The following is a 282,501-nucleotide window of genomic DNA, read 5'->3' as shown; positions in this document are numbered from 1 at the left end:
CTTCTAACCACAACTCTCCTCTTTTGGAACACGGGGACCAACACATTCGACTTTCGAATGGGTCTCATATCTCCAACCATCATTGATATAGCCCAAGTCTTCGGGCTAAGACCCTCAGGCCGATGCGTGGATGTGACCTATGACTGGTATTCCCCCTTTTGCCCGACTGCTGAAGGTTCGGGCAACTTTAACTCCATTATTCGATTAGAATACACTCACTCGACATTTAAGAGCTACGAGACTTCATTCACAGGCTTCATGCTATTTGCTAAGAGTACCTTTAGCCCGTTTTATGCTAATGCGAATAGGGATCAAGAGCACATGTACTTCTTTTTGTACTGGCTTAACAAACATGTATTCCCCAACAATCTAAATGAGTGAAGCAGAAGTGGATCCCACTGATGGAAGCCCTTCATTCCCTTGATGATGTGGTTATGAAGCCATTTCTCCTTGCCCACCTCTACCACCTTCTTTTTTAGATGACCAGAGGCAAACCCTTTGAGACTAACCTCAACGAGCCAACCTGGATGGTCCAGTTGTGGCTCCAGTGGTATTTCCTAGAACTTTGGGCATCAAATTTAGAGTTCCCCAAAGGCGTGACTCCTGCTCGCATCCTGGCGTAGGCATCCCCCACTAACCATTTTACATTCTTCTGCCTATATTTCTTCAGAGTCTACAGGACTTGGGCAGACTTGGAATTAAGCGCCTCTGTCCTGTGAAGATATCCATGGTTGTCGAAACCAAATCTTCCAAGATGTTTTCTGGAAAGATTCTAGCCAACTTTGCAAGGAGAAGTTTATCAGCTGCATCCAGCAAATAGACTTGGCTTGGGGAGTGCGGAGTAACCACATGAGTTACGAGTATGGGTTGAAAGTCTACTACCCTAACTTCTGTGGTAGGCAGCTGGGGTTCAGACAAGCCATCCCAGTGCTAGTTTTGACTCTATTCACTACGGAACTTCTTACTGCCTTCATTTTCCTCATGAAGTCACATTTCGAGCAGCTCAGCGTAACCTAGAGGTGCTGAGCAAGATTACTCGTAAGCATGTGGCATTAAACCTTGAGTGCACTCATTCTTTCACCACTTGGTGGGAAGCCAAGTGGTCAAAGAAGTATGGAGATGACCTTAGGAAGGTTCATGATCGTCTCTTCGGGCAACTCTCCATCAAGCCCTACACGAAGCCAAATGAGCTCGAGAGCTGGAAAGAGATGATCTAGCAGAAGAATCAGCTTCTTCTAATAGGTATCCTTCATTGCCTTAACTTGTATTTATGATGCTTTTATAATCTATTCTCCACTAACTCTCCTATTGATTATTTTGAACTTGCAGCTCAAGGCAACACTGAAGAGGTATATGACAGGCCAAATGATGAAGCTGCGGAGGCCCTTGTCCTTCAAAAGGATGCGGCCAAGGCTACAAGGCAAGAAGTTGGATCTAGTCATACAGCTGGAGAAATTGGGGACATCTCAAGCTATTTGGAGACTCTGAGGGTGAGGCCAAGCCTGAAATAGAGACTCAGGCATCTCGGCGGACAAGGACAACAGTGGTAGAGTCCTCTGAATCCGAGCCCGAGACGCAACCTTAACCTTAACTTTGTTTACCTGGTTTATGGGCAACCTTCACAAGGAAGATGACTAGGGCACAAACCTTCAAAGCCTCCAAATCTTCCCATGCCCCTTCAGTTGACGAGGGCAGGAAAAAACAGAAGTCTTCCAGTAAGTAATATTCTTTTCTTAGTTGCAGTTTCATTCCATTTCAGCGCATGAGCTAATACCTCATTCTTTCTTGTAACTAAGGCCTCAGGCAACCAAAAGACCCACTTTTGCTGCAAGAGATGGACCATTGAGTGCAGAAATGCACCAGAAGGACAATGAGCTTTTTGACACTATCCTTGAGGAGCTGAAGGTATGACATCGATTCTTTTAAGCACTAAGTCACCTCTTGAAGTTCACCTCATCTAACCCTTGTATTAAACATTTGCATGATTGCTTGAAATAGGACACTAGGGAAGAAGGGATCTCTTAGCCCGAGGCTTTTTCTCCTCCAGCCCGAATAATGCATGTTTCCCCTTCTCGAGCTAAATCTTCAAAGGTATACTTCTTTTTCATTCTTGGTTTAGGTCCATGACTTTATAGGCCAAGGTTAGAACCTGCATGTTCAGTCGGGCAGAGCACTGCTCCCACTCATTCGACTCTTCCTCCGGCGCTGGTAGTGACTCCAACTTCTCAATTCAATCCATCAACTGGGGAGATGCTACATTTTGTGAAGGATGACAGCAACTCAGGTGAGTTTTCTTTGCTCGAACCTTCCTATGTTTAAAGTTCTTTCTTTTTTTATACTTATGTCCTGCATTTGCCTTTTTAGTCTTTTTCAGCACCTGAGACCGTCAAGCAACCACCTTCAACCTTTGGGGAACCCATATTTTATGAGATCCATATGGTCTCAGAGGTAACTAGTATGCAGGCTTCTCAGGCTGCTTCTCGGGCCAACCCACATGATCATTTTAGGGCAGTTGTGGTAACAGAAGTGCCTATCCCACAATCTTAAGCTTCATCCCAAATATACAAGTATTTTTACTTCTATTTTCTTCATCGTACAAATCATATTGTCAACACTTATCTTTTCCTTTGGTGTTTCAGGTTTCTGGGGAGGGTTCGGGTAACACATCCTCCTTTTGTAAGCGAGGTTGTTCCCTTTCAGCCGTTAAATGCAACAAGAACACCTTCACATTCTTCCAAGGTCTCAAGCTTAACCCAAGTATACCAACTTCCATTTTCTAGCCTTTCTTTAATTTCAATTATAGACTAATGATAGGAGCATATTCATGCGACTTAAATGGCTTGTCCTCGTGCATTTACGTTATGTTTCTTTAGTTATTTTAGTACTTTAAGCTATTTTCGTGTGTTTTTAGGTTCATATGGCTAAGGAAGCAAAAAGATGCATTTTGGAGCATTTTGGAGCAAAATTGGACTTGGAATGGATAGCTTATGTTTGGAGCAAAAGGAATGGACGAAATTGAAGGATTCCTAATCCATTGCAGCCACATGCACATTCAATCATTCACCCCAAAACCTTGCACATGCTTTCCCATTTCATTATTCATTGACTTTGCAGCCACCATTCACTCTTTAATCCACAACACGATTCATTCTCATTCACTCTTCCATATTCCAGAAATTCGTCAAAACCTCTCCACACCCTTGCAGCAGCCACCAAAACACTTTTCTCTTCCCTATTAATCCAAACACCACTCCCCAAACCATTCACACCACCAAACCTCACCTTAGACCTTGTGCTACAACAACGAGGAAGAGAAGAGTGCCTAAACGTTCATACAATTCAAGTTTGAGTTGTTGGAATGTTTAGGTGTTTCTTTGATTTCAATGTTTAAATTCAATTCTCTTTGTTTTGTACGTATGAGGAATGGAAGAGAAGAGTGCCTAAACGTTCATACAATTCAAGTTTGAGTTGTTGGAATGTTTAGGTGTTTCTTTGATTTCAAAGTTATGAGGAAATAAACCCCCCTTGGTTAGGGGGTGATTCGAAATATATGTTTATGCTTGCATTTTGATTTGATTACTTCTAATTGCGTTTCATAAGTTGTGATTTCAATTTGTTTAACCGTTTGATTGATAACTTATTTATGTATGTTTATTGAGAGTGCACGCTTAATTTTCATGCATGAATATGACGCTAGAATATAAGTGAGTTTCACCTAATAGTTACGAACTTATATTCACAAGTAGTGGAGGTTGCTTATAAACAATCGCGTTAAACGAATTCTTGGCATAAGTTTCATGCAATCCATAGTAACGAATGCCTCGTCAACACTTATAATTTTCATAGAGCTTAATGATTCTTGCTTGTATCTCTTCTATGCATTCATGTTGAGGACTTGTGGGGAATGCTTTGAATTGTCGCATGCATCATCCAATTCAATAACGTTAGGAAGATTTGAAGGTTAATTAGTGCATCACGGTTAACTTGGGGTGTTGAGAATTCATGGTTTATTGAAATGCAATTGGAAATCATTTTATTATGCAAGTGTAACATGTATGGAGATGAACCCCTTAGCTAGGTTCCCATCCATTCAATTCCATCTATTTCATATTTAAATTCTGTTTTAAATTGTAATCTGTGCATTTTATTTAATTTCGTTAAAACCTAAATCCCCCTTTACTTTATTGTCTAATTTAGTTAGAAAGTGTCTTAGTTTGTGTTTATAAGAGTTTTGATTCATTTTGTTACACAAATTCGTCCAAATTCACCAAAGTGCTCAAAACTGCCCAGAAAGTGATTTTAAGGCAGTTTTGAGTGTTTTGGGTGATGTTTGAGTCTTTTGGTTTGTTTTAGTGTTTTAAAGTTTAGTTTTACATTCTTTGAGTCTAGTTTAGTGTTTTATATTGTGTTTTTACATTTGAAGCAAGCCATAATCTTAAATTCGTCCAACATTGGATTTAAGGTCAGAAACTGCCTAGTTAGTGTTTTTAGGCAGTTTTGAGTCTTTTGAACTTGTTTTGAGTCCTTTGAGTCTTTGTGAACGTTTTTAACTTTGTTTTTTACGTTTTTGAGTCAAATCCAAGTGATTAACAATCCCTCCTAATCCCCGGTCCAGAACGATCCCTACTTACATACTTATACTACAATTTGACAAAAAGAGGGTTTAATTTGTGCGCGTATAAATCTCGCATCAAATTTTGGCGCCGTTGCCGGGGATTAGCAACTTTGCTAATCCTTTGGATTGTTATTTTCGTTTTCTTATTAGTTTTAGTTTTAGTTTCTGTTATGTATTTCAGTTTTAGTTTTTGATTTGTATTTTGTTTGTCGATTTTAAGTACTAGAGAAGCACAACATGGCACTAGATAATGCTTCTCTTTTGTCACAGCTCATGGAAAGGTCCCAAATGCAAAGCGTTGGTACATTTTCAAGGAATGATGGGTTTTCCAATACTTACAATTCGGATTGGAGTGATCATTCAAACTCTATGTGGTGGGAACCTCAACATGTTCAAGAAGAAGGATATTGGCAGCCATATGAGGAACTCTATTCAAGACCTATGCAGCCACCACAACCTCATATTCAATATGCCCAACCAAACTCAAGTTCGTCAATAGATTATAATCAAAAGCTTAATGAATTAATTTGTTTGGTGCAGGGCTCACAAAATCAAGACAATGAGGCTCAACAAGGAGGATATTGGCCGCCATATGAGGAGTTCTATTCAACGCCTATACAGCCACCACAACCTGCCCAAAGCGATGTAGGTAATTCAAGTGATAATGATAAGATTTTTCTATTACTTACTACTTTGACGCAGGGAGTCCAACTTCAAAACAAAGAGAGGGAAAATCAAGACAAAAGGTTGGACTACTTGGAAAAGCAAATTGGGCAGATAGCGGAGTTTGTAGAACAAATTTGCGACCAAGGCGAACTTCCTAGTTCAACCATTGCAAATCCGAAGGGAGAATTTGAAACCACCAATGCTATCATGTTGAAAAGTGACAAGGAGGTTGGAACGGACCCTCAACCATCAAAATCAAATCACAAGGAAGAGGAATACACCCAACCCACGGCAAGAGTGGAAACACCTTTGCCGGAGGCACCTATTGCTCCTATGCCATCTAATTCGGGTAAGGTTGTTCCAAAATTCATTATTTCTAACCCCGTTCCAACAAAGATCTCTATTCCTTGCAGGTTCATGACTTCCAAGGAAGAAGAAGGTGAAAAAGACATCTTGGAAGGCCTTCCAAAGGTGCAAAGTATGGAATATCAAGAATTCGTTAAAAAGGATATACTTGAGACAACAATTCCCAAACACGTTGGATTTTCTGGTCCTACAATGTTCAAAGAAGATGTGTTTATCCTTGAGTTCATGTCGGAGCACATAGGTAAGCCGCCTCCCCTAATTTCAATTTTCTTTATTACTAATCTGTTGTTAATGATTCAGGCACCCAATCTTGAATTTAAACTATTACCGGATCATTTCAAGTATCACCGCCCATTCAAAGATAAATTCCATGCCGATTGATTCAGAAAAAAAAAAAAAAAAAAAACAAAAAAAAAAAAAAAGAAAAAAAAAATAAAGCAGATGTAGCCTTCACAGAGGTTGTTTGCTTAAAGCCCCACTACGTGGCAATACTCTTGAAGCGGAAGGCATAGAAGCAGAAGGCATAGAAGCAGAAGGCATCGAAGTGGAAGGCATCGGAGCAGAAGGCGTCGGAGCTGGAGGCATCGGAGCTAGAGCATTCCAAGCCTCAATACTTGGCCAAGCGCTGGATGACCCAGGAAAAATGTGCCTCTGGAAGAAAGCTGCAAGCCTTTGACGGTCACTTTGACGATCACTTTGCATGCGACCATTGGATTCTTGCAGCTCATCAAGCTTCCTCTTCATGCCCGTCGAATAGTTGTTTGCAAGCACATGCAAACTTCTATTCTCGTACTTAAGCAGTTTGATCTCTTGCTTAAGACTTTCCACCTCTGCCATCAATGATTCCACCTGACGGGAGCGGGCAAGCAGGCGTTGGCCCATGTTGGACACAGAACTTGCACACTGAACACTAAGTGCGAGGGACTCTTGAACGGCCAACTCATCGGACCGTCCTGACAGCAGCCTACTATCTTTTGGAGTAAGGAGGTTTCTAGCTACTATTGTAGCTGTTGTGGCGTCCTGCATCACGGAGTCTTCACCTGTAAGAAGACCGTTAGAAGATAAAAAAGAAGGACGCCATACATTACCTTGACGGGGCGCAACCGGATCGCTGCTGAGACTCAAATCTAAGCTAAGGTTCGATGGGTTTGCCATTTTTCAAAAGTGTTCAAAGAGATGGGGTGGATGGAGTTAATTCTCAAAGGGCCGGAGTCGATTTTCAAAGAATGGGAAATCTTCAGAATGTGTTTGTTGCGGTGATCAATGCATCTATAAGAAGCCAAGGCGACGCGTCCATCAATTCAAAAAGCCGGAATTTCCGGCGTAAGTTAGGCGACGCGTTCTCGGCTTTTCAGAAACGCGTTCAACTTTGTCAAAAGTTCACGTGGAGGTCATCATCGCAGCTACACTTTTGCCGACAAGCGTAAATTTCGGCGACGCTTTCTCTGCTTTTCAGAAAACGCGTGCGACTTTGTCAAAAGAGCTCTGACAGAGCCGCGTACGCACTACTACGTGTCGTGCAGAAATCTAAGAGGCGTCCGTTCAGAAATCGAAGAGACGTTTGTCGACACGGGTAAAAGAACAATACCACCACTTGATATTATCTCTATATATGTCGACCTTCGTCTTTTATGGCAAGGCAAACATGAAGAAAATGCCCAACTCTCCCTCACCTCTGAGGGTGCACTTCCAGCAAAGCCTTTCGAAATACTCAATTCTTTCTTCTTCCCCAAGGATGATACCAGATGCCTGGAGTACAGATGACCCAGGAGGAAATGGCGGATTGAAGTGTGCTGATTCATTCACCGCTTCTTCAAAAGCAAAGGTATCTCATATCATCAAGGTCAAAAGCAAAAGTATCTCATATCATGCTCTTTCCCTGTCTTTTTCTTTGTCCTTGTTCTTACTCGCATGGCAAAGTGAAAGAAGCAATCAGCCGGCACTTGGAGTCAGTCTTCCGATCTGGATCCGACTGCCTGGAATTTATTCCTGATTGCTTACCTAGCGTTGCTCTCGAGTAGTCATCTTCAACGGTTGATACACTTCCAGAGAAGGGACCACTCCTGCAAAGATTGAACAAAGAAACAGATAAAAGGGGAAAGCTCAGACCTCCGGGGGAGACCAAAAGAATCCTGCTGCCCAGTTCAAGAGTAGCACAAAGGAAAATCAACGATGGGAGGAAACCAGTTCAAGAATGAGCCTGTGGAATCACAAAGATCAAAGCCTCAATGCAATCACCAAGGAGAAGAGGGAATTTACACTCCATAACCAGATTTGCGTCCCTAAACTCTTCTCTTTGTTAATTACATTCTGCCATGTTTAGTATGTTTAGTTGCTTTTTGTGTGTTTACTTATGTTTTGTGTGAATCTATGCTTAAAACATTGAGGACAATGTTTGATTTAAGTGTGGGGGGGTAACTAATGTTGTTAATGCAAATTCGTGGGATTTTATCACCCATAACTTCAAATGTTGTTCCTTGCTGTTTTAAGTTGTTTTTAAGATGTTTTAGAGTGTTTTATTATGTTTTGTTTTTATAACTCCGAAAATCACATAAAAATTTGAAAAACATGTTTTGAAAAGCCTAAAAAGAGTGTTTTGAGTCGTTTTTGTGTGTTTGTGTCTTAGGGTACCTTCCAACACAATGATAAGGATTTGGTTTGTAATTGCATGACTGTTAAAAAGAGTTATAAACATAGAGAAAAGTTTGATTTACTCTTGGTATATGCTTGGTTATGGTTATAATATATGACTTCACATGCAATCATAAAAGAAAAATTCGTTTTTGTAACATGCTTGAAGGAAGGAACTCAAACAAACGCTACAACCCTGTGAGACTCGAGCCATTACTTTCTTTGGAGAGTTATTCTCTGTGATTTCTTGTTTTCTAAAGTCGTTGCATGATCTCATCATTCTTTGCTTGGTTGCTACTTGGAATGCATTTCATTATAGTTCCAAATACTAGAACTCATGCCCAATTCATTCAAAGCATGATATTGTTTGCATAACATACAATAAGATGAAGTTGTTAGTCAAGCCAAAGCCAAAAAGCCTATCCCTTTTCATATTTCTTATTTGTTGTAAGTTTTAACCCTTTTGAGCCTTTACAAGCTTATTTTCTTTGTTAACCCCTTGTTCTTAAAGGATAGTGAAGCATGACTTAGAATGAACTCCTTTTGATCAATATACTGCAAAAAATAAGTGTGGGGGAAGATAATAAGGCACAGCCAAAGAATGAAATAAAGAAAAAAAAAATTGTTGAAAAGAAAGAAAAAAGAGTTGAAAAATAAGTGAGAATGATCTCACAAGCATTGGTTATTGAAGGAAGGGTCCAAAAGAGTGAATTTGACCCTAGTTGTTGCATGAATCTTCCCTTGTGTTTAAAAGTTGATTTCTGCCATTAAAAGTGAGTTTAAGTGTCAATTTCATTACTTCGCTTCCTATTACTTTAAGAACCTTTGTTTTACTTTACCTTTCTTTGTTAAACCATTACCCTTAGCCCCGTTACAACCCTCAACTTCTATCTTGATGTTATGTATTCAATATGTGGAGTTTGAATTTGGTATGAGCATATGGAATCACTGGTTCTCGTTCTAAGTAGTAGCTTTCCATTCATGAGATCATATTCATGTCATTGTCGTAAATCCAGAAAATGCTTTCTTTGTTATAACATATGTGAGATACTAGTCTTTCATGTTTACATTATTCTCTCACATATAACTAGTGTAGGGTGTGTAGTCAGAAAATCTGTGTGAAAATAGAGTGCATTCTAGTAAGGAATTGAGGAAATTCTCTAAGGCATGTTACTACATTCGAAATGTGTTTTAAATGCTTAATTGTGAACTAGTATGTGGTGACTATGAGTAAGAATGTACTTAAGTATAAAGATGGCTAAAATCTGTGGGAATAATGATTTTTAACTTGTCATGTGCATTGGAAATCCGTGAGACGATTGTTGGAAGGTGTAGGTTGTGTTTTCTTCGTTTTGTCCAGTTTCGTGTTCTTTTGTTGTTTTGTTTTGCTCGAGGACTAGCAAAAGATAAGTGTGGGGGTATTTGATAGGAGCATATTCATGCGACTTAAATGGCTTGTCCTCGTGCATTTACGTTATGTTTCTTTAGTTATTTTAGTACTTTAAGCTATTTTCGTGTGTTTTTAGGTTCATATGGCTAAGGAAGCAAAAAGATGCATTTTGGAGCATTTTGGAGCAAAATTGGACTTGGAATGGATAGCTTATGTTTGGAGCAAAAGGAATGGACGAAATTGAAGGATTCCTAATCCATTGCAGCCACATGCACATTCAATCATTCACCCCAAAACCTTGCACATGCTTTCCCATTTCATTATTCATTGACTTTGCAGCCACCATTCACTCTTTAATCCACAACACGATTCATTCTCATTCACTCTTCCATATTCCAGAAATTCGTCAAAACCTCTCCACACCCTTGCAGCAGCCACCAAAACACTTTTCTCTTCCCTATTAATCCAAACACCACTCCCCAAACCATTCACACCACCAAACCTCACCTTAGACCTTGTGCTACAACAACGAGGAAGAGAAGAGTGCCTAAACGTTCATACAATTCAAGTTTGAGTTGTTGGAATGTTTAGGTGTTTCTTTGATTTCAATGTTTAAATTCAATTCTCTTTGTTTTGTACGTATGAGGAATGGAAGAGAAGAGTGCCTAAACGTTCATACAATTCAAGTTTGAGTTGTTGGAATGTTTAGGTGTTTCTTTGATTTCAAAGTTATGAGGAAATAAACCCCCCTTGGTTAGGGGGTGATTCGAAATATATGTTTATGCTTGCATTTTGATTTGATTACTTCTAATTGCGTTTCATAAGTTGTGATTTCAATTTGTTTAACCGTTTGATTGATAACTTATTTATGTATGTTTATTGAGAGTGCACGCTTAATTTTCATGCATGAATATGACGCTAGAATATAAGTGAGTTTCACCTAATAGTTACGAACTTATATTCACAAGTAGTGGAGGTTGCTTATAAACAATCGCGTTAAACGAATTCTTGGCATAAGTTTCATGCAATCCATAGTAACGAATGCCTCGTCAACACTTATAATTTTCATAGAGCTTAATGATTCTTGCTTGTATCTCTTCTATGCATTCATGTTGAGGACTTGTGGGGAATGCTTTGAATTGTCGCATGCATCATCCAATTCAATAACGTTAGGAAGATTTGAAGGTTAATTAGTGCATCACGGTTAACTTGGGGTGTTGAGAATTCATGGTTTATTGAAATGCAATTGGAAATCATTTTATTATGCAAGTGTAACATGTATGGAGATGAACCCCTTAGCTAGGTTCCCATCCATTCAATTCCATCTATTTCATATTTAAATTCTGTTTTAAATTGTAATCTGTGCATTTTATTTAATTTCGTTAAAACCTAAATCCCCCTTTACTTTATTGTCTAATTTAGTTAGAAAGTGTCTTAGTTTGTGTTTATAAGAGTTTTGATTCATTTTGTTACACAAATTCGTCCAAATTCACCAAAGTGCTCAAAACTGCCCAGAAAGTGATTTTAAGGCAGTTTTGAGTGTTTTGGGTGATGTTTGAGTCTTTTGGTTTGTTTTAGTGTTTTAAAGTTTAGTTTTACATTCTTTGAGTCTAGTTTAGTGTTTTATATTGTGTTTTTACATTTGAAGCAAGCCATAATCTTAAATTCGTCCAACATTGGATTTAAGGTCAGAAACTGCCTAGTTAGTGTTTTTAGGCAGTTTTGAGTCTTTTGAACTTGTTTTGAGTCCTTTGAGTCTTTGTGAACGTTTTTAACTTTGTTTTTTACGTTTTTGAGTCAAATCCAAGTGATTAACAATCCCTCCTAATCCCCGGTCCAGAACGATCCCTACTTATACTTATACTACAATTGTCAAAAAGAGGGTTTAATTTGTGCGCGTATAATTCTCGCATCAACTAACCTTCTAATTTATTTTTCCTTGGTTTGCAACAGGGTTCTGGCGAAGGCTTGGGCCAATCTCCTCTGCCCTTAGTGCGCAAAGTAGCTTTTCCTAGGCTTCCTTTGGCTTATGAGGTTACAGGGATCCCTATTCCTCGGCCAAAGAAGAAAAAGACTACTATTGCCACTTCCATTCCTACTTCTGGGTCCATTTCTACTCTTCCAACCGCAGCTGCCTCCTCTACTACCATCAAAGGTTTTTGGAGTGATGCCATCACCAAATTGCATCCATTCCTACAATGACATCTTTGCCCGAACTTGTCAGATAGTTCGGGTAAATTAGGACAAGGCTAAGATCTTCAAGGCGTCCTTCTGAGCCTCAACATCTTCAAAATGCATTCCAAGTCTTCAAGGAATGGATGAAGAGAGATTGCATAGCTTCATTCAGCCTCAAGGCTCTCCATGATGTTGAGAAGGCTTTGACCGAGCTCTACAAGGCTCAGTTAATGTCAAAGGCTCAGTATGAGTCATTTCTCAATTTCTTTAAGAATTTGCGGGCACTGAGGGATCAACATCAATGGACATCTAACAAAGTGAAATGTTATAAAGAAAAACGCACTAAGACTTCGGCCACACTTCAATAACTGGTAGAGAAAAGATCAGCCATGGAAGATAGGATCGTCGTGGTAGAGTCTAAGATTCAAAAGTTAGAGGATCAGCTTTCCACTTTGAAGGCTAAGAAGATGACCTTGGCAAGTCAACTTTACAAGAAAATAGAAGAAGTGAAGAAGGTGAACCAAGAAGTTGAAGACTCTAAAGCCCTACTAGCCAACAACAACATGCACTTAGAAGAACTTGGCTAGATTTTCACTATTATGCAAACATATTACTTTAGAATATCTGCTTTGGCAAAAGATGTAAAACTGTTGAGCTAAAGTTTTGTAACTTCCTTCTTTTATTGAAATAAAATGACTTCCTTCTTCATATCAATTTGTCTTTTTGTTTTTTAAAGCTTTAACTACATAAACTAACTTCAACTTTTCTCAAAAACTTAAATATCCTCAATATAACAATCCTTGACATCCCACAAAGTTGGTAGACAATGAAAGGACATTCCCAAGTAGGGCTCTACTTCCCGAAACCTCTAACTTGAGCCCCTAAAGGCAAAATTGCCTTCCATACTAATTCCCCTTCTTTGAAGGTTTTCAACTTTACTTTATTAATATAAGCTTGGGCAATAACTATTTTCCCCTCTTGGATCTTATTCAATGCTTCAATTCGAGCTACATCCAAATCTTGAATGTATTCCTCACTATGTAGACCAAACTGGTTTTAAAGTCTGACTGAGCTCACATTGATTTCCACAAGAAGCACAACATCTTGCCCGAAGGTTAAGACATAATGAATAGTTCCAGTTCTTGCCTTTTTGAAGGTTCTGTAGGCCCAAAGAGTCTTTCATAACTTCTCATGCCATTTCTCTGGACTATTTGCTACCATTATTTTAATAATATTTACCAAGATCTTGTTGCTGGCCACTACTTAACCATTTGATTGGGGGTAGTAAGGACTAGACTGGATCATTTTTATCTTAAACTTGTTTACAAATTCCTCTACTTATTTTGAGACAAAAGATGGCCCGCGGTTTGTAACAATTGTCTCGAGCACCCCATATCCGTGTAAGATGTTGGTTTCAATGAACTTTTTTATAGCAGCTGAAGTGATGGTCCTTGCAGTTGAAGTTTCTACCCATTTGGTAAAATAATATGTTGCTACAATTATGAAAGTGTACCCTTTGCTAAAAGCTGGGTAAATTTGCCCGATGAAGTCCATTGCCCATACTTTCAAGGGCCAAGGCTTCACCACCAAATTTAGGGGTATTGAAGGCACATGTTGAAGAGGTCAATGTCATTGGTATTCTTCACATCCTCAGGCATATTCCTTCTAATCCTTCTCCATCTCAGGCCAGAAAGAGTCATATCTTCTGAGCAACCACCTCATCTTAGTTCCAACTTAGTGTGCTCCACAGATTCCTTCATGTACTTCGGCCATCACTCTTATTGATTCTTCTTGGCTTAAGCACTTCAACAAAAGTCCATCTGGGATTTTTCTTAGCAGATTTCCCTCCCACATGACATACTTAGTTGTTTGCTGTCTATTCTTCTTACTTGTGGGGAAAGAAAGATTCTTTAAGTATTGAGTAATGGTTTTTCTCCAGTCTTTTATCCCTGGTTCTTTAGTCATTAGATGTAGGCTAAACCCTCTTTCAAGGATAGAAGGTAGATTTTTCCTTTGTACTTCCACATCTACCTCGAACCTTCTTTCTTGGATTGGTGTTCCCGAAGCCAATTACGTCATCTTATTAGCAATTGAATTTGATTATCTAGGAATATGACTGACTGATATTTCAGTGCCCCAATAACTCAGTAGTTGAGTTACTTCCAAGCACTGTTCTAAAAATCGGCCTAGGCACTGGGAGGCGGAACCCTGCCCCGATTTTGGGCAAGGTGTCATGAAAAATCAGCTGGAAGCCAGGCGGCTAGGCATTTTTTTTTTTTTTTTTTTTTTTAATTTTATATTCTAACTTAAGTTCCTTCTTTCCCCCATGTCCAATCCCCTGTTAACCTAATTTTCTAAACATAAGTTTCTTTAGTTTTGCTTTCTGCATCTATCTCGGTATCTCCTCGTCTTCGACTCTTCGGCCGTCTGGCTCTCGAATGATTGAATCCTTTGATGGGCATCATCTCTTGACTTCTTTACTGGGCAAATCATCTCGCCTTTCCAGATTTTCACGGTCCACCTTTCTTATTTTAGTCATTTCCACGATCTCCACATCTTGCAATAGTTGCAGACTTGCAGGTTAGCATTTCCCATATTTTATTCAAAAATCTAATTGATATTTGATGCTAATTGCGATGATTTGCTGCTCTACAATCTGCATTGATGATTTGATATAGAATATTGAGTCTCTGTAAGGAATCGAGATGCCCAGCAGCCCAAATGAATCTCATTAGTTTTTTCAGATTTTTTTTTTTTATGCAAGATTCTGTAATCTAGGACTGGGAGTAAATTCTAATAATATAGACATTATATTGTGGTGAACCGTGAACTGATTTATGAATCAAATTCATACCAAATTAATAGAATTAGACAACATTTAGTATTTGCCCCTGATTGATTGACTGGATTTCTGGTTTTTTTTCATTTTCTTTATTTAATTTTGGGTCTTATTTTTTCTTTCAATTGTGTTAGTTTTCTCAATGGGGTGTCGGGTGTGTGGATTGAGTGGTTGCATTAAACACTATTTAATTGTGCAGTCATAAGTTTCGATTATCAGCAGTAAACATTGTTCAATTGTGTAGTCATAGTTTAGTTAAGAGAATGATTAGAGTAGCCAATTTGATTTGAATGAGTTGCATATCATGCATCAATGTGGTTGAGTAGTGTATTTATAAATTTATAATACATGAGATTACATCAGTAAGAGTCAATCTATTAGACAATATAGGGTGACTAATGCTGCATACTGATGTTGCATATGGATATTAGACGATATAGGGTGACTGATGTTGCATATGGATATTAGACGATATGGGGTGACTAATGATGCCAGATTTTATGCGTCTGGGTGTGAGAGAAATTGGAGCACTTTTGAGGGAATACACACAAAGAAAAGGAATAGACTATATACTACAAGGTGGAATAATTTGGTATATGTCCAATTCAATGCGAGGATCATGAATAAGAAGAAAAGAGAGAAAGAGAAGAAAGTGAATATACTACTCGCTAGTGAAGCTAATATGGCGTAAGGATAGATTATGGAGGGTGTTGATGAAGAAACTGAGCTTGGTTCGAGAATGGATGGGGAGCAATTAAAGGTGGATAGTTCCCTAGAGCCTAGGATGAGTTCTAGAAATGTTTAAGTAAGAGAGCTTCATGAAGAAGATTTTGTATTGGATGAGGATACATAAGAAGAAGGAGATGATGATGAAGAAATTGAGTTTGAGTCTGACACGGAAAGAGTCTTGGAAGGATGTGGAGAAAAAGAGATTGCAACCTAGCTTTAAAACTTTGCAAGTATCTTATATCCTTATCCCTTTCATTTTGTATTTTATGTGTAATGTGTTTAAACTTTAAATTGTGAACTTGTTGGATACATGTATTATCCTAGAACATTCATTTTGATTATATGCTTAATGTGCTTTTAATTTGTAATTTTGTTGGATACTCAAGAAAACAACTTTCATGTGCTTTTAATTTGTAAGTTTGTTATATGCTCAATGATAATGTGCTTTCAAATTAGAAGTTTGTTGGATGCTTATTGCATACAGATATTATCCAAGAACATTCATTTTGATTGTAAGCTTGATAGATACTTATTGCCTTGTTGGATACATATATAGTCCAAAAACACTCATATTGATTACATGGTTAATGTGTTTTCAAATTGTAAGCTTATTGGATACATGTACTTTATGTAATCTCTACTTATTTACACGATATACAATAAATTTACCTAAATCCGCCTAGGCCCCCGCCTAGGCCCCTGCCCGCCACTTGACTAGCGCCTAGCGTTTTTTAGAACCTTGCTTCCAAGTAATATCCTACCATGGTGATGTGTCTGCACTTGTATTCTCCATTCAACTAATTGATCACTAATTCTGAATCACCAAACACCTCAACTTCAGTTGCCCCTAGCTCTATCAGGATTTCCAAGCCAATTATCAGTGCCTCGTATTCTGCCCGATTGTTGGTAGTATCTTGATAATCCAGAATAAATGAATAACAGTGTTGAACACCTTTGGGATCAATAATGACAATCTCAGCCCCAGCAGCATGTTGAGTACAAGATCTGTCAAAATACAGCCTCCAATGAGTGATCCAAAGGCTAGTTATTCTCTTTGCCTCTTGTTGAATCCACTATTCTTTGCCCGAGAGGACTTTGCTTGGTGGGATCCAGAGACTAGCCACTTCTAAAGTTCCTAGGATATTGATAAGTTTATCCTATGATTATTGGTGCTCGGCCAAGAAGTCTGCAATTGCTTGTCCCTTTATTGCTCTTTGAGGCACATATTGAAAACTGAATTCTGAGAGTGCTAGAATCCACTTTCCAATCCTTCTAGTTAGCATTGGTTTTGACAATATATTCTTGATCACATTGGTCTTGGAAATAATGTGGATGTGGCAGGGCAACATGTAATGCCTTAATTTGCAAGCTGTAAAGTACGAGGTTAAACATAGCTTCTCCACTGGGTTTATCTTGTTTCTACCTTAGTAAGGATTCTACTGAGGTAGTATATTGCTTGCTCTTTCCCACCTTCATTGTTTTGGGCCAATAAGCTTCATATTGACTTTTCCAAGGTAGAAATATAAACCTTTAAAGGTTTCCCTTTTTGAGGTGGCATGAGCACTGATGGAGAGGCCAAGTAAGCCTTTATACAGTCAAGGCCTCTTAGTGTAATGGGCCCCACTCAAATTCTTCTTGGTCTTTTAACCTTAACGGATGAGTCAACGGCTGAATCTTGCCTGCCAAGTTAGCAATAAATCTCCTCAAGAAGTTGATTTTCCCTAGTAGCCTTTGCAATTGTAATTTATTGGTGGGAGGAGGTGATTTTATTACTGCCCGAACTTTGTTCTTACTTACCTCCATTCCTCTTTGATGAACAAGGAATCCCAAAAAATTGCCCAATCTTACCCCAAAATCATATTTCTTAGGGTTTATTTTCAACTTATGGGTCATCATTCTAGCTAAGTGTTGTTCTTCATTCTTGGATTTGACCCAATGTCTTCAATGTATACCTCTATGCTATTGCCGATTAAGTCATGAAAAATGGCATTCATCGCCCTTTGATAGGTTTCATCAGCATTTTTGAGCCCGAATAGCATGACCACATATTCATATGCTCCTACATGTCCTGGGCATCTAAAAGTTGTTGTGTATATCTTCTATATCTATCATCATAGTGGCCTAAGGTTTTTCCAACAACAATTTACCCTTGACTATTAGGTCTTGTATCCAATCCCTGAATTGAACACAGTTGGTTATGGAATAGTTAAAAATGTAATGCAGTTTGCAATACTTATTTCCTCTTAATTCCTCGGGCTTAGGCATCTTTTTGGTGTTGTCAAGCACAATCACTCTTGCCCGTACCAACTCTTCATAGATTTCCATTACTTTGGTTAAATCAAAAGAATAACTCTGGTATTTGGGGGGCTTCATAGGCATGAATCCGCCATCATTCATCACTACTTTCTGATCTTTGAATGGCTGGACCAAACCCTTCACTATTAAAGGCTTGAAAAAAGCGGTCATCTCTGCTGGACACATTTCAATCCTTTATCCTCCATTGTTGTCACTTTCTCCAATCTCTGATTCTTCAAACTTCAACTGATGAATCACAACTTTGCTTTTGTAGAAAGGAGGTACCTTGGATGAGTGCTTAACCTGTTGTTCCTTAATCAACAGCTTCTCATACTTTGTGGCCGTAATCACCAATTCTTGCAATTCATTGAACTGCACATCATAAAACATTTTCCTCAATGATATAAGTTGGGCATGGTTGATAGGGAATTGGCATCTCATCCTCATCCTTCTAAACCTCATCATGAAGTCTTTTGTGGACTCATGCTCATATTGCTTTACTTCCACCAGATCATTAATTGTTATCTCAGGTTCCACCTATATAACTGTTCGTGGAAAGCCATCTCCATTTGCCCCCAGTTGGCAATGAAATTAGGGGGCAATTGAGAATACCACTGAGATGCTAAGCCAACCAACTAGTTCCCAAACAACCTTAACTTATAGTTAGGATTGTCTTCAAATGCCACACAATGGTTGCAGAACTTAAAAATGTTATCTCTAGAGGACACATTGCAATCTTTTCCACTGAAAGTAGGGAGCGCGTGCATCTTGAAGTTAAGGGAAAAAGGGTGCTGCTCATCAATATACTCTGGGTAGGGCTTCTGATACGTGATCCTGCACAACAGATGAGCTTGGGGTTGAGTATTCTGGACCACCATCTTTCTCAACTCAGCTAACTTATCTCTGAGTTGCTGGTTGGCTGCATTGTTGCATGGGGTATAAGGAGGTCCTCACTTCGCGCTTCTTTTATTGCCCGAGAAAGTTTCTTTTTTTGGCTCCGACTGTCTCCACTTGACTTCCCTTCCCTTATTACCCAATGATGATGGCCTATAAGGAGGTAGTTTGCCCGCAGTTGTGGATCCACATTTCCCACATGTCTTTCCAGTTGGTTGATTCAACCCATACTTCTTTCTATCTTGCCCGATCTGCCCCCTACTATCTAGTGGGAAAAATAGAGGGTTGGGCAAATCTGTCTCTAAGATCTCTTCTGTTTCTGGCTGGCTGGTTCTAGGCTCTTCCTTCTTCCTTCCCCTATCTTTTTTTTCCTCAAGCAAAGGAAATAGGGGAATCATTGTCTCTCTCAGGGCTTCTCTCCCTGATTATTTCTCTAGCGTGGTCATATCTTGGGGAAGAATACTCTAAGTTTAGCCTACCTTGCAGACTTCCTGTTAGGGAACAAAGTCTGCTTACTTATCCTCTAGTTTCCAGGGAAATCTTCTTCATACTTTTCAATACTTGTACTATGGTGGCTTGCAAGTCTTCATTGGTCACCTTTCCTCCTGACTTCTCAAATGAAGTTGGGCTTTCTAAAACAACAGAATTCTGTAAGGATGGGAAATCTTTGAGGTGATCTGTCATTTTTAATCCTTTTGGGCAATGTGGTTGCCCATACTCTACGTTCCACCTGAAAGTTCGTTCGTTCCTCTTCTAGGCATACAAAAGTCTTTATGAGGTCCCACCGGACATGCCAAAACTATGTTTGAGGCAAATGTGGATCTGGCCCTTCGCACAGCTCCCCTGGGGTGGATGACACTTGGTGTGTTTGTGTTGGTATCTGCTGACTTCTTGTTGCTTAGTATACTACAAGAAGAATATAAAGTTAGTTTTGAAAGGTGCATTTGTGGGGTCTTAGGTATAGGCCTTGAGGCTCGCAATCAAAACTAACAAAATGCTAGGCGTGCCACTGTTATCTCAATATAACAGATGTAGTACAGATTTGGTTTAAGTTGATTACTTGCGCCCTAAGTTACTCAAACTTCTTGTCATCAAAGGATTGTCATAGATGGGTTAAGTCTGTATTTAGTTCTTTTTCTTGCCTTGTAAACAAAGACTTTTAGTTCAAGATCTTGTATGTTCAAATGAAGAGAGTCCAGAGCTCTTTAAACCATTTCCTTGATTCCAAATTATTCTTAATGAAAACAGGTTTATTAAGTTAACTAAATCTGGATGCAAATGTGACTCTTAGGTAGAAAATAATTGGAAATAACTTGAACACATACTGAAAAGTTCATTAGGATGACATATCTACTAATTTAAAGGACAAACCAAAAGATTCGGGCAAGATTTCACCTTGTCTGGCAAGGTTGAACTTCTTACAGCCATTTCTCTTTAAGTTTACAAAGGTTATACACTAAAAAGGGTGGATGGTAAGCAGGTCTTACACGAGGGAATCAATACTACAACACTAGGGATGGTAACAGAGCTTTTATACTAGACAAAAGATGGCTTTTCTATTGAAACTATTGCTAAAATGACTGAATCTGGGTTGATTTCAGCTTTCTAAATGCAAATCTGGCTTGAGAGCAGAGTTTGTATGCTTGTTTGTTTGATTGGTTGAGTGTCCTTGTCTTAGATGCTTGCTTCCTCTTTTATAGGCAATCTGGCCCGACTACTTTTAGCTCTGCTCTTACCCGAAAGCTTTTGGAGGGTAGTGAGTCAACATTTTACTTGTAGTGCCACTAGAAAGTACTTTTTGGTTAGTAGTGAGCTGGTCTCTATCACTTGTCACTTTAATCATAGGCACGTGGCCTATGCCTTGGCCGAGAAGGCTTCAATTTGCTCTAGGTTTCGTAGCTGGGCTTCAGGCAAATTCATCTTGTTTGGGCGTCTTCGGGTCTCCCATCAATTAAGCCCAATATTCAAATATTAATCCAAACAAGTTTATTTCCTCAAAATTTGACGTTCAAAACATTCCCACCACTCTCTCCCACACCCAATTGGATACAAGAAAAATAAAAACACAAAAGCCCGCACAAAGACCTCAAAATCTTGAATTGTCCCCACATTTTAAGCTTTGGCTACCTCTGCGTTATACAGATGCTACTTTGTGTACTGAACTATCCCTCTCTCCCTCTCTCCTTCTATATACCATTGTTTATGTACGGCATGGCTACTCCTGAGCTGTCCTTAATTGTCCCTTTCATGGATACCAAAGAAATTATTGTGGCACATAACACTTCAATAATCCTCAGTAAGTTGGAAAACCTAACTTGATTTCACTGTACAAATGTTTCTTTAAAAAGATAAGCGGCTTTGATTGTAATAAAGAAAATAAGCAATTTTGATTATGACGTTATATAATGAAATAAAATAATGTCATATTAACAAGGAAAAGAGCCTTCATCCATGTGGAGAATAAAAGAAGTTATCCACACACACAAAAAAAAAAATAATATATATATATATATATATATATATATATATATATATATTAATGTGTTGCGTGTTAAAAAGGGACTTGACCAAAGCTAGGCTTTATACAAACCCACAAATTAGGTCCATGTACAACATCGACAGGTCCCCTGGACCGTGGTGATCCATCTCATCCTGCCATGCATATATACTGATATGCATAATATTATGCCTTGAGAATGGGAAGACTGTAAATCCCACCATTAATTATGTGTGGTCTTCCACGCAGCATTGTCACCCCTCTTGTCCTCGTGTTCAACTCCATTGCTCTCCACTTGCGTCCAATAATATTTTGGACCTCTTGTCACCCATGCATTAGGCCACAGTGTTCGGTACGTACCTTGTGTTGGATATCCATGTCATCGTACTAATCCGATTCCCTCTTTCTTCAATCCTCTCCTATTCCGGGGTTTGAAGCTGCCATGTTTGATTTGATTTTTCAACTCTCACCTTTGTTGGTTTCAAATAAACGACAGTAGTTGTTGGGTTAATTAAGATGGATAAAGTTGCACCTAGTTTGTTAGGGGAAATATTATTCAGACAATTTCAAAAGCTAGTTTCTATTTTAAATTTTGCAATTAACTGTATTATTTGTAAACATATAACTCGTATTATTTCTATATAATTAGGGTTAGTGTGCAAATTCAAAGCATCAAGTGAAGTACAAGATTATTGATAATATAGATGGGAAAAGTCCTTTTTTGTTTGATAATGGAGACGGGAAATGTCGACTGAACAAGCAAGCAGATAACAAGGGAGTAAGGACCAACCATTAATATGGCAATATTGCAAGCAATGGCACGTAGATATGCATGGTAGCTTTAAACCAAGGCCACCAGAGTCCTTGGTGCTGATGGCTCGACTTAATACTTGGTGTCTGAAAATCATAAAACATTTGTTTCTGTAGACATCTTTATCACCAATATTCTAAATGACATAGTGATGGCTGAGTTGGTATTGGATTTTATAACCACAGACAGAAAGTGCAAGTGAGGGCAAAGCACTTGCAACTTGTCAAAGATTTTAAAAAGGAGGTTCAGCCATCCGATACTAATGAGTCAATCAAGCACCGCTACTATTTAAGTTAAGTGACATTGTGTATGATAATTAATGAAGTTCATTTTTTAGGCGAATTAATCAAGTTCATTATAATAATGTACGTGTAATGCTCTCTTAATCATGATCAAAAAATGCATGATTACTCATTCTTAGATTTGACATTAAGTTTGAAATTAAATCATAAAAAATATGTCTATTTGTTCTTCACTATAATATCAAATTAAACGGTAAATGGCCATTGATAAAATGATAACAAAGAGAACATAAAGTTATCAATGAATAAATGATGACCAGATGCCCCTTAGTACTACAGTTTAATAGTATTCCTCTTCACTTGTAAGTGAGAGATTTTAATAGTATTCTTCTTCACTTGTAAGTGAGAGATCTTATGTTCGATTCTCGTCAAAGGCAAATTTGAATCACATTATTGCTAGCCCATTGTGAGGCTAAACCCACCCCCTCTTTTTAATGTAGACAATATCGTTTGTTAAAAAACGATGATAACCAGAGAAATTTCTATGCATATATACCTTAAATTAATTAAATTAACTTGTGAAACAAATGCATTTTTTTTTTTGTCCCGAGTAAAAGCATGCATGGACACACATACATGAGGAATGTTAGGAGACTCTTAAAAGTGGTACTCTCCATGGATTCTCTGACTTCTCATAATTTAACGTCAATTCTCATGCTAATTATAAAACAGCATTTTAACGGAGAAATTGACAGACAACTAACGGAAGGTATGAAATTGTAACAAATTCGTAGATGAGGTATGACATTGAAATTTTTTAAAGACGATGTATGAAATTGTTAATAACCCAATAATTAAGGTAGTTTTGTGTCAAAAACATGAAGTGACAGATAATCTATGAAGAATCTCACTTTGAGGGGTCCCCTTAGTACTCCTCTACATACACGCATATATTACTTGATTATAGATTTGAATTAATAAACCACTCTTTGTCAATAAATAAAATAAAATAAAATAAAATTATGGTCATTATAGTAAATTCACACAAAAAATTTTGCTATATTTTTTGTGCCTCAACTACATGTCCTCAAAGCCTGATCTCTAATTTTTTTTTTTTTTTTTTAAAAGAAAAAAATATGTTCTCTCTCCCTCTCTCTTTCACATTTCTCTCCAACTTCTCTCTCTTCCATTTTTACTTTTATTTTTATTTTTTTTGAAGTTTTATATTTACGCTTCATCTAGTTTGTCTACTAATTGAAAATATTACATATAATGCTTTAATTAATTAATGGCTTGCAAACTATAATCAACTAGTCATCATGAAAGTTGATGAGCAAGTGGCACATGATATCTATCTGAGAATCTGCATGGTTAACAAAAGGACGAATATTCAGAGCAGAAGATCCAAGACGGTATCAAACCAGGATTCCACGATCGAAATTTCCATAAGCATTTTGGATTCTGGATATCTTTGACAAAGCTCCTTGTTGGGTTTTTCATAAGATTTCTCTGTCTGTTTGCTCAGTTGGGTTTTTCATAAGATTTCTCTGTCTGTTTGCTCAATTATTTTCCGACCTCTTTCAAATGAGAAAAGAAAGGAAAAGATTTTCTGAACGTCGATCCATTTTTTAACATATGTGTCTGTCTTGAATTCGATTGTAAACCCTGGCCCACTCATTCGATTATGTTAACTAGCTAGCTAGGTAGCTAGGAAGTAGGAACCCTAGCTATAGACTATAGTACGTCGATCGTATATCTTCGTGGGAAATCCTAGCCGTACGTCTTTGTATGTACCGACTAGCTGGGTACATCAGTTGCTATAAAGAGTTAGTTCAGGTGTTTTTCACGTTAGTTTCATGCAACATGTTGCATGCATGTATGCATGTTCATGGGGAGAATGATAAATTATATATCTTCATGTATAGAATGACATTCAAGTTTTGTATTCACTGTAGCTCTGGACACATGCGTTTACATTGGTCGATCATGGAAAGATACTCTCTTTCTCCTTATTTCGCAATCGTGAGATTTTTCTATGTATTCAAAATCATTATCGTGTTGTATTATTGTTTTACATAAATTATAGTTAATTTGTACGTGAAATATATTAAATATATCATGCTTATATTGTAGCATGTGAAATAGTAAACTTACAGGTGACAGATGTTTCGAGTACACAAAAGTTTAACCTCTCTTTGCTTTCTTCTCTCTAGACGCGCGTTCTCTCTCTCTCTCTCTCTCTCTCTTTCTCTCTCTCTGCATGTGGAGAAATTTTTCATTGTAACGGATACATGAATGATACACCATGTGTTTTTATAAAAGTGGAAAATTTTACTTTTTAAGTTATTAACTTTTTAACATACATATTCTATTATTTATATAGTAATATGTGATGTACTACTTTGTGTACCGATCATACTGAAAAATCTCTTGTGTATGTGCATGATTTCTCTTCCTCAAATGCACCAATACTGTGCGGACAAAGATCTTAGGAGCTAGCCCGCTGCAGAGATGCATGAAGGAAAATAGTCAAAAGCATGCAAGTAAAGCGATACATTGAGATCTTGAGAGATATAAAACTGCTCTTTCTGGTCAGTCAGATAGATCACAGAGAGAGACTTGACAAATGGAGGTTCTTCTTTGGGAGTGATGGAAACCAAAGAACTAGATTTTTATTTTTTTTATTTTTTTTGAAAAAGAACTAGATATTTTTGTAAAAGGATCCGTCAAAGAACTAGATATTTTTGAAAAAATGATCATTGCCGGATCCTTTTCCAAAAGATCCTAGGGATCTCGTGATTGTTATCATTCATCATACATCATACAGTTAGAAATTATTTTAAAATTAAATATAAATAGTACTTCACGAAAACTGACCGCACGTTGTACGATGAACGATCACGATCACAAAATCTCTAAGAAAAGAATCCAGCAATGATCATTTTCCGATATTTTTCACCTCTATCTGCCAACTTGATACACGTCGATCTTCCACAATCCCATCCTTTAATTCAAATCAGATTCTTTGATTTTTGTTTTAAGAATGTGGGATATTATTTATACATACAGAAATAACACTCTCTAATACCTATAAGATTCAAAAATGAAGAGCAACTTTCACGCATGGCAATGTTCGTTTCACAAAATATCAAGAGTAATTGATTATGTTGATTATTTTCGTTAGGTTTTCACGCTTCGTTCAACCACTTTGACTATTCACATTAGTCGTGCTGACAACTTCACTATGAAATCAATTCCAAGTAGGGTGATTACTTCATAAAAGACATGGTACATCAATCGTGCACACATAAGCTTATGAAAAACTATAAGAAAAGACAGACATACATAAGACATCACTTATGCAAACATAACATGGGTAATACTTCCACCTGCATCATTTACAAACAAATACACGAACATGAGCTTCAAACCATAAGAAAAATCCTCCAATGAGACCTAAACAAAAGAAGCCTAGGTAAAAAATGACACGCTGATGCTGCCGTGAAACCAGAGGAGACCATCCCCAACGTACATTGCTTTACATAAAATTAAGCCTTTTACTAGTGTAATATTACGCATGAAATTATAGTTGTCGTAGCAATTTGTCCCAATTTGTAAGTTTTGAATGATGAAATTGTTGAAAATTTTGGCCAACAAGTTCAATCAAGGTAAACCTAAAGAGGAACATCAAAGGTTTGAAGTGAAGGCAGAGACACCACCCCAAAGACAAAATCATAGTGCTCTTGCTCCATTGTTCTCTCTCACTCAATTGCCTAGGAAATAGGATAATTTAGGATTCGCATATGCCCACTACTGGAAAAGGAACTACAAGATTCGCATATGCCCGTCCATCCAGTCGGAGGACGCCCTACTTGAGCAAACAAAATTTTTGGCCGAAACTACACCATTACTACTTAGAGATTTGAGATAATTTGGGACACATCACGCGCAATACCTAATGTCCATACTTTGTGTACCAAGGCAAATGGGGGTTTAGGTATGTGTGGGTTGGTCTAGTTGGTTAGGTTTGCTTTTTTGCAGTCGAGTTTGAACATTACTTCACGCACAAAGAACAGCAATAATCAAATTTTATCCCGCTAAGTGAGGTCAACTATATAAATTCTCAAACCACAGCGCTTGTTTTGCCCCAAGCTTTAAAAATCAAGGTAAAAAATAAATTGTTAATACTTTGTTAATTATATTGATCTTGACCATTTGTTTCATGGAAATTTAGGTACTAACTTGATTTTGACGAGAGATTTTCAATGTGTTTGGAACATGAGACGGTCCATCATATGTCATTATACAAACGGCGGGAATTTGTTTTTTTGTTTTCAAGTGTCCATCCATTTGTATAATAATATGTGAAATAACTGCCTATGTTTCGGGCACACTAAAAAATATTTCGATTTTGCATGTTGAAGTAAAAATATCGTTTACAAATCATACATCCCTAAAAAACTGAGATTCATATCTTTAAACACCAACTTAGAAGGGTTGTTCTAAATATAAAGAGTTGGGACTTTTATTTTATTTTATTATAATGTATTCTTATTTACGAGGAAGGGGAGTCGACCTTGATAAGTATTAAGCTCAAGAAGCCCAGTCTTGAGTTCCTTTTGGGTTTCCGGGACAATCCATTCTTTTGGGTTACTTTGGACTTTAGAGAAGCCCAATCTTGAACAGCATAACCATCTCTCCTAACTGGGAATGTAAAACCAGACTTGCATTCCAATTGATGCCCAAGGAAGAAAATCATTCGTCCCTGCGGAAGCAGACTCGTAGTTGTAATTACGTGTAATTCTCCGCATCGGAGTGAAAAATGGCAGTAAAAAATACTTGAGATCAAAATTGACTGTTAATAAACTCGAAGTTGCATGACTGCTTAAATTACAAGCATTTCTGGTATGAACTATAAGGTTATAGATTTCTATATGTTAACGGAAGTCAGCCCTCTCGAGGATAAAAGTAATAATTGCTAATATTTCTGTACATGGTGCTGTTTCGAGAATGTCCCCATTGAACTAGTCCCGGATTTTCTGAGAAAGGTATGATGGAAAACTAACCAGCAATGATATTGTCGTAGATTGCAACAGGAATCGACTGATGGACAAATCCTGGAGCCTAACCAGAAGCGTTTCTCCTTGCTGCATAGACACGATAAGCTGCCAGTCCGACAACAGCAGCAGCCGCCCCAACTGTAATTTGATACAGCACATCTATAGTAAAGAATATTCACATAAGATGTTGCATACACAAGCCAGAGAGAGTAAGCAAGAGAGAGATGCAACGTACCCGAAACACACATAAGAGATCGATTAAGAACTTGGAGATACTTCTTGCGGTTCCTCATAGCCTCAGTTTCAGGAATGCTCAAGTGAGGGTGCTCAGCTGCATTTACGATTTTATAAAACACATCATTCATGGTGCTCAACTTCATGCTCACACGAACAGGTGCCCCAATGCCCAATTCGTGACTTATCTGAAACAACAGAGTCGAAAATCATATATCAGCTTCATTCTTCCTCTATTAAATAATAGGCAACAAAAACCCTAGTTCATGGTGCAGTTGATAATGCATTTCCCGCACATATGAAAATATGTGAAGTCAAAACAATTAAGACTTGTGTACCACGAGTGAATCTCGCACTGCCATTGGATATGCACCGAGATCATCCTTTGCAGCAATAAGGAGGCAGGGTACTCCGTAGCCACTTTCTTCTCCTTGCTTAGCAACATCCACAAGGAGTTCTCTTGATCTCTTCCATGAATGTTCGCTCGAACTAGAAAGTAAAAAACAGTGTCACAACATACTATCAGAGACACATAAAACCAATAGAATTGCATGCTACATATAAAGATATACAAAATGAATGAATTATTTGTATGAATCTTATCATGGAAAGGTGTAAATTTTGATGTGGATCTTTTAAGTTCGATCAACTTTTCAGCGATCTTCCCCCATATGTTTGTGGTATACATATGAACCAACATTTGTCCACAAAAAAAGTAATTTGCAAACTCTGAACCAACCGAAACAAACAAAACCACCAAACCTTACATGAATTGGTTAATTCGGTTCAAACAAAAACCTCAATCAGTTTTGACTTTGGCTCAAGCCCAGTGTGAAGCAAACCAAACCAAGTTAGTACCCCTATATAAAGAATCCCTTGAATGTTAAATTATATACATTTATGAGCATACCATGCGAAATTATTTTAAATCCTATTACCATGCCAGTAATATAGATTGGTTAACAACTATAAGAAGTAACGATCTCACGAAAGGAAAGCATAACATACATTACCATTACACTACATCTTGTGCAAAAGTGAAATAATAAATTCGATCGTTTTATTGAACAAAAGAAAACTGAATTACCTGTCATGGACAAATACAGCAACATCACAGGCTGTCAAAAAGGTCTTATCAGACAAATATGTTTTCACTTTGTCTTCTGGTATCTCTCTCAGTACAAGAGTCTTACACCCCTATAGCACAAGTCAAGAAATCAAATCATGGATAAATTTAGATCCATGATACTTAACTTCGTATAGTTGTCTGTTCATTTATTTTATTTGCCACACTTCCATTTAAACCAGGACTTCATTAAACTTGCTGTATTATCACAAAAACTATCTCAATGCAAAAAGTTTTATATATAATAGTACTCACCCCAATCTGGTTAACGACATTCACTGCATAACGCTCACCAGTAGGTATAGTCTCACTCTTTGAGAAAGGCCTGAGGTCAAAATTGGCAACAACAAATTAACAAAGCCAAATGAAAGAATAATCTAGTCACCACAAATATTTTCTAAAATAGAAGATAGAGCAGAGTCAAACAGGAAAGTGATAGCAGACACGGTGAGCTTTGTCTCAGTTTGAAAAGAAAAAAGAAGAGAAAATTGGGTAGTTTCAGGAGCAAAATAGTTCATTTGTGTAGAAGTATAACAGCATCTGAGAGCTAGGAAGTTATCACCCAATAAATTTTGTTATACCAAAGACTAAGAAAATGGGATTAGGTATGGAGGTACCCTTTCTCTTCGCATTTATAATATACGGAACTAATTAACTATGTTGAGTACAGTGAAGGGGGAAAGCCATACCTTCCTATGAATGAATTTAAAAGAGCGGATTTTCCTGCATTTTTAGGACCAAAAATGAAGCAGTTGAAAACATTTCTTTCCGTTTTTTGCTTTTTACGATCTACTGATCTTCTCCTAGTAACATGGATCGCTGAAGCAGGACTGCCATTGTATCCAACATATATCAAATTCGCCAAACTTTGCTTTGGATTTAACAGTGTCATGAGGGCCCACTGGAATCACAAAAAACAAAGATATAGTTACAATTTACAATTGGCTTAAGGAGATTCTTTAAACAAAGAAAAAAGGGAAACATGTATATCATCCAAAATAAAAAATAAAAAAAAATAAAAAAAAATTCATGAAGAGCATATGTAAGCTAATTTAAACAGGGTAGCAATGAAAAAGAAGATACCTCAGACAAAAATGCATTAAGAGGTAAATTCCCTGATGCCGTTCTCTCTGCAGCATCCTCATAAGGAGCTTCACTCCAAGGACTGAAATTTCAGTTAAAACATATTAAAAATCTATTTTTTGGAGAATAAATAGAAACCATGATAGGAACATACATTATTTTATCCACAAATAACAAAAGGGTAAAAGGAAAAAAGGTAGAAAAACATGGAGATAAATCAGGACTTCATGCAAGCTACAGTTACTTCAGGACTTCATGAATCCTAACAGCTGACCCCCCTTAGTGGGATAAGGCTTTGTTGTTGCTGGATGAAATTAACAACGCGTAGCTTGCAACACTATCACAATCAAAAGTATTGTATAAGAGAAAGACAGAAGCTTTAACATTTGGAGTGTGACATCCTGGCCATCTCTTACCATTCGCAAACTTAAACTCTTCACGAGAGAAATTAACCATGACTCCATATATTCAGGATCTTATTCTTATCCCAACACTCAAACATTTGGTTGTCATGTGAGGAACAGAAAATTTACCGCCCATTAAACAGAAAGCATAAACTCAAGCACACATCTATCAATTAACTTCCAATTATTACAGGAAACAGAGATGTACCCTTCTCAGCTGGCACAAGCAGCATAATATGCTGGCACCAAATAGAGTGGTTTCATTGAAAAAAATAAAATAAGGGAACAACTAGGTATGCAATCCAACAGAATGCAATATATGTATATTGCAGTAAACTAAGGAACATATCCAATTAGCTGAACTCACTATTCTGGAGCAGTAGAAAACAGGTTATCAAGCTCACGTGGTTGAAGGGCTCCATCCTAATTGACAAGGTACATTTGGAAATAAAATTACAGCATACTCATTAGCACAGTTACCATAGACAAAGCGTAAATCACATTGCAAAGGCATACAAGTATGGTGAGAATGGATATTAGGCATACATTATCATGATCATTTATACGAAAGATCCCCTTCAGGTGCTCAACAGCCTCATTCGTCAGCTCCATGCTCTGAAATATGACATTAAGAGTAAGTATTTCACATCCACCATTAAAACAAAGTATTAAGAAACGGTAGAAAATAAACACACTGGCAGAGACCGATACAACTGTCTATGACAAAACTTGCCCCAATACCTTTTAATTAACAAAACAGTGTAGCCAACACTAAAACCTTAAAATGATACGACTGAGCTATACCTGATCTGGAGAACGCTTGGATGGAAGTACAAGAATGTCTTCCCTGAGTTTTAGATCATCATCATATCCAAATTTTCTGAGGACAGACCAAGTTGTTTCAATATGTTCTCTCTCAATGAAAAGAGTGTGAAGATAATAGAACCCCTCGGGGGTAAGACCAATATCATTGACACCTTCTGGTTTCCTCTCATGTACAACCCTTTTAACTCGCACAATTTCCTCGGGCTGTAGTGGAGCATTAAAACACTTAACCTGTTTGTGGCAGTTATATAACATCAAACTTCCAAATAAGTGGCTGAAAAATGACCACAAAGCACACGACATAAAGGAAATTAAAAAAAAAAAAAAAAACCTGGAAATCATTCAGCTCCTCATCATTAAGGGCACCGTCCATGTCACGATCACAAAGAGTAAAAATCCGTTTCAAAGCTCTAATACATCGGGGTTGCAGACCTTGCGTTTCTTGATCAAACAACGGAGTTGTTGGATGAAGGACTGCCTTTGAAGCATAATAAAACACTTCGGGAACCTATACACATGTAAATTAAAATTGTTCAAACTTCAAGCTCCCTCGCCTTTATACAACGGTACAGAACGTAAAGCGTTTTGACATTTAAACAAACCTGAACTTGAGCGGATGCGGAACACTCAATGCAAGTCTGAATTTCTCTAAATTGATGCATGATTGGTGACATCACCTGCTCCATGCTCATCTGCTCCTGCGGATTTCGCAAATCTAACTTGCATCCAACCAGAATTACCGGCACCTTCACCTAATATTTTGTTCCACATTCCCATATTATTGATCGATTAATCAAAAATTAACAACTAAAACAATTTCATAGCACTAAACCACTTGAATAGTTGGATTACAAACCTCCAAGTGGCGAAGCTCGAGCAGCCAGTAAGTAGTGAGACGAGTGAGCGTCATCGGCTGATCGCAGGCGTACGTTAGCACCACCACATCCGCTCGCTTCAGTTCTTCGTTCCTCTTACTGCAATTCTCCAAGCTAAACACAAATACCAAGCAAATTCACATAAAAAATTTTGCTTTCTGTTTTTTTCACGGAAAAAATAAATCGCAGTTTCAGTTTTTCCCTAATTCACAGTGTGTATATGCATATATATATATATATATATATATATATGTATAGCTGACCTGGAAGAGGTGTCGATGATGGTGAGTGGAACGAAATCTGGAAACATATCGGCGGCGAGGCGCGTTGGGGGAAGCACGGGAGGGACGTTGGGGTCGAACGCGTCGGTGGCCACGGCGGTAATCAAGGTCGACTTGCCGGTGCCGCGGTCGCCAGCGACGACGACTCGGACGCCGGTGCGGTGACAGGTGTACATAAGTGCTGACATGGCCAACGGGATGAGACTCTTTTTTTTTTTTTTAATTTTTTTTTTTTTTTTTTTTATGGTTGAAAGAATGAGAGAGTCGCGCGGTTTTTATATGTTGACAGTTGAACGAAGACGCGAGAACGACGACAGTTTGTAAGCTGTCGTTTTGATTGCTGGAGCTTTCAATTTTGCTTGGGGAGCGGAGAACGATATGATTTGTAGATCTTAACCTAACTACTGGTGGTTTACTAGAAGCGGAATTCGGACGGGTTTTTATCAATTAGATGGGTTGAATGAACTAATTTTTGTTACACTTCTTACACAGAAGTATCAACTATCCAGTTTAATTGGTGACGAATTCGAATCTTAATTATAATTAATATGAGTTTTATTTTATATCAGACTATTTCATTTTTATGATGGTTACGTTTTTTATGAAAACCTACTTGCAACCAACTGAATTCACATGTGGAAGTATAGGAACTACGAGCATAAACACATTGTGTTTCGCAACCGAAACAAGTTCGACCTAAATTTTTTGTTTCTAATTTGACTAATTTGTTGTACATCAATATTCATCAACATAACGTGACTCAATCTCATTGATCGGCATGATATCGGTACCTATTGCGTTAGACTCGAATTTACTAAATATCCATACATTTGAAAAAAAAGGCTGGGCTGGATTGAGGGGATTTTCAGATTTTAGTTTACACAAAACAGAGGCCCAATGATCTCGTACCAAAAGCCCAATACAAACCAAATAGATTGCTCGTACCAAAAGCCCGCGTCGAGAGTCGAGAGTCTTGAGACTGAGACACGTAGATTAGTAGAGGCAGCTGAGACTAGCGCGGTTCAGTAACGAAGATGTTAATTCGAACCCTGCGGAGCTCCATCGCCGCCGTCCGATACTTCTCGGCGGAAGCGCATGCGGAGACGAAGGCGGCAGCCTTCACCGCAGCGAAAAGCTCGAGCAGCGTCCGAGACACTCTGGGAAGGAGACTCCTGAGCCTGGTGTTCCCAAAACGCAGCGCCGTGATTACCATACGGAAATGGAAAGAGGAAGGGCACACGGTGCGCAAGTACGAGCTCAATCGCATCGTTCGTGAGCTTCGCAAGCTCAAGCGGTACAAGCATGCCCTCGAGGTTGGTTTATTTGACAAAAACGGTTGCGTTTTGTGCTCTGTATTTCCTAAAGTTTTGATCTTTTTGCTGTTGATTGGTTTTGCTTGGTTATGGAAAATGAGCAAAGCTTTAGAATTTATTGGTTTTGTGGGATTTCTGTGCATGTTTGAAGGTTCTTAAATATACTGAGTTTACAGGTTTTTTACTGGCAGTGGCAGGGTTGATGTAGTTGGTGAATTTTTTGTTAATTTTGTGGATGATTTTTAATTTACTAAGCTCCATTTGAAGGTGGGAAGTAATTGGATTCTGTTGAAGTTGGATGGTGAAGTGTAAATTAGGGTGCTTTTGGTGTGGTTGATGTGATGGTCTTTCGGATGCTGTTTTCGAAATTGTCCAGCTTAGTGTTTTTGTTTAGGCATTATGCATAGGCCAAGTATTGAGGAATTATACATGCTACCCGAGTAGGGTTTAGGGTTTAGGAATTATGCATAGACAAGTATTTAGGAATTTTTTACAGTCCCGGTTTGCGAACTTTCAAGGATGCCTGCCATGGGGTAAATGAATGTGTGTGTGGAGTGATGGGAAAGTTTGTCTGAGAAAACCTACGTGGTAATGTGGCTAATGGGTAGTGAAATAGAGTCTGAAAGGGCTACTGTCTTCTATTCTCGTTCATGGGACTGATATAAATTTCAGCCAACTCTTGTGAACATGATATTTAAGGTTGTAAAAAGAATGGTTGTGGAAGTACATATGTATTCTTTCGCAGTCGCAACTTGGTAAACATTTGGTGTGGTAACTGTGGGCTTTTGACTGCCTTTCTACCTACCATTTCTCGTTTTTATTTTATTTTTTTATTTTATCTAGTCTTCTGGACTTTGGCTGCTTTAATCTAATCACCAGGATACCGAATAGTTTGATCTTTGATGACTTATTGAGCTTTTCAGGAAGCTGTTTCCTTTTCATCTGGCCTGCTGTACTAATATATAACATTGTTTATGCAGGTATGTGAATGGATGACACTACAACAAGATTTGAAGCTAGTATCAGGTGATTACGCCGTTCACTTAGACTTGATTGCAAAAGTTCGGGGCATGAATAGTGCTGAAAAGTTTTTCGAGGATCTTCCTCTTCAAATGACAGACCGTGCCACCTGCACAGCTCTGCTGCATACCTATGTCCAGAATAAAGTGACTGACAAAGCGGAAGCTCTGATAGCCAAGATGTCAGAGTGTGGTTTCATGAAGCATCCCCTTGCTTATAACCACATGTTATCTCTGTACATTTCCAATGGGCAATTGGACAGGGTTCCAGAACTAATTCAAGAGTTGAAGAGTAATACGTCGCCAGATGTTGTTACTTACAATCTATGGTTAACCGTGTGTGCATCACAAAATGATGTTGAAACTGCAGAAAGAGTTTTCCTTGAACTAAAGAAGGCAAAGATAAATCCTGACTGGGTCACATGTAGCACGTTAACCAACTTGTATATAAAAAATTCACTGACTGAAAAAGCAGCAGTTACCTTGAAGGAGATGGAGAACTTGGTATCTCAGAAAAATCGAGTCGCATATTCATCCCTGCTCAGCCTGCATACAAACATTGGCGATAAGGAAGGTGTTCGGCGAATCTGGAAAAAAGTAAAATCATTGTTCCCCAAAATGAATGATGCTGAGTATACATGTATGCTGTCTTCACTTGTGAAACTCAAGCAGTTTGAAGAAGCTGAGAAACTCTATACTGAATGGGAGTCTGTTTCGGGTACTCATGATCCTAGGGTGTCAAATATACTTCTTGCAGCGTACATCAACGAAGACCAAATGAGAAGGGCTGAAACCTTTCATAGTCGGATGGTGCAAAATGGCATAAAGCCATGTTACAGTACTTGGGAGCTTCTTACATGGGGTTATTTGAAACAAAAACATGCGGAAAAAGTGCTAGAGTATTTCAAGAAAGCTGTTGGTAGTGTGAAGAGATGGGATCCTGACAAACGGTTGATTGGGGAAGTATTTAACAGGCTCAAGGAGGAAGGCGATATTCAAGGGGCTGAGGAACTATTAGTTTTTCTTCGGAATGCTGGTCATGTGAGCACTGAGATATATAATTCTCTTTTAAGAATTTATGCAGAAGCTGGTAAAATGCCACTTATAATTGCAGAAAGGATGGAGAAGGACAATGTTCAGTTGGATGACGAGACTCGTAAGCTCATAAAGATCACTAGCAAAATGTGCGTGAGTGACATTTCTAGCATATGTTCTTGAATGTAAGTGCTTGACGAAACTTCCAGAAAACTAGTAGAAATTAGTTCTTTCAGTTAAGGGTTTTGTAGCCATGATGGTAAACTCTTAAGATTTTCAAGTTATATAGATTGCATTTGTTTTCTTGATCATTCAAGCTGACTGCTTATGTTCGTTGGATTAACAAGCGGGCGATGTTTAGAATACAATCAAGAAAGAACACACCGTTGTTCTGAAATCAAATCTATGTATAGGTTCTAATTTTGTGTTTTCGCTGAAAAGTTTTCGGGCAGAAAGTTGTGCAGTTCACCTAATGGAATTCAAACAGTTTCTGGTTCAACAAGCAGTTTATTAGCAATTGGGTCAATGATGTTTTACAGAGTATATTGGATTGCCTCAGTGAAGCTCTAGGTCTTCCTTGACCCGCCAAACCCAACTGAACTGCCGGTTCTGTTGACCTAAAACTGGTTCCGAGTTATGAGCACTTTACAGTTCTAGATAACATTATCCCTATCTTTTTCGTTATTTGTTTCTTGCACTTGCACTCAACTTTTTGCACCTCTGTGGGTTGGGGTTGACCTACTTTCTTATTTGGTTGGATTCTTATAGAGTTGATGATATTTCAACCAAAAAGATTATAAGAAAGGGTGCATTTTGCTTGCCACCCTAAAATAGTGGCGAGCATCGTTAATACATTGATTGTCATTAGATGACTGCGATTTAATCTATCTACTGCGCAAATTTTGACAGTTAAACTTATTTAATTGCAATTAATACGGTAATGATGATTACCACTTAAGAGTGGTGAACAACAATATTTCTATAATGGTGCATGATATTGATATGGCTATCTAACCCGAGGGGGTTAAGCCAAGAGTTTGATTCCGTATAATATAGGTCTAGGGTTCGTTTCTCTCCAAGCCGGCAAAATGGCTATATTCAATGTTAACATAAGATGATTATGTACAACTGAATCATTTGAGCTTATTTCTTATTGTACAAGTAGAAGGTTTTCACTTTAGGAAATTGAATTATAGATACCAATTAAAACCCTTGAACTCAAAATCTTACGTTTTCTTTTCAAAATACGATATTCTAAACTATTTTAGTCAATGAAGGGGGTGATTCTAACTGAGAACAAGCGAGCAGCCTGTAAGATGCCCTGACCAACTAATCTAAAAATAAATATTTAAGTGCATGGTTTTGCCATCCTAACCTTACATCACACACACTTATTTATTTGCACCTTGATGTGTTTTCAAAGTGACATATACCAAAGCTTGGTTCCCAGTAATTATCATGGAGCAATAAGATGATCTATGCAAAACCTAACTTTTTTGCTTATGTATCAAAACGTGGGACCCTCCTTTCCTAAACCATACTTAATGTGGCAGTGTAGGTAAGGTAGATAAGAAGATTAGGGCACTTGCCCCATATGGCAGGAAGACTTTGCTTTTGACTGTTGTTTGTTTTAGTGGATGATTACAAGTTTCAAGGAAATATATAAAATGTTTATATGTTTGTCTTTGTCCACGTCCACGTCCACGTCCACGTCCACGTCTATTATGCAGGATGAATTTACCGAAATGCCCCTTCATAATTAAACCAGCAGAACAATAATTTTGATATAATTTGCTACTTGTCAGACCAGTTTTCGTTGTACAAAATGACCTTTAGGCCCTTGCATTTCTAATTTTGGAGCGGTGATCTCAGTTAGATTTGTTAGGGTCCATGGTTTAATGGATATTATAGTTGACCTTGATTGAAAATAAAATAAAATAAGGGAAGTTGATCAACAACATAAGATCATGTCGAATTTGAATCTAAAAGAAGCATTCAGTCAACAACATAAGTTTAATACGCAAGTAAAACTAAATCCTATCGTTAAGATTCAGTTATGTAAAGATAATAACTCATAACTTTTCAAAATTCCAATCATGATTGAATTGAGTTTGAGAAATTTTTTTAGTGTGATCGGAATACAGACACATGTTTTATATGTCATTATATGAGTTGAGGGACGCTTAAAAAGAAAATCCTCCATTTTTTTTTTAATGACATATAATGTACCGTCCGTATTCCAGGTACATTAAAAAATCTCTCGGCTCTGCTATGTTCTGGAACAATCTTTTGGTGTGAACATCATGAGGGATTACTAGACTATCTGTCCAGTCATATCATAACACATATTGTTAATATGTTTGTCCCATCATTACTATGAAGATCAACCTTAACCGCAAAAGGTATATGACCAAAAATGTTTATATGTTTGTCTTTGTACCATTATGCCTGAAATATATGATGTTTTCTTCTGCTATGTGTTGTGGTTGAAGAAATACAATAAAAGCATTAAATATGTTGATGTTTCTCGAAGAATTAGGATGACATTTTGACATTTCTACTGCGTAAACACCAAGAAATATATGGTATCTTGTGCAGAATGAAATAGTGCAAACTAGCAAAAGATGATGAGCCAGACATTAGATAACGTCTTATTGACAAAGTGGTAAAGCGGTCGGCTGTTAATTGACTGATCATAAGTTCAAATCCTACTTGGGAATATTTGATTGATTCCGAATTCTTTAGTTCGGAATGAAAGGGTTTGCTTTGAGAAAACCTAAAACTCCAAATCTACATGTACCTGAAACCCCCATTTTTTTTTTTTTTTTTTTATACAAAACGATCTGAACCCACCCCTCCAAAAATAAAAATTTGAAATAGCAGATGAACTTGGGAAGACTAGAGTGAGTTTTCTGAACTCTTCGGCGATCCTGAACGAGGTTTTTTTAAAAGCGATGAAGAGGGCTTTTGTTTTTGAAAGTGTGGAGTGTGTGAAGGCTTTATGGGAAGTTAAAATGGCTTCATTAAGCCCCTTACTTAAAATGGCTTCATTAAGCCTCTTACTACTACGATCCAGTGATATACTTCTTTCCTTGTAAATGAGAGGTCTTATGTTCGATTCTCATCTAAGACAAGTTTGAACCACATTATTACTAGGCTAAGTCCACCCCTCTTCCCCATAGATAATAAGGTTTGTTCATAAAAAAATGGCTTTATTAAGATATTTTTTTATTTAGAATATAAATGTGAGGAGTTTTTAGTATGTAGAGTATTCTCTAATTCTGTATTAAATAGTAAAGACGAGATGAGGGCAGGGAAAATTTTTAATTTAATTAAAAGCAATTTTACCCACATGAAAGACTCCTATTTGGCTATGACATATGGTGATTTTCTCTCTCTAAAATTTGGTTCTGTTTCCTGCGAGAGGAAAGAGAGAGTGCGAGAGTATTTAGTTGCGTTGCAGGTCAGAAGTTGGCACCACAAGTATTTAGTTGCGTTGCAGGTTAGAAGTTAACTCAATCGCAACTCTCAACGCTTTCTCCCTCTCTCTCTCTCTATTGTATTTCTGTGTCTGTATATTCCATGGCTGCTCATGAAGAAGGAGAGATTTGTTTTGAAGAAGGAATGTTGTGGCTGCCGTCACAAGTTTTGGATGAAGCAATATGTGACACAAAGGTTTCTCTCTCTTCTCTCTCATATTTATACTCTCTTTTTCGTTCGGTGAAATGATAGCAGTTTTATTCAGCTATATCTCTTCTTGTTCTAAGTACAGAATTTGATATTTAATTTCTAGGTTTTTTATCCATCATTGTTCCGAATTTATTAAAATTTGATTTATCTTATAATTTGCAGGCAAATTCGAGGCTCCACGCAAAACACCATCACCACCACCACAATGATCATTTGGTGCGTACTCTTTCTGCCTTCACTTTCGTTTTCTTTTCTGTCCATCGATGGTGATTTTGTATGTTTTGACGTGTACGAATTGGTTTATTACCTTTAGCATGGCAGTGTTTCTTTCATTCGCTCGTACGAGTCATTTCTTCCTTACTGCAATCCACGGTTTTACATATACATGGAAATAGTTTAATAAAAACAGCAATATAAAAGTTTCTGCACAAACGTCAAACGGTGATTGATAGAGAAAATGAAAATGGTTACTTTCGAGGATTGAGCGAAGTATTTTCTGCATTAGAATATCATGGGTTGATGGGATTTTTTTGCTTGAATTTTGGAGATTTTGTTTACTGGCCAGGTTCCGACATTCTTGACATGGTTTGGGGAATAGGAGATAGGATTTTCATAGATAAACTATTTCAGCCTCATCTGGCAACTATCGTGTGATTCACTAGTGTCAGAAATCAAACTCAAGATGGGTTGTGGACTACGGGCCTGAAATTCGTCTCCAACCACTGAGTCCTTCTGTGTTGGTTATATTAGTGTTTGTGTTTGATTGTATAACATGTAATTAACGATTACCTGTCACGAGACTACATAATATATTACTCAACTGTCACGTTTAGGTCTTGTACTGGTCCACCTAATCTTTCTAATTGTTAGTTAATTTTGTCAATCTTATTTTGCAACCAATTAACTTTAAAGCATAGTTTGATCTTAGTGAAAAAGAAATTTAGTTGGAAAATTTTAGCTGAAGGAGTGTTTTGGGAGAGTCATTAATTTAGAGTTGTGATCAAGGGAAGGTTTCTTCGAAACTTGTCAATGCATGGCTTAGGTATTAAGTAAAATATTTCAAAATTAGTGCATTGAAATTAAACAAATAAATTCTTTTGGTGTATTTTTTGGTACCGAAAAGTTTAGAGGAGGGTAGGCTACCTCATCCCAAAGGCAGGGTATAATACAATTCTCTTTGAGAACTTACGGATGAGTTTTAGCCAATTTTTTGGTTTTTACATATCACCCACCAAAAGAGATTACCGGCAACGTGATTTGAACCTAGGCCTTAGTATAACGAAAGAACGATCCTTACCAACTCAGCCAATTTTGTTGACCTGTTGGTGTTTATTTTACTAATGAGAGGAGATTCAAAATTTCGATCTCGGACTTGAATGCAGTAGTACTATTGTATATTCGTATATATTTTGTTTGACTAAGACAATTTGTGAATTGCAGAATTCAATATCTAGCTCAATGAGACCACATCATAGACCAAAAGTCCATGTGAATTGGTCATCCGGAGGACCTGGAATGCAAGCCATTTTCCTGGATTCTAGCCAAAAATCATGTGGCACGGGCGTTTTTCTTCCACAACGAGCAGGCACCCACTTCCACAGAACCAAAAAACCAGGTATGTAGGTAACCCTAATTTCGGATTAGATTTTAATTTGGTCATTTTTCGGGTATATTATTCTTAGTTTTGGTTAAGATACGTACGTGAATAATCAGCGTAATCAAATGACCAAAATCAACTGGCGAAAATCGAAATGCCCTTGTTAATATTTGCCTTGCATGCAGCTTGTGCTCCCGTTCTGCTGCCCTCCCGTGTGGTTCAAGCTCTGAATCTCAACGTGTATGCACTAGGCCTGCAAGTTTCACCTCGACAAGGTTAGTTATATGATCTATACAAACAATATATAAAGTTGAGAGGCGGATCCGTTACACTACATTTTTTTTACACACGTTTTTGTGGAACTCACTCCTTAACATATTTTAACAATCTGAACCGTCTGTATTTTAGAGCATCGTTCATAGATCATCCTTACAAAAAATTAGACAAATCTAAAATCATTAAGACATTCGTTTGTGGTGAAGAAAATAAGGGAATACGGATCTATAAAGAAACACTAAACCCTTTATTCATTAGTCATATAGTTTCAGATTTGGGTATTTTTTGGTAGACATGATATTTGAGAGAATATCTAAAAGATAGACAGTTTGGATCATTGAATACAATATGGAGTGGGCCTTACGGATCATTGAATACAATACAGAGTGGGCCTTACAAAAACGTATGTCAAAAGTTGTGTAGAAAAAATAATGCCATGAATCCCCCCTCATAGTTGATATATCATATTTTACTTAATTTGGTTGAGATATATTTTGTTGATTTATCGTACGTTGCTAAGAAATTCGGAATTCTAATTTCAGATTTTAAAGATCACAAGCGAAAAAGTGAAGACTACTTGGCAACTCAAAACAAGAACGGGAATAAGGATGTTTCGTCTACCCAATACTACATTATTTCCCAAAATCCGAATTCTTCACCAGAATTGTTTCTTCCAAAGGAATGGACTTACTAATGGCGAATACGAAGAACGATTATTACAAATACACAAGAAACTATATCATCATAAAGGCTAAAGCTCTCTTGCTCTATGATTGATGTGTACGGCTAGCTCATGTAATGTAAGCTTAAATAAACAGCTAAAGGCTTCCATTTTATACCAGTGCTTTGATAAATTATAATTGTGTTATATGTGATGCTTATGAACTTAAATTGATATTGCAAATTTACAAGCTATAATTTCACCACCAGACAAAGGTTGTAGTAATCCAACAATAACCAAAATTAAAAAAATAAAATGTTTAGTAGACTGTCAGACATGTACGCTGTTCCGATCAAACGAAAATTGTATTCATTATTTGGAAAGGGATCCTCTTCGGATCCCTTCCTCTTAATCCATCAAATCAGGAAATTCGTGCTATTGAAAATTGATCAAATACCCACACATAGTAATGTAGTTTTCAAAGGGTGTAATTAATACGTTTGGAGTTGCTCTATAAATAAAGCGTTCCGACTGCTATCAAAATACATAGAGAAAAAAGAAAAAATCAATAATATCAATATCTATTCTTTCCTCTTTGATTTATCATCCCCTTGTGTTATAGTTACAATGTGACCTCGCCGACCTAACATGACCAATAGGGAATATCTAGTCAATAACGCAAAACGAGAGAATAAAGCAGGGGATTATTCCCCTTCTTAAAGATGAGCCTTTTCTCAGCTTAACCGAACTGAAAAGTCCCGCTGCTCTCTGTTGCTCTCTCAGTCCCGCCATGGAAGCCGCTCTTCTGAGCTCGCAACGCTTCCATCCCAAGCTTTCACCCGAAAATTCTCGAGGTCAGTATTTCCTGTTCGTTTCCCGAGAAAACGCAGGAAAGTTACAGAATTCGTGGAAAATTCGGAGTATTGTTGGGTTTAGTAATCTCTTGGTAAACTTAATCCAGTAATTTCTAGCTGTGTATGCATCGAAAATGTTTTCGTGTTGAATTTCGATTGGGTGGAACTGTGAAAGTTTGTATCTTCGGGTGAAATTTGTGTGTTTTGATAGGGGTTTTCTGTTCATTTTCCTTGCAGGTGCAGTTTCAGGTGGTGAAATTCAAATTTGTTGTTTGCCCCTTGTTAGGAATAGCTATGTTTCACTTAGGACAAACCCTAGAAATTTCATGTTTCCAAACAGTCCCTTATTGTCCAGATTGAACAGAAGAGTCTCTGTTAAGTTCTCGAAACAGTTCGTGAATGATTATACAAATGTTGAGGCTACACCTCCAGAGTCTCTAAATGTTGAAGTTAATCCGTCGAGTGGGAGTGACAGGACGGAAATTTCAAAACAGAACGCGGTTGAGAATGCAAAGGCGGAGCAGGCGGGATCTATGACGTTTAGAAACCGGTTTCTGAATTTCGTGCGCCTGAGTTCAGTGGTTAATAATGCTGCTGAATCATTCTTCAAGAGCGAGATTAGGAGGAGGCTGTTTGTGACAGCAGTGCTAATTGTGATTAGTCGTGTCGGTTATTTCATTCCTCTGCCTGGATTTGATAGAAGGTTAATCCCTCAAGATTACCTAAGCTTTGTATCGGGATCTGTTGGTGAGTAATGACCATTCTTCTTCCATGTGTATGGTTGTTTATGCAATTGTCTGATCGTCGTTCATGTTGTTTTCTGCCAGATGAACTCGGTGATTTTGCAGCAGAGCTTAAAATGTCTTTCTTTCAGCTTGGAATCAGTCCTCAAATCATAGCGTCGATCATCATGCAGGTTAATTCTTTTCGTCAGCTAGTTTGGTTTTTGTTCACCGAATAGACAACTTTGAAACCAACAAAACTACATGGATAAATGTTAAATGTGCTTAATCTTGTGAGGAAAGTTGGAATGTAATACAATAAAGTTATATATTGAAAAATCTCAATATCGATGTACAGGTACTCTGTCATGTTGTTCCCTCCCTGGTAAAGCTGCGGAAGGAAGGCTTAGATGGTCATGAGAAGATTAAGAGTTATATGTGTGTCTAGTTTTTCATCTCAAGCAGTGAGCCAAGTTCTTGTTACACAATTTGATTGTGACTTTTACTTTGGACCAGTTTTGTCTCTCAAGATTTTGAACATGTTTCGTTTTTTTTTTCTATTCAAGATGGTGGCTGTCTTTCGGCTTTGCAATAGTGGAAGCTATCATACTTGCTTGTTATTCACTTCCATATTCAATCTATGCAGCTAGCTACAGGTAATGCAGCATATCTATCGTTATTTTCAACAATGATTTTGATTTTGAGTATATCTTGGGTCTAGTCACAAGTTCTTATAGATGTAGTTACCTAGGTTCTCTTTTCCACCATGCACTTAGCAGTTAGCATGGTTCGTTTTCTTTTCTATTTAATAATAATTGCATGTCTTGTAGGTTTCTTGTTGTTTTAGTTGGTAAGTTATATTTGTGAGATCGAAGATGATATTTATCTGTTGCTAGGAGTATGATTATGCTTTGGAATTTTGCAGGGTCAAGCATGTGATGGTGACAAGTATGTTATTGGTTTGTGGAGCAATGGCAATGACGTGGATTTGTGATACCATCTCAGAATCTGGATTTGGTACTATACTTGATATGTTGGTTACTTGGCTGGAGTTGTATCATTGTCCTAATATTCCCCATAATTCTGTCAGGATGCCTTTCCGGGCCTCATTTTTTTTCTTTTCAAAGAAAGATTTTACTGTTCATTGTCACCAGTCACTATAATTTAACATTTTTCGGATGCTGGATTTAGGGAAAGTTTTTACATAGTTGAATTATATGAATACATATGTGTGGTCTTAAGATCATAGTATCATTCCAATAGAGTCACTTTTTACGGGTCCTTGTGGAATACTTGTTTTTCACTGATGGTGACTGTTAGTACATATGTGAGGTCTTAAGATAATAGTATCGTTCCAATAGGGTCGCTTTTTATTTCTTTAATATGTTCACGGTACTTTCAAACAACATTAAATGTTGCTTGTTCTTGCTGATCTCGCTATACCTCTCTAATATAAAAATTGTTTGTACATTCTTTTATCTTATTGTGTATGGGATTATAATCTCTATCTTCTCTGACTGGTAAGTGGTAATTCACATTTCAGGTCAAGGTTCATCTCTAATTATTTGTGTACAAATATTGATTGGCTACACAGAGACATTATACAAAATGCTGTCTCAGCTCTCAGGTATGTGATATAACAAAATCCATTAAATTACGTGTGTTGGGCGCAATTTTCCCGTCAGATAACATTTAATTCTGTAAATTTGCTTATCCTACCTCTAGAACTCTGACAGATATCATTTAACTTCAAGTTTTAAAGTTTAGTGATTCATGTTTTATTTTATTAATTTCAGGAAGTTCTGTTAGTTGGGGCCCATATTTATTTGCAGTATTGGGCGTTTTCACTATAGTCACTATGTGGGCAGTTGTGGTGACTGAAGGGTGCAGGAAGATAAAGCTGCAGTACTATGGTTTTAAGCTTGCTTCTGCTGCAAGGTAATTCAAATATTACCATTTGGATGGGATGTGATAATTTTTAGAGAAAGACACTGAGTAGTGCATACTTCTCTCTACACATGGTGTGGTTGATTATAGATGGCCGTTCTTAGCCGTTATTGCTTATAAACTGATCTCATGATCGATTAACAGATTAGTAGAAGCCATCATACCATACTCTACCTTCTATAATTTGACATATAAAAATTTGTATACTTTATTTCTGCTGGCTGACACTATTTTCTGGTCTTTTGTGTTTTGGGCAGAGATGACTCACCTATTACCGAAGTGGAGCCCTATATCCCTTTTACCATTAACCCATCAGGAATGCAGCCTGTTCTCACCACTACTTATCTCTTGGCATTTCCCAGCATTCTTGCAAGGTTAAAAATTCTTATTTGGCAGCATCATTTCCTGGCCGACCCAGAAAGCTTTCCTTAAATATTCTATTTACACTTTGGTCTTTTCTGTTTTAAAGTTGAACTTTACAACTTTCTGATAATGTGGTTTGTTGGCAGTATTCTTGGTTCGCCTTTCTGGGAGCATGTTAAGGAGATATTGAACCCCGAAAATACTATTGGTGCAGGGCCTTGGGTGTACTACTCAATATATGCGTTTTTTGTGTTCTTATTCAATATATTTGACATTGTAAGTTTATTCTTAACATTATATATATATATAATCATTCTAGAATCACCTTGCTTTCTGCTCATTCTTCAATCTGCAGGCTACAAGACAGTAAAAGAGTACTTTAAACCCCAACTAGTAGTGATATAGTTGTCTTGGTGTTTCTATACTTCTGCATAAAATTTCTTGTGCTTACATGTCTGAATATGAAAATAGTGTCTGGTTATCAGTAGTTTCTTAATGCTAACGCCTTCTCTTATGACTTAGGAATTTAGAATTCTTGGTTAAAAAATCCGTAGTAAATATGATATTTAAACATTTAGATGTTAATAGAAATATACTAAGTTATATCAGAGTCACCAACACCACCATGTAAATGCTCTAACTTAATCTCATCTGTTGAAAAGTTTGCTCGTTTTGTTAATAAAAAATACTTGTCCAGGCCAACTTGCCCAAGGAAATTGCTGATTACTTGAATAAGATGGGTGCGAGGATACCAAACATAAAACCTGGGAAGGCTACAATTGAGTACCTTACAAAGATTCAGGCATCGACACGTTTCTGGGGTATAATTCTCTTTCATCGTGTCTACCTGTTGTTTAATACTTAGTTCCTTTGTCATTGGTGCCCATTGAACTCTTTTTTGCTTGCTTTTTTTTTCTGTGGTGGAAATTCCGCAGGGGGGCTATTGTTAAGTATCTTGGCAACAGCATCAAGCATAATCGACCATTATTTACGCAATATCAATGCGGGATTTGCAATTGGGTTGACATCAGTCCTAATAATAGTAAGTACAGTACCAAGTATAAGTTATGAAATGCTGAGTATGCCACTAAATCCACGGCCATAGAATGCTTTTGTTTGTTTTTGTGTGTGTTACCTTTCTTTTGATCATTAACTCAAGGTAGCTGTAAAAAAGTTCTGGCGTTTGAATGAATATTTAGAGGACGTTAAGTATCTAGGGTTCTTATTTGTTTACCATATTCTGACCTGGCTTTACTTTTCTCAGCTTTGCTTTACCCAAATAGACCATAAACCGACCGTTTATTTGATTAATAATTTTTTCTTGCATAAACTTGATGGTCTATGTTTTCATGCTTGCCTTCCTATGGAAAAAAAATTTACCTGATGTACTAAATTCTACCGGGTTGAATGGTTTGCGCTACTGCGTTATATTTTATGCAACTCTTGCAAGTAGTTCTGACTATTGATTGTGCAGGTGGGTTCTATTATTGAACTTAGAAGATCATATCAGGCATATAATGTAATGCCAAGTTTAAGTAAAGCCTTAAGCCGGTATGGTGCATAACTCCCAAATAGGCTGTGCCTTCTCGTCTTCAGGTGATGGTGCTCCTTCGCTCAAAAACCGATGAAAGAACTTCTGCGGAGAAGGTGATGCTAACGACAACTTTTTCTCTCCCTTCATTTTTGGCAGCATTGGAATTCTTAGACTGATGAAACACCTCCAGCAGAAACCAGAAACCAGAAACGATTATGGCATCGCAATATGCTGTAAAGGGTACGAAGTCTGGTGGCTTAGAGTAGTATGTAATGCTTCATTCATTGTCTACGAAGCGAAGACTCATTGCCGGCATGGTTTCTGTATCAAATGGAAAAGCATCGATGGCGGGGTTTTGTTCAGTGCACTGTAAACCAACCACGGTTTGTATCGACGATATAAGACACCCTATGTTTTGTATATATAGACACCCATCTATTATCTATATTAAGACGTTTAAGACGGAATCTTCGCGGGTGGTGCATTTCCGTTTGGGTACAGCCAGTTTTTGAAATTTCTTTGATACGGAATATCGGAAAAATCAGAGAAAAATATGGAAAGGAGGTGAAGTTCAAACTTCATCTCATATCGGAGAAACTCTTAAATTTCAGTCAAAATCAACAAAATTCGTCGATATTTTCGACATATCAATTAAGTATCAGATAAACTTTTACATTTCGTCTAAACCAATTTTCAACATTCCCTGAAGTTTCATTTTAAATTTTCATCATTTCTCTCGAAAACAACTGATATCAATATATCTATTGATTTTTTTCACAAATTTGCATATTGATATTTCTATCGATACCTATATATTGAACATTGGTACAGCTCTGCCTCCATTAGCAGCTCCAAAGCTCAGAGAAAGAGAGAACTTGTGTGTAAGAGAGGTATTTATCCAGGAAGATCCTTGTCGGATCCTTTTGGTGAGGATCATAATGATCCTCCAATCACATATATTCATCGTACATCGTATGGTTAGAAATTATTGTAAATTTTTTTTATTTAAAATTGAATATAAACAGTACCAGACAAAAACTGGCCGCACGATGTACAATAAAAGGATGTGATTGGAGGATCTAACGAGGATCCTCTCTCGGTATTTATGATTTGATTGATATGAGGGTAGAGGGTGCTGTGTGTAAGATTTAGATCCTCTCCGGATCCCCTCATTCGAGATCCCGGAGATCAATGCATAGTAACCATTCATCAAATATCGTGCGTCCACAATTGAATGTTTTTTATATTTTTAAAAGTAAAGCAGTCTCGCTTTGTATGAAAAATATATATATAAAAAAAAAAGAAAAAATTATTGTCGTATGATCTTTAATGAACGGTTACTATGCATTGATCCCTGAGATCTCCAATGAGAAGATTCGGAGATAATCTAAATCCTCGTGTGTATACTATTTGTCGACTTTTGACAATAATTTTTTTTATAAATCGATAAGTTTATAATTTTTTTTAAATATTTATTGCGACTTAATACAAAAAAATTATTTGGGAGAATGCCTTTCATGGAATAGCTAGACCGACCGTCACGTCCTGAATCAATAAAATGAGAATAATGATGTCAACACACTCTTTTTAACTTTGTGTGTACTTCATGTTAATCTTGACTGTTGATTTTACCATAATTATGGTGCACTACGTCAAATATAGGGAGTTTTAACGAAACAAATTAGGTACTGCTCATTTTTAACGAAAAACCACATTTTTTCCTTTATCTGGTATTATTCACTATACCTTTATTTATTATTTTTCATTAAAACTAAATTTTTTTTTGAACTTTTCGTTAGTTTTCCTTCACATATATATCATTCCCCTTGTTTGGGCCCATTTACATTGGCCGTTGAGAGAGTCCATAAAAAATATGGATTAAAGCCCATCGTACAACCGGACTTCTAACCCGACGTCTCCATACAAACCAGAGCCACCGTCCCTCTCCGTCTCAGTCGGAGCCAAAACCCAAAACCTGACAAAAACCATGAAGTTCCAGGTAGAAGACGTGACGGTCTACTTCCCGTACGACCACATATACCCGGAGCAATACGCCTACATGCTCGAGCTCAAGCGCGCCCTCGACGCCAAGGGCCACTGCCTCCTCGAGATGCCCACCGGCACCGGCAAAACCATCGCCCTCCTCTCTCTCATCACCTCCTACACTCTGTCCAAGCCCCAAAACCCCGTCAAGCTAATCTACTGCACCCGCACGGTTCACGAGATGGAGAAGACGCTCGCCGAGCTCAAGCTCCTCCACAATTACCAGGTCAAGCATCTGGGTCCGCAGGCCCAGATCTTGGCGGTGGGGCTTTCGTCGAGGAAGAATCTGTGTGTTAATCCGACGGTGTTGGCGGCGGAGAATCGGGATTCCGTGGATGCGGCGTGCCGGAAATTGACTGCCAGCTGGGTCAGGAACTTGGCGGCGGAAAACCCAAATGTGCCGACTTGTGAGTTTTTTGAGGAGTATGAGAGAGCTGGGTCTGGAGCTGTTTTGCCTCCTGGGGTTTATACATTGCAGGTATTGGTCAATTGGGTTTTTGAAAATTTAGTTTCTTTGAATTGGGTTTTGAAAATTTTGTTTATGTTTTCTCGGAATGGAGTGATTGCAATTGGGTTGGTTTGTTTTGTGTGAAAATTAAGGATTTGAGGGCGTATGGGAAGCAGAAAGGGTGGTGCCCCTACTTCTTGGCGAGGCATATGGTTCAGTTTTCGAATGTGGTGGTTTATAGTTATCAGTACATGCTTGATCCTAAAGTGGCTGGGATTATTTCCAAGGAAATGCAAAAGGAGTCTGTTGTGGTGTTTGATGAGGCTCATAACATTGATAATGTGTGCATCGAAGCGCTTAGTGTTAGCGTGAGGAGGCAGACAATTGAGGGTGCCAGGAGGAATCTCAGTAAGATGCAGCATGACATTGAAAGGTAGGTGCTTCTTTTGTTTGGAAATGATTGGTTATGGTTTTGTTGAATTCAAACTCTCTCAGCTCCGTAATTTTGAGGGGGCTTTACGCATTGCATCACTTATCCGTCTCTTTTTATTTTATCAGGGTTTGTTCAAAGTACTGGCTAAGATTATTCCTAGATAGGCTTGTTTCCAGCTTTCTTAGTTAGGGCTCTTACGTTTAATACAGATTTTCATTCATTTGCTTGACATGGTAGGTAGGTTCAAGGCCACTGATGCAGATAGATTGCGTAAAGAATACAACCGGCTAGTTGAGGGTTTGGCACAAGGAGGAAACCTACCTAGTATGTTGATTGCTCATTCCCATGATTTTCTTCCATTGAAACTTAATTTTTGCTTGATGATTTCTCGAGTTCTCATAACTTGTTATTTCTTCTGCATATGCAGTCACAGATACTTGGCTTCAAAATCCTGCTCTACCTGATGATATTCTGAAGGAGGCTGTGCCTGGAAATATTCGTAAAGCAGACCATTTTGTGCATGTGTTACGAAGATTGGTCAATCATCTGGAAGGCCGTCTCGAAACCGAGAATGTTGAGAAGGAAGGCCCTGTTAGTTTTGTTGCCACTGTCAGTACACAAGCTGGAATTGACCAGAAAACTCTGAAGTTTTGTTATGATCGCCTACACTCACTAATGATGACGTTGGAAATTACTGACACAGATGAATTCTTACACATTCAAACGATTTGCGACTTTGCGACACTTGTGGGAACATACACTCGTGGATTCTCTGTTATAATTGAACCATTTGATGAGAGAATGCCACACATTCCTGATCCTGTTTTACAGGTTAGTTTTCGTGTTTTTTTCTTTTCAAATTACATTTTTAATACAAATGAAGATTGATTGATATCTGAAAATTGAACAATTGGTTAAACATATTACACCACTTTCAACAATTTTTAAAATTTTATGTCCACTCTATTGAAACTAATGATGTGATGGTTATTATAAAATCTTCCTGCAATATGTTCCCTTGCATATTTACTGTAAGAGTGTCTGCCTTTGCTTGATCTACTTATATTGCTTTGGTAATGGATGGACTGAAGTTGTTTTCAGTTCTAATCTAGTCTTTTCATATTTGGTATTCCAGCTTTGCTGTCATGATGCTTCACTTGCCATAAAGCCTGTATTTGATAGATTTCAATCAGTTGTGATTACATCTGGAACATTGAGCCCGATTGATCTCTACCCCCGTCTTCTTAATTTCCATCCTGTCGTCAGTCGAAGTTTTACTATGTCATTAACAAGAGATTGCATATGCCCAATGGTTCTCACCCGTGGAAGGTATAAACATCAGAAAAGTTTTTCTGTGCTTACATTTCATTTCTCTTGATTCATTGTAGTAGGGGAGTTGTAAACTTTATTGTTCTTATCATATCATAAGTTGCCTATTATATTTAGCATTTAATCCTATTAGGTAGTATCTAAAGGTTGCTCTCGGATATAATTTCAGTGATCAGCTTCCAGTAAGTACCAAATATGATATGAGAAGTGATCTTGGCGTAGTAAGGAACTATGGGAGGTTGCTGCTGGAGATGGTTTCTGTTGTTCCAGATGGGGTTGTATGTTTTTTTGTCAGTTACTCTTATATGGATATGATAGTCAATAGCTGGAATGAAAATGGAATTTTGAAGGTAACTGTGCTATCTCTGTCTCTTGCTTTTCCTGGGTATATGTGGACCCTTTCTTTGTCCTCTTCTCCAAGTTTTCGAAGAAGTTGGTTTTTCAGAAAGGTGCTTACTGCTCCAATTGTCGTAGGAAATAATGCAGCATAAGCTTGTTTTCATTGAGACCCAAGATGTGGTAGAGACTACCTTGGCTCTTGACAATTATCGTAAGGCTTGTGATTGTGGGAGGGGTGCTGTCTTCTTGTCTGTTGCCAGGTAACATAAACATTCAGAATTTTTTATTATTAATATGCAATTAAAATAAAAAGGATGGAGTGCCCTTCACACAAAAAGGAAAAAAAAAAGGATGGAGTACCCTTTTGCTATTTGTGTACGCTGTCATATTTAGAAAGCTATCCATTGTTCCATGCCACACACATTTCAGAACTTTCAATATTACAATTGATAGGTGACACAGTTCTCTCATGAGTAATATTATGTATGTACTTTCACAGAGGAAAAGTAGCTGAAGGAATAGACTTTGATCGACATTATGGACGATTGGTGATCATGTTTGGCATTCCTTTCCAGTACACATTAAGCAAGTGAGTTTATCTCTTTTGTTTTATTTATTGAAAAAGGGTATTTTGAATCAAATTTTCTGCATGTTTTAAATTTTAGTGTTTGGGGGTTTTGTTGGACTGAAACAAATTTTACGTTTGTGGCTTGACATACTTTTTCTCGCAGGATTTTGCTTGCACGGCTGGAATACTTGCGGGATACCTTTCAAATAAAGGAAGGAGACTTTTTGACGTTTGATGCCTTGGTATCATTGCAGTGCCTTTCATAACGTATAAGAAATACTTGCTTTTTTAAGACACGTTTTCTAAACGTTTTGGGTTCTGTATGGTGCAGAGACAAGCAGCTCAATGTGTAGGCCGAGTCATCCGGTCAAAAGCGGACTATGGCATGATGATTTTTGCTGACAAAAGGTTTGTGTTCCTGTTTTCTGTTTTTATCAGTTGAATTCCAATATCATGAATTCACTACTGGAAGCTCTAGTTCAACATTAGGCACTGATTTTTGGATGCTTAACTTCAACTTCAGATATAGCCGTCATGACAAGCGATCCAAATTGCCTGGATGGATACTGTCGCATTTACGTGATGCACATCTGAACTTGAGCACGGACATGGCTCTGCATATAGCACGAGAGGTTTGTCCTTATTTGTTATCACATATTTCTACTATCTTATTACGTTTATTGATTAGCCTGAAATATGCATGTCTATTAGACTTTGTTTTTGTCGTTTTCCTTGCGAGTCGTTCATCGATTGTTTTACCAGTCTGTTGTGACCTAGTAAACCATCCCTTTAGAACTGTGCTAGATGATTTTGGGACCCAAAGATCAAAACCGAAGCATTGAAACACATCTTATTTGGGCTGACGAAGTGCGATTGCTACTTTTTCAACTGAGTCAGAAAAATATCTAAAAATACCAAGCGTTTTTAGTTTCCTTTTTTTGCCAGAATCACCCAGTGTTATGATGATAAAATCGAACTTTCACCTTGTTGAAGCTTCTGGCAGTTGATTAGAATTGCATGCGATTTATCTTTTGCTATGTTAAATCTTTTCTTATCTTGAAAACAGTTCCTTAGGAAGATGGCTCAACCATATGATAAGGTTGGTGGCGGCAGCGGTAAGAAAACCCTTTTATCCCAAGAAGACTTAGAGAAGATGGGCGAAAGCATTGCTAATGATTTGCTGCGTTAAGGAGTCTGCCTGAAAGCTGTGTCGCGGTTTGTGGGTTTTTGGTTCGTCGTTGGCCAGTTATCAGTCCTGCACGGAAGAGTTTGGCCAACTTAGGAGATTTTGTTATCGATGATCTGAGCAGTTACCTACCGGAGCATGGCACAGCCTTACGATAAAAATTTCACTCAAATTCGATTTTCCGGGTTTCAGGATTGAAATATGCTGTACAAATTCATAGTCGTGTAGATTTTTGGCTTGTCGTTTGTCTTTCTCATGATCAAATTATGGCTAGAGCTACAATTTTTGAACCTCAGTTTTGACTAGTTATTAGATGTTTACCATGACCATGAGTTTATAAAAGTTCTAGCTGTTTATCCTCATTTCTACGCGGATTGGTTCCCCATGAATTTTCCTTTTTGCATAACTTTTGTATATTTTAGATGGATGCTTGGAGCTAACGGAAGACTGAGCGCAAAACCGTGCGCAAGGATTCATACAGTTGATCTTACTTAGTAAGATAGAATTTGGTTGTTGTTGTATACTATCGTCAGCACTCCAAGACGTTCACTCCTCGTGTAATGACATTTTTGGAGAGGTGTAGAATGATGGTTTGGGAGTGTTGTTAATTGCTTCGATTGTAGACCATTTGATTAGGAGAAGGCGAATTTAAACTCAAGACTTCGAGTGCAATAGAATATGCTCTTAACTAGTTGGAATACACGCCTCTTGCCAGAATTAAACACATTATAAGTTCATAGCATGGGTATATGACGAATGGAATACGAAGGACTTTGCAACAACAACAAAACATGAAAGATATAATGATTTTTAGATTATGCCAAATGTCTCAGAAATAATACACTTTGTTAGATTACAATACAGGGGAATAAACAATACACACCAATTGGTAAAAAGAAAGAAAAAAAAAATGTTCTAGTTAACATTGTACAGTAAGTAGCACTGATGACCCATAAACACCAATCAGAATATTTTGTTTTCCAATTTTTTCCCCCTCCAAAACTCTTTAATTACGTACACAAACTGCTTACCCTAAATCGTCCTGCAGATTTTTACACAAACACAACCAATACCGGATTAAGAGTCAGATTGAGGTATAATTTGATTTATCACCCTCTTCACTTCCGTAATACTTATTTTCTTGCCACTCACGTTATCCTTCACCTGAAAAAAATGAAATTAAAAAAATGTCAAAAAATCAGAAAAATAATTCTCATTAACTAATATTGCATGGTGAAAGTGAAATACTACATAAATTACGTACCTTGGCCCTCAGTTCAGCTACGAAGTACCCATTATTCAATGAGGACTGGACAACCGTGGTCTCAATTCTTAGCTCCCTAAGTGTTTGCATCACATCAAGCAATAACCCTTCTCTATAAGGGCATTGGAGCTCCAACAACCCGTCACTCTCGATTATTGACACCTCTAGAGAAGTTCCCGTCACCATAGGTGTTGGTGACGGCTCTGGCTGAGGTGGTGGCAGCGGCAGTGGAGGTGGTAAGTCCTCCATTGCTTTAGGCTTAGCAATGGCGACGCCACCACTTCCTTCCACAATCCTCAACTTCCTTTTTTCCGACCCGTGGCCGGCCTGTGTCCGCTCTACTACTGGGAGTCCACTTCGCAAATCTTTACAACTACTCGACCTTTGTATTTCCCCGGATGATCTCGACCGTTGATCATCCTCCATCGGCACGTTACGTGCCTCGAGATCCTGAATTTTCTTACGCAGTTGCTTCACGTACTCGATTGTGTCCCCTAATATGGAAGCCTTGTCCATTTTTGTCACAAAAGGCACAAGCGACCTTAGTATAATAAACCTCTCATTAAGCTTCTCTCTACGTCGTCGTTCCGCTAACACATGATTGGCGCTGAGCTCGTCTTGTGGGGTCCCTTTCCTCAACCGAGTGGAGGCTTCACCCTCGTGAGATTTTGGCGAGTTCTCATCACGGTATTTTGAGTGAAGGAACGGTACACTGAACAAGATATATTTCAAAAGCCATTGGGACGTGCCTTCGGCCGGCATAAGGAGGTGGTGATCAACTCGGCTCGACCACCTGGCGAAAGCTGACTGAGTCGAACAAACTGCATAATCGGTGGACGAATTCATCGTCCACCGAATCGACTGTCCCTGGAGTATGGTGGAGACCGTCTCCGAGTAATGTGTGTCATCATTTGTCAACTCCTCTAACGCTAGGGGTCCTGAACACACTAAACAAATTAGGTTGCAATAATTTGTCAAGAAAATACCAACAAACAAACAATTAGTTATAATAATGATTAGGTTGAAAGCTTGATTAAGAAGTACTTAATTCAACATTTAACATTGAACTTTATGAAGGTTAATTGAAACTTTGATCCTAATCCAAATATAATATGAAATCAAAGGAGCAAATTGGCCAGTTTTTTCACGTGGCTAGGAAAACCACGCATACAGGTTGAACTTTTGCCTTAGGGTTTTGTCTTTTTTCGTTCAGACAACGTGGTACAATCCCGAGAAAGGAAGAGTTTTTCAGGGATCGCTGCAGCGCGTCGAATTTTTCAATGTATAGCACACTTTGGTACACCATAATATAAGGTGTTATCATAATATAAATAGTTATAAATTGTTTTAAAGTATTTAAATACATATATTATAATACTTTGTTCATGATATATTGAAATTCCTGCATTTTAAAGGAAACTAATGTCTATAAATTGTTGATTTTAAATTTTACTCTATTAAGATTAAGAAGTAAAAAAAACAAAACAAAAGAAGGGTATACCAATTAATTACTAACTTTTATAGTACCTGCGTGCGGTGGTTGAAGGCCGCTGCTCAGTGGCTCTTGTACTGACGGCCACCGCCGGGTTGACTCGGCTCGATACGAGTCAGCTTGGCGCTGCTGATCAGCTGGATTCCTAGACTGACTTAAGGCTAACAAGTGGAAATCAGAGTCCAAGTTATTTGAGGCGTCGTCAGGGGAGCCGAGCCGGATGTCTTCTGACATCTCGAGTTGCATGAGCTCGCTTGGCTCGGCAACTGCGGCCAAAGCCTGAGGAGGATTTGCGGCGGGAACCACGGCTCCACCATTGGGGCCCGTTTCGGCTTCGGAGTCGGACTCGGCTTCGTCGTCCTCCTCCTGATTATCATCTTCTTCGTCCTCTTCGTCTTCTTGGGCGGCGTTGAGAGGAGGGTCGGTGGACATGGCGGGTAGGAGGTTTGAGGAGTGGAAATGTGGGTGGTCGGATGAGGTGGTGGGGTTGGAGGTGGAGTGCTCGGAGAGGGCGGGTTTTGGGGGTGGAGGGTGGTGGTGGTCAACGAAGAAGGTTTTGACGCGTTGGACGAAGGCGTGGTCTTCTGGAACCTACATTAAATTAATACGTACAATAACAAAATATTTTAATACATAATTAAACATGCATAAATAAGGTGACCTTTTAATTTGACTAACAAAAAAAACAAAAATTATCACGTACCCTCTCTGTGGTGCCAAACTCTACGACGCCGCCTAGAAGAGGAATGCACACCACAGTCTGTATACGAGCACTCTGTAGAGTCATGCAAAGAAACACAATTAAGTTTATAATGCCTAATAAGTGAAGACATAATCTCATTAAACACTATATGGAAAGACGTTACCATTGTACTTAGTTTTATTTTTAAGCATAACGTTCTAAACTACTCTAATCTAAAAAGTTCGAATTCAAAATTAAGCACAATGAGGCTGTACACTATTCTAACATATAGTGATTTAAGTTACGTCTGCATTATGGGTACTTACTTTGCCAAGCTCTCATACACATTAGCGGATTTCAAACTCTGGACCTAAATTACGTGATGCATGACATCCATCAGGCTAATCTCGATGGCTTACTTTTACCAAACTATTTAATAATAATTTAGGAAACATGATAACAAAAACAGATATAGAGTGTGGAATTACTCCCTAGGTAGGATTTGAGGCCAGCTAGTTTTACAATACAGTATTGTATTCATAAAGCTGCACAAAGGAGATAGAGGTTGGCTTTGTTTAGTATAGATGGTACCTTTGCCAAAATAGCTCTGGAAAAGGTTTTGCTATCGACCTCGTTTGCACCCGTGAGCCATACATGCTGCCGCCTTGCGTATGCTTTACCTGGCAACCTACGTTCGTACGCATATCAAAATCTTCCTTAATCAACCATTTAAATTATTATCCTTTCATAATCATATAGTAAATAGCTAGCTTTGTATGCTTATACGAAGCTTTGAAAGATGAAGAGGTAGTTACACATAAACGGTAATGTTTCAGTTAGTGCAAGTAAATAGGCAGGCCTCTATACATTAGGGTGAGGGATGCTTACTGCTAGCTTTAGGTCTCGTTTGAAAATGCGTTTTTGAACATCACTTAAGCTCATACCATTTCCTACTGGAAGAACTTCTATTACAAACATGTTATGTCAATAAAAACCTAAATAATTCTTAAAAAAGTACTTGAAGTGCTACTTGAATGAAGCACCTGTTTAGAAACCACTACCGATTGCTTTTCTAACAATTTTAATTATTTGGAAGCGTTTCAAAGCATTTTAAAATGATTTTATATAACTATTTTATGGATTTTCATTAGTTAAATAATAGAAATGAGGTATTGTGTCATCCACACACTTCTTTTTACCTTCTACATGCTCATTTTTACTTTCTACACACCCTATTAATTTTTGTCTATTCATTCGATTCGATAACCAAAAATTAAGATGAGAGTGTAAACATGTAGCAACAAATTAAGTTGAGTGCTACTGCATGTGGTGGGTGCCGAAAGGCATCTCTAAAGCCCATGACCTAGAACTAGAGAGCTGCAGTAATTCCTTATATCTGAAAAAGCACGTCGTTTTATATCCAGTGGGTTTAAGAAGGGGCATAAGAGTACGGGCCCGATACATTATTTGACCTACTCCCACACGAGAGAATAATACAGATTCTCCTTAGGCTGTGTGTCTGGCATTGATGAACACATTTGATTGTCTGTTATCCCAAACAAGTAGCTTCCATCCCACTGAAGCAGGTGAAGAAGTAAGTGATAACTAGCTAGATATTTCAACGTCAAAAATTTAATTTATATAAATTCACTCCATCTATAAATAGCCAAATCCCTCTGCAGAGTCCCAGAATATGAGAATATATTCCCCCACCAGTCTCTAAATTAAGCAGTTTCCAATCTTAAAATTGTAAAAAATTTAACAAACGTATCTAAGCAAACTGTCCTTCATTAACTCCTCAACAGACTAGAATTCCATAAGTAGTGCAGTTACAGAAAATGCAAGAAGAATATCACGATGATCAAATGCTTTATTTACGTAACAAACAGAAAAAACTACCTCAAGAATATTGAAGTTTGGTTACTTAGCGCAAAGTATATAGGAGCAGTTTTTTTAGCAGGGATCTTGTTTTACCTTAAAGTTTAGCGTTAGGGTTTTCGTTACAGTAGAATATATAGGATCCATGCTAAAAAGGAGCTCGCATATATGTATTATGTATTATTTGAAACGGACTTCAAGAACAGACATGTCAATATTTTCTGCATGTGTATCGTATTGTTGTGTATATGTATGACACACATGTATACAAAGAGACAAAGCAAAATCAAACAAACAAAACATCACTAAACTAACAACGACGGGGTACTTTGGATTTAGAGGAGATATTTTTCAGTGTAACGGTCTCACGAGGTGGTACACCACGTGTCTTTATATAAATGATAGGTTGTGTGTATTAAAAGGTTAATAACTTAAAAACTAAAATTTTTCATTACTTACATAAAAACACGTGATGTACCATCTGTGTTCCCGTCATAACTAAAAATTTCTCGATTTAGAGAAGTTGTTTGGGCTTGTAAAGTTTGCCTGAGAGATATTCGAGGAGGCGGTGTTACGTCAACGAGAGATTCACATGTGCCAAGATGCATTCTTTCACGCTTAACTACAGCCTTACATTTGTAGATAATTATTTTCATCTTTGGAAAAGTTACAGTTCCCGACAATTTTTGGCTCACCCACATTTACCACACTCATATGATTATATCTCACTGCCAGCTGTTTACACAAACTTATACAGTGTCCTATTGTCTATCTAAGCAAATTTAAGAGTATTTGTCAAATATCATAAATGTCATTGGCAGGTAACCTAGGGCATTGTTTGTACTCATGCATGCAACTATACCAAGTACTAAATCCATCAACCACAATAAGTACGACACCGGCGGAAGGTGAGCTTTTTATTTGCAGCAGTTGTTAGTACTGATTGATTATACCAAATGGGGTATTAGGGTATGCAAGCACAGAGTCCATAATTTATGAGGGGTTTCAAAAAAAAATTTATCCTCCTATGTATTACATATGAGTATAAATTTTCTAATAAAAAAGTTTTTAATTGAAAAGAAAAATTATCATATGATTTTAAGGAAAACTAATGAAAAGAGTTTGAAAACTTTGAGTTTGAACGATAAGGACAAAATAAAGGGTAAAATGAATAATATCATGATTGACTTTTTACTGTAAACTTTTCGTTAAAGTTCCTAAGATTTTATCTATATTACAATTGATTAAGTGGAACTTATAGTTAATATATTAACTTTTCACTTTTCTCTAGGAAAAAAAAAAACTTGTGTATTATTTTCTTCTACTTTTCTTTAACAAAAAACTAACTCATGCATTAATTGCTTTCTTCCACAAACACAATGGTATTTTCATCTCTCTTTTAGACGAGATCCATTTTTTTACGGATGAACCGTAAATTATGATTTCATAGCAATCGGAGATTATTCAATTAGTAAGACTAAGATGCTAATTTCAATTAAATTCGCACAGGACCCTTAAAATGTAGACAGCCTTGGACAATACCCCTAAATATTTATCACATATGTGTTAGGAGAAAGTGTGTGTAGTTATTATGGCACATCAAAACAGTAATTCTGCAATATTCATCTTTAATGTGTAGTACTCAAGTATATATCTCAAGCTTTTGGGAACGAAACAAGATGAGGATATATAACCGCTGTAAGTTCCCCCCCACCCCCCATATAACCACTGTAAGTTAATAATAGCAACATTGATAGGGTTTTTTTTTCTCATTATATTTTGTAAATTAAGGAAGCATTTTAACTAAATTTTACTTGTTACGTATGCTACATAACAGCTGTGTGAAACAATTATTAAAAGCGTTGAATATTCACATTACCATAAAAAAAATTCTACTAATAGTTGCAGAGTTTTGCACTGAACTTACACCACAAAAAGCAATAATATATTTGTCAGGAATTATTAAAAATTGAAGAAGTTTGCAGGGATTGAAGAGAACGTGAAAATCTATATAGCCAAGTAATTAAATAGAAGCATAATGAGGTGCTATTAATTGCTTACCCGACGCCGGGGGGAAAGGAGAATGAGACACACATCAAGTAGAACCATTCGGACTCGGTTAAGTCCTCCGGGGATAAGGAGGCACAAGGGCGGCGTGCCGGTGGCTGGTTCGTCTCTCCAGCAGACAAAGAGTCGTAGAGCTCTCTTAGCTGCTGGCTCCGCTGGAGTGACGCCTCCTCGGCACTCACTTCCATTGGTTGCACCGTCTTCCTCGTCTTGATGGCTCCATTGTAGTACCCATCTGACCATACTAAGATCCTGATGTATTCATCATGATGAATAATAATTACATTTATTAATTAATTTTCTTGAAGAATTAATGAATTAAAATGAAATGAAATTGAAGGTACGGTAGGGTTTCTGGGTTAGGTAGACGTACCCTTGTTGGGGACAGATTTGCCAGAAGAGACTGTAAGTCCATTGAACAGATTGGACTGAGGCCTGCAACATACCGCGGAGGCGGCTGCTACTTGGCGGTGGCAAAGCCATTTTTGGCCACCTGACCTTCTCTACCTCTACTAGTCTTAATTAGAGAGAGAGAGAGAGAGAGAGAGAGAGAGAGAGTTGAGCTTAAGCTAGCTACCGTTTTTTCCTAACTCTCCTTTTTTTTCTATGAAATAAAATCTAGATTAAGCAAAAAAAATTAAGGATTAAGAGAAAAGATAAAGGGGTTCCAGTTTTGGGATTTTGGGTTTGATAGGTAAGTGAAAAGGCAGCAGAAAGGAGGAGGTGAGTTTGCAGAGCTAGCTAATGATCAAACACCTTTGGTGTTTGAGAGGTAAACTGATATATGAAGAGTACATAAAGGAAAAATAGAAAGGTGGAAGAACTTTAAGGAGAGAAGAGAAGGTGAGGAGAACGTTAAAGCAGACCAGCAGGTGAGAGAGAGAGAGAGAGAGAGAGAGAGAGAGAGAGAGAGAGAGAGAGAGGAGTTGAGAAGAAGAGTGAAAAGGTAGATGATGACTTTGAGGAAGATACGTTAGTTGCATCCCAAGAAATGCCATCTTTTTTACCTCTTGACTTTGGTTTTTAAAAATAAAAAATTATATGTTACGCGTATATTATTATCGTGATGTTATATAACAATAATATACTAATATGTAATTTTTTTCATTAAACATTTATTATTGATATGAGAGTTCAGATAATAATATAACCGTGGTATATAAGTTCATTACATCTATAAGATAGGGTGAGGATGTTAAAAATTCAGTGGAAATACGAATGGTCGTTGGACATGGCTGATGGGAAGAGTTTTTAGGGGGGAGAGAGAGAAAGGGAGCATTAGTGGGAAAGAGTTTGGCGATATTGTGGGGGGTTTTGACTGGTCGGTCTACCTGCGCGCGTGGCTTCATATGATTGCAACATTAAGTGTCTCTTTCTCTACGTATGAGAGAGAGAGAGAGAGAGAGAGGGGGAGAGAGAGAGAGTGAGACGTTTTTTTATGGGTCAGAGGAGAGAGGTGGGATTAGGTGGCCAAAGACTGGGCGTTGGAGTTTCAGTTTAGAATTATATGAGCATGTGAAAGTTGAAGCTACCAATAATTCCACATCCACTTGTCAAAACGTGTTACATGGCATACTAAAGTTTCATTTCAAGGTCACCAGAAATTTCTTAAGTTTAATTTGGAAACATACGTTACGTAATGTACCAGTTTATGTTTTATAACAAAATTGGACAGTATTAATCGATATGACTTATTTTTAGAGAATATATATTTAAAAAATGAATTTAAGATTTATATAATAATGTTACATGATTGTATTTTAGACACACTAATAAATTTCCAAAAGTCACTTATGAAGTTATGAGATTTTTAAGATAGTTGTTATTGATAAGAAATGTCATTGCAGAAAAATATAAGAGAGAAATTCTACCTAAAGTAAGACTTCTTTAGAGTACAAGTTATAACAGTTCCATTTTTCTATTTAAATTTTCCCTTTCCTTCCTATAGGACTTATACCATATAAAACTCCAACTAATTAATCTGGTGAACTTCAACACATTAGTCAAATTCAAGACATTAGGCACAAGGGTTTTGTTTTTTCTTTCCCATAAATGGGGTATTTGTCTTTAGAGTAAATTACACTTTCATACCTTAGTTTTGGGGTCTATTTCAATTCCTTACAACATCTTGAACTTCAACACATTAGTCAAATTCAAGACATTAGGCACAAGGGTTTTGTTTTTTCTTTCCCAAAATGGGGTATTTGTCTTTAGGGTAAATTACACTTTCATACCTTAGGTTTGGGGTCTATTTCAATTCCTTACAACATCTTCAAAACATTTCACTTTCATACCTTACGTACTATTTTATTTCAAAATAATACCTCCGTTACATTTTCTATCCATTGGTTTGTTACATGATGACGTGGCATTAGTGGACCCTGTTACACGTCAGCCCATTCCCTCCAAAACTTGCACACGTGGATATCCATCTGCCACGTCATGCCAACTCAGCAAAAAAAATAAAAAATTGAAAGGGGGATCTGGGCAATCACCCTCTTCCTCCTCTCCCTCTAGCTCACCTCCCGCCGCCGCCTTCCAGCTGGTTCCTCGAGGTCCGATTTCTCCCCGAGTTCTCCGAACCACATCCACCACTTCGACGGTTTTCGAGTGAAGCGGGTCGCCAAGGAAGTTCAATTGAAACCTAGTTCTCCACCGCTGCTGGTGAGCACAAGGTCGAATCAGGGTGATCAAGGCTCGCTTCACCCACTCGCCTTCGACTCCACTGATTTGAACCAGCGAGTTCATTATAGCGGATATGCGCATATTCAACCTGTTCGACAGGAAAGATTTGGTGTTTTGACTCCCTTCTTGGTTCTTGTGAAGGCTACAGCGAAACGATCCTGGATGCGACGTCAGTGAGCATATACATGTTTACTTTGGCATCAAAATCAGTCTGGTTATCTTTGAAACGGCGATGGATCGTTTCGAATGATGGTTAGGAGATATCGAGCGGTGGTTGATGGAGAATTGGACGGACAGAGACGAAGAGGAGGAAGCCGGACGGACACTGATCGGTGGTGGTGGTGGTTGTGGATTTGCTGATTGTAGTAGTGGTGGTCCTGGTGGTGTTGGAAGAAGACGGAGGCCGGGGAGGAAAAGTTGGAGATTGTCAAAGAAAGGGGTGGGGTTGAGAGGAAGGGTAAGGGATGGGGTTGTGGGGTTTTTTATTTTTTAATTAATTATTTTTAAATGCATTAAAAATTATTTTTTAGTCACGTGGCACAAATGTAGTAGCCACATAGCACAAATGTGGCAACCACGTTAGCATTTACATCAATGGATGGAAAATGTAACAGAGGTATTATTTTGAAATAAAATAGTACGTGAGGTATGAAAGTGAAATGTTTTGAAGATGTTGTAAGGAATTAAAATAGACTTCAAACTTAAGGTATGAAAGTGTAATTTACCCTTGTCTTTTAGTTTTATAAAAGAGGAAATCCTAGCTAGTTAGCATAAATGTGTCTACTTCTATATATATATATATATATATATATATATATATATATATATTTTTTTTTTTTTTCAATTTGATTTGGATTTTATTTCTATTATATTTTTACTTTGCTTTTACTAAACATATTATTAATTTGTACTCTTTTTTTACTTTCCTCTTTTTTGTCAGCAATTATAGGCTCATTTGGAAGTATTTTTAAAATGACTAAAAGTGCTTTTGATGAAATTGATTTTGAGTTTTAAAAGCAATTTAAGTGTTTTTTTTTTTTTTTAAAGAAACACCAGATATGTGTTTCTTGCAGGAAACACTTAAGGTGTTTTCTAGGATTCACTTGGATAATTACAAAGGATTGGTTTTATAAACATCTTTACCAAAAATACTTCTAATCATTTTAAAAACACTTCCCAAAGAGTCATATATTATTGCCTTTTTGAAATATGTGTGTGTGTGTGTGTGTTGTGAACAACAAAAAACCATGTACTGCAATAGGGAGAGACAATTTTCCAACAAGTCTGAAGCTGCCAAAAAGGAGAAAAAAAGTCAGAAGCAAAACAAAAGATTACACTGGAAGGGTCACTTTCAAACTAAATATTTTGCCAACCACACAGTTGAGCCAACACAAAAATAAGGATGACATCTTGATTTCCCAAAGCTCAGGAAGAAACCACTAAAAAAACATCCCATATACTAAAAAAAAACCCACCGCAAGTTGTAGTGTTGTACGACCTGGGTTTCCCTTAGCAAGCCCATCTATATTCACTTTGACCCAAAGACACCAAGAAGGATGACAAAGAACCAGAATATAAAGCAGTGTTGCACAACATAACCAAGATCCCAAGAGAAACTAAATTTCTTTATCCAAAACACCATGGACATGACTAGGGAGAAAGAGCTCCAACCTGCCTATGACATATTTCTCATTTGCTAGTAATTAGGGTTTTAGCTTAAATGATTGTCCAGGTTCTGTGTCTCTGTGATCATAGGCAGGAATTAGCTTCATCAACAAGCAGCAACTATTGGAAGTCTCCTCCAATTTTTTCTGATATGAAATGAACCTTAGCTCAGAGGTCTAGATTGGCTGCTTGGCATCTGCAGTTAATAAACAAGCAATGACGGCTCAATTTGAACCTGGCCCAACCCAATTTTTTCTCTTTTTTTTTAATTTTTAAATTCAACTATTGTTCTTGAAATTTAAACTTCATACATCTTGACAAATAACCGTAGCTGTCACTACACCATAGAGTCGTGAATGACCAACTAAAAATATCATACTTTTCTTGCCAATCCTATTCTGGACAAGACAAGTTCAGCTCACTTCAAGCTTTAAGCGTCTACCTAGCGGCCCTTCGGGCTGGGTTCTCCGGAGGAAGGACAAGCCGACGGACCGTACTTCCCACAAAAGTGTTCCAGGTGGACCTAGGATTAAGTGGCGAGTGAGAGCATTGCAACACTGAGTTGAATGGAGACGGAGTGTACGTGTATTACCTTGCTATCAATCCGCTCTGTATGTATCTGTGATTGTGCTTGAGACATGAATCTTATCTCCAAACGCATACATGCTTAATTAAGAACCACAAGTGCTTGAGGTTTTTTTTATTTTTTATTTTATTTTTATTTTTATTTTTTTATATATAAAAAACTTTTTACGAGTGCATGTCTCAGTTTCTCGCAGATTGGTAGCCGTTCAAACATTATATTGGTCTCCTAGGTCATGTACTTGCTTGAACTAATAAATACATTTCCATAGCTGTCCATCCTTCAATATCATGATTCGGTCGACGGGGCCAGAAACCAAGAACTTAAAAACTTCTCTTATACAAGTAATTATTACAAAATCCTTACAGAGTATACAAAAATAAGAAAACTCTTAAATCCCTTGTTTAATCCCAAACTCAGCTCATCTAGCATCAGTCTTGTCAAATAACTCATCTGTAAAATAAATAGGTGAGGGGTGAGCAACAAGTACCGTCGCTCAGTGAGTAGAATATGTAATACGTTAGTCAAGCGATTTCATTTTAGTCACCATAGAAAATACAATAATAATAACAAATCATCTTGCACATGGTGCCATATTACATTATTCATTTACGTGTTCATTATATCCTTCATAAATAGTAACTCACCACATGACTCCTAATGGCCATTCTACCCTAATGTCCCTCCTATTGGCCATTCTACCCTAATGTCCCCGTGTGCAGTTTACATTTATTCCTCGGATTAATGCAACACTGAAGTTCTCATGCTTCATGAACAATTCCAAATATTCACATATCACTATATTAATAATTCCGAAAGCATCCTCACAAATCCAACATGCTTGACTTGAAATAAAAATATTTAAAAATAAGTATAATTTGCAACACATTACATAAACCACTTACCTTGATAATCCGATCTTTGACAAGACAACCCATCTAAAAATTTCCAAAACTCAAGCTTTCATGCATACTGACTAACTCCTTTGCATGATAACAAAGGAGAGCACTTGCTCTCTTACTTGTAAGACACTCGGGTCTCGGCCTCTCTGTGCGTGCAGAAGATAGAGAGAGTTTGACGGAAAGAGAGATGTAAAATAGAGAGAGACGAAGTGGGATGGCAGAAAATATAAAAAGAAAGGGGAGAGTTGATTGGAAGTCAGTGGGAAGAGAAGAAGTGTGTGTGTGGTTCGGCTGAAAATGGGGAAAAGAGAGGGGAGGTAGCGTGAGAGAGAGAGAAGGTGTGATGATTGTATTGCCTTTTGGTAAAATAATGAAATACTGGAATGATTGTTATATATAATGGAAAAAGGGAAATTAGAATGCACCCACTTTTTCTACATTTTTTTAATTAAATTTTTGTGCCTTTTAAGGATTTGATCAAAATTCTTGAACTAATGGCCACCTAAGTATTTTGAAATTTTTTATTTACATATTATTAGTTTATTTCTTTTAAATGAAAAATATTATATGTTGATTTCTCACTTTATCTTTTTAGTCGATGGATGTTTTTTTTACATGCCATAATTTATGCCCATTTTTAAGAAATATATTAATATTAACTATTAAATCATCAAAATTATCTGTCCATTTTTAAGGGATTATTAATGGATATTAACTATTAAATAATCAATATTATCTCTTGAATTTTGAATTTTGAACAATTTTTTTTATTTTTTCTGTTGCAACTCACTTTCACTTATATATTATCTGTACCTCATGTTGTTTATCTTCGACAGAGATTTGCAAATTTGAGGTACGTTTCATGGTTCAACAAGTATTGGTTATGTTGCTTTAAGGAATGGTGTAACCATAATATTGGTTCAAGTAGAGCATTAAGGATTTTCTGATTGAGAAGAATCCATCATTGTTTCATTTTAGTGCTGAAAGAAGAACTCTTGCTTTGTATGTTGTGATCTTTATGATTACTATGCCATTTGAAAACTACAAACATCTTGATTTCTTTCCCAAATAAGGAGTCTCTCCAAACGGATTCATGAAGAACAAAGAGGACGTTCCATTAAAGAAGAGGATTGCACATATGTCACATCCTAGATCGGCTCTGCCGTAACACAATATTGTTCACTTTAGGCCCCGGCCACGCCCTCACTGTTTTGTTTCTGGGAACTCACACGAGAACTTCCTAGTGAGTCACCCATCATGGGAATGTTTTTACCCAAACTCGCGTAACTTCGAAGTTCTGATGGAACCTGAAGCCATTGAGTTCCCAAATTGCCTCGTGCTATAGGGAGGGAAGCATATACATATAAGGCACATCACCCCCTCTCCGTTGGTCTATGTGGGATGTTACAATCCACCTCCTTTAGGAGCCCGACGTCCTCGTCGGCACACTCGCATCATACAACAGAGTGGCTCTGATACCATTCTAACACATCCCACATCGATCAACAGAGAGGGGGTGATGTGCCTTAGAGGCCCGACGTCCTCGTCGACACACTTTCGGCCAGAGAGTGGCTTTGATACCAAATTGTCACATCCCGTCCTTGCCTCTACCGTAACACGATATTGTCCGTTTTAGGCCTCAACCACACCCTCACGTTTTTGTTTCTGGGAATTCACATGAGAACTTCCCAATGGGTCACCCATCCTGGGATTGCTTACGCGCAATCTCGCTTAACTTCGGAGTTCTTATGGAATCTGAAGTCAGTGAGCTCCCAAAATGCCTCGTGCTAAAGGAGGTGAGCATGTACATATAAGGCATATATGATCCTCACCCTTGGGCGATGTGGGATCTAACAATCCACCCCCTTAGGGGCCCGATGTCCTCGTCGACACATTTCCGGCTAGGGAGTGGCTCTGATACCAAATTGTCACATCCTAGTCCGACTCTACCGTAACACGATATTGTCCGCTTTGGGCTTCGACCACGCCCTCACGGTTTTGTTTCTGGAAACTCACATGAGAACTTCCCAGGCGGTCACCCATCCTGGGAATGCTCTCGCCCAAATTCGCTTAATTTCAGAGTTTCAATGGAATTCGAAGCCAGGGAGTCCCCAAAAGGTCTCGTGCTATAGGGAGGGGAACATATATATAAGACACTTCACCCCCTCTCCGTTGGTCGATGTGGGATCTTACAATCCACCCTCCTTAGAGGCCCGACGTCCTCGTTGGCACACTCACACCAAACGGTAGAGTGGTTATGATACCATTCTGACACATCCCAGCTCGACTCTGCCATAGCATGATATTGTCCACTTTGGGCTTATCATTCCCTCACGTATTTGTTTCTGGGAACTCAGACGAGAACTTCCCAGTGGGTCACCCATCCTAGGATTGCTCTCGCCCGAACTCGCTTAACTTCAGAGTTCCGATGGAATTCAAAGCCAATGAGTTCCCAAAAAGCCTCGTGCTATAGGGAGGGGAGCATGTACATATAAGGCACATCACCCCCTCTCCGTTGGTCGATGTGGGATCTAACACTATATGGTTCATGTGCGTTTCTCCGTCTATCCATATGCCTAATTTGAATTGTACTCATGTCATGTTAAAACGTACTAATATTGGCTTGAGACGTAACAATGCCAAATTGAAACGTACCGATACTGATAGAAATGTACATGTGCCAATTTGAAATGTACCAATATTGGCTTAAAACATACCAATGCCAAATTGAAATGTACCGCTACTGATAAAAATGTACCCATGCCAAATTGACACGTACCAACATATCGGCTAGAAATGTACCAATGCTAAATTAAAACGTACCTTTTAACACCTACCACTAGACTATATTTTCCAAATGTACCATGGTAAGGATCCTCAAATGTATAATGCTAAATTGAAACATAACTAATACCATCTACCACTAGAATCTATTTTTCAAATGTACCATGGTACGGATACTCAAATCAAGAGGTGCATAAAATGAAAATACAAAGGAAATGAATATAACTGACAAGGGAGAACGGAAGAGTGTACGCTGACCTAAGCAAAGAAATGGCATGAAAAGATTGTTGAATGGTAGTGGAAGAAAATGACAGAAGTATATATCACGTTAGAAGCAGAAATAGATCAGATTTGAATAGGTCTTAGATTTTTAAAACATATGTCTACTAGATTCTAGGAGATTTGGAATATTAATATAATAATTATTAATTAATTGGTACATTATATATAATGGAAAATTGTGTAATTTTGAATTAATAAAATGCTACTTATAATATATGTGGCACCTAAAATGTAGGAAAATGTTTAATAAAAAATCTAAAAGCTATAAATGTTTAATCCACAATGAGGTTTCTAATTCTAAATGCCCTCGTGGTAATAAAATAATATGAAAAAAAAGAAAACTAATGAAAATGACCTCAAAACTTTGAGTTTAAAAAAAAAGTCACCTAATAAATTTTATTTAATGATAAGGACAAGAGATAAAAAAAAAAACAAAAACTTATTCAACCCAAAGCGCGTGTGCACGTTAGCAGTGCGAAAGCAAGCATCTACTGATTCAACAAAAAACCAACAGTGCAAAAGCAGCACACAAATTACCTTTTAAATATTTCATCGGGAAGGAAAATGACATCAACAAACCCAAAAATTTTAGAGAGAGAGAGAAATTTGAGATTAAAAAAAATATTGCTGACATCAATACATGACTACCACTTAGCCCTACACGTGGGGTAGCATCTCATCATCACCTCATGTTCAAATTATGGAATTCTTTATTAATTTTAACCCTAACCAGCTAAAACCTAAAAATAAAAAAAATATTACATTACTTTCCACAATGAAAGCACATTAGCTTTTCTGATCTTTCATTTATGCTTTTGTTGAATAAATTAAAGGGAAGTCAAATAAATTGTTCGAATAATGTTAGAGAACAAATAGGAATGTGAATATCATTATTCTAACTCTGTAAGAATATAAATATTATTGTCAGTGGCTCATATGATAATGACAAGAGAGCTTCAAATTTTGAACCTTTTAGTGTTCAGTTTAAAAAACAATGATAGTGCTAGTGTTCGATTTTAAGAAATAGTCAGTGTTTAGTTTACGAAATAGTAATAGTACCAACATTCAGTTTAAGAAATAGTTAGTGTTCAGTTTACGAAATAGTCAGTGTTCAGTTTACGAAATAGTGATAGTATTAGTGTTCCGTTTAAGAAATAATCAGCGTTTAGTTTAAGAAATAATGTTCATTTTAAGAAGTAGTTAATGTTCAGTTTAAGAAATAATGTTCGGTTTAAGAAGTAGTCAATGTTCAGTTTAAGAAATAGTGTTCAAATTTAAGAAGTAGTCAATATTCTGTTTAATAAATAGTGACAGTATTAGTGTTCATAAAACTGAATAATGAAAATTTTCTTTATTTTTGATCTTGTAATATTATTACTTAGTTTGTTCTAAAAAAATTGAAAGAATAGTCAAATAAACAAATAAAAAAATAAAAAAATTGTTTATAGAGTGAGGTGAAAGGAGAGAGAAGAGTGGGGAGAGGTGAAAAAAAAAAAAAAAAAAGTTGACGTGGATGGGTGAGGTGAAATGAGAGAAAAATTGATCGGAGAGAGAAAGAGGTTGAACAATTGAGTGTGGGAGAGTATGTGAATGTGTGTGATGTGATGCGTGGTTCAGTGTGTCAAAATGTGTTGGCTGTTTTATTTATTTATTATTATTATGTAAAACTTTTGTCATTTTCATTAAAATTTGAATCCTTTTTATTAAAGTTTAAGTTTTTTTTATTAAATAAAGTTTGTAGATGATTTTTGGTTAATTAAAAGTGTTGAGAAGTCATTTTCATTAAAGATCCCTATAAAAAATGATTATGGTATGGAGAGACCGATTGACGACAGTGGGGAAGGATCCCACTTTCTAATTTAAAACTTCACATAAACCTAATCAAAATACGGGTTCTCACAATAAGTAGTGGCATCGGGATAAATATATATAAAAAAAACTAACCAATACTTGATTTTTTTTGGGTTACAAGAGAACCTGGGAAGGTTTTTGATTCATGATTTTTTTTTTCTAATTTAAAAAAAATGTATGATATTTCATATTTGTGCTGTATAACCCAATTATAAATGGCAAAGGTTTAGAATAGTATTGTGAATTTGATTATTTATATTATTTTTGTTGTACAATTTTTTTTGTTTTGAAAAAACGATATTATCTATCCTATAGGGGAGAGGGGGTATGCTTAGCCTCATAATGTGCTAGTAATAATATGGTTCATATTTGCTTTGGCGAAAATTAAACCTAACACTTCTCACTTGCAAGTGAAAAGGAATACCAGTGTTAAGTGACTGTTGTAAAATTATTTAGTTATAATTTAAAAAAGTGTTATTTCTTTCTAATACGATTGGTATGTGTGTGTGTTTTCGGCATACTTTGGTAAGTAAAAACAATTTTATTTCTATAAGACATGGTAAACAAATATGATAAGTAAGTGATTTTCGTACATTTTTTTTAATTAAATAAATTAACAGATAATTAAAATCTAAAGCCGAGGGGAATGTCATGTTTGCAATGTGAAGTGTGTACAATCTCTGTAATGATAATATCATTTTTACCACTACTGCATTTTCAAAATGTTGATCACCGAGTGGTTAATTGTTTCTTACCATCAATCATTGTGATTTAGAAATTTGTATTTCTTAAGCCAAGAGCAAGTAATTTATAGTCTTCATTATACCTAATACCCGCATTGTTTTGTGAAAGATAAAGCAAATTCACAAGGAACTTGTAGCTCAAGCAGTTGAAAACGTTCATTCTACACTCAAAACTCTAGGTTCAATTTCTCCTTTCTCTCTCCCAATAAAAAAGATAGAACAAACTGTTTTTTTTTCTTTCTCTTCATAGATTCTCTTTATTAATACAAGTCATAATCTTATTCTAAACTACATTATATAGAGAGGGAGTTTTTAAACTTGCGACGGCAGTGAGTTGCAGAAAAATATCCCATCTACCAAAACAAGCCACCACGTACTTCTCTTCTGATATTTGAACCTAATAACCAGTTGGATGATATCAATAAAATTCAAGTTCTATTCCAAGATAAAACACGAAAACAATAACCTGACCATCAATTATCTTTAACTTCAACTTACTTATCATGATTCAGTACTAACTCAAAATTTTTACATTAACAAAAAACTTTACTGTACCTCGAAGTATGATTTGTACTAGAGTAATGTATAATTGGATTTGCGGTCAAGAGTTTCACGGTTAACTCTTTGTTTGAGAGATTTTCTAGCGTGTTTGGAACATGGAGCAGTACTCTACATGCTGCCATAAAATTGGTGGAAAGTTTATTTTTTCAAGTGTTCCTCCAATTGTTAAGGAAAAATACTAACAGTGAATTTGAACCACATTATTGCTAACCCATTGTGAGGCTAAGTTCACCCCTCTCCCTTACTGTAGATAATATCGTTTGTTAAAAAAAATGTATAAGAAAAAATGCTAATGAGACTCTCAAAGTGGGATTCTCCATGAGCTCTTTGTCACCTCACAGTTTAACGTCAATTCTCGTTCCAACATTAATTGTGCTAACTAATACATTACTTAGGGAAATAGGTAAAAGAAATTTCCATCAAAGATTCAATAGTTGGTATATTCTTAGCCTCGGTAAAGTTCATCTTGATAAACATGAGGTGATAGAGAGTCTATAAAAAGTTCTACTTTTTAGAGATTTTTTTTAACATTTCTCATTGTAAAATTACATGAAGGTACCACTACGTATTCTAAACACACTCAAAAATATCTTTTTTGTTTCTTGTCCAAGTCCGGGAGTGAGAGGTACCCAGAAGGATCCTCGTCAGATCCTCTTTGTTAGGATTCTAAGGATCCTCCAATCACATCCGTTCATCGTATATCGTGCAGTCAGAAATTATTGTAATTTTTATTATTTAAAATTGAATATAAACAGTATCTGACAAAAACTAGCTGCACGATGTACGATGAATGCATGTGATTGGATGATCCCTGAAATCCTCACAAAGAGGATCCAGCGAAGATCCTCTCTGAGAGGTACAAGGTGGATAATGGATGATGGTGCATCAACCAATAACGATGCAATAGTAAAAGGAAATCAGGCAAAAGGCGAAAGAAAGAGACAAGAGTTTGACATACAAGTTAACAAGCCCTTTATGCAAAGGGATCTTCATTTTTTTTTTAAAAAAAAGGAAACTTGATATAAGTCCAATTTTTTGAGCTAGGAATAGTCCAATTTAGTAAAATAAATCTAATTTGTTATATTTAATTATTTAATTAGCAATAGTTATCTGTTCAATGATAAGATTTATTATAAAAATCAAATTTCTTCACAATTATCTCTTTGTTTATTTCTTTTTATTTATCTTTTTGTTATTTCTTGTTATTCCTCCTGCTTTTAAACCCCATTTATAGATTTTATTTTTAATTTTTATAATCAACCTATATCATTGGTTAATTATATTTATTTACCTATATGACATATTTTTTTTTTATAATCGACATGTCACAGATTAATGTGTCTTGCTTGTAGCTATGTTATGTTATTTCTACCTTTTAATTAGGTTTCATATCTCACGTATAGGTATTATATACATTCATATATTTGTTACTTGAGTTAGGGTACAATTTTTTGCAGATAAATTTATGTTAGTATATTAGTTTTTTTTATAAGATATTAAATATATATTTTTGGAGTTGGAAAATGCATAATATTAGAAGATTTTAATTGATTTTTAATATTTTTAGAGAATATAAAATAAGTATAAAAGAAATAAAAACATATAATCCTAAAAACACTCTACGTTTTTGGACCTGGATCTAAAAGCCCCAAAAAAGAATTAGGTATGGGGTCTACACCACATCGAACTTTAACAATCTGAACCATCTATTTTGTAAGTCTCGATTCATATATCATCCTTACAGAAATTCAATTCAATCCGAACTCATTTACCTATTTAATTATCAAGATAAAATTTCATTGTTTCTTATATAACAAAGTATTCGTTAATTTCTTTGAACTCAATTAGATGTCTTAACATTTCCGATTTGGCTAATATTTTGCAATGATGATCTATGAGGTACAACTTGAAAAATAAACGATTCAGATCGTTAAAGTTTAATTTGATGTGGGCCCTATAACTAATTCCTATTTTTATTAAAAAAAATGAAGATCCCTTCTCTAAAAAGTTTCCTGCAACTCAAAATAAATGTACGTCTGCCGGTTCCGTGGCACGGATTTGAAAGATAAAAAGTTGTTTGGCAATTGGTATAATTTGGTAGGTATATGTCCCCTCTCGCCACCAAAACTTAGTAAAGTAATTTAACTTCTTCATCATCTCTCCCAAATCCAATGGATTTGCTCTTTTCCAATTGTACACAATGTACATGATTGAAAGATGCCATGGCTAGGTCAAAAAGACTATGGAATTTATTTTCACCCACTTGCAAGGACGGAGTCACTTTGGCCCTAGGGCGGATGCCTCCACTCGTGGTGAAAAAAATGTACATGATTTTGACATTAGTAAGATGTATTATTAGTTTACTTGCTTGTGATATTAGCATTAACTCTTTCATTTGATATTACCAACGTTGAAAAAACATTTTCGGCTATGAAATTTATAAAGAATCGATTGAGAAATTGATGGGAGACCAACAAATGAATGATAACATGATTATTTCTATAGAGAGATATTTGATGATATTGATAATAAAGTTGTCATGCAACACTTTAACAACAAGGTATCCCATTGATGGATATTGTAACGAGTTATATGAAAAATCTTATAGATTAATATATAAGCATTTGTTTTGTAAATTCTTTAACTTTTTAATTTGTGACTTTGTTATTTGAGGATGCATGACTCAATCCATGATCTCTGGCATCGTCCATGCTTATTTAAATCACCTTGAAATAACTTAGATATTATAAGGTTTACAGTCTTATATTAGATGAGAACAACAAACATAAAAATGTATATATCGTAAATTGTTATTCACAGAGATGTATACAAGAAGATATATTCTAATTTGTATTACTTGACAAGTAAGTTCACTTCGCAAAAGTTCATGTTATGTTTTTATACCTATAAATAGTGCTCAAGGTTAAAACTTAGCATATATATCAATCTTTGTGATGATTGGAAGCTACTGTATTCCTTTTTGATAATACAAATTTGGAACACTGACTTCAATTTTTTTATATATCAAAAGGAGGAATTTAAACTTGAATCTCTACCAACGTTACAAAATAAAAAGTGTTACAAGAACGACTTAAATTATATTATTTCGATGGTCTTGCATATGGCACTTAAATTAAATTTCATTAGTGGTTGTGACCCTCATTCGTCGATATTATTCAATCCCGGGTTGGATTCGTGTCCATTAGCATATAGATATCGAGCGTTTTGTCAATAATCGTATTTGAAAAGATGAAAGATGCAAGCATCATTATTCCAACCAGAGTTCGAATATCCAACAAAACTAGTTTTAAATCGAGAGCGCCAATCGTGCTATGGCCTATTATTCCAAAACGTAATTAATTAGACCTAAATAATCTAGGTTTTACCTTTTGTTCATGTGTCAATTGATCTGCTAATATATGGTTGGATGTCAAGAATACGTAGAGGAGTCATGAACTTTTTAGGCTTAGCATGAGTTCATAAACAACATCACCGATGTTGTCTTTAATTTAATCACATGTTGTTGAAGAAAGTTGAGGTTCCACCATAAAATCAATTGGCAATATGGGGAGTAGCTCAACTTCTTATAAGCCCTTGCAAGGTTTTTCCTTTCACCAATGTGAGACTCTTTTACCTTTTAGACGCCACCTAATCACGTGTGAGAGTTTTCAAGCCAAACACTTCGATAACATAAATTGGGTGACGTGGAGCATTTGTGGCCATTGAGCTTCACAAGCCAACCTGCTCTAATACCATGAAAAAAGTTGAGATTCCACCATAAAACCAATTGCAATATTGGGAGTAACCCAATCTCTTATAAACCCTTACAAGGCTTCTCCTTTCACCGATGTAGGACTCTTTTACCTTCACATCCCACAATTGTTAGGTGTTAGGTTTTATCACAAAAGTCCTCAGTGATATTAGGAGTGAAATTTGTCATATACAAATTATATATTATTTTGTTATACTTTTATGTGAGATTCTATTTCTCAACACTCCCTTCACGGGTGAGCTCAAATGGGATCGCACGAAAACCAATTTCCGCATCGGGAATTGGTCACTATGAATCGTAACGTAATTTTTCAAGAGCTTGGTCATCATTTATTCGCTAGATCCAATGCAACTTTCGAAACCCCTTTCATCATTACTAGAGTTAACACAACTTTTCGAAGGCCCACCACTATCCTCAAGTTGGAGTTAGCGAAACTTTTCGAAAATCCAACTTAAGGAAGAAAATTCGAGCCTAGTAAATCGGGTCAGGGAAGTGTAAGAAGATTAACCTTCTCTAATAAACTTTTTAGGTCCAAATCCACCACCAACATCACTGATATTGTCCTCAACTAAGCCACCTATGACAATGCTAGGTGTGAGGTTTTATTTTAAAAGTTCTCATTGTTATTAGGATTGGAATTTTTCATATATGTATAAGTTGTACATTATTTTGTTATATTTTCTATGTGAGATTCTATTCTTCAACAAAGAGAATAGTGTTCAAATGACTTTGTCAATTTAAGTCACTGGGATTAGCCAGTTCAGTGATAAGAGTGGGCAGAGTGATGAGTATGAATACTTAACTCTAGGATTTGAAGCCCTCCAGTCTAAAAAAAGCAAAATGCATATGACCAACTCAATTTTGAACTCATTTTCAAATTTACCCCCATCTTCCCTCTCTCACTCATTACTCTCCAATTTAGTGCTGGACAATAGAATGATTTTAATTTAGTGGAGGTCAAGTCTTTAATGGAAGAGCTCCACGCATTGTTCTGCCATTTTTAGCCAAGAAAATGTAAGTTGTGCGCCCTAGTCCAACAAGTTAACAAACTTTTCTTTGAATGTTGAGAACTCGTACTAGTATAGTTATAATCACATTAATTAAGAGATACTGAGTGCTCTATGAATTCAATCCATGCGATTCAAGAAGATGTTTCAGTTTTGTCTGCACTTGCTTAATAAAAATTTTAGTGACGTTTATTAATTGATACTCATTTTCTTAATATTTGCGGCGAATGAGATGAACCTGCTGGTTAATACACACGGTCTGTTGTTAAATGAAAGATCCGTTTAACAAGAATTGAGACACATTAATTTGACCAGGATGATGCTAAATTTTCTACTAATTTAGTATAAAAACAGATTTATAAATTAAACATCTATCTAGAAAAGCTCAACGAGAAAATTGTTGACAGTTGAAATCTATGCTGTCAAGGTTAGTCATAGCTGAACTAGGTCATATTCATGCTATCTAACTAAATTAAGGTCATTAATTTCTTTACTCAACTTGATCAGCTTTTTATTCATGGTTATAAGTTTTTTTTTTTTTTTTATTTTTTTTGTCGAAAATTCATTGTTATAAGTTCATTTTTGCTCTTTTTCCAGCCATATTTATCGGTTTGTGCTTCTCATGTCTTGCTACTTACTTGAGAATACATGCATTCCTACAGGACCATGCACTATATATAACTATCAGTTGTTACATACATATTGTATGCAAAAAATTTAAGTTTAACTTATGTATTTGTATACTTAAAATTTGCTTGGTATGAACTCAATTAAGTTTTGCATTTGCATCCCGCAAAAATTACAATGAATCATCAAATTTACATATATTTAGATGCAAACACAAGAAGAAGATAAAAAACTTGACATCTCAATTACAATCACACAGCTAGCACAAAGCAAAACAATGAAAGCAGATGTAAAGGCAATATTAAAAAAAAATTTGATTGAAACTTATATAAAGCTAGCTGAATCAAAGCAGAATAATCTTGAACAAAATGGTAACACAATTTTCATGATAATTTTTATATTTTTAGTTGTGCTAAATACTCGCTGGGCTGGTTTCATTAAAAAATAATTCTTCTTGCAGATTTTTTTGTCTATTTTATTAGACTACACAGTAAAATACATATACATATTGCCACAAACTTTCCCTGGACTACAGCCCACCGTAGCCTTTCGTGTGACTAGGCCAACCTTTATGATAATCTTGTAGTGAATTGACGGTCCTTCGAAACGGGAATCTCAATCTATATCGTGTCAAAATACTGTGGTTAGTTCAGTGGTGAGGGAGTTATATGTAGAAAGACGTTGGAAAAATAATAGTATTTAGGTTTTTTATTGTCCGGATTCCCAATTAGGGTTGTTTTATCAAAAAAAGAATTATGTTTAGTTCACTATTTTATTAATAAGCTAGTCAAGATGAAGCATCTAGTTTGTAGCATTTTCGGCAATTCTATTTTAATAATAATTTGTTTCTTCGTTCATTTGATTTTCTGATTTTTAATTTGGTATCAGAGCAAGTTTGATCCTTCGAAATTTGATCTTGATGGGTATCAGTTTGTCTATTTGTTGCTTCTCTGTTCTGTCGTCGTTTAAGTTGCTGTTTTCGTTCCGTAGTACTGAAATGTCGAGCCGCACTGGAGCCGGACTCTATGGCAAGGCGCGACTCCGACCCTTGCCCATCGCATGGACCTGTTCGTCTGCATCTGCACCCAGCAGCCGCATCACTGTCGCTAGCAACCTAACCTCACCGAATCCAGATCATGTCCACCATCATGTCCACCTACCTGAACTCTGACCCGCCACCGTCTGCATCCACTGCCGCACCATCAGAGATCGCACTCACTTCTCCCTCAGGAAACCCTATGTGGAATCCGATTGACAATTATGGGGTTTTTTGGTGAAAGAGAAAAGGTCGGTGAACAGTACTGTACTGTGAAATTGTAAAAGAAGTGAAGGTGGGATCTAATTGGAGCATCCAACTCCTCCAGTTGAACAAGGAAATAAAAAAACATGAGAGGGATGTGCTTGCATTGTTGGGAAATTGAAAAGAAATTGGCTCTTGAAGGCCGCGTGTTTGTTTTTATTTTATTTTAAAGAAGTTGTCATCTGTAATGATCGCTTTAGTGTGACTGGTGACCACTTGAGTGATATGAATGTGGTAAATTGAATTTTTTGCTTTTTTGTTCAGAAGTTTATTTGAAACTTGGCATTGACACTGGCATTGAAATCTTGCACTGGCATTGACGCTGACACTAACATTAGAATCTTGCACTGGCACTAATGTTGAAATCTTGCATTAGAATCTTACATTGGCATCGATGGAATTTCGTAGTTGAATTGGCATCAAAACTTAGCATGACAGAACTTGTATCCACATCTATCTACTGTCAAACTCAGGTTGTATATCTGGATTTAGTGCCAAGTCCATTAGGATTCGGCTTTGTTTTTTTTTTTTTTTTTTTTTTTTGCCTAATAGAATTAGGTTTAGTTCTATGTGTGTGCGCGCTTGTATTCGTTTAGTATTAAGAAGTTAGTCAAGATGTAATTTTTAGTTTTTAGCCTTCCTGATAATTCTATTCTTCGTTAATAATAGTTTCATAATTTTTGTTTGTTCATTTAATACCCTGATTTTCAATTAATAGACTATATCTAGAGTTCAAAACACGCCAATGTAATTAAAAAAATATAAGCATAACATATATAGTTTCCATTAATTTTGAAGGGAAACAAATCATCTTATAAGAAGCTAGCCAACATGATCACGTAATAGACAACGAAATTGTATATGGCCAACATAAATAAGATAAAAGATGTTTACCAAAAAAATGCCATAAGGAAACCATAAACAATAGATAGTGGCATCTCCACTATGAGTAAAACGTGGTGTCATTTTCTACAAGGGTCAGTGTTTATCGTACGTTTAGTATTTTTTTTTTAATTTTCCAGTTAACTTATTCTCTATCCTTTTGACTCGTTTTCAGACATCTTTTTGAAGAAGAATTGATTGATTATTTCTCCCCTAATTTATGATATCCAATTAAAATATACTTTTGTCACATCCCAGTCTCGACTTCGTCGTAGCATGATATTATTCGCTTTGGGTCTCGGCCATGCCCTTACAGTTTTGTTTCTGGGAACTCTGACGAGAACTTCCCAGTGGGTCACCCATCTTAGGATTGTTCTCGCCCGAACTCGCTTAACCTCGGAGTTTCGATGGAACCCGAAACCAGTGAGTTCCCAAAAGGTCTCGTGCTATAGGAGGTGGGCATGTACATATAAGGCACATCACCCCCTCTCCGTTGGTTGATGTGGGATCTTACAATCCAACCCACTTAAGGGGAACCCAGCGTCCTCGTTGGCACATTCTGAACGGCAGAATGGCTCTGATACCATTCTATCACATCCCAGACCAGCTCCGCCGTAGCATGATATTGTTCGCTTTGGGCCACGCCTTCACGATTTTATTTTTGGGTTTCGGCATGAGAACTTCCCAGTGGATCACCCATCCTAGGATTGCTCTCGCCCGAACTCGCTTAACTTTGGAGTTCCGATGGAACCCGAAGCCATGTGAGTTCCCAAAAAGCCTCATGCTATAAGAGGTGGGCATATACATACAAGGCACATCACCCCCTTTTTGTTGATCGATGTGAAATCTTACACTTTTATCATAAGATCAGCCACACGTTTTCTGATTCCAAACTAACTTTTTTATAAGTATTTTATTGGACAAATGCATACAAGTTGTTTATCCTCAAACATAATATGTGATAGTAGCAGTCGGATAAAATTAACTTTGAATACATGAAGCCTACTGTCAAGTCTACATGTATTAACGATTTGTTGATAATCTTGCGTGATAGGACAATGCAACCATGCATGTTTGTGAGTTATGAGCACTAAGCTTGGTGATCAACCACCACGATGAAAATGCGATAACAATTCATTTGGCATTGGCACCATATTGCGTATACAAAATATGTTGCGAAAAGACAATTCTCCATATATTATATACTAAAATGGCATTGGCACATTGCATAGAAGGCACCCTCGTGCATGCAAGCGTGTTCCACTAGGTGACTATAATTTTATTAATTTCCTTCAAAACCCTATTTCTGATAAATGCGCACATACAGCCAATGTTGGTTTTGAGGCATGTCACAAATTTTTAGGGTACTGGCGTTAAATTGAAGTGGCGAGCCCCCAGCAAGATAGGTCCACTTTAGGTTAATATCTAGTTACTATATTATGTCCCACCTTGGCTACTTTTCATGGGATAGCCGTGTATATATAAGCACGATTTCTTCCTTCCAAACTTCACAACTACAAAGTGAGTGATTTGTATTGATCTGTCTAGGTAAAACAAGCAAAAAAACTAAGAGAATATTTCTATTAATATTTCGTAGCAGTAATTTATGGGTTCGATCCTTGTACTCAAAAATATTCAAGACAAAGATGAGAGGCACAAGTTTTCAATTTTCGGAATTATTTCCAATCTTAAAAATAGAATACTTGATCAGAAAGGCAAGCAATATATGAGAAAGCTGCTTCACAGCATCAAGGTTGGAGTTGCCCTAGTTCTGGTTTCACTTCTCTTTCTTGTCGACCCTTTGTATGAGCAAGTTGGAGAGAATGCTATGTGGGCTATCATGACCGTCCTCGTCATTTTCGAGTTCTACGCAGGCGAGCTCTATTTCTATATTTTGGTTACACTGAAGGATTTCGCTCTTTATTAATTTCTATTGTGCTTAATTTATCCAACAAAAAAAAAGTCAATAAGTTACTAATTAAGTATGGTAACAATATATTTATTTTCAGGTGCCACACTTGGTAAGGGCTTAAACCGTGGATTAGGAACAATTTTAGGAGGTGCTTTGGGGTGCTTAGCTGCAACTTTTGCTCAAAAAGTTGGTGGAATGGGCAAAGGCAACGCTGTATTCATCGGTTCTTCGGTGTTTATCATCGGTAAGGTTAAGGCCATCGATTAATTTTGATTTTTGATTATAAAGTGCTCAAGTATAATTTCGCGACGTAACTTTTATAGTGCATGATCTTCTTTTTTTTTTGTTAAATATATATATGGTGCGTGGTCTAAATATTGTACAAAGTTGGCCTCCAAAAAATTTGGAACTTCCACCTTACCCAAGAAAGATCGTGGCGCTTTATCCACGTACCATGCATTACTACAGATTTTAATGGTTGATGACGAAATTGTGATCGTATATTATATATATATATATATATATATATATATATATAAAATAAAATTTTTGAGTGGTACGAATTGAAATTTATTGAATAAGGGGAAAAAAAATCAAAGCAAAAAGATAAACTAGTTAAGTAAACCTTACATTTCAGGTGCATCTGTGACATATTCTAGATTAGTGCCAAGCATTAAGAAAAGATACGACTATGGAGCCATGATCTTCATCCTGACCTTCAATCTAGTAATCGTATCGGGTTTACGTGCCCAAAAAGTGTTGGAATTAGCTCGTGATCGTCTTTCAACGATCGGGATGGGATTTGCTGTTTGCATATTCATAAACTTGCTGGTCTACCCCGCATGGGCTAGTGATGAACTTCATGACTCTACAACTCATAAATTTCAACTCCTAGCAGACTCAATTGAAGGTAATATACAATTAAAGCATGTATTGGTTTGTGTTAGAGATTAAAGTAAACGCATGAACCATCTAATTAAGAAAATAATTAACCATCTTGTCCAATAATTGACGATTTGCAGGATGCTTGGAGAATTACTTCAGACAGGACAATGAAAATATGAAGGATAACCAGACTTCCATTTCTAGTAGTTGCAAGGCGGTGTTGCACTCCAAGACAAAGGATGAGACACTGGTATAATACTATTTCATGCACATTTTATCGAGAGCGTTGTTATTTGTAACCCACATTAATTTATTTACACCCTTTTCTAGTAATTGAAAATATAACTCACATGTAAGTTGTTTTTTTTTATCAATTATAAGCAAAAAAGTCATCTGGTGTTCCATAATTATGCATATATGTCAGGCAAATTTTGCGAAATGGGAACCATGGCATGGAAAGTTTGGTCTCCACTACCCATGGACAAAATACCTACAACTTGGAGAGCTTCTTCGAGAGCTAGCTACCATTGTCATTTCCCTGAAAGGCTGTCTTCAATCTCCTAAACAGGTACATATATACGCACAAAGTAGCCTTTGCTTAAATTCTTTTTGGTTCATTTTCTTTGAGCAGCAGTGTTATACTTAGACACTTAGTACTGAAAAGGAAATTAATACAGGTGGGTTTCACGTATAATCGTACGTAGGGGCTACTTCTGTTAAAAAGTGTGTCGGAAAATGTATAGATTTTGTGTATTCAAATATAATTATTGATTTTTTTTTTTTTTTAAAGAAATATTCTTAGCTGTTGTGTGTGATTGTTAGCCTTCATCGAGTCTGAAGCAATCAATCGAAGAGTCTAGTGAAGCTGTTGGGGTGACACTTGTATGGAGCCTAAGAGAGCTTGGAGAGAGCCTTCGGAAGATGAGACGATGCAACCAACAGGTTGTGATAGTGCCCAAATTGAAGTCAATGAGACTAGAGCTAAGCTCGATTGTTTCTCCAACTTCCAAATTTGGACCAATAGAAAATGCTGATGAACTTGCGATTGCAAGCTTTGTCTTCTTGTTGACAGAGATGGTTGAAAAGGTGGAAGAATTGGCAAAGGAGATTGAAGAACTTGGAGAGATTGCTGGTTTTCATACTAAATAGATATAGCTATGCCTATATATAGACCCTAATATTCTCAACTATACGGTGCATAGCCATTTGCCAATTTTTGGCCTACAAAACTCCATGTATGTTCTGAAATTATGGGACTTAATCTGGAAGGGATGCATAGACTTAATTTGGAAAGGATGCACAGCTAGCTATATTTATGGTATATTCACATATTGTTGTGAATGGTGTGATGCCCATTAGAATGAAAATCAAAGTGTTACATGGCCTAAATAGTGTTAGTATGTTTTTACTATTTTGGTGTGTAGATTTTCCAAAAGCACTAAGGAAGATGTTGGATGAAAACCTCTATATCTGTTTGTATCATTATTAACAACAAAGGGTTAAAAGTTGAAAGAATTATACAAGTTTTCCTCACTTCTTTACTTCTTCATTTCCCTTGTTCGACACAAGTGAAGAAAACAAACAGAGTAATACATTGATCTTGTTCCACTTCAATCTCCAGTACAAGTTCTCTCTCATTATTTTTTTTTCTTTTTATAACACGTTATTAGCACGACACTCTAATCAATTTTTATTTCCAAAAAATGTTTCCCATAAGGATTTTACTATTTCTATTCCTTCTCTTCCTTACCTGCTTTGTGATCCCTCGCCACCACAGTGAAGATCTGTTACCTACATACCTTTTTCTAATCTTCATGCTACTAACTACTTATATTTTGTTAATTTCTTATTTGGTGTTCTAACTACTAACTCAGTATTTATTTATGTTAATTTTGCAGTAAACTTTAATGGTGCGGTATAATCGCTCATCATGCACAACATATTTAATTTTGCTGCTAACTTGAATGGTGCAGTGTAATCACTCATCATGCACTACATATTTCATTTAGTTGCTAACTTGAATGGTGCAGTATAACCACCCATCTGCACTACTTTATTTTGTTGAAGAAGGTGTTGTAATCTTCTATCCTGCACTACTTTATTCTGGTGTAGTACAATTGCTCTTCTCATTAATTTTTTTTTTTAAAGGTAGTAATATTTAATACTGATGACAGGGTCTATGTAGTAATTACTACTAGCTACCTAACAATTTTTTAGTTGATGTCTAAATTAAGTAACCTTGAGCTTGAAATTTCGAGTGCTTGTCATTTTGGCCTAAAGTTCAAAAATGAAAATTTTGTAAGTACAAGATGTTCTAATATTACATTATCTTGGAATCCATATTATTGCAAGTTCTAGCACATCTCATTTTTCAGGAAAAAATGGCGAACTTAGCAAAGCTTGATCTTATCACATTTGAAATAACTACCTTACCTAGGTTGTAGATGCCATGATCCATCTTGAGGCATGCAATCTTAGGGACACCATCCAGAAAGGAAACACAACATCCTCCCAAGATCGTGCGAAAGCCATGATCTTCATTCGTCACCACATCCATGAATGATTGAAATGCCTTGAGAGATAGATATAATCACCATAAGGAAGTGATTCTCCAAAGAGCTCGTTATGATTTGACACATCTACGAATCCAAAATTTTAAGTTAGTTGCTAGATATAATTCTGCAATGTTTAGAATCAACTCCCAAATGAAATTTTGTAGGGATAATGTCATTGAAGTAGACATGCTGGAAAAAAGCATTTAGTACTTTTCATGCATGTAATTTGCTCATGCAACATCAATATAGAGAGCAAAATTTTGCAGTGGCTGAGCAGAACAATGAGCTCTAAATAATAAAAATAAAAAAAACATTAGTCTCGACCAACTGGATCAGCGCCAAGCCCATAAATGAATGTTGTTTCCCTTGAAGCAATTACCGCATCCTTTCGTGGCATTAATTACAGATGAGAACATGGCCCCAAGCGAGGCCGATGGAATAGAAAGTTTAAGAACTATGTGCGCACAATTGCAATCAAGTTCCACAGAATAATCCAAACCCAAGCTTTAAATAATTTGGACGAAGGTGGTGTAATCGTCTCAATAAGTATTTAATCAAGGAAGGATATACCAATGATATTATTTGTCTTATGTGTTTATTAAAATATCTAACTTTGGATTTGCTATAGTGGCAATATATGTTGATGACATCAACTTAGTTGGGACTCCTGAAGAGCTCAACAAAACTACTCAATATTTGAAAAACAAATTTAACATGAAAGGCCTTAGAAAACAAAATATTGTTTTGGCCTACAGATCGAGCATTGTACTAATGGAATTTTAGTCCATAAGTCAAGTTACGTGGAAAAGGTTTTAAAGCAATTTAGCATGGATAAAGCTCATTTGATCTCTTGACATTACGAAAGATCCATTCCATGCAAAAGAAGATGATGAAATAGTTCTTAGTCTAGAAGTACCATATCTGAGTGTAATAGGTGCTTTATTATATTTAGCATAATGTACTAGACCAGATGTAGCTTTTTTCAGTCAACTTGTTAGCAAAATATAGCTCTGCTCTAACAATTTGATATTAGAAGGGAATTTAAGATGTTGTACTATATCTTCATGAGATAAAAGCATGGGCCTACTCCATTATGAGAAACCCACATATGACCATAATCTTTTTTAATAAATAGATGTTGGTTTTCAATCTGATATGCATAAAGCCACTCACAAATTGGATATGTGTTCACTTATGGAAATATAACAATTTCATGGTACTCAACGAAGCAAACACTAGCTTCTGCATCTTCTAATCACTCAAAAATATTTGCTCTCCATGAAACCAATCGTGAATGTTTTTAGTTAAGATCAATGATCCATCACATCTAGAACTCATGTGGTCTGTCTTAATGAACAAATACTGCAACTATCATTGAAGACAATTGAACTTGCATTGCTGAAATGAAGGAAGGATTCATCAAAGACGATAAAACTAAACACATATCTCCAAAGTTTTTCAATATACATGAGCTTCAGAAGGTTAAAATTATTGAAGTCAGACAAATATGTTCCAACAATAACCTAGTAGGCCTATTCACCAAATCTCTATCAAAGTGTATGTTCCAGAAGCTGATGCAAGGTATCAGATTACATCGACTCATTAATTGATCAAATTGAAGATTACGGAATCAGGGGGAGCATCCAAGACATGCGATTTTTCCTTACAAGATTTTAACTAGGCAACAAAAGCACATTTGACATTATATCAATAATCCAAGCAAAGTTGTACTCTTTTTCCTTGCTACGATTTTTTCCTATTGGGTTTTTTTTTAGCAAGATTTTAATGAGGCAACCGATATTGATATATGGGCATCCATGAGGAAGTCTTATGAATGGTGTGATGTGAAGGCCATTAGAATGAAAGTCAAAGTATTACATGGCCTAAATAGTGTTAGTTTTGTTTTTACTATTTTGGTGTGTAGATTTTCCAAGCACTAAGGAAGAAGTTGGATGAAAACCTCTATATAAAGAGGTATGTTTGTCTCATTGTTAACAACAACAAAGGGATAAAATTTGAAAGAAATTATACAAGTTTCCCTCACTTCTCTACTTCTTCATTTTCCTTATTAGATACAAGTGAAGAAAACAAACAGAGTGATACATTGATCATGTTCCACTTTATTCTCCAGCACAGGTTCTCACTCATTATTTTTTACCTATTTATAACATAAATATATATTAATTAACCGTGTAACTGAAACTATGACAGATTACTTTATCATATAATAGATTGTTGAGATTACTTCATCATATAATGTGTTTTTATGCATGCATATTTTTTGGAAAGAAAAAAAAAAAAAAATTGGATTCGGATATGTTGTGCCTAACTTAGGACTTGAGAAATTTTTATACAACAACACACTCATAAGGGTTGGGATCGTTGGGGCTCATATATAATCAGGTTTGTAAAGTGAAGAAAGGGTGACTAAATTTTGCCTTGCCTAAAGTTGTCAAAGTATGCTTAACCTTTGGATTTTAAATCATTCCTTGTTATTGAAAATAAATTACTAAAACATTTTATAGTCTCACCAAGAGAGAAATGGTTAAGGATTACTCATTGTGAGATTTCAAACCTTGTGAGTGTGCTGCCGTATAGAACAGCCACACGCGCAGTAAATTTTCTCCCAACTTAGATTTCATCATCACTCACACCACAGAAAAACATATACAAAATATGGGATAGATTAATAGGTTTGGCCTTAATCTCTATTCTCTACCAAGGTCCCTTAACAAAGCTGCAGGCCAAATAAGATTATAGGATTATGACCACTCTATCCCGGCATCAATACTCATGTCTTAAATAATGTCATGATCTTATAAAAATTCAGTTTTCAGAAGCAAATATAATTTGACCCAAAATTTCTGTTAGAAGAAGACACATATATAAGCAAACAACAGGATAATCAAACATAAGACCAATCAAGTAGGACAAATAACAGTATACAAATATGGATGCTGACGGAGAAACATATAATTATAGTGATCAAGATTAAGAAAATCCATAAAAAGAATATTCCAAAGTTGAAACACTTCCAAGTCTGTTAAGATCAAGAGGCATCACAACAAGAAGAAACAGAGAAAAAAATGGGCATTCATCTCATGAAAATTGCAGTAACCCTAACCCTAATCGGACTCGTAGGGTTTTCCTTTTGCAGTGTGGTCGGAAGCACTCCAGACAAAAACGTGACAAGTCTTCTATGCAACGGAGGATTGTACACAGCTGGTGATCCTTTTTCTGTTAGCCAAGGTACGTGTCAAAATGCGATGGACGGTCAGCAGTTCTTGTTGGTTGTGCAGTAAGGTATAAGCACTACCCATTTACGTACTGACGGAACAGCCTAATCAAAGATTGCATTAGCTAGCTAAACTGTCTGTTCAATAAGTTTGATTTCCACTAGCCACTAAATGCTGCTGCTGCAATAACATTATCTAATTTCAGTGTGTACTAAAAATCTTCCTATTATGATGAATGAATGGGATAGCTAGCTTTTCGTGATTCAGTCTTTTCTTACCTTTTGGAGACTGCAATATTGCGTTTGTGGTAGTTGGACGTGAAGATATATATCAGTGCACTGATTGGTAGAGTCCTACAAATAAAGACACCATTTTGTCGTTCTTTTGTAGGTACATTTATTCCGTCAAGAAACCGGCAGTTGCATATGTCTTAGTAGCAGGCCAGAAATATAGCCAGAACAGATTTTCGCCAACCAAAACATCTTTCAAAAACCAACATGAATTTAAGAAGTAAATGGTGTTATTCACACATTCATTTTTACCTCTCACACACTCTTATTAATTTTTTCTGTTGAACTTCTTTCATTCATTCGATCGGACGGTCGAAAATTGAAAAGGAATGTGAGAAGTAAAAATAAGTGTGTCGATAACACTATTCTATTTTTTCCCGTCAACTTACTTTACTCTAAAACAGACCCAATTAACAAGGGAGTCTTCTTTTTCGCAAGAGTAGCCTCTACAAATTCTCTCTCTCTCTCTCCTTCTCTCATCTCTCTCTCCCTCTGTTTTCTATATCTCTCAATTCTTTTCAAGGCATTTGGTGCGGGAAGCGGTGCAAGTTGGATTAAAAATTTCAATCCGAATTGAAAATTTCCGTTTCGAGCAGTCCAAACATTTTCAATTTCGAAAATGTCCAAAAATTTTGGATGACAAATGGAATGTCGTACCTATCCAATCCAAATTTCCAAATTTTTGATCCAAAATTTCTCAAACTTATTAACCTCTATTGGTTACACTTGTCATCACTCAATTGGTTAGAGTTGTTAGTGAGTGTTGGTTGTTAGAATTTGGTGATTAGTTGAAGTTAGTTAGGAAGGGTATTATTGTAATAGTCAAAGGATATGGATGCTATATAAATACAATGTAAAGCTTCTAGCAAAATATCAAGTAATGAAAATTTGTTGTGATTCCTTCATCCCTAAGCTTCATTTTCCTCTCTCTCTATTTCTTTCAAAGCTTAAAGTCTCAACTGTTATGAAAACTTAGTACTACAACAAAAAACCATGCATATTCTTATTTACTCATGTTTATTACTATACTTAGAATTGTATTATTTCATATCTTGTATATTTAATCATACTATTATAATTAAAAATAAATAGTACAATCATACTTACTATTTTATCTTGTCTATCATGATTTTATTTCATACATACTCGTAACGGTCAATTGTCATCGGTTTTGCATCAAGATTTCCGTTAGCTTCAAGCATTCTATGTTTTTTCTTAAAGTATTTTTCCAAGTCTTCCTCTACTCCATTTGTCAAGCCTCCATCTATAAAAGAGCAATTTTGGAACTCGTACAAAGGATAGTTCTCATCCCAAACTCAATTCCCATCAAACACGTCACATGCATCGCTTCCTTCGTCAAGAAATCCTGGCAGTACTTTACCACTCGATGATGATAACGGTAATGATGAGCCATACAATCCCCCCAGCAAGGCAACCCCACGAGAGCAAATCCCGCTGATAACTGTAGGTTAATCCAAGTAGGAGAATCAGCTAAGGAAAATGACAGTGACCAAGAAGAAGCCAAGAATTCCCAGAGAAGGTTCCAGAGGGTTGAAGCATTTGAACTTCTTGAAGAACTACGAGTGGATTAGTTTTTCGTCTGTGTCCAGTGTGGAGTTGCAGTGCTATTAGCCATTTCTTCGAAAAACAAAAGATTGATGATAAACGGGACCGGGCGATCGAATTTTATGGTGGTTGAAGCGACCGAATGATTGTCGATACAGCCGGGTTTTCGAAGCTGCCATTTTTAAGGTTTAGAGACTTAAAGAGGCAGAAGTAGAAGAATGGCGCGCTTGGGCGCAAACTGATTTGATTTGCAAACACGTGCGAGTATTTTTATTTTGGAAATCACACGTGAGAAGCCGCTTGAGATTTGAACTCGTAGGGAATATTTTTGCTCATAAGCGTTTTCTGTAAAAGGGAGACATTAAAACTTTTTATCAAAATTTCACCCTAGTCGCTTCTTCAAGAAACGTTGTTTTGTACTCCAAACGCATTTTACATGTAAACCTAGTTAGAAACGCTTCTTTGAAAACAAAAAATCCATGTAGAAGAAACCATTTATTAATAGTTGAAAATCAAATAAAAGAGACTCCACCATTATTTATATACAAGTTATAGTCCGTTCAATGTTCCGATTCTATTTTTGTATTCTGTAACCGGTCTATTTATGCATATTTTTCCCAGAAAGCATATGAACACGACTCAAATTAACGCTAGAGTCGAAGTAAAATCTCTTTCATTGACTTTAGATACAACGAAACCCCTGCAATATCCAGGGCAATAAAAACTTGTGTAATTACATTCTGTGAATATAAGTAAAACCATGTGTACATGTATAACCAGTATCAAGCTTGCCTCATCATCTCTTTCTACTTGCATCCTTGAAGTTTAGCATGCTCCGTAAACCAACTTCCGTCCTTCGGGTCCAGAGATGACGAATCTACTGCAAAAAATTATCCAACAAAAGCCTCCAAAATGACTTGAATTCTCACCAACCAATGAATCCCAGCTTTACATGTTAGCATAGCAAACCTCCAGTAATCTCTCGTTCTAATTTCCGCTCGTTAAGCAAAACCCGTCTAATGCTCGAGAAAAATGAAGATGCTAACAGTACCACCCAACTCTTACCTTTACATGCCAGACTTCTTCCGGTGATTGTGGCCAACAAAATGTTCCGGTTTTTTCCAGGAAGTTTTTAATAACTATTCACAATGTAAACTACAAAGTTTTGGTTGAGTTTCATGCGCGAATGGATTCCCGTTTAAGGAAGAGTGCATACAGAAGCTCGTTCCATGAATCAGGCACACCTGGGAGGCACCAGTGGCTGCAGTCTTGATGGTGGACGGAGGCTGGTCCAGTCTCAGGCCCTAGATAGTATAGAGAGGCATGACCATCTTTTCTCCACAGAGACATGTTCGTCACATTGAGCAAATCCAGTTTCCTAACATGTGACTCATTTGAACGCTCTGATATGAGATCAAAGATAGTCTTGTAAACACTTTCGGATGAATTGGACAACAAATTTAATCCAGGTAGGTTCTCCAACTGACAACCACCACCCGTATTCCAATCACCGCCACTGTTACATCCACAACCTATTGATTAGTGTTAAGTTATACATATGCGGTAAAAACCAAAAGCAACATTTTCCCTGAACACATGAAGTGAAAATGTGCAAACGTATACGGTATTGGTATATGTTCTGATGCTAAAGCCGATACAAGCAAATGAAAAAACACAAAGAACCTCTAAAGTGCAAAGCCAAACTGAAGGCCAAAATTGATGTATCAATGAGACTGCCAACAAAATGATGGAGCAAACCTGAAATGCACGGGAGCATAAGTTCGAAAGAGAACATAAGACTTGCTCATGTTCACTTCATTGCCAATCCAATCGATCACAGTATCTAACGACCTACGAAATGCTGTTTCGACAGTCATATTCATCTTCACCTCCTCTCCTTCTTGGAAGTAGCAACCACTGACAAGTCATGAAATTCCAAAAATCAGACATGATCCGATAAATCATAGGCACACACTTTTCTCCATGACAATTATGAATCCTTATTCAACCAAATAATTAAAAGTTTAAATCACAAATTCGTTGTAAACTTTCCACCTCTTAGAGTTTCAAAGTTTGTGTAACAAGAAATGTTATGAAAACTAACAAAAAAGTTGTAAGAGAAAGTTATCAGGATTTACTCTCGTATGGTCTTCTCATAACTCCACCAATGCCCCGCATTGAGAATCAGCACATCTGCATCTCTCCACTGCCTGGAAGTCCTTTCCAGTTGATCCACCCTTAAGGTTATCTTCACGTTTTCTGGAGCGCCAGCAGGAGGGTGGCCCTGAAAGACTAGAAATGGTGCTCTGTAGTATTCCACAGTGCAGTTGAAGTCCTCAAACTTGAATATCAAGAACCCTGAATGCTTTGTGATTGGATTCCCATTCACCTCATAGATTGAAGTCTTGTTAGGAACCGCAGAGGAGAGCATACAGAGAAGAGACTCCCATTGGTTCCTTCCAATTGAATCACCAATAAATACAACACGGCGGTTCCGAAGCTTCTCCAACATCTTCCCTGCATCGAATCTGTTCTTAAGACAAGAGATAAACCGAATATAAGATCTTGTCCAATCTAACTACTAAAGATCACTCAAATGTACTCAACTAGAGAGTATTCGGTGTACCATCATCATTATCATCATAAGTACTAAAGATCACTCAAATGTACCACTACCGATTATCGTTGTAATTATGATGAAAATTCACGATTTATAGACGAAATTGTCTAATGTTATCTTTTCGGACTCACTTAACTTGTAATCAGACGAAAACAAAACCTCCAGATTGAAAAAGCATATGATGAAACCAAAGGACAAAACAACCAAAACAAAGGGGCAAACAGAGAACTTTCTCGCTACTCGAGCAGTTTGAACTAAAAATATACAAACACTGAAAGAATTGATAAAGCCAAAAGGCAATAAAGGGTCACGGGTGAGCAGCTAATCCACAAAAAAGGTACACCCACCAACCTCCACAAAAACTTAAAATCATTCACACAGAAAATAACAAGGACATCATTAAGAATGGAACCAACCGAAGTTCGAATCATCTCCCCGTAGTTTGGATTAGATTAATTACAATATCACTCGGTTAACAATACAAAAAGCAAACAAAAGACGGAAAACTTTATCACTCGATTAATTACAATATCTGTTCATTACACTATCACTCGATTAATTACAATATCTGTTAACAATATATGTTCATTACACTATCACTCGATTAATTACAATATCGGTTAACAATATCACTCGATTAATTACAATATCTGTTCATTACAACAACAGATGAATAAATTAAATTCCAGTTACTGGTAAAACTTTATCTGTTCACCTAATTAATAAACTAAATTTCAATTAGGTTGCCAATAAATTCAGGAAGCTTACTTCCCTACTAGCACTGAACCCGTATCTAAACAACACCAAACCAATACAAACATGATAATCATTTTTCTTTCTTTATTTTTTGACAAGGCGATATTCTAAACTACTCAAATTTTCGTAAAATGGATACGAAGTAAGAAATAAACAGAATGGTCGAGTAGTACTAGTACCTGGGCAAGGTGCAACCCTTGGGCTGCCAACGCCACTTGGTGTAGAAATTATCAGGCCGGCCATTCTCAGAACATCTAAACCCTTCATCTAAAAGGCTACAATTCTGAGACTCGTACAACGGATAGCTCTCATCCCAAACCCAATTCCCATCAAACACGTCACAGCCGTTACCGCCTTCCTCAAGAAATCCCAACAGTCCATTCCCCTTTGACGGCAACCCCAGAATCCGACTGTAAACTGTACGGTGATCCAAGTAGGAGAAGCAGCTAACGAAGAGAAAAGCGACCAAGAAGAACCCAAGAATCCCCAAAGAGGGCTCAAGAGGGTTGGAGCGTTTGAGTTTCTTGAAGAACTCCAAGTGGGTCATTGTGCTTTCCTCTGTTTGGTGTGGAGACGCGGGATTGTTATTCGCCATTTGTTTGAAGAATGAAGCATTGAGAGTCCGTGGGAGTTGTGGGGGTTGGAGAAATGGTCCAAAAACAAAGGGATAAATGAGCGGGGCTGGCACAAAGTCTTTAGGGTGGAGTTGCTCTTAAAAGATGGGCGCTTTAGACTTCTAGAGAGAGAAAGGAAGACGTGGGGTCTGAGAGAGAAAGTAAGCATTAGTGGCTAAAAGAAGACATTTTTCGAATTGGGTTTTCTTCCAAATATCACATCAGGGTTGTTCGTTTGTGTTTGCTGCAGAAAAATGGGAGGATTAAAGCGTTTCGGCGGTGGTTTTTTACCAGTTGGTTCAGAGAAAGAGAGAGAGAGAGAGGAGAGCGAGAGAGAGAGAGAAAGATGGGTTGACAAGTAAGAAGCAGAAATGCTCGACTCAAGAATTTGAAAACATTCATGCTTTTCTTTAATTGATTGGTTTCAGAGTTCAGAGTCTTGGTAATGGTGGGTAAATTAAATTTTTTTTTTGGATTCTGTAGCTTAAAATAATTAAATTTAGGACAACACACGTTATTTATACTCGCAATAATCCTCACAATTTCAATTTTGTTTCATTTACTCACCATCCTCAAATGTTTTTATTTTATTTATTTTAAATTTTGAGATTGTATGTAGTGTATAAATTTTGAAATTTAAATTTATCTAATAGTAATAAATGAGGAGCATCACATCACTTAAAAGTGGTGAGCAAAAATAATTCATTTTGTCTTTGTATTTCAGATGCATAAATTTTAGGGAGTTTTAACGAAAAGCATACGATACTGTTAACTTTAACGAAAAATCATATTTTTACACTAAAAAGTCAAACATGATACTATTTACTCTATCCTTTATTTTGTCATTATCATTAAAACTCAAAGTTTTCAAGTCATTTTCATTAGTTTTCCTTAAAATTTAGGCTTAAATGTTAAAATGGTCCATGTATTTGAGTTATTGGATCAATTGAGTATCTGTGTTTTCAATTTGGCCAATTTGATCTTTGTATTCATTTCTTAAGGACATTTCCAAATTTAAAAAAAAATTATAAATTATTATTTATAAAATTATAATCTATTTGATTTAAAATGAAATAAACTTATAAGTTATAACTTTTCCAACTCTCCAACTTCCTCCCTAACATTACCCCCTTTCTTTTCTATGTAGCAACCTTAATTATTTTTCAAGTTGGAAGTTTTATTTCTTATATGTATTATTCTTACTAATTTGCATTTTTCAGTAAAGAGAAAGGGTAATTATTTCTCATATGATTTTTCTTATGAAGTTTTTAAAAGAGATTGAATGAAATGTTCTTAATTGGTTAACATAGACAAACACGAGGACTAAATTAACCAAACTGAAAACACGGGGACTAGATTGGCCATATAACTATAACACGGGGACCATTTTTGTCACATCCCCGCCCGGGACGGATCACTTCCCGAGGCCGCTCCACCACCGTAGCATGATATTGTCCGTTTTGGGTCCCGACCACGCCCTCACGGTTTTGTTTCTGGGAACTCACACGAGAACTTCCCAGTGGGTCACCCATCATGGGAGTGCTCTAGCCCCCATCTGGCTTAACTTCGAAGTTTCGATGGAACCCGAGACCAGTGAGCTCCCAAAAGGTCTCGTGCTAGGTAGGAATGGGAATATACATTTAAGGATCACTCCCCTGGGCGATGTGGGATGTTACAATCCACCCCCCTTAGGGGCCTGACATCCTAATTGGCACACCATAGCCAGGGTTAGGCTCTGATACCAAATTGTCACATCCCCGCCCGGGGCAGATCACTTCCCAGGCCCGTTCCACCACCGTAGCACGATATTGTCCGCTTTGGGCCCCGACCACGCCTTCACGGTTTTGTTTCTGAGAACTCACACGAGAACTTCCCAGTGGGTCACCCATCATGGGAGTGTTCTAGCCCCCATCTCACTTAACTTAGGAGTTCCGATGGAGCCCGAAACCAGTGAGCTCCCAAAAGGCATCGTACTAGGTAGGGATGAGAGTATACATTTAAGGATCACTCCCCTGGGCGATGTGGGATGTTACAATTTTGATATTTAAGCCTAAAATTTATTCATTGTAATTTGCAATCTACTAAAATCAAGTTGGGGCTCTTCTTCAACTAATTGCATTTTGGGTTTAAACTATTTTTGTAATGCCCCGGTCCTGAAATATTTATTTTCGAGAAATAATTCCAATGATAGGCCCAATTCAATTCTCTTGTTTGATTTATTATCAGTACACTTTATTCTTTAAATAAAAAAAAATTCCTAACTACTCACATAAGTATCCACCAAACTTACTTAGCAAAACGTACGTTTATATTTTTACTTTAACACCAATACCTTCATATTCACTATATTTCCCAACAAGAGATCAAACTCAATTGTCCAATTACCATAATTACATAATTTCCTGCTTAAATTTATTAAACGTTCACACAATTTATATTGAGAATTTATATATATAAAACATAAGATTTCCTTTTATAATATAATTCCAAACTCCTTACTTAGTTCAATTCCTCAATCAAAGCTATGTCTAATTTATTTAATCTCACTTATTGTATGGCTGCATCTAACATCTCATTAGACTGCCTACGTACCCTAAACAGGGATCAAGCCATTCGTAGTTCACATTTCCAAAATTCAAACCAAATCCGAATATATTCATTTAATCCACATATACCGCAATCATATTAATATTCAAACCTTAGCAGTTAAGTCTCAAAAGCATAACTAGAATAACGAAATTCGCATAAAAACACAATGTCGGCTCCCTGGCCATGCGCCGCTGTGGGTGGCAGTCGGCCGCCCCGGCTTATCGGAAAATTCAACTATTTCTAAAAATTCTCAAAAATTACAAAAATGAATATCTCAAATAGTAGAGCAAATTTTATACTTGAGGCCAAGTTCAATTTGTCTTGTAAAGGCTCCAATTTGCCTCGAACCCGTCGGAAACCCTATAAATAGGTGGCCTCAAAACGTCACCTCCGGTGCTCCGCTGCCCCTACCATTGTTTGGGATTTGTTCCAGACCTCAAGGGGAGTCTAATGGTGGTGGAGATGGATGTAGTTTGCTTCAGATTTAGTTGATTCGAACACACACCCACCACACCCCACCGTGCGGTTTCTCCTGATTTAAAGTTCAAATCCCTATATTTTGGGATGTAATAGGAAAAGGGAAGGTCATGGAGGGGTTTCCAAGTGGTTGTTTGATGTAATTCACTGGAAAAAGGGGTGAAAACCCACCGGAAACATGTATGGGTGCCGACCGAGTCGGGTCACCAAAACCCGGGTCCCGATCCTCCGTTTCTCCTTTCTCTCCTTTCTCCTCCTGATTCTCTCTCCCCATTGGTCACCCTCTCCCCAATTCCTTCCTCCTTTTTCTCCTTTCTATTCTTTTCTTTCTCCTCCCGATTCTCTCTCCCCATTGGTCAGGATTCTCTCTCCTCATTGGTTACCCTCTCCCCAATTCCTTCCTCCTTTTCCTCCATTCTATTCTTTTCTTTCTCCTCCCGATTCTCTCTCCCCATTGGTCACCCTCTCCCCAATTCCTTCCTCCTTTTCCTCCTTTCTATTCTTTTCTTTTAATCACAACCATCCATCATTTATTTTTCTCTTCAATCACAGCCACACACGTGGCACATCTCATGGCTCCAAAAAAGTGTACTGATAATCAATCAAACAAGAGAATTGAATTGGGCCTATCATTGGAATTATTTCCCGAAAATAAATATTTCGGGACTGGGGCATTACAATTTTCCTTCTTTTAGACCATCTTCGACCCTTGGTTTTAACCCATAAAATTTATGTTTTAACCCAGAAATAGTTTTACTGCTCTAATTCTTATGGGTTAAATTTTTATTCATATATTATTAAATAATGAATTTAGGATTTTTTTTTTTCCTTAAAGTAACTTAAAAAAAATACAGTTGACTATCCTAATTTAATCTTATGAACATTTTTACCTAAAAATATTTAGATTCCGATAAATATTAAAAAAAATACTCAATCGACACCAAGAAACTCGTGGAACACTATGAAAAAAATATGATGCACATGAAAGAATTTTTTTTAATTAATTTAGTCGTTGGATTCAAATTTGGACCGTTAAATCTTTTATTTTTTTATTTTTTTTACAGTTGGATTTGTTCATATTGGATTTTAACCGTTGAATTCAATAAATTTATAAATATAAAACTAAAAGAAATACGCATATATGGTGAGCCATACCACTAACTCAGAGGGAATTCTGCTCTAAGTTTGCCCCAAAAATGAGTTTTGGATTAAAACTCATAATTGGCCCAAGGGTTAGAGCAAGTTGAAGTAAGTTTGAAACTTAAAATTTGAGTTTTACTCCAAGGGTTGAAGTAGGTCTTAGTGTATTGCGATTATGTGGCACAGACTTAGGGTAAAAGGGGCAGAGAAGACTGAGGAAGACTTGGAAAAAGATTCTAAGAACAAAAACATGAAAAACTTAGAGCTAAATGACTTGGCGTAAAATCGAGCGCATTAGCGTTATAGGAACCATACAAACACGACACTACTTAGTGAGATAAAACTTTATTGTTATTATTGTAGTATAGATTAGCATAGAATATTGTTTGTAAAATTAATATTTTCCTCTGTATAAACCAATTAATAAGAGTCATTATGTTTCTAAATCAAAGTTCAATTAATAAGAGTCGTGTGTCTAAATCCATCACATTGTCAATTCTTTATAAATAAGGAAATAATAAAAATAAGTTAGGTGCGGTGGCCACGATTAAACACGAATGGCGACTTTTCGTTCATGTGATTTTCTTACTGTCAAGGCACCCTTCTATTTTATCAAGAATAGTCAATGGACCTGTCTTTTTTCTTAAATTGATAAATAAGGGCAATGATGAAAAAGGACGCTCACAAATTAAAATGACAATTTGAAAAGGAAATAATATGACATTTTGATTGAAATAAAAATTAAAAATAAATAGTAGATAAGACCAAAGCTGAAAACAAAAGATAGAGATGTGGCATTGAATGATCTGAGTGAGATTGACAAAATAGTTGATTTGCTCTAATACCCCCACATTTCTGAAATTTGGGATCAACCCAAATAAATTAAGGTATTGTTTGGTATTTAACTTGATTACAATTTATAATTTCAAAAACGATGAATGTAGCTAAAATACTCCTTACTCATTAGTTTAAAAAAAAAAAAAAAAAAAAAAAACAAGCCCTAAATCATCCAGCCTTTTTTTTTTTTTTTTTTGCTTAACCACCTAAAGAATGTAGTTTTGCATAATTAATTTATGGCACTTTACATTCCCTTTTTAAAAGTAAAAACAAGAATTTGATTACAATTACACAAATTCACAAATTCGCCACTTAGTTCGATATTTAGTGTTATTATTTCATGTGAAATAATAAACACATTTTTTCTCTCTTACATGGTCTTTTCTTAAAGCGTATCCAGAAAGGTCTTTAGTCTCTTGTTTCGAAGGTGTACCAGCATAAAGATTTGTAAGAAAACAAACGTCGTTGACAACTAAGCAACCATCTTCTCTCTCTTCGCCTCCCACTCCTCCGATCATTGGGTATTGGACACCAAGAGGCAGGTACTTAACCTCGAGAGTGAAGGCGATTTGCCTTAATCTTATTCATTTTATTTTTAATTATTCAATTAGATAACTATAATTAAAGATGAGTGTGTACCGAAGATTAAGGGGGTCAAATAAGTTTAGTTTTTTCAGTGTAACCGGTAAACGGGATGGTACATCACATGTCACTAAATAAATAGTAGATATGTGTCCTAAAAAGTTAATAACTTAAAAAATAAAATTTCCCACAATTCCTATTAAAACACGTGATCTTGTGTTTCCGGCATAACTAAAAATTTCTCGAAGAGATGGATCTTCCATCTTAACAATTGTAACTTGCACCTGAATTATTAAGTAATTATTATTATTTAAATTGAAAACTAACCGACTAAACTGAAAAAAAAAAAAATATATATATATATATGGGGACCCGAAAAATTGAAAATTGCCCCACAAACGGAAAATTGTTCACCTGAAGAGTACGAACGTGGAATGTTTTGTTACAGCAGTTTCAGTTAAACATGTCACAAAACATAGTAACAGAAGGACATGAACGCGGCAATGCCGCTCAAGATACAGAGCCTATCTAACCGGCTCTCATTCCTCATCTTCTCCTCTTTCAGCTCGTTCTGTACTTTCGAGTACAAGTGACACGACTCGAGAACTTCGCTGTAGTTTTTGCTCCGCCGGCAGCTCAGCGCTTCCTTGAGAATAAGCAAACTGTTTCTTCCGTTGACGTGGGAGCCTTCCATGTCTTCCAACTGCATGCTTAGTTCCGTTAACTTGAGGGTTGTCTGAACACCTTCGCCTTCGGTGCAAATCACTCTGAACTTCATACTGAGGATGCATTCTACTACTTGACACGGAAGGATGTCTCTGGCGGGAAGAATGGATCCAAAGCGAATCACGAAATCCTTGTCCGTTGGCCAATGTCTTTGACCGCCGAGAGGGCACCAGCTCGCAAGATTAGCAGCTTGCTTTATTTTTCTATTTACAACAATCCAACTAAGCCGGAGTCCATCTCGCAGCCCCCTCCATAACTTCCCATCCTTCCTTTCTGTCTCCATAGATGTGATCGGTGGTAGACCGTTAGCAGCAGAGAGGAAAACTTCACCGTCGTTGTCATCATCTCTATCTGCATAAGTAAGAAGATCGATCCGAAAAGGGCAGTTGTAAAACCAACCATTGAAGCCATTTGCATTCGGAATGCCCCAAAGAACTTTTGAGCAGATTATTTTGTCCTTGTACCTAATGTCCACGAGAGAAACAAAATCCGATGGTGAAATACTTTCGAATTCATCCATGTCACCATAGTATTCAGCCTCAGTCCATTCTTCAGGATACTCGAGGTAGTCATTCCATTGATACTCGGAAACTTCCTTGTTTACAATAAGGGGAAAACAATCTGCATAGAACTTTCGGAATCCACCAATGGATAGTATCAAACTCTTGACGTCTTCCCGATTAGTGGAAGGCCACATAGAAGAGCACACATTTTCCCACAATCTTTCTTCCTTTGAGATGGAACAGAATGCTGCACAGGCGCATGCTGCACTAGCCAAAGTTGGTCCATCAAGACGCTTCAATATATCGTAGAAAAGGTCTGTGTTCAAAGATGCCATATTCTCGACCTGTGCAACTGACATTTGCAATAGATCTCTGATCATCACGGAAACAATGCAAATGTTAAATTCAACAAGAGCTCTCGCGATAACCGCAGAATAAAGTTTATATGACATTAAAAATAATCACAAAATAGTAAGACAAGTTACATCACCAATTGCCATCAAATGAAGGGGCAAAACATTTTATTCAAGAATATCATACCATGGAACTACTTGACAATCTGCTTCACCTAGAGTTTTCACAGACTTTAGTTACGGAAAGCAACAATAGCTAATCAACCACTGACACGGGAACGGACCGATAACAGGGTTTCTATAAGGAACAGTCTGGTTGTAACTGAAGTCCTTCCGAAAAAACAGAGAGAAGTAAAGAATAAGTAGAAAAGAAAACAGAAAATCTACCAACAAATCCAAAAATCTAATCGAATCAGAAGCTTCAAGCTTCAGATTCTTTTAAGCCGAAGCTTTATAACTAGAATTACATTCCTCTCACAAATACGAAATCCCCTATGAAAACCGATCCAGCCATCGCTCTTGACTTTCAAAAGTGAAGTAAAAACCACTGTCAAATTATACTTTTTCCGTGAAAAAAACACGTACAAAAACAAGAGAGGAGGACCAAAATACTTGCAGATTGAATGAGTGAGTGTTGTGTGATAAGGTGAAGCCATAAAGTCGCGGAACATCACAAATTGGGAATTCGGGATTTTAGGGAATGAACAATCAAATGTAACATTCATACTCTCAATAGGATATGATGAGTGTATAACTGAATAAACAACAATTAGTATCACTTCCTCACCACCAACACCTCTAAAGATGCACACTCGCTCTCACAAACATGATCCGTTGCAATAAATTAAAATTTGGAACAAGAGGTAACCCAAGAACATTCTGTTCTTTAGCTTTAAAATTCATGACCCAAAATATAAGGAGAAATCAATAACAACATGGATAGCCATACATCACATTTGATCATATCTCCGACGCATGAGACATGTACTTCATCTATTTGATACATACGATATTTTACTTTGAACTAATCTATACTGCGGGAAGGGAGATTCGAACTCAAGTAAAGAGGGGGAGCAAATCCGCTCTAGCCAATGCAGCACGCCAACATTTGCGACATATATGATCAAGTACTACAACCAGTAAAGACCAAATCCAATTAAAAGCAGTGTTTAAAATATTTACAAAATTGTCGATATTTCTATCGAAATATCTGAAAAATCAAGGATTGACATGGAGGGGGGTTGAAATGCAAACTTCACCCTATATCAGTGAAATATAAGGAAATCAATGAATATCGATGATACTCACCGATTCACTTTAGAAATTTTGTCGGAACCCATTGCAAATTTCGAACTTTTGAATTTTTTTTGAGAAAATTTTCTCTAATTTCGACTAAATTTGGATGTGTTGATATACCTGCCCCATTACAAATTTCTATAATTTCCATTGAAAGCAACTTATATCGATATGTCCATCGATATTTCCAGAAATTTGCATATCGATATTTTAAACACTAAAGTGGAAATTTTGAGGGGCAAGAAAACAGCTCTGGTCCTTCAGACAGAGTACCAAGTTAGGTAAAATAAAACAACATGTTATCGCCAAATCACCATTTTCTGGTCCTTCCATTTGTTGTCTCTTCAAAACAAATAAATAATATTCCAATCTAAAACACCCTAAAAAACAGAAAATTACAAACTTTGATGTACGAAAATCCACCAGCAACAGAAAAATAAACAAACAAAAAATTAGATGGAAATGGGCACCAACTTGTTGAGGAAAAACACATTGAAAATATATAAAAAAAAAAACACCAAATTACAAATTAACCCAAATAAAAAACACGAACAACAAACAAATTCCCACATAAACAAGAACAAAACCTTAATCAAACAAACCAAGATCAAACCTTAATCACACAAACCAGAAACTAATCATTTGCATAATCAACATTAAGAAACAAAGAAAAAGAGGAACTGGGTTTTGTTTTACTAACCTCATTGATCAGCCATGAACTCACACGAACAACAAACAAGCTCCAAACATGATCAAAGATTCGACCTTTGAGTTTTTGAGGTTTCCGATGACAGAAAAGCAGAAACCTTTGCGGAACCTTTGAGGAACCCAGATGGCAGAATACGACGATATCTTAATAATCAAATCGAACAGGTTTGTTGGTCACTTTCCTTCTACTTCCAATTTCCAATATGTCTTTGGTGGAAGGTTACCGGTGAACTGTGCCTTTTCCTTCTCTTACGTTTGGCACGAAACTACAAGATATAGGATTTTGCCTGGGTCTCTCTCTCTCTCTCTCTCTCTCTCTCTCTCTACCTTGTCTCTCCTGTGGATGCGATCCAGTCTTATTCATAAACCGCTCAAGTATTATTGCCAACTCATCAAACGAATTAATTGGACCAACCATACCTTCATTTATACCTACTTCTAACCTTCTCGTGTATGGATTGGAGGGATTTTTCAGCATGGCGAAAAGACGGTCTGATGTATAAAATATCTTTTAGTATGATTAGAAGATGGTGTGAAATATTAAGTGTTAAAAAAAAATGATTGGATATTTAAAAAAATAATAATAATTATATTATAACATTTGATGTATCAAGCTGTGTTTTTAGCACATTGAAGAATTTCTCGGGAGGAACGACTTAAATATATGGGCTTAAACTTTATCAATTTGCTGTGTACTGTTAATGTGAATTTAAACCACTGATTTCATACTAAATAGGTAGTAACGCCCATTCGAATACATTGTTAGATAAATAAGGTTAATGTGCATTATAAATGGAGTTAATTATCGAAACAACTTTGTCATTAAATAAATAAAAAGAATTTAGAAAAATTAAAATCTGATGGCCATAGCCACCATCAGGGAAATCAGAGGGGAATGTTTGTTTCCACTAGGGCACCTCTCCATTTTTTTGGGTGAATGCATTTGAAGCTCTGTCGACCATTGATGTTCTTCTTTTTCTATTTTTTATTGGAAATTGTTGTTGGCATCCTAAAATTCACATTCTACATTCCAAATTTTTATATTTAGAAAGAAAAATACACTTGTGAGGAGTGTATAATGAGATTTTTGAAGTGTCAATAACACTTCCATTCTTATTTCTCTATTACGAACTTGGATGAGAGGCCGATGTGAAATAGGGTTGACGGAAGGATAGTGCGGAGCCATGTTCGGTGCCAACGTTGACACCAAAGCCGGTAAAGTATGGTGATTCCTATTCTTCTCAAGGATAAGAGAAGGAAGAGACAGATGGAAAAGAATGGGTGTCGTTGGCGAACTCATTGGAAAATTTGATCGACATTTTTGTGTTTTTTATTTACTTGGGGACAAATTCTCGAATTTGGAGGAAAAAATTATTTCTCTTACATTGATCTATATCAATGTATTCGGACATAGGCATTTGGTTTAGTAACATAAGTCTTTACTTGGTTTGAAGACACTTTGAACGCAAATTGCATGAACGATGTAAAGTAACAGGTGATAATGTTTTTCATTTAATGATTTATACTACATTAACATTGGTAAACATATGAAGGAAAAAGTTCTAAGATATGTATCAAATACTATATGCAGGGGCTGAGCAATCTTACTCACTTCTGTTAATTAGTTTCCAGTTAAAAATATTTTAAAAATATTCATTATTTAATAAAATGAAATTAGAAAAACTTAAAATTGGATTTAATAATAAAATTAAAATTGGAAAAGAGTAAAATGAAGGATGGAGAGTGAGCCACCAGGGAACCATGCACCACTGCCCCATCCCCAACAACACCACGGTGAAGGGTTGCTATCGAGGTTTTATTCTCCATAGAAATGGTTTTTACCGCTTTTCAATCCACTTCTTCCTCCATTTATATAATGGCATAATATTGACAAATATATTGACATATGAGACTATTGTTATAATTTTATTGGAGATCAACTTCAAGCTAACAAGATTTTTTGCTTTGCAATGATTAGGAGAAGAACGTTTATCGTTCGCAACTTTACTCTTCATTGACAAAGAGACTATTTCTACGACTCAAACCACGTTGTCGGTCACAAATACTATTTTCCTTCCTTCAGGTCATCTTCAACCCTTGGTTTTAACTCAAAAATTTAGGTTTTAACCTAGAAATAGTTTTTCTACTCTAACTCTTATGGGTTAAATTTTTATTCCTCTTAGACCATCTCCAATGGTTGGGCTAAAAGCCAAATTTTTTAGTCCAAAAACAATTTTTCTGCTCCAACCGTTCTAGCCTAAAATTTTAGTTCCGGATTATTAAAGAATGAACTTAGGCTATTTTTTTTTTGTTAAATTAATTTTTTAAAAAAATAAATAAATATGTAGATCATTGTAAATTAATTTTATAAACATTTTAATCAAAAAAAATTTAAATTCTGATAAATATTGGGTGGAGTCCACCCCGATTTTTGGGCTAAATTTTGAGGAGAATTTGGCTTTGGTTTAACATTTAGCATTTAGCCCAAAATTTCCCTTTGGGTTGGAGTTGGTTTGGGGGGAAATTTTGGAGGGTAATTTGGCTTAAAGCCCACCATTGGAGTTGGTCTTATGGGTTAAATTTTTATTCCGAAATTATTAAAGAATGAATTTAGAATAATTTTTTTTCTTTACTTTATAAAAAATAAGTTGACTATCCTAATTTAATTTTATGAACATTTTAACCAAAAAATATTTAGGTTCTGATAAATATTAAAAAATCACTAAACGAACGCCATGAAAATCGTGGAACACTATGAAAAAAATATGAAACACATGAACGAATTGTTTTTTTTAATTAATTTAGTCGTTGGATTCAAATTTGGACTGTTAGATCTTCTTCTTTTTTTACCATTGGATTTGTTCATATTAGATTTTAACCATTAAATTCAATGAATTTATAAATATAAAAAACTAAAAGAAATACGCATATATGGGAGCGTAAACCACTATCTCAGATGGAATTATGCTCTAAGTTTGCCCAAAAAATGAGTTTTGGGTTAAAACTCATAATTGGCCCAAGGGAGCAAGTTGAAATAGGTTTAAAACTTAAATTTTGAGTTTTATTACAAGGGTTGGTGTGACATCCCACATCGACCAGGGGAGTGATCCTTATATGTATTTCCCATCTCTACCTAGCACGAGGCCTTTTGGGAGCTCACTGGCTTCGGGTTCTCACTGGCTTCGGGTTTCATGGGAACTCTGAAGTTAAGCGAGTAATGCGCGAGAGCACTCCCAGGATGGGTGACCCATCATGAAGTTCTCGTGTAAGTTCCCAGAAACAAAACCGTGAGGGTGTGGTCGATGCTCAAAGCGAACAATATCGTGCTACGGTGGTGGAGGGGGCCCGGGAAGTGGTCATCCCCCCCCGGGCCGGGATGTGACAATTTGGTATCAGAGCCTAACCTTGGCCGTGGTGTGCCGACGAGGACGTCGGGCCCCTAAGGGGGGTGGATTGTGACATCCCACATCACCCAGGGGAGTGATCCTTATATGTATATTCTCATCCCTACCTAGCACAAGGCCTTTTGGGACCTCACTGGCTTCGGGTTCCATGGGAACTCCGAAGTTAAGCGATAAGGGGGCTAAAGCAATCCCATGATAGGTGACCTACTGGGAAGTTGCTCGTGAGTTCCCAAAAACAAAACCGTGAGGGAATGGTAAGCCCAAAGTGGACAATATCGTGCTACGGTGGTGGAGCGGGCCCGGGAAGTGATTCGCTCAGGGCCGGGATGTGACAATTTGGTATCAAAGCCTAACCCTGGCCGTGGTGTGCCGACAAGGACGTCGGGCCCCTAAAGGGGGGTGGATTGTGACATCCTACATCGCCCAAGGGAGTGATCCTTGTATGTATATTCTCATCCCTACCTAGCACGAGGCCTTTTGGGAGCTCAATGACTTCGGGTTCCATGGGAACTCCGAAGTTAAGCGAGTAGCACGCGAGAGCACTCCCAGGATGGATGACCCATCGGGAAGTTCTCGTGTGAGTTCCCAGAAAGCAAATTGTCACATCCCGGCCCGAGGGGGACCACTTCCCGGGCCCGCTCCACCACCGTAGCATGATATTGTCTGCTTTGGGCCCCGAGCACGCCCTCACGGTTTTGTTTCTGGGAACTCACACGAGAATTTCCCGATGGGTCACCCATCCTGGGAGTGCTCTCGCGCACTACTCGCTTAACTTCGGAGTTCCCATGGAACCCGAAGCCATTGAGCTCCCAAAAGGCCTCGTGCTAGGTAGGGATGAGAATATACATAAAAGGATCACTCCCCTGGGCGATGTGGGATGTCACAATCCACCCCCCTTAGGGGCCCGACGTCCTCGTCGGCACACCACGGTCAGGGTTAAGCTTTGATACCAAATTGTCACATCCTGGCCCGGAGGGGACCACTTCCAGGGCCCACTCCACCACCGTAGCACGATATTGTCAACTTTAGGCCCCGACCATGCCCTCACGGTTTTGTTTCTGGGAACTCACACGAGAACTTCCCGATGGGTCACCCATCTTGGGAGTGCTCTCGCGCGCTACTTGCTTAACTTCGGAGTTCCCAAGAACCCGAAGCCAGTGAGCTCCCAAAAGGCCTCGTGCTAGGTAAGGATGTGAATATACATATAAGGATCACTCCCCTGGACGATGTGGGATGTCACAGTTGGAGTAGGTCTTAGTGTATTACGATTATGTGGCACATACTTAGGGTAAAAGGGGCAGAGAAGACTGAGAAAGACTTAGAAAGAGATTCTAAGAAAAAACATAAAATACTTAGAGCTAAAAGACTTGGCGCAAAATCGATCGTATTAGCGTTATAAGAACCATACAAATACAACACCACTTAGTGAAAATATGACTTTGTTGTTATTATTATAGTGTAAATTACCATAGAACATCGTTTAAAAGTAATATTTTCCTTTGTATAAGCCAATTAATAAGTGTCATTATGTGTCTACATCAAAGTTCAATTAATAAGAGTCGTTGTGTGTCTAATCGCATCACATCGTCAATTCTTTATAATCAAGGAATTAATAAGAAAATGCAGGTGCGGTGGCCACGATTAAACCAATTAAAAGCAGTGTTTTCATATATGGGCTTGGATGAGAGGCCGATGTGAAGCAGGGTTGACGGGAGGATAGTGTGGAGCCATGTTGAAGTATGGTGATTCCTATTCTTCTCAAGGATAAGAGGAGGAAGAGAGAGAAGGAAAAGAATGGGTGTTGTTGATGAACTCATTGGAAAATTTGACCGACATTTTTGTGTTTCTTATTTACTTGCAGACAAATTCTCGGATTTGGAGGGAAAAATTATTTTTCTTACATGATCAATGTATTTGGACATGATCATTTAGTTTAGTAACACAAGTCTTTAGTTGGTTTGAAGATACTCTAAACGCAAATTACATGAACGATATATAGTAACGGGCGATAATGTTTTCCATTTAATGGTTTATACTACATTAATATTGGTAAACATACGAAGGAAAAAGTTCTAAGATCTGTATCAAATCATCGATACTATATGCAGGGGCTGAGCAATCTTACTCACTTCTGTTAGTTTCCAGTTAAAAATATTTAAAAATATTCATTATTTATTAAAATGAAATTAGAAAAAACTTAAAATTGGATTTAATAATAAAATTAAAATTGGAAAAGAGTAAAATGAAGGATGGAGAGTGAGCCACCAAGGAACCAGGCACCACTGCCCCATCCCCAACGACACCAGGGTGAAAGGTTGATATCGAGGCTTTATTCTCCATAAAAATGGTTTTTACCCCTTTTTCAATCCACCTCCTCCCCCATTTATACAATGTCATAATATTGACAAATATATTGATATATGAGACTATTTGCTACGATTTTGTTGTGGACCGCCTTCAAGTCAATAAGACTTTTTGCTTTTCAATGATTAGGAGGAAAACATCTATTGTTTGCAATTTTATTCTTTAATGACAAAGATATTATTTCTACAAATCAAACCCGTGAGTTGTTGATCACAAAGAACAACCTGTCCATTGCTACGATTTCTAGTATCTCATGATTAGAGTCATTTAGGTATTGGGGTGTGCTATTCACACATCATTTTTTTACTTTTCACACACACTTTATTAATTTCTATCTGTTGATCTTTTTTAATTCATCCGATCTAACGATCGAAAACAAAAAAAATATGAAAGAAGTAAAAATAAATGTATGAATATCACACTCGTTAAGTATTACCTTAGGCCATAAACAAACTTGGATTTACTTTGTGGTTTATTCAAATCATGTGTTCATGAGTCACGTTACGAGTGACTGACCACTCCCACCTTCGTCCAATTTCTTTTCCAAAAACAGCTGGAACTTGGAAGCCATTGCTATTGAATTGATATCTCATCCGACAAATTTATTTAGAAAACAAGAAAAGAAGTCACTAGAAATGCATGGAGAAAAAAAAAACAAGATGACTAGATGCACGGTGGCCAAATCGAGGTAAAGAAATATTTTTAAATATTTTAGAGTTTGGAATTGGCATGACACGTTGCAAACATAACAAATGGAGTCAAAGGCTGTGGGCTCGCCACGCGTTAAATCAATACAAAAAGTTGGTAAGACGATGGGGAAAAATATTGGATAAGGACATGCCCATGCCTATGAGAGTGAGAGTGTGATCTTGTTCATGAGTCATATACCATCATGGTCTTCAAATTCGAGTTTCGTTTATCATCCCTTGATTTCGAGAGAGGCATTCCTTTGTTTGAATGGTTTGCTTTCCTTTGTTTCTACTGGCCTTCATGTATGCGCTCACGAATATACAGAAGATATTTTTTACTGTTCCTATCTAACGGAACGCTATTGGATCAAATGACAAAGATATTGTTGAGAAAAAGATGGCTTTTCCCGGCATCTCTATCAGCTAGTGAACTAGCCGCTCTTGCCGCAACTAATTCATCTAGGGTAGCTCTCTCAGTTGGTTAGCTAGTGTCATTGGCCTTCGGCTTCTGGCTTTCGGACAGTTTGTTACGCACGACTTACACATTTTAAATGTATTATTATGTGCGTGCGAAAGACCTTTTTTATAATTATCATTACACGCCTCTTAAGATATTTTGAACATGTTTAAAAATAGATAAAATAATATTTAATAAACAACTGATTGAATCATCTTATTACTAACCTATTGTGAGGTACTAATTAAAAAATAATAATGTACAAAAAGAATTAATTATTAAAAAACACTGTTTATATGACGAAAATACCTTGTATTATTTGATGCATTATTTTGGATTGTTTTTTAACTTTTTTGTTTGGTAGACATTTTTGTCCTAAAATTTTTGGGGAAGCCGGTGACCCCACATGGGCCTCCTGGCTCTATATATATATAAAGATAAAAATTACAAGGTGACTCGGAATATCGACTATTCTGAATATTTTAATGTTATATCTTAATCTTTAAATTTTTAAATAACAATTTAATGATACTACTGAAGTATCCAAAAAAAATCTTTGTCCCCAAACTAATGTCTCCTCTAATATCTCATGCCTAGTGCCTGTCAGATTGGAACGTGATTTCAATTCGTCAAATTTTGTTAAAAAGAGAGTTTTTTTTTCATTGAAACATCATTGATAGCATAAATAGACAAAAAATGAGATTGGTCTAATAGTACGGAGGAATTGACGCATTTTAAAAGATTACAGGAGGCCACAACAGTAGTTGAGACTCAGGCGAACAAATTGATAAAAGGTCATAGATTTTTGGTAAATCATGATAAAGAAATTACGCTCAACATAGTTCATTTACTAATATCACCAATATTGTCTCTAACTTAACTACTTATAACTAAGAATGTGATTCGCAAAATACATGAATAAAAGTAGAAGTCATTTTTCGTAACGCATTGTAATTCACAGTCGTTTGGTGGTATTAACTATTAACTTATACATAATGAAGCTTGCGTTAACTCTGTGTTTATTAAAATCATATGTTCATGAATCACGTTATGACGGACTGACCACTCCTACCTTCATCGAATTTGTTTCAAAAAAAAATTGACAGAGGCGAATGAAATGAAAGCCATTACTTTGGAGATCTTATCTGGGTTAAATTTAGAAGAATCACAAGAAATGCATGGAAAAAGATGACAAGCAGATGAGAGAGTGACCAAATCGAGGAAAAGAAAGATTGTTTGGAAACTTTAGGAGTTGGAATTCCGTGGACACTTACGTATCTTTCTTTGGAAACATTTGGAGTTGAAATTCCGTTGACACTTTACATGTCAGCATGTGTAAGTCTCGTTTCATATAATGTTATGTTACAGCACCAAAACATCACTATTGCGGTATCCCCGTCCATCTAAGCCATTCTCAAGCAGTAGGGTCGAAGGCTATAGACAGACCACGTGGATGAATAGAAAATATATTAAATACAAATGCTGGCAAGAGACAATGGGAAGATGTTGGATTTGGACATTGGCGGTGCTGGCGAGACTGAGATATCAAGTTCATGAATGGTACCAATATGGTTGCTGATGCAGATGTTAGCTTCGTAATTTTATCTTGTAAAAAGTTATGAAAGTGTAATGCAAGTCATACGTACTTTATAATCTTTCAAAATTTGTCAATTCGTCAACATTTTGTTAAAAAGAGAATTTTTCTCATTGAACGACATTGATAACATAAATGGACAGAAAATAATTTTGGTCTGATAGTACGGAGGAAGTGACGCATTTTAAAAGATTACAAAAAGCAACAAAAGTAGTTGAGACTCAAGTGAACAAATTGATAAAAGGTCATAGATTTTTGGTAAATCATGATAAAGAATTTATGCTCAACATGCTTCACTTACTAATATCACCGATATTGTCTCTAACTTAAGTACATATACTAAGAATGTGATTCACAAAATACAAGGGTGAAAGTAGAAGTCATTTTTCGTAACGCATTGTAATTCACGGTCATTGGGTTGTATTAGCTATTAATTTATACATAATGAAGCTTGCGTTAACTCGGTGTTTATTAAAATCATATGTTCATGAGTCACGTTATGACGGACTGACCACTCCTACCTTCATTGAATTTGTTTTTAAAAAAAATTTGACAGAGGCGAATGAAAGCCATTACTTTTGTGATCTTATCTGGGTTAAATTTAGAAGAATCACAAGAAATGCATGAAGAAAGATGACAAGCAGATGAGAGAGTGACCAAATCGAGGAAAAGAAACATTGTTTGGAAACATCAGGAGTTGGAATTCCGTCGACACTTTACATGCCAGCATATGTAAATCTCGTTTCACATAATTTTGTGTTACTGCATCAAAACATCACTATTGCGGTATCCCCGTCCATCTAAGCCATTCTCAAGCAGTAGGGTCGAAGGCTATAGACTGACCCAGTGGATGAATGGAAAACATATTAAATACAAATGCTGGTAAGACAATGGAAAGGTGTTGGATTAGGACATTGGCGGTGCTGACGAGATTGACAGATCAAGTTCATGAATGGTGCCAATATGATTGCTGATGCAGATGTTAGCTTCATAATTTTTTTTTCGTAAAAAGTTATGAATGTGTATGCAAGTCATACGTACATTGCTAGTCCTGATATAGGAAAGAAATTTCGATGAGCATCTTTTCTTTCGTTTACTTTCTTTTACAAAAATTCTATAATCTTCCAAATTTTTTTCCTTTCGCTTATTTTCTTTTACAAAAATACTAAAATCTTCCTCCTTTTTGGTTAGCGACCTCACTCGTGTCAACAGAGTTGTAAGCCTAATTATGTGTTTACTATTGCATTAGACATAATGTGATATCCCACATCGTCCAGGGGAGTGATCCTTATATGTATATTTTCATCCCTACTTAACACGAGGTCTTTTGGGAGCTCACTGTCTTCGGGTTCCATCGGAACTCCGAACTTAAGCAAGTAGCGCGCGAGAGCATTCCCAGGATGGGTGACCCATCAGAAAGTTCTCGTGTGAGCTCCTAGAAATAAAACCGTGAGGGTATGGTCGGGATCCAAAACGGACAATATCGTGCTACGGTGGAGTTGGGCCCGGGAAGTGGTTCCGCTCGGGCCGGGATGTGACAATTTGGTATCAGAGCCTAACATTGGCCGCGTGTGTGCCGACGAGGACGTCGGGCTCCTAAGGGGGATGGATTGTGACATCTCACATCGCCCATGGGAGTGATTCTTATATGTATATTCTCATCCCTACCTAACACGAGGCCTTTTGGAAGTTTACTGGCTTCGAGTGATTGCCCATGAGTTGTACATGTTATATTAAGATGCATTGAGAGCTCATAAACCTGCACCCCGGTGTTAGTGCTCCCGCCCGTGGTCAGGGCACAGTCCTTCACTTGATGTTCACCTCCCGCGCCTTACGCTCACCTTGGACTCAAGGTAGGTGCACAGGTCTGTCATACAGACCACTATAGGTGGTTCCGACTCGTAGGTGACCTGCGATTATTCGCCCAGTCTTCACGTGATCGTAGCACTTGAGCGTACTTATTTATACCCAGTCCTGTCGTACAGAACACTAGAGGTGGTTCCGACTCGTGTGCAGGGACGATTGATGAGATATGGATAAGTCGTACATGTCACTAGAGGTGACTCCCGACTTATATGCTAGCATTGATTGATGCGATATGAGTACAGTCGTACGGGTCACGTTAGGTGATTCCGGTTGATGTATCATTTTATATCGATTAAGTTCATTTGACCTACTTGTTAATGCATTGTAGAGTCTATAGACATGGCATACCCGTTGTTTTGGCCTTTTTATTTTATTTATTTATTTTTTCCATGGGTGGATATATAGATATATATATGTGTATTGTTTTATGGAAAACGATAAGAGATTTACAGTGAGGGGTTATTACTGTTAGATTAATAGTTTTGGGAAGCTTGGTTTTACTACTTACTCACACTTTCTGTTTTGTACCCTTCCAGGTTATAACTTCTAAGTCCGTATTGACGAGGATCTATGGCTAATCTTAGTATTGGTAGCTACTTTTAAGGGTATGATTCTTACCCACACTATTGTACTTTACTTATGCTTTGACATCGCGTGTGAAATGGGTTCGTTCCCACTCATAGCGCACTCTGGTATTTAGACACTTTTAGGTTCAAATTTATCATTTTATACACTACCACACTTTATGGCTTCATCACCTTCCAGGTGTCGGCCAATACAGTTCGATTTGGGGTCCTAGTAGACATTCCGGGTCAGGGTGTGTCAGTTTGGTATTCCCGGGCCCGCTCCACCATTGTAACACTATATTGTCCGTTTTGGGCTTACCATTCCCTCATGGTTTTGTTTTTTGGAACTCACGAGCAATTTCCCAGTGAGTCACCCATCATGGGATTGCTAACCCCATTTTCGCTTAACTTCGGAGTTCCTACGGAGCCCGAAGCCAGTGAGTTTCTAAAAGGCCTCGTGCTAGGTAGGGATATGAATATACATATAAGGATCACTCCCTTAGATGATGTGAGATCTCACAATCCACCCCCCTTATGGGCCCGACGTCCTCGTCTGCACACAATCGATCAGCGTTAGGCTTTAATACCAATTGTCACATCCCGACCCAGGGCGAATCACTTCCCAGGCCTGCTCCACCACCGTAGCACGATATTGTACGTTTTAGGCTTACCATTTATTGTAACATCCCACATCGCCCAGAGGAGTGATCCTTAAATGTATATTCTCATCCCTACTTAACACAAGGCCTTTTGGGAGCTCATTGACTTCAGATTCCATGGGAACTCCAAAGTTAAGCGAGAAGGGGGCTAAAGCAATCCCATGATAGGTGACCCACTAGGAAGTTGCTCGTGAGTTTCTAAAAACAAAACCGTTAGAGAATGGTAAGCCCAAAGAGGACAATATCGTGATACGGTGGTAGGTCGGGCCTGAGAAGTGATCCGCCCCGGGCCCGGATGTGACAATTGGTATCAGAGCCTAACCCTGGCCGCATGTGTGCCAACGAGGATGTCGGGCCCATAAGGAGGGTGGATTGTAACATCCCATATCACCCAAGGGAGTGATCCTTAAATGTATATTCTCATCCTTACCTAGCACGAGGTTTTTTGGGAGCTCACTGGCTTCAGGTTCTATAAGAACTCCAAAGTTAAGCGAGAAAGAGGCTAGAGCAATCCCATGATGGATGACCCACTGGGAAGTTGCTCTTGAGTTCCCAAAAATAAAACTGTGAGAGAATGATATGTCCAAAGCGGACAATATCGTGCTACGGTGGTGCAGCAAGCCCGCGAAGTGATCTGCCCCAGACCGGGATGCGACACATAACTCACATTAATATTACTTACTTATCCTATATCTAAATAATCACGTATCAAAATAGTTTATTCCATGCATGAACAACCAACAACCATTCTCTCCCCATGGCCTATATACCTCCCGAAAAACCAAACCTTGGATCTACTCCCAACCTCAGCCGTTGGCCCCTTGCTCCGACTTATGGTTAACAACAGCCTCTCCTCCCTTTCCTCTTAGCCTCTTGCTCCCTCTTCTCCCCAACCCCACCCCACCACCTTCCTTAAAAATAAAAATAAAAAACAACTGCTTCCGTCGACCTTTCCTTTTATTTTTCCTTTTCTGTCCCTTCATCGGTGCGGGGCCCAACACCTCTTCTCCTCCACCAACCAAGTTTTCATGGCTTTCATAAAACCTCCACCCCAAATTCAAAATCTAACATAACCCTCTCTCCCCCTCGGCGGTGCTCCTTTCAAGGGTTTACCCATGATTTGTGGTTGGTTTATTAGTTTTTGGTGGGTGAGTCTACCTCCCACACCTGATTCAAATGGTGTTGTTCTTCTTCACTAATTTTCGACGTCGCCGCCCTCACTTGGCTAGATTCATTGCACCTTCACTTTGCTTGGCTTGCAGGAGCGGTGGATCTTACAGATGCAGATGCAATATCGTCTCAGGTAGAAAGAAACTGGTCGGTGGATATAAGAGAACGGTGGATTCTGTTCTCGCATTAGTGTATGTTTCGTATGTACCACATCTAGTAGGTGATGTCTTGCCTAGCAATTGATGGGGTATCGCTATCAGCAATGGTTTTTTTTTTTTTTTTTTTTTCCTCTCTCTAGCTTGCCAACTATAATAACATTAGGTCATCTCTAATCGAAGGATCTAGAGAGCCAGAGGGTCGAAAATAGCCCGAAAACCATCTTCAACCGAGGGCTAGACCAGAGGGCTCTGGAATCTGAGAGGGTCCCACGAAATCGGAGCTAGAGGGCTGACTGCTTGCCCAGGGTTGGCTAGAAAATTCAGTTTTCCTGTCGGTTAACCAACATGAATACGTTTATATTATTTAATATAAATGTATTCATGTCGGTTATAACCGACATGAATGCTTAAGAAAAAAAATTCAAATGCAACGGCTGTCTGACAGCTAGTCGTTGCATTTGAATTTTTTTTTTTTTTTTTTTATAGTTTTAATTTTTTTTTTTTTAACAAAATTTTTCTTATAACTTCCATTTTTAATTTTTTTTTTTTAAATTCTGTTTTTTCCTATAACTTTTATTTTACAAAATTTGTTTCATTTTTTTTTTTAAATTCTATTTTTTCCTATAACTTCTGTTTCACATAGTTGCTTTATTTTATTTTAAATTCTATTTTTATCCTATAACTTCTATTTCACAAAATTTGTTTCATATTTTTTTTAAATTATATTTTTTTCTTATAATTTCCTAAGCCATTATAGAACATTATATTAAATTAAGTAACATGAAACAACATTAAACAATATGAAATAACATTAAATAACATTAACCAACATACAAATTATACAACATAAAAATAAAAAAAAACATTTAACAACATGAAACTTAAACAACATTTTAAAAAACATTTAACAACATAAAACTTAAACGCATACTCCATGCTTCTTTTGGCCCAAAGATGTCCAACAAGATCATGTTGTAGGTACTTGTTTGTGGCACGAGAACGTATCATTCTATAGCACCTCATGTACTCATTTATAGAGATACTACTAGTTCTTGGATTGAAAGGTAAATTAGGCCCATCATATATTTTGGCACGAGCCTTTCTTGACCTATTTGGATCTTCTTGGTCGTCATCAGACTCTCCATCAATATACTTATCTCGCTCATCATCCACTATCATATTGTGTAATATGATGCAAGACATCATAATGGAGTCCAAATTTTCTCGACTCCACCATTTTGCTGGTTAGCTAATAATTTTTCACCGTGCTTGTAGAATACCAAAAGCTCTCTCAACATCTTTCTGGTATGTCTCTTGGTGTAATGTAAACAACTTTTCTACGTCATTCCTAGAGTTTAGAATTGCTTGGACAAGTGTTGTCCAGTTTGGGTAGATGTCATATACCAAGTAATACCCCATATTGTATTGACGGTTGTTGATGTAGTAGTGAAGTTGAGGTGCTTTACCTTCTGTCAAGTTATTGAAGAAAGGTGAACGCCCAAGAACTGTAATGTCATTTTAGGATCCAGGCACTTCAAAGAAAGCATGTCAAATTCATGTGTCATATGAGGCAACCGCTTTTAGCACAACAATTGGCTTTCTCGACTTTCCGCTAAAGCCTCATTGCCATCCGGTGGAATAGTTCTTCCAATCCCAATGCATGTAGTCTAATAACCCTATCATGCCCTGAAACCCATAGTCTTCAACATTGCGAATGAGCCGATTCAGATCTTCTTGATTTGGCTTACGGCGGTACTCGTCTTTGTGAACCTGAATAATTGTGTCACAGAATTGTTGAAGAGTATCAAGGCATGTAGACTTAGACATACCATGAATTTCATCCATCAAATCAGCTAGGGAGCCATATGCCATCATTCGAAGTGCAACAATAACCTTCTGATGAGGTGAGAAACCAGCACAGCCTGCTTTGTCCAACTTCTGTCGAAAGTATGGATTGACTTACTGGACATCACGAAGTAAACGCTCGAAGACATGATGCCTCATCCGGAAGCAACGTTTGAAATCATCTTCTGTGTACACCGAGTTGGGGTTGAAGTAGTTCATCAAATTGGCATGCGACATCGCTCTGTTTCGTGGTTTGTAAGAGCGACCAGCAATAGAGCCACCCTATTGAGGTTGTTCCTCAGTTGGCTGACACACTATGGTTGCTGCTATGTTTTGTTTGTTGCGCCTTACTTGAACTTCTTCATCACATTCCTCATTTTCTCGTCTCATTTGCGCCCATTTTGCTTCCAATTTGGAATTGGATGAGGATCCCCAGTTGGAATCCGAAGAAGATCCAAAGTTGGAATTCATTGCAAACTTGAATTGAAATAGATTGAATTCAAAATTATGTGAATTATGGCCCAATATCCACCCTATTTATAGTAAAAGAAAATTTCAAATCCAACGGCTAGCTGACGTTATCATGATGTCAGCTACCAACGGCTAGCTAACGTTAACATGATGTCAGCTACCAACAGCTAGCTGACGTCACTTAGCTGTTGGATTTGAATTTAAGTTGTAGTTTTTAAATAATAAATTATGTTTGGCCCTATGATCCTCGTTGAAGACGGTTTTTTGTGACAGGGCTAAAACGAGCCCTCTGGCCTCTGGTCCTCGGTTGGAGATGGAGGCAAATATGGTCGTGTACTGTTCATTAAAATATTAATATCTTGGAGAATCTTGAAGGGCCAGAGGGCTAAAACGAGCCATTTGGCCAATCCTCGGTTGAAGATAACCTTATGTTCGCCTCAATCTAGGTTTTCTGCGCTTGCTGTCTTTGTGGCAAATTGGTACGGAAGTGCTTGTAGGAGCCGTTAGGAGTTTATTGTTTATGCTTATTTATTCGAGTTATTTATAGATTAGTGTATTGGTCACTAGAGAATGTACTCATACAACAATCTTTATAATTGTGTTCGTGTGTGTTAATGAAAACTACTATCGCTTAGTGTGCAAATAAAAAAAAAAATAAAAAAAATCATTCTCATTTCAATGAAACATACTCATAATCCTTCTTGATTTATTCCAATTTTCCCTTGACTTTCGGTTTTGTTATGGGCTTCATAATATTTAAAAATGTGTCAATTTGCCCCCATCGTCAAATTTGTCTAGCTACCCTCAAAACAAGGGTTATTATCGTCCCTTCCGAATAGCGTTACTAATAGAAATGAGTGGTGATATTCCCACCATAATGTCTTATTTCCCTACCCACCATTTAATGAAAATGTTAATAACATATTTATCATTTTAGAAGAAGACTTTTAAACCCCTATTTAATTCAGTACTAAAATTTTGAAAAAACAAAAAATAATTTAAAATAATAAATAAATAAATAATGGTGGGTGGGGTGTGATATCTTTGGTGGAAAGAGGTTGGGAAAGATTTGGGTTAAAATCAACGGAAAGGTTGGAGGAAGGAATAGACATGTGCTAGATGAAGGAGAGAAACTTCAATGAAGAAAAAAGAGAATTAAGTGTGAGATTTGCGGTTTTGACAAAAAAGGAGGAAGAAAAGTGGTTTGGGGATCCGAAGTTTCTGCAGGACAACGTTATGTGTGATTCTGTGAAGTAGATGATGAATGTCTAGATCTTAGGTCTTGCATTTTCTTTCATTTTTTTTTCTATTTTTATTTATTTATTTATAATATTATTTAAAGATATATTAGAGTTATTTAAAAAATATATTATGGTTATTTTGGAAATAATGATGGGTGGGAAAATAACATTTTACTTTTTTAATTTTGTATGGTGGATAAGATTATCATGTGGGTTGAAAGATAAGACATTGGAGTGCGTCTAGTAGCACTCATAGAAATTAACTCAAAATGCAACCAATTTGACAAATGGGGCAAGGAGGGAGGGGGGGGAAAAGAATTGACACGTTTTAAAAAATTAGAGCGGAGGCTTAGAACTTGAGTGGACAATTAGGAAGAAGATCATAAGTTTGGGCCAAAGCCAAATTTACTACCTATGATAAGTTCATCGACCAAAATCATTATTTTGGTCGACAAAACTTAGAGCTCAAGTGACTAAGAGATGTATGCAAATTTCCTATGTTCAAGTCCCCTTCCCAACTTGTGTGCGTTTTGCAGTGTTTTTAAAATAACTGAAAACGTTTTTTATGAAAATATTTTGAAATCAATTCGCAGTAAAAATTTAAGTGAATCCTGAAAAAACACTTTAAATGCTTCTTGTAAGAAGCATATATATGATGCTTCTTCTAAAAAAAACACTTAAAAGTGCTTTGAAATCTAAAATCAATTTCATCAAAAGAGTTTTCAGTTATTCTAAAAACATCTCCAAACCGGTCCTCTATAATAATAACAGCCACATATAAAGCCATTATTTTTTGTTCCTCAACCCAACCCAACCCACAAAACATAGGTTCTTATGGGCTTTACGGATAGTGTTATATACTCAAGTCAAATGAGCTGAGCCCAAAAACCCAGGATTTCTAGAACAATCTACCTCTCTTCCACGAAAAGTCGCACTCTGCTCTTCCTTCTTTGCAAAATTGCAACTGCAGTAATCAAATCTTAAACCCTAAAATCTAAAACCTAATTTCACAAGCATTAAGTAAAATTGATTAAACAGAAATCAGAAAATAAATCGAGAGAGATCAAAAAGTTGACCGGCCAGCCAGTAATTTCCTCAATTCCAACAATTTCGAATTCAAAGATTCCACAATCTACAGTGTTATTGCCTATCGATTCGGTGTAGATTGTACTAGTAGTAGTAGTGTTCGGAGTCTGCTACCTTACAGAGTTCCAGAGGCTTCGTCGGCGGCGGTATCGGCAGCTTTGACGGCGGCCTCGGCGGCCCTGACGGCGTCGTCTTCGTCGGGATCGCGGGCCGGGTCGGACTTGTTCATGGCGGCGCGGGCCTTGTCGAGGAAGGGCTTGAAGGCGAGTCTATGGCCAGCCAGCCGACGGCTAGGGCTCCGAACACCACCGCCGCTTGCTTCGTTCCCGACGCTTTCCCCATCGCTGATTTCTTTTTCTTCCGGTTGAAAAAGTTTGACGAATTTGAAAATATATGGACGGTTCGTTTGGGATTTCGGGTTTTGTCCCCCTGTTTGGTAACAAGTGGATCAAAAAACCGGCATGGGAATACGATGTCGAGTTAACTCTTCTTGTTTACTAAGCGTATGTTTGGACTTGCAGTCTAATTTCTAAAAGTGCTTTTAACTGCGTATGACCAAATGGTGGAGAAATTTTTAATTGTGACGGGAAAACGGATGGTACATCATGTATTTTAATGTAAGTAGTGAAAATTTTTATTTTTTAAGTTATTAACTTTTTGACACACGTATCCTACAATTTATGTAATTACATGTAGTATATCATCCCGTATGATGATCACCTCCAACTTTGAAGTTAGTAGAGTTTTATACAGAACCACATGCTTTCAAGAAACACTTGTACAAAAACAGTCTAAAACGTTCCCTGCTGTAACAATACGACATCGACTATTGACTTCTTGTAAAACACTTTCAGCTCATTTGGATTGCTTCTTTTAAAAACACTTTTGTTTAAAATCAGTTGCAGTAAAGTGTTATACTAGAAGCACATTGAAATTTTTACATTAAAAAAAAAAAAAAAAAAAAAAATGGTCCACCCTGAAGTGCTTACTCAAAGAAGCTCAAAGAATGTGCTATTTTTAGAAAGCATTTTGAGTGTTTTTTTAACCTACAAACAATTTTAATTTTTTCTGCCGAACATGACCAAATCACTTTTAATAATCTACAAACACTTTTTGTTGTTTTAAATACACTTCTAACCATACCGTAAGTGTTAGACCAATTACACTTAGTGGTACAATAGTGCACAAGAACCACTCTAATGATATTCTTCTTCACTTGTAAGTAAAAGATTTTAGGTTCGATTTTCATTCAAGATGAATTTAAACCATATTATTATAGCTAGCCTAGTGCGAGATTTTACCCATTTTCCCACCTTTTAGTATAGATGATATCGTTCGTTCATAAAAAATAAAAAAAAAGGGTAATTGGGACATGCCAACTCAACTTACCGTAGTTTTGTTTAAAAACCTGCAATTCAAGTAGTTTAAAACATTTCGTCGTGCACCGGAGATACGAGATGTCAAAAGCATATTTGATTAACTTCTTAACAGAACTTTAAGAATTCACTGGGCATAGACAACAAATTAAAGTACAGTACCGCAACTCAGTTAACGTCTCCAAGATCACAATGACAAGTTCCTTCCAATAGAGGAGTTTACGTAACCCGGTGTCGCAAAAATTAACGGCCACGGCCACGTCCGCGACCACGTCCACGGCCCCGCCCCCGTCCCATAGGCCTCCCTGTAATTGAAAATAAACAGAGGAAACACATTTAGAGGATTAATGGCAAGGACTGCGAGATAGCAGAGGAATGAATAAGTTCAGAGAGTTTATATGATAAACACAAAGTTTGCAGTACCTGCAGTTGGCTTCTTGGGCTTGACCCTAGGTGTCTCTTCAACAAGCAAAGTCTCGAGATTCAGGCTGTCAGGAAGGATATAGTACCGGATGTTGTTACCCCTCACGCTGAGATGATCCAGAGTCACTGGGTTCTTCCCCTTGAGTGTAAGTTTCACCGTCTTCAAATGAGTATTCATACTGATATCCACACCTGTAACGACAAGCAAAGTTACCAATCAGAACAGCTACTTTTCCCTTCCTGTACGGTAGTTTAAAACAACGCATGTGGAAGTGTGCATCCAGATTAAGATGATAATCTATCTAAAAAGTTTAAGTTAAATCTCTTAATTTATCTCTACAGGGCAGTCCATTCAAAAAAAGCTGAAGCTTTTTTAACCTTTACTGGATGCTATTATGCAATACACAAGGATCTCCTTTGGAGACTTGTAATACAACTAGAGCTGTTTCGCAGACAAATTTGTATTATGTACAGCAATGGTCGTATTTTTCATTACAAACGTTGTCTAAAATACGAAAAGGTATCATAAGCTTTAACGTCTTTTACGTGAGCGCTAACTTGAAAGCATATCCTTGCCATTCCAAATTTTAAAATCGAGTGTTCTGCAGATACTCTGAAGCTTCTGGTTAGCTAATATATTGATTATCATGCAATACATGGAAGTAATCATGAGTGCTCGTGCAGATTACGGGCTGAAAATGGCATCAGTTTAGAGATAAAGCAAAACTACATCCCAACTCTCAGGAACCCAATGCTGAGCACACTTGCAAGCGTCTTTGAGCCACCAACTTCAAAAGGAAATAGAAGCATCTTGAAATACACAACCGATTTTGGCATATGTTTGTTCTCAGCATAAAGGATAAGAACACCCCAGGAATTCTCTCTATCAGAAATCACAACGATATAGATGCCGGGAAAATAAACATATACACTATAATAATCTATTGTGGAAACCTTTCAAAATTGTGTGCTACAACTATTTTATAGAAAACAATGGTCTTAAAACAATCCTGACCTCTTTAGATGTAAATGTACCCAATGCCAAGTAAGAAAATCATTCAAGATTCTCGAACTCTAGATAGTTGGACATATCCCGTTCACCGAATAATCTACGTAAGTAGAAAAACTAAAATTACTGAGCATTCAACACATTTAACATACAATGTACATACCATACTTATACTGAATAAGACATTAAGAACTCAACAAAATTAGACTTAATTGCAACCCTAGTATACGCTAAACCCGCACTGATTCAACGTTTGAGCGGTTCTTCCCCACAGCCGATTTATACGAAATGATAGCACCGGATGAGCAAAACCTTAATTCTAAAAACATCCAGAGGTAACAAACATACAATCTCAGTTCACTGGAGATGCTCCACAGAGTAAAAACGACAAATTGTGCATTCCATGTTTCACTATAAATATCTCAGTCTTTGTACACAGTACATGTGATACGGAACCGAAATTAAACTTAAACAAGACCCACTTCTTCTATAAACACGAAATTCCAAACCCAAGCCTAATCAAAACCCTAGGGTTTAGTAAAGCCCTAATTATCCAAAAACCTCACCTAATTCAACAAATTAGAAAGAAAGAGAGTAAAGCGAGGAAAGGAGAAGTATACCTGTGATGGTTCCGTTCACAACGGTGCCGTTTTTGAGCTCGATCGACACTGTCTCGTTGTTCAACTTCATCAAAAACCTGCAAAATTTCCCAAAAAACATAAAAAAAAAAAGAGGCAATCAGTGGAAAACCAACGGCGCTTTTAACTGAGGAAGAAGAGGAATTAGGGTTTGAAGAGGAAGACGAACCTGACGAGCTTCATTGTGGTGATAACAGTGACGACAGCTAGGGCTTCGAAGCTTCTTCAACCAAACAAACGAAGCGGGAGAGTGAGAGGGTGACCTGATACGGTGGCGCCTTATATGATGCCGTCTGAGGACAGAGCGGGCCTCAAGATGGGCCTATGTGGGTCCATTAATGTTTAAGCTGATTCATGAAATTCAAGCCCAAAACATGATTGACTCAAAAAATTTATATTTTTTTTGCCTTTCAGAAAAAAATAATTCAATTTTGACTAAAATATTTATATGTACTTAATAAAAACATCATTTATAATTCATGTTAATATATATTATTAATACAATCATCATCTAAACGGTGAGAAGAAAAATTTGATTTGCATTTAGGCTAATAAGTAACTTAACTACAATTATCAATGTTTTAAAACATGGATACACGATATTAAATTTCAAGGACTTCCTAGGAATTGATTGATATGTGATATCAAATCTCAAGAACAACATTGACAGATTTTCAAATCGAGATAATAAATGATGAGTTAACTCAATTTCGAGCATCGTTTGTAATGAAAATTGCACTTAAGTAAAAATGATGTATTACTCACGTCATAGGTGATTCATGAGGTCGTTTATCAATTTTATTGGAAAAGGACATCGCTAGATCATTTTCCTAGGGATCCAGAGGATTCAAAGATCATGTATGTTCATCGCGCGGTCAATTTTCGTTAAGTACTATTCCAATTTTATTAGTAGAGTTTGTTGAATATTTAACTTTTGGTACGATTCGATTGATGATTTTTTTGTTTTTAGAGGGAATGCAAATGAAAAAACCATGTTTTCATCAAAGTTTTTGGAAATAGAGTTGAGTAATAGGGATCTTCAAAAGAAAACCAAAAGTGTGAACACAGAAACCAAAAGTACGAACACAAATTAGCGCAAAAGGAGCAGATAGTGGTGGCGGCTCCCCCAAGCTTTATAAACGTAGCGTTTTCTTTGACACCGATTAGCTGGTTGCCTCTCTACCTCTCTCTCCACAACTTCTCTCTCTCAACGTCTCCCTCAAGTCAGTCTGATCCATCCGAACCCAAAACCCTAATTACTGTCTGAGTCCCATCGATTCAGCAGATTGAAGAAACCCTAGTCAAATGGTAACACCCACAGATCCACATCACTGTTTAATTATGCTTTATCTTCAAAATCCCAATCCCAAAAAATGGAAAAAAGAATTTGAATACAAAACACAAAAATTGGGATTTAATTTTGTTAATCACATCGTTTCGATTTCTTAGTTGATTCATTTGTTGGGTTGTGCTTAATTTTTAATTAGGATGGAGAAGAAAGAAGATTGGGATTCAAGAGAAAAAACCCATATCGGGATTCTGGGTTTCAGAACAGAAATCATCATCAAGCTTTTGATAGACACATGCTTCCTGAAGGTAGGCAATGCTAACACCGATTAGTGATTGAATTAGTGTGATTGCTAATCATGGATTAATCATGTTGTATTAGTAGTTAATTGGGTTTCCGGTTTTCGCTCGCGGTGTAGGTTGGGTTGGTTGCCCTGCATATGGTGGAGAAATAAGTTGTATAATTCCATCAAAAGCACCTCTTGGTGAGTCTTTCAATGACCATATTGCTGGTGCTACATACACTCCAAAGCAAGTCATTCATCAGCAAAGACTGCTAGGAAGAGAAGTAATTATATTCCTTTTTTTTTCCTTCTGTAAAGTACTGTACTTTATCTTGTATGATGTTGTTGTGCTGATTGATTTTTATGTTTCAAGCTCGGTTTAGTGATTGATTTAACGAACACTACTCGTTACTATCCCCTTTCGGATTGGACAAAAGAACGCATTCGGCATGTTAAGGCAAGCGTAATTTGTGTTTCTGGTCCTAGTTAGTAAGGTAGTTTTAGTTCTTTACTTATGTTCTCAAATTTGTCTTTGCGCCAGATACAATGCAGAGGAAGGGATTCGGTACCTGATAATGCAGCTGTAGATAAATTTCTCTATGAGGTGAGCTGCCTCTGCGAATTCAGAGGACCCCCTATTGAAATTCGAGAAGGAATATGTCTGATTTTGCGATTTTTTTTCTTTGCTTAGGTATCACAATTTTTCTCCCGTAGAACAGACCCAATGAGGTATATACTTGTCCACTGTACACATGGGCATAACCGCACAGGTTTCATGATTGTTCATTTTCTTGTACGCAACGAATCAATTTCAGTTACTGAGGTAAGTACTTGGTTGTGTGGTAGTTACTTTTGTTCCGATTGAATCTATGTTATGATTTAAAAAATATTCAATCTGGACTGACAATTGTGCAGGCAATAAATATATTTGCCAGGGCACGTCCTCCAGGGATATACAAACAGGACTATATTGATGAACTTTACAAGTTTTATCAAGAAAGAAAACCAGAATCAGTTCTTTGCCCTCAAACTCCAGAGTGGAAGAGAGTTTCCGATCTGGATGACACAGCTGAAGCTGTGATGCATCAGGAAAATGTATGTATTGTTAAATATTTTTGCTTGTTCATCCTATTCTGCTTTTAGGAGAGGAAATTTTCTCTTGTTTAAGTACCAAACTGGAAGCTTGATGTCCTGGCTATCATACCACTTTTCAGTAAATGCTTATATGCAAATTATTTGTTAGAAATTGTGCTTGTGATATTTTTCGGTGATGAAATTCAAACTGCAGTACAGGCCATTATAATACACTGGTAGACTGGTAGTTGTGTATGTAAAATGTCTTTAGATTAGAGAATTGTAGTGTTGCATGACAAATGACGTAATTAGAATGGAGGCCGAATAGATTTTTTTATGTTTTAACACTCACACTTAATTGTTTGGAACTGGAAGCATTATGTGTGTTATTGCTGTCTTTTCAGTTGTTTGTCGTTCATCTGAGTGGTTTTTAACAAAAAATTGGCAATCCAAAAATCTCATGGTGCATTGCAAATTTTCTATATTTAGAAAGAAATATACACTTATGACAAGTGCACAATGAGATTTTTGGATTGCCAATAATAGTACCCCTTCAACAATTTGTTGCAGTTAAACACTTCTAAGTTCTTTGCCTGGAAAACAAATTGCACCTTCCGCTTTTGCTGATTGTGACTGAAATGGATAATTCCTTTTGTTTAATTTTTCTTGTTTTGAATGTATTAGGCCAATCATGCGAGAAATGAAGCAATGACGATTGATGATGTTTTGGGTGAGCGAATACCTTTTAACCAGCAAAAATCAATGCAAGAAGCCGTTTATGATGCACTTAATATGGATAGAAGGGTAGGCACTCAAGTCTAGTGCCTTGTGTTGTGATTTGTATATTAAGATGGAATGTGAACATTTAAATGCTTCCTTCTCCATGATGTTGCTGTTTTTATTTTCTGATAAACTTATTTCTGGCTATGTCTTCAGGGTAAAGGGAATTTACAATTTCCTGGGTCGCACCCTGTTTCGCTCAACAGGTTTGTTGTAAAAATAGCCGTATAGTTTTGTTACTTCTAGTGGTTTTGAATCTTTTGTTTTCAGCATTATAAACTGAAGGCACCTTTTTCTGTTCAGCTAGTTATCATTGAAAATGTCTAAACATGGATATTTTTAGTTTGTAATTTGGAAGTTCAGTAACCAATTTTGGGCGAATGAACTTATCATCGAAAATATGTTTTTAAGAATGGACAGCTAATTTCTCAGCCCAACTTCCTTTTTGCTTATAAATTCAGTCTTACTAATTTTTCAGCACTTAGCCTGTTGCAATGTATAGATTAAAAATGTCTAGAAATGTTTGGTTTTGTAGCAAATAATATCTGCACGATATAGGTAATTCCAGATCTTGCTTTTTAGTTGGTTCACCCTGGAGACTAATTGCCTTACATGTTTTTAAAGGCATACTATCATTTTAAAGATACTCATTTTATGGTCCATACAACACTAAATTCAGTACTTTACATTGATCTTCCCTCCATTTCCAAAGTTTAATATCGTTTTGTACTCTGTAGGGACAACCAACAACTGTTACGGCAGCGCTATTACTATGCCACATGGAAAGCAGATGGAACACGTTATATGATGCTAATTACATGGGACGGCTGTTACTTGATTGATAGGAAATTTTTTTTCCGACGGGTCCAGATGCGGTTCCCTTGCAAATTCTCAAATAAGGTGCGTATGTACTTGCAGTTTTGTTACATGGAATGCATGTAGTTTGATGTGAAGTTATCCATAAGTGACTCCCTCCTATGTAATTATTCTTCTTAAGGTTATGCCTGAGAAGACTCACAACTTCACATTACTTGATGGAGAGATGATAATTGACACTGACCCAAATACTCAAAAGCAAGACCGAAGATACCTCATTTATGACGTCATTGCAATCAACCAAGTCTCTCTTGTAGAGGTTAGATATACGATAATGCTCTGGGAATCTGTCTTGAAAAGGCCCCCTCCCGCTGTTTTTCGTTTGGATTTATTTTCTAGTCATCGCATTTTTGGGAATCTCTTGAGTTGAACGGTCTCTAAATGTTCTGCTGTTAAGAATTCCCTTTTATGAATTCATTATAAGGATACTTCAATTTATTGATAAACTGGCAACCACAAATGGTCCAGCTGCCATTCCATGAACGATGGAAGATGCTTGAGAAAGAAGTGATCGAGCCTCGAAATATGGAACGAGATACTCTTTCCAGGAGTGTGGAGCCTTACTACAGATATGACTTGGAACTGTTCAGTGTATGTATCCTGACAATTAGAGATTACCCTAAATGTTTTTTATTGTGAATATTCTCTTAAGATTGGTGATTAACCTTGTTATAGATGTTCATCAGGTAAGGAGGAAGGGTTTTTGGTTACTATCTACAGTCAACAAGCTTTTGAGGAAATTCATTCCTGGACTTTCACATGCATCAGATGGTCTGATATTCCAGGTGATTGAGGAGTGATTTTGTGTTTATATCGTTTTATATAAGTAACTTATGTGATTATATGCGGATGATGAACAATAGAAACGAGTAATTTGGTAAATTTAGCAACCACCACCAAGCCTTATCCCACTAAGTGGGGTAGGCTATATGACCAAGGTTCAAATTGTGTTTGATACTGAATTGCCTGTTTTGGTTTCTTACAATAACCTTTTGGTTGCTGTTTGGAACTAGCTGAGTTGATTTGTACTCCCGTGAAGTAGTTTATCCGTTCTGCTTTACTTCAATTGCTTATCAATACAAAACTTGATTCTCCTATGATGAGATATCACCAGTTCTAGAGCAAAATTTGTTGATGATTCATCTTTTTCAGGGCTGGGACGATCCATATGTACCCCGCACGCATGAAGGTCTTTTGAAGTGGAAGTTTCCTGAAATGAATTCAGTTGATTTTCTCTATGAGGTTATATAATGACCCTTTCTTTCGAACTGCGCATTTTCTTATTTTAATTTAGTTTCGCGGTTGCAAGTTACAGTTTTCTCTTCCATTTCCTTCTTTATGAACTTATAGGTGATAAGCTAAATGAGTTTTGTGTTGACAGTTAGGAGTCGATGGCCGTGAGCTACTTTTTCTGAACGAGCGCGGAAAGAAGAAGCTTATGGGAGGCTATAGGGTTGTTTTTAAAGGTCGACTTTTGATATTTTTCTATTTTTTATTATTATGAATGGACGACGTTTTAGTTCCAGCTCCAAATGTCTGGTACCTTGGTACTGAAACTGCAGGATTTCTGCATTCTAGTGTAAAACCATAATTCCAGAATTTATGAGCATAAAAGTGCATTAATTTATACTGCAGTAGGTATCTAATTACGTTAATTTGATTTGAAAACTTCAACTTAGCTTGGAATCTAATACCTTGGTGTTCCAAATTCAACTTGCAGATGAATTGGATCCTGCTTTTTGTTCGGGGAAGATTATAGAGTGCGCGTGGGATGCCGGTGGAAATGCGTGGGTGTGTATGCGGACTAGGCCGGACAAATCAACCCCAAATGAGTTCAATACCTATAAGAAGGTACTTCTATCATGCAGCACTGTTTTGTTTTGTTTTTTTTTCTTTCTGATTTCAGGTTTTACGGAAGAGGTGACCCAAAACCGAGCGCAATGGCGTTATAGAATTCATAGTTATAGAATTCATATAGCCGACCTAATGAAACACTGTTGTAGTAGTTGTTTCTGATTTCAGGTTTTGTTTAGGACTAATGAAACGCTGTTGTCATCCCAAACAGGTAATGCGAAGCATAAACGATAATATTACGGAGGAAGTGTTGTTAGAGAAGATTGAGGAGATTGTCCGGCTACCCATGTACGCCGACCGAATACGGAACGATATTAGGGCCCACGAGCACACATCTTCTTCCCGGCGCCGGTGACTTGGGGTGCCCAAATAAACATACCACCAATTAAAGGTCACAAGAAAGGGGACAGCAAATTCAGTGCAACCCTAATTTCACCACCACCTGATTGTGGTTTATGTTTTTGTCATCATAGCACATTATCAATTTGTAATCCATAGTGTACAATGTACATTAGCAATGTGTTTAATCAATCAATTTATTCATTCATTCGTTTCTAACTAGTGGGTGTGAGAAGCACCCTTGTAGGAAGCATTTCAATTGTTTTTTTTCGAGATTTTCTTACATTTTTACTAAAGATAGGTTTTAAAAATATTTTCACAAAAAATGCTTTTAATCATTTTAAAAACGCTTTCAAACGAGTTATAAACGAGTACATATCTAGAATAAATGAAATTCAACCGTTGAAAGGTTTTAAAAATAAAAGGACGTATGTTGCAGTAATAATCTTTTCCAAATTAGTCAGGACCAACGCATTTTCTTGTCTAGAAACTTTACAGTTGTGTACTTCTTTCTTTTGTTTTTTTTAGATCTGATACAATTGTGTACTAATTATTACAATAGGAAAGTGTTATTATTTGACATTGCTAATTTCTCAACAAATGACATGTTAGGATGCCACATGAGTAGGAAAGGAAAGGAGAAGTGATTTTCGAACATTGTTTTTTCTCGTCCTACACACTATTATTTATTTACAATTTTTTTTGTTTATTTAATCCGAAAGTTAAAAATAACTAAATTGTGTAGGAGAAAAAAATCTCAATTTAAAGTAAAAATTGGATGAAAATTATTTGCTATAAATTGAAAATGTAATGGCAATGTGTTTGGGTTTGTCATGCAGTTAATTTGGGTCCAGTCTCTTTTGAATAAGCTTTTCTTTGTCGTCGGCTACTAGTTGCAGATATAGTTGGAGTCTCATAATCTCCTGATATTTTCTTATGTAATTATTTCTTTTCTGTCGAGCTTGTGCCCAGTTGTCAACCAAAAAATTGTAATGGCAAGGTTGGATTTGAGTATTTTGTTTCATCACTTGGCAAAACCATAAAAAGAAAAGGCTTTTTAGTCAAAATGATATCTGAGATTTGTATAATTCCTCACTTTGGTCCGTGAAATTTGAAATCAATAGAAGTGTACCATCAATCATTTTGGTTATTTCATGAAAAATTTCCATTAAATAACGATACAATGACAAAAATGCCCTCAATTTTTGTCAAATCATTTGACCCATTGTTTATTAAATTAAGAGTATTTTTATCATTTTGGTCCTTATTTAATATAATTTTTTGTGGAATGACCAAAATGATTGATGATGTATAAATTCAATGACCATTTATATTGATTTCAAATCTCAGGGATCAAAGTGATGAGTTATACAAATCTCATAAACTATTTTGACTAAAAAGTAAAAAAGAAATTTACAAGTAAAACCCTATATATATGAGTTGAAATAGTGGAATTCGGCCACTTAAATATTAACTTTCAGTAAAACGACTGCCCCGTAAATTCGAATCCCTTTCCTCCTCTGAAACCATATCCCATTAGCACTAGGAAACACCGATACATATATTCCCAAACGATAAAAAAAGGAGCTACCTGTTCTGTATGCTTTTGGCAAAACTTGCCAGGTCTTTCTGTTTTTTTGACACTCACGTGTCTTTGTGTGTTGCTTCTCGTGTGCGTTGTAGAAGAAGTATTCGACGCAATGGTGAAGCCATCTCCGAGCAGAGAGCGCGAGGAGCAGAAGGGGAGTCCACCCGAAACTTCGATGACGCTGTATCAACGAACATCGTTCAAGAAGACGAAGAACTCGAAGGGTTTTGAGAATGACGACGAGGGTTTTGAAATAATATTGTTTGATATCGAAGAATTCATGCCGGAATTGCCTGAAGGTTTGGAAGAAGAAGAACCTACTTCTGAAGTGATCGATCCAATTGTCGATGCCGCTGCTGACGACGGTATCGATAATTTTCTGTGCAACAACGTGGATTTCATGGCGGAGGACATTTTTAGCGACCCTAGTTTTGACGGGGCTGCTGCTGCTGCTGTGGACTCATCGTTTGCAAGCTTTGAGGCATTGATGGACAACGTTATTGCTGATTACTTGACTGAAGTGTTTGATAATTCCAACCGCAACGAGAGTCCCGTTCGAGTCGAAAGCCGCGAAGATGTTGATGAATTATTGGAAAAATATATTGTTTTTCCTTAATCCGTTTTTTTTTTTTTTTTTTTTGGTACTTTGTTTTCAATTTCTATAATTCCACTCCAAAATACTAAGGATTAATGCAGTGAGTTGTTACGAGATGAAGGGGGGACTTTCGTGGGCGGCTTGTGCTTCAAAGTTTGAGGGTTTGGCAGCAAGACATGGCGGCTTTTTGGCCCAAGAGCTTTAGCCACAAAAGCTCAAGTGGGAGAAGACTTTTCTCAGGTTGGTTTGGTCCATTCCTCAATGATACCACGTTCATTCTCAATTCAGTTTCGACGGTGAAGCTCCAACAACATGTAAAACGAGAGGTTAACGAGGTTGCTCATAGACTTGCTCGGCATGGATTGACGGTGGATTTGAGGAACCACCCGATTTGATAGTTGATTAGTAATTATTAGAGGACAGTCATAATTTGTACGGCAATGCTAGCGTGACTAAATTTGTAGACAAAGTCTTGGAAACTAAAGAACATGGAAATTGATAATTGATTTATTACTTAAACGTTGATAAACGTACTTATTCCAATTGATGAGGCATCACTTAATTTGCAAATTTAGTTTCGCTAACATTACCATAATCTGTAATTTTGTACGGGAACTATTTTTTCCTTCGTCCAGGTCCGTTTGGGGAACCACCCAAATTTATTGGTGATTTGTTATTAAGGGGTAGTCAATTAGTCATGTATATCTGTAGTTTGCAAGAAACTCTTTTTTTATTTGTCCAGATTGAAATCTGGGGTAAAGTTGAGTTGTTTTATTAACACCTCATATATTGTTGAATACACTCCATATTTGCTTTTTCAATTAAAATTTATCTTAATACACCCCACATTACTTCCAATAATATCCTCATACACTACACTCTCAACATAAACTCCACATTTTATACAGACAATCCACACTATTTTGTGCATAATTCAAACAATTATCCTAGATATGGTGATCCTTTTGGATCCCGCATGCACAGTGGAGCTCCTCATCCCTTTCCCAGGCAATACGAGCAACCGTCACTTCCATACTTTTCTAGACATTATGCTAAAAACAATCCTAATCCATATGGGCTTTACCCACATAATGGATTGTTTCACCATCCTACTTGCCCTTGCTTCTATTGCTATGACAAACACCTGCGGGGTTTAGCGCAATACGAGATGGTCAAGTTACCTTAATCCCTAAATGGGAAGCTTTGTTCATTCCCATCCATATAGGGTGGTGTTAACCGGCGGTGGCCGGCCATGTCTTTCGTTTTCTAGTGGTGCTCCATTTGTATATTTAATTAGGTCAAAATTGTCATTGCATATTAGGGCTTATAAGTTATTTAAAATATAGGTCTATTCAACATTGTTGGGGTGCTAATAAAAAAAAGCCGGCAAAGTTTTATCTAGATTCAAATAAATACACTAGATTTTTGTTGTTTTTCTATATTAATTAATATCGTACTTATTGGGGGAAAAAAATACAGTTTGATAGCTAGTTTAAATTGACTGAGAGAGATGGAGTTAAATCTTTCGAGTCCGGAAGAAGTAGATAACCGTAGCTTGCCACTAGTTATTCCTTTTTTTTTTTTCTTTCTTTTTTTTTTTTGAAAAAAAAAATAGAGAGAGATGGAGCTAGAAATTTTTCTTAATAAAGACTACTTTGAAGATAAAATAAGGTTGACAAAGAAGAATGCTAGAATGTTCATGTTTAAATTTCTTATACCAACATCAAATTAACAAATGAAATGTACTTTTAGATGTAATATAGTAAAAGAATGTTATGATCCTTCTATTGTTAATTAGTTGTTATGACACTATCACATGTGACATTCTATAGTAAGTTGAGTTACTATCTATATTGTTAATTGGTTTTATGGTAGAGCCTCAACTTTCTTTTGATTAAATGTGTAAATGTGAATAATAAATTCATAACCTTCCTTAAAAAGATTAGCTTATAAACAGGCGGTCAGGTTTTTACAATTAATAAGTTCATAACCTTCTTTTCAAATATTAGTTAATAATACTATCAAACCTAACTCACATATTAAACAGGCAATCAGATTTTCACTCGAAAGTAAATTTTTAGAGTTTATAACTCAACCCAACCCAATTTAGTTCGATTGGATTGGTCGAATTAGTCGGTGAATCCACTAAATGTCCAAACCAACCCAATCTAATTCTGATCGCGGATTTGATTGGATCCCTAAATTACAAAACTTAGACATTTGATATTTTGGTAAGATTCTATAAATCCAATCTGATCTGTAACTGTTTTTTTTTTTTTTTTTTTTTTGGGGTTAAAAGGCAAATATATTACCACAAGAAAAAACCAAACTTACAAACGGTACTAACAAGGGTCCAAAAACAAAAGTACATATACAAGCAAAATGGACTAGCCAAGTAAACAAAAGCAAAGCCCAACCAACAATGTGGGCCCCAAACAGAAAAACCAAAAGAAAGCCAAGAAATCTGAGAATTCGGCAGCAGCCACCGCCGCAACAGTATTTCCCGATTTGCACAATTCCACGTCTCCAACCCCAGCCGAAGGAAAGGGCAAAACGAAATAGAAAGCAGGGGAAAACTCTGCCGAAGGAAGAAAAAGGAGACAAAGATAGGAAGGAGAGATGGGCTAACAAACCCCAGCCGATCTGCACAGAATTGAAACTTTCAGACAAACACTGAGAAAAACCCTCAAGCAGAGAAAGGCTCTCACAAGGGAGAGAAAATTGAATTTGATCTGTACCTTGTTTGGTAAGAACAAAAAAAGAACAATTTACATAAAATTAGTGTATTATCACGTAATGTTCTTATCCAATAATAAATATTATGTATTGAAAAATTTGACAATGTCAATATATTATTAAACGGAATGTCACGATGGTAGTGAACCCATCTAATATAAGTCCTCTTTTCAGATGTCAATTACCATTTACTATTCTCCAGGGTAATAAGTAATTTTACAAGTAAAACAAAACAAATGAAAACGGGAAATTAATTAAAACAGCGCGCAATTAATAAGAGAGAGAAACGAATGCCACTCGGGTGCCACGAATCCGATTTTATTCGATCCACAACAAAACCCTAAATTTTCCTCTTCAGCTTTGGATTAATTAATAAAATTAATTACTCATCCCCCGCAGCAATGGAGTTCAAAAAATTAATATTTAATTCCCTTATTTCCTTCTTTCCGTAAACCAAATTAAAATGCGAACCATAAGAACAAGCTTAAATTGCTTCAGTCAGTGAAATGACACCCACTGAGATTAGGAAATAAAAATCAATTTTTTACTTTTCGCATGAGGAAGATTTAGAGATATTTTCAAAAATTCACTGGGATCCCTACTTTTCTATCAATCTATATATTTACCATAACCTTCCATGTTTTTTTTAACAAGCTCTTCAACATTCAGCTCCTCAAATTCTTTCTGTACTCTGGTTTCCTCATTTTTCGATCACTTTCTCCTCGTTTGATTGCCGGCGAAGTCAATGGTGCGACAGGAAGAGAACCGGAAGCGCAAAAAACCGTGCGAAATCAGTTCGCTATGCCACAAAAGGCACCAGACGCTGCACAAGAAAGCTGAGGAGCTCGAGGATATCGATGCGAAGGTTTGCATTGTTTCTTATGATGTCGATGGTAATTTAGGGGTCTGGCCGGAAGACGAGCGCAAGGCTCGAGCCATCATGATGAAGTTCAAAGAAGCTGATGCGAAAGCAAGCTTGTCACCAATGCGTAGAGGAACGGAGGTCAGGATTTCGGATATGCTGGGAGGCAAGATAAATAAGGTGGAAGGAAAAAACAAGGGTAAGATGAAAGGAAAAAAGAAGGATTTCGAGGGTTTTGATGATCGCTGCGAAAAGGGTTTTGAGGGTTTTGAGGATCGTGGCGAGAAGGGTTTGGCAATGTGGGATGATGAGCATTTAGGGCAGCTGGGTGAGTTGCAAAGGGATTCGTGGTGGTGTATAACTAGGGTAATGAAGAGTTGCATACAAATTGCGGATGAGATGATCCAATCAATATTACTTGAGGGGCAAGCTATTCAGCCTTATGATTTCAACAATGTTACGGCCACCACTCCAAATTTCTCAGTAAATTCTGAACCAACCGGTCCAAAGTTGCCAATTTCCGGAGATAATTATCACGATGAAAATCATATTGTTAGTGGTGATAATGTCGGATTTTCTTCTGAAGTTGGGAGTGATGGTCGTGGCGATGTCAATAATACTTATGCTTATAATCCATGGGGAAATTATATTAATTTGGGGGATGATTTTGATTACGGGGATTTTGGTGAGATGGGGGAGAAGATTAACAATATTAATAATGATTATCAGCTTGATAATTATAATCCTCCATTGATGGACTCTTTAGCACAGAGCTCCAATATTTACAGTGAGAATCAATCATATTTTGAGGCAGCGGACAACCTTGCTGCTAATTTGATGGGATTTGAGAGGTGTGCTGAAATTAATAATATCCATGTTGGCAGTATTATTAACCCACCACAAACCCTAATTAGCTCATGGGGTAAGGATTTGACTCACATTCATCAACCAATGATACCCAAACGTCAGGAGGCAGTGTCGTTTTCAGTCTGGCCACAGACCTTGCAATCTGCTCAGATGTCCAACATTTTTTAGAAATATATTTTGGTACGTACAAGCATATAACTACGGCATTAATATAGTTAATGTGGAACTCACATGTATTAGAGAAAGTTTTGCATGTCTAATTAATATTAATTTTTATCTTATTTTGTTCGTTTAAATATGGCTTTATTTTATTTTATTTTTATATTTATTTATTTTTGTTTGTGAACATTGGACATCATTAACTAACACTGCTACATAACAAGCCATTCTTGGTGTTCTTAAAAAAATTGGACGTTGGACATTATTCACTTTATATCTGCCAGGATTGGTTAAAAAATATTAAAGGCGGGAATTTGGCCATTGCACTTTTCTTGTCGGATATAATAATAAGTTAGTGTCAGTTATATCTGGAGTTTATTGACACTGTACTGCATTGTTATTCGACGATACCTAAATCACATGTCGGAAATATCTTACCCGACAACATATTGTATTAAACCGCCACCACTCACCAACACATTAAGCTAATTTTATAGTGGTGTAATTTTCTGTTCGTCAATATATATTTTGTAGGCTTTATGTCGCTGCAGCAAGACGTGGAGTTCCCTTGACATCATGAAGAGAGAGCAGCTACCACTTAATTACTTTCTAGCATTGAGCTTATTAATTCCATAGCTAAGAAGAAGGAAGAGACATAAAGACCATGTAGAAGAATGAATTAACTGTTCCAATTAGTGATAATTGTCTTTTTGAGATATATATTCGGGTTTTAACTATGCTAAATATTTGTTGTGGATCATGAAACTTTACTTATTGACTCCAATTTTGTTTTTTTGGTGAGAAAAGAGCGATACCTAAATGTATTAAGTTGTTAAAAAAAACCAACAATCTAATACAAATCGAAGAACCAATGACCTAACTTACATAGGGAAAATTTAAGCGAGCTAAACTACTTTACGGTTCAGTTGCTTACTATGCTAGGTCATTTTTCTCATCTCAAAGCGATTATAATGAACCAAAACCACTGATAAAACGCTCGCGGTCACCCTAAAAAACATTTCCTTCTAAAAATAACTTAAACTTAAGTATTACAATTCTCGAGTAAATCATTAGATCTAAGATCATGATACTCTTCAAACCACGTAATGCAATTACCTATATGCAAGGCAAAGCGAGTACAACGTGGGATTGAGAAAACCAAATTGTCAACTGGAAATGCATACAAACTAAATATATATATGGAAAGGCGTGTGCTATTCACACACCCCTTTTTATTTCTTATACATTCTCTTAATTTGTAGACGTCAAATCGACTGAACTAAAGAAGATCAAAAGATAGAAATTAAGAAGAGGTGTGTGAAAAGTAAATGGGTGTGTGGATAGCACACCATGTATCTAAACATAAAAAGAAAATGTTTTGGAGATTGCTCGAGTTCCTCAACTCACTCGGTGGCTTAATATGTAACTAAGAATAGAGCATCCCATGTATAGAGGGATTTTTCAATGTGTCCGGAATATAAGCACATATGCTTTATGTTTCGTACAAGTGGAGAGATACTTGAAAAAAAAAATATTTTCCTTTACTTGTATATTAACATATGGCATACCACTTCATATTCCGAGCACAAATCTCCCACATAAATGGAGATGGTCTTTTTAAAAATGTTGTTTAATGCATGAGTACCTTTATTATTCTCAAGCCTTTACTTGCTAAGAAACGTGTAGATTGACATAAATACGACATGAAACATGAATGCGACACAAATCTAACATGAAAATAATTGGATCAACATGAATGTGACTCATTGCTGCCCCTCCCAATAAAAAAAAAAAACCCCTTTTATTGTGGCATTTAACTTGCTTTATGTTAGTGAGTAGGTATATTTGGCATTAACTGTATACATTTGCTAAATTATTAGATGCTTTCTAACAAAAGAAGGGTAAGATGCTCAAACTTTCTAATCATGGCAGAATGCGCTTTATCACAATTACAGTAAACAATAATGATTATGCACTTTGTTGCATGTTTTTTTGTTAAAAATCATGACAGTTTATTGCAATTACGATAAAACATAATCTGCCATGATTCGAAAGTTTAAGCTCTTCCTTTTTGTTTGTTAAAAAGTATTTTATAATTTAGCAAATGTATACAGTTAATGCCAAATAATATACCTACTCACTAACTTAAAGCAAGTTAAATGCCACAATAAAAGGAGCTTTTTTATTGGAAGGGGTAGCAGTGAGTCACATTCATGTTTACTCAATTATGTTCATGTAAGATTTGTGTCGCGTTCATGTTTCATGTCGTAATTAGCAAGTAAAGTAATAACATTTAATAATATAATAACACATAGATCGATTTTAGAGAATATTTGTGAAATCTTAAAAATAAATAAGAGACTGAAAAAATCACAAAAATTGCACCTCTGGCTACCTAGCTAGATAGTCTTTATTTCACAGTTAAATAATCGGATAAGCATAGACACTAGTCAATGATCAGTCATATGGCATTTGGCAATGGAGAGAGATTGTTGGCCGGGATCCATCACAAGATGGTGCATCTGCTTGCAATGGCCTCCTCACACCGGACCGCAGCGTGTCGGACTGTCATGCGGTCAGGGTATGTAGGAGGCAAATAAGTACCATGCGACACATGATTATTATTAATATTATTATTATTGCCTGCTGCCTCAGGAGGAGTATGAACGTACTGAAACTCAAATAAGTTGTGGTGGCTACCACCATCAGAACTTGTGCAGCTTCTTCCTTCGCCACCTTCATGATCTCCGCAAACTTTGTTCGCGGGCCTGCTATTGGTGCCGCTTCCTCCGCCATGGGGCTCATTTTGATCGTCTTCCTTGACATTAATGACTTTAACCCTAGCATGAGCTTGGGGTTGGGGTTGTGGTTGAGGTTGAGGCTGAGGTTGAGGTTCAGGCTTTTCGTCGAAGAATGTGAGCTTAATTCTTTGATTGCTTCCGGATTGAGTAAGCTCCAACTTCTGTAGCCTTTGGATGTTGGGAAGTTTTTGGAGCTCCCCCATTTGAGCCCATCTTATGATCTCAAGCCCTTGATCTTGTGCTCCGTCCGACATGTGGCTACCGGTTGCCTTGGGTTGCAAGAAACTGCTGTCGGGTGGCGGTAGAGTATTATCCTCACACGTGAGCCCTGCAGAAAACCTAGCATGCCCTACTGCCTCGGTCAAGTTCTTGTCTACCGTGGATTCAACAGTTAAGCTTCCAGCTTCCGGATCGAACTTAACAGAATAGTTTCCTAGTGAAAAATATGATCATAAAAAAGATAAATAAAACACGAAATATGTTAGTACCCCGAATTAGTTCATAAAAAATAAAAAATTATAACAAAATAAAAAAAAATACCCTGAAGATTTGAGAGGAATCTCTTGAGCTTCTTTTGAGATTTGGGACATTCTATGTTTATTTTTGTAATCTCAGTCTGCCATGATACAGTTTAAATAAATTAATGCTGCAAAATATTTATAAAAAAAAAAAAAAAAAAAAAAAGAAAAAAAAAAGAGGGCGATACCAAGACAACAAAACAATCTTTTTTGCGAGGATAGGAGGATCATACGAATTGGCAAAATGTAAACAAACAAATTAGTTTTCAATTGGTAGGAATTGGTAAGTACCTGAGGAATGTGATTCTGGGCCATTGATGGTGGCTTTGTAGTATTATCCCTGGAATCAAGAATGATCAGATGGCTGAGATTTCTTGCAGTTCAAAGGAAATGAGAGAAGGGTATTTATATACATACAGAGGATCCTTTGTCTTAAATTATTTTTAATTTTCTTGATTGAATGAATTAATGATTTTCTAGCATGCAGAAAATATTTTGTGAAAGTGAATATTAAAAGAGAGTACGAGGACATGTATCTTGTAGAATCTCAAGGATTTATGTGCATAAGATATCTCTGCATGAAGAGGGAGGGATTTAAAAAAAAAAAAAAAAAAAATTATTACTAAGGGAAGAGGGATTTGAAATGATTATAATAATTTAAAAGAATGAGAGTTTTGCACCCGAAAAGTGTAAGTTTCCCCATCCAATAGAATATCAGACGCATGCGAAGATGGAGGGATTTGAATCCCACGAATTGGACCAAAACATTTCCATATTAATAGTAACTTAGAAGTCCAAGTAAATGGCTAAATTTAGTTAAATTATATTCACGATATTTACAAAAATGCTTTTGCAAATGACGATTAACTCATTCACTATTTAGTACCAAACTTCTTACAAATACATAGCGTTATGTATCCATGTGACTCTCGAACATGGGACATCCTCCAACTCAGACCAACTGCTCATATCCGAAGATTGTTTGCTTTGAAATACAATAATACGAGTTTAGTTCATCGAAATTATACATTTGAGCATGACGTGACATGGTTGATAAGTCACACATGCCACATGATGTATTATTATATATATTATAATAAGGATGGACGGCAAGGTTAATATGTCTCAATTCTAAGGTATATTAATAAAAAAAAACAAATCCGCATGTTTTTATTTGAGCAGAGTAGTAACACCACGTGACTGTGATTCAAACACACCGAAAAATTGAAGGAACTACACCTTGAAATAGAAAGTTTCACATACAGCTTGCTTGATTCTGTTCGTTTGGAACCAAGTCCAAAGTCTCACCAACTTATCTTAAATCAGAACACAGATTTTTAAAGAAACATGCAGGATTACCAAACACAACAGATCGAATTTGAAATCTATTCGAAATACAATGGTTTTATTTTTCCCACAAACCGAGTCATTTAGTTCAAATATTTGTACTTGCACAATGAAACTAACTCTAACTTCAAACTAAAACAGTTCCTTCCATGACAGTAACCGCTTTCCCTCGCAGCAGCACCCTTTGATTCTGCTCGTCTAGATGAATGCTTACAACTCCTCGTCGACGCGATGCCTAAAAATAAGCAACAATGTATCAACATACGGGCTTGTAAGCTTATGATCAGAACGAAGATAGGGAAAGAGAGGGATAGGGATTACCACGTATCCAACAACATCAGATTTTCCGAGTTTTTTGCACCAGTATGATGCTAAGACACAATGTGCGCTCCCGCAAACAGGATCCTGACATAAACAAAAAGCAGCATTCAGATTTTTATCAACTGTAGTTCTTGAATTCACAAAACCGAAAACTGATAAGTGAGCAAGCAGCATACCTCATTAACACCGTGTTTAGGGGCAAAGAATCTACTGTAAAAATCATAACCGGACTCTGGAGGAGCAATCGCTGTTGCAAGCACTCCCCTAGACCCGGGACATTTTTTTATTGCATCAGGCTGTGGCTGTAAATCTGCAACCGCTTTTGCTGATGGAAGCACAACCTTGCGGAAAATGAAACAAAGAATGAAACAGAACCATCAGAAAGGAAAAGTTATAGGCTTATATTGATTGAAAGGATACATGGAACTGAAAATGCAGGTTCCTAAAAGGATTGCATGACTTACAAGTAGATCATCTGTGACAGTTGCCCTCCTTATATCAATAATACAAGCACTGTTCAAGGCCTTGGAGATAACCGAAACCTCATCAGAGTTGAATTCATTAGACGGGGCGGCAGGAAAGTTCAGTTCAATAAAATAGGACGACTCCTGTGCTTCACCATTGGCTGTCTTAACATCTGGAACCTTCTTAGCTGTTAAAATTCCGGACAGAGTCGAAAACTCAATAATGTCGGAACTTATCAAACCAGACTTAAAGAGAGTGTGTGAAGAAGCTAATGTTCCATGACCGCAAAGCTCAACCTGTGAAAAGGGAATCGGATTTAGATACCCGAGTGGAAATAAAGTTTGTTTTTTAAGTTACGCACATGAAATCCTAAAAAGAACCATTTTAACTGAATTCTTGGCTGCTGAAGATCTTGACACTCCGAATTTTGGCGTGGGTTTTATATTTCAAACTTTGCTACTATGAACCCAGATTACGAACTTGAAACCAGAGGAACTATAAAGATCGATTACTTGATCATATGAAAGGAAACACTAAACAGAGGTGATTGAGCTGATCAGACCTCATTAGTAGGTGAGAACCATCTGAGACCGAACCGAGGAGCTGAGTGAGAGTCATCGATTCGAGTCAAGTAACAAGTCTGGGAGAGATTGAACTCGAAGGCCACAGCTTGCAGCCACTGGTCGTCTCTATCTTCCTCCAGCAAGCAAACCGCTGCTGGGTTCCCCTTGAAAGCCGAGTCCGTGAACGCGTCCACCTACACAGCCATTTCACCAGTCAGCTCATACACTACTTGCACGCCTTACATGCAAGAGATACTTCCGCGATACCCCAAGTCAATCACGTCCACATTGCAGTGCGTGATTGAGTGGGGATACCGCCATGCAGGGAAGTCACAAACGTAAAAGAGATAACGAAAGCGTACCACATAATACTTGGCTGGTTTCTTCGCCATTGGAAGGAAGATTGAAATGATTATGCAGCACTCCAGAAAGAGTTTAAGTAAGAGAGTCACTCGACAAGATCCCACCTGCCGACAACTTGTCAAGAAACATATCTTATGTCTTCTTGGTCGAGTATGTTTTTCGACTTCCGATACAAATTACCGTCTCACGTTGTGCAGATAACTTTTGTTGTGAACATGTGATTGTAATGCGTTATTTTTGCGTACATATTGTATTATGATTTGCATGTAAATAATCCAACGTATCCCACCCTATCATTGTCGCATCACTTTTGCCAAGTCATTGTTTCTCCCGCTTTCTATTATTAAAGGAAAAGCAATCAAGATTCGGAAAAAAAAAAAAAATAAATAAATAAATAAAGACGTGTAAAACACATGAAACTTGTGAAAATTTTTGTAGGCCATACACGTCTACCACCATCATCATTGGTATTCACTGTTTTACAAATTCCGCTGACCCCCGCTTAGGACCACCTAATTAATTTATTCAAAGATAATGTTTCTGTTCCACGCTAATTGAGTAATTTATCCAAATATTTATATTTAGCACAATTAAATTCACTCCAATTTCAAGCTAAAACAGTTCCTTCCATGACAGTAACAACTTTCCCTCGCATCTTTGATTCTGCTCATCTAGATGCATGCGTACTACTCCCCCTCGACGCGATGCCTGAAAGTAAACAATAATGTATCAAGATATAAGGTAGGAAGATTATGAAAAGAACAGAGAGATAGAGTACCATGTATCCAACTCGAATTTTCGGAGTTTTTTGCACCAGTATGACGCTAAGGCACAATGTGAGCTCCCAAAAAGGGGATCCCAAGAAGTAGCAGCATTCAGATTTATACCAATTATGGGCTCGTTTGGAAGTGCTTTTAAAATGATTGAAAATACTTTTGGTGAAAATGTTTTTGAAACCAATTCTTAGTTCCCAATATCATGAACTTGAAGGAAACTTGCTCATAGAATGAAAGGAAGCTGCTTACTACTTCATTAATTCTGTGTTTAGGGCAATCATATCCAGACTCTGGAGAAGCAATCCCCCTTGCAATCACTCCCCTGGACCCCGGAAAATTTCTGGTTTCATCAAACTGCGGCTGTAAATCTGCCGCTTTTGATAATGGAAGCACAACCTTTGAAAATAACACAAGCATCACTTAAGAGTACACGCTAGACTGCATTGACAAGACAATAAAATAGAAAATGATCAAAAGCATAATATGGAATCAGAAATGTTTTTTTTTTTGGGGGGGGGGGGGGGGGGGGAGACGATAATTCAATTCAACGAAATAGGACTCTTGTGATCACTTGTCACAGTAGCCGTGTTCTCGGCACACTGAAAAATTTCTCAAAATCAATAACCTTGTGGTGATTAAACAATTGAGCATATGATTATGACATCAAATATGCCGAACAGAAAACCACGTTTTAGCGAGAGAGAGAGAGAGAGAGAGAGAGGAGAGTTCAGCAGCTCAGCTGAGATGAAAGTTGAGCTGTAGTAGCACCTTTCAACCAATATGAAGAATTCGGGATACAAATTTTGAAATGAAAAATCAAGGCACACCAAACTAATTTGCTCAAATTTAATTAATTCAAATATAATGGTTTGTCTCATAAAACTGAGTTATTTATTTCAAATAATTGTACTTGCAAAATATAAAAAATTCCAACTTCAGGCTTAAAACAGATCCTTCCCTCACAAGAACAGCTTTTCCTCGCAGCATTACCCTCTGATTTTGCTCATCTAGATGAATGTTAATTGCTCCCCCCCGAGGTGATGCCTGAAAGTAAACACCAACATATGAGGGGACTAAGATTCTGATAAGACCAGAGAGAGAGAGAGAGAGAGAGAGAGAGAGAGAGAGAGAGGGAGGGAGGGAGTACCTGATAAGCAAAAACATCAGACTTTCCAAGTTTTTTGCACCAGTATGATACTAGGGCAAAATGTACGCTCCCACAAACGGGATCCTGACGTAAACAATTAGCAGTATTCAGACTTGTATATCAAATGGTTTAAAATTTTAAATCCGTGTTAGCAGGTTCAGATATATATTCCGGTACCTTAGTTCGGAATAACAAAACTGACAAAGATTACACGGGAAAAGACACAGGAAAAGGTTCCAAGCAGGTTATTCAAATGTTTTAAATCCACTTTAGCAGAAAGAAAAAAAGAGAGGCTTATGAATGCAGGTACATAATCTTCTCATCTAACATAGCAAAGCTGATAGAAATATGATACAGCATTTGGCACCAGGTATCAGGCACTTGAACGAAACTTGCTGAGAGAACGAACGCAAACTGCTTACCTCATAAATTCCCTGTTTGGAGCAGAAGAATCTACTGTAAAAAGCATATCCAGATTCCGGAGGAGCAATCCCTCTTACAATCACGCCACTGGACCCTGGACATTGTCGAATTGCATCAAACTCGGGCTGTAAATCTGTGACAGCTTGTGCTGATGGAAGCACAACCTTCAAAAATGAAACCAGTATCACTTAGGAGTACATGCTAGAGTGTACAGGCAATCCAATGTAATAAAAAGCTGTCCGTTGTTTTATATGCTTCTATCGATCGAAAGCATAATACGTAATTGAAAATGTAGGTTTGTGGAAGGATTGTACGACTAATTACAAGTAAATCATCTGTGACGGTTGTCCTCCTTATTTCAACCATAGAAGCACCACCCAAAGCCTTGGAGATCACCGAAACATCACCGGATTTGAATTGATTAGATGGGTCGGCAGGAAAATTCAGTTCAACAGAAAAGTGTTAGCGATTGGGAATGAAATGGAGAACTCTCAGGCAAGAAGAACAAGAAGAGAAGCTAATAATTTCAATCAGAAACATTCAGAGAATGTTACTCTGCAAATGTTGCAAACTCAACAATGTCGGACTTTATCAAGCCAGAGTTGAAAGAGTGTATGCAGCTGCTAATGTTGCATGACCACAAAGCTCAACCTGCAAAAGAGCAATCAAATTTTCAAGCTTGATTAAAAATGCATATTCTACTTCATACATCAGTTACAAAATCAAGAAATTAGCAATACCAGTCCAGTTCAGGAAAATCATTTTATTGAAATGTCACATTATCACATTAAATTTAGAGAAGTTAACCTAAGTTGGGGATCGTTTGGAGATGCTTTTTGACCCAAAGTGGAAGCCAGCTTTGAGCCCAACACACTATGGACTAAGCAAGAGATCGACCTACATGACACCAAGCTGATGTTAGCCATGTGAATTTCTTTTTTTTTTTGCCGGTGGCATGTGGGATACACGCACGCGTTCCAACATTAACAAAAAAAAAAGTCAGAATCTTACCGTGGGCCACGTGTCCACTTTTAGGCTGTTGGATTTCATTTTTTTGAAATTCAACGGTCCAGATTAATTAACTTAATACAAAAACAAAATTAAAAGATTTTTTTTGTTTTATATATAAATACTTAACTATCTTTCACAAAAATAATGACACATGACATGACAGATTGGTTAAAATTTCTATTTGAAATTAAAAATAAAATTATTTTATTATTATTTTATAAAAATTTAATAATATTTTAATACGAATTAACTAGACTCTTATCCAGCTCATTTTTTAGGGATAGAGATGCACTTAGCTAATTACTGTTAATTGGAGTCAATTATTATTCATTTAAATGGATTAAATGGACTTTAGGCCAGCTTATTTTTTAGAAGTGGAGTTGCTCTTAGAAACACGCCCAACTTTTTAATAAAAATCTAAGTGCTTTTACAACCCAAAAGCACTTTTCCAACTATTTTAACAACCTAGTAGAACTTTTAAATAAAGGGAATTTTAACGAAAAGCTCGTTTACTTTAATGAAAAATCACATTTTTATACTAAAAAGTCAATCCTAATATTATTCACTTTACCATTTATTTTATCTTTATTATTAAAACTTAAAAATTTTAAACCTTTTTTTTTATTAGTTTTCTTTAAATAAATCCATGTACGCTAAAGGCCTCATCTGGCCTGCACTCCTCTGCCAAAGCTTAATTTCATCTCTGTTTGTACGTACCGCTCTGCTGCCCACGCCAAACACAATGGAGGCAAAAGCGCGCCATCACCTCGCTGCGATCTCTTCTTCTCTCCGCTGAAAATCCCTAAACTCCAAAGCTACCCCTCCCCCCTCTCCGCCGGAACCGCAAGCCGCTCTCGTGCTTCCGCTCGTCACAAAAAGGTAACATAATTAAATCATAAGCCAACCCATTTCACTTCTTCCCATTTTCCCAGCACGATTCTGCCATTAATTCTTACATCTTTCTTAATTTTTCATTGTTTTGGTAATTACCAGTTTTTCGTAGTAGCAGTTTTTGTTGAATGGTTATGCTTGTTTGTGATCTCTGGTTGAAGATTTTTTGTGGGTTCGTAATTGATTAGCAAGTTAATTTTTGGGTTAGCATGAAAAATGGGTTCTTAGTTACATCTTAATTAGGATTTTTTTTGCCACTATATTGTTTGGATTTGCTTACTAGCTTCCAAATTTCCAACTGGGTTTATTGACATTGTTCTAGTGGTAGTAGAAATCCACAGCTTTACCTCATTTCACCTTTCTTGTTAATTTGTTTGGTTTAAATAACTTACAGCATACTGAGCTTTAAATTTCCATGAACATATGATTTGGGTTGGTATTGGTAGTTATGCCGTTTCTTCGCTCGTGGTTAGTTAAGACGAAGATCCTTTGCATCGGGTTGATATGGAAGGGCAGAGTAGCCTCACCAACCCCATACAAATGCTGTCATTGAGTTTCTGTGGGAATGCTGCGGATGATGTCTCCGAGGCACTGGGCTATGATCTGAACCAATATATTATGATGGAGGCTGGAAGGACTGCAGACCAAACTGATGTTCTTTCTTTACCTTGGTGGATTCAACCCGAAAAGCCATCCCACAATTACGTTGGGTGTCCAGCTGAGAGTTCAGCATTTGTCCCAAAGTCTCCTTGTGAAGATATGTGGGAAAACATTCCTTCATCTGTTGCTAGCATACATGATGTTGGCAGAGTCTCTGAATTCCAACAAGATGGGTTGTACAGTGATCTGGGCAATACTTGTGGTTCTAAATCAACTGATTTCTCTAGGGATATGGACTCTTCAAAGGTAATATTCTTGGAAATGCAACGTTACATTTATCCGTTGAAATTAAGATGAGAAATCGAAAATTTCTTTGGTTTGAAGCTCTTCCTTTCTTTCTTTGAAGGATAATGCTTATGGTTGGAACTTCCCTGTCTGGTTGACTCTATAATTGGTTTTTCTCACCCAATTCCTTGTTTTGGTTCTTATAATTGAATTTTTTTTTGACAGATGAAACTTCTGAGCCTACATAATGAAGAACTAGTGAATAGACAACATCAGCTTCCCGTGCAGGTTAAGTGAATTTTAACAGCTTTCTTTGATATCACATTCAGCTGCGATTGCCTCGAGCAATCAGTTCAATGATAGCAGTTTTTTTTTCTTTCTCTTTTGAGAACTTTATCATGATAATGCTGTGCAATGTACTTTCTGCAGTATCATACTTCAAGGACAGATAATCCAAATTGGGATAGCTATGATAGTGTTTCTCAAGTTGATCCAAGAGCAACAATTGACACACCTGGTTATCTTTCCCAGCCACATCACAGTGTTTCGAAGCAGAGAACTTTTTCATCTGAATATGTAAGCCTAGTGCTTTGAGTAGATAAACTGAACTGTCGAACAATCGTGTGATTTTCCATTCGGATAGCATTACCTGTTCTGTTCACCTCAAGTCATAATGTTTGTAAATTAATGTAAATGGATTTTGTTAAACATTTTGTTGGAGATACATTAGTTTCTTTAACTGGTTTCTTATTTATTCAGAATCGCAGGATGCGAATCGGTGAAAGGCTCAGTGCATTGCAAGAACTGCTTCCAGAACCTGCAGAGGTATATATGTGAAAGAAAATAAAGTATGCAGTTGCTCATGTACTAGATGTCCATATAAACATAATTAGAGTTTCACATGTAAATGTAATACACTCACCAACATATCATGCTTATCATAAAGATCAAATGTAGGCTTACAGAGTAGGATTACAAATTTAATCATGTCTTATATATGGCCTCGGATTCAATGCTACTATTAGGCGAACCTATTTTTTGCGTAGAATGCGTTGAGATGTCCATCTATATGACTGATTACTTTTGAACGTGTAGGGTCGTCAAGTATGTGTACTGGATGATGTAATTGAACAAATCAAGTTTTTGAAGCTTCAGATAAAGGTAAATCTGTCTCTTTACACTGCAACTCTACAGGTTTGCATGATTTTTACATGAATGAGCACCTTCTCAAAAATACAAACTGCAGTGTGGCGTCATCAGCAGATTGTATTCGGATTGTCATTGTTCTTACAGGAACAAGCCATGATTCTATGGCAGTTTTTTTTCTTCTTTTTACAAATAATGATATTTATGTTACTCATCTTTGCAGGATTTAAGTAGAAGCAGATTGGGAGGTGAACCGATTGCTGAACCTATCATTTTCCACGAGGTAAATTCATCTATTCTACGCTCTGAGTTAGGCAAAATCATCGTCCTTCACATTATGCAAGGGAGATTTATATGATGGATCTTTTTATGTTTCTCAGGGATATGGTCACTACTTTTGCCACCAGCAGATGCTGAATGAACCTCTCGAAGAAATGATCGGAAAATTACTGGAGGTAGATGTACTGGCAGCAAGCGAGCTGTTGGAGAAGAAAGGTCTTGTGCTGCTGCCAATGGAATACTCCGAAGATTCAGCTTGAGTTAGATAGATACTTTGCACACTACATAAATATCATGTTTAATGTTGCTCTTTTGTTGAATTTCATGAGATTTCATCAAAATATGAATTGTGACTTGCCGCACAAGATTCTCGATGTGAACACTTGCAAATTGTGACGAGTTTGGCAAGCTTGGAGAATCTTGTTCTTACTGTGTAGCAACTAGTAAATCTTCTAACAAATTCACTTTTCGGGATTTCTCGTCACGTAAGATCTGATGAATGCGAAAGAACACGATTGATTTGAAAACAAATCATTTCGGGTGCTGTACATTGGAACTTGGAAGTGCTGTACACGAATGCTAGAGAAGAAAAACTTCTTCTCCTTTGCACGTTTACACTTCAATCCAAAGCAAAAATATCACATCCATACGTAAATGACGAAAAACATTTACATTTAATTTGCAGTTTCTTTTCGTGATACTATCTTAACCGGTCAGAGTCTATCCGGACTACGAGAGGCTTCCGAAGATCCAAGGACGAATCTGCTCCGATGGATAGCATTGAAGGTGACAAGATGCCTTCTATTTCAGCATTTTCAGCCACTGCTTTGTCCAATGAAGCCTTTGCAACTTTAGTAATGCAAACCATTAGAATCACTGTGCAAGTAACACGAAGGAACTCGAAATTTAGCAAATGCTCGAAAGGAAACGAAATGATCTCATTCTCAGACAAAATTTACCGGTCAAAGAATGAGATATCATGTTAACCACAAGAAAAATATCTATATCACGATTCAAGATAAAGAAAAAAACTCACCGGATATTCCAAAACCTAGCGCTATAAACACCTGCAACCACAAGCCGATTTTGATATCAATTGAAGAAGGAAGGGATGCAGTAGTCACGTAGCATTCCATACAGATGAGAAAGCTTGAGTCTGTTGCACTCCTGTTAAAATTTTAAAGCTCTAACGGTCATGCAGCACTTACCCAATGAGTGGTTGAAACCCCATTCCACCCGTCTGTAACGTCTGAAAGATCCTTAAGTGTTGTACCAACATACACCAGTGCAAATGTGATGGGCTGAAATATAAAGGCAAACCAGATTTCATCACTAGAATGAAAGGGTTACTTATAAGTACTCTCTGATAGAATTGTGTTTCTAACACCAATGAGACGTAGGCGCTGAACTTTTCGGATTTAAAATTTAGATAGATCAGCAAATTATGAGCTCTGATAAAAAATGATCTTCATGGCTAAATCAGAATGTAAATAAAGAAAGTGAATACCATCATCCCCAACCAAGATGCCAGTAAGTAGTCCCCTACGTTAACAGGAGTCACCGAGAGGAGGTAGTTCAGCGCGTTAAATGGAAGCAAAGGAGCAAGCCGAAGTAGCAGAACTATCTGTTGGGCAAACACCAAAAGTAGGAAACGAAAGATCAGGAATTTCGTGGAGAAGAATGAAAACCACAGAAGCAAGAATAGAACCTCAAATCAAATTTTTATAACTGTTTATATATAAGGTAACAGATGCATCGACCAATAGAATTTTTAATTTACTACTACTGCAATAAAAATGTAAGCCAGAGCAAAACCCGCTTGCACCACATTGGCTCACATCACTTTAAACTTTGTCCTAAGGAAGTTAACACTACTTAGGTCTCAAAATTGCAAGGGGGGAATTTTCTCCTTGAAAAACTACTCTATATATGCAGGGGTTTCTAAGTTCACATGAACTCTCACATGATCATATGTGTACAGTGTCATCACCCTCGGTTAATTATTCTGTGCTACGGATATGGCCCTGTCGGATTCTAAAATATTATTTTACTTATCAGAAATAGTAACAATATGTCTATGAATATATGTTGATGGTATTGGTCACTGTGACTGCAAGAATTTATCTTCTTTCCAACCACACAATATATCACATCCTGGCATACTATGTCCAAAAACAAAAGGTTCAGAAATTATATGCCTTAAAACCCGATCTGTGAATTGCAATGGAAACAGCTTGAAACTTTGGATAATTCTTGAGTTTGGAAGTGACATAAGATCGTCCAATCTGCACGAAGATAAAAAGTTAAGATAAGCGTAAGTGTACAAAGCTGTTAATGACAATATACTATCAACATCATTGGTCAAATCCACTGTTTAGCTTACAATGACAAAAGCATACACATCCAAGCACACATACAGAAGAACCGAGAAAATCAATGTCTTCAGAGACTCACTGTTCTTCCAATAAAAAATGACGCAGTGGCACCTAATGTTGCACCAACAGAGTCGGCAACGAATCCAATGGGCAAGCCAAAAAGATAACCTCCACCAAGCTGGCAACAGAAAAACAAGTCAATCACAAAAGGGATCCCTCATTTTTCAACAAAAGGGGTTAATTAACACCAAAATGTCAAAACTAAGATAAGTCCTACAGTTAGACCCACTATAAACGTGCACTAGATAACGCATTAATAGTCAAAATTTGGACAAGCTACAGATCTTCACCAATAATTACAAGTTTGAAGCTAGTTTTAGATGACAATTAAAGCAACCGGAAATCGGAAACTTTGGCTTACTGTAAGCACAGAAGCTGGAACAGAAAGGACTGTGAGAGGAATGTATGCAACAGCCCTGCAATTTCCCAAACCAAAATATGAGACAGATGATATAGTGAAATCTGATGGAGGAATGTACTACTTGAATATGCTCTTACGTACACATATACATATACATCATTGATGAATGAATGCAAAAAAAGATAATTAAGGCTAAGTGAGATGAAACTTACAGCACAAGTGGACCCCAGGGGCCAAGATCCTGCTTAACCCATATCAAGAAGTCCTTCAAAAACTGGATTAATAAGCAAATCAAACATGGGTTTAGCTCATAGTTAAATAAATTTACAAACTTTAACCAAAAATCCAACTTAAATCCTGCATTAAGCTCCACCCAAAATCCAGATATTACAGATTAAGCAGAAAACGTTAGCATTGGCAAAACAACACACTGAGAATGTATACACACAGATAGATATATTATATTATAGAGAGAGAGGGTGCCTGTTCGATGGGGAGGGTGACGCAGGCGGTGACGACGGCGGCGAGGAGGAAGAGAAAGAGGGCGGATCGGAAGGTGCAGGCCCAGGAGAGGTAGCGGAGTGCCATTAGCGACGAGAGCAGTCTACGACGCCAAGGCCTCAAATGTTGGCGGTGGTGGTGGTCGTCGTCGTCGGCGGCCGTCAAAGTGTGGGTCCCATCATGCCTAAACGACAAGCGGACCCTCAACTCTAGTGCGTTCGCCAGATTTAGCTTTGACGATGGTCAGCTCCCGCCTTTTACTATTGCCATTACCTTTTTTAGCATTTAGTATTACATCCAAAAAGGGGCCAAATCTCACATGCATTGTAATTACTAATTCTGGTTATGTAATAAACTAATCTTATCTTAGGGATTGTTTAGCGGTTAAGGTTAAACAAGATTAGAATTGAGTCCAAGTTATCTCAATCGAATTCACTCCTTTAAGATGACAAATTCTAAGTTTTATTCGTATTATATATTGTTTACTTCAAAATTTAATGAAGTGTTTCAGTTCAAATTGATTCAATAAATAAGTCATTCTTTATCCTTCAAGTCCTATTGGACTAAACTCTCAAAATTAATGAGATAAATGCTCACAAAAAAGCATTTATCTCATGAATTTAAAGTGTTCAAATATGTATTCGTAACTCGTAGTACTTTGTTTGAATCTCTTTCCATGATATTGCTTGTTCAAATAGAAAACAAATCCGATTGCCATACTAGTATTGTTGTATATAAGGGTGACATTTTAGGTCCAATCTTTTAATCCGATCCAACTCATTCATTAAAAATTAGCATTTGGATGAGTGGTCGAGTCTTTAACGAATGGACCCGTTAATCATCCATTATTTCAAGGGTCATTTTGGTTCCATCCACATACCATTAACCTTTGTTAGCACCAGTTAATTGAGGATAGTTATGTAATTTCAAAAAAGAAAAACCTAATTAGGCCACACTCTTTTCCTTCGACTCGATTGCATACAAATCTCAAACTCACGTAGTCACACTATCACTCCTCTCGTCCTCTTCTGAACACCGCAAACTACAAATCATGGGTTTAACTATGATTGCCCCCTTTAACGACACCGATATTGTCCCCAACTTTACCACCAGCCCAATCCATCAGGTGTGGGGTTTTACCACAAAAGGCCTCAGTACTAGTTAGAGTGGGGTAGTCCTATTTAAAGTCATTGCTTTTCTTTTACCCCTACCGATGTAGGATTCTAACACTCCCCCTCACGTGTTACCCCATGTAGCGGTTCAAACGTGGAGATCCACACATCAACAATTGAAACTCAGAGGTTGACTCCATACCATGAAGAAAGTTGAGGTTCCACCATAAAACCAATTGGCAATATGAGGAGTAGCCTAACCTCTTAACAATGGCATCAGCATTCATAAATTTCAACAATAGAAAATCAACATTTATGTAGGATTACCTTCATGGGATTTACCTACTCTAACATGGGATTACCCTTCGTGGGATTTACTGTCAACAACTTCTTTAAACTTCATTGTTTCTAAGTTCCATTGAAAGCAAGTCTAGACTCTTAACATAGAGCCAACCTCTGAGTTTCAATTGTCGATGTGTGGATCTCCATGTGTGAACCAATAAATTTACATGTGAGGGGGAATGTTGGAATCCCACATTAGGGGGTGGAAAACAAAACCATGAGTTTAAATATGATTACCCCACTCTAACTAATACCGAGGCTTTTTGTGGTAAAACCTCATACCTGACAGATTGGGTAGGTGATAAAGTTGGGGACAGTATCGTTGTCATTAGAGTGGGGCCCTATGGGCCCGCCGATCCAAAAATCTAACATGGTATAAGAGCCAAGGTTCGGGCTGGTGCAAGCCAATGTGCTTGTCATAAAAAAGGAAACAAGCCAAGACTCTTAACAAAGAGCCGACCTCTTAGTTCCATTGAAAACAAGTCTGGACTCTTAACATAGAGCCGACCTCTGAGTGTCAATTGCCAATGTGTGGATCTCCAAGTGTGAACATCTAAATGGGGTTACACGTGAGGGGGAGTGTTGGAATCCCACATCGATGGGTGAAAAAGAAAATCATGGGTTTAAATATGATTGCCCAACTCTAATGACACCAATACTATCCCCAACTTTACCACCTGCCCAATTCGTCAGGTGTAGGGTTTTACTTAAAAAGACCTCGGTATTAGTTAGAGTGAGGTAATCCTATTTAAAGTCATTACTTTTCTTTACCCCCACCAATGTGGGATTCTAAATTAGAGGGTGAAAGACAATAGCTCGGTGGAGGACATCGCTTCAGCTTGGACGATGTAAGCCCCAGTTTCCTTACTTTTATGTGCCTCCAATGCACATGCCACAATCAAAATTTATTCTACATGTGATTAAAATATGTGTAATCTGTATTGAAATACAAAATAAAAAAAATTGCTCACGCTATGAACGAGTTGGATTTGGGTGATCCATTAACTTAAATTTTGAATGACCCGTTAGCTTAACAAGTCCGTTTAAAGTCGACCCTGACCCAATAAAATTGTCCGTTTATAGGTCTAGTTGTATGTAGATTCCTATGCTTTTGTCGAAACCCAACCTGGTGGCAAGAGTGGGCTGTACCTTTTGGAATTTTTCATTAGTTTGGATTGAAAATTCCTACCCAAGTTATCGTCACAAAATAAGGTTTTGGGCACTTGCATCAATCCACAGCCTTAATCTTAACCCACTAGGCCTAAAACAAGCTATGTGAAGCAAGTCCGTGCATTGCCATTGGGAGGGTGCATTCGGTACACACAAACCCTCCCAATGGACTTTGGAAATCCAATTCATAGCTCAACATACTCCGTCAATAAGGGGCTAGCTTCTTCATCACCTCCGCTCGAAAACAATCCACGTCATTGAGCCTGGCTTACGTATATATTTCGTTTTTAGTTTGTTTTTTATTTCCTTTTCATTGGTCAAATAACTAGCAAAGCAATGCTGGACCTTGAGAACAATTTTTCAGTTTTCAAGCATGAGGGTATCGGGTACTAAATTGCAGGAGAAATGGCTAAAAGGCATGATCAAAGGCGAGACAGATAGTTGGCCAGCAAGATGTGGTCCTCCAAATAAAGGTTCATATGACGTAAAATACCAAGCAAACTTGCACATCTTGATGCCCCTCTTTAAGTTTTAACCTTCAGGTCTAGGGTCATGTGGTCCTTTGCGACAACCAAACCCATTTGCATAGAATTAATGTGTTTTCAATTGGCTATAATAAGTTCCTCTCCCTACAAGAAAGAACTCCATCGAAACGCAGATTTCATTTCCGCGCTATATATCTCAAGTTTCCATGAAGAACTTAGGTATGGACATTCCAGCCACATCATCAGTAGGGAACCTCTCATAAAAGTATGGGAATTCCCTTCCATTTTGGTCTCACCCAACTCCAAGTTGATCCCACCAATATACCGAATAGTGTAGCCCTACCGAAATTTTTCTCCAAGTTTTCACTCATTGCCACGTGAGCCATGCATAGTGGTATCTCCAGTTTAGCTAACTCTAAACCATATTGCGCAATTGACTTGAAATATGTTCAATACAATCCTCAGCCCTACTAGTTAAACTCTAAAACTTATTGTGTGATTGACTTAAAATACCTTTATGCAAAATAGTACCTTCAGTGTACGTAGCCAAGTTTGTCTCCGTGCAAAGGAAGAAGGTCTTGGGTGTGGCATCCAGAGTGAGTGTGGTGAAAGAGGGGGTGGAAACTAAAGTGAGGTACATAAGTATGTGAGTTTTATTATGTCTGGGACCGCACGAATACGGGGTCATAACTTCTCGTACGAATTGAAGTTTTATTTAACGTTTGAGCACGTTCAACTACCTACTCAATACTCCAATAATGGCACCTTCACTTATAATCATCCATCACATTCATCATTGCAATCCTCCTTTTTTCGTTCTGTCTTTGGTATTTGACCAGGCTAGATTAGCTAGTTGTGACGTTGGTAGGAGCCAGCCACCGCCCCACAGCAAATAATTTGCAGTTACGGATAGGCCATTTTCAACTCGATATCTCGCCGCATTCAACTTTGTTTTTTATTTTCTTTGCACAGCTGAAATTATTGAAACGAAATCATAATTATAATTTATAAAAGCTTTTTCTGACTTTGATTTTATGTGAACTTTGATCGATGGGATGTCAATTTGATCGATGCAACTGTATCTGTACATGGAATGGAAATAATAAAGTTATATACAAAGGTTTCTCATCCATGATGATTAAAAAGCTTTGCTTTTTTTTTTTCAACTTCATCCCATCACCCTAGTCCCAGCTGGCCGCGTGATCTGATTTACACCATTTTGGTACTCTTCGATGTGAAATGAGTACATGACATGTAAGATGTTCACACCTCTATATGATTGATCATATACACACACACACACATATCAATAATGAGTTGGGAGAGTTCATGTGCAGGTGGACGACTCTCAGCCACTAATGCATGTGTAACTCACATGACTGATAATCGATTACCCTAAACTCTAACCTCTAAAGATTAAGCTCCAAATAGAATTCATATCACTTGCACGTACATGAATGATTGCTAGTGACAATATTCCTCATAATTTATTTAGTGCATATGATTGACCTATATATCATATAAGGCTTATTAGTCGAAATGCCCCCTGAAACTGTGGTGAGTCTTAGTTTACCCCCTAAAACCGGTTTTGTCTCATTTTGCCCTCTGAAACTGACATTTTCAACTCTTTTGTCTCACTTTACCCACTTCTGTTAATGAACTGTTAAGCTTAAGGGTATTTTAGACATTTCAATTTTTACACATTTATTTACCTCTAGCTTGCACACTAAACAAGTCTTAATTTTATTTTTGACAACTCTAATTCAAAAACATAAATTTTGGGCACTTTTAAAAATAAATTATTCAATCAATAGAAAAATTCCGAGCAACAAAGTCGTTGTATCAACCAAAATAAAGGTTACATTTGTTCGTAAAGTCATTTCACTTGCAAGACATCTATGTATTGACTCGAAACTTTGCAATTGAAAAATATTCATTACAACAAAATCATTATATCATTAAGCTATCATATCCAAATTAAATACTTCCCAAACCAAAAAAATCATTTAAAGCAAATGTGCACAGTTTGAACAAGCTCATGCCTATTGGAATCAATGTTCAACAATTTGAATTTTTTTTGTTTCAAACTGTGCACGTTTGCTTTAAATGATTTTTTTTTTTTTTTGTTTGGGAAGTATTTTACATAGGATAGCTTAATGGTATAATGATTTTGTTGTAATGAATAGTTTTCAATTGCAAAGTTTCGAGCCAATACATGGATGTCTTGCAAGTGAAATGGCTCTACAAACAAATGTAACCCTTATTTTGGTTGATACAATGATTTTGTTGCTTGAAAATTTTCTATTGATTGAATAATTTATTTTAAAAAATACCCAAAATTTATGCGTTTGAATTAGAGTTGTCAAAAATAAAATTGAGACTTATTTAGTGTGGGCACTAAAGGTAAATAAAGGTGTAAAAACTAAAATGATTAAAATACCCTTAAATTTAACAGTCCATTAACGGAAGTGGATAAAGTGAGACAAAAGAGTTGAAAATGTCAGTTTCAAGGGGTAAGTTGAGATGCAATGGCAGTTTCAGGGGGCATTTCGACTAATAAGCCATCATATAATGATGAGTTGAGAGTCCATACGCGAGTTGAGAAAAAAAAATTGTCCATATGAGAGTGAACGACTTCAAGTGTTAATGCATGCGTAACGCACATGACTAGAAATTGGGCTAAATAGAACCTAAATCCTAAGACCATCTCCAACCCATGGGATAAAACTTAAAATATAAACTTAAAACACCCCCCCCCCCCAAAAAAAAAAAAAAAAAAAAAAAAAAAAAGAAAAATAACCATCTCCGACCATGGCCTAAAATAAGCCCTGGGCATAAAATATATCTCTGGGCTAGATTTCCCAAAGGATTTAAGTCTGGTTTAAATTATTCTGAACCCACCAAATTGTTATATTTCAAACATTTTTTTGGTTTTCACTTATAATCTAACGGCTATGATCAAATGAGATCAAATCTAATAGTAAAAATAAGATTTTGCGGTCCAAAATTAAATCTAACGTCTAAAATAATTTAAATCAAATTTAACTTAAACTTTATAAATACTTATGTATTTGTATGATTTTTAATTACTTATCAGAATTTAAATATTTTTAGACTATAACGTTCATCAAAATAAATTAGGATAATCTACATAAATTTTATTTTCAAAAAAGTTACCGAAAAAATAAAGTTAGGCTAAAATCATTGTTTAATAATCTTGGGCTAAAATTTTAAGCCATAAGAGTTGGAGGAGAAAAATAATTGCTGGGATATGACTTAAAATTTTTAAACTTTATCCTCAAGGGTTGAAGATGGTCTAAACTATGAATACAATTCAGATCACTTGTGCGTGAATGATTATCCGTGACATTATTTCTCTTTATAATTATATTAGTCGATTTCTAGTGATTAACTGTTATTGGCCTGTACTAATCAAAGCATGACATAACCCAAAAATTCCATACCAAATCGTTTTCAGTTTCTCTTAGTGGAAACCAATCTAGCAAACCCTATCCTATATACTGATCATATATATGATTAGACAAATCATTTGAAATGCATGCCAAAGATCATAATTATCCTCACTATACTTATCCTCACTATCCTGCAATCTGTTCATGTATATATGTTACATCATAATTAGAAAGTTCTACGAATCAAACATTCTACATGGCGACCCAAGTTAATAAGATTTTTCGTTTTTTGAGAGTGAAAGGGAATCAAAAACCTCTAAACAGAATTTATTTAATGGAACCTAATGATCAATTAGCTACCCTTGTAATATTATATTTAACTTTTACAAGTTAATTACTTTGTGATCGAAATACGACCAAGCTAGGTAGATTCAGTGGAGTCCCAAGAAAATTTTACAGAATAAAGTGAGTTATTCTATTACATCCCGAATGAGAAAAGTGACCATTGATTTGACCATCACTAAAACGACACTCTGATATTGGAAAACTTATTTAATTTAATTTGGTTCTTTTTATTCCGTTGTCAAATGAAATTCTTCCCTTCCTGTATGTAATACATATATTTAATTAATTTTTAGGTGCCATATAAACCTAATTAGTAAGCCCTTGGGATTTAATCACATTGAAAATTACATTAGGTTTTTATTTTTATTTTGTATTTCTTCTATATTCGGATTCAAGGCCAGACATTGGTTTTGTCAAATCCACTGTATGTGAAGAATCAGATCTTGCTTATCAAAAATGCAAGCATGTACAGTTGAGTCCAATTAGCGTAACTATCAGATGTCGTTTTAAGAATCAAAATCTTGCTGCAATGAAATTTGAAATGGTACTTACCTTACAGTACTACTACTACTACTACTCATGTATAAAACCATGGATCATGTTTGTTTTGTTTTTCGTTTTTCGTTTTGGCACGAACTGTTTTAATCAATAAGAGTGACGTCAAAGTCGAATACAAAGATATTTTTCACACTGCTTTGTTCAACTAGCCTAACTCGTATATGCAACTCTAATCATGCTTTCGTTATTGTTGGTTGTTTTCTTTCATGACTTTGATTACTATATATGCAACTCGAAAGCTATATTATATATGCAGCTAGCAATCAAATCAATAAATATATCAAACTTTGTGGAGGGAATATATTGCAAGACCACTTCTTTTAATTTCCTTTTTTTTCTACCTCCACAAGTTTAAAGTTGACTACTTGTAATTCCAAATTCATAACCAATTGACCAACTTGCCAATTTTCCTCGTATATAAACATTGAAAACCTCCCCTTTCCTACACGAGGTGTGAAGAAGTTGCTTCAACTTTTTGAGAAAATTTATGTATCCTCATAACTTTGGTTACTTATGACATCAGTTCTCTCTCTAGTTAACTAGTTATATCAAAAGAGCCAAATAAGCGTGTGCTGTATTACCGTCTGCCAACTTCCCTCTAGCTTCTTCGTCTCGGTGCATCTCATAAACCAATTTACAGGTAAATATATTAAAACCAGACTCAAAAATTGGATCAAATTTGATTTGTTTTAAGTTTTGATTTCATAATTTTATGTTTTCCTTATGTTTTGTAACTTTTTGCAGATAAAGTATTTGATCATCACCAGCATGATGCCAATGTGCAAACAAATACAAACATTACTACATGTTCCATCTAGTGGCCATAATCATAAAATGGACGTGTTCAATCCTCACCGGCAGAAGGAGAAGGTGGTGATCGTAATGGGAGCAACAGGGACCGGAAAGTCAAGGCTTTCCATCGACCTAGCCACCTGTTTCCCGGCAGAAATCATAAACTCCGACAAAATGCAAGTCTACGAAGGCCTTGACATAGTCACCAACAAAATAACCAAAGAAGAGCAACGTGGTGTGGCGCACCATTTGCTAGGGATGCTAGATCCTCATGAAGATTTTACAGCCAGGGATTTTTGTGACCTAACCTCACTTGCCATTGAATCCATTTTAGGCCGTGATCGGCTTCCAATCATCGTTGGAGGTTCCAACTCTTACATCGAGGCGTTGATCGATGATTACGACTATAAATTTCGGTCCAAGTATGAATGTTGCTTTTTATGGGTAGATGTGTCTACACCCGTTCTGCACTCTTTTGTGTCAAAACGGGTAGACCACATGGTTCAAAACGGAATGGTGGATGAGGCGAGAGAGTACTTTGATCCCAATGCAGATTACACGAAAGGGATTCGAAGAGCAATAGGGGTCCCTGAATTCGATAAGTACTTCAGGTATGGGCTATTTTTGGATGAAGAAACTCGTGCTCGGTTACTACAACAAGCAGTGGACGAAATTAAGGACAATACGTGCAAATTGGCATGTCGACAACTGGAGAAGATTCATAGACTTAAAAATATCAAAGGGTGGAATCTGCACCCGTTGGATGCCACGGAGGTGTTCCGAAAGCGCGGCGAGGAGGCCGACGAGGCCTGGAAAAAGCTTGTGTCGGGGCCAAGCGCTATGATCGTTGGCCAGTTTCTTTACAATATGACAGCTGAGGTTCCTCCACATCTTGGAAGCCTTAGGGTTCTTGAAGCACTTGCAGCTGCAACTCACTAGAGGCTTAGACATTAAAATTTTCTTATGCAGTAGTTATCTAATTTATTCAGTGTAAAATAAAGAAATTAATTGTCAGTATCATGGACACTTCTTAAGCATTAATTTATTGTATCGAATAATTCCATCTCATGCATGATATGATTGTAGCTTTTTTAGCTTTCTTAAGAGCACTTCCATCCTTAATAAATGTACTAGCTCAAAGTCTATTTTTTAGACCAGTCCCCTTAAAAACCCACTCCACCCCACCCAATAGGTTGGCCCAAAGTGGAGGCTAGCTTTGAGCCCATCACATAATGGACTGATCAAGGGACTGGCCTACATGATGTCATGCTGACGTCAGCTATGTGAATTTCTTTTTCTTTTTTTTGCCATTGGCGCATGGGATACATTCATGAGTGGGCGCGCGTTCCAACATTAAAAAAAAAAGTTAGAATCTTACCGTTGGCCACGTGTCCACTTTTGAATTGTTGGATTTCATTCTTTTGAAATCCAACGGTCCAGATTAATTAACTTAATAAAAAAATTATTTAAAAATATAGAAAAAAAAAAAGATTATATATATACACACCTAACCATTTTTTGCAAAAATTGTACTTTCAGAAAATGACACGTGGCGTGACAAGATTAGTTAAAAATTCTATACAAAATTAAAAATAAAATTATTTTTTTTATTATTTTATAAAAAAAATTAATAATATTTTAATACAAATTGACTAGACTCTTGCCCAACTTATTTTTTAGGGATGGAGATGCATTTGATCAATTACTGTTCATTGGAGTCAATTACTATTCATTTAGGTGGTTTAAATAAACTTTCAGCCATCTCATTTTTTAAGAATAGTGTTGCTCTAATTTGTCTTTAATTAGCTGGTATTGGATCTATGAAAAGGAGGCAGATTCTCTTCCCTCCCACTTTCCGTGCCCTCCTGTTTTGTGTGGTCACGATTAAGCCACGTTAACATTTTTATAAGACAAAAAAGAATAGTAATATAAAGTATTGACGTGGCTTAACCGTGACCACACAAACATGAGGGCACGGGAGGGCACAAGAAGTGGGAGAAATCTGCCTCCCTATGAAAAAGTAGAGTTAATTATGATGATGATGATGGTGATGATGATGATGATGATGACAAGATAAAGTTTTTTATTTTCTAGTACAGATTAAGTGTGTGCTCCGTACATTCATGTCATACCATATCTCTGTAGTTTTTGTCATGCATTGCGTATGAATTTGCTTTAAAGAATCAGAATCTTGAAATGATAAGGATATGGTTGAGATGGAGATGGATTAAGATAATTAAGTTTTTGATGCAAAACGGTAGTATTTATATTAGGGTAATGTTAGGTAAACTAAATTTATAAATCAAGTGATGTGTTATTAGTAACTAGTAGAAAATAAACACGTTAATCAACACTTAAGTAATAATTTAATCGTTCACAACCACATCATATAGAATCTCCCTAATATTACTCATCTTATTAATAATCAAAATTAAACAACATATTCATCAACTGATTAACGTGTTACGAATAATATATCATTCGGAGGCTCATCAAGTCAAGATAATTAAGTTATTATAATGGGTTTTTGGATATGATCATTGCTTAATAAGAAGTCAAAAGCATGGCTAGTTGGATGCGAATAGACGATATTTCTTCTCATAAAAAGCAACTATAGAAAATAATTGAAACACTAATTGGAGTTTGTGATATGCAATCACTATGTATTATTAATATGCTTTGCTTTCTTTTCACGCATCACACACACACACACACACACACACACACAAAACCCTTTTGTTGATTAATTTGCAAATATGCAATGTGGAGCATGATATACAAGGTGCAAATGACAAGACAGATGCAGCACCCCCATCCTCCACTTAATACATGTCCTAAATAAATAAGAGAAATACTAGCAACCTTCTCATTTAGATTTTCTCATTTTACTTGCTCGACTTTTTTTTATTCTTAATATTGTTTGAGGATCGAAACCGCCTAAATGTTAGGTTAGTCTTTATGATCAACTTTGCAAAAAATCATTCAAATTAGAAGTTATCTAACTGTTCAATTAACATTATCAAAATTTAATATAAAATATATGGTTAAAAGGATCGAAGAACATGTGGGAAAACATAGCGGGAGCAAGACCCAAATATTGTAGATTTAGACTTCAATGTCCTATTTGAGCCCATGACTCGCCGTATCAGCAAGACGAATCAAACTAGTATGCCCATTTTTTTGCCTAATTTCTTGTTTACTAGCTCAAATGAGATTTTGCAGATATGATATCTTTAAAGGCTTTTCTACAAAAAAAAAAAAAAAAATGTTTTCAATCTTCTTGTGAAATTGCATGATGAAAATGAAATGAAAGTTGAAGATAAAATGAGGAAGTTCATTTGAGACGATGACTAGCATTCCTTAATAAATATGTAAAAATCTTATTCTGCAGACTAGTTGTCTGAAGAGAACGAGTCCAATTAAATTAAACAAAAGTTATGGACGCCGGTGTTTGGTGCTTATCTAAAATAGGAGGGATACACATCATACACTGACTCAAGTTCGTACATAGATCATTAGTGGACAATGACTCAAAGCTAGCTCAGTCTTGTTAGTTACCCTATTTTTTACCCCCCAAAAAAATCCTCCATCCATTTCGGTCCAATACTCAAAACCCTAATGGATTGCTTTGGTAGACTCACTGTTTTTGTCCAAGACTCAAAAACCCTAATCTAGTTAATTAGTTCTCACGTACATAATAATACCTAACTAATTTACACAAAAACCCTAACAAAAGCAACTAAAAAAAGCTAACAACCAAAAGAGAGAAGATAACCTAAAATTCTTTTTCTGTGGCTTCATGCCGCTGCGCCAAAAGGCACATATCTGGGCAAGTGGGCAGATGGGCGAGCCTGTTGTGTTCTACTGTGAAGGTGCAAGAAGCATGAGAACAAAGTCCCACAAGTGGCTTTGGGTTTTTTAGCTTTTCTTTTTGTGTGCCTATAGATACGATACACGACGAATGGATTGTTAAGAGCATCAATCTCATTGTTGAGAGCATAACTATATTGAAGAAAGAAATGTATTTTATGTGTTTATAAATAATTGAGCTGCTCGTTATGTTCCTAATGAATTTTATGGCGAAACCTCAACTTTATTTATTTATATTACATGTGTACACTATTATTGTGACGTTCTATATCAATAATATAAATAAATACAGAAAATTATAAATATCGTTGTATTATTAACACGGAATGTTCTGATAACTTGTTGCCCTATCTTTTTCCTGGGTTCCTGACCCAACAAGGAAACAAAAAAAACAACGAAAATGGAAACAAATTGTAAATGTTCGGAAACCACTCACTAACTGTTGTCATTTTCATGCACGATGCACGATGCTATACATTATTCTGGTTCCTATTCATCTTCTCTTTTGTAGGATTTTTGTACCCTAATTTGAGAATGAAATCCAAGAAGCATATCCAGCCACCGGGAAAATGAAATGCTTAGGACCGACTTAGGAAAATACCTACAATCTATCACCCACACCAAAAAATAAAATAAAAAATTGCATCCATCTATTTGTGAAGAAAACCTGCCATATAGCAGTGGTATATAATTAAGTGTTTATCTATCTTATGCCGGTAACATCCATCATCCCCATATTTCAGCCATAAAACTAGCTAGGTCCAAACGAAGTTAAAATTCCCTATCACCAATTTTATATAAGGAAAACTAATGAAAATGACTTCAAAAGTTTGCATTTTAACCAAAAACCACCCTCTAATTTTATTTAATAAGACCCACTCCAACCCTGAGCTAAAACCCAAATTTTCTCTTCCCCCTCCCAAATCCAACCCAAGACCTAAAACCTAAAACTTAAAAGGGGGGCCAAGTACCGGCCAGTTTTTAGCCCACAAATTGAAGTGGGGCCCACGGGTGAGAGTGAAAAGTGGATTGTGAAGCCCAGACCCCAAAACCGAGTTGCCCAAAGCATTGCACGCGCAAGGCATCTTCCCAGTCGAGGCCCAACCACGTAGGGTTGTCCCCTCGCGTGTCAACCGGTACTATAGCCCAACGGCTACTTTTCTCGAACCAACGGCTGGATTTAAATGGGCCGTTAGTTAATCCAACGGTCCAGGTTCAATTTTTTTTTTTTTTTTTAGTTTTATATTTATACATTTATTGAATCTAACGGCTTAAATCGAATTTAAATGGAATATAATGAAATCTAACGGTAAAAAAAAAAATAAAAAAAAATAAATCTAATGGTCAAAATTTAAATCCAACTGCGAAAATATTTTTAAAAAAAATTATTTAACTCAAAATTCACCCAAAAACTCTATAAATATTAAATACCTATTTACTTCTTCGAACATCCACACAAAACTCACTTTTCTCCTACAATTCTTCTAATTTTCTTTCTACCATTTCTTCTCATTTCCAAATTTTTCAAGATGGCAAAAGAGTATGTTAGAGGTCGTAATTGGACATTTGACAAAGATATTGCTTTATTTTTGGCATGAATTTCTATTAGCAAAGATGGTGCCGTCAGCACGAATCAAAATGAAAGGTTTTGTGGGGTAAAATCGTTGATAAGTTCCATGAAAACTCCAATGCCGATCGAAGGAAAACTGGTGGTGTTTATGATCTGTGGAAGATTATCAACAAAGCGTACACTTTGTGGAAGGGAAGCATGCAATTTGCACAAGAAGACACTTAAATTTATTACTAGAAAATACCAACATAGTACACTTAAAATTATTACATAAATGCTCAACCAACATCATCAACGTTCACTTTCTCGGCACCATACATGCTCAACCAAATCCTTGCGGAGTGTGTTGTGACCTTTAGGAGCTTGAATTCTATTTAAACGTCTCATATACTCATTCAATGTGACCTTATCCTATTGGGTCTCATATGTGGTTTCAGCTAGATATTCAACATCTCTTGCAATAGTTCTTGCATGTGTTGGCTGGTCATCATCCACATCTTCATCTAAATCTTCTTCAATTTCGATGTATTCATCTTCCATAATCATGTTGTGCAAAATTATGCATGTCATCATGATTGAATGGAGGTCTGTGGTATGCCAAAGTCGTGCAGGCCCTCTAACAATGGCTCATTGAGCTTGTAGGATCCCCGAACGCTATTTCCATATCCTTCCTATAAGACTCTTGCCTCTGTGAAAATAGTTTCTTCTTTGCACTATCGGGATGAGAAAAACTTTTGACAAAGGTAGACCAACTAGTATAAATATCATCAGTTAGGTAGTAACCTAGCTCATACCTATTACCATTTACCTTGTACTGAAATTCTGGTGCCCATCCATTGACAACATCATCGAACAGAGGTGAAGATCAAAGAACGTTGATATCGTTGTTTGATCCAGGAATGCCGAAGAATGCATGCCAAATCCATGTGTCATAAGACGCCACAGCCTCGAGCACGATGGTTGGCTTGTTATGACGGCCCTTGAATTGGCCAGCCCAAGCAGTAGGACAATTCTTCCACTCCCAATGCATACAATCGAGACTTCCTATCATGCTATAGAAGCCTCTTTTGTCTACCTTGCGTAGAAGCCTCTTCAAGTCTTCACGATTTGGCTTGCAGAGGTATGTGGCTCCATATATGGCTTGAATTGCTTGACAGAAGCGTTTCAGGTTCTCAATAGCAGTACTCTCCGCAAGTTGGCAATACTTGTCAATTGAGTCTGCAGAACACCCATTAGCTAGTATCCAAAATGTAGAAATGAGCTTCTGATGAGGTGACAGACTTTGTCGGCCGATGACATCTATCTTCCTTGCAAAGTAGTGGTTATGATTGACAACTGCGTTCAAGATGCTATCAAAAAGCTCTCTCCTCATCTGAAAACCGCCTTGGAAAATCATGAGCATGAAATCTCAGACGTTGGATGAAATAATCTTTCATCATTCGGTCAAGACACTATTCTATATCATGCTACACAAATGAACGCCTCGTGACAGAACCACGATAGTTAGATTCAGCATGGTACTCATATTGCATAAGCGAGTTTGCAAGTTCAGCTTCTGCGTTGATCATTTCTATATCCTCAATGTCAAGGCTTACTTGATATTGTGTCATCTGCATTGTCCTGCTACGCCTTCTTCTATCACCCATTGATGAGATATTGAGGATTTTTAGGAAACAAAAACACTTTGAAAGTTAAAAGATTGGTGAATATAGAGGATGATTGAAGGTTGAAAGATTGTGTGATCAATTGATATTCAACCTGTGTTTATATAGAGGATGATTGATGAAAGTTGAAATATTGGTGAAGGTTGAACGATTGGTGAAGGTTGAAAGTTTGGTGAAAGTTGAAAGTTTGGTGAGTTTCATGTGTCGATTTAGTGATTTTTCAATATTTATCGGAATTTAAATATTTTAAGATTAAAATGTTCATAAAATCAATTTACGATAGTCTACATAATTTTTTTTAAAGGTCAATTTAAGAAAAATATTAGCCTAAGTTCATTCTTTAATAATCTCATGCTAAAATTTTAGACCAGAAGGGTTGGAGCAGAAAAGTTGTTTTTGGGCTAAAACCTAAATTTTTTGGGCTAAAAATTTTAGGTTTTAGGCCAAGGGTTGGAGATGGTCTAATAAGGACCAAAAAATAAAAAATAAATAACCTCACAAAAGCGAGTGCATTGCAAATTCTGTAAACTTACCATATATATTGTAGCAGCCCACACCTTTTATTATTATTTTCTTTAGTAGCTTCAAACCCTAGCCTCATAGCCCCACGTGCCTCCTTCCTCTTTCTTTATTTCATGTTTAGGAGCTTTAATGATGATAGTTAGTACTTTCAATGCTCCCCTCATATTCCCACTCTCGCCATTTTTAACGAAAATGTAATAAACTATCTCCCATAATAATATTAACTGATGATTTCCTATTTGAACTTTTTGTGAGAATGGAATAGGCTCTCATATTTCCTAAAATTAGAGAAATACATGCTCTTTTCAGACTTAAATAACTAATTACTTTGGATTACACTTCTTGAAGATATTCGACCATACTTAAATAACTAATTGCTTTGGTTACACTTCCTGAAGATATTTGACGATCATAATACTTTTGACGACATTCTTGTGTATAGAATAATTATTTGGGTTTGCTATTCATTGTTAGAATGTTCACAACTCATCCATTAATCAGTATAACAACTAATCAGAAAACACAACTAATCATTTGTATCTAGTTAATGTTGATGATATGACTTTTCCAAGTTTATTTTTCAAACCATTGGCCACTAATTTCTTGGCCCCCAAAACCATATATGCTAGTGTGCATTTTCCAGTTGAGCTTCATCTATTGTCCATTGTTTTCTCTGCCATGGTTAATGAAATAGTGATAGTACTGGTGTTCAATTTAATAAATAGTTAGTGTTTAGTTTATGAAATAGTGATAATATTAGTGTTTAGTTTAAGAAATAGTCAATGTTCAGTTTACGAAATAATGATAGTATTAGTATTCAATTTGAGAAATAGCTAGTTTTCTTTTTAAGAAAAAGTGATAATACTAGTGTTTGGTTTAAGAAATGATTAGTGTTTTGTTTACGAAATAGTGATAGTATAAGTGTTTGGTTTAAGAAATAGTTAGTAATTTACGAAATAGTGATAGTACTAGTTTACGAATTAGTGATAGCAATAGTGTTCGGTTTAAGAAATAGTCAATGTTTCGTTTACGAAATAGTGATAGTATTAGTGTTCAGTTTAAGAAATAGTCAGTATTTAGTTTACGAAATAATCAGTGTTCAATTTAAGAAATAATGATAGTACTAGTGTTCAGTTTAAGAGTTAGTCATTATTTGGTTTGAGAAATAGTTAGTGTTAAGTTCTAAATATAATCAGTGTTCGATTCTAGAAATAATCAATGTTCAGTTGTAAAAATAACTAGTGTTAACATGACATGACACAAACTTAAAAAATTGTCCAAATTAAAGATAAAATCACTATTTCGAAATTAAAATAAGCATTGTTTATGAAACTGAAAAATGAAAATTTTTCTTTATATTTTGTCTTGTAATATTATTACTTAGTTTGTTCCAAAAAAATTATGAAATAATGGTCAAATAAACATACAATAAAATAAAAAGTAAAATTTGCAATATTTATGGAGTAAGAGTAGAGTAATATGAGAGATGAGAAAAAAGAAAAAAGTTAATGTGAATGGATGAGATGAGAGGAGAGACAAATTTAATGGGAATATGTGAGAGAGAGAGAGAGAGAGAGAGAAGAGAGGAGCTAATAACGGTAGAGGGAGAAAGAGGGATGGAGGGAAAGTGTGTAACTGAGTAATGTGACGCATGCGTTAAATTTTGTTTTTTTAATTATTATGTTAAACTTTTGTCGTTTTCATTAAAACTTAAGTCATTTTTATTAAAATTTAAGTTTTTTTATTAAATAAAGTTAGTGAATGATTTTTGGTTAATAAAAAGTTTAGAAAAGCCCTTTTCATTAAAACTCAGTTTTATATAACCATACATGTATTATATATCTCAAGTCTCATAACGTAATTATACATCAGTGACATCTAAGCAATTCTTTTATTTGAGCTATAATACGCGTAGCATCATATACTTGTGAACCTTTTTACAAATAAAAAAAAAAAGTATTTTCTTTCATATACCAAAATTATATCTTTGAGAACAATTTGAACTTTTTAATTACTATAAGAAAAATATATACATATATATGGGCAAGATTCGCGGCACCGCTTTTCTTAAACAGTTTTTGACACATGTTTTTGTAAGCCCCATTTAGTAATATATTTTAATGATTTGAACCGTCTATCTTTTAAAACATCATTCATAGATCATCGTTGCACAAAATTAGACAAATCTAAAACCATTAAAACATTAATTTGTAGAAACAAAAAATGTTAAATACATTTCTACAAAAAACACCCTAAACCCTTAATACAAAATAGTGCCATAAATTCGTCTATGTATGTATGTGTGTATATATATATATATATATATCTATATATATCTTTAGGTTCACAAGGGGTCCTCCTAGTACGGAAGTTTTAAGTTTGTAAACTGTGGGTACATGGTCAAGATATAGATTTCACTATTTAAGGGCAGAGAATAAATTCATAACAAACAAAACAAAGAAAGCGAAAAAGGGCAGAGATCGAATAAAGTTTTGGGTGAAATGGGAGGATACCGTCGACCTGTACAACCAATTAGTTTATAGTCAATTGTTCCTTTTGGTAAAAGTAAAGGTTAATTTCGAATAAACTATCTTCAATCAAGTCACCATCTTTTAGATTGGAACATATTATTATTGGGGTTGTTATCAACATACATACAATCTCCATTTTCCATTCTTTGTCGCATTTGCAGACACTTGGAAACTTATCATTCATGGAGCCAAAGATATATGATAATATTATCTTACATTCTACCATACATTTTTCAGTGTGCACCGAACACGAGGACATCTTATGTTATTGTACAATTTGAGAGACACTTGAAACAAAAAATTCCTCCAATTAAATAATGACATGTAATGTACTGCTCTGTGTTTTGATCAGAATGAAAATTCTCTCACGTTCTATAATTCTATGAGCAAGAAGATAACCCTAATTTTCTATACTTCAATGGGTGAACCACAGATATTACTTTATTTATGAACTCTTGGATTCATGATTATGTTTCTATATGTATTGATAAATTATCAATCATCTATTCCAACAAAAAGAAAAATAAAATGCTAATGAGGATTGAGTTGGTAAGGTTTGTTCTCTTCGTTATATCAAGACTTAGGTTCGAAATCCATTATCAACAATTTCTCTTGGTGAGAGATCTGTAAGAATAAAAAAAGGGGTTAAAACCCTTATGTGAGTCTTTAAAGAACCTAGTGACTGTGGCATGCTCTGGCCCTGGGACGGAGTAAGTCTCTCCTCCCCTGAACTCTTTGCAAACAAACAAAAAGAAAATTAAACTGACAAGCAACCCTAGCGTAGGATTCATTTTTAGCGTAGGATTCCTTTTTTCAACATGGAAAATTGTTGCATCACATCCCGTACAAAATGTAAAGCAGCTAGGAATGTTCATTGGTTTAGAAAAATCTAGCCATTCAAGATATGTACGGTTTTAATAAATGCTGCTTTGCATGGAGACGCTCAAGATCATTTAAACTTGCATGCGAAGCTTTATTTTCTTGGCATGAGACTCACGTTCTTAATGTAAAACATCATATTCAACATAGAAACTAAAACAATTACGAGTGCTCGTCGATTTATAAAATCTAACGAATCCACATTTGATCCAATATATATTTTGGATTGTTGATTTTCAATCCAAACCAACCCAATTCTTTTTATTGGTTTGGATTGGATCTTCATTTTTAATAGTATGAAACATAAATACATCAAATGTGAGACAACTTTCGTCGAGTCTAATTCAGTCACAAGTTCTAATCGATATAGGTGTAAAAACAAAGATTAAATGCTAAAGAAAAGTGTATTCGTTTCACATTATATTAAATGTAGTTCTATCAAATAGTTTAAATTGTTCGTTATATATTAAATTTAATAAACATACAAGAAAAAACTTTATTGGATTCAATTGGATTTTCACAAGCAAATACGCCATCGGATCCAATTACATTGGTTTGTTTTGGATTGGATTGGATTTGGTCGCTTTGTTGAATTGGATTGATCACTTGGTTTCATTAGAATAACAACTTTGTCAAATGCAGTTCATATGAACATGTTTATCAAGAAGAAAATCAAGTTATTGATTCTTTAGCTTCATTTCGGGCAGATAGTTATGTCTATCATTGATTTTTTACGGTTCCAAATTTTGTTGCCTTTACCCATGCTAGTGATATTTCATTTTGTCTTTATTATCAGTTTCGTTGATCATTTGGTCATTACGGATTTTAACTTAGTCCCCCACTTGTATTAGTTTCGTTTACTTTCCTTCGTATTTCTTTAGAAAAATGGTGGAGGAGGGACCCAGGGGGTTTGGGCATAATAGTCCTAATCCCTTCATGTGTAGGTAGGTGCCTCATAAGCGACCATTGCCAAAAAGTTAATCTCGTATAATCTTAGCTAATCTCATCTAATCTTTCTCGATTGAATTTTTATTTTAAAACAACCCTAAAAGTTGCAATCTGGGTAGGAAAAAAGTTGAATTTCAGGGTCTAAAATCAAAATTATATTGATAGGTTAAGATCCTCGCCTCTTGTCCATGCATAAACTTCAATTCTTTTACGTTGAAAGCTCAAAATTAATAGAAATATAATAAGCAGTTAAATAAACAACGCCAAATTTTAACAAGATTTTAAGTATTACAGTCATACCACGAAAACATCATATAAAACCAAATATAAGCAAGGAGTGCAAATAAATTAATTTTCCGTACGCTGATGAGCAAGTAAATATGCTTTATTCATCATATCTTGATCCTGATCGGAGTTCCGCACGTGTAGCTAATGGTGCAAGTTTCTCCGACAGCCACGGTGTACGCATGAGCAGGCCTAATGAGGAAGTTGGGCAGGTGAACCAGCAGCTCACACACACATTGATTGTCCAGCTGGGTCAACCACTTACAACAGTTATCCTCTGCAGGAATGGGTTGATGATCATGATGCCTGTGCCTGTGATGGACACGTCTATGTCCGTGGTTGTGTCCATGTCCGTGACCGTGTCCATGGCCCTGGCCACGTTCCTCTTCCTGTCCTTCATCATCATCGGGGGGCGAAGGGGGAGGGGAGGGGGGTGTTGGTGGGGGCGTCGGAGTAAAGGGGAGCATCGAGCAAGCATAGTTAGCAAGCGCAAATTGCGATGCACAGAGAGGGCGCGCAGGCGGGAACACATGCTGCGCCTTCATCTTCGGCAGGAAGAGCAAGGAAGCTGCAAACAAGGTTAAAGTAAGAATCCTGACTCTCTCCATGACCATTTCAGCTATCTTCTTCTTCGGCTAATTCGTCTATTTATACACTGTTGTGGTTTCATAAACTTCTTGTTTTCTTAGTTGTTAGGCTCTCTTTGTGGGTAATAATTATAAACAAAATACTAATTAAAAAAGTAATGGAGATTACCAAGGGAATGAGGTTTAGGTTCCCATTCATTTGGTGTGATGACTCTGTTTGTGTTAGGTGACGTGCAAACTCTCCCAAATAGTGTTTCCACAACCGACCTTGCTCCTACCAAACTGCAAGAACAGAAATTACATTATATGTGTCATCTCCCTGTCAATTTAGCAGACATTACAAACACTACCATCCTGTCTGGTCACAACATAGAGATAATGAAATACACATGAATCCGATGCATGCCCCGTTTCCAGGATTGTTCAAAGAAATGAAACGGTTACAGCTAAAGCTCAAATGAAGATTGAGGGAGGTAGAACTTCCGGTTCATTACGGAAGGCTATACAGAAATGCAGAATAGGAAAGCTAAAAAGAGATGAATTCAGTTACGATTGGTAAATAGAATAGCATTCACTTCCAACGCGGTATGAACTAACTGATGCTCTAAACAGAAGCAAATTCATCATAACCATTTTCAGTGGATATTCCCTTTAGAAGTCGGAATGTGTTCATTGTCTAATAAATCAATCGCCAGCATTAATACATCGATACTTAGTTGCACTTTGACTGCACAATAACAAGATCAATATTTGCTAAAATTGTGTGATATTGCGAATACAATAAGTGTTGGGATGGAACTGAATGTGAGAAACACATTGTGCATGATTACAACTCCATGACAATGTCGCATCACATAGGCGAGCATGCATCCCAAAATGTCTTAGTGCTTCCGTCAATAATTTCCATTTTCATGAACTGTTGTAGAATCGAATAAAAACAAACACAAATTTAATATGGCACCCAAAAAAAGCAGTTCCATCCTCCATCAAAGATATTCAGGTACACCAAGAATCACTACAATATTTGAGACGAAATTGGTTAATTAAAAACAATAATCCCTCACAACCGAGATCATCCAATACTTTCAACACTATTTGCAGCTCAATGTCAATACATATGATTAAGAACTAATTCCTCATTACCTGTCGTCTAGTTGCAAATTTCACCGCTTCTTGATCACCAACCATGCACTTGTCCTATTCTTCGTTCCTCATAGCCATCATTTCCTTGTTCTTCTCAACCTCTTCCCTTTGCAACCGCAAATGCTCTCGTCTCTCCCTCCATCCCTCCTCCAATAGCTCCGCAAACTTGTCCTTTATCTCCAGCAGCGGATCTCGGTCAATCAACTGATCATCTTTGGATCGACGCATCTTCATAATACATTTCCACCCAATCCCTAACCCACTCTCTCATTTCCTTCTTCAAGAAAAACCCTTATGGCAGCCTATAGTCAAAATTCGGCCGAACCCAAATCCCTGTCAAATTCGACTCCTCTTGTGCCCTCCTCTCAATCATTGATTTCGCAAACTCGGGGTTCCACGAAACCAATTCCAGATAACAATTCTCCTCTCCGGGGCACCCAAGTATTCGAAAATACTGCGGATACTTGGGCACCAAGCTAACCAAGAAATCGTGCCGAATTCCCTCTTCACATGAACCAATTTATCAACACTAACAACCCTATCCTTGCACATCATCAGCAATTTACACAATTTAGACACAATCAACGGCTCATTTTCCTTAAAAATCCTCTCTTCCTCCTGCAGAAACATCCTTAATCTATCGCTAAATCGAAGAAACTGAACCGGTTCCGATTTGGGTTTAATTCTATCATAGTAAACATCGAACAAACCTGGGTTTCTGCTAAGAAAGGTCTTGACTTTGATGTTGAGCCGCAGCCTTTCGCGCCGTTTTTCGAGGTACCGGAGCGGGATCACCCGACCCGGTTCGTTGTGCACCTCCTTGACGACGCGGGCGCAGAGCTTGTACGGCTTGTCGTTTTCGATTGCCCGGTCGAGCTTCTGGTCCTTGCGCCAGACGACTTTGAGGCTCGAGATTGATTGCGATTGGAGGTGGGTTGCTAGGTGCGTGCTGGGTCTGAGAGCGGGCTTGCGGGTGCGCATATAGGAGGAGATTGGTCGGGTTTTGGAGAGCATAGCCAGAATCGGAGACCGAGCTGACTCAGTCACTGGACACAGTAAGAGTAAGAGGAGAGAGAAGCAAATTTCAAATTGGGCTTGCAAAGCAACAAAGTTGAATTGGGCTTGAACTGCATGACTGTTTTATGGATTTGGGCTTGGAAGCTGGTCCATATGAATTACCTTGGGCTTGGCTGCTTGGCCCATATAAAGTCTATTAATTTCTTACCTCAGGTTTGGAGCCTATTTTAATTTCTTACAACATCTTTAAAACATTTCACTTTCATACCTTAAGTACTATTTTATTTCAAAATAATACATCCGTTACATTTTTCCATCCATGGATCCGTTAAGTGCTGACGTGGCTGCCACATATATGCCACGTGGCAAAAAAAAATTTAATTTTTGTTTTTAAAACCTGAATTTTCAAAAAAAACAGAAAAAAGAAACCCATCCCCGACCCACGCCCTTCTCCCATCCATCATCACCCACCCCAAAATCCCACCAGAGCCACCCCTCTCTCCCATCCCCCATCACCCTTCCCAAAAATCCCCCATCACCCACCCTAAAAAATCCCACCCAATATTAGGTGGATCTACCACAAAGCCAGTCCAAAAATCATCTCAAACTCCCCAAGATGAATCTACCACAAAACCATCTGAGATTAGGTGTGATTCGGGGTCTCTGTGCAAGGGAGGTGGGTCGTGGGGTCCCGCCCGGGGGGGGGGGGGGGTTTAGTGGGGTGGGCAGGGGAAGCATTTTTTTTTTCTCTTCCACTTCCTCTTGTTGTTGTTGTTGCAAGGTGGGGAACTGGGGGGGAGGGGGGGGGGGGTTGCAATTTTTTTTTTTTCTCTCTTCTTTTTCTTGCAGGTGGGGAAATGGGTTTGGGGTTTTTTTTTTTTTTTTCTTTTCTCCTCCCTCTTCCTCTTCTTCTTCTTCTTCTTGTTGCAGGTGCGGAACCCAGGGGGGTGGGGTTGCAGTTTTTGTTTTTTTTTGTCCTCCCTCTTTTTCTTCTTCTTCTTCTTCTTCTTCTTCTTCTTCTTCTTCTTCTTCTTGCAAAGGGTGGGGACGAAATGGGTTGCAAATATATATATATATATATATATATATTTGTTTTCTTCTTCTTCTTCTTCTTGTTGCAGGTGGGGAATTGGATTTGGGTTTTTTTTTCCTCCCTCTTCCTCTTCCTCTTCTTCTTCTTGCAGGTTTTTGGGTTTTTTAGGGATGTGGGTCGCTAGGGGAAGGGATAATGGGTTTTTTTTTTTTTTTTTTTTTTTTTGGGAAAATTCAGGTTTTAAAAAAAAAAAATTTAATTTTTTTTGCCACGTGTCACATATTTGGCAGCCACATGGAATATATGTGGCAGACACGTCAGCACTTAATGAATCCATGGATGGAAAATCTAACAGATGTATTATTTTGAAATAAAATAGTACTTAAGGTATGAAAGTGAAATGTTTTGAAAATGTTGTAAGGAATTAAAATAGGGCTCAAACCTGAGGTATGAAAATGTAATTTACCCTATATATTATCATGGTTAGGAAAAATTTTAAATTGTGTCCTAAAAAAAATAAATTGATATCAAACTCGTCATCTATAAAATTTAAATTTTATATTTTTCATGTATAAATATAAATAAAGAAAAACAACACTAGACCATACTAAGTTCTTCGTTGTTTAGTAACAAATTGCAACTTGAGCAAAAGTCAATGTGCTCATTTGAGAATATGTATATAATGGGTTTGGATTCGCAGACATTATTTTATACAGAGTTTTCACTTTTCAGACCCAGCCAATTCAAATCGTTTATTTTTTTTTATGTCTTCCTCAAATTGAGTAAATTGTAGCAATGATCCTTCAATTTTAACTCAATTGGAACAATGATCTTTTAACTAAAAATTCATTATCATTAGTATTTCAATTCATCAAAACATGCAACTATAATCCTTTAACTAAAAATTCATTACCAATGATCCCTCAACTTTAATCCAACTGGAAAAATGATCCATTAACTTTAATCCAACTGGAGAAATTGTCTCTCAACTTTAACCCAATTGTAGCAATGATTTTTCTAACATAACTTATTTTGATAAAATTTTGACAAAGTTGACAAAAATGATCATAGTTACATATTTTAATGAATTTTTAATTAATGAATCATTACTCTAATTTAATTAAGCGCGTACAATTTACACTTTTGCTTTTCCTCCTGATGAAAAAATAAACAGATCTCCCGGATCCGCATTTGGCAGAATCTCGACCGTAGATCCTTTACGACTCTACTCTCCACGTTTACATCGTGCGCAGCGTCAACGTCCTCATCACCTTCCTGCACTGCGACGAGTCAGGACACTCCAAAAAACGGCGTGCCACACTCTCTCACTCCCTCCCGATGCCCCTTCCGCCGACCGCCCAAACCAGCGCCCTAATCTCGCCGCCGAATACGACGGCGAAAATGATGTCGTGGAACGGTGCCAAGGACCTGGTGATGACGTCTGATGACATTCCGTTCGGGACGGGGTCGTGGTATCTCTACGCCGGCGTCTCGTGCCTGCTCGTCCTCTTCGCCGGGATCATGTCCGGCCTCACCTTGGGGTTGATGTCACTCAACCTCGTCGACCTCGAAATCCTCCAGCGCAGCGGTAGCCCCACTGAGAAGAAGCAAGCCGGTCGGTTTTTTGGAAAATTGATATTTGATTAACGAATTGGTGTTTAATTATACTTAATTGAGATTAATTATGCGATTAATTTTAGTGGTTTGATGTTGATCCGTCTCTGTTCGCAGCTAAGATACTACCTGTTGTGCAAAAGCAGCACCAACTTTTGGTCACGTTGCTTCTCTGTAATGCTTGTGCCATGGAGGTACTTTTGACAATTTATCGATGCCAACAAATGTTGAATTTCGAGATTTGTGTTATAGATTAAACATTGATTTTCGTTAGATAAGTTTAAATTTCGAGATTTGTGGATTAAATCACACTCATCTAACCACAATTGATGCGGTTGTGATGCTGAACATTGATATGAACATGTTAATTGGTGTTACCAAAAAAAAAGATATGAAAATGTTTAATTTACTTGTCTTGTTTTGTGTTTAATTTTGCTTGTGCAGGCGCTTCCTTTATACCTTGATAAAATCTTTCACCCAGTTGTTGCTGTTGTGCTGTCTGTAACTTTTGTTCTGTTATTCGGGGAGGTACGGCATTTTCCGAGTTATTATTTATTATTGAAATGCAGTTGGATAGAGTTTTAGTGTTAAATGAGGTTATGGGACTGTGACTGACCTGTGCTTTTCCATGTTGGACTAGATTATTCCGCAATCTATTTGCTCAAGATATGGGCTTTCAGTTGGTGCCAATTTCGTTTGGCTTGTCCGCATTCTGATGGCCATTTGTTATCCGATTGCATACCCAATTGGAAGGGTATGTAATTATCGTTTGTACTGGATCACTGAATTTAATTTTCTTTTCAAGTTATTGTCTTTTATTAGTTTATAGCTCAGTCATCTACTTAGTAAATTGCTTTTTGCGGCTATGAGACATTCAAGATATCACATCAACACTGAGACAAGTTCTTCTTAGGCACCAGTGACGTTTTAATATTATACTTGTTATAATTTTCATATGTGGATCATAAAGTATGTTTCCTATTTTAGTAAAACATAGTATGGACGGAAGTCCAATACGTTTCAGATTCGGAAATTGATGTTATAGCTTGTAAATGTAACCCATGGTTTCAGGTTCTTGATAAGGTACTTGGACATAGTGATGATTTGTTTAGGCGGGCTCAATTGAAGGCCCTAGTCTCTATTCATGGCCAAGAGGTAAGCTGCTTAGATTGGAAGTGTGTACGACATTACTTTCATATGTCCAAAGTTTGTTCCTGACTACTAATTTATTTTGTTGAACAACGGTAGTGATAAATGATGCAACTAGTTCTGGGTGTTGAATGTGACTTTATGATTTGTGAATGGCTGCTGAAAATTCCAGAACAGTTACAGTTGTGCCGAATTCAGATTGTTTTCTGTTTTCCTTGACTTGCTATTTCTATCCATTTTAGGCTGGTAAGGGAGGTGAACTCACACATGATGAGACAACGATCATCAGTGGAGCCCTAGATTTAACTGAAAAGGTACCCAATTTCTTCAGATGTATTTAAGCTTTGCATTTGTCGTTGCAGCATATGACACAGGAAATTTATGAGACATTACAGAGCAATTTGAGGGAAGATAATTTGACTATGTAAGGGCATTTCCATAAAATTTCTAGTGTTACTTCATGTACATGTTCCTCAGTTCTATAATATATACCAATTTTCTCGCTTTCTATGTGCATCTTGATCTTCTTGCTGTATTTCTGATACTGGTTCCCAATCTATTTTGGTCCTTGTCTTCCTGGGTGTTTGATTTTGGTTGCAATTTTCAGCTTCTGCATGCCTTCTAAGTATTGAGATAACATCACAATCCACGTCTGCGTGTTGCATTTTCTCTATTCTTTGAAGGATTCATAATAGTAAAGTTTCTTTTGATGTCCAGACCGCAGAGGAGGCTATGACACCTATTGAATCAACATTTTCCTTGGATGTTAATTCAAACTTAGACTGGTGTGTTTGCCTTGGACTCTTCTACATATTCTTTATTTTGTGCTCTTTTTTGTGTGGTTATATTGAAATAGCAATTACATCTCTAGATCGTACTTTTTTTTTGTTGTATCTGTTGGGTTTTATGGCTCAAAATTAGGATGATGCAAAAAATTAGGTTTGTGTTACCTGTTTGGTTTTGGTGTCCTATTTGGGTTTGGATTTTGACTTCTTAGTTGGTTTCCTTGGTGGAGAGATTTTGTTAATTACCTATTTGATTAGGATTTGGATTTACTTCCTATTAGGAATCTTATTGTAACCTAAGTCCTATGCACTATAAATAGGTCCTTAGGGTTAGTGTATTTTGATGTGGCTATTCGTGTGGCAATTTAGTGAGAGTCAATTTGTGAGTTTGCGAGTTAGAGAGCAATTTGGGAAAATCTTCTCTGTTAGTTTTGGGTTCTTTACTCGTTTGGTTTAGGGTTTGTAATTTGTGGGATTTGGGTAGTGAGAGTTTAAATACTCTTTTGTAATCTCCGTTTGTTTGGTGAAATTTCTCGCCATGCTTCGCTTGTGGACGTAGGTTTTATGCCGAACAACGTAAATCTCTTGTGTTAGTTTGAGATTGTTTTAGTTTTCACCTACCACGTTGATATTGGTACTTTGTTAGAATTCGCTTGCGTTTCGCATAAAAGTACAAGAAGTAGTATCAGAGCCAGGTTTCAGCTTGGGCTTTGCTTGGCAGTCACTATGAAGCCTTCTGTGTTGTCGGTGAAAGTTGATAATGAAAAGTTCGATGACTTTGGTATTTGGCAATTGAAGATGCATGCTTTGTTAGTTCAATAAGGGCTTTTAAAAACGCTAAAGGGTGTGAAGGCTTTGCCAAATTCGTGGACTGATGAAGAAAAAAAGACATTATGGAACGGGCACTTCATGTTGACTTTATCGAATGAAGTCTTGCGTGAAGTTGGTAGCCTCAAATCTGCACCCGAGTTGTGGCTAAAATTGGAGAGCTTGTATATGACCAAATCCCTTGCTAAACGGTTGTATTTGAATAAAAGTTTGCATACTCTTTGTATGGATGAAGGTACGTCAATTCATAAGCATGTTGATGAATTCAGTAAACTTATGATGGATTTGAAGAGTGTGGACGACCAAATTAGTGATGAGGATTATGCGATAACTTTGTTGTGTTCTTTATCTCCTTCGTATGAACACTAGAGAAAGTCTTAGTTTGGAAGATGTTAAAGTCACTTTGAATTCTAAAGAGCTAAAGAATAAAGTGTCTGGCACACAAGATGGAGCTTTGGTAGTTCAAGGAAGGAATAAGGAAATGAGCAAACTTGGAAAGAACACTTGTAGCTATTGTTATAAGGAAGGTCATTGGAAAGTAGATTGCCCTAAACTCAAGGGCAAAAAGAAGCCGTTTGATAAGTCTTTTGCTAGTGTTGATGCAAACATTGCAGAAGATCGTTGTTCTGAACTCCTCTAAAGGTTATGTGAGGAGGTGGAGCTTGGTACTCAAGCTCTTTGGGTGGAGTGCAATTCGCACTTTTTGTTTGTACGTTCAAGCTTTTGCTTGGATTTTGTTTCATATTTGCTAGTTTCCGTAATGGAATTTGTTGGAGAAGGCATTGGAGGAAATTTCAAGTTTGAAGACTTTTGGATTTTTTAATTCTAGGTGGAGATCAGTTTCAAAAGAATTTGGTGCACGTTTGCATTTGTATTTTGGTATCCCAAATTTGAAGTTTGTATTTGATTTGGAAGTTTGCTAATTTCTCGCCAAGGTGAAGATTGTTGGGTTTTACGGCTCAGAATTAGGATGATGCAAAAAATTAGGTTTGTATCACCTATTTGGTTTTGGTGTCCTATTTGGGTTTGGATTTTGACTTCTTAGTTGGTTTCCTTGGTGGAGAGATTTTGTTAATTACCTATTTGATTAGGATTTGGATTTACTTCCTATTAGGAATTTTATTGTAACCTAAGTCCTATGCACTATAAATAGAACCTTAGGGTTAGTGTATTTTGATGTGGCTCATTCGTGTGGCAATTTAGTGAGAGTCAATTTGTGAGTTTGTGAGTTAGAGAGCAATTTGGGAGAATCTTCTCCGTTAGTTTTGGGTTCTCTACTCGTTTGGTTTAGGGTTTGTAATTGTGGGATTTGGGTTGTGAGAGTTTAAATACTCTTTTGTAATCTCTGTTTGTTTAGTGAAATTTCTTGCCATGCTTCGCTCGTGGATGTAGGCTTTACGCCAAACCACGTAAATCTCTTGTGTTAATTTGAGATTGTTTGTTTTAGTTTTCACCTACGACATTGATATTGGTATTTTGTTAGAATTCACTTCCGTTTGCGCATAAAAGGACAACAGTATCTGCTGCTATATTGAGCAAAATAGAGTAGAAACTAGGTATTGACAAGAACTTATGAGGATCATCTGGTAATAATTGAGATGGGTGTTGGTCTTCTTTTTGTTTTCTGTTGTAGAGGGAAATATTCATTTTTAAACTGATATTTGTTTCCTCAGGGAAGCAATTGGGAAAATTCTTGCGCGAGGTCATAGTCGAGTCCCCATCTATTCTGAAAATCCAAAAAACATTATCGGCCTCCTTCTGGTGAGTGAAAACTTCTGGCCTTTGATTTCCTACCATTGATAACAGTTAATTGTAGAATTGGTATGTCACAGCTGATTGTAGGATTCGCAAGTCATTTTTATAGTTATTCATTTATTTTGTAATGGACTTAGGTGAAAAGTCTTCTCACAGTACGAGCAGAAGCAGAGATTCCAGTCAGTGCTGTTTCGATTCGAAGAATGCCTAGGTGCGTCACTTCTTTCTCCATATTATCCTTTATGTATATATCTGCTTCTGTTGTATGTGGGAAAACTTCAAATAATTATGCATGGATTTCCCAGGGTTCCGGCAGATATGCCGCTTTATGATATACTTAATGAGTTTCAAAAAGGAAGCAGTCACCTGGCAGCTGTAGTGAAGAGCAAAGGAAAGAGCAACCTTCTGACAATTCCTGACGTAGAGAATTTCAAGGAGGATAAACTGGCACAGTTAAAATCTCAACTAGCTGCGTCCTTGCCAATCAAGCAAGATGACAAATCAGGGAGTGTTGCTCTCGACATAGATAAAGCTCCAAAGTCTCTGACAAACAGGCCAACTGTTCAACCGAATGGCGCTATAAATCCAAATTCATCAGAGGACATTGAAGACGGGGAGGTCATAGGAATCATCACCCTGGAGGATGTTTTTGAAGAACTTCTGCAAGTATGCTCTGCGTCTATCGAATCTCCTACCCTTAAGTTCAATTTATGTGGTTCAGTCAGTATAATATTATGTGTTCAACGACCAAAAAATGCCAATACTATTTCTTTTCACATGCGCTCTGTTTGATGATGAATTTTCCTAATCCTCTTTTCAATGCAGGAGGAAATTGTAGATGAGACAGATGTATATATCGATGTACATAGGAGGTATGATGGGATCTGAACTCTCTCTCTCTCTCTCTCTCTCTCTCTCTCTCTCTCTCTCTCTCTCTCTCTCACGGTCAAGTTCCTTGATTAAATTGGAATGTGTGATTTGTATAGGATACGTGTGGCTGCTGCAGCAGCTGCTTCATCCATGGCACGAGCTCCATCAACTCGGAAGTTGCTTGTAGTAAGTTAACATCATTTACTTGTCAGTCTTTCGCTAAGTCATTGGAACATGAGGTCATCAACCAATATATCTTAAAAAGCACGAGCTTTTCCAGTAACTGAAGCTTTCACCAAATCTGTGATTTTCAAACATGCATCTCGCTGTAGTTCAACAGAGTTTATGTAAAAGTATCCGCGAAGCTCTTCCAAATCCTTGTTCTCTTGATGTGCATTCCTTATGCTTTAAGAAAAAGTTACAAATATTGATAGAAGTATCAAACCTTTTTGCTTCTTCCCCGAGTACGTATTTTGGATTGAGTAACAAGCTGTGCGTCATTTGTATGGCTGTTCTGAAGTTAGAAGTTGTTTTGTCTAATTATGTACTCGTTATCCTTCAGGGCGCTCTAAGTAAGCACGGGCAAACCCCGAAGAAGTCTGCAGAAGATGATGGACATTCGGTGAGGTTTTCAGGGTCTCCACGGGAGCCTCTTCTAGGCGGTAAGAGATGACAGACTTGTAAGTTGTTCCAGACTTCCGGTTGGAAAAACTAGCTACGAACGCCAGCAGCTAGCGTCACCACGGAGTTGCGATCAGCCGCGTGCGACTATTACGGTGTTATCTGTAAGCTAGGGTTTGTAGGTTATAGTGCGTGCATGTAATTTCTGTCTCTGTTTTGTCAAATCCATGTCCATTTCTAGAGCTAGAAAACTAGGTGTGTCCTACAACTACATTAAACCATTTGGGTTTAGAAAAGTATCATGAGGATTTAGAAATATCCACACACCCCCCCACACCCGGCTCTCCAAAAAAAAAAAAAAAAAAAGTAAATTGCAGCAATGGTCCTCAATTGGAGCAATGGTTCCTCAACTAACAATCCATTACCATTGGTCCTTCAACTCATCAAAACGTGCAGCTATGATCCCTTAACTAAAAATTTATTATTATTGGTCCCTTAATTTTAATCCAACTGGAGAAATGACCTCTTAACTTTAACCCAATTGGAGAAATAGTCTCTCAACTTTAACTTAATTGTAGCAATGGTCCTTCTAACATAATTCATTTTGACAAAATTTTGACGAAGTTGATGAAATGGATTATAGCTACATGTTTTGATGAGTTGAGGGACCCCAGTTGTAGCAATGGTCATTCGAACATAATTTATTTTGACAAAATTCTAACGAAGTAGATGAAAATGACTATAGCTGCACATTTTGATGAGTTGAGGGACCAATGGTAATGGATCTTTAGTTGAGGGACAATTGCTGTAATTTGATTAAAAATAAAAGATCATTACTACAATTTACTCAAAAAAACAAAAAAATGGAGAGAAATCTCTTTTTTTTCACGTTGTTTGAAAATTTGTAGCCTCTTGCATTTTATTAAAAAAAAAAAAATTCAAAAGAATTTATTTCATATTTTCTTGATAAATGCGCTTTTCTATATGATAAAGAAGGATTTAAACTTGGATACAATTGCTGATGTGTATTTTTGGGTCAGGTGATTTTTTCCATGTCATGATGCCCCACCATGCGACATGTCCAACCAATCAACATCTACAATCGCATCGATTTTTGACATATCATTCATATTATCGATAGTGTGAACATTTGAATTAATATTGGTTGAAATTATGTCAATGTGCTTATCGGTGAAAAATAAAAGGGAAAATTGATGGGATGGCATCATTTTGTTGTAGGATTGTTAATGAAGTCTAAATAAAAGGTGACTGATGATGTGATATTATGTGATGGGCTGGTTCGATTGTACGACCCGAATTTTTCCCATTTTCCAAAAATTACCAACTACCCAAAATGTGAATGTGACATCTAGATCATAACGCGGGTACACTAAAGCAAATGTTACCACATAACATCGCATCATTAGTCCGAGGCGTCCCTGCATGTACTGAGTAGGTAAGTCTCTTTTTCCATTTTCACATGTTGATTTTCACCATTTGGGGGCCACGCCCCATGTGAATGAGAATCCTCTTTGTGAGAATCTCGATGATTTTTAAATTGTGATTATTCATCGTTCATTGTACATGTTGCAGTCATAAATTATTTTAGATATTTTATTTAAAAAATTAAATATAAATAATATCTGATAAAAATTAACTGCACGATTTGAAAATTCCGAAGATTTTCATAAAAAGGATCCTCATGGGCCCCAGGTCGCAAAACAAGTCGGCCAGTAGACGCGGCGGGAAACTTCGCGTATTCCACGTCAGCTAACCGTTCTAAACCCGGGCCCATCACAGCGAGTGAAAAACTCGTATGCTAAGATTACAATTGAATGAATTGACGAAATTACCCTCGCACACCAGCTCGATTAACGAGTGTACCCGTTTCCTTAGCTGCGTGGGTCAAGACAACTCGGCCGAGTCATTGTTTTTCCCGAGAATCGAACACCACAAATACCGTACAAAAAACCACAAACACTCTCCTCCTCCTCCTCCTCCCTCCTCCTTCCACCTTTCCGAACGGTCAGTCTTTTCATCTTCCTCTTCCTTGTTTTTCCGTTTGGCTGCCGAGAAAAGGACGAGAAAGTGTTCAATTTTCGCAAATTTTGATATTCATAATTCAAGGTTCTGAATTGTTATGGGAAAAAATTGATCTTTTCGTTTTTAGTTTTTTTTTTTTAGTTTTTTTTTTATTTATTTGTTATTTGCTCGGCATCCAAACGTAGCGATTGTGATTTTCATTTCATCGCATTTGTGATTTTTGCATTGTGATTAATTTTGTATCATTGGCTCTGAATTTTCGATGAAGATTATGATTTTTAAGTTTGATCCGCGGCAGAGTGTTGGGTTTAGAAAGTGAAGAAAAAAAATTTAATCTTAGATCTTGACCTAATTTTTCGTTTGAATTTTGTAATATAATTCTAGTTGCAGCTTTGGGGCTCTCAAATGGATGAATTTTGTCTGTAATTTTGTATTCTGTTTTAAATATGCAGAATCGTATCTCTTGGAGATGGGTTTCAATGCTGTTTTTGGTTGCTTAAAGGAAGTTTTTCCACAGGTATGAGTCTTTAACATTTTGGAATTCAATTATAAATTGTTATCCTTTGTTATTGTTGTGTAATTATGTGTCCATTTAAATCTTTCGGCTTTATAGTTTTTCTATGTGTAAGTCTTGTCAAACTAGTAAGGTATGAAGCTTAACAATTTGTCAAATGAGTGCATGGAATTTAATCTGAACAATTGGCGGTTTTGGGGACCCATATTCCGAGTTTTTTCGCCATTTTGTTTTCTTAAGTTATTATTCCAGTAGATTCTAATGATTCTGAGACTTCTAGTTTGATTTTATGGAATATGCATTAATTGTCTTGCCTAAGATCATAGGTGAGAACATAGCCTTCTTTGATTTTCCATTAAGGTAAAAGCTGCAACTTAATTGAATCTGTACAGTCTAGGGTGCTTGGGTTTTGTATTTGGTTAAAATGTTTATTTTTTACTCAGACTGACCGTCCATATTCTTTCTTCTGATTCGCCTCAGGTTGATTTTCGCATTCTGAAGGCTATTGCTATTGAACATCCCTTCGATGCCGATGCAGCTGTGCTTGATGTTATTAATGAGTTCCCTAACTTGGCTACACAGTCATTTTCGTCGGCTTTCAGTCCCACTCAGGTTCAGAGTCCCGAGGCTCTCCCAGTTACAGGTATTCTGTAGCTTCTCGCGAGAACCTCCTTTTGTTCCTGGAATTGTTCTGCTATTGCTGCTACATACTTTTGCCTCTTTCATGTCATTGCATATTGATAATTACTTGTAATACTAAAATGTTCCATTTTTTCTGTTTATTTATTTTTTATTTCATCTAAGTCTTTAATTCTATGCTGAACTTGCAGCTCAACACAAGGATAAGGGTAAATTATTGATGCACCAGCAGGTAATTAAGGAAGCCGAGTTTGAACCTCTTCCAGAACCAGAAAAGGCAGCTGTTGATGATGACAGCAAAAATGATCATACAAGTGGCATCTCTCATGACAATCCCACACTACTAGGGCAAGTGAGCTCATTTCCAAATGGTCCTGTTCCATCAGATGCTGATATAAGTACTGGAAGTGAAGAAGTGATTTCTGATGGAAAGGGTATGAATTTTGATGTCCAAGTTGGGCTGCAGCAGTCTGCATCTGGCATTACGACTCTTTCAATGCCTGGAAAGGATGTGATGACAGCTGTTGATGATGACAGCAAAAATGATCATACAAATGGCATCTCTCATGACAATCCCACACTGCTAGAGCAAGTGAACTCATTGCCAAATGGTCCTGTTCCATCAGATGCTGATATAAGTACTGGAAGTGAAAAAGTGATTTCTGATGGAAAGGTTATGAATTTTGATGTCCAAGTTGGGCTGCAGCAGTCTGCATCTGGCATTACGACTCTTTCGATGCCTGGAAAGGATGTGATGACAGCTGTTGATGATGACAACAAAAATGATCATACAAATGGCATCTCTCATGACAATCCCACACTGCTAGAGCAAATGAACTCATTGCCAAATGGTCCTGTTCCATCAGATGCTGATATAAGTACTGGAAGTGAACAAGTGATTTCTGATGGAAAGGGTGTGAATTTTGATGTCCAAGTTGGGCTGCAGCAGTCTGCATCTGGCATTACGACCCTTTCGATGCCTGGAAAGGATGTGATGAATGGCACCTTGGTTGATGCATTTCCTGAATGGAAAAGTTTTTATCTCCCTTTGAATTGTGATTCTGATTTGGCTTTCCATGACACACGTGATCAAGTGGAACCATTTGCAGTTGATTCTTCTTTCGTAGAACATTCACTAGATGCTTCTCAGTGTGGCATTCCTTGTTCAGACCCTCTTCTTGCTGATGACAACTTACAGGCAACTGATCCTTCAGATCATACTTCTGAGAAAGAATGTTCTCCAAGGGAAATGGTTGATATTGAGGAGAACACCACAGACAGCGTATGCAATACTGATGTTCTTGAAGAGATCATTGAAAATGCTAAAAATAACAAGGTACTAATAGGTTTACGACTTGTTAGCTTTAGGGTTGCGATTTGCAATTCAGAAGTAGATGCCCTTCCTATAAAATTGAAATTTCACAGTTGGTCTTTTCCAATACTCTCAGACTCTAAATAAACCTGGCCCCATCTTGTCAGAGTAGTTATATCATCTTAATCTTTTTAATGTGATGATGTTCTGTATTTCATGGATATTTTGAAGTGTGTATAAATTCCTGTCTGATACAAGTACTATCTGATTTTGGGTTAGGATCCAATGATAGCATGTTTATAGATTTGGACCTTTGGTTTATGTGCTTCATTTCATTTTTTTTTTTTTTTTTTTTACCTATAATATGTATTATCTTGGGATAATAAATCTTGTCTGATATTTGGGAGTGTATTCTTAATGTTTTGCATGTGTTCTTTTGCTGAACCACTATCGCCATGGAGTTACTTTTTTCTTCTTTCTAATGATAGAGTTCCTAATCGTTTAACAATGTTGCAGAAAACCCTGTTTTCAGCCATGGAGTCAGTCATCAGCATGATGAGAGAAGTGGAAGTGCAGGAGAAAGAAGTGGATATTGTTCAAAAGGAAGCTTCTAGGGGAGGTTTGGATATAATGGTCAAGGTGGAGGAACTTAAACAGATGTTGGCACATGCAAAAGATGGAAATGACATGGTAGTATTTTGTGAGATGTGATTAAAGTTAGAAGTTAATGGATTCTGAGTTGCCATTTTTAGTTAAGGGTGCATCATAACTGAGGTTATATTCTTTTTCTGCAGCATGCTGGAGAAGTCTACGGGGAGAAAGCAATTTTAGCAACTGAAGCGAGGGAGCTTCAGTCTCGATTGCTCAACTTATCGGATGAGAGAGATAAATCACTTGCGGTTCTTAATGAGGTTTTGACTCCACTTCATCGAGTTGCTTATTGCACTGCATTACTGTTGGTGCATGCTTTATTTCACTAATTTTATCTTTTGATTGCCTCATTTTTATGCTGTCTTTTTGATATTGTATTCCTTAAAAGCAACAAAGGTTTGATCTGTTTCACTTTATTTATTTATCAAACAATATCATCACAAAAAGATGTTAAGTATTCGTACAGTAAAGATATTGGAAAATCTTATTCGTGACTACTTGCAACAATTATATTTGTCTTTGGTTGATGTAGGGCAGCTGATACAAAGATGATCCTTTTTCTTAGCTCATTATTTGTTCTGTCACTGCAGATGCGAGAAACCCTTGAGGAACGGCTGGATGCGGCAGCAGAGGCAAGGAGACTGGCCGAGCAGGACAAGCTGGAAAAGGAAGAGTGTGCCCGGAAAGCTCTTGCTGAACAAGAAGCGGAGATGGAGAAAGTTGTTCAGGAATCGAAAATATTGCAACAAGAAGCAGATGAAAATTCGAAGGTAACAACTGTTTTCAGTGACCATGGACATACTTAATTAAGCTAACAGATACAATAATTCATTCAAATTTTGCTTTTTGCAGTTACGGGAGTTTTTGATGGACCGCGGCCGCATTGTTGATATGCTACAGTAAGTAATTTTGTCTCCATGGTTTTAATATATAATCTCTAAAGTTTGGTTTACAGTTTGGACCATCGAGGTCTCTATTACCTATGTAAAGTGGCTGATGCCAAGCAACTTGCAAGTATAGTACATCTTGGTTCCGTCCATGTGCTTGAAATAGGATGTAGTACACAGCACTGATTTCAGAAAGCTTCATTACCAATTGTGTATCTTGTCGATCCTCGTTTTGCATATTAGACTTGGAATTTGTGTCTGAGGAACTTTAGTTATGTGTTGAGATTGTTTTTGCAGTTTACCGTTTATATTTCATCTTGTCTTACATTTATTTCATAGGTCATCTGTCTCCTCCAGCAATAGTTTAAATCATCTATTTCTAAAATCAATTAGGTCACTTTTCAAGCATTATCAATGTAATCTCATCTACTAGTTGTCTGTTACGTCACATTCTAGTCCGAACCTCAAATTCTTCGCTATCTGGTGTTCTTTTTTTGTTTTACTACAATTTTATTTCTTCCTCAAAACTTTTGTTTCCTTTCAATGCTTTTATTTGCTGTGTGTATTTTTATGGGTTTGAGGAGATGATAATGCAGTACTTTCATACATGTGCAGAGGAGAAATTTCCGTCATTTGTCAGGACGTCAGGCTTCTGAAAGAGAAATTTGATGAGCGGGTTCCACTAAGCCAGTCAGTATCTTCGAGCCAGACGAGCTGCATCCTAGCTTCTTCAGGCTCATCCATGAAAAGCGTGGCACTCGATTTAGTTTCAGAACGACTGGAGTTACTAAAGTCGCCGGAGAAGGTAAGCCCCGCTCCTTCAGTTGACGGCCTATCACCAAAAAGCATACTCGAACAGGAAAGAAGCAAGGCCGATCGAAAGGAGCTTATGGATGACGGATGGGATATCTTCGACAAAGAATTTGATGTCTAAGCCTTATACTGCATATCATAAGCTGTGAATATGAACAGTATCAACTTCGAAGGCATGCAATTTTTGTTTCAAATCAAGTAGGATTTATATATTTTGATACAGAATTTTGTACAGTGGAGATTCAAAACAATAATAATTTAGACTTGCCGAATTTTGAATATATATACGTGTGTGTGTATGTATATATTTGTAGACTATTCTTGTAAAAAATTAGATAATTTCAAAATCATAGTTTATTTGTAGTGAAGAAAATATAAGAACACGGTTCTACGAAGAATCACTAAATTCACAATCTAACACGTTTTTATGGCTCACATCTATAACTTTTTTCAAGGATTTGAACTGCTATATTTCAATTAATTTTTTTTTATAGATTATTTTTGCAAAAAAATTAGATAACTCTGAAATCAAGGTATTCATTTGTAGTGAAGAAAATATAAAAATACAGTTCTACGAAGAAACACTAAATTCACAATCTAATACATTTTTATGGCTCACATCTATAACTTTTTTCAAGGATTCGAACTGTCTATATTTCAATTAATTTTTTTTATAGATTATTCTTGCAAAAAAAATTAGATAATTCTGAAATCATGGTATTCATTTGTAGTGAAGAAAATATAAAAACACGATTCTATGAAAAACACTAAATTTAATCCAACAGTTATATAACTTAATGGTTGGGTGATTTTTTGGCACAGCTGATATTTGAGAGAAGACATAAACAATAAACGATTTGAATCAATAAAATATATTACAAAATGGGCTCTAAAAAACTCTATAAAAAAATATGTGTCCACGAATTCAAAGCCGTTATGTATATAATTGTTTTGGTCATGCATATTCGAAATGTTATAAGCAATTTGGAGTTGTACAACCATTTATTGAGTCTGATACATAAATTTATCGATTTTTCAGAAAATTAAAAATCAATAAAATAAGGTTGAAGTTTCTAAAACCTATTAAAAATCGTGTGTAATAGCTCACAATTGGTACAAAAAAAATGCAGTTATTTAATTTTTGCAGAATCTTTTACGTCCGCAACAGGTAAAATGTTACAGGCCCCATTTGAAAATGGTCTTACTAGCAGTCAAGTCATACACCGGAACATAGAAAAAATGGACTATTGTCAACGCGTTTATATCCAAAATATCCTACATGAATTTTAAGAAGCTTATAGCACGACACGAAAATGACACGAAAAATTTGTGTCCTAGTTCCTTTGACTATTTCTGTCATTGTGATTCTTGCGAACTCGATTCAGCCAAATGGTGGATGATGGTGATGGTGAGCTAGTTGTTCAAAAACATGAGAGCTGGAAATTAAAATGTCCAGATGGTTTGGTTATTGACTAATGAATATACATGCATCCACTTAACCTTAAAAAAATGTCGAAGTCAAATGGCTTTTTCGGATAAGCCAATCAGTAAGTTCCTTACACGTTGAGCAAGCAGAAACATTTGCCAGATTGGTCAGTTTTGACCCAAGGCAATGGCAGCAAGTTTAACATTTCAATTTGGGCACGTAAGTAATACGGTTGTATTATCCATTTGTAAGTTTCAAGTTCGGCTGACATGGATGACCAGTTCAATATCGAGCATATTTTCTAAAGGAAAAATTCAAGCACAATGACTTGTGTTTTTTATGAAGGCTAATGTTAGAGAGACAATTTACTTGAACTATATTTTGTAAATCGCATTATATGGCGACTGACGATGGACTCTTTTAAATCATTAAAGAAAGAATCCAACCATCAATCCATACATCATGAGGTGTATTGATTATGGTCTATAAACAGTCTCCCTGACATTTTGGTTTTTGTAAAACTCTTGAATTTGGACTCAAATATTTGTGATAGTAGTGGAAATTTTAAGTAGAACATTGTTTGTCCCTTACCCTTATTAGTCCTTACAAATAATTCGCACATGCTCAAACTTTCATTAAGGAGACAAGTGCCACTTAGTATTACATTTTAGTAGTATTTTGTTTCACTCGTAAATTATAAGTGAAATGTCTTAGTTTTAGATTCAAATTTCGTGAATGATGAGTTTTTAACACATTTTATTCCCCCAACCTTTAGCCTTTTAGTGTAAATATATCTTTGTATCAAAAACAATAAACCAAGTATATTTTTCACGCAAATGTATAGGATTTATTTCACTACTATAAGCATACTAAGAAAACAAGAGTTACATTAAATTATCAGATATTTACAACGTCAAACAGACATTTGGAGCTTTAATTGTCTAAATACAAATTAAACTACCATCTATGCAAAACTGGTCACCTTTGCCTAATTAATTATTATACAGAGAAAACCACAGTACCCGTATGGTTAATTAGTCACCCTAGCTAATACTGATCAGTCTCAAACTTGATCAACCAGTGCTAATTAGGATGATAATTAACCTCTTAATCACTCATGCCAGCATAAGAGCATCACGCTACATCTCCAGATGATGTAAAGCCGCGCCCGCTGCTCTCGTATGTGCTTCGAACACCGTCCCCATGACCGAAACTTCAAACTAGTACTCCTCGATGTCCTCGTTGGGATCGCTTTGGCTTCCATGTCCATACAGAAAACGAAGAATATATTGAAAAATAAAAACGAGATGGTTATCAAGCGGTCAAGACTGAGAGAGTGGGAGTGATTGAAATTTGAAGAGACTTAGAAGAAGTTTGGAAGACTTGTTGTGGTGGCGGGTTTGAATTTGATGGGGGTGGGTGGATGATGAGGGACAAAGGGTGTTTAAATAGAGAAAATGGAGAGGAAGAAGGAAGGAGGAAGAAGAATATATGAGAGAGAGAGAGAGAGAGAGAGAGAGAGAGAGAGAGAGAGAGGAACAAAAATATGAACAAAAATATGTGGTGGTGGTTGACAAATGTTGGACCCTGGTTGGGCCAATTAGACAGGGGGTAGGGTCCACCAATAGCTTGTCTGCTCGTTGATTACAGCCTCTTCGAAAGGGACCTCTCATCGGCTCTTCCTTCTTCTATTGGAGGGGTCATCCGACTCATCCCTGTCTGACCTTCATAAACCTGCATGCATGCATGCATGTTCGTTTCAAATACCTAAAAAGATTATCAGAATCGTGATTAAGTTAATTAAAATATTAGAGAAAATTTACAACAAAGAGATTTGATTTGAGATTATATACTGTTTTAAGACTCTATCAATTGTCTGTTATATCCGAACATAATACGCTTTAACAATAGTTAAGGGGGCATATATCCTAAATTTTCATTGGGAAATTAGGGTTCCAGTTGTTAAGACTAAACATAGATTTCTAGACTAAACATAGATTTCTATATTTTTATCGTGTAAAAGTCAACTAATAGAGAATTAGATATAAACATCTAAAAACCAAACGGATTTGGATCCTCTCCTGAGCTTAGGAAGCTGAGCTTTCTGAGTAAATCACATGGGCCATTAGATTTTGATCCAAAGACTACAATTATTATAACTTTTAGGGAGCCCCCTGTTTGTAGTTGTTGGATCAAAATCCAACGGCCCGTGTGCTTTGCTTAGGAGGCTCAGCCTCCTAAGCTCAGGAGAGGATCCAAATGCAAACCAAACAAAGCTTTTAGCCTCCTAAGCTCAGGAGAGGATCCAAATGCAAACCAAACAAACCTAAAAGCTGTCATGTTTGTTATTCGTAGGGGTGAATTTTTTTGCCAAATTGTCGTGCCAACCGAATTGTCAACCGTGCCATACCGATTTTGTGCCAACCAGTAATGGTACGACATTGTACTGTACTGAAATTTTATGGTATGGTATTGATAATGGATACCATTACCACGGTATTACTGTATCGTACTGAAATATAATGTAATATATAATTTATAAATAATATAATATATAATTATATTAACACATATTTATAATATTTCATTGCTTGTTTGATTTGTATAATGAGTATAAGAGATTAAAAAAATGTTTGCTTGATTTGTATAATGAGTATAGGAGGTGTTCTACTACCATTGGGGCTCTATTGGAAGATGTGGAACTAAATGAGCAGTTCATAATTCAAGTTTATGGGGGTGATGAGAACAAAATTGAAATGATGAAGGAGCTTATACAAGAAATGAGGGAGCAACGCTTTTTGGAGATATCCAATGAAGTTGATAAGTACTTCGCCGCTCCTTATATTAGCATTATTGTTGGCGGCCTTGTTCTCTTGAGTTGGTGGAAATCAAACACAAAAGAGTTTCCCAATTCTTTCACAAATAGCCAAGGATATCTATGCAATCTCCACTTCTACCATTGCTAGTGAAAATGCATTTAGTCTAGGGAGGAGGGTTGTGGACCCTTTTAGGGCATCTTTGACTCCTAAAATGGTAGAGGCACTAGTATGTACTAGTGATTAGTTTAGGATGGATGAAGTAAACTTTTACAAGGAACCTAAGGAATATATGCTTCAATTTTACAAGGAAATGGAAGAAGTGGAAACAAATAAGATATGCTTAATTTTTTTAGTACATTTGTTATTAAATGCTTTTCAACTTTAATTCTTCTTGCTACTAATATGTTTTCTTTGTTTGTAATGTAGGCTTGACACAAGCTCAATCTTCTACAAGTTCAATGCCTCCTCCAAATGTTTCGACATCTCAAACTTGAAGAATTGATCAATGGATTTTACTTTTTGAAGTTTAGTTCCAATTTTCATTTGGTTTGAAACTTTTAATTTCTATTTGTTTTGGTTCGTAACTTCTATTTGGATTCTAAGCTTAATTTTCATCATGAATTTTAATGCATCATTTGAATTATTGTGTGTGTGAATTGTGAATGATGAATAACAGATGAATTTAGGCTACAATGTATGAGATAAAAGTACAAAAAAAAGTTTTGCCCTTGAATTGGGTTAAAAAAACAAAAATAGATTTTGTCCCAGAACAAAGTAGCAATTATATTGTCATACCATGCTAACCAAACTATTTGGCAATACCGAACTTTGGTATACTAAAAATTTGGTATGATAATTGGTATGAGAATTTTGATATTGTAACCGTACCAAACCCACCCCTAATTATTCGTATCAATATTTCTTGCAACTAATCTGTATTGATGTTTTCTCATATTTTATTACGTGAGCACTATAATTCTTTTACAATCAATATTGTATGGTTTTCCTTAAGAAATGGTCCACATTTAAAAAATATATATAAATAATAATAATAATAATACTGCAATGGCTAACGTTGATTACGAAAAGATTGGACACGTGTTATACCTTGGTTAGTGGCATAAGAACTAATCTATTTATTTTACATGGTCATGTCACAATAACAATTAACCTTTCTAGTCGACCGGACAATAGTTTTGTGACGGGCTATCTGTCCACTCATGTGTTTCCTCACACACGTTTCTTTCAATTCAATTTATAATTTTTGAATCGTATGAATTGAATTTAATGAACAAAAATTAATAAAAAAATGTGAAAGGTACGGAGGTGTTTGAATAGTACTACTCTATTTTTATTCATATAGAGATTTAAACGTCAAGGTAAGATGTTTTGCTTAATTTTTTTGAAGGTAAGATGTTTAATATCATTTCAAATTATAATGTTTAAGGAAGTTTTAATATATTCTAAGAGTTTCAATTGCTTAGTAATGCTTTCTTTCTTTTTATTTTGACCATAAATCATTCACTGTAACTTTCACATTCTTCAGTAACTTTTAGGACTTGTTAGGAAGTGTTTTTAAAATAATTAAAAGTATTTTTGATGATAATATTTTTGAATCTCAAATACAATTTCTTTAAAATTACTTTCAGTCATTTTAAAAACATTTTCAAATGAATGTTAACATTCAACGTGAAAGTAATTATAAGTAAGAGAAAACGCTCCAAAATCGCTTAAACCAACTATGTACTAGCACATGACATTCCAAAAATGCCAATTCCTGGCCTGGAGTGACGGAGTACTCGACGTCGGCGATGATGTTGGTGTAGGGGAGGAAAACGGCGGCGAGCTTTGAGTAGAGCATCTCACCTCGCTGCTTGTTGGGGTTGGCGTCTTTAAGGACGGGCTTGTCGGTGAGGTCTTCGGTGAGATGGTCTAGGTGATTGCTATGCTGACGGTTCCAGTGCCGATGACAAAGATGCCTGGCGTTTGGTGGTGGAGGGAGCGGCCGGGCTGAAGGAGTTATGAGTATTGTGGAGTTGTTGAGTTGTGGGTATATGGTGGTTTGCTTTGCTTGTTGCAAAAGGGATAGTCGCGTGAGAGGAGGAGGAGGAGGAGGAGGCAGTGCAGGTTTTCATAAAAGAAAAACTAATGAAAAGGGTTTAAAAACTGTGAGCTTCAATGATAAGAAAAAAATAAAGGGTAAAATAAATAGTACTAGAATTGACTTTTTATTGATTTTTCGTTAAAGTGAACAGTACTGTGGACTTTTTGTTAAAACTCCCATTCAGAAATTTTAATTTTATTTTTAAGTTTTAGTTAATTCTTTTAACTTGGATAAATTTTTCAATGTGCCAAAAAATAGAGGCACGTCAACTTTTTTATATTTTTAAGAAAATAAGGGGGCCAAAAACTCCAAACAAAACTAATAAACATTATCCGAACAGACAAGATGAGCCTTGCAGATCCCTAAGCAATAATCCATCAACACTATCCTAATCCACATAGAAGGATCATCAAAAACGCAAACCGCCATATCGATATTATAGCTCCAACTAGCTAACTTATCAGCAACAAAAATTTTCTCTGAAAATATGAACCAAGCGATGATGCTCCAACTGATCTATCTTATTTCTGCAGCTGCGCTGAATTCATCTTGACTATAAGTCTAGATACACTTTTGTCCAAAGCAAGTTTAAGGCCAAACTAGAGAACTTTAACGAAAAGCTCATAGTATTGTTCATTTTAACGAAAAACCACATTTTTACACTAAAAAGTCAATCCTGATGCTATTCACTTTACCCTTTATTTTATCATTATCGTTAAAACTCAAAGTTTTTAAATCATTTTCATTAGTTTTCCTGCCAAAATACAAACTCCAAGTCTCTGCCTCCCTAACTTGTCCCTGTCTCAAATTAGCAGAAAATCCCCTAGCCAATATAAGTAGAGGGACTATTTTTTTTCAAGTGTCATCCACTTTTATAATAACACATATGACGTATGTGCCGGTATTCCGGAGACACTAAAATTGTCTCCTTAACTTGCTGTTGAGTGATTGAACAGCTGTCGAAAAACCATGGTTGTCACAAGCTGAACTCACAATGGCAACATCCACATTTTACAAATACTACCAAAAGTCCACGTGTTGAATTACGACAAGTACAATGGGCCAGCCACACCCTCACAGGGCTAAATATGACGTGCACCATGTCGTGCTATGTTCAACCCCAAATTGTTTTGGTCAAACCGACATACCGTCCACCGTATCATTACCGGCCGTCGCAAAATCCATATACAAATACATTCACATGTAACATTATCTTCATTGACTTCATCTCATCATGAAGTTTTTAAACTTTTCACGAATATTATTTTCACATATTTTTTGAGAGCTACATGATGAGAGAGATTTGAGGCGTTCAAATGATTGATTTTATGTAAAGGAAGCTTGTGAGATAATTTATTAGGGTTGCGTGATTTAAACTGAATAATCTAAATTCTTAAGTCTGTCAGCTCCGAATGTAGAAATTCAAAAAAAATCTCAATTCATCGCAACCACCACCTTACAAAACCTGCACTCCAAGTGTGAATGTGAACCCTACAAATGGACAACTTGGGGGGCACCCCTTTGAATTAGTGGCCTTCGAGCACCAGACGTCGGTCTGAGAGAGATCCTTATTTTCTCAGGGAACACTCCTGCAATGAGAGCTAACAAATCTAATGCCATAAAATATTTGCAATCTTATCTCTCAAAGGATGAAAAAAATCAAAGGGATAAGTATTGATACTTGACAACATTCCACATTAGGTTTTTATTATTTGGCATGTTTTACTTATGTGAAATGGCGGAAATTATGAATCATGGAAGCGAAAAAATGAATGACTATGAGATCAACTAAGATAGACGATTAATTGATCTGATTCCTGATTTTCTAGCACCCATCGAGTGCAAGTGAACAAGTCACAGGGTAATGATCGGTATATACACCCAACATCTTTCTCTACCATTAGGATTATTCTTGTGTGCCACCAACGGTATATCAGTACACGAGTGCTAATACCCGCATGCAAGCATTAGCACTCGCACCGGGATACCGACGGTCACACCCAAGTCCTTTTTTCATCAGATGATAAGTAGGAGACACGCGTGGGAAGGATCAAAGGGTCCTCGGAAGTCGGAACTATTGTACAAAACTAATGAGAATGTGTTTTTTCTTTTTTTTTTTTTTGAAAACAAACCAATGAGAATGTTTTTGCTCTCACAAAAACTTGAAAAAAATCCAACTTGTCGCATGAAGAAACGAAAGAACCTAAGCAAGTACATTACCAGCGTTGTGATATTTTCCGACCAAATACACAAGAATCACACTTCCACAGTTCCACTCTAAGATACCTGATGGAACAACTCATATTGTTCATCTGGAGTGTACTCTGATTTCATATGATCTCTACAAAAAACGTGAATTATACGGAAAAATAAACACAAACACGAGAAGGGTTCTTACCGAAAACAAAAAAAGGGAGAATGGTTACACAGATGGGAATGAAGAGCTAGAGAAGACGTAATCTAGACACCGGGAATAAAGATAATTAAACATAAGAACTCCTATGCTCTTTCACTAATGTTGGAGATGAACTGCCTGATAATGTCACACTTCCCCGAGCGCTTTCTTGATATCGGCCTGTGTCATAGATAAGGAAGTATAATTATTTCAGTTCATGATCAGAGTAAAGCTTCTCTGTGAATGTGTCCAGAGAGAGAGAGAGAGAGAGAGAGAGAGAGTACCTCAATGCTCAACGGGGAGGTGGTTGGGCCGTACCGTTCAATGACATGGCCATCCTTGTCAACTAAGAACTTGGTGAAGTTCCACTTTATCCTACTCCCCAGAAATCCAGATTTACTTGCTTTGAGGAATTTGTAAACAGGTTCGGTATCTGGCCCATTGACACGTACCTGGATACAGAAGAGTACAGAATTCCGTTTTAAGATATATTGCTCGGAAAGCAATCGATAAGATTAACGTTAGCATAGATATAGAATAAAGCAAACCACAATCGAATTCCGCTACTTTCTCCTGGGTGTAGGACAAGCCAAATTTAACACTCTTTCAGTTATTCTAGTTACTGGTTATATATTACCATCACCAATTAGCTTGTTTGATTCCATACTTTTATTTCAACTCAAGGGTTGCTCCTCAGTTTTTTACTCAGCTTCAAGCACATCGACTTAGCACTCAAGAAACGAATCAAAGAAATAGAAACAAAAGGTTACTAAGTTCCACAAAACTGAAGAACGAGAAAAATTGTTCCAGAAATCGTGAGCTTGAAGAGTGGTTTTTTCCCCCATAATCTAATTAGTGCTAATGTTATACTAAAACAATGACAGCTTTTGGCTAGCCAACTGCAGCCTGGCCTATGACTTATGGGAAAAGGCAAAAGCCGCTATACTTTCATTCTCTCACCAATTGAAATAAGTGTGGATTAGCACCCAGCACGAGTAAGAGAATTATATTTCAATATCAAGTTATCAATCATGCCTTACTCGAACGGCTCTTATAGTTAGAGAGCAGCTTCGATTACCCAATCTCTGCTAATTAGTAATTAACCGTCCAGAATTCCAAAACAGACCTTTTTGAGGCTCAAAGAAAGCTTAGGGCATCACGGTTCACAAGGACCATATACGATCAATATAATCTGATTGATTAGGAGATAGTAATGGTAAAAGTTACTCAGTTACCTTCTTGAATATTGGATATTCAGCCTTGTATCTTGTGCATGCGAATTGTTCAGCATCCTGGCTTGTGCCGGGCTCTTGCCTCAGAAACTGATTGCACGGAAATGCCAAGATTTCAAAACCTGCAATCACTCATGTCCAAACCAAATCAAAGACAAAACTAAACGAATATTTACTCACAGATAAGTACAAGGACAGCATGGCGAGCGCAAAGCACACGAACAATTTCAATGCACAGATTTCTACAAGAACTTGGAAACTAGAAACACAAACAAAATATAACATTTGGTTTACAAAACAGAAATATTTCCCACGACCTCATTCAAGATTAAAGCTTCATCCCAAAACTCAATTCTAAAATGATTATCCCAACAATTTTGATACACAGATTTCGCACCAAAGTTGGAAATTAGCAATGGAATCATAACATTTAGTTTATGAAAAATTAAATAAAACACAGTTTTATCTGTATAATTCACAGGTCACAGATTCGAGTCGTGGAAACAGCCTCTTAGTAAAGAAAGCTGAAGCTGCATACTCCAGACGTTCACCCACAAACCTCGCAAAGCGGAGAGTCTTGTTGTCTTGGGGTCGCCCCTTTTATTCAAACATTACTCAAACTCAATTCTAAATAACAAGTTCATACATATAGAGCTGCAGCAGGGAAAAAAGTAATTAAAGAGGGAAAAAAAATTAACCTTTCTCCTTGTATTTGGTGTAAAGCTCAGTCAATTGGGTATAATTCGTATCAGTAAACCCACTGAAGAACAAAAATACAAGAATTAATCAATTGAAATTAAACCAGAAATTAAAAACAAAGAAAAAGAAAAGGAAAAAGGGAAGAAGAAGAAGAAGAAGAAGAACCACCATTTGGAAGCAACGTTGACAACGAGGACAACCTTCCCTTTGTAAACGCTGAGGTCCACCTCCTTCCCTCTGCTATCCTGCCACCATCACCAAAAAAAAAAAAAAAAAAACCAAAAAACCAAACTTTCTCAAGATTTTCTGAACCAAATGATTGCCTTGGAAGAGAAAAGCTATCATCTTTGAGATGGGGTTTTTACCTTTACAGTGAATTCATGGATGGATTTCTCAGAGACAGATTGGGAACCACCCATTTTCTCTGTTTTTCTCTGTCTCTCTCTAGACTCTCTCTCTAGCTGACTTTACAAGGAAAATATTCTCTGTTTTTCTCTCTAGACTATCTCTCTAGCTGACTTTATAAGGAAAAATAATAAACTGAGAAACTGTGGGAGGAAGGGGGAGGAGGAAAGGGTTGGACAGTTGCCTTAGAGCAGCTCCAGCGGGAGCAATTGCTCGATGGACAGGCCTCAGCACAGGGCCTGATTGCCCGAGGGAGGAAGTCCAGCGTTGGCTAGCGAGGGAGCCCGAGCAGGCCCGAGCGCCAGGCCCATGGATTCGCGCCGGCCGAAGCGCCTGAGGTGAGTCTGAGATTAGCTGACGTCTATTTTAATTTTTTTTTGTCAAGCGCGTTAGGAGATAGAAAGTCAGAAAAGGGGCCCATGGCGCACTAATTTTTTGTTACCGTTGGGGAGCCACGTGACTTCCCACGCTCGTTGGATTTCAACGGCTACAAATTGTGAACTGTTGGATTTCCGAGGATAATAAAAATTAAAAAAACTTTATTTAATATCAACCGTTGGATTTGAGATCAACAGTCCACGTTAGTCAACTTAAAAAATAAATAAATAAAAATAAAAAACAGTTAAAAAATCAGAAATGTTACCGTTGTGCCATGTGACACAATCTGGAATGCTGGAATTCAAATTTGTTTAAATCCAACGATATAGATTAATTAGGTGAATAAAAAAATTTTAAAAATGTAAAAAATTATTAAAAATCCAAAAAAAAAAAAATTTGAAAAATTAAAAAAAAATGATTTTACTTTTCTATAAATATCTTCTCATTATATTTTACCTTACACCACAATTTCATATATTGTCAAAGTTTCAATCCAATTTTTTTCCAACAATTTCATATTTTCTACCTTACACCACATTATCTTCTACCTTACACCAGAATTTCATATTTTCTCAAAGTTTCAATCCAATTTCATACTTTTATATATTTACTGTTCTATAAATACCTATATTTCTCTCAAAGTTTCAATCCAATTTTTTTCCAAGAAAATGACTAATGATGCAGGTACGAATTGGTCGCTTATTGAAGATGTTACATTGTGTACTAGCTGGGTTGAAGTTACTCATGATCCGATTTCGGGTAATGAGATGTTGTTGAGAGAAATATGAGGTCTTATTTATTCATACCAATTATCTTGAGAAAATTGGTGGGAAAAGAACCAAAAAATCTTTGTCCAGTCATTGGAGACTACTCAACAAATCGTTTAGTACGTAGAGAGACGCATTGGCACAAGCTAGTGGTAATCTTCGAAGTGGGGAAAATTTATCGGATCATGTAACAATATATTTTTTATTTGTTTGTACTATACCCAAATTTACATTACCTACTTTGATTATAATTATTTCTTCTCCCACGTTGTGGAGGAACTTCAAGCACAAATTTGGTATAATGCCAGAACCACAAGCAAAAATTATGAATAATATTAGAGATTTTGGTGAATAAGGAAGCAGAAACTATGAATAATGATAGAGATCTTGAGAAAATTGGTGTGAGATTTCTGAGGATGGATGGTGAATTACATTAAGGATTCAGAAAAGATTAGGTTGTAGATAATGTCACGTGGCATGCCGTCATTCGTTAAAAATCTGGTGGAAGTCTAGCTTCAAATATTGTAAACAGATTATGACACATGGCGCAACGTAATTGGTTAAAAATTTTATTGGAAATCCATCACCAATAATTGTCTTTTCAGATAATGACACATGGCGCAACGAGAACGATTAAAAATCTTATCGAAAATCCATCACCAATAATTGTCTTTTTGGATAATGACACGTGGCGCAATAAGAACGATTAAAAATTTTATCCGAAATTACCAATAAAATTATTTTGTATTATTTTATAAATAAAAAAATACTAATATTTTATTGCTATTATCTTTTCAGATAATGACACGTGGCGCAACGAAAACAATTAAAAATCTTATTCAAAATTACAAATAAAATTATTTTATATTATTTTATTACGAATTGTCATGACTATTCAATGTAAGGATGAAAATGCAAAAAGTGATTACTATTTATTAAAGATAATTATTATTCATTAGATAGATAGCATAGTAGATAGTCCTAGCAGGCCCCTACCACGACGGAACGGCTCTTATTATTATTATTTTTTTTCAAACGACAGTTGCCTTATTTGTCATCAATCAATCACATGGGAGGAGGGTAAGAGTCTCAAAAGTTTCTTAATCCAGAGGCAATATAAATTTCAGTCTCCAGTTTCTTGCTGGGTGATGAATGGTGAGTGGGTTCAGAGGTGGTCTGGTCTGTCCACTGGCCCACTTAGTAATGTCTTGTCTTTCTAGAATTCCGAGGAGGATCTTTTCCGATCCTGTTTGTGAAGATAACGAAAATCCTTAAATTATGTCCGTTTATTATATATTATGCAATCAATTTCTATTAAATATTATTCATATTTAATTTAAAATAATTTATAACCGTATGATGTACAATAAACAATACAATTTGAGGATCCTTAGAGGATCCTCATTCCTAGAATTCGAACCAGTTTTTCTTCTCTACGGGTCCGCTCCTAGAATCTTGGTCATGTCATGAGTGTAATAATGCATTTTTTTTGTTATTTGAAAAGCACTTTACGGCTGGTTTTGAACTGTTGTTTTTTGTAAGAAATGTCTTTGGTTATAATCAAAATTGATTCTTTTTTTTTCAAATACGTCGGATTTTATTGAAAAATGGAGAACTGGTTAAAATTAAATATTGACGATATGTGAATCAAAGATCAAAAATGATGACACAGGATCACATATTGATGACAACATACTAAACACCGGTTATTTCAACAATTGAGATTTAACAAAATGATTTGATGAAACTATTCAAAAAATATTTTTATTAGTTACAAGCAATTTTAATTTTATTTCAAAACACAATTTGAAACGTTGTTAACCCTTCTCCAAACATTCTCAGTTCTTTTTAATTCATTTGGAAACCATTTTGCCATGTGATATTTATCTCTACCCAACAAAGAGCTTCTATTTTTTTCCTTTTTTTTTTGGTTTGGAAAGACAACAGCACATGAGACCAAAAACAGGTCATGTATGTCGGTGAGGGTCACACTTTAGACAAGTAATTTGGAATTTATGCCGCATTCAGTTGCATGATTGAGATTTCAACGACCCCTCATCAATCACACCAAAAACGCCTAAACAACTTTTGGTTACTTCGAGGTTCTCCTTGTTCTGAACTACTGAACTGAACTATGGAATAGAATTCCATCTGGATTTCGAGATCACTTCATCGTGTCATTTTATCTGTTATTCTACGATAAAAAATTATTTGATTTTTTTTATTTAAAATTAAACATAAACATTGATCACACGATGCACGATGAACAGACACGATGAAATGATTCCGAGAATCCTTACAAAGAAGATTCGAAGAGGATCCTCATCTTTATAATTGTAGTTAGATGTGCAGGCACAAGAGAAAAGACGTTATTTAGAAAGAAGACATCCGAAGTAAAGTAGAAGTGACTGAAATTGAACAAATCCAATAAATCTAAGCGTAGTGCTTGGTGTGTTGATTTTTTTTGGAAAGGGAATGTGTGCAAGTTGTTTATTTCAAGAATAGGAAAATGTGATTATGAGGCAAAAACTCAAAGCAAAAGAGATAAAAGAAAACCTAGGAAGACTTAGAATGAGACTCCAAGACATAAAGTACTTAAAGCGAAAGAAAAACTTACCATAAAATTGAGCACAATTACGTTCTAAAACTCCACTTAGTGAGATAATTGACTTTGTTGTACTGAACTAGAAATACTAATAGAACAATCGAGCAAGAAGAAAGTTAAGACACAAAATTGCACCGAACCGAACCGACGAGTTTATGTTAATAAAACAAACGTCCCATGCATGTCACAAAATTCCTATGAAGGGCTTTCAAGAAATAAATTATTCTAACATTTCGAGATAAAATTGGCAAAAAAAATGAAGGAAAATGGTACAATGCCAACCCTAGAGTTATTCACTCACGGCCTCTCGTCGATTCAATCATCTCTACACATGACCGTCTTCCCTGCTCTGCGTTTGCAGGAGGAAGGCTAATAGAATTACATATGTACAAAACTGAACGAAAGCACTATATTCTGACAGTCGATCTTCGGTGCCTTATCCTCCTCCTCGTCTAAAGGTCTGTGCCTCGCGGCGTCAGGATGACTGACGCTCTTGAATAAGCGGGGCAGGACCAAGATCAAAAATGGATCATACCTAAAATTAATCAACTTTGGTAGAATTAGCATGAGTGTTTACTAACCACTATTAAAGAAAGGAAAATTAGAGTAAATTGGAGCTGCAACACACCAGTCCTGACGACAATGTGCTACATTTCGGTCATCTTGGCCGCCAATAGCTTGGACCTGAAGCACAAACAGGAGTTGCTTAGCCTACGATTTTAACGTTCCCTATAGTAGCTTGAAAACTTTTAAACAGCAACTTTTCCCAGTCTAAAACCGATGAACACGGAAGTATTGAGTTTTTTTCATGGATTAAGGGGACTTATTACAGAAAATTCACACACCTCTGCCTGTGATGGGTATGGGACCTTCAAAAGGTGGTCTAAAGGGCATAGAGTCTCTGTGGCTCATCGAGCGGGGAGGATATCTCCAATCTTGGCCAGGTCCTCTTGTTGGTTCACATGGAGGGCCAGCATATGGACCAGTTCCATAAGACATCTTGCCTTTATCAGGATATCGAGGACCTATTGAAAAAAGAAAAATTTTAATTGAAATAGTAAAATTTTAAATTTAATAAAAACTTTGCCTTTAGTTCCTAAATTAGTAGTACTTCTAGAGTCCACTCCTTCCCCGTACTACCAGTGAAAGGGAAAACGTAAAGACTACCATTAAATGCCAATAATTCTGAAATCGAAATATTGCAATAAAATACAAAGCCTTGCTATCTTAAAATGATTTGTACTCTAAAAACTTACCTGAAAAATAATGTGAAGGAAATCTCCAGCTATCGCAGGGCTCATATGGGCCAGGTTTCATTCTTTCATGATTATTGTAATAGTTCTCTCGGTCCCCATAGTCAAATCTGTTGTGATAAGGAGGCGGAGCCTCGCATTGTGGCTTTACCGGTTGGTCTCCTTGAACATAAGAGAACTGATTGGATGGTGGAGCATGAGGTGGTCGTAAAGGGTAACCTTCATTATGGAAGGTAGCACCATCAGAGTGTGTCACATTTCTCTCTGAATATGTAGGAAAACTACTATAAGAGCACGATGTAGAATCAGGCATCTGTCTCTGATGATCTCTGCATTCAGGGGCAAGATAGTGCACAACATCGGGAATTGTATGGTTCACTCTTGGTGAATTCAACTGCTGAGGTGGAGGGTGAACTCTGTTGCCATGCACATTCTGCAAATGCACATCCAAAAGTTAGAAGAAAAGCAATATTAGGACAATTTTTTTACAGATTTAAAGAAAACAAGAGAAGTAAGGAAAATACGCACATGTGCATCAGTGTAGGACTTTGAATCAACACTGCTCATATAGGCATCGGGCATAGCGCATGGAGGATGCACGACATGAGGTGGAGGCAGTGGTGGTGGAGGGGGCGGAGGCGGAGGAGAAGATGGTAGTGGAGGAGATGACGGTGGCACATCTCGAGGTAGTGGAGGGGCAAAGTACGGTCGACAATTCTGTTCAAACTGATTATGTGAAGCCTGCACACCATTGGCTCCGGCAACACCACAAGATGAACTGACGTCAACATCACAGGAAGGAGCCACATCCTCCATTTCAAGCTCTCCATCCACATCTTCCAAGATATGCCTATGTCTTTCAGTGGCAGGTGTGGTTTCTTGTTCTTCATGGGCCTGAGGATTGTGCTCAGGAGTGACAGCCTCAAAACTTTCCCCATCAGAATCACATCCATCATCTTCATCTTTGAGCATGCGGGGCATACAAAATCCCGGAAGTTGAAAACTTGAATTGCTGTAGCAAAAAAGAACTCAATAAACAATTTTATATGAGAACATGAGAAAATCTACTGGTGAGGTCCAGCCAATTCAAACCTTCCATATTCGTCAACAAGCATGCCCTCCATTTCTCTAAGAGGATCATCCAAAGACCTTTCCGTTCTCGCGGAGCGCCTACCGTATGCACCAGAAGAAGAAGACACACCATATGTATCTAATTCTCGCATATGGCGATGAATTATGGACTCTGGAACAATCCTTCTCTCTGACCAAAGTTTCAAAACCTTATAAAAAAGAAGAGGAACAGGTAAGGCATTTAGCACAATGCAGATAACACTGTAGTGTCAGCAATTTACGGAATACTAAACAATAATGAAGAGTGGGCAAGAGGATGCTATTACAACATGCTATTAATGGGAAACAAAAAAAGAAAGACCCCAAAAGGTAAAAATAACTTGGCTTACCTTTAAACACTGTCTACGATTTTCATGTGCAGAACTTCCAGGAGGAGCAGCAGCTGACAATAACCGTGGCAGGATTGCTTGGATTGCAGAAGGGTACATACCACAACCATCACCTATTATTAAAAATCATTATCAACACAACAAAATCCAACACATGGTACATTCATAATTCCAACACCTTCAACCCCCTCCAACACCTTCAACACAGTATATTCATAATATCAAGACAAGCACCAACCATATTCTATTTGTGCGAGACAACTAGCTCTGATAAACAAAATAGATGTATTACCCTTCAACCCTCGGGTGCATTGAGCAATTGAATCCACCAGGAAGAACAAGTCCACTCTCCGGTGTAAGCTTGACTCAGTTTCCAAATAACGGGCAAGAATTTCCAACACCTGAGTTTTAAAGAAGAGAAATTATAAAAGGATGCATATTTTTCCTCCATCAAAATATCAACGTTATTTTAAGTACTATGAGAAATAGCAAAATAAGTTTATATAACCTCTACAACTACAAGAGTGATATTCCTGGTCTCCATCTAATCATCAAGAAAGCAATCATACATCTAGAATATATTACATAAATTTTTCCTCACTAAACCAAAGAATTTCTAACACCCGAGCTTTAAAGAAGAAAAATAATAGGAAAAGGGATCTAGGCGCATGCTCAATATTTTAACATTATTTTAAGTACCAAGAGAAATACAAGTTGATACTGTCTCATCTACAACTACAATGACGAGTTATTACCGGTCCCCATTTAGTTATTGTGATAGCATTCACATATCTAAAAGGTTTTACAAAAAATTGATATAGAAATTTTTGTAACTTAAAAAAAAAAAGATCCAGGAGGGGGAATATGGTTCCATGTCTCAAACCTACATTAGAGAATAGATTTCACCTACCTTAGCAGCTACACCAAGCTTTCCACAGTCCATAGCAACACGAGTTGCTCGACCAATGCTCTCCTTGGTCCTTGTCAATGTTCCAAGCATTGTATCAAATGATAACAGAGTTGCATGTATTTCTGAGTACTTGCTCACAGATTTTGATCTTTGACTGACAACTGATTCGGACTTTCCGTCCTCACCAAGTTGAATAGATGAAGTTCTCCTGTTCTGCAAATCACCATCTGGACTACAACTGCCATTGTTCTGAAGAATATTACTACTATCTGAAGTCGACATGTGACAGCCTGACGTATTGAGAGGTGATGCATGTGCAATAGAATCTCCTCCATCTGTTAGGGATGGACTTGACCGGATACCAGAGACATTTTTATCACCCAGGTATTCATTTGGATAGGAAACTGAGCTTGGATCATTCTCTGTTTGTTTATTTTCAACCTCTTTCACCACATCAAAGCTAGACAAAGAAATACAAGCAACAGAGATTTAGAAAAAGCACTTGCCTAAAAGTTCTTCAAGTAAAGTATAATACTGGGAGCAAAAATAATTACCAAAACGCCTCTGATAATGGAAGGGAAAAAAAGAGTGCACAAATTAAGAACCAAGGCATTTACTTACATAATAGGAAAAGGTGGAGGGGACTTGTGAAATATGAACAAGAAAATAATGAACTATCAAATTCTATTGCAAAACTATACTACTGAACAGAAGCTTACATGTCATTGACTTCTCTGGTATCTTGAACGTGGGATTCCAAACCCTCAACTTTCTCACCGGGACCCTCTTCACCATAATGAAGTGGACTAGCCATGTTTAGAGGTGAAAATTCAGAAATTCCATGGTTGGTGCCTGATACAGGAGGATCTATGCTCTTCAAAGTATGCTCTGAAGTATCACATTCAATATCAGGATTTTCTGCTTCACAATGGCTCAATTCATCTTTGTCTTTGTTTTTGTCCTTCATAGGCAACTCATCAATTGAACTTTCATTAAGCCCAGTACCAGCCTCACTTCTGTCCATATTCGGCGATAAATGCCCTGGACTTCCCATAATGTGACAATCAGAAAAACCACCACTAAGATCTTTACCACCAACATGGTCTCCAGAATCTGGTAACTCATTAATAGAGCATTCATGACTTTGGGTGTTCGGACTCTCAGTTTTTTTATCGGCATTCACTACCACAACTGATTTAGCATTTTCCTCCAAGACTACAGGGTTTAAACTGGTAGAGAATCCAGAAGCATCAACCCCTGAAGCATTAATGCCCAAAGAGTCTTCACTCTGCAGTCCCAATCCAGTCCCTGTATTACTTTCTACAGTCATAGCAGGGCATGAGCTTGTGGAAGAATGATGACAACCAATAGTAGACATCTTTGTGACTGAAGATTCATAATTACATCTATCATCTTCAGCAGCTTTAGCTGACATGGCTTCTAGAGCGCGATGAAGACGCTTAGATGGAGGTAAAACAGCTTCACCATCAACCGAGCAACCAAATGATTGGTCATTCTTGGTGTTCCAAAGCTGAGGTCTGTTTCCCAAAATGCCACTGCAACCTCCAGATGGTGTAATATTATCCAAAACTTCATTTACCACAGACGAGTCCCTACCAGAAGGGCAATTTTCATCACAATTTGATGATGTGCTGACTGGCCCCAATGGATTGAGTACAACTTCCTTGTGACTTTCTTCAGTGTGTGCAAAGCTAGCTACTTCCTCGTGAGCAGAACATGGTTTGCCCATTCGCACCCTCGCTCGTTTCACCAATGGCAGGTGCTCATCTCCATCTTCCTTGGAGGAATTTCCATTCATCTTCCCACAATCATTCTGTATAGTTTGATTACTACTTTGCTTTACCTCCAAAACTGTCTCCTTGTCCACCATAGCAATAGGCTCAGCTGCATCATTAGTAATTCGCTTTCTGTTTGGCTTCCTTTTCTTCTTGATAACAACAGCCTTTATTTGGAGATCAAGTCTTTTGACCAACTCAGCATCACCATCCAAGCATTCGGCAACAGCCTCCGAGTGTTCACCTTTACAACCAGAATCAACAGCACTTCCTTCATTCAGACTAAATGTATCAGAATCAACTGTCGCAACTTCAGAACCGTTATCTTCAATACAACCATTTGAAACAAAAGCAGCTGAATTCACATCATCACACTCAGAGGCATCAGGTGATTTCCGTACTCGTTTATTCCTTCTTAGACATCCATTCCGAACTACATTACCAGATACTTCCCCAGCATTCTTGTCATCATCATCACATGACATTCTTGAGTTGCGTACTCTACGTGATTCCATCCTGGATGAACTTCTTGACCTACGAGCTTGTGCTTCCTCTTTCTGTGATCGCAAGTCTCTTGATCTCTTTCTTGAAGAGTAGGTCACTGGAAGAGGTGTTTCAGTAACCGTTGCTGTAGCAGCAGGTTCCTCAATTAAGGCCTCCTTATCGTGCATAGCATCTACTTGTGCAGTTGCTGAAGCATCCTCGACAGAAACACTTGGCTCATTTCTATCAATTGTTGAATGTGAAGATTTAGAATGTGAATCCAGAATTGCTTCAGGAACTTCTGACTGATCCTCTGAACGCAAGTTGGACAAAGAATCCACTGTGTTCCTTCCATTTGCGGTGGATTTGAAATCATCAACTTGGTCCTCTTTCTTCAGCTTATCATAACTATCAATAATCTCCTTGACTGCACGAACAAAATCAGCACCTTTTCCGTGACGCTTGCCCAGAAGAGACTGTTTTTTCTCCTCAGTAAATGCCTCGACGTCTGCAGGGTTGCAGAACGCTCTGCATAACAAAAATACGCAATAGAATTAAGACAAACAGCGAGATAATATCCAATGGGACTCCTAGTGCACAGTTACAAAATCAGTTGGATTTGTTAGTCAATGACTCAATATCAACACGATCAAAGGGGCACGTGATGCAATATAACGAAAAAATAGAGATGTTTTTACACATTAGTATTGAAGGTGATAGGACAAGAACTCGAAGGTGAATATATATCTATATACTATACTGGTGATACACCCCCATATTAACCAATTATGTATTAGCTTATGATATTTATATTTCATTATTGATTGGTTTAGCATTTATTAAAGCCCAGTTCACAATTTCCATGTTTTCAAGATAATTTCCATCATTTCCATAATCTTTACTAGTATTCCCCTTTATATGTGACCAGATCATACGGGAGTTTTCAGGATCCACAACTTTAAAGGCCAGAATCTGAGCTTACAATCCTTCACAAAGCCCTCTGGGATGAAAAAAATATGCACAAATGTAAGGACACTCCTGTGCACATCCACATGAACAATACAAGTAAAGGGAAAGAAGAGATACTATTTTAGTGTATCAAATATAATTCTAAGCAACAAGTAGATAAGACAAACTAACTCATCCTTCATCAACAAAGGCTATGGAAACATACTTACACAAGTCTTGCATGTTAAGCCACAATTCAGATAGGAGAAAATGCACCAGTCTCAAACATGCTTCAGAATTTATTACCAGAAGCCCAAGAGTGAACCCCGAATAGAGTATGTCTTTATACTCAAAACAGAACAGCATTCATCCCTAACATCTCCCATAGATCAACCCACCCAAGTTATATACCTATAAACACATACAGGGAAATGTCCTCTTTCCAGAATGTCTGGCATGTTAGGCTGCTAGATTGTCAACAGGGACAACTGATCAAGTTGTTACTTGAATGTGCAGTTCAGATTAACAGTCTTGCAACATAGGATATTTGGCGCAATTACGATAGAAGAAAATACACCAGTCTCAAACATGCTTTACAATTTATTACCAGAAGTCCAAGAGTGAACCCTGGATAGAGTATGTCTTTATACCCAAAACGGAACAGCATTCGTCCCAAACATCTCCCATAGATCAACCCACCTAAGTTATATACCTATAAACATATACAGGGAAATGTTCTCTTTCCGGAAATGTCCTCTTTCCAGAATGTCCGGCATGTTAGGCTGCCAGATTATCAACAGGGATAACTGATCAGGTTGTTACTTGAATATGCAGTTCAGATTAACAGTCTTGCAACATACGATATTTGACAAGAGAACATTACCCTATATATGATGGAATAAAAATATATAAATTCTTCCTCCTTTATACATTCACCTCAAAGCAAAGACAAATAAAACAATCAGGTCCCAAACCAATCCTCACTTATACTCTAATAAAGGGTACAGAATAATCACACCCACCATTCATCATTCAGTACCAAACAATAAAACTTACTACAGTTCAATTAAACCAATCAGAAACTAACAAGTATTCACTATGGAGAACATCTTTCCCTAATCATAATGTAATAATTACTGGCAGATTCGTTATGTTAGGCGCAGACAGCAATTTCAAATGTGGTCCTTGTAACTGCTATTCAACCAATTCTACATGCATATTTCTACATTTGTGGAAAAAAATGAATTTTATCCCTTCAAAAGAACCCTTCAGTCAACTTCCCGAAAACTAAAACAAAGTTCTCAGGAGTTTCTTTACCCCCATCACTTTAACTGTACTTCAATATGCACAAAATGACCAGAAATAAGTAAAATTGTGTTATCCAGAAACAGAAACTGTAAACAGAATGAAAAATTCTCAGTGGGAGAACTAAAACCAGTTAAGTAGATTCCTCAGTATTGATGCAACCTATATTGGCGTCCATCCAATAAAATATCACAATCAAATCTAGAATTCGACTCACGGCCTCAGACTATTCTCATAAGAACTATACTACTCTTCTTAACTGATAAAATATATCCGTAACCCACAATGTCAGTAAATAATATAGTCCTCCAAAAGCTTTGTTTCTCCGATGTGGGACTACTAAGTAAAGGTTACTGTCCTTGGAGGGTGAACCTGAAACTTCCTCATTTTAGTCCCATATTTGCAAGTTTACCAGCTATTTGTATGATTCGACATAGGGTACAAAAGACAAAGAAACTAGTAAGATTCAGAAACTCTTCAACTTATTGGGAAGTAAACCAGTATAAGCAACCCGTCTTTGGATTTTGGCATAACTATAGAACTTCAGATCGTGAATAAAACCAACTACTAAATCGATCCCCATTCTTTTGATATCTGTTAAATAATTCTTATTTTTAAGGTTTAAATATGATATGAAACAAATTAAATAAGCCAAATGAAAACAAGAGAAAGAAATTATATGCTAAAGAGAGGAAGAGAGCAAATTCATATCAAATAAATCACTTTACATATAATGTGTCAGCTTGATTAAATAATTATACTCTCTTGTCTTTTGCACAACATTGTTGGTGCATTTAAAGGAATGAAGAACTAAAAGTTGCTTATTGACATTGCCACTGTCCCTATCCAAATGGCCATGTTTGATCCCGACTTAATGGAATAGGATAAGGGCCATAACTAATAACAACAAATCATCAGTAACAGACAAGTTTTGGCTGTTATTACTCGCCACTACACTTTTCTAGTGCCATCCCTATTTTTCAGAGGCAATCTATAGAAAAATATCCACAACTACAGTTTGGTGTACCATCTTCATGTACAACTAACTGGACGAGGAGGACCAAAATGAAGGATAGACGCAATAACAGTGGTAGCAATTTTAAATTCACCAAATACATATATACAGTCTAGTCTAGCAACACAAGTTAAGATACCAATTTTAAAAGACAAGAATGATGTAATCAGCTTCAATCTTCAAAACTCAGTACAATCATAGTAATCATACCTTACTCAAACAACATGACATCATATTATCATAAAGTACAAAGTTAACTTCCGTCAGTAAGTCTGATCTGAAAGGAAAGTCATAACTAATCAATTGTTAACTTGCACAACAGTGGAAACCACCACCGTTGATCTTAGTTAAAGTTAATCAAGAAGGTATTAAGTACTTACATCTGTTGGGTTCCAAAGAAGAAGACTAGAACTTTCTTCCAATCAGCAGAGTAGCCCCACTTCTCTGGTTCACTTACCTGCAGCCAGAAAAACCAACTTTATAATCACTCACACTGAACATAAAAAGAGACACAATTTTCTGCATTCACCATTGGGAATCACGGAAAGCAAGTCTAATACTGAAAGCATGTGAAGAATAAAAAATCAATGCAGTGGCTGCACTTTCAAACCACTGTGCATGAGAATCACAGGTAAATAAGATTAAGGGAGCTTCAACCCCCTGATAGGAAATAAATAAACTTTTTCCCAATCGAATTGCAGAAAAATGAAGCGTCACATCGAACTCCCATTTCCACATGCAAAGAAAAAGAATACGAGAATCCTAATTTCAAAAGGATAATACAGAAATCTGAGGTACCCATGCATTTCCACTTTCATTTAACACTTCCAACTACCAAGATTAAAGTAAAATAACAATATCCCAAACAACAGAAATTGCAAAGCCGAAATATTTACTCAATGAAATTAACCAAAGAAAGAAATTCAAAATTTCAGATCCAGAAAACCAAACCAACACGGTAACAAACTAACTAAGCTTGCAGAAAAGCACAAAAACCCTAATTAAAGCATATTCCTCAACTGGGTAGCCGTCTTCACTCAGCATTCAGCCTAAATAAACCGATAACAGTTCAATTTTCGGAGAAGAAGACTTACGGTAGCCGGCCAAGCAGGGAAGCCTTTGACTTTAGCAAGAACAAGATCGCCGACCTTCCATTGGCGGCAAGCAGCGGCGGCCTGAGCGGCCTTGCTAACTCCCTTCCTCCGGCTGGGAGCCATCAAACAACCAGCGGACGCCGCTCCAATTCAATCGGAACCCGCTATTTAAACCGAAACGAATACACGACGAACTCCGGGACGGCGTGCCGCAATCGCCCAAGGAATTGAACAATCTGGCACTTCGAGGAAAATCTCAGCCGGAGATTCGCAGGCATTGAAGCACGAAGATCGATCGGCAACTGAGAGAGAGAGGGAGTGACTGAGTCGAAACCCTAATTCTAGAGAGAGACAGATGGGGTGGGGGCGGAGAGAGAAAGAGGTGGGGGGATGAGTATGATAGAAGAGGGTTTTTATGTGGAAGAAGCGCACACACAGAGATGATGAGTTGGTTAGGTGAAGCGGAGACTAACATGCGCTGGGGATGCGTAGGGTAGTGTAAGTTTTGTTTGGGCCCAGTGGTGGAGCGTGCTAACGTACGCTGGGGAGGTGATACCCAAAATCCAGAAGGCCATGTTTCGAAGTGGAAACTCGGAACTCGAAACTACAATTCTGTTCGGAAATGGGCCGTGGCCCAATATGTACGCAAAGGCCCAGTTCATATTTTTGTTTCAACAATATTAGGCTCGTTTAGAAAGTGTTTTTAAAATTACTGAAAGCGTTTTTGGTGAAAATGTTTTTCTAACGAATTCTTAGTAAAAACGCAAGTAAATTCTAGGAAATCACTTAATTCAAATGCTTTTGGAACAAAAAATATTTTCGCTAAAAACGCTTTCAGTTATTTTAAAAGCACTTTCAAACGAGTCCATTATCTTTTATTTTATATGAATAAAAACTACAATCACCAATAAAAAAAACATGGTAATAGTAATCTTCTCATATTCACATTTAATGTGTTTAGTAGTTATAGAGGGGGTTCAAAAAAACTGAACCAAAGTCTAAGAATCGAAAATCGAAAAAAAAAAAAAAATTGAACTGAACTGAATTTTATTGGTTTGGTTTCAAGAGTTCGGAAACCAAACTGAACCCAACCAAAACCCTTCAAAACGACAATGTTTTACATTTAATATTTGACCTTAAGGTCTCTAACGAACCCTGCTCAGCTGCTCTCACTCACATCTCACCTTTAGCGCCATCTAATTGACTCCTAATTCTTTCAAAACCTCTAAATGTGATGAGAGTTATTGAATAAAGAGTTGTTTTACTCTTCTTGGTTCAGTATTTTATTTGGACTGTGACTTTCATTTGATTCTTTACTTTCTCGTTTCGAGTTTTTTATAGTTCTTGCATGATTTGACGTTGTGTTATGCAGAATCAACAAAAGTATAGCTGGAGATACAAAACGAAGAAAACAGAACCAAACTCATCCCTAAAAAGACAAGACTTCATGAACTTATAACTTTAGTACTGTAAGTAACCATAATCTAGATTTAGCACATTAGGTAGCACTATTAACTAAATTTAGTTAATGAGATCAATAAAAAAGACGCACATCCGGTGATATATCAAAGCTCTTGCAACCCCACATCTGTAGTCATAACTTAGTCCTTCTAAAAAGGCAACCCCAAGCCAATAAAGCTCCCTGGTTTGTCAGAGTCAGAGAAAAGAGGAGAACATCCATTGTACGCATGCTTACTCTTACTTTGCAAAGAAGTTGTTTCCACTGGTTTAACACCGTCCTTCTATGCTTCAAAAAATAAATACTTTTATACACGTCTTTCCTGCCTCTAGATGGTAAACAAAGTACGAATCAATACTTTTTGCAAGCAAGGATCATACATTCACAAAGCAAGGATAGTAAACAAAGTATGTACGATGCAATACTTACATTTAAGAATACACACAACAAACTAGCATATAGATCTATCCTCGATTTCTAAATACCAGAACAAAAAATGTCATTCGAAAGACCTGAGAATATACATCTACGACGTGTTAGTCACATTACTATGAACAGTAACGACAGTCATATGGAGCATATTAACAATTAATAGACAATGACATTGCTCAACAGAACAAAAAATCTTACCCACTAACATCAAGAACAACCCTAGAAATCTTCATCTTTTTGGTGGTTCTGTTATACAAATCCTCCAAAAATCTTACATATTGCACCATCTTTCTATTAAAGATGGAACTGACCAATACACATAGTACCATTTTTATGTGACAATGATAAAATAGCATTTTCGAACTGAAATACCAACAGAGTTACATGTTGTTTTTTGGAATACCATTTTGTCGTGCCCCTGACAAAGTGAATGGTAATTTTTGGATTCCGCAGATCAACCACCTTCTTCCCTCATTGACACTTCGCTCCGTAATTTGATCGCGTCACGACAAAAAGATGGAACCGAAAGCCAAACAAACTTAAGGTAAATCGATTGAATCACACGTGGAAGCACATTATCCCAACACATGTGAGGGAACAACCCTATAAATCTTCATCTTTTTGGTGGTTCTATTATACAAATCCTCCAAAAATATTACAAATTGTACTCTCTCTCTATTAAAGACAGAACCAACCAATACACATGGTACCATTTCTATGTGATAAAATAACTTTTTTGAATTGAAATACCAACACGGCTACACGCTGTTTTTGGAATATCATTTTGTCGTGACCCTGACAAAGATGAACAGTAATTTTTGGATTCTGCAGATGATCCACTTTCTTCCCTCATTGATACCTTGCTCCGTAACTTGACTGTGTCACGACAAAAAGATGGAACCGAACGTCAAACAAACTTTAGGTAAGTCGATTGAATCACACGTGGAAGGACATTATCCCAACACGTGTGAGGCGGATTATCCAGTGGACTCGTGTTCGACATCCCGCGACAATCGACATCAAAGAACGCTCTCAGATATTTTTCGCCACCAAAAAGATATTTCCGATTCCGAAATACAAACTAGTACGTGGCAGCTCCTCAATTATTCCCAATTCCTGGACTCGCTATCGCAATGATCTACGCAATTGCAAACCACCACGCGTCCGTTGGCGAATAAGTAGTCGGCACGTACCCCCGACTGACCAACCACTAAGGACGGGACGCGTGTCCAGATAATGTATTCACGGCGCCACTATATATCAGCTCGCGGCCCTAGCTGCATCTTGAAAGGGAGTCGAAATTCAGTCCGGCATTTTCGCGATGAATGCGAACCGGCGACTGAGACCGAACCCGCCGAGCGAGCGGTCCGACTCGGACGACAACGGGATCCTGAATGAGCGGATACTGTTTCTCGTCTTCCAGTCCATGGACTGGGACATCCAAGCGCTCTCCTCGACCGCGTCGGTGAATCACAAGCTCCGGGCGATCGTGAAGCGGCTGCTGTGGCGGGAGCTCTGCAAGTACCGCGCCCCGCGCATGGTGGCGGCGCTGGAGAACTGTGCGCCCAACGGCCGGATCGGCGGCGGATGGCACACGCTCGCGAAGCTCATGTTCTTCTGCGGCGGATGCGAGCCGACTCGGAATTTCAAGGTGAGTCAACCTACCCCGGGTCACCTCGTCAAATCGTCACGATTCTCAAAGACATCGGGGCAGAGCTTCCTCACGAAGAAGTGCCGCGGCGATTTGCTGTACGTCAGCGACCCCTGCGAGCATCCGATGGGGGAGAAGGAGGACGATCTGGGGATTTACAGAGGGGTATTTAAGGGATTTGACAAGTCGCGGACGAGGGCGTATTTGATCGGACGGCGGGTGAAGCTCGAGGAGCGGGTAAGGTGTCCTTATTGTGGGGCCCCCGTGTGGAGCATGACTACGGCGGGGCTCGTTCCGAAGAGCGCGGCGCGGCGGCTCGGCTCGCACCACGGCGCGTTGGAGTATTTTGTTTGTGTGAGCGGGCACATGCACGGCATGTGCTGGCTCGTGCCGCTGTCGGACGATGAGAATGGATTGACCGAGATGGACGGCTGTGATGATTCGGATTTCGGTGATGATGATTACGGTGGGGTCCGCAGAATCAGCTACGACGATCGGACGGCTACGAATGGAAGCATTGGGTCGATGGGGGAGGAAGTTGTGGTGGACGGGCCCGCAAAGTGACAGCCTATCTGTCTGTTGCTTTTCTGTATTCCCGGTGATTCGCACCGTTGCGGTGTCGTTTTGCTGATGTGGAGATTTTTTGTTAGGTGTATGATGATGTGGAGGTTTGGATAACATTAAGTTAGGCTGACGTGTAATTTCGTACATTTTCGTTGGAATTATATTTGTGGAAAGTAGTGATGGGGGAATATGGGATTTTGTATCGCCACTTGGGTTTGTCGATTCTATCGACCACAAATCGCATATTCCAAGTTCATGTTCTTTTGTTTCATTCGTTGTACTGTTGAATCCCCTTTGTTTAATTTGTGGGTTTGATATTTATTAGTAAAATCTCTTTTGGAATGTCGGGATTCGAGGAGTAAATGTTCGTAACTATTTAAGTTATATTATTTTAAAAATCGAACATAATACAGTTTACATTAAATTAATAGATCCAAGGAGGTTCACCAATAATATCATTGATCGATATTGTCTTTAACTTTAATCATAGGCGTCGAGTTTTATCACAAAAGACATTAGTGATATTAAGAGGGGAAACTCACGTATTCATTGTGTATTATTTTGCCATAGGACAAATACGGGATCATATTCTCCAATACATGCCCTTATAAATCGTCCAACACGAGGTCACAAGGGGTGGGAACTGGTCAAGTCATTATACCGGAACTAACACCAATCTTTTCGAGAACCGGTTTAATGGGTTTCAATCTTTGGAGCCAACACCTGCCAAATTTTTTGCAGGCGTATCCATTCAGTTGCCTTAAGTTGGAGCTAGCTCATCTTTTTAAAAGCCCAACTTTAGGAAGCATGTTTGAGCATAATAACTCAGGCATAGGACTTGCCAAAAGAATAGCTTGGTCTGTTACCATGATAAACTTACATGTTCAAAATGGTCCACCACCAATATTACTGGTATTTTCTCAACTTAACCATTCGTTACTAGTTGTTGAGTTTTATAACAAAATGTCTTGGTGATATAAAGATCAATCGCAAATTCGATTGGTCTCATTTGAATGTGATTTATTACAAGTATATTGTTTAGATTATCAAATTGAAAAGTATCTATTCTTTGTTATACATTTACAATGTAATCAAGCAAATAACATCAAACACAATATTAAGAGGGGAAACTCACGTATTAATTGTGTATTATTTTGCCATGGGACAAATACGGGATCATATTCTCCAATACGGGCCCTCATAAATCACCCAACACGAGGTCACAAGGGACTGGAATTGGTTAAATCATTATACCAAAAATAACGCCAATCTTTTTTAGAACCAGTTTAATCGGTTTCAGTCTTTGAAGCAAATGCCAATCTTTTTGAAGGCATATGCATTCAGTTGCCTTAAGTTGGAGCTAGCTTATCTTTTCAAAAGCCTAACTTTAGGAAGCATATTTGAGCCCACTAACCCAGGCACAGGACGTGCCGAGAGAATAGCCTGGTTTGATACCATGATAAACTTACATGCCTAACAAGGTCCACCATCAATATCACTGATATTTTCTTAACTTAACCATTCATTACTAGTTGTTGAGTTTTATAACACAATGTCTTGGTGACATAAAGATCAATCGTAAATTAGATTGGTCTCATTTGAATGTGATTTATTACAAGTAGATTGTTTAGATTATCAAATTGAAAAGTATCTATTCTTTGTTATACATTTACAATGTAATCAAGCAAATAACATCAAACGCAAACAAAGTAATTTTTTTTTTAACAAACAAACTAATATTTGAGGGAAGAATAAAAACCACGAATAATTAAGAGTGTGTAGAAGAAGAAAAATTATGTCCGATCAATTGGATGCGGATTGTTGTTTGGAATACGTGCAATTCTACCACTAAAATTACACTAAGTTTGCCACTTAGTACTACGGTCCAGTGATATTCCTCTTCACTTGTAAGTGAGAAATCTTAGGTTCGGTTCTTGCTAAAGGCGAATTTGAACCACATTATTGCTAATCCATTGCGAGGCTAAGCCCACCTCTCTCCCCTTAGTTTAGATAATATCGTTTGTTAAATGAAATTTAACTAGAACTAGTGGTTGTACTACGGTCTAGTGATATTTATCTTCAGTTGTAAGTAAGAGATATCAGGTTCGATTCTCGCCAAAGGCGAATTTGAACCATATTGTTGCTAGTCCATTGTGAGGCTAAGCTCACCCCGACTTAGTACTATGGTCTATGTGTATTCTTCTTCACTTATAAGTAAAAGGTCTTAGAGCCACTTAGTACTACGACTTGATGATATTCATCTTCATTTGTAAATGAGAGGTCTTAGGTTCGATTATCGTCAAAAACGAATTTGAACCACATTATTGTTAATCCATTGTGAGGCTAAACCCACATCCTCTCCTTTAGTGTAGATAATATCGTTTGTTAAAAAAATATCAAGTGATGAAAAAAAAAAAAATTACACTAAAGCTACATTTGGTATGTTAGACCATATCCAAATGAGATATCAAATATGCCAAATAGGATTAAAAGACTTTTAGGTGTTCTCCAATGGATATGCCAGATATGATGTGACATGTGAATCATTTGACTCTTTACTTTCTAACTGCCTTTTTTTAACAGCAAACAAAGAATGAGTCAAATATATTTAATTGAATTTTTTAATACATGGGTTCCATTAACACCCAATAGAATAAAAACTACAATTATTTATTATTATTTTTGAATAGTTAATGTAACTTTAGACCCAATAAAATAATAAAATAAATATTTGACACATTTAGTGAAAAAAAAAAAAGAATTCAACACTTGTATTCAATTTACCACATCAGCCATCAAATAAAATTTTGACATATTATATATTAGATGCTCTTGGAAGAAAGTGTTGCCTTTCCCATGGTAAGTCGGCCTTGGGAAACAATTTCTTGATTCATGATAAAGTAGGAGGGAAAGTAAAGCCCTACGCCCTTCTCATGGATGACACAAAAAAGCATTAATTGTCTTTTTAGGACAAATATATAACAATGAAAAATGCTCATTATGTCCTAAAAAGTAGTATTTTTGTTGAAATAGACTTAATTAACTTGGAATCCTCTCGTAATTTTAGAAATGTAATCTCGTATTTGTATTTGTTTTAGAATTTCTTCATATTAACCATTGTAAACTATTAATTAGAGGATTCATGTTTCTACATAGGAGTATAGGGTTGTCCCATGTGTGAAGCTCAACGGTTGCACGTGCTTCATGTCATCAGATTTGTGTTGTTTGCGTGTTAGACTTGAAAATTCACCACACGTGAAGGGACGGGTTGAGAGTATAAATTCCACATCAAGAAATAATAAATCTTGAATGTGCTTGTATGTAGTTGAGCTCATATTTATACAATTTCTTTCTTAATTTGGAATTTGCATTTCTCTTCCTCAAGGAAAATATATGAGAAATCATTTCTTGCGAATTCTTGTCAGTGTACCAAACACAACCTAAAAAGGATGAGAGAGAATTCAAAACACCCAAATCACCAGGACAATCTATCTTTTACAACTGGAGGCGAGTTGTAGTTAATGGATTTTATCTTGTAATATTCTTTCAATAATAATAATAAAAAAGCATATTTTAAAAGAAAAAGAAAAGAAAGTAAAGTAATTGAAGGGGGCATTTCGGTCAAAAGAACAAATTAAAATGATATTCCCTACAACGTTCGAAAGCGCGAGTCCGGCGACACCAAACATGCCTCCGACCTTGTTGGCGCCATCCAACCGCTCTCTCTTTCGCTTCATGTTCCTCCGCGTAGAAGATCGTTCGTGATCCCTTAACCTATAACTTCCGCTGCGTCAAAATTGATCGTCGTCATCGGGGTCTTGAATTTGAATTCAGGAGGGGAATAATTAATCAATTAATTAATAAAAATGGCAAATTTTCAAGATGTCCTCATGTCCGCCGCCATCAACATTCTAATTGCATTCGGATTTCTGGTTGCGTTTGGGCTGCTGCAGCTGCAGCCGTTCAACGACAAAGTCTATTTTCCGAAATGGTACTTCAAGGGGATGATGGGGAGCCCCACGAGCTCCGGCGCCTTTGTCAAGAAGTTCGTCAATCTGGACGCTAAAACCTACATTAAGTTCCTCAATTGGATGCCTGCCGTGCTGCGGATACCCGAACCGGAGCTCATTGATGACGCCGGCCTTGATTCCGCCGCTTACATTCGGATTGCTACTTCCTTCATGCTTTTGCTAATTTTAATTTTTTGAGTTAATTGTGAAATATGTCTTTCAGGTTTGGGGTCACTTTCAAAGAGGGCCACAACATTTTGATTTTGTAGTGCTGCTAAAGTATTAACGATTCAAGTCATTTTTGTGTCTAGCATAACTTGGACGACACAAAAAAGTTGTTATGAGGTACTTGTTGTGCTATGAAGCATAGACACTTCAGTTTTCTCGATACTTCAGCAGATACGACACTTGTCGGATACTCGCTGGATACAAATATTCGGATTTCAGGATACCTTTACACATTTTAGATGGGAAATTAAGAGGAAAAATTAGTAGGAAACATAGATCTAGTTAAAAGTTGATGATGCAAAGAGCTTGCCTCTAATTGAAATAATGAATACAACTCTCACACATGAATGAACTTGGATTTGGATATTTTCATGTTAAAATATGTTAAATGAATGAATAGTATATTGCAGGGCTATGGAAAGTGATGGGCTAAATAGTTTTCGTATATTATTGCCAAAGTAAAAGTACAATATATATACAAAACCAAGTCAACTAAATATCTCTACAATAATGCCTAGGAGATCGCATCCATCTTTTAATGGGATTTCACATCAACTACTTATAGGAAAACTTATTATACAATATATTACATGATCTTTTCTTAATACTCCCCCTTAAGTTAGAAAGTGAATGTCATGAGGTCCCAACTTGTCACGCAATTTCACGAGTTTATCTTTCCCTAAAGCCTTTGTGAATAAATCTGCTAACTGGAAACGTGTAGGTACATGTGAATGACTAATCATTCCAGCTTACAGTTTTTCTCGAACGATGTGACAATCAATTTCAATATGTTTCGTTCGCTCATGAAAAGTAGGATTAGCTGCAATATATAGAGCGGCTTGATTGTCACAAAATAATGGTGTGGGACATTTCTGCGAAACCTTTAAATCTTGCAATATATAGCGCAACCATATTAACTCTAAACATGTGTTAGCCATAGCTCGGTATTCGGCTTCTGCAGATGATTGATAAACATTACCTTGTTTCTTGGATTTCCATGAGATAAGGGAATTTCCAAGAAAGGCACAATACCCAGTAACTAACCTTCTTGTGCCACGATAACTGCCCCAATCGGAATCACAAAAGGCCTTTAATTCAAGATTGTTGGAGACAAGAAATAACACACCTTGACCAGGAGTACCTTAAATGTACTTGAGAATTTGTAAAGCTGCATCCCAATGAGGTTTGCGAGGCTCATGCATGAATTGACTCAATGTGCGAATTGAAAATACTATGTCAGGCCTGGTGACAGTAAGATAAATCAATTGTCTGACTAGTCTTCTGTACTTGGTGGGATCATCTAACAATGTTCCGTTGGTGGGAGTGAGTTTCAAATTTTGTTCCATTGAAAGCTTGTCTGGGCATGCCCTTGTTAGACCAGAATCCTGCAAAACATCCAGTGCATATTTCTTCTGAGACATGAAAATGCCTTTCTTAGAACGAGAAAATTCAATGCCCAAAAAATATTTTAAATCACCAAGATCTTTGATGCTGAAGCATGTGAGAAGGAATGTTTTGAGTCGTTCCATCTCTTTAAGATCATTTCCTGTATGAAGTATGTCGTTTACATAGATAAAGACTGCAGTGAATGAGGTACCTTGGGCCTTTGTAAAAAGGGAATAATCAGCTTTTGACTGTTGATAACCAGCTTTCTGAATGGTGACTGAAAAAATGGAAAACCAGTTTCTGGAGGCCTGTTTAAGTCTATATAAAGATTTGTTAACCAGTTTTTGGAGGCCTATTTAAGTCCAATGATGGGCACTAGCAACGGCCAGGAGGCAACGAAGAGTGGTGAGTTTAGCAATAGGAGAAAAGGTTTCCTGATAATAGATACCCTCAATTTGAGTGTAGCCTTTAGCAACAAGATGAGCCTTGTACCGGTCAATTATGCCACGAGAGCTATACTTAATTTTATAGGGACCTGGCTTCTCTGCCCTCCGAGTTCCCATACACTCACATCCCCTCCTCTTTTGTGCTGTCACGGTTAAGCCACGTCAACATTTTATATTGATTTTTTATAGAGATAATAAGACAAAAAGCAATAATGATATAAAATGTTGACATGGCTTAACCGTGACTGCACAAATAGGAGGGGAAGCGAGTGTATGGGAACTGGGAGGGTAGAGAAGCCAGGTCCATTTTGTAGACCCATTTGCAACCAATGGGTTTGTGACTAGCATGCAAGGGCATGATGACCTTCATAAGCAATGTTCATCCTTTGGTAGTAGTTAAGGGCATGATGGCTTGGTTTGCCACATATTTGGCAAATAATATGCTCACCAGGATAAGGAGGTCTCTCACCATTAGCCGACTGATTGTGCTGGTTGTTATTGTTGCAAGGATTGTATCCTCGTTGATTGGATAGAAAACCACGATTAGATGGAGATGTACCTCTTCCAGTCCCACGAGAACGTTCGCCACCACGTCCTCAAGTAGCAACAAAGGCATTGATAGGTGCAGGTTCAACGAGGGAAACATTCTGATCCGTCATTCTTCACTCGGTAGTCAACAAAAGTGCCTCAAGTGTGGGATAGGTGATACGAGTATCCCGAGCTTGAGCAAAACTTACTGTCATTTCAAAAGCAGGTCCTAGATTGTTCAACACAATTTGCACGAGTTCATCATCATTCACAGGTTGCCTCGCGAGGGCAAGGTTATCAGTAATCGCATTCATGCAATCTAGGTAATCCGCAACAGAAAGATCACCTTTCTTGGTCTTCAACAACTCATTTCGCAGGAATAAAATTCTGTTCTGAGAAGTGGAGGCATACCGTTGCTCCAAAGCTTCCCAAGTGGCACACGCAATTCTCTTGCTTGCCACAGTAGACAAAACAGAAGCAGTCAATGAGCCATTTATCCAACTAAGGATCTTTTGATCTTGTTGGATCCATGCAGTGTACGCAGGATCCACAGTGGTAACACTAGGCAAGTTTTTGGGAGGGCACACCAAAGTACCATCCACGTACCCCATCATATCTCTACTCTTGAGAACTGGGAGAATTTAAGCCAACCAAAGTGGGTAGTTGGTTTTGTCAAGTTTGATATTGACAACAATGGAAAACAGATGGAATTGAGTGGTGGTAGGTGGGTTGGAGGAGGTGGAGTTGGAAGAGTTGACATTGTTTTTAGCCATTGAAGTGTGGAAAAAAAAAAAACAAGGATCCAAGATCGTTAGACAGTAAAGCTCAATACCATATAAGAACTTTAGCACTCTCAGGATTCACTTCAATTGCATACCCAATCAATAATGGGATACATGTATTTATAACAACTTAAGGATTACGATATGGGTTTGAAAACCCTGGATACACAGAACTTTAAAAATACAAACAGAAAGACATGATTACATACACATCTTTGCGTACAACAAATAATTGAAATACAAGTCCTAAAAACGAGGAGTATCAGAAAGGATAAGAGTTTGATCAGAATCCCTACTCCTCAGACTGCGGTAAGTACAGCTTGACCTTGACTCCGTCTAACAAGCCCATGTATTGTTTTGCTGCAAAGCCATTAATTGAAAGTGAATGAATAGTATATTGCAGGGCTATGGAAAGTGATGGGCTAAATAGTTTTCGTAAATTATTGCCAAAGAAAAAGTACAATATATATACACAACTAAGTCAACTAAATATCTCTACAATAATGCCTAGGAGTTCGCATCCCTCTTTCAATGGGATTTCACATCAGCTACTTTTAGGAAAACATATTATGCAATATATTACACGATCACTATCTTACACATCAAGTAAGCGAATTTCTGAACTTGTTGAGTTTTACTGGCTCGACTGGTGGAGGAATCAGCATACACACACACACACACACACACACACACAGAGTGCTGAAAAAAAAATTTAAAGAGCATACATTATACTACAACCCGACATCGAAGTGAATTGTCTTACTTTAAATGCTTGTAAGTTGTATACAATGCAAATAAACTTGCACAGGTGGTCGACAAGAAGAAGAGTACGAAAAATTGGCTTGTTTGTTACCAAAACAAGTTTGAGAGAAATCCCATGACGAGGCCTACTACAAAGGTCTCTTTCTTTGCTTTACTTGATTTATATGTTCTTCTATGACTGGTTTCTTGGGCCTGTGGGGAGATAGAGTCGACGCGATTGACTACTACACTGGAAAGATCGGGAAGTTGAGCGAAGAAGTGAGTATTTCTAGTGTAGCGTGTTTTCTTTTCTTGTCAAACAATTATCTGTTGGACAGTCTCTGTTTGTTTCATTCGTGCGTTCTAGATGCATAATAATGTAGATTCACAAAAACTGTTGGGAGGTCCATCCCAATGAAAGCCACATTCTTCATCACTTATATCATGGTTGATGGTTGGAGTGGAATCGCTGCAGAAATCCTCAGATTGACGCCGTTTATTTTGTTTCACCTCAAGAACGCATTTCTGGTTACGACAGAACAAGATAGGGAGCAGGCAATTGATCTCGGTTCCTTGAATTTCGCCACAAACGAACCCAGGACACAGTTATATTTTCTACTCGGGCTAGTGTATTCTGTTGTCACGCCATTACTTCTTCCTTTCATTCTCATCTTCTTCGCTTTCACCTTCCTAGTTTATCGTCATCTGGTACATTATCTCATACTTCAATTCTGCCATTAGTAAATGCAGATTAGCTCATTGTTACGGTGGCACTAATGGTTCCTTTTTGCCGCCAGATTATTAATGTCTACGACCAGAAACATGAGAGTGGTGCAGCCTTCTGGCCACAAGTTCATCTTCGCGTAATCATATGTCTAATCATAGCACAAGTTCTACTAATACGGCTGTTCGGCACATTAGGCGTTGCAAAATCAACGTTCATTCTCATCGTGCAACCTATCTTGCAGAACTCGACATGTGTTAAACTTTATTAAAATTCGATACAATTAATAGTAGAACGATTCAAGATAAAGAAGATTTAACTCTATGAATTTTTCGACATGTGTTGGTATAGGTAATTTCGTATTTTACTTTTATCCTTTATTTTTCTCTTAAAAAATTTTATTTTAGACGAAAATTTTAACGGTATCACTCAAAACGATCATTGCTATAAATTTTGTTGTTAAAATATTATTATCTTTACAAAGTTTAAATTTTAGCTAAAATCGAACGGTCGAGCATTTTCGTAGGAACAATTCAACTTCACGCTTACCCATCTCGATCTCGATCAGCTTTGCTGCGCTCTGCGGCCAATAAAATCCTGACAACTTTCCAAAAAACGAAATCCCACACCTCTCTGCTCTCTTGCCTTCCTCCTCTTCAATGTGACTGGCCTCTCTCTCTCTCTCTCTCTCTCTCTCTCTCCCTCCCCTTCCTCCTGCTTCTGCATGAGTCTGATTCTCACTATGCAAGTCTAATATTGTAAGTTAGTTCATATCTCCCACTTCGTTGTAATCAATTTCTGAATTTGTCAATGCTTATGATCTTCTGTCTGGTTGTTAGCTGCTGATGCAATTAATTATGAACACCCGTCTGGATTTTTTTTATTGTTTTTACTTGAATTATGACCAACCCATCTTAGATTATCTCAAACTAAAATCTGGGTTTAGCTTCTTTTCTTGATTCACACGGTCTTTTTTATCATTTGATAGTTTTGGATCATTTGTGACCACTCTCATGGATCCTGTTCATTTTTATTTATCTGTAAAATGTTGTCATTGCAATTGCAATTTCATGTTGCAGCATGAAAAATTGGAAATTATGATTCTTTATCGAATGCCGGTGATTTAAGAAGCTTGTTCAGGAGATGATGATTTGCTAGGATCCAAAATATTAGGGAGATTTGGAAAAAAATTGTTTGTTTTTAAGGAAAAATTAACATACTTTCTCTTGAACAGAATGCCTGTGCACATTTGCGTAGGGAGACCTTCGTGTTTGAGGCTCTAGGATGGCAACTCTTCCGCTGTCAATCGCAATACAGGCCTCCTGTTGTTTGAATTGTGGAACCACTGAATTGCCTAAGCTGACAGCTATGGATCGTTATGGACACAGGAACAACGGTGTTCATGGTTATGTAAAATTGGGTACAGAAAGAAATCTAGTTTTACGAGAAGTTGTGCAAATTTTCAAGGAAAGGCCTCTAAGGGACCGTGAATGGAAAGTGTATGCTACATCCCGAGTTTCTGTTGAGCCAATGGAGCAAAGAGTCTCCACCGGTACTGAAACGGAAGAACCAAGCAAGGTATCTACTTATCTATTTAGGACAGACACTGGGGATCTGGTAAATGTCTTTGTTAGAAAGAGAAATGCCAAACACACTGTGAATATCGAAGTTTCATTGTTACACCCGTCCAGAAGTGATAGAAGACTAGTACTGAGTTGGGGAATGTATAGAGCTGATTCATCTAGTTTCGTGCCTTCGAATTTCAGAACTTCGACCCCAGCTGACAGAACTGCTGCCCTTGAAACTCCATTCACTGTGACATCTTCTGGCAAGTTTACTCTCGAATTGGAGTTTGAGGCTAAACAAATCCCCTTCTACCTCTCTTTTGTTTTGAAATCTCCCGCAGACGCTGATTTGAGTGACTTGGAAATAAGAAGCCATAGGAAGACAAATTTCTGTTTTCCAGTTGGTTTTGGTCGAGGCTGTCCTGCTCCATTGGGTCTCTCTTTCTCTAATGACGGTTCTATGAACTTTGCCATCTTTTCAAGAAATGCAGAAAGTGTAGTTTTATGCTTGTATGATGAGACCACAGCCGAAAAACCTGCGTTGGAGCTCGATCTAGATCCATATGTCAATCGATCAGGTGACATCTGGCATGCGTCATTTGAAAAAGCATGGGATTTTGTGAGCTATGGTTATAGATTTGATGAAGGGAATGTCTTGCTGGATCCATATGCTAAGAACATTGCGAAATCAGTTCCACATGGGACAGGGTCGAAGTATCTTGGAAGACTACGTGAGGAACCTGTTTTTGACTGGGCTCGTGATGTTCGGCCTGACTTAACGCTGGAAAAACTTGTGGTTTATCGGTTGAATGTGAAACGTTTTACTGAACATAAGTCTAGTAAGCTACCAACTAACATAGCAGGCACATTTTCGGGTTTGACAGAGAAGTTGGAGCATTTTAAAGCTCTCGGTGTGAATGCAGTTTTGTTAGAGCCGATTTTCCCATTCGATGAGCATAAGGGTCCATATTTTCCTGTCCATTTCTTTTCACCAATGAATTGTTTCGGACCTTCAGGGCCTGTATCAGCTGTCAATTCTATGAAAGAGACGGTGAAAAAATTTCATGCCGACGGAGTAGAGGTCCTACTGGAAGTTGTTTTCACCCACACCGCTGAGGGTGAAGCTATGCAAGGAATCGATATCTCATCGTATTATCACGTAAACGGGGTTGAGGATTTGGAAGCCAGAAATGCTTTGAATTGTAACTATCCTGTCGTGCAACAAATGGTATTGGATAGTCTTCGGTACTGGGTGACTGAGTTTCACGTTGATGGGTTTTGTTTTATAAATGCATCATCTCTGTTGCGAGGGTCTAATGGTGAATACTTATCTCGCCCGCCTTTGGTCGAAGCAATTGCTTTTGATCCTCTACTCTCGAAGACCAAAATCATCGCGGACTGTTGGGATCCCCGTGGCTTGGTACCAAGGGAAACTCGCTTTCCTCACTGGAAGAGGTGGGCAGAAGCGAATACGAAATTCTCTAATGACGTGAGGAACTTTCTGAGGGGTGAGGGTCTTCTGGGCGACCTTGCTACACGGCTTTGTGGGAACGGGGAAATCTTCTCAGATGGACGAGGGCCAGCATTCTCTTTCAACTTTATTTCCAGGAACTCCGGACTTCCTCTCGTGGACCTCGTTAGTTTCAGTGGTGTTGAGCTAGCTGCAGAACTCAGTTGGAATTGTGGGGAAGAAGGGCCTACAAATAAAACCGCTGTACTTGAAAGGCGACTTAAACAAATTCGTAACTTTCTCTTTATCTTGTTTGTTTCACTCGGCGTTCCTGTTCTTAACATGGGAGATGAGTGCGGACAATCTACAGGCGGTTCCCCTGCATACAGTGACAGAAAAGCTTTCGACTGGAATGCACTGGGAACAGGTTTTGCTACTCAAACCACACAATTCATCGCATTTTTAAGTTCGTTTAGGATAAGGCGGAGCGACCTACTTCAGAAGAGGAACTTCTTGAAAGAAGAAAATATAGACTGGTACGGGAGTGATCAATCTTCTCCCAAATGGGAAGATCCATCCTGCAAATTCCTTGCCATGAAGTTGAAAGCAGACGAAGAGGAAGCGAACGAATCAGGAGATGATTCTTCCCCTTCATGGGGTGACTTATTTGTTGCCTTCAGTGCAGCTGATCTTTCAGAAACTGTTATTCTGCCTCCACTGCCGGAAGGTATGAGATGGTTCCGTTTGGTCGACACGGCTCTTCCATTTCCAGGTTTTTTCTCAACTGACGGCGAGCCAGTTGCCGAACAACCGGCGGGTTTATTTGCTTACGAAATGAAGTCCCACAGTTGTGCTCTGTTTGAAGCCAGAAGCTTGTAGCTCCAGTATAGTAGCACATAGGGCACTGCTGTAAATTCCATGTAAATTCAAGAGCCTTTTCCTGTAATTTCAATGCCATTAATTTTCGGTTAAAGCAATAAAATCATTAATTTTCATTGAATAATCTTTGATCTTTTCAAGCCAACGAAAAACCCTTTACCCCTTCACCAAGAAAAAAGAAAAAGCTAGTATAAAATAATTTTGCTACCACTGCAAATTGATGGCCAGGTCTAGTATGGATTCTACCAAGCGTATGGCACGTTGCTTCTCCTGCTGCTTCAACCGATTAGCAATGGCTTCAGGATCAAGCCCTTGTGCATTTTGTGCTTCATTTTGTACTTCACTTTGCTCAGCCCGAACCTCTTGCAGCAATGCATCGACCTCTCTAACAAAGTCCACCCTGAACAGAGCATCGTCAGCTTCAACTGGTAGCCTGAGTGGTCCTTCGTGCTGATAGAGGAAAAAGACAATCAAATAAAGAAGTCAGAAATGACAAAAATGACGTAACAGTTACAAATTTGTTGGCATCACCGTCTGTTATGAGTTGATCAATAATCTGGTAAACTTAAAAAACTTGTTTTGGGACAAAAATTTGTTTCCAACAATGTTCATTTGCATTTTGAAGTGTAAACTGTCTTGTCCGTTTACAAGTCTTGATATTTTCTTCACAGATTAAAACTTTTCTGCTGGAAATCTGGAAACAATCAATCATAATAAGTCTGCAATCTGCAAATTCGTATCATACCTTATCAATGTCAAATCCTGCTGGAACAAGAATGCTAAATGGATCCTCTCGTGGAAAAGTATCAATCATGCGCTTTTTGCATTCCTTCAGCCACCCTTCACCATCGAACCCATCATGCATATTCAAAAGATCGTTGAGCAGTCTCATCGCAGGAGTAGCCTCCCTTTTCAAAATCTCAGCCTAAAATGTTAAGTAGAACTCAAATTTTCTGAATATAAAATTGTACACAACGGGTTAGGGTTAGGGTGCATTTGGCTAATCTAAACTAATTATGTAAGATATTCTACGCTGAAATTATTGAGTGATTTCAATAGCTCAAATTCTCCCACTTGGAATGGAATCAAAGTATAAAAAGGTTAACAGCTGATTCCAAAATACTAAAATCAACATTTCATGGCCAGAACATAGAATAGGATGGGAGCAGTTTGTACCTCGACCCTTCTGTATAGCAAATTGAGACTTCTAATAACATCCTTTTCATCCTGTAAAGAGGTCATAAATACCCAAAATCAATAAGCTGGCGAGCGTGAGAGATAGAGAGAGATGACGACAGTTGAAGAGTCACGAGGAAAATGGGACAGGGTATCTACAACATTAGACTGATCCAAGCTACTATTAGGTTGAGTATGTTCATCTCAAGCAATCAGTAACCATTGCCCGTTTCTAGAGGGCAGCCACTGACTTTTAGGTTACAGAAAACTTCATTTCTATAGCTCTGAATCAATTTTTTTCAGAATCATATTCTATCAAGTTATGAACAAATTAAAGGAAAAAATTAAATTTTCTTGACCACAATTCTGATATCATGTCACCGCAAAACTTTGAAATTTGAGCTAATGAAACCTTACAATTACAAATACTACTAAAGATAGTCACTGTGTTGGTCATCAACAAACATCAGCACAACCACGAAATTGTCATAGTCCCATCAACTTACATCACGTCGAGCGAGGTCAAGGCGATTCCATATGACCATCAAAACAAGTTCAGTCAGTTCCCCTTTCTCAGCAGCTTCCTCAATTTTCTGCATATAAATCATGAACATCAATTAACTCACAGTCCAAGTACAAGTACAAAACGCAATAAAACAAACTTAAGAAACTGAAAGTGATCACAGTGAAAACTGAAAGTCTTCCTAAAAGACTAAAGCCAATTTTAGCACAATGGGATTTCTGAAATCACCTCTTCCACTTCTTCAGCTGCTCTGATAAAGCTTGAAATCAGCTTCCGAGCATTTCGGACATCTTCTTCAGGATAATCCTTCAATCTCATGCCAATCTCCCTATACTCTTCAACCTTCCTCTCCTCCTCTTCGTCTTCCTCTTGGCGCCTTCGATTGAGCTCCTTTGTCTTCTCCCTTTGCTGAGCTTGCCATTCCTAATTCAGAAAAATTTTACTTCCACTTCCAGCTTCCAAAACTAGAAAATATGCTAACAAATACCGCTACTGAATTCGGCAAAACCCAAAAATAAAATACAAAACTTTACACGTAAAATCACAGAAAAACATTAAATTTGAGCACCCATTTGGCCAAATTAAAGGATAAAGGACGCTCACATCGTCGTAGTACTCTTTGGGAAGACCTTCTAATACTGGTTCTTCCTTTTTCATGCTCTTCCTCAAAACTGCCATCAAAACCCAGAAAAAAGCATACAAATTCAGAAAAGAAAAGGTTCAAAACTGCCATAAAAATCCAGAAAAGCATAAAAATTCAGAGAGAAAAAGTTCAAAAGCTCCAATTAAAAACCCAGAAAGCGTACAAATTTAATAGAAAGAAAAAGTTCAAATTTCAAAAACCAACTGATGCGAGTGAATAGTGGGAGGTTGTGTTATGCACCTGAAACATATTTTGGCTTCAACTGAGAGGACCAGAGCCTTGTATGCGAGGAAGATGACGATGGCGTCGGTGAAAGTGGAGGCGCTGCGCATGTTAGCGAGAACACCCTCGCTTCCATTTCTCTTGTTTTCACTCGATGAGTGTTTACACTTTACAGGGCGAAACTGACCGTCAACTCTAGAAAGTACCAATATTTTTTCATGTTAAGATTGTTGAATGATAAATTTATCCATAATTTTTTTTTTTATTATTTTGCCCCCTTTTTTATTTTTTAATGAGCTCTATTATGTACATTAAAGGGCTGAAAAGTAGGTTAAGTTTCACAATGGACAAGTCATAATAATATGATTTCAATTTGATTTTAGTGAGAATTGAACTTAAGACATCTCGTTGATCGTTATTAGCCTCGACATTAGTCTCGCTTCTAAATTATTCCAAAATAGTAAGCGAAGTGTTGGCAAAATGTACGTAAAAAAAAAGGATCTAGGAAAGAGTAGATCTCGGAATCTTAAATTATTTTTTCTAGAAATTACTACAACATAGTGGGCAATTATATGAAGGGTTCTTACTGCTAACAACGCGTTCACTTATTGAGCTAAAAATTTACAAAGGTTATTACCAGTAAGAATGCTTGTAAATTTTCAGTTCTACAAATGAATGTGTTCTTACCGATAAGAACACGTGTAAATTCTCAGCTCCATTAATGAACGTGTTCTCACCACGTTCATATATGACTAGTGTCCTGTTTTGTACTAATTTCTAAAAAAAAATAATTTTAGGCCCCACGATCTACTTTCCTAGATCCTTTAAAAAAAAATTATTCCAAAATAGTAGGTAAAGTTTTAGTAAAATGCATGTCATAAAAAGCCGCTCAAGTTATCGCTATAATGCAGGGCATGACATGTCTTGACAAGCCATGACTTGTCTTGACACGCAAACCCTCCCATCGTGGCACGCCATAATAAGCATTTTGAATTGTCGACAGAATGCATGGTGTGTCATGACATGCATTCTGTCGACAATTCGCAATGCTTGTCATGTTGGGGTCACCAATGATGTTTTGGCATGCCACGATGCGAGGGTTAGCATGTCATGTCATGCATTTTTTAACACTTCGACACGCTAATCATCGCATTGTGGCACGCCAAAACATCGATGTTGGCATGCAATGACATGTCACATGTCCTTACAAGCCATGACTTATCTTGACACGCTATAACAAGTGTCTCGAATTATTGACATAATGCATGGCGTGTCATGACATGCATTATGCCTACAATTTGCGACGCTTGTCATGTCGGGGCCAACAACGATATTTTGGCATGCCACGATGCAAGGGTTAGCGTGTCATGCCATGTATTTTTCTAACGCTTTGACATGCTAATCTTTGAATCGTGGCATGCCAAAACATCACTATTAGCCATGACACTAGCCTCGCTTCAAATTATTCTGAAATAGTAGGCAAAGTGTTAGCAAAATACATGTAAAAAAAAGGATCTAGGAAAGAGTAGACCCAGGAGCCTTAAATTATTTTTTTGGAAATTAGTACAACATAGTAGGCAATTATATATTAAGGGGTCTAACCTGTAAGAACACGTTAACTGATTGAGCTAAAAATTTACGAAGGTTATTACTGGTAAGAACACTAGTAAAATTTTAGCTCTACCAATAAGCGTGTTCTTACTAGTAATACATGCAAATTTTTAGCTCTACTAATGAATGTGTTCTTAGTAAGAACACGTTAATTATATGACTAGCGTCCTGTTTTGTTATTAATTTAAAAAATAATAATTTTAGGCCTAGTGTCTACTGATTCCTAGATTTTTTTTTTAATTTAAATTATTCCTAAATAGTAGACAGAGTGTTAGAAAAATGCATATCATAACAAGCCTCGTGAGTTGTGGCAATGCAGGGCATGACATGTCTTAACAAGCCATGAATTGTCTTGAGTCACAAATAAAGAGAAATACTACTAAACCTAAGTTGATATTATTTTGCCTCTTATATACTAATGTATGTTTTTTAATTATTTTTATATGAAAGCTAAAAATTAAATGTCAAAAGTAAAAAGAGTTGTGTCTATCGTAAATTGAACGTCTACCGTAAATTGAATTGAATACAACAACAAAGTCTTTTCCCACTAAGTGGGATAAGTTATATGAATCCTATAACGTCATTACGCTCGGTTCTGTGTCTAGATCCAAGTACTCTAAGTCTTTTCTTAAAGTATCTTCCAAAGTCTTTCTAGGTCTTCCTCTACCCCTTCGGCCCTGAATCTCCATCACGTAATCGGATATTCTAACCAAAACGTCAGTAGGGCTTTGTTTCACATGTCCAAACCACTGTAACCGATTTTCCTTCATATTTCCTTCAATTTCGGCTACTCCTACTTTACCTTGAATATCCTCATTCCTAATCTTATCCTTTCTTGTGTGCCCACACATCCAACGAAGCATTCTCATCTCTGCTACACCCATTTTATATACGTGTTGATGTTTCACCGCCCAACATTCCGTGCCATAAAACATTGTCGACCTTATTACTATCCTATAAAGTTTTTCCTTAAGCCTTACTGGCATACGACGGTCACACAACATGCCAGATGCACTCTTCCACTTCATTCATCTAGCTTGAATTCTATGGTTGAGGTCTTCATCCAACTCTTTGTAAATTGAACTGAATAAATAAATAAACACTCCTATCACTTTTTTTTTCTTTCCAAATTATAGGATCAATTACATTTATAGAATAGATTAGAACCGATGATACTTTTGCTATTCTTTCGATCTTGTATTTGGTTTAGTAATTTTCTTTCATTATGACTTGTAAGGGCATGTCCAAAAGAGATGTAAAAAATAATATGTCAAAATTTTCTCTAATTGTTGATATGGCTCATTGAATATAAATGTTAAATCTTCTTCTTCCCACCAAATGTGCCAAATATTTTTTTTATTAATATATTGGGCTCAATAGTTTGTTACATTAACTATTAAAAAATAATTAAAAATAATTTAATTTTCATCATATAGGTTGTCAATCAGACTTATATATTAAAAAAATTAAATTAAAGACATTTAATTCCATCTTGGTTTGCTCTATAAAAGTACAGCAAAAAAAAAGAGTCAAATGACCGATCCACTACATCATCACGACATCTCCCATTCGAGAACACTTTGATGTCTTTTTGATCCACATGATAATGGGATAGTGGGGGATCCTTTATGTAATGTAGTTTAATCTTTTAAAAAGAAAATGCATAAGGTAAAATTGAGTTAAATAGTTTCCTTGTCATATTATTAATGCTCCAAAATCGTCATCATGTACTAACTACTTCACCTAATTCATACATTTGGTTATTTTTCACTTCATAGTTAAATGTTGTTTTATATTTTATTTTTGTAGAAAAAATATGATACTATTTTATTACAATCTCATTTCTTTTACAATATATTTAACTATTTGGTAATTCTCACTTTACTACTTGAAGTTCCGTTGTTTTTAAAGTTGCATACATATGATTTTTTTTTTTTCATCCTAGTCTCATAACTAAAGTGAGGACTGTAAGACACTTTCATACTTCTGTTATAGTTTTCATCAAGAGAACGTCCATTTACGCGTGACATAACCTCGACGCAAGCAATGGCTGTGAACTACGTGTCATTGTGGCCCCACATAGACATTAAAAAATTAAAAAAACTTGATGAGAATTGCCCTCGACTATTTTATTACAATCTCATTTTCCTTCAATCAAAATATTGAACACAAAAACATTTTATTATTCAATAAAAGAATCACCTTTGTAATTTGCATGAATCTTCTGCCCTCACTTGGTGTGTGGTCTCTATCATTAATTGACATGTGTTAAGTTCATGATAGCAAAATGGATGCAAAAGATTTGAACTCCCAATCTTTACATCGCAACAAGGAATATCGTACAAGACATGCATGTCCGTAAGTCGCCTTTTCACCAGAAAGAACTTCTCTACAACGGACAATGGCATCCCCGCTGTACGTAAGTTTCTCTCTGATGGACGCCTACATGCCTCCACGACGTTCGGACCTCACATTCACAAGTCCGTAAGTCGCCTTTTCACCGGAAAGAACTTCTCTGAAACGGACAACGGCATCCCCGCTGTACGTAAGTTTCTCTCTGATGGATGCCTACATACCTCCACGAAGTTCAGACCTCACATTCAACGACTAGTTCAGCTGCTGCGCCCATGGCCTCAACGCCACCGAGTCCCAGCAGGGCCAGAGCCAGTTCTTCCTCATTCCACCGTCTAAGTCCCTTGCTCAGTATCTTCAATATTTCCACATCAACTTCTAGCACCCACTTCTGCGTGCATGACACCATCAAGCTGATAAATCCTGACACATATGCCCGCCACATAGCCCAATCACAACCCAGTGATATTTTCCCGTCCAGCGCGCCTGCAATAAATCCCAAATGCCGCCCGAGAACCGTTGGTCGCCGCTTTGATGCTGGTGATACTGAATCCACACCCCAAGCAAACGTCCCACAAAGTACTGCAAAGTATGCAAGGGCATAACCTCCCAACATGGCAACCATACCTCCAGGTTCTCTGCCTTCCTGATCCAAACCACGGGTCGATATAAACCAGGAAGGTAAAGTTTCTTTGATCAAGGATTGAACTAAACTCGATCCGCCAGATATCCAAATTAAAGTGGCCCCAAGTGTAGCTGCAATCTTGATGCGTGCCATTGCGGCAGCAAGAGAAACCTGTCCATACCTCGTCCCATGCTTGGTCTTCCTCAATTTCTCCACCCTCTCTCTTGGTAACCCGCAATATGCAATATCTCTAACAGAATACATTAGAAGAGAGAGCACCTCTTCTGTCAGGAACATTACATCTCTGACAGACCGGTGCACACGCAAGTAAAGAATTCCAGGGGCAACAGGAGAAATCCCACCAGACAAATGGGAACCAAAGCCATGACCAAGAAGGGCACCCACACTGCTGTTGCTGTAAGCATGAGAGGAACTTAACCCGAGAGTAGATGTAAAGCAGCTCTTAAGAAGCTGGACCACAGCATCACTGTTGTGGTGGAAGACAGTTTGAGAAGCAGAAAACACCAGGAAGTCACTCCAGCGCTTTACCTTCTGGGCCCACAATGAGGCTAGGATCGGCATGCATGGCCATGGGCAACCAGCAGCTAGGGAGTTCATGGCCGGTCCAATCAGATGGAGGGCACGTTCAGAGGCTCTATCAAGTTTATAAGTTATTGTGAGACTTATGAGGGCTGCCAATGGTAAGGGAAGTGTAGCTGGGGAGCTCCCACCTGCAAGCAATAAATTTAAGGCCTAAAGTGTTAACATTACAACTATTAGAAGTTTACAGCATGAACTCAAAGCTCCAATTTCCCTAGTCTAAAATTTGTTGGTCAACTGAAATATCGACAGAACACATTCACTTTTTCAATCATGAGTGTACAACTGACAAGTTGGTCAATTGAACTATTAGAAGTTATCATGATTTTTCATATTACAACAATATAAGACTTCTTGAAAAACAGAAACGTTCTTTCACAAAGCTATAGAATATAAAGGACATACCAACTGCGAGGCTAGGGACATCAACACCAGTGGCAGCTAGGATTTTCTTTATTTGCTGCTCAACAAGTAGTAAATTTGCAGCAGGGCTTGGCCAATCAGTTCCATTCATACAAGCTGGCTTCCATATTCCCCGTGTTACTTCAGCTGAAAAATAGCTTACCATCGTTCCCAAAGTCGCTGGAAGATAATCAGCTAGATCTTTCAGTCCTGAGATGAAGCATGCAACAAAGTTAACAAACCTTAACCTACACCTTTCTCACAGGTGAGCTTTCAGTTCGGCTTTTCTATCAATGCATAAAGGGTATTCAACAAACCTGTAGCCAGTTCACGGGGAGATAGTCTTCCATGGGCGCATGCAGTAAGAGCAGCATCAAGTACAAATGGAGTTGCTTCAAGGATATCCCAGGCTGGTACCTTGAGTCTAATACAGGACTCATCAGTTCCCGATGCAGATGAATTACTATTACCTGACGTTGCTGGAGTCAACGGCTGACTACTATTTATTTTTCTAAACATCATGGTCAGGAGTGCATCAACAAGTTGATGAACGGGAGTCCCAGGTACAAGCCCAGACAGGGTAGAGCAAATACATTTTTGATGTTGCTGGTACCAGAGTTTCAGTCTTGGAAAGCAATCCATGGTAATGGTACCTGAAGGGAAGGTGATGAATTTTGAAACTCTTCTGCTTTTTATTCGATCCCTGATTGAATTACCCATGGATGCTAATCGACAGTTTCGCAGCAACAAGAGGTATTCTGGACCAGTTTGGATTCCCACAGTTGGGTAGTCGCCCATCATGTGTTCAAGAGGTGGATGATCAAATCTCCACAACCTCAATAGAAGTGTAAAAGCATTTGAGAACACTGCGTGGCATGAGAGTTCTTCCCCTGTTGTAGGAGTCCATGAGAAATTGGGAACACTTGAGCCAAAAACTTCACAAATAGGCATCAATGCAGCTGCAAGTAGTGGAACCTAGAAGTGAATGACAAATAACATTAGTTTTTGGAAAACATGAAGGCCTCGAGAAACTTACTTCATTACACAAGAACTTTTGCAATCTTAACTATTTCAATAAGGGATCCAACATACCAATCCCAATAAGGAGAAAATCTGTACAGTATCTATAGATGATATGCCAACCAGAAGGACATTAAAGAATGAAGCATAGCCGATCAAATGGCAATCACTCCCCGAGTAATCTGCAGGAACCGGAGGTGACAGCAATCTTATAATAAAAAGACAGGTGTGCTCCTGCAAAGGACAAAGAATTGAATAAGACTAACATGCAGTAGAGGCTAGCAGAAGGAGGAAGGGAGGTGGAGAAAATAGAAAGAGAGAGCAAGAGAGAGAGAGAGAGACCCTACCTGTATATTCCATCCACGAAGAGAAGCCCCACAAAGAATGGTAGCAGCAGATATCTTCTCTTCATCTGAACCATTGACTGCAATCTCATATATTTTCTCAATTTCTGCTAAGCTTCCATCAAACCCATGAGCTTAAATTCAGTTGCCATACCACTGGGTAAATTTACAAAAAAGAGCATCTGATATACCTTGCTTCAGGAAAAGAAGGGGGTAACTGAAGGCCAGGTCATGATACCAAGATAAATTATGGATGCTATAGTCATTATTTGGTACCTAAAGTTATGAGCTAAACAATGATACAAATTAAAAAATCATTGACCCAAAATACATGATTCCCACTTAGAAATCATGTTTATGTAGTGAGACTATCACTGCCTATCAATCGCACCCCTGCTTCTTTGTTATGGCTAAACATGGTAGAATCAGAGTACTTTGAAATAAGAAATAAAAAAATAAAGACAAACAAAATGTAGCAATGATACAATAGCATACCTAGAAGCTGGAGTGGCAACTAAAGCATTTCCCAGTGATGGAGTTAGAGGTGACCCCTTCATTATGGAAGACCAAGCAGGCACTTGGCCGGGCACATTACGTATCACTTGGCTGCTGCGTGCACTCACATAGCCTGGCCAAAAATATGCTGATGTGTCTAGGATATTCCGCGCAATACAAGCTTCAACAATCAGATGCCGCAAGTTTCCCGCTGCAAGTACAAAATATTAGGAAAGGCTCCTGGAAATATAGATAAAGATATATTTAAGCCCCATAAGAATTAAGGAAAGCATGAGAGCGAGAGACTAATGGGAAGAAAAATAAACAGGACCAAAAAGAGAATTATGGATGTTAAAACAGAACGAAACCCTCTGAAGCATAAGAAGGAAAAAACAATTGATCTTGAAAGCAGAATTAGAGAAAAACCAAATAATAGTGGTAGACAAATGAATACTCAAATCGAGAGCTATTTTATACCTTCTCAAAACTCCATCATAAATCAAATTGCTGGGCTGAAGGAAAAATTAATTTCTTACCACAATTTATTGGCATGTCGTTCACGCTAACAGATTCGTGGTATCCATTACTGACTGTAAGGCCTGATCTGAACATTATAGCCTTGGCTGCAGCTTGATTCACCACTGAACAAACAGACTGAGGTGGAGTCAACAAGGTTTCATAATCACCCAATCGCTGTAAGCAGGTAACTAAATCTTTGCGGCGCTTTCCAGGAGCCTGTTCCTTCCTTTGGTTAGTATGATCCCCCTCCGTTTCCTCCATCAATTCAGCTTCCTCTTCTTCAATAATATTAGTAACCGCAAGCGTCGTAATACTCAACAACATGCATAAGCAGGTATCAAGACGAGGGACAGGTCCTTCTCTAGGATCCCTTTCCTACAAAACCAATCAAGAGGGAAAATGTGATAAAAGGTCAGTTGGACTCACTATTTTGAGAATTTTCTTCCTAGCACATAACAAGATGTCAATCAGTCATTAGATAGGAATTTCCAAATTGGTTCACATCAATTCTTACCCTTTGAACCAGCCGAAGAGCTGAAATCCATAAACCTAAAAATGCATTGTGCCATGTGGTGGCATTAACTGCCTGCAGAGCCTTCACTAAACCTGCAACGTTAACTCAAATCAATATTGCTGGCTAGGAGTACTAGAATCTTATCAGCTCTAGGTATGCATGATAGAAGGATTATGATACAAAGAATTGGCCTGCACCGGTAAGAGATTCGACGGCACTAATTTCAGCTACTTCTGATCCATCCATAGCATCTTCAAGAAACAGATCAATGGGAAGCCAAAAAGCAGATGAACTCACTCCATGAGACTGACAGGCAGAGGACATTAAAGTCCCAGAAGACAATACTGCATGAAATTCTTGTTGTGAAATTGTTTTGCGTTCCCGAGTCAGAAGTTGACGGGTATCAGATGTCAGCTGTAGAAGACCCTCTGGGTTTATATGTTTCATAGTCCTCAAAACTGATGAGTTGGCCGCAAGCACTTGCAATTTCTGAACGAAACCTCCCCAGTGCGATGGCCTGAAAAGAAGAGATGATATGTTTGGTATCTACACCAACGATGCTTTTCAAACTCTGATATGAGATTTTAAACTAGTCAAATTGCATCACACCAGCAATTGGCCAAACTGCTGTTTTCACACTTCTCCCTCACAAACATGGCATGACTAACAGAAAGATGCGCAAGAATAAAAAAAGTAAACAGATATATTAAAAAAGAGAAAAGGTTAAGATCCTTACATATTTCGACGCGCTAAGTACAACATCTTTGAAGTTACTTTGTTTTGCAGAAACTCCACAATTATGTCAATAGCCATTGCAGTATTTGCTTTCTGCAAACCTTCATTTTGCTCACTTCTAGTCTCATTAAAGCAACCATGACCATCTATTTCCATATCTTGTGGCCTGGTAGGCCATCTAGGCTTCTTATCTGGGGCAAGTTCCAGCAAACCTTCGTCATCTAAGGATGCATCAAGTAACTGCCATATGATTGAAAAGACAAACTCCACAATAAGAACTCCAGGTTCAGACACTTGAAGGCCGTACTGCCAGGAAAGATGTAGAACATCATCAATGGATTTTATGATCCTGCAATCGCATCAAAAGATATTATTAGAAACTATCACACAAGCATCAGACAGCAAAATGAAGAAATTACTGAGTAGACATAGATGGTGTTGAATGACTTTGGTAGGTTTATGACATTAATTATAAAAATAACTTCTCTGCCATGAACTGGTTCTTTAAAAGGGGCAAATGGGGGAAAAGGAAAGGCAAAAGGGAAAAATAGTTCATCAATACAGAGCATTTCTTCAACAGAGGGACGGGGAATCAGAAAGCATGAGACAGAAAAAACGAAAAAAATTACTAAATAGGCATACATAGTGTTGAAACGTGAAAGAATTTGGTTTATGACATTAAGTTATACAAATAACTTCTCTACGAGTCACTGTTTCTTTCAAAGGGGCATGTGGGGGAAATGGAAAGGCAAAAGGGGCAAAAATAGTTCATCAATAAAGAGCATTTCTTTAACAGAGGGAAGGAGGAATCTGAACGCCTCCGTGCAAACTGTCATGTTTAAAATGGAAAGATTACATTCTTGTACCTATTGAGAAACCAAATAAAATACACATTTTGCATTCTTATGTATTGGCAAGAGTGGAAGCACCTAAGACCGCATACAAGATAAAAAGTCAAGGAAGAACAACTAAGCACAATGTTTCATTGTCACGGACTTGTTTGTTTCCAGAAAAGAAGCCTTGAATTAAGATTTTATTGTCAAGACTTTTTGCAATAATGGTATGTAGTCACTTAAGCACAAGTTCAAGGTAGGCTTATTGGGAAATAATATTGTACAACAAAAGGAGAAAATTTGAAACTTACTTCTGACTATTTGGTCCATTCAATTGAGAAGCAAATAAAAATGTATGTCTTTTAAGAAGTTCCAAGTAGATCCTATATGCTGCAGGGTGAAGCTGTCGATTTGGAACAACCCTATATGAAACAAGACAACACTGAATGTGAGTTTTAACATGTAAAAGTACATTTTCATAACAACAGTTGATTAAGCATAATTGTAAGGGACATTATATTCTAAGGGAGACCATCCATCACACAAGACAGCACATGCATGAATTTCGTCCACCAACACCAACTCAACGAAGGAACTACGGGCATGAAGACCTTAACTTCCTAAATAATTATTCGTTCAATAACATCTTTCTGAACCATTTTCAAAGCGTTGTCCGCCATATGATGAAGCATAATTCAACCGCAAACTACCAACTATAATTCCACAAAGCCCCAGAATTTTCATTTGAACTTGTACAAAGATTACAACTTTACAAGTAACTCGGACATTTCGCACAAGCCGATCCCCTAGTGCAATCTTAGTTAGGTTAACCAATTCACATAATTTGTCAATCTACCTACCCCTGCACGCACATTTTAGTAACCATTCAAACCGAACAACCATACAGTCGTATATCGAAACTCCATACAGTCGTATATCGAAACTAATCCGATATTTCATCTACTAAAATCAACTTCCCAAGAAAACGTAAATCGTAAATACTTCACAATCTCAGATTCTCTCACTCTCCCGTAACCAGCAAACTAAAAATAGTAACTTTAACACAATAATTTTAATTAAAACATCAAAACCAATGTACTGAGGGAGTGAGAGAGTACTTGGTGGAGAGCAGAGCAAGGACGAGCATGGGGGGGACGATCTTGACCGTCAGTGCCTTCTCGAGGAACTTCCACGTGATGGGCACGTGATTGGCCCAGCAGATGTGGGAGACGAGGAGGTGGGCGAGCTCGACGGAGGGCAAGGAGACGGCGGCGGAGGTGAGGCTGGAGCTGAGCTGGACCGCCCAGAGGAGCGGGTCACTGTTCTTGTCCTGGGCGGACTTGGTCAGCTGGAGCACCGAGTCCCACAGCTGACTCGGCGGCGCCTGCTGTACGGACCCGGCCATCGTCGTCGTCGTCGGAGGAAATTAGGGTTGCATTGAAGAGAGGGAGAATCGGTGGTTTTGCTCTATTCGATTGGAATATTTTCGGATTTTGAATTTGAGTAATATTTGGAGTGAGGAAGGAGGAAAGAAAGCGGTAAAGTCAGTTTTGGAAGCAGGTAGTATAACTGTATACGTTTAAGGTAAGAGTTGAGAATTAAATTAATTAATACATCCACGCGACGAAGGATCTTGCATAGAAAGTAAATTGTGCTATTTTTTATATTCTCGATTTATTTTATCAGGTAACTTTAATTTTATTTATATGCGTTCCATATCATTTTGTTTGTGTTGTCCACGTTAAGTTTGAAAATTCTTCACATGTGATGGACATGTTGGGAATGAATTCCACACTGATAGGAGGACGGACCTTACATGGATTTATAAGTAAGTTTGGCTACTTTCCATGTTACAATTGGTTTTATGGTGAAACTTCAACTTTCTAAAAGGAGTTTCTGCTTAAAATATTTCATGATATATTCACAAAATTTGTGTTATGATCAAAACTATTCATATTTTAAATTACTCTGTAAAGAATTTCTCAGCAAAAATATCAATTAAAATCGTTTTGTCGATCAATTATAACAAATAAATAGACAGTCCGTAATGTTTTCACTGAATCCTTTGGTTCATTTATGTAAGCTCTTCCTTCCTTTACTCAAGAGTCTTTATCTAGTTTAAAAGCTAGAGAATGGTCCAGTTTGATTTGATTCTCTTCAAAAGATGTGTCCTTATCTATTTGTGTTGGTCTAGATTACGAGAAGATGTTATTCTTCACATTCAAACGCTACCTTATAACGTCACCAAACTTCATCTAACCAGGGATATGTGGAAAATCATTTAGTCTTTCACGTTGGATTCACAAATTTTAGGCCATTTTCAACCGAGGGCTAGTCAGAGGGTTCGTTTTAGCCCTCTGGTTCTCCAAGATAATAATATTTTAATGAACAGTACATGACCATATTTGCTTCCATCTCCAACCGAGGGCCATACGGCTCGTTTTAGCCCTATCACAGAAAACCGTCTCCAACCGAGGGCCAAAGGGCCATAGGGTCAAACATAATTTATTATTTAAAACCTACAACTTAAATTCAAATCCAACGGCTAGGTGACGTCAACATGAAATAGAAGTTATAGGAAAAAAAAATAGAATTTAAAAAATATATATGAAACAAATTTTGTAAAATAGAAGTTATAGGAAAAAAAATAGAATTTAAAAAAAAATTATGAAACAAATTTTGTAAAATAGAAGTTATAGGAAAAAAATGGAATTAAAAAAAAAATATGAAACCAATTTTGTAAAATAGAAGTTATAGGAAAAAAATGGAATTTAAAAAAAATATGAAACAAATTTTGTAAAATAGAAGTTATAGAAAAAAAATAGAATTTATAGGGAAAAAAATTTGTAAAAAAAAAATAAAAAAAAAACTGTAAAAAAAAGATTAAAAATAAAAATAACGTCTAACTGACGTCAGCTAAGCCATTATATTAAAAAATTTCCATGCTATTTGTGTCAGCTAGTGTGACATCCCACATCGCCCAAGAGTGTGATCCTTATATGTATATTATCATCCTTACCTAGCACGAGGCTTTTTGGGAACTCACGAGCAACTTCCCAGTGGGTCACCCATCATGGGATTGCTCTAGTCTCCTTCTCACTTAACTTTGGAGTTCCTACGGAACCCGAAGCCAGTGAGCTCCTAAAAAGCCTCGTGCTAGGTAAGGATGAGAATATACATATAAGGATCACACCCTTGGGTGATGTGGGAAATTGTCACATCCCCGCCCGGAGGAGACCACTTCTCGGGCCCGGGCCCGCTCCACCACCGTAGCACGATATTGTCCGCTTTGGGCTTACCATTCCCTCACGGTTTTGTTTTTGGGAACTCACGAGCAACTTCCCAATGGGTCACCCATCATGGGATTGCTCTAGCCCCCTTCTCGCTTAACTTCGGAGTTCCTACGAAACCCAAAGCCAGTGAGCTCCCAAAAGGCCTCGTGCTAGGTAAGGATGAGAATATACATATAAGGATCACACCCTTGGGTGATGTGGGATGTCACAGCTAGCCGTTATATTAAAAAAATTTCATGTTATTTGTGTCGGTTATAACCGACACTATTTCTTTTATTTCTGTCGATTATAACCGGCAGTATTAAAAAAATTTCCAGCCAGCCCTTTGGCCCTTTCAAATTCCATGGGACCCACGAACCCTCTGGCCTAGCCCTCAGTTGGAGACAGTTTCAAGCTATTTTCGACCTTCTGGCCCTCTAGACCCTTCGGTTGGAGATGACCTTATTAACTTATCAGTAGACCATTTCCATCACTTGAATGTGATCACCATAGAGGGGGTGATGCCAACATAACTGGCACTTCTAGTTCTTGTTTGTAGGGCATTAACGCCATTACGCCGTGGAATCGAGCATCTTACATGTCTCCAACAATTATATTTTCTAGTTGCTGTCATGAGCTCGAAAGCAAATATGCTAAAACGGAGGCTTGGATCTTTCCAAGGCCTGATATAGCATTGCAACTCATCTTGAAGCTTAAGACTTTAGGATTTAGGGTTTCTAGGATGCTAAGACGAAGGCTTGGATCGTTCCAAGGCCTGATATAGCATTGGAGCTCATCTTGAAGCTTAAGATTTAGAGTTTAGGGTTTTTAGGTGTGGTCATGAAAAACTTGGATCTTTCCAAGGCCTAATATAGCGTTGCAGCTTAAGCTTACCTCATTACACAACGATGAGACCCATGTCTAAATCATATAGATTTTTTTTTTTTTTTTTTTTGGTTTTATGCTCCTATTGTAAGAGTGTACAAATAAGATCAACATTAAGTTAGGATTACAGCAACGCTAACATGTATATATAGTGCAAGTATGCTGGCACTTGCATGCATCAATATGACATGATGCAACTGTAACATCCCACATCACCCAAGGGAGCGGATCCTGTAAGCCTTATATGTATATTCTCATCTCTACCTAGCACAAAGCCTTTTGGGAGCTCACTAGCTTCGAATTCCGTAGGAACTCCAAAGTTAAGCGAGTTCGCGCGAGAGCAATCCCAGGATGGGTGACCCACTGGGAAGTTTTCGTGTGAGTTCCCAAAAACAAAACTGTGAAGGCGTGGTCGGGGCCTAAAGCGGACAATATCATGCTACGGTAGAGTCGAGCTCGAGATGTGGTGGGGGCCCGGGCTGGGATGTAACACAACTTATTTCCAGTGGCAAGGAAATGTTGAATTGTAAGTCTATAGTTGATTAAGAATAAGTCTTAGTTTAATATATGTATACACTTGAGTTAAAATACCAAGTGAGAAGTTGTATGGTAGTAAGGCAAGAAATGCCAAGTGTTGTAATCCTAGCAACTAGCTAGATGAAGGGTCAAGATTAGTTTGTAATCAGAAAGCATCCAACTTGGATCCTAATGATAATATTCCACCCGCACGTTTTGTGTGCGAGGTGATAAACTGAGAAAAAGTTAATGAGAATTGGATTGCCTCTTTGTGACTTGCAGAGTGAACCAACATTCCTTTGAGAGCTTTCCATAGTTAATTTCTCCTTTCTTCATTTAATGTTCCATTCTTCTTTAAACCACCAGAACAAAACACAGAAACACAACATGGCCTCATAGCCAAGTTCGATCATCTGAGCTTGTGCGTAGATCTGTGAATCCACTGAGCTGAATCAAAGCTCGCTCGAAGCTCAGTGAAGGTCGCCAGAGACCCGTTATCATCTGATAAGAGAAATCAACCCATTCGAACCAAATATGTCTAGATATGGATGCTCGGAAGTGAGAACTCCAATTTTATTAAGTGAGAACTACGAGTTCTAGAGAATCAAGATGGTGACAATTTTCAAATCACATGGATTGTGGAATTTGGTGGATAAGGGAGTTAAAAACTTCCGATTTGAAGAAGAAGAAGGTTGAAGGATCATCAGAGGATGATGCCGATGAAGAAATGGTTGTTGTGTTGATGAAAGACGCAAAGGCTTTGGGAATCATTCAGAATGCAGTTTCAGATCAAATCTTCTCACGAATCGCTAATGCAGAATCAGCAAAGATGGAATGGGATTTGTTGAATAGAGACTACCATGGTGGTGATTAGGCAAGGTCTTAGAAATTGCAAAATCTAATATGTGAATTCAAATATGCTAGAATGCGTGATGATGAAACTATGTCTGGGTATCTTACTAGGCTAAGTAACCTGATTAATCAGATGAAAACGTTTGGTGAAATTCTATCTAATGAAAGACTTGTACAGAAAGTTTTGATTAGCCTTAGTAAACCATATGATCCTATATGTCTAGTCATTGAGAATACAAAGTGTTTGAAGACTGTAGAATTGCAGGAGGTTGTGGCAATTTTGAAAGCCAAGAGCAACGTTTCGATTTGCACAGTGTTGATACCACTGAGAGAGCTTTTGTTTCACTCTCTGTGAATCTAAAGGAACAAAACAATGATGGTGCTCATTCTGGTTCATCCAGATTTCAGAGAATCTGGAATTCTAAAGGCAATAAATGGGAATCAAAACCCAAGTTTCAGCAGAAATCCCCCGTGAATACTTATCATAATATGAATGCATCTCAGTCAATGAGTCAAAAGGTTGCAAAGCCTCAGTGCAAAGTGTGTTCTAAGTACCATTTTGGTGAGTGTAGATACAAAAGGAAACCAAAATGCTTCAATTGTGATAAATTTGGGCATTGAGCTAGAGAATGTATTGCAGCTAAAACAGTGCAAAAGGCAAACAATGCTAATCAAGTGGAGATGACAAGAATTTTGTTTTATGCATATAACATAATCACATAACCAAAAGTGAATGGAGAGTGGTACATTGATAGTGGTTGTAGCAACCACATGGCAGGAAATGTGGAATTGCTTGTTGATGTGAGAACCAACATAGCTGGCAAAGTTCAAATGCCAACTTAAGACCTTGTGAATGTTACAGGAATGGGTTCATTGGTGATTGATACAAACAAAGGCAAAAAGTATGTTAGAGAAGTAATGTACCTATCTGGTTTAAAGGAAAACTTGCTACGTGTTGGTCAAATAGATGATCATGGATACTTCTTGGTGTTTGGTGGTAGAATGTGCAGTGTGTTTGATGGTTCATCACTAGAATGCTTGGTTATGAAAGTGAAGAAGAAGAAAGTGAATAGGTGATATCCATTAACTTTATTATCTAAGAATCAGGTGGCCTTGAAAGCTAGTGTCACTCACTCTACTAAGACTTGGCACAAGAGACTTAGGCACTTACACTTTGATGGTCTCAAACAATTGGGAGACAAGGAAATGGTACATGGTTTGCCTCAGCTTGAAGACTATAATGGAGTTTGTGAAGGTTGCCAATTTGGAAAACAACACAGAGAAGAGTTTCCAAGAAATCAAGTGCAAAAAGCAACTACTTCACTTGAACTAATTCATGTTGATCTGTGTGGACCTATGAAGAATGATTCAATTACTGGAAATAAGTATTTCATGCTGTTAATAGATGATCTCACCAGATTGACTTGCGTCTATTTTCTAAGATGCAAGCATGAAACATTCAATTGTTTTAAAAAATTCACAGCTATCGCAGAATTACAAAGTGGATTCAAGGTTAAGTGTTTAAGAAGTGATAGAGGAGGGGAGATCAAGTTATCTGAATTCGACCTATTATGTGAAAAAGAATGAATAGAAAGACAGTTCACCATATACTCCACAACAAACTGGAGTAATGGAGAGGAAAAACAGAACTATGATTGAGATGGTTAAATCCATGTTGCATGAGAAGATGATGCCATACTTTCTCTGGGCAAAAGTAGTTCATACATCAATGTACATTCTAAACAGATGTCCCACAAGGACTTTGAACAACATCACACCTTTTAAAGCTTATTCTGGGAGGAAACTAGGAATAACATACCTGAGAGTATTTGATTCATTATGCTATGTTCATGTTCCCAGTGAACACAGACATAAGCTGGAGCCTAAAAGTTTCAAAGGAATATTTGTGGGATATGCAACCTATGAAAAAGGGTATAGGGTATTTGATCCACTATCCAAGAAATGAGTCTTGTCAAGAGACATTGTATTTGATGAAGAAGCTGCCTGGAACTGGGAAGAGAACTCAGAGTCATTTTCTTTCAATATTGGAAGTTTTATTTATGGTGACATAAGCACAGGAAGAAGTGACATAATGATGTTGTCACCTACATCATCTGTATTATCTCCATCTATGAGAGTTCTTAGTATTGAAGACTCTGAAGTTCAATCCAAGACACCTATCTCAGGTGAAGCTGCAAGCATGTCAAACTTAAGTGAATGGCACAATCAAGCATTTGACCATACACCATTGAAGTGGAATAATTTGAATAAAGTGTTGGCTCAGCGTAATATATGCATCATGGACCTAGAAAAGTATGAGGATGCTAAACAAGATGAGTCTTGGTCAAAAGCAATGGACGATGAGTTGTTCATGATTGAAAAGAATGGTACCTGGAAGCTTGTTGACAGACCAACTGAGAAACCTGTTATAGGAGTTAAATGGGTCTACAAAACCAAGTTAAACCTTGATGGTTCAGTGTTGAAAAACAAAGCAAGGCTAGTTGCAAAGGGTTATGCACAAAAGCCTGGTTTGGACTACAATGAGACCTATGCACCAGTTGCTAGGTTGGACACTATTAGAACCTTAATAGCCTTGGCTGCACAAAAGAGTTGGAAATTGTACCAGTTACATGTGAAATTTGCTTTCTTGAATGAAGTATTACAAGAAAAGGTCTATGTTGAGCAACCTGAAGGCTTTGTACTCAGAGGCAAGGAAGAAAATGTGTACAAGTTTTAAAGGCTTTTTATGGTCTAAAACAAGCTCCAAAAGTCTAGTATGGAGAGATTGATAATTATTTCTCATAGTGTGGTTTCGAGAAAAGTTTAAGTGAACCAACTCTGTATATAAAGGCAAGGGGAGAATATGTCTTGATTGTTTCTATTTATGTGGACGATATAGTCTACACTGGCAATTGCAAATTAATGCTAGAAGAGTTCAAGGAAGATATGAAAATGAAGTATGAGATGACAGATTTAGGACTTCTTCATCACTTTCTTGGGATGAGAGTGATTCAAATTGACTCTAGCATCTTCATTCATTAGAAAAAGTATGCAAGTTCCTTGCTGAGTAAGTTTGGATTAAATGAAGCAAAGACTGTCATAACTCCTTTTGTAGCTACTGAGAAGCTGTCTAAAGATGATGGAAGTGGATCTGCAAGTGAGGAAATGTGTAGGAGTATTGTGGGAAACCTTCTATATCTCACTACTACAAGGTCGGACATAATGTATGAAGCAAATCGATTGGCAAGATTTATGCATTGTCCTACTAATAGACACTATGGAACTGCAAAGAGGGTACTTAGATACATCAAGGGAACCCTAGATTATGGCCTGGAGTATGTGAAATGAAGAAAAACTTGTTTAATTGGCTTCTGCGATAGTGATTTGGGCGGTTCATTGGAGGACATCACGAGCACATCAGGATATGCATTCTAATTTGGCAGTGGTGTATTCTCTTGGGCTTCAATCAAGCAAAACTGTGTTGAACTTAACTACAGAGGCTAAATACATAAGTGCATCAGAAGCCACAACTCAAGCAATGTGGTTGAGGTTTGTTTTGGAAGACTTTGGAGAATTACAAACTGAAGCTACTCCCTTTCACTGTGATAACACTTCTGCCATTGCAATTACTAAGAATTCTATATTTCATCAGAAGACCAAGCACATTGATAGGAGGTATCATTTTATCAAAAATGCATTGTAGGAAGGCATCATTGATCTGATCTATTGTCCCACAGAAGAGCAATTGGCAAATATCTTCACAAAGCCTTTCGCAAATGATCGATTTAATCTTCTCATAACCAAACTTGGAGTGAAATCAACTTTAGACTTAAAAGGGAGTGTTGAATTGTAAGTCTACAACTGATTAGGAATAAGTCTTAGTTTAATATGTGTATGCACTTGAGTTAAAATACCAAGTGAGAAGTTGTATGGTAGTAAGGCAAGACATGCCAAGTGTTGTAATCCTAGCAACTAGCTAGATGAAGGGTCAAGATTAGTTTGTAATCAGAAAGCATCCAACTTGGATCCTAACGATAATATTCCACCCGCACGTTTTGTGTGTGAGGTGATAAACTGAGAAAAAGTTAATGAGAATTGGATTGCCTCTCTGTGACTTGCAGAGTGAAGCAACATTCCTTTGAGAGCTCTCCATTGTTAATTTCTTCTTTCTTCATTTCATCTTCCATTCTTCTTCAAACCACCAGAACAAAACACAGAAACACAACAGGAAGCACACCTACAGAGGTTGAGGAGCAAAAGGAGTAATCCGCCCGAGAAGGGGCTTGCGTCTGATTAGCTAGTTGATGAGGCGGAGAGATGATGAATTGAAGGGAAGGCAGTCTTCTACTCTCAATACTCGATATGTGTTAGCCTTGAATAGGGAATGGCATGCACAAGAACGATAATATGAGAGTAGGGACATCTCTATTTGTATGTGATTAGGTTTCATTCCATCTTACCCTATTATTGGAAGGAAATATCAACTTAATCACAATCATGTCAGTTAGTGTCCCACCATGATATCAATTTATGTTTGCCTTAATACGGTTTTCCATCAGTTAGTTGCATTAGGGTTTAAGACTTCACGATTCTTACTCCATTAGATTTCTACAAAATTACTTGTCAATCAAGTAATCTCAAGAAAATCACGTTGACATTCACAATATGATCTCATTGATTTCACAACGAGATCTTACACATATGACATAGTAATCACTATTCGAGCTCCAAACAAGACGTCATGCATTTTTTAGTGCTTTTTCACAACACCACAAGAATACAAACAAAAGATTAGAATCCGTTTGAAGAATTTAAAAGAAAAACCTTTAGAAGTTTTTTTGTGCCTTGTATTTTGTCTAATTCAATGCATAAACAAGACGTCCACATAATAAATATGAAAAAGTTAAGTTTCTACTATAAAATTAATTGAAATATGGAACGTAGTTTAACTACTTATAAACACATGTGAGGTCTGTCATTTCTCCAATGTAGGATTTACTATCAACATGTTTTCTCAGGTGTCGCGAATTTTCAAACCTAATATGTGGACAACACAAATCAGGTGATATGGAGCATGTGTGGTCGGTGGGCTTCACACATGGCCAACCTACTCCCAATGGCAATATAAAAAGTAACCTAACTACTTAAAAGTACATACAAGATCCCTTCGTGAAATCCACTCTCAACAAAACATGCTATTTTACATACAAAGTTTATCTCTGCCATTCGATTCATCATTTCCTTGTTTTTATATGCAAATACTGTCTTTTGTATATGGATTTTTGGTCGACTTTATCAAAGTCCTTTTGACAAACTAAAGAACGTGACAAATGATCAACAAGAAGAGAGAGTGTTTATATTAATCTCCATGTAATGGCCAAGAAATATCCAATTGGCAATTACAATGTCCCACGTCATACCCTAAAAGAGTAATGGCCAAGCAATATCCAATTGGCAAATACAATGTTCCACGTCATATCCTAAAAGCGTAATGCTTCGATCAAAATTTTAAATTAAATTTGCAAGTCAAATGATGTGTCATCAATAAAAAATAAACAAGATAACCAAAACTAGTAATAATTCAATTATCAACAACCATATCATTAGTGTTAAGCCAACATAACAAATTTGGTTTAAAAAATACGAAATTGTTATTTTATTTTATTTTATTTTTCTTATCATTGGAGAAAAGAATTTAGGTTCCAATCCAGAAATTTTAATATGAATAGTCTGTTTACTAGTTGGTAACATAATTGTCTTTTTATTTTCACATGTAAGTAGCTTCGATAACAACTTACGGATTTGTTTAATTTTTTTTTAACCGTTTTTAATCATCTAAGCACTTCTCAAGTACTTTTATAATTGTACAGCTTTTTTTCCTTCAAACAATACTTGTATTAAAAATGGTTAAAGACGAACATCAACATTGACATCTAACATCAACGACCGATGTATACTATGATCTTGACCTAGTTATTATCTCTATTTTTTAGTTGGCTGGTAGACAATTTTAATTTGTTGATTAAGTAATTAAATAAAATTTGAGTTTAAAGTTTAGAAGAAACCATCCCTATTTAATGTTAAGCCAACATTCAAGAAAACGCACAACTTTCCTGGTTCGACCCCAAACATTCTTGCTTTCTTAGATTTCAAATGGATCTTCACAAAAATTCAAGAGCCGTTCTGGGTTGTTTTCTGATTCTCTCCGCATTTTTTTCCAATGCGTCGGCGAACTTCGTGTTCTCCGTTAGCCACAAGTTCAACGGCCGTGACGGGCAGTCGTTGAGCGAGCTCAAAGCCCATGATTCCCGCCGTCACGGCCGGATTCTGGCCGGCTCTGCTTCTGCTGTGGATGTACAGCTGGGCGGCGATGGCCGTCCGTCCGGCACCGGACTGTACTTCGCCAAGCTCGGGATTGGGACGCCGTCCAAGGACTATTTTGTCCAGGTGGATACAGGGAGTGACATCATGTGGGTCAATTGCATCACCTGCACAACCTGTCCCAAGAAAAATGACATTGGCGTGAAGCTCACATTGTATGATCCGAAAGGCTCTTCGAGTTCGAATGCTATTACTTGTGATCAGGATTTTTGCACGTCGCAATTCAAAGATCAACCTTCAGCCTGCCAGCCGGGCATGCCCTGCTCGTACGACATGACTTATGGTGACGGAAGTGAGACGGTGGGATACTTTGTGAAGGACAATGTTCAATTTGATAAGGGGACTGATGGCAGTGTTGTGTTTGGTTGCGGAACTGCGCAATCCGGGCAGATAAGTAAGTCACCCAGCGCGCTTGATGGGATTATCGGATTCGGGCAGGCGAATTCGTCTGTGTTTTCCCAGCTGGCTGCTTCCGGGAAGGTGAAGAAACAATTTGCACATTGTTTGGACAATGTTCGCGGAGGCGGGATTTTTGCCATTGGCGAAGTGGTGGAGCCAAAGGTGAACGACACAACGCCGTTGGTGCCGGGGCAGGCGCATTACAATGTTGTACTGGAGGCAATTGAGGTAGGAGGTGAAGTCGTGCAGCTCGCCTCTCATGTTTTCGACACGGGGTCAATCACAGGGACGATCATCGACAGCGGAACAACCCTGGCCTATCTCCCACAGGAGGTTTTCGACCCTATGATGCAGAAGATTTTAGCTACGCAGCCTGACTTGAAATTTCGCACAGTTGACGATCACCTCACATGCTTCGAATTTTCCAACAATGTAGACGATGGATTTCCATTGGTGAAGTTCAACTTCAATAATTCGGCTTCCCTGACGGTTTATCCCCATGACTATCTGTTCCAGCTGAAGGGAGATGTGTGGTGTTCCGGCTGGCAGAGCAGCGGGATGAAATCGGAAAGCGGAGACTCCCTGACGCTTCTCGGAGATTTGGTGCTGTCGAACAAGCTGGTGATATATGATGTGGAGAATCAGATGATTGGATGGACCGATTACAACTGCTCATCAAGCATCAAAGTGAGGAATGAGAAGACTGGAGCAATAGATACAATTGGTGCTCACAATCTTTCTTCAGCTTCAGTTTTTACAGTTGGGAGATTATTATTGACGTTCTTCTTGTTAATTTCTGCTGTGTTTTAGATTATGTTTTCATCATAAATTTCATCAATGAAATTGTGGATTTTACATCCATATATGTTACGCTGTTGGAATTTTCTGTGTGTATTTGTTGACTGTTATACAAATTGTTCTTCCACAATGCCTTGCGTTTTAAGTTTCCTGCATGGTAGAATGTATTTGGTAAGGAATGTCTGCAGTAACTCACATGGCACATGACAGTACGTGTTCGGTTAGAGATGTCAAGGAATTTGACACATCAGATCATATACCATGAACATCCTTCTGAATTACACAAGGCTAAAAGCACTAGCAGTTATTTCTAAACCTAGAAATAATCTCTCACTTTTTTCTTTTCTTTTCAATTCGTTCTTTCCTTTTTTTTGGTTGTCTACAGAGAAAATGTCTAGAAACAGACCCCTTACCCACTGTGAGATTTACTCTCAACACATTCTCTTACGTGTAGCGAATTTTCAAGTCTAGCACATGAACAACACAAACCAGAGGACGTGAAGCACATGTGTTGTTGGGCTTCACACGTGCGTTAACCTACTTTGATATTATGAAAAAGTTGATGTTCCACTATAAATCGAATTGGCAATATAAGATGTAACTCAACTGCTTATAAACACATGCGAAGTCTGCCATTCCCTCGATGTGAGGCTCACTCTCAGCAAAACATGATAATTTTGCATACAGAAGTTCATCTCTGTCATTGGATTCACCATTTTCTTGTTTTAGACGCAAATAGAATATACTACTCTATCTATGGGGGTTTAAAATTTTTTTTTTTAATGAGACTATATGCATGCAAGCAAGATGTATTGAGGGTACAAAAAAAATCCTTTTCTTTACAGTCGTACCTAGATAGGGATAGACCACCCAACCTGTGAACCAAAGCACATTCTAACTCCCTTTGGCACAAAAGAAAGTCTGCTATAAAATAAAATAATCGTCAGATGCCAGGTTTTTATTTGAATTTGAAACTCTCCGTTCCTTCTTGACTTGCCTTCGAGCTAACGTTCATGTTCTATATATTCTCCCTAAAGGAGTCTAACCCCAACCTCTTTGGAAGTCAAAGCCAGTTCTTTTCCAGGCCAGTTTCCTTCGATGGTCAAGTCCTTTTGACATTAAAAAACGTTGCCGGCCAAATAAAGAGTATCACACAAACTAAAGAACGTGACAAATGATTAACAACAAGGGAGTGAGAGAGAGTTTGTTTGTAATAAACCAATCAAATTATTATTTTATTTTAGAAAATTTTACATAAGTATCATCTAAACTTGCAAGTATATTCGTAAATACCACATAAAATTTTAATTATTATCATCAATTGCCTTTCTAGGGCTCGATGAAATCAATTTGTCCGAAGGCAAAAGGTAATTTTTTTTATAGGGGCGTTGGAGTCAAGTCATGAAGAGGACTGAAAAAGTTGATTTTGGGTTTGATTTTGACAAGTGTTGTTGAAGAATTGAAGTGAAAAGTATGCAACTTACAATGAATTTTCAAGATTTTTTTATAGGTCAACAAGTGGGTATGTGGTTTACCTTAATTTATTCAAATATTAATTTTCAAACTCTCATGGAGGGAATTGTCGAACTAGGTCCGTACAAATCCCCAAATTTGGTGCCCATATTGACTCATGCAGTATTATTTTGGAGTCAATCTAATCCTAGTCAGTCCCATAACACACCTCGATCGGAGTTGAGGCATGCTGGCTGACACCCGAAGGTGACGTAGCCAAAAGGTAAGTGATGTATAAAATATGGAAAAATTTAAACCTAAGTTAGAATTTATTTAAGCTAATAAAGAGAGTGCGCAGTAGTGGGAAGAACCCATAAAATATAAGTAGTCAGAGCCTAGATAACAGTACGACATAAGTAGAGCAGTCGAATCTAGTTAAGGTCTTACACAACCGGAAATAAGCTCCTACATTTATTTGGGAGAATGTCATAATCGCCAAAGATCCCTCGTACGCCACAGAGGATTCAGCTAACTAAGTCCTGGAGGGTGAAAAACAGAAGGTGTGAATGGGCAAAAACAAAGGTTTATGAAACACATTTATTTTCTGAACATACTAACCCCTCACCATAAAACAAGTATAGTTTCCAGAAAATCATACTACGTATAAGTATGAAATCAAAGGTAATTCAACAATAATTCAAGAAACTCAAGTGCATTTCTTGAATTGTTGTTGAATTCAAAAAAATCCCTCATAGTTTGCTCAAATTGAGGGTTTAAATATATGAAAACATTCTACTCGACATCACGAACCCATACACATCGACCATGCACCTCAGCAAAGCGGCATGCACCCTCACGCGTTGCTAGTTTGCTGCAACACGCGCGGTCTGTTAAGTCTAACGGTGTTACCTTAACAGCTTGAGAATATTCGGTCAACCTTAACTGAATATTCTCCTTCTTCTCCAATTTTCCAGTCACCGTCACCCCCGCCGTCTAATTAGCCAGAATTTGGAAAAGTTGGCTGGATTTTTGTAAAAACTTCATATCTTCCTCATTTCTCAACCATTGTCGATGTACTTTATATGGAAATGAAGCTTGGGAAGAAAAGAACAAGTTTGTACCTTTTGAAAGTCCAAAAAGTGGACAAAAATGGATTAAAAATGCCTCGAAGCTCTCGTCCCTAATTCCAACGTCCCAAAGTCGTGTCTCTACATGTTGGCACGTTGGCATGACTTCAAACTTAGGCTAGAGACCTCAGGAAGTTATGTAGTTGCTTCTAAACCTTCCAAAACCTTGTAACTCGAATGGAAAGTCATCGGAGAACCTACACCCGAATCGGAGCTCCGAGTTGGAAGCTTAAAACTCAGCTATTTTTTAATCGGCTTGTACAAATGGACTCGTGGAGATAAGAGGGATACGATGGTGGTGATTTGAAGTTTGATCTATGATGTTTGATTATGGTGTTTGTGTTGCAAAGAAAAGAGAGAGATACGACGTGAAAGAGAGAGTTTCTGATTGGTGAGAAAAATAAGGAAGAAAATTGATTGGTTGGTGAGATAAGGTCACCAATAAGGGATCTGTTTTTAAAGTGGGAAAGCGTCCAATTTGCACAATTTAAAACTACAAAATATCTAACTCATCCTATCTAAAACATAATTCACTAACATTGATTAATTCGCACACACGTGTACAATTTTATCCATTGTTAATATACTTTAACTAAACGTAACTTCTTCATTACAAATTCGATTCAGGTCTAACTCACGCTCACACGTTCATAACAATGAGTACTATTTAATTACAATAAAAGAAAAAATAATTTAAAAGTCAAACAACAACGTCCACTTTGCATTCCACGTTGCCAACAAGGGCATACTTGTTATTTTACATACTTAGTAAGGAAATAATATGGAAAATTAGGGATGGGTCGTCACAAGTCAGTCCCATAAAGTTAATTGACAAAAATATCTCTGCAAGTGACATGTTTTAACGACAAAATGGAGGAAAAGTAACTTAGGTTTAAGTCGTAAAAAATAAAACTTGAAAGTTTAGGTGATATTATCTCACATGCTTACAAATTAGGTGGTACTTGCTCAAAAAACTCTTTATCTTATTTTGGAAACTAATAATGGCACTCTTTATAAGTGTATTTTTCTTTCTAATTATATAAATTTTGGAAAGCAAAATGACTTTTTTGAAATACCAATAACAATCCTCTTTATTTTCTTATTATTGGAAAAAGAGTTTTTAAGTTTTAAATTTAGACATTTTAATATCAATAGTCTAGTCGGTAACATAATTTCCTTTTTATTTTCACATGTAAGCAGCTTTGATAACACCTTAAAGATTGGTAAAACAATATTTTTATTAAAAGCGTTTTTAATCATTTAAAAACACATTATTTTTTATAATTTTTTTTTTATATACACGATACTTATATATTAATATTAATTAAAGACAAATTGGTACATTGAACGGTTAGTGTGTTAAACAACCAATCGGTGTACATATATATATATATATATATTTATTTATTTTTATGAACAAACGATATTATTTATACTAATAAAGATGGAGATGGATTTAGCCTCATAATAACAAAACAATAATGTGTTTTAAATTCGTTTTTTGACGATGATCAAACATAAGATATCTCACTTACAAATGAAGAGAAATACCAACAGACTGTAATACTAAGTGACAATTCCTTATATATTTATATATGATCTTGACTTATTACCTCTCTTTTTTAGTTGGGTGGTTGACAATTTTAATTTGTAGGTTAAGTAATTAATTAATTAACATTTGAGTTTAAAGTTGAGAAGAACTCATTCCTAATTAGTGTTAAGCCAACGTTCAAGAAAACGCGCAACTCTCTCGGTCCCAACTTCCCTAGTCTCTCTTCTTCCTCTCCCTCTCTCTCTCTCTCTCTCTCTCTCTCTCTACACATGCCTTTCCCTCCTCCCTCGCCGACGTCCTTGTTCCTTCCCCCACCCAACTCGCCCATGAATTCTCCACAAATCCCACCTCTCTAAATCCCCAAAATCCAATCCAGGAATCGTTTTCGAATCCGGGTTTTCTCCCCAAAAGAAGCTCCTTTCCCTGCGGGGTCCAAATAATCCAGATCTCAGAAGCTTCAAATTTTCGGACCACCAATCCAAACTCCAAATATTGAATCTTTGGATTGTTTTCAATCTCGATTCCGACCCCAAAGATTCCTGCTTTCTTTAATTTCATATGGATCTTCACAAAAATCCAAGAGCCGTTCTGGGTTGTTTTCTGATTTTCTCCACATTTTTTCCAGATGCGTCGGCAAATTTCGTGTTCTCCGTCAGCCACAAGTTCAACGGCCGTGACGGGCGGTCGTTGAGCGAGCTCAAAGCCCACGATTCCCTCCGCCACGGCCGGATTCTCGCCGGCTCTGCTTCTGCGGTGGATGTACAGCTGGGCGGCAATGGCCGTCCGTCAGAGACCGGATTATACTTTGCCAAGCTCGGGATTGGGTCGCCGTCCAAGGACTATTTTGTCCAGGTGGATACAGGGAGTGACATCCTGTGGGTCAATTGCATCGACTGCACAAACTGTCCAAAGAAAAGTGATATTGGCGTGAAGCTCACATTGTATGATCCGAAAGGCTCTTCGAGTTCGAATGCTGTTACTTGTAATCAGGAGTTTTGCACGTCGAAATACAACGGTCAGCTTCCGGGCTGCCAGCCGGACTTGCTCTGCCAATACGACGTGACTTATGGCGACGGAAGTGCGACGGCGGGATACTTTGTGAAGGACACTATTCAATTTGATAAGGGGACTAATGGCAGTGTTGTGTTTGGTTGCGGAGCTAAGCAATCAGGGCAGCTGGGCAAGTCATCCGAGGCGCTTGATGGGATTCTAGGATTCGGGCAGGCGAATTCGTCTGTGTTTTCCCAGCTGGCTGCTTCCGGGAAGGTGAAGAAACAATTTGCACATTGTTTGGACAATGTTGGCGGAGGCGGGATTTTTGCTATTGGCGAAGTTGTGGAGCCAAAAGTGAAGAACACAACTCCGTTGGTGCGGGGGCAGGCGCATTACAATGTTGTAATGGAGGCAATTGAGGTGGGAGGTGATGTCCTGCAGCTCGCCTCAGATGCTTTCGACACGGGGTCAAACGCAGGGACGATCATCGACAGCGGAACAACCCTGGGCTATCTCCCGGAGGAGGTTTTCGACGCAGTGATGAAGAAGATTTTAGCCAAGCAACCAGACTTGAAATTGCACACAGTTGACGACCAGTTCACATGCTTCCAATTTTCCAACAATGTAGACAAGGGATTTCCATTGGTGAAGTTCCACTTCAAGAATTCGGCTTCCCTGACGGTTTATCCCCATGACTATCTGTTCCAGCTGAAGGAAGATGTGTGGTGTTCCGGCTGGCAGAGCAGCGGGTTGAAATCGAAAAGCGGAGACTCCATGACGCTTCTCGGTGATTTGGTGCTGTCGAACAAGCTGGTGATTTATGATCTGGAGAATCAGATGATCGGATGGACCGACTACAACTGCTCATCAAGCATCAAGGTGCGGAATGAGAAGACAGGAGGGGTAGATACAATTGGTGCTCACAATCTTTCTTCAGCTTCCACTTTTACAACCGGGAGATTATTATTGACATTCTTCTTGTTAATATCTGCTGTGTTTTAGATTTTTACTGCAACAAAGTGGCCGGCATTCATTCTTTTTTGTTGCATCATAAATTTTATCAAAGAAATTGTGGGATTTTACATCCATATATGTTAAAACACTGTTGGAATTTTCTGTGTGTATTTGTTTACTGTTATACAATTTGTACTCGCCGCAGTACCTTGCGCTTTAAGTTTCCCATATGGCACATGGCAGTACGTGTTTGGCTGGGGATGTCGTCGTAGTAACGTGGCATCCCTTTTTACTTAATTGCACCACTTTAAGAAGTCAAGGAATTTAACACATCAGGTCATATACTATGCTAGGGGGGAGAGAGAGAGAGAGAGAGAGAGAGAGAGAGAGAGAGTTGAGTTTTTGCTACAACTTTCACATAGACAGAAAAGGAGAGAGTTACAAAGCAAAAGAATTGAATTTTCATTCGATCAATCAAAACAGTAAGTACTACAACTTTCACATTACAAGCCAACGTGGACATCGACATCTTTTTGAATTACACAAGGCTAAAAACACTAGCAGTTATTTCTAAATCTAGAAATAATCTCTCCTCACATTTTTTGTTTCTTTTCAATTCGTTCTTTCAATTTTTTCGTTGTCTAAAGAGAAAATGTTTAGAAAGTTCACTTACTATAGCCTTTGCTTCACCCGCCTGCCATTGATGTCACTGCCATCGGGAATAGCTTCATTCCCTTGCCTGCATAAGTTTGCAGAATGCTCATTGACACTAGCTACATATTCCAAGAGATCGGTCAGAACAGAAGGGCAGCTTTCCTTCAAGTGTTTGTAACCATCTGTTTGCATAACACCTGCAAAACAAAAACAGTATAACAAAGTATCAATTAATGAGTTACATAGCATTTCTATTCAGAACCCAATGATTAAACAAAGACTACACAAGGACCAAAACGACATGAGAAGTAATACGAAAACATAAATTACATTTAATACCCTACTTTTACCAACCATTTTCAAAAGCTTATGTACGAATTCCACATGTAAAATAGTTAATGAATGAAGAATATTAATTTCTCCTACCAATTATCACCCACATATAACCAAATTATCATCCATAATCATCATCAACAATTCTACTTTCCAGAGTTTTGTGAAATAAAGCCTCATAGAGAAAAGGGTTACCTAATAGATTTCCGGGAGTTGCAATGAATCTGAGACACACAGGTTTCAGCTGGGAGCAGTGATGTTGTTCTGCCAAAGCTAATGTCGTTGCGACATTGTTTATAGTGACATCCTGGCAAAGATTTGCCTCACACATGAACCTGAGCCTGTCTAAGCCATAGCGATCTGCTGCTGCAAGCAGATGCTGAGCCATCAAAGTGGAAGCCCCATTCGAGTTGATTCCAGTAAGCTCTTCTATGCCAGGCAGTGAATCCCAGTATATAAAATGAAGTAACGCCTGCACACGGACAAAATGAATCCCAAATTGGGATTTGTCCATGAAAACGAATCTTATTACTTCCTGCTAGGCCACATTATACCACTTAATACCAAACGACAAAAAATCACTACTGCAATACATATCAGAGTACCGACATCAATGATGCAATCTGCTAGTGACATTGCAGCTAAAGTAACTATGAGATCAAAGTCATGGATACCAAACAAATACCGTAACCAACTTATAACGTTAAGTGCAAAAGTTTATCGGCATCAGTAACCAAGGAAAAGAGGACATGCAACAAACCTCGAAGACTGGAGCCTCTATGTCCTCAACTTTTATGCAACGAGTGTTCTGATCTTTCATGGGACCAAATAGTTGGGCCCGGAATACAGGTGATCGAGCTGCTAGTACCAACTTGTGAGCACAGAAAATTTCCTCGTCAACTTCGAAACTAACATCAGTTCCCTTTCCGGTTTCCAGTAGCTTGCCAAACTGATGGCCCATGCTGGATGGCGGTATCGGTATAGAGTAAATTTTCGGTCCCTGTGTATGTGACTTGACAACACCAACCATACAGTTAACTGATAGGCAGTCATCTTTAAGGTAGTCCGATGTCTCCAGAGAAGTTCTTTTGAAAAAACGCTTGTAACCCCTGCAGCATATAAAGCAATACACTTTCATCACACAAGAAAGAAAGAACTCAAAAGCAAGAAACAAGCAAAATACACAATCAATCAAAAACCCGAAAAAATTCGGCAACCCACCACATGCTTCCGCGATACTTGAGCGTGTAAGGGCCGCTATCCAATGTCCTCCCGAAATGGCTATGCACCTTGTGCCTCTCGTTCCCGCTCTGATCCAAAAGCGTCAATTCGAACAGCGCTCTCACATCGGTTCCTTCGCTGGCGAGCGCGATGAAGAGCGAGACGTAGGCGGCATTGTCCTCAACGCTCTTGCCGTCCGGGTAGAAATAGATAGCCCACGAAAACCCACCGACATTAAACGTATCGGAAGCTATGTACTTCCCAATCCCAATCCCCTTGGACAGCGAATAGCCGTTGATCTTGAAATGGTGGGTCCCGTTGACGGTCTCGGTGATCGACGTCGACGCAGTGGTGGTCGGAGGCGGCGAAGAGGCTGGGGAAGACGAAGAGGACGAGGGCCTGGAGGTTTCTCTGAGAACCTTACCCATCACCCAAATGAATTACTTGGATTTAGGATCTAGGGTTTAATCGGAAACGTGGAATTCGGATAAAATTGGACGGGGGAAATGAGGAAGTTAGGACATTTGTATAGAGAAAGATTCAATCTTTTCCCGAAGATTTTCTCGGGAAAGTGATGGAGAATCTAGGGTTTCGTTTCTCGAAGGTGAATTTGCAGGGCTTCACAATGAGAACGAAGAGAGAGAGAGAGAGAGAGAGAATGGGAAGTGGAAGACGATGACTCGTGAAGGTGTTCTTTTATAGTTGGATTTTTCTGACATGTGAATTATTGACGGGGAAAAGCAGAAAGAGGCACTTGCAGACCTACGTAATCGTGACCTACTCGCGCTCCTATTAACCCACGTAACAAATAAAATTTTAATCATAAACCGTACAATTCTTTTTTTTTAAGATAACGTTAAAGAAACTAAACTTGTAAAATAAAATTTTGAAAACTAAAAAAACATAAAAGTTGATAATTAATTTATACTTAAACATTTAAAAAAAAAAACATTTGATAAACGTACTCATTACAATGGGTGACACATTAATTAGTTTGTAAATTTTGTCTCATCGTATTAACCTTTTTTTTTTTTATGCTTCCCCAAATTAAATTTTTTTTGTTGCAAAGAAATTATAGCAATAGTCTCTAACTTAATTGAAGTAATGGTCATTCAACTAAAAATTCATGACATATAATCCCTTAACTCCTCAAAGCGTGCATCTATGATCATTTTTGTCAACTCTATTAGAGCTTTAATAAAATACACATATTCATATAAATTATATATGACCGTCAAATAATAGTTATATTAAATTTAAGCCTTGTTTTATTAACACCTCACGTTTTTGTTGACTACACCCCGTATACTTAATACACCATACAGTTATCTTTTAAATTAAAAAATTTCTTAACACACCCCACGTATTTTTCAATACTACCCTCACACCTTACATCTCATACACCCCACACCTCACACACCCCACAATCATCAACTAATTAACCACACATCAAACTCTTCATCTCTTTCAAACAAAAGAATAATCCACATTTTAAAAACAAGAAAGATGAATTAAATTGTTGTATAAAATCTCCATCTTGTCATTTGATTTATAAACATCCGTAAAATTTTCTTGAACAATCACGTTGGATTCTAAGAAGCCTGATGGACAAATGGTGGGAACTGTTCTTATAAAGTCATGTCAGTTCCAAGCAACCAATAAACATTGAATTTCTTTATCATCAAACAGCCACAAGAATATTACATTTAATTACATCTTAAAATTTTCAACATTCTCCAGTTTTCTTCCTATTTCTTGGATTCCAATTAGAGCAGGGCTTTGTAAAAAGTCAAATTTTTATTCCATTATTTAAATAATTTCTTGAATGTGAAAACCAACAAATGAACGAGGAGCAAAACTTTATTTTTTTGTTCCGTTCATCAAAAGATATATTTTCATCAACTTATTTGTGTTTTTAGGGTTTTGTTCTACAATGGAGAGTAAAAGCAGCTATGAGGGCTCGAATAGTCATTTCATATTAGAGTTACAAGTTGTTTAATATTACATTTTTAAGTGAGGTGTATTAACATGTAGGATGTTAATAAATAAATAAAAACTCCCTAAATTTAAATATATGCATTTAGCCAGTTCCTACAATTTGTTATTAATTTTTCATTTATTTGTTGAGGTGAAAAGTCAACAAAACACAAAGATTAAATAGCCGTTGGTTTCTTGCTCAAATGGTGTGGGATTAGGTTTGTCGTAACGCGCCACTCGGCGGTGTGCGCGCATCGGACTTGCCTCTCTGGAATCTGGATGATGGGCGGACAGGCTGCTGAGGGAGGTTACTCTACCGAAAGGACCACGCTACATCCAGGTGAGGCCATGTCATTATGCCACGTGTTTAAGAATCGGGTAGAATAAGCTAGAAAAACAATAAAATGCACTAAAATGTGCCTTGAGTGTTGTCACGTAGGAAAAACTTAATGCCACATGTTAAATAAGATGGTTCGTAATTCAGTTAGTTAAGAATATTTAATTTTATTAAATTCGATTTTGCTAAGGGAGCTTTCGTTGGCAAGTGTTTCATCAAAATACGAACAATTATGAGAATTCAAAGCATTGATATTAATAATAATAATATTAGATCACATGCTCATAGTTAATAATGTGATATTATATGTATGTATCATGTATGAATGAACCAACTGGTGGGGAAGAGATCCCCTTCAGATTTCTCCCATCAAAGTCACACAATCAATTCATCCGGACTCTTGAAATTTGATCTAACGGCTACAAACAGGGGATCCCTTTAAAAGTTATAATAATTTTAGCCGTTTGATCAAATTTCAAAGGCCCGGATCCCCAACTGGTAAGATGGTCTGCCCCATTTTGACTTGAAAAAATGGTGGGCTGTGTTTGTGTGTTTTGAAGGTGAAAATACTATGCTACGAACAAATATTTGTCCTTGTGGTTTAATATTTAGTTGGTTGATGTTTGGTAGTCATATTTATTTCCTCCAACAAGTCAATTCTTCTTATTTTGTTGACCATATGATTATGTATGCATGCATGCAGATGCAGTATACAGTAATGCATTTACTATAACAAGATAATCGATTAATGCCTTTACTTTAAAGGAGGTTTCTTAGTTAAAATGGTTTTCAAATCGATATGATTCTTTTTTCTTTGGTTTTTGACAAGAATAAATTGTAGGAATGGTCCATTAATTTTAACTTAATTAGAGTAATGGTCATTTAACTAAAAATTCACGATCATTGGTCTCTTAATTCTTCAAAACGTGCAGCTACGGTCCTTTTTATCAACTCCGTTAGAACTTTCGTCACAATAAGTTACACGCCACACACGTGAGGCTGAATCAAAGGGCAAACGTGAAAAACGAAATGAGAAAAATTGCAGTAATGGTCCCTTAACTTTAACCCAATTTGAGAAATGATCCCTCAACTTTAACCTAATTGGAGCAATGATCCCTTAACCTTAACTTAATTGAAGCAATGGTCCTTTCAACATGATTAATTTTGAAGGAATTCTGTCTGAGTTGTTGAAAATGACCATAGTTGCACGTTTTGATGAGTTAAGGGACCAATGATCATGAATTTTTAGTTGAGAGATCATTGCTCCAATTGGGTTAAAGTTGAGGGATCACTACTACAAATTTCTCTTTTGACAATGAAAATTGATACAAGTGGTCATTGTGTTTGTTAATTGTAAATCATTTTGGTCAATTTATAAAAAAATTTGTCAATATCCTCGTTAAATTCTCACGTAAACGATCATGTGACCCCCTTTAAGGGTGTTTTTGTCAAACTAACCAGTCCACTTGATAAGGATGTTGAAAGATTTTTCACAAAATTACCAAAATGATTACGATGGACAAATTCAGAAACCAATTCTATATGTTTGAGTTAGTAGAGTCAAGTGAACACAATAGTCGGGGTCAAATATGTAGTAAATTTGAAGGGTGGCACCATTAATTCAGTAATCAAGATTCATATCTCTATTTGATGAATCTACCTGAATTTTATCATTTCTTGATTGAACGGTAAAATAAATGGAGTGGTGGGGAATGCTACCATAAGTATAGACAACAAAGACAAGTCTAACACCACCACAAATACTAGAACATTGACTCACCTAATTTTATTTTATTTTTTCTTAAAAAAGGGACCAATTGTTAGTTTTGTTATGGTAGTCCACTATTTTGAAAGTTAGAAAGACTTACAAAGGCATCAAGAATCAAATCTCAAACGATAAAATATGGACCTAAAATTCGTCTTCAACCACTGAACTACCTCATAGTTCTTGACTCACCTAATTTGATATGGAAGTTTAAACTTTGAATTGTGAAAAATTTCGAGTACACCAATTTATAGCATGCATTGTTGAGTTTAATGTATGCTAAAAATATCAAGAAAAAAAAATAAAAATATATCAATGTGTAGTTAACTGTAGTATAAGGACTCTTCAAATGAGAGAGATTTTTCAGTGTCTTCAGAGCACGGAACAAAGCATTGAAAAATTTCTTCCAACATTGAAATGGTCCCTCAACTTTAACTTAATTGGAGCAATGATCCCTTAACCTTAACTTAGTTGAAGTAATGATCCTTCCAACATGATTAATTTTGAAGGAATTCTGACTGAGTTGTTGAAAATGACCATAGTTGCACGTTTTGATGAGTTAAAGGACCAATGATCATGAATTTTTAGTTGAAAGATCATTGCTCCAATTGGGTTAAAGTTGAGGGACCACTACTACAATTTTCTCTTTTGACAATGAAAATTGATACAAGTGATCCTTGTGTTTGTTCATTGTAAATCATTTTGGTCAATTTATAAAAAAAATCTGTCAATATCCTTGTTAAATTCTCACATAAACAATCATGTGACCCCATTAAAGGTATTTTTGTCAAACTAACCCGTCCACTTGATGAGAATGTTGAAATATTTTTTCACAAAATTACCAAAATGATTATGGTGGGCAAATTCATAAACCAATTCTATATGTTTGAGTTGGTAGAGTCAAGTGACCACAATAGTCGAGGTCAAATAGGTAGTAAATTTGAAGGTTGGCACCATTAATTCATTAATCAAGATTCATATCTCTACTTGATGAATCTACCTAAATTTAATCATTACTTGATTGGACGGTAAAATAAATGGAGTGGTGGGGAATGCTACCATAAGTATAGACAACTAAGACAAGTCTAACACCACCACAAATACTAGAACATTGACTCACCTAATTTTATTTTATTTTTTCTTAAAAAAGGGACCAATTGTTAGTTTCGTTATAGTAGTCCACTATTTTGAAAGTCAGAAAGACTCACAAAGGCATACCTCTGACCATCTTCGTGTGATTCACCAGCATCAAGAATCAAACCTCAAACGATAAAATACAGACCTAAAATTCATCTTCAACTACTGAACTACCTCATAATTCTTGACTCACCTAATTTGATATAGAAGTTCAAACTTCAAATTGTGAAAATTTTCGAGTACACCAATTTATAACATGCATTGTTGAGTTTAATGCATGCTAAAAATATCAAGAAAAAAATAAAAAAAATATCAATGAGTATAGTATAAGGACTCCTCAAATGAAAGAGATTTTTTAGTCTTTAGAGAGAGCATTGAAAATTTTCTTCCTTTGTGGGTCAATTGCGATGCAAAGATTTTTTTCTTTTTTTTTTGTCAAATTCGATTCTGGCACGTGTGATCCCACGCTACAACATTCCTCATCACTCATCAGCGGTAACTTAATCAAAGGATCAAAATATCCTAATCAACAAAAGGCCCACAAACTCAATGGTATGCAAAACGACGGTTCTAAGTTGGCGAGAAATTTTTTTATTGTGACGGGAACATAAATAGTATAACATGATTTTTATATAAATGATGGAAAATTTTATATTTTATAAGTTATTAACTTTTTAACACATATATCCCACCATTTATACAATAACACACAATATACTATCCAATGTGTCAATTACATTGAAAAATCTCAACCATAGTACGGTGCGTAAATTCACAGACAACGAAACCCAATATTTCGGAGAGTCCAAGTTGGCAGAAACAGACAACATTTTTACGTCCGATGTGAGAAATCCAACCTGGATTCTCAAGAGATCAGAAACCTCTGGATCAATCAAACAACTGGACGGCATAAATCCCACTTTGTTTTTTTGGTTTTTCGATTTAAATTATGTGGCTGCCACGCAAACAGAACAAAAAAGACCACCGGTTTCTCAAAATCTTGGGTTTTTGAGGGTCGACAGATGGATCAGTTTGTGGTGGTGTGAGGAGGCCACGACCCCAAATTAGCAGAGAAATTTGGTTTTCTTGGTTTTCTGGAACTGGGTTTCTCTCGGCTATGGCGGATAAGGTTTGCCTGATGGCCTTCCATGGTTACCCTCACGGCCTCGTTCTGAACCAGGAGCAACCCATGAGCTATATCAAGGTAAAAGCAGAAGGCTTTGAGTTGAGCATATGACTTTTCTTTTCTTTTTTTTTTTTTTTTGTTCTTCCTGAAGAAAAGTTTTCATCTTTGGGTTTATATTGGAATAATATTCATTTGGGTTGCTTTTTCTTGATTGGTGTTGTGTGATTGTTTGTGTTCTTCTGGGATTCATGTTTGATTTGTGATTTGGGTTTGTTCATGTATTAATCAGTTCAGTTTATCCGATTGTTTTGGCTTTTGACTTGCAGATAGAAGTTTCCATTTTTTCTTTTGTTTTATAAGGAGATTCATTGGGTTTGTTTTTCTTGCTTGATATCATGTTGTTGTTTGGGGTTCTTTTGGGATTCATGTTTGATTTGTGATTTGGGTTTGTTTGGACTCGTTCGGTTGCTTGAGGCCATGTTTGGTGTCTAGTATTGGATTCGTTTGGACTGGATGGTTCATTAGTTTTAAGGTATGTTGATGGAAGAAATAGTGGCCAACTTTCAAATTTTGTCCAAGTTGAAGGTGGAGGATGGATTAGTAATGAAGGAAATTTTGTCGGAAGAGATAAATTTTATGTTGACAAACAAAATTAGGAAGATTACCTTCATTTCTTACTTCAGCATACCTTGGATGTGGTGAGTTGTTCAATCCTGTCTTAGGTACCAAACGTGGCTTGGTTTATCTTGTACGTTTAGCTTTACTTTCAATTTTCTTGTTTCGTTCATAACGAATCCATCTAATCCCTACAAACAACAACCAAGCCTTATCCCACTAAGTGAGGTCGGCTGTATGAATCCTAGAACGACACTGTGTTTGGTTTCTCCTTTCCAATCCTTTCAATGCAAGTTTTTTTAGGAAGTTGACCTTCATTTCTTCAACATACTTTCGATGTAGTGAGTTATTCAATCCAATTGCAGGTACCAAATGTGGCTTGATTTGATCTTGTAGTTTAGTTCTAATTGGGGTTTCAATTTCTTGTTTCGTTTTATTTTTCGAAGGAATTGCATGTCTGTTGGTATTTTACTTTTTCTTTTAAAGCTGTTGCTAGTAAGTTCTTAAAGAATTTGCTGTAGTTGTTTGGTGGTTATCTGTCCTGGTCCCAGGCTCCCTGCCAGTAGTTAGTTTTTCTAAAAGAAACTAATCTTTGATTAACACAGGATTTCCAATCATTTATGCCAAGTTTTGGAGCAAAGGAGGAAATCACAAAGTTAGGATCTTTGAAATTGATGCCGCAGCAATGTGAGGAGCCATGGAAACTCAAAAGTGGAGTGCCGGAGGCCAACTGGTTTGTAAAGACTGTCTCAGAAATTGAAAGACCTGCTCTGAATGTGCAAGGTATGCACCTCGTGAGCTTTTTGTTGTATGCAGCTATTGCTTGAAAATATGAGTTTAGTAATAAGCAACTTATTTTGGTTTCCATTTCTGTTTGTTTCGGTGAAGTTGAACTTTGGCTATCGTGTTCTATTGCGTTTATAGCATGTAAAATTAAGAAATTTTGTATATTTGCTATCTGATTTATTCTTATTCACGTGTGGTGTGACTTTCTGTAAATGATGGACTCCTGCATCCTAAACAAATGCAAAATAGTTGAATAACTGTAGTGGCAATAAAGACATCGTATACTCACCATGTTGGGGTTAGACTATGGGGCCTCGAGTGGCGTGAGCATAATTTTGTTTGTTGCAAAGTTATCACCCTCAATACATGTTTGTGCGTACGTGCATGCATGATAGACCACATGCACTTGTTAAAAGAATGGCTCAATTGGGTATAAGATTGCCCATGAAAATAAAGGAGAATTATAATGGCGTGTGTTTTTATCAATTCATGCATAGTTACTGGGATGCAATGAAGGCTGAGGGGAGTGACCGAAATGCTGCTATATCCTTGTTGAATTTGTAATACTGAAATATTCTTTCATTGCAGTATGTTGAATTATCACTTTTTCATGCTGATTGCAGATGTTCGTCCAGACTCAGTGCTGTTCAGCTGTGGAATTGCCGAACACTTCGTAAGACGTGAAAAAATGTTGCAGTTCCTCAGATCAGGAGAAAGTGAAGTGGAGAGAGGCGGAATAGATATAACCTTACTATATGACTTGATGGGGTTACATGAAATGGGCCAACAGCCATCAATGCCTTCTCTTATCTACCCGAGTAGTGAGTTGAATACCCAGATGCCCCTCTTGGACTTTGTAGGCAGCCTTCACTGGAGTTCAAAAGTTACAGTTCAGCCCGATGGTCGAGTCTTATTCACAGGTACCGAGGCTGAGATGAAGCATCTCCTTTCAGTTGTTGCTGAATTTTACTCCTTGAGAAACACAGTTGTTTGGAAAAAGCAGTCTGTGTTGGTTCCGCACTTTAAGAGGTACGCGTGGACTTGAACCTGTTTTCACTCAAATACGTCACTACCTGTTTTACAGGATCAAATACTTATATTACTCCTCAAAATGAATATTTTCTAAAAATGAAGGTGTTTGGATATACATGCATGGGTTTTCCTTACCAGTACGGCATAGGTAGATCTTATGGGTCGAGTTTAAAATGAAGATCTCCTCAATAATGCTTGCTTAGAAAATTACTCGCCGGTGTGATGAATAGTCTACTTTCCAACTATAATATAAATGTTCTCGATTTTTTCTGTTCCTATTCTTTCTTTTCTCCTATAACATATAACCTGACAATAAATTTATGGACCAGTGTGGGGAGCCGGGAAGCAGGAGTTGTTATTGATGGAACTTCGTTCAATATGCAAGCTACTACCCTTGCTCCTTTAAAGAGGTATTATTTTTCATATTCTGGTTCATGCTTTGATACTCTTTTCGCTTTCTTTCTCCTTTTTAATGACATCAACTTATTTCTTTCAATATCTTCGTATCTACCTGCTTTAAGTGATATCAGTTTCAATACTGAACGAGATATTAACAGTTTCCGCACTTGTACGCCTATTATTCCTGCAAATATTTGATCAGGGCATGATTCTTATTGAATTTACGTCTGTTTTACTTAACAGTCCTGAAAAAGTTAAGACAAAGGCGAAGCCAAAGCAGAAGAGTGGTAAAAAAGCGGGCAAAGATAGAGATCTCTACAAGAGGAACTATTTCCACGCCTGTGAGAGCCTTCTATCTATAATGATGAGCAGAAAACAGAACGGGAAAGTGGCAATCCTCTCACTTAAACGATCTGGCCCCGAGCTTCCGGATCTCCTGACCCAGTTTTCTGCCGCTATTGCTGGAACTGGGTTGGCTGTCCTCTTCTCTGTCCTCTGTAAAGTAGCTTCTGGGAGGGTACCCTTTTGTGCGTCCAAACTCTTGAATACTGGAGTTGCATTTGCATTAGTTTGGCTCTCTTGTGGGGTGAACAAACTGAGGGACACAATCGTGCAAATCAGCAAGAATTCAAAGAAGCGGGCTTTAAAAGACGAGGAAATCATGGAAAGGGTAGATAGAAGCGTGAAGGATATTTACTTGAGAGCGGGAACATTGGTGGCAATGGCGGTGTTGAGGCTTGCTTGAACATGAAATGAGAAGAGGAAAGAGAAAACGTAAAGATGGTTTGAAGAACATTTGACCGGATGGTGAGTATAAATGTACACATGGTGTCCGATTTGGGTGATCGTCAGACAGATGAAGCTTGATGGGCATGAGGTGAAGGATCCTTCTTCGAAAGACATTGAATTCTGATTCCGAAGCACTCCACTCCACAGCTGACGGGAACCGGAGCTCCCCGGAGCTCTGGCTAATGACCAGTCAGCCGGTAGTAGTACTTTAGTAGCAATAGTTAATGTAGAATGTAAATTCATAGGAGCGTAACATTGTGGTCTGTAACACAATACAATTTTGTGCATCCAATGTAGGTTCAACTTTCTATTCTATTCACTCGTGTTATCCAGGTGGTCCGGGAGGGACCATCACAGCTCCTCTCTTCTCGAGAATCCATACATCCCTTATTAGTATATGGACAACTATCTCTCGAGCACAGGTTTAGGTTCGGCTTCAATGGGAAAATAAAATGGAGGATCTAACAATGTATATTCATTGACCAAGAACTACGACATCACTCTTTTCATTCTTGGGAGATAAGAGGGATCGTACCATTCAAGCCTCTTTTTTTCATGCTTTTCCCAGAAGTCTGGAGAAAGCTGTAATCCCACTTGTTCAATTGTTGCTGAGCAATTATTGGATTAAACGGACCTCCCCATAAGGTAATTTTAATGTGGCCGATTTTTCCTCTTTTGCAATCAGTTTTGCAACAACACCTACTGCTTTAGCTAATTGTCCACACTTTCCAAGTATGATTTATATGTTATATATGGTCGTGCCTCAACATATCGGTTGAAGTAGATTCTTCTTTTTGATCAATCAAAACCCCTTCCCAAACTGTACAAGCTTCTTCTAAAGCATACGACTTTCTTGATATAGATGATGATATATATACAGATGGATCTTATATATTATCTTATAATTCTTATATATAGCATATAATGAAGAACCACAAGAGTGGATATATCATATATAGGAATCAAAATATGCCAAATAACTCATATTATGCTCTTCTACATCCTAGGTCATCCCGTTCCTTCATTTGGCTTATGTTCTTCACGTAGCATTCAAACTATTCATCTGTTTTTTCCAAGGTTCTAAAAAACGCTAAGCGCTAGTCGGGCAGCGGGCTGACTCCTAGCGCCTAGGCGGCTAGACGGAGTCTAGGCGGGCGCCTAGGCAGATTTGTATTTTTTAAATAAATTTATAATATAATATATAAATACGTCCATTTTTACACACACAAAAATCATACTTGTTGAAAAAAATAAAATACAAAACATACAAAATAAATATTTGTTATAAAATATAAGTATTGTATAAAATTTTAGAGTTTTTTTAAGACCATAATTATTATTGGTTCTTATTTTGTTTAATTGTTTAAAATTGGGCCTGCTACAAATCTTGAAACAAAGTCCATATACTTTTAATTAATAAAAAACCTACTAACCCTAGAGAACATAGCCGCACCCACCTCCACCTTTCTATCTATCTCATCTGCATAGATTGTCAATTTCTCTCTCTCTACAGCGCTATCTTTCTCCCCCCATCCCTCTTCGCAGCAAATCGTCTCTCTCCTTCCCTCCTTTCCTTTCTCTTTTTCACTCCCTCTTCGTCGAATTTTGTAGGAGATCTGAGGTCTGGGTGCGACTGAAGGTGGAAGGCAATGAGAAAACGGCGATTGCAAGCTCGAAAGAAGGCAACACAATGACAAGACCGCCTAGCACCACCGCCTAGACACCGCCTAGGCGGGCGCCTAACACATCCTTGCTTTTCTTCGCCGATTGGCACCTCCCCGCCCGGCCGCCTAGGCGATTTTTAGAACATTGGTTTTTTCAAATGGATATTTAGGGATCTCTTGTTCATAGATCTTGAAACCAGATCAATATCCATTTCTCAATATATCTATCTATCGATAGAAAGAAATAGATCTCTTCTATCTTGCCATATCTAAGTATGGAAGAACCAACACTTAAAGGGCGTACCGATGGAAGGTTCTCACCTTGTCCCCGACATTGTTCTCTGACGATGCCCCATGGGTGAAAGGGGCCACCATTATCTTTCTTTCTTCAATCGTTCCGATAAGGACAAATGGGTTGGTTTGTTTCATACTTCTATCTACGCAATTCTCTATCTTCATTTATGATCATGTTAGGCGGAAGGTAGTTGTAGATGAGCGGCTGTGAAACGGTGATTCCTCCTTTTCCATTGAACCAAATGACTCTATGAAATTATGCCGATACTTCCACATATTACGGGTAACGTAGGAAACTTCTATCTTTCCACGGAGAGAATCCTTAGAATTACCACTGCTTAGCTTTCAATTCGCCTTTGACCATCAAATGAAATGTGAATAACTCGTCCTCCTCTTTTGAAACAAGGGGCGCTTCTGGTTCAGTAGGTGCTTGAAACAATTTTGCCTTCCCCATAGTAAGGAAATCTTTAAAATGTAGTTGTAAGTGGATTTATGGTTTATTGAGCAACAAGTGTATATTTAGTAGAATATTTAAGCCTAAAAGAAAAAAAATAAGTTAAAATCACTTGTAGGTGAGGCTTAAACAACAAATAGCAAAATTTTCTTTGGTTAAATAGTCTTTCACCCTCTTTTGATTGATAAAGACAGTTCTACTAATATGTAGTTTAGATTTTGGTAAAAGAAAAATTAACAAAAAAAAGGTTCAAATACCTTTAAATTTAGGTTTTAAATCGTTGATTACAAGTGTTTAAATACGAATTATAATAGATTTTGCACGAAAAAATATATTTAGAAGAGTATGAGTATGATAGTTTGTTGTAGTGGTAAGAGAAATAAAAGAAAAATTAACATAAATGATTCAAATTCTTGGGGTGTTGAATCATTTATGTTAATTTTTCTTTTATTTCTCTTACCACTACAACAAACTATCATATTCATGTTCTTCAAAACATATTTTATCCGTGTGTGGAGCTCAACTTATCTTATGAGCATTCGGGTGTTCACCTTGTTCTGGGTGCGCAGAGCTCACCTCGTCTTATGTTCATCTCATTCTGCACGTAAGGTGTCCGCATCATTTTGCGTGCCAGAAGCTCGCCCATTTTACGTTGATCGAGCCCATGTCATTTTGGCGTGCACAGAACTAGCCTCATTTTTTGTGCGCAGGGCCAGCCTCGGTTTGTGTGAAGTATCCCCCTCGTTTTCCGTGCATGAGCTCGCCTCGTTTTGCATACCAGAGACTCGCCCCGTTTTCTATGAGCGAAGCCCACCTTGTA

At 37.2% G+C, this 282,501-nt stretch overlaps 29 protein-coding genes, 1 long non-coding RNA gene and 7 pseudogenes across 46 annotated transcripts; 16 read left to right on the top strand and 21 right to left on the bottom strand.

Annotated features, from left to right (window-relative positions):
• Positions 1-26,532: 26,532 nt before the first annotated feature.
• On the bottom strand, positions 26,533-32,324 carry LOC137715327 (mitochondrial Rho GTPase 2). Of its 4 annotated transcripts, none has more exons than XR_011065560.2 (15): positions 32,021-32,324; positions 31,739-31,871; positions 31,485-31,634; positions 31,214-31,390; positions 30,862-31,113; positions 30,604-30,672; positions 30,425-30,480; positions 29,654-29,735; positions 29,260-29,471; positions 28,826-28,895; positions 28,532-28,641; positions 27,783-27,933; positions 27,446-27,632; positions 27,217-27,369; positions 26,533-26,915 (listed from the first exon to the last, which is right to left on the bottom strand). XR_011065560.2 is itself a non-coding variant. In XM_068454613.2 (14 exons), the coding sequence occupies exons 1-14, from the start codon at positions 32,224-32,226 to the stop codon at positions 27,275-27,277; spliced, it is 1,950 nt and encodes a 649-aa protein (XP_068310714.2). In that variant the 5' UTR covers positions 32,227-32,324; the 3' UTR covers positions 26,974-27,274. The 4 variants fall into 4 exon arrangements, 2 of the variants coding, with proteins under 2 accessions (XP_068310714.2, XP_068310715.2); XR_015960439.1 differs by having other exon boundaries at positions 27,217-27,348; XM_068454613.2 differs by lacking the exon at positions 26,533-26,915 and having other exon boundaries at positions 26,974-27,369.
• A 676-nt stretch (positions 32,325-33,000) lies between these two features.
• On the top strand, positions 33,001-35,716 carry LOC137716245 (Pentatricopeptide repeat (PPR) superfamily protein). Its single transcript, XM_068455670.2, has 2 exons — positions 33,001-33,351; positions 34,332-35,716. The coding sequence occupies exons 1-2, from the start codon at positions 33,073-33,075 to the stop codon at positions 35,586-35,588; spliced, it is 1,536 nt and encodes a 511-aa protein (XP_068311771.2). The 5' UTR covers positions 33,001-33,072; the 3' UTR covers positions 35,589-35,716.
• A 3,168-nt stretch (positions 35,717-38,884) lies between these two features.
• Positions 38,885-41,894, top strand: LOC137715093 (uncharacterized). Its single transcript, XM_088690215.1, has 5 exons — positions 38,885-39,080; positions 39,258-39,311; positions 40,536-40,710; positions 40,878-40,967; positions 41,511-41,894. The coding sequence occupies exons 1-5, from the start codon at positions 38,988-38,990 to the stop codon at positions 41,660-41,662; spliced, it is 564 nt and encodes a 187-aa protein (XP_088546341.1). The 5' UTR covers positions 38,885-38,987; the 3' UTR covers positions 41,663-41,894.
• Positions 41,895-42,325: 431 nt separating this feature from the next.
• Positions 42,326-47,516, top strand: LOC137715777 (preprotein translocase subunit SCY2, chloroplastic). Of its 2 annotated transcripts, none has more exons than XR_015960438.1 (14): positions 42,326-42,483; positions 42,721-43,230; positions 43,311-43,399; positions 43,564-43,643; positions 43,772-43,861; positions 44,131-44,222; positions 44,749-44,832; positions 45,002-45,143; positions 45,410-45,526; positions 45,662-45,791; positions 46,213-46,336; positions 46,451-46,557; positions 46,990-47,162; positions 47,243-47,516. XR_015960438.1 is itself a non-coding variant. In XM_068455125.2 (14 exons), the coding sequence occupies exons 1-13, from the start codon at positions 42,420-42,422 to the stop codon at positions 47,077-47,079; spliced, it is 1,719 nt and encodes a 572-aa protein (XP_068311226.2). In that variant the 5' UTR covers positions 42,326-42,419; the 3' UTR covers positions 47,080-47,111; positions 47,206-47,516. The 2 variants fall into 2 exon arrangements, 1 of the variants encoding a protein (XP_068311226.2); XM_068455125.2 differs by having other exon boundaries at positions 46,990-47,111; positions 47,206-47,516.
• Positions 47,517-48,908: 1,392 nt separating this feature from the next.
• Positions 48,909-53,757, top strand: LOC137715729 (general transcription and DNA repair factor IIH helicase subunit XPD). 2 transcript variants are annotated; one of them, XM_068455072.2, is made up of 12 exons: positions 48,909-49,570; positions 49,693-49,973; positions 50,215-50,297; positions 50,401-50,804; positions 51,109-51,302; positions 51,472-51,652; positions 51,777-51,901; positions 52,141-52,230; positions 52,373-52,451; positions 52,541-52,617; positions 52,733-52,841; positions 53,276-53,757. In XM_068455072.2, the coding sequence occupies exons 1-12, from the start codon at positions 49,037-49,039 to the stop codon at positions 53,396-53,398; spliced, it is 2,280 nt and encodes a 759-aa protein (XP_068311173.2). In that variant the 5' UTR covers positions 48,909-49,036; the 3' UTR covers positions 53,399-53,757. The 2 variants fall into 2 exon arrangements, with proteins under 2 accessions (XP_068311173.2, XP_088546682.1); XM_088690556.1 differs by having other exon boundaries at positions 48,953-49,570; positions 53,284-53,353.
• Positions 53,758-54,187: 430 nt separating this feature from the next.
• On the bottom strand, positions 54,188-61,774 carry LOC137715591 (transcription factor BHLH42). 2 transcript variants are annotated; one of them, XM_068454931.2, is made up of 7 exons: positions 61,152-61,774; positions 60,773-61,030; positions 57,425-57,521; positions 56,855-56,926; positions 56,187-56,742; positions 54,660-55,597; positions 54,188-54,559 (listed from the first exon to the last, which is right to left on the bottom strand). In XM_068454931.2, exons 1-7 carry the CDS (start codon positions 61,259-61,261, stop codon positions 54,473-54,475), a joined length of 2,118 nt encoding a protein of 705 aa, XP_068311032.2. In that variant the 5' UTR covers positions 61,262-61,774; the 3' UTR covers positions 54,188-54,472. The 2 variants fall into 2 exon arrangements, with proteins under 2 accessions (XP_068311032.2, XP_088546681.1); XM_088690555.1 differs by having other exon boundaries at positions 54,660-55,606; positions 61,152-61,575.
• Positions 61,775-63,169: 1,395 nt separating this feature from the next.
• On the bottom strand, positions 63,170-67,664 carry LOC148697725 (uncharacterized; annotated as a pseudogene).
• Positions 66,035-66,960, bottom strand: LOC148697726 (uncharacterized). The gene is made up of 2 exons (XR_015960290.1): positions 66,617-66,960; positions 66,035-66,164 (listed from the first exon to the last, which is right to left on the bottom strand). It is a non-coding gene; the product is annotated as an uncharacterized LOC148697726 (long non-coding RNA).
• Positions 67,665-81,932: 14,268 nt separating the features above from the next.
• Positions 81,933-84,746, top strand: LOC137714912 (aluminum-activated malate transporter 13-like). Its single transcript, XM_068454072.2, has 6 exons — positions 81,933-82,296; positions 82,432-82,578; positions 82,972-83,244; positions 83,357-83,469; positions 83,644-83,787; positions 84,042-84,746. The coding sequence occupies exons 1-6, from the start codon at positions 82,029-82,031 to the stop codon at positions 84,366-84,368; spliced, it is 1,272 nt and encodes a 423-aa protein (XP_068310173.1). The 5' UTR covers positions 81,933-82,028; the 3' UTR covers positions 84,369-84,746.
• Positions 84,747-91,522: 6,776 nt separating this feature from the next.
• LOC137716431 (protein trichome birefringence-like 11) lies at positions 91,523-95,216 on the bottom strand. The gene is made up of 4 exons (XM_068455888.2): positions 94,422-95,216; positions 93,005-93,394; positions 92,625-92,783; positions 91,523-92,382 (listed from the first exon to the last, which is right to left on the bottom strand). The coding sequence occupies exons 1-4, from the start codon at positions 94,835-94,837 to the stop codon at positions 92,043-92,045; spliced, it is 1,305 nt and encodes a 434-aa protein (XP_068311989.2). The 5' UTR covers positions 94,838-95,216; the 3' UTR covers positions 91,523-92,042.
• A 5,652-nt stretch (positions 95,217-100,868) lies between these two features.
• LOC137716310 (F-box protein At2g27310) lies at positions 100,869-104,542 on the bottom strand. Its single transcript, XM_068455749.2, has 2 exons — positions 104,060-104,542; positions 100,869-102,082 (listed from the first exon to the last, which is right to left on the bottom strand). The coding sequence occupies exons 1-2, from the start codon at positions 104,062-104,064 to the stop codon at positions 100,948-100,950; spliced, it is 1,140 nt and encodes a 379-aa protein (XP_068311850.1). The 5' UTR covers positions 104,065-104,542; the 3' UTR covers positions 100,869-100,947.
• A 14,072-nt stretch (positions 104,543-118,614) lies between these two features.
• LOC137714644 (uncharacterized) lies at positions 118,615-119,076 on the bottom strand. Its single transcript, XM_088690189.1, has 2 exons — positions 118,987-119,076; positions 118,615-118,932 (listed from the first exon to the last, which is right to left on the bottom strand). The coding sequence occupies exons 1-2, from the start codon at positions 119,074-119,076 to the stop codon at positions 118,615-118,617; spliced, it is 408 nt and encodes a 135-aa protein (XP_088546315.1).
• A 2,536-nt stretch (positions 119,077-121,612) lies between these two features.
• Positions 121,613-122,087, bottom strand: LOC137716499 (outer envelope membrane protein 7). Its single transcript, XM_068455957.2, is given in 2 exon segments — positions 121,613-121,907; positions 121,910-122,087. Coding segments are annotated over 2 exon segments (225 nt in total). The 5' UTR covers positions 121,980-122,087; the 3' UTR covers positions 121,613-121,752.
• A 1,008-nt stretch (positions 122,088-123,095) lies between these two features.
• Positions 123,096-125,390, bottom strand: LOC137715726 (small nuclear ribonucleoprotein SmD1a). The gene is made up of 4 exons (XM_068455067.2): positions 125,253-125,390; positions 125,066-125,142; positions 123,437-123,628; positions 123,096-123,318 (listed from the first exon to the last, which is right to left on the bottom strand). The coding sequence occupies exons 1-4, from the start codon at positions 125,264-125,266 to the stop codon at positions 123,257-123,259; spliced, it is 345 nt and encodes a 114-aa protein (XP_068311168.1). The 5' UTR covers positions 125,267-125,390; the 3' UTR covers positions 123,096-123,256.
• A 646-nt stretch (positions 125,391-126,036) lies between these two features.
• On the top strand, positions 126,037-131,785 carry LOC137715236 (uncharacterized). The gene is made up of 17 exons (XM_068454488.2): positions 126,037-126,391; positions 126,571-126,679; positions 126,790-126,938; positions 127,028-127,111; positions 127,196-127,258; positions 127,346-127,477; positions 127,570-127,749; positions 128,413-128,532; positions 128,665-128,714; positions 129,246-129,408; positions 129,506-129,643; positions 129,853-129,975; positions 130,071-130,169; positions 130,537-130,626; positions 130,766-130,850; positions 131,105-131,235; positions 131,450-131,785. Exons 1-17 carry the CDS (start codon positions 126,389-126,391, stop codon positions 131,591-131,593), a joined length of 1,863 nt encoding a protein of 620 aa, XP_068310589.2. The 5' UTR covers positions 126,037-126,388; the 3' UTR covers positions 131,594-131,785.
• Positions 131,786-142,927: 11,142 nt separating this feature from the next.
• LOC137714177 (uncharacterized) lies at positions 142,928-144,917 on the bottom strand. 2 transcript variants are annotated; one of them, XM_068453456.2, is made up of 6 exons: positions 144,762-144,917; positions 144,399-144,593; positions 143,836-144,132; positions 143,548-143,712; positions 143,372-143,455; positions 142,928-143,285 (listed from the first exon to the last, which is right to left on the bottom strand). In XM_068453456.2, exons 1-6 carry the CDS (start codon positions 144,789-144,791, stop codon positions 143,178-143,180), a joined length of 879 nt encoding a protein of 292 aa, XP_068309557.2. In that variant the 5' UTR covers positions 144,792-144,917; the 3' UTR covers positions 142,928-143,177. The 2 variants fall into 2 exon arrangements, with proteins under 2 accessions (XP_068309557.2, XP_088546340.1); XM_088690214.1 differs by having other exon boundaries at positions 143,375-143,455.
• A 1,356-nt stretch (positions 144,918-146,273) lies between these two features.
• On the bottom strand, positions 146,274-147,856 carry LOC137714647 (uncharacterized). Its single transcript, XM_088690213.1, has 4 exons — positions 147,433-147,856; positions 147,108-147,272; positions 146,686-146,769; positions 146,274-146,582 (listed from the first exon to the last, which is right to left on the bottom strand). The coding sequence occupies exons 1-4, from the start codon at positions 147,472-147,474 to the stop codon at positions 146,430-146,432; spliced, it is 444 nt and encodes a 147-aa protein (XP_088546339.1). The 5' UTR covers positions 147,475-147,856; the 3' UTR covers positions 146,274-146,429.
• A 931-nt stretch (positions 147,857-148,787) lies between these two features.
• On the top strand, positions 148,788-151,794 carry LOC137716246 (transcription factor). Of its 3 annotated transcripts, none has more exons than XM_068455671.2 (8): positions 148,788-148,998; positions 149,484-149,916; positions 150,121-150,183; positions 150,325-150,471; positions 150,655-150,720; positions 150,991-151,056; positions 151,265-151,324; positions 151,422-151,794. In XM_068455671.2, the coding sequence occupies exons 2-8, from the start codon at positions 149,515-149,517 to the stop codon at positions 151,578-151,580; spliced, it is 963 nt and encodes a 320-aa protein (XP_068311772.2). In that variant the 5' UTR covers positions 148,788-148,998; positions 149,484-149,514; the 3' UTR covers positions 151,581-151,794. The 3 variants fall into 3 exon arrangements, with proteins under 3 accessions (XP_068311772.2, XP_088546679.1, XP_088546678.1); XM_088690553.1 differs by having other exon boundaries at positions 148,843-148,998; positions 149,405-149,916; XM_088690552.1 differs by having other exon boundaries at positions 148,857-148,998; positions 149,457-149,916.
• A 45-nt stretch (positions 151,795-151,839) lies between these two features.
• LOC137716247 (uncharacterized) lies at positions 151,840-154,910 on the bottom strand. Of its 2 annotated transcripts, none has more exons than XM_068455673.2 (9): positions 154,600-154,910; positions 154,329-154,390; positions 154,117-154,171; positions 153,775-153,873; positions 153,519-153,605; positions 152,828-152,944; positions 152,529-152,621; positions 152,357-152,387; positions 151,840-152,196 (listed from the first exon to the last, which is right to left on the bottom strand). In XM_068455673.2, the coding sequence occupies exons 1-9, from the start codon at positions 154,702-154,704 to the stop codon at positions 152,021-152,023; spliced, it is 825 nt and encodes a 274-aa protein (XP_068311774.2). In that variant the 5' UTR covers positions 154,705-154,910; the 3' UTR covers positions 151,840-152,020. The 2 variants fall into 2 exon arrangements, with proteins under 2 accessions (XP_068311774.2, XP_088546680.1); XM_088690554.1 differs by having other exon boundaries at positions 151,840-152,169; positions 154,600-154,856.
• A 7,578-nt stretch (positions 154,911-162,488) lies between these two features.
• On the top strand, positions 162,489-163,921 carry LOC137714140 (adenylate isopentenyltransferase 3, chloroplastic pseudogene; annotated as a pseudogene). The gene is made up of 2 exons (XR_015960437.1): positions 162,489-162,682; positions 162,787-163,921. The product of XR_015960437.1 is annotated as an adenylate isopentenyltransferase 3, chloroplastic pseudogene (transcript).
• Positions 163,922-169,139: 5,218 nt separating this feature from the next.
• LOC137714648 (uncharacterized) lies at positions 169,140-169,920 on the bottom strand. The gene is made up of 2 exons (XM_068453807.2): positions 169,770-169,920; positions 169,140-169,657 (listed from the first exon to the last, which is right to left on the bottom strand). The coding sequence occupies exons 1-2, from the start codon at positions 169,918-169,920 to the stop codon at positions 169,140-169,142; spliced, it is 669 nt and encodes a 222-aa protein (XP_068309908.2).
• Positions 169,921-175,045: 5,125 nt separating this feature from the next.
• Positions 175,046-175,838, bottom strand: LOC137716232 (Tetratricopeptide repeat (TPR)-like superfamily protein). The gene has a single exon (XM_068455656.2). The coding sequence runs from the start codon at positions 175,715-175,717 to the stop codon at positions 175,211-175,213; it is 507 nt and encodes a 168-aa protein (XP_068311757.2). The 5' UTR covers positions 175,718-175,838; the 3' UTR covers positions 175,046-175,210.
• Positions 175,839-177,041: 1,203 nt separating this feature from the next.
• LOC137716230 (protein WHAT'S THIS FACTOR 1 homolog, chloroplastic-like) lies at positions 177,042-177,847 on the bottom strand (annotated as a pseudogene).
• Positions 177,848-180,127: 2,280 nt separating this feature from the next.
• On the top strand, positions 180,128-186,821 carry LOC137715341 (DUF21 domain-containing protein At4g14240). Its single transcript, XM_068454631.2, has 13 exons — positions 180,128-180,498; positions 180,615-180,691; positions 180,942-181,025; positions 181,138-181,251; positions 181,569-181,652; positions 181,889-181,960; positions 182,364-182,431; positions 184,933-185,020; positions 185,152-185,225; positions 185,320-185,680; positions 185,840-185,886; positions 186,001-186,070; positions 186,447-186,821. Exons 1-13 carry the CDS (start codon positions 180,222-180,224, stop codon positions 186,555-186,557), a joined length of 1,527 nt encoding a protein of 508 aa, XP_068310732.2. The 5' UTR covers positions 180,128-180,221; the 3' UTR covers positions 186,558-186,821.
• A 1,575-nt stretch (positions 186,822-188,396) lies between these two features.
• LOC137716080 (uncharacterized) lies at positions 188,397-193,636 on the top strand. Of its 2 annotated transcripts, none has more exons than XM_088690551.1 (9): positions 188,397-188,530; positions 189,001-189,065; positions 189,543-189,705; positions 189,893-191,037; positions 191,530-191,703; positions 191,808-191,924; positions 192,255-192,434; positions 192,517-192,563; positions 193,167-193,636. In XM_088690551.1, the coding sequence occupies exons 2-9, from the start codon at positions 189,018-189,020 to the stop codon at positions 193,483-193,485; spliced, it is 2,193 nt and encodes a 730-aa protein (XP_088546677.1). In that variant the 5' UTR covers positions 188,397-188,530; positions 189,001-189,017; the 3' UTR covers positions 193,486-193,636. The 2 variants fall into 2 exon arrangements, with proteins under 2 accessions (XP_088546677.1, XP_068311575.2); XM_068455474.2 differs by having other exon boundaries at positions 188,414-188,632.
• Positions 193,637-195,657: 2,021 nt separating this feature from the next.
• LOC148697724 (small polypeptide DEVIL 14 pseudogene) lies at positions 195,658-196,565 on the bottom strand (annotated as a pseudogene).
• A 5,339-nt stretch (positions 196,566-201,904) lies between these two features.
• GPX5 (glutathione peroxidase 5) lies at positions 201,905-204,817 on the bottom strand. The gene is made up of 6 exons (XM_088690550.1): positions 204,405-204,817; positions 204,208-204,284; positions 204,039-204,100; positions 203,344-203,462; positions 202,393-202,560; positions 201,905-202,288 (listed from the first exon to the last, which is right to left on the bottom strand). Exons 1-6 carry the CDS (start codon positions 204,456-204,458, stop codon positions 202,256-202,258), a joined length of 513 nt encoding a protein of 170 aa, XP_088546676.1. The 5' UTR covers positions 204,459-204,817; the 3' UTR covers positions 201,905-202,255.
• Positions 204,818-208,323: 3,506 nt separating this feature from the next.
• On the bottom strand, positions 208,324-218,900 carry LOC137716397 (protein HUA2-LIKE 3). Of its 3 annotated transcripts, XM_088690549.1 has the most exons (13): positions 218,459-218,493; positions 217,745-217,821; positions 217,575-217,641; positions 212,537-214,624; positions 211,818-212,277; positions 211,200-211,308; positions 210,908-211,020; positions 210,540-210,727; positions 209,976-210,459; positions 209,451-209,880; positions 209,040-209,219; positions 208,823-208,878; positions 208,324-208,729 (listed from the first exon to the last, which is right to left on the bottom strand). In XM_088690549.1, exons 4-12 carry the CDS (start codon positions 214,282-214,284, stop codon positions 208,853-208,855), a joined length of 3,738 nt encoding a protein of 1,245 aa, XP_088546675.1. In that variant the 5' UTR covers positions 214,285-214,624; positions 217,575-217,641; positions 217,745-217,821; positions 218,459-218,493; the 3' UTR covers positions 208,324-208,729; positions 208,823-208,852. The 3 variants fall into 3 exon arrangements, with proteins under 3 accessions (XP_088546675.1, XP_068311944.2, XP_088546674.1); XM_068455843.2 differs by lacking the exon at positions 217,575-217,641 and having other exon boundaries at positions 218,459-218,900; XM_088690548.1 differs by lacking the exon at positions 217,575-217,641 and having other exon boundaries at positions 208,324-208,743; positions 218,459-218,879.
• Positions 218,901-221,382: 2,482 nt separating this feature from the next.
• EDL3 (EID1-like 3) lies at positions 221,383-222,906 on the top strand. Its single transcript, XM_068454869.2, has one exon. The coding sequence runs from the start codon at positions 221,671-221,673 to the stop codon at positions 222,562-222,564; it is 894 nt and encodes a 297-aa protein (XP_068310970.1). The 5' UTR covers positions 221,383-221,670; the 3' UTR covers positions 222,565-222,906.
• Positions 222,907-230,880: 7,974 nt separating this feature from the next.
• LOC148697722 (hyperosmolality-gated Ca2+ permeable channel 1.7 pseudogene) lies at positions 230,881-231,680 on the top strand (annotated as a pseudogene).
• A 311-nt stretch (positions 231,681-231,991) lies between these two features.
• On the top strand, positions 231,992-235,427 carry LOC137715438 (isoamylase 2, chloroplastic). Of its 2 annotated transcripts, none has more exons than XM_068454771.2 (2): positions 231,992-232,167; positions 232,644-235,427. In XM_068454771.2, the coding sequence occupies exon 2, from the start codon at positions 232,694-232,696 to the stop codon at positions 235,301-235,303; it is 2,610 nt and encodes an 869-aa protein (XP_068310872.2). In that variant the 5' UTR covers positions 231,992-232,167; positions 232,644-232,693; the 3' UTR covers positions 235,304-235,427. The 2 variants fall into 2 exon arrangements, with proteins under 2 accessions (XP_068310872.2, XP_088546673.1); XM_088690547.1 differs by having other exon boundaries at positions 232,036-232,167; positions 232,667-235,427.
• LOC137715439 (protein PALE CRESS, chloroplastic) lies at positions 235,386-238,085 on the bottom strand. Its single transcript, XM_068454773.2, has 7 exons — positions 237,886-238,085; positions 237,606-237,673; positions 237,231-237,425; positions 236,986-237,072; positions 236,480-236,530; positions 236,049-236,228; positions 235,386-235,753 (listed from the first exon to the last, which is right to left on the bottom strand). The coding sequence occupies exons 1-7, from the start codon at positions 238,001-238,003 to the stop codon at positions 235,508-235,510; spliced, it is 945 nt and encodes a 314-aa protein (XP_068310874.2). The 5' UTR covers positions 238,004-238,085; the 3' UTR covers positions 235,386-235,507.
• Positions 238,086-241,582: 3,497 nt separating this feature from the next.
• LOC137715269 (mediator of RNA polymerase II transcription subunit 33B-like) lies at positions 241,583-249,494 on the bottom strand. Its single transcript, XM_068454532.2, has 12 exons — positions 249,036-249,494; positions 248,229-248,339; positions 247,086-247,433; positions 246,547-246,866; positions 246,350-246,441; positions 245,853-246,210; positions 245,317-245,527; positions 244,825-244,936; positions 244,550-244,711; positions 243,775-244,432; positions 243,461-243,667; positions 241,583-243,186 (listed from the first exon to the last, which is right to left on the bottom strand). Exons 1-12 carry the CDS (start codon positions 249,320-249,322, stop codon positions 242,066-242,068), a joined length of 3,987 nt encoding a protein of 1,328 aa, XP_068310633.2. The 5' UTR covers positions 249,323-249,494; the 3' UTR covers positions 241,583-242,065.
• Positions 249,495-259,571: 10,077 nt separating this feature from the next.
• LOC137714778 (aspartic proteinase 36 pseudogene) lies at positions 259,572-261,103 on the top strand (annotated as a pseudogene).
• Positions 261,104-265,129: 4,026 nt separating this feature from the next.
• Positions 265,130-267,256, top strand: LOC137716118 (aspartic proteinase 36 pseudogene; annotated as a pseudogene). The gene has a single exon (XR_015960436.1). The product of XR_015960436.1 is annotated as an aspartic proteinase 36 pseudogene (transcript).
• A 280-nt stretch (positions 267,257-267,536) lies between these two features.
• On the bottom strand, positions 267,537-270,025 carry LOC137716120 (BTB/POZ and MATH domain-containing protein 2). Its single transcript, XM_068455518.2, has 4 exons — positions 269,307-270,025; positions 268,846-269,194; positions 268,281-268,557; positions 267,537-267,949 (listed from the first exon to the last, which is right to left on the bottom strand). The coding sequence occupies exons 1-4, from the start codon at positions 269,732-269,734 to the stop codon at positions 267,771-267,773; spliced, it is 1,233 nt and encodes a 410-aa protein (XP_068311619.2). The 5' UTR covers positions 269,735-270,025; the 3' UTR covers positions 267,537-267,770.
• A 5,232-nt stretch (positions 270,026-275,257) lies between these two features.
• Positions 275,258-279,584, top strand: LOC137716119 (uncharacterized). Its single transcript, XM_068455516.2, has 5 exons — positions 275,258-275,726; positions 276,869-277,046; positions 277,673-278,078; positions 278,411-278,491; positions 278,724-279,584. Exons 1-5 carry the CDS (start codon positions 275,640-275,642, stop codon positions 279,223-279,225), a joined length of 1,254 nt encoding a protein of 417 aa, XP_068311617.2. The 5' UTR covers positions 275,258-275,639; the 3' UTR covers positions 279,226-279,584.
• The last annotated feature ends 2,917 nt before the right edge of the window (positions 279,585-282,501 follow it).

Source organism: Pyrus communis, chromosome 3 (genome assembly GCF_041283825.1).
Source record: "Pyrus communis isolate YQ-2024b chromosome 3, ASM4128382v1, whole genome shotgun sequence".
Classification (NCBI taxonomy): domain Eukaryota; kingdom Viridiplantae; phylum Streptophyta; class Magnoliopsida; order Rosales; family Rosaceae; genus Pyrus; species Pyrus communis.
Note: the sequence above shows the minus strand (reverse complement) of the source record. Positions and strands in the feature narration are given on the sequence as shown.

Bases quoted from the DNA above. Each gene is read 5' to 3' on its own strand.
- LOC137715438 (XM_068454771.2), top strand. From the start codon at position 232,694: ATGGCAACTCTTCCGCTGTCAATCGCAATACAGGCCTCCTGTTGTTTG.
- LOC137715093 (XM_088690215.1), top strand. From the start codon at position 38,988: ATGGCTGCTCATGAAGAAGGAGAGATTTGTTTTGAAGAAGGAATGTTG. The intron at 40,711-40,877 runs GTATGTAGGTAA...CCTTGCATGCAG, and splicing joins CCACAGAACCAAAAAACCAG to CTTGTGCTCCCGTTCTGCTG. The intron at 40,968-41,510 runs GTTAGTTATATG...TTCTAATTTCAG, and splicing joins GCAAGTTTCACCTCGACAAG to ATTTTAAAGATCACAAGCGA.
- LOC137716120 (XM_068455518.2), bottom strand. From the start codon at position 269,734: ATGGGTAAGGTTCTCAGAGAAACCTCCAGGCCCTCGTCCTCTTCGTCT. The intron at 269,195-269,306 runs GTGGGTTGCCGA...TATATGCTGCAG, and splicing joins AAGTATCGCGGAAGCATGTG to GGGTTACAAGCGTTTTTTCA. The intron at 267,950-268,280 runs GTAACCCTTTTC...TTTGTTTTGCAG, and splicing joins AACTCCCGGAAATCTATTAG to GTGTTATGCAAACAGATGGT.
- LOC137715327 (XM_068454613.2), bottom strand. From the start codon at position 32,226: ATGTCAGCACTTATGTACACCTGTCACCGCACCGGCGTCCGAGTCGTC. The intron at 29,736-30,424 runs GTGAGTTCAGCT...CTGAAATTTCAG, and splicing joins TTTTCTACTGCTCCAGAATA to TCCTTGGAGTGAAGCTCCTT. The intron at 28,896-29,259 runs GTATGGCTTTCC...TTTTGACCTCAG, and splicing joins TTAAATTCATTCATAGGAAG to GCCTTTCTCAAAGAGTGAGA.
- LOC137715726 (XM_068455067.2), bottom strand. The intron at 123,629-125,065 runs GTATACTTCTCC...TTGTCGTTACAG, and splicing joins TGTGAACGGAACCATCACAG to GTGTGGATATCAGTATGAAT. The intron at 123,319-123,436 runs GTACTGCAAACT...TTTCAATTACAG, and splicing joins GCCCAAGAAGCCAACTGCAG to GGAGGCCTATGGGACGGGGG.
- LOC137715777 (XM_068455125.2), top strand. From the start codon at position 42,420: ATGGAAGCCGCTCTTCTGAGCTCGCAACGCTTCCATCCCAAGCTTTCA. The intron at 42,484-42,720 runs GTCAGTATTTCC...TTTTCCTTGCAG, and splicing joins TTCACCCGAAAATTCTCGAG to GTGCAGTTTCAGGTGGTGAA. The intron at 46,337-46,450 runs GTATAATTCTCT...GAAATTCCGCAG, and splicing joins GGCATCGACACGTTTCTGGG to GGGGGCTATTGTTAAGTATC.
- LOC137714644 (XM_088690189.1), bottom strand. From the start codon at position 119,076: ATGTCGCATGCCAATTTGATGAACTACTTCAACCCCAACTCGGTGTAC. The intron at 118,933-118,986 runs GTCTTCGAGCGT...TACTTTCGACAG, and splicing joins GCTTCCGGATGAGGCATCAT to AAGTTGGACAAAGCAGGCTG.
- LOC137714177 (XM_068453456.2), bottom strand. From the start codon at position 144,791: ATGGCGAAGAAACCAGCCAAGTATTATGTG. The intron at 144,133-144,398 runs GTCTGATCAGCT...CCCTTTTCACAG, and splicing joins GGTTCTCACCTACTAATGAG to GTTGAGCTTTGCGGTCATGG. The intron at 143,456-143,547 runs GTATGCTGCTTG...TGTTTATGTCAG, and splicing joins CTAAACACGGTGTTAATGAG to GATCCTGTTTGCGGGAGCGC.
- LOC137715236 (XM_068454488.2), top strand. The intron at 127,478-127,569 runs GTAAGTACTTGG...ACAATTGTGCAG, and splicing joins AATCAATTTCAGTTACTGAG to GCAATAAATATATTTGCCAG. The intron at 130,170-130,536 runs GTGATTGAGGAG...CATCTTTTTCAG, and splicing joins CAGATGGTCTGATATTCCAG to GGCTGGGACGATCCATATGT.
- LOC137715269 (XM_068454532.2), bottom strand. From the start codon at position 249,322: ATGGCCGGGTCCGTACAGCAGGCGCCGCCGAGTCAGCTGTGGGACTCG. The intron at 248,340-249,035 runs GTACTCTCTCAC...TGTTTCATATAG, and splicing joins CTTGCTCTGCTCTCCACCAA to GGTTGTTCCAAATCGACAGC. The intron at 244,937-245,316 runs GTATGCTATTGT...GTTTGATGGAAG, and splicing joins GTTGCCACTCCAGCTTCTAG to CTTAGCAGAAATTGAGAAAA.
- GPX5 (XM_088690550.1), bottom strand. From the start codon at position 204,458: ATGGGTGGTTCCCAATCTGTCTCTGAGAAATCCATCCATGAATTCACT. The intron at 204,285-204,404 runs GTAAAAACCCCA...TGATGGTGGCAG, and splicing joins TCCATGAATTCACTGTAAAG to GATAGCAGAGGGAAGGAGGT. The intron at 202,561-203,343 runs GTAACTGAGTAA...TTCTGTATCCAG, and splicing joins AATATCCAATATTCAAGAAG to GTACGTGTCAATGGGCCAGA.
- LOC137716119 (XM_068455516.2), top strand. From the start codon at position 275,640: ATGGCGGATAAGGTTTGCCTGATGGCCTTCCATGGTTACCCTCACGGC. The intron at 278,079-278,410 runs GTACGCGTGGAC...TTTATGGACCAG, and splicing joins TTGGTTCCGCACTTTAAGAG to TGTGGGGAGCCGGGAAGCAG. The intron at 278,492-278,723 runs GTATTATTTTTC...TTTACTTAACAG, and splicing joins ACCCTTGCTCCTTTAAAGAG to TCCTGAAAAAGTTAAGACAA.
- LOC137715591 (XM_088690555.1), bottom strand. From the start codon at position 61,261: ATGGCTTTGCCACCGCCAAGTAGCAGCCGCCTCCGCGGTATGTTGCAG. The intron at 57,522-60,772 runs GTAAGCAATTAA...GTACGAACGTAG, and splicing joins TCCTTTCCCCCCGGCGTCGG to GTTGCCAGGTAAAGCATACG. The intron at 55,607-56,186 runs GTACTATAAAAG...TAATTTGTTTAG, and splicing joins CCTTCAACCACCGCACGCAG to TGTGTTCAGGACCCCTAGCG.
- LOC137714912 (XM_068454072.2), top strand. From the start codon at position 82,029: ATGGGTTCGATCCTTGTACTCAAAAATATTCAAGACAAAGATGAGAGG. The intron at 82,297-82,431 runs GCGAGCTCTATT...ATTTATTTTCAG, and splicing joins CATTTTCGAGTTCTACGCAG to GTGCCACACTTGGTAAGGGC. The intron at 83,470-83,643 runs GTATAATACTAT...CATATATGTCAG, and splicing joins AGACAAAGGATGAGACACTG to GCAAATTTTGCGAAATGGGA.
- LOC137716397 (XM_068455843.2), bottom strand. From the start codon at position 218,581: ATGGCTCCCAGCCGGAGGAAGGGAGTTAGCAAGGCCGCTCAGGCCGCC. The intron at 212,278-212,536 runs GTAAGCTTCTGT...TTCTTTGTCTAG, and splicing joins ACCAGAGAAGTCAATGACAT to CTTTGATGTGGTGAAAGAGG. The intron at 209,881-209,975 runs GTGCGTATTTTC...GTGCATTTGCAG, and splicing joins AGTCCTACACTGATGCACAT to AATGTGCATGGCAACAGAGT.
- EDL3 (XM_068454869.2), top strand. From the start codon at position 221,671: ATGAATGCGAACCGGCGACTGAGACCGAACCCGCCGAGCGAGCGGTCC.
- LOC137714648 (XM_068453807.2), bottom strand. From the start codon at position 169,920: ATGGGTGATAGAAGAAGGCGTAGCAGGACAATGCAGATGACACAATAT. The intron at 169,658-169,769 runs GTTCTGTCACGA...TGATTTTCCAAG, and splicing joins TGCTGAATCTAACTATCGTG to GCGGTTTTCAGATGAGGAGA.
- LOC137715439 (XM_068454773.2), bottom strand. From the start codon at position 238,003: ATGGAAGCGAGGGTGTTCTCGCTAACATGCGCAGCGCCTCCACTTTCA. The intron at 236,531-236,985 runs GTAAGTTGATGG...ACCTCTTTACAG, and splicing joins TTGACCTCGCTCGACGTGAT to GATGAAAAGGATGTTATTAG. The intron at 236,229-236,479 runs GTACAAACTGCT...TTAACATTTTAG, and splicing joins TGCTATACAGAAGGGTCGAG to GCTGAGATTTTGAAAAGGGA.
- LOC137715729 (XM_068455072.2), top strand. From the start codon at position 49,037: ATGAAGTTCCAGGTAGAAGACGTGACGGTCTACTTCCCGTACGACCAC. The intron at 50,298-50,400 runs GTATGTTGATTG...CTGCATATGCAG, and splicing joins ACAAGGAGGAAACCTACCTA to TCACAGATACTTGGCTTCAA. The intron at 52,231-52,372 runs GTGAGTTTATCT...TTTTTCTCGCAG, and splicing joins TTCCAGTACACATTAAGCAA to GATTTTGCTTGCACGGCTGG.
- LOC137716431 (XM_068455888.2), bottom strand. From the start codon at position 94,837: ATGGCGAATAACAATCCCGCGTCTCCACACCAAACAGAGGAAAGCACA. The intron at 93,395-94,421 runs GTACTAGTACTA...TCTTAAGAACAG, and splicing joins AAGGGTTGCACCTTGCCCAG to ATTCGATGCAGGGAAGATGT. The intron at 92,784-93,004 runs GTAAATCCTGAT...ATGACTTGTCAG, and splicing joins TATGAGAAGACCATACGAGA to TGGTTGCTACTTCCAAGAAG.
- LOC137716245 (XM_068455670.2), top strand. From the start codon at position 33,073: ATGTTAATTCGAACCCTGCGGAGCTCCATCGCCGCCGTCCGATACTTC. The intron at 33,352-34,331 runs GTTGGTTTATTT...TTGTTTATGCAG, and splicing joins GGTACAAGCATGCCCTCGAG to GTATGTGAATGGATGACACT.
- LOC137716080 (XM_088690551.1), top strand. From the start codon at position 189,018: ATGGGTTTCAATGCTGTTTTTGGTTGCTTAAAGGAAGTTTTTCCACAG. The intron at 189,066-189,542 runs GTATGAGTCTTT...GATTCGCCTCAG, and splicing joins TAAAGGAAGTTTTTCCACAG to GTTGATTTTCGCATTCTGAA. The intron at 192,564-193,166 runs GTAAGTAATTTT...ATACATGTGCAG, and splicing joins CGCATTGTTGATATGCTACA to AGGAGAAATTTCCGTCATTT.
- LOC137716247 (XM_068455673.2), bottom strand. From the start codon at position 154,704: ATGGCACTCCGCTACCTCTCCTGGGCCTGCACCTTCCGATCCGCCCTC. The intron at 152,945-153,518 runs GCATATAATTTC...TTTGCCCAACAG, and splicing joins TTCACAGATCGGGTTTTAAG to ATAGTTCTGCTACTTCGGCT. The intron at 152,622-152,827 runs GTATTCACTTTC...TTTATATTTCAG, and splicing joins CATCTTGGTTGGGGATGATG to CCCATCACATTTGCACTGGT.
- LOC137716232 (XM_068455656.2), bottom strand. From the start codon at position 175,717: ATGGTCATGGAGAGAGTCAGGATTCTTACTTTAACCTTGTTTGCAGCT.
- LOC137716246 (XM_068455671.2), top strand. From the start codon at position 149,515: ATGGAAGGGCAGAGTAGCCTCACCAACCCCATACAAATGCTGTCATTG. The intron at 150,184-150,324 runs GTTAAGTGAATT...TACTTTCTGCAG, and splicing joins AACATCAGCTTCCCGTGCAG to TATCATACTTCAAGGACAGA. The intron at 150,721-150,990 runs GTATATATGTGA...TTGAACGTGTAG, and splicing joins TGCTTCCAGAACCTGCAGAG to GGTCGTCAAGTATGTGTACT.
- LOC137714647 (XM_088690213.1), bottom strand. From the start codon at position 147,474: ATGGTTGAAATAAGGAGGACAACCGTCACAGATGATTTACTT. The intron at 147,273-147,432 runs GTAATTAGTCGT...TCATTTTTGAAG, and splicing joins CCGTCACAGATGATTTACTT to GTTGTGCTTCCATCAGCACA. The intron at 146,583-146,685 runs GTACTCCCTCCC...GTTTACTTTCAG, and splicing joins CTGATGTTTTTGCTTATCAG to GCATCACCTCGGGGGGGAGC.
- LOC137715341 (XM_068454631.2), top strand. From the start codon at position 180,222: ATGCCCCTTCCGCCGACCGCCCAAACCAGCGCCCTAATCTCGCCGCCG. The intron at 180,692-180,941 runs GTACTTTTGACA...TTGCTTGTGCAG, and splicing joins GTAATGCTTGTGCCATGGAG to GCGCTTCCTTTATACCTTGA. The intron at 181,961-182,363 runs GTACCCAATTTC...TTTGATGTCCAG, and splicing joins CCCTAGATTTAACTGAAAAG to ACCGCAGAGGAGGCTATGAC.